This window comes from Pezoporus wallicus, unplaced genomic scaffold, assembly GCF_028554395.1.
Source record: "Pezoporus wallicus isolate ANWC-B61680 ecotype Strahan unplaced genomic scaffold, APGP_CSIRO_Pwel_v1 contig_818, whole genome shotgun sequence".
Classification (NCBI taxonomy): Eukaryota; Metazoa; Chordata; class Aves; order Psittaciformes; family Psittacidae; genus Pezoporus; species Pezoporus wallicus.
The window spans coordinates 599,875-888,232 of record NW_026636248.1 but is presented as its reverse complement, the minus strand read 5'-3'; the positions used below and the strand labels follow the sequence as shown (position 1 = coordinate 888,232).

General features: G+C 39.2%; 1 protein-coding gene and 3 long non-coding RNA genes across 6 annotated transcripts; 1 reads left to right on the top strand and 3 right to left on the bottom strand.

The window, feature by feature from the left end:
* Window positions 1-71,310: 71,310 nt before the first annotated feature.
* LOC130593821 (uncharacterized) lies at window positions 71,311-115,042 on the bottom strand. Its single transcript, XR_008970883.1, has 4 exons — window positions 114,905-115,042; window positions 107,653-107,729; window positions 103,120-103,259; window positions 71,311-71,523 (listed from the first exon to the last, which is right to left on the bottom strand). It is a non-coding gene; the product is annotated as an uncharacterized LOC130593821 (long non-coding RNA).
* Window positions 115,043-119,553: 4,511 nt separating this feature from the next.
* Window positions 119,554-199,992, bottom strand: LOC130593815 (uncharacterized). The gene is made up of 14 exons (XM_057399237.1): window positions 199,839-199,992; window positions 182,513-182,568; window positions 176,286-176,352; window positions 175,789-175,965; window positions 163,665-163,751; window positions 160,322-160,405; window positions 154,222-154,407; window positions 141,449-141,790; window positions 140,811-140,879; window positions 138,249-138,270; window positions 136,818-136,965; window positions 134,456-134,695; window positions 121,114-121,377; window positions 119,554-119,748 (listed from the first exon to the last, which is right to left on the bottom strand). The coding sequence occupies exons 2-14, from the start codon at window positions 182,522-182,524 to the stop codon at window positions 119,554-119,556; spliced, it is 1,893 nt and encodes a 630-aa protein (XP_057255220.1). The 5' UTR covers window positions 182,525-182,568; window positions 199,839-199,992.
* A 19,788-nt stretch (window positions 199,993-219,780) lies between these two features.
* On the bottom strand, window positions 219,781-287,880 carry LOC130593819 (uncharacterized). 3 transcript variants are annotated; one of them, XR_008970880.1, is made up of 5 exons: window positions 287,712-287,880; window positions 287,386-287,482; window positions 285,855-286,036; window positions 285,308-285,385; window positions 219,781-220,137 (listed from the first exon to the last, which is right to left on the bottom strand). It is a non-coding gene; the product is annotated as an uncharacterized LOC130593819 (long non-coding RNA). The 3 variants fall into 3 exon arrangements; XR_008970878.1 differs by having other exon boundaries at window positions 287,386-287,479; XR_008970879.1 differs by lacking the exon at window positions 219,781-220,137 and adding an exon at window positions 284,382-284,738 and having other exon boundaries at window positions 287,386-287,479.
* LOC130593820 (uncharacterized) lies at window positions 257,261-264,801 on the top strand. The gene is made up of 3 exons (XR_008970882.1): window positions 257,261-257,710; window positions 258,431-258,563; window positions 264,729-264,801. It is a non-coding gene; the product is annotated as an uncharacterized LOC130593820 (long non-coding RNA).
* Window positions 287,881-288,358: the final 478 nt, after the last annotated feature.

Below are 288,358 nucleotides of genomic sequence, written 5' to 3'. Positions count from 1 at the left end.
CAGCTGGCCAGCAGCTCTGCAGGAATTAAGTCCTGGGGTTCTGGCAAATACCCAAATTGAATGTAAGCCAGTGATGTGCCCGTGATGCAAAGGCAGCAAATAATATCCATGGCTGCCTTAGGAGGAATGTTGCCAGCAGGTTGAGGGGCATGATTGTTCTCTTCTGCTCAGGATTGCTGAGGCTACACCCAGAGTGCTGTGTCCAGTTCTGGGCTCCCCAGTACAAAACATACATGGACATACTGGGAGAGAGAGTCCAGCAAAGGGCCATGGGAATGATGAAGGGATTGGAGCATCTCTCCTATAAGGAAAGGCTGGGAAAGCTGAGACTGTTCAGCCTGGAGAAAAGACTGCTCAGGGAGTATCTTACAAGGTTCTGCACCTGGGTTGGAGCAATCCCAGGCACAGCTACAGGTTGGGAAAAGAAGAAATTCAGAGCAGCCCTGAGGAGAAGGACTTGGGGATGTTGGTTGATGAGAAACTTAAGACGAGCTGTCAGTGTGCTCTTGCAGCCCAGAAAGGCAACCGTATCCTGGGCTGCATCAAAAGGAGTGTGACCAGCAAGTCGAAGGAGGTGATCCTGCCCCTCTACTCTGCTCTTGTGAGATCTCACCTGGAGTATTGTGTACAGTTCTGGTGTCCTCAACATAAAAAGGACATGGAACTGTTGGAACAAGTCCAGAGAAGGGCCACGAGGATGATCAGAGGACTGGAGCACCTCCCGTATGAAGACAGGCTGAGGAAGTTGGGGCTGTTCAGCCTGGAGAAGAGAAGGCTGTGTGGAGACCTCATAGCAGCCTTCCAGTATCTGAAGGGGGCCTATGAGGATGCTGGGGAGGGTCTCTTCATTAGGGACTGTAGTGATAGGACAAGGGGTAATGGGTTCAGACTTAAACAGGGGAAGTTTAGATTGGATATAAAGAAGAAGTCCTTTACTGTGAGGGTGGTGAGGCACTGGAATGGGTTGCCCAAGGAAGCTGTGAATGCTCCACCCTTGGCAGTGTTCAAGACCAGGTTGGACGAGGCCTTGGGTGAGATGGTTTAGGGTGAGGTGTCCCTGCCCATGGCAAGGGGGATTGGAACTAGATGATCTTAAGGTCCTTTCCAGCCCTAACTATTCTATGATTCTATGATTCTATATTCATGAAAGGCCAGAAAGAACAATGAAATCATCAGCATTATAATGTAAATCCTTCAATAACTGTTTTAGATACACCCAGATGGGTATGTGGATTTACTTTGAAACTGGATACTCTGATTTTTTTTCATAAACCTATTTAAGTTCTTTTTTTATTGTTTTTAAAGAGTTGAACATTTTCATTTATCTCTTCACTATACTGACTTCCTCTGAGACCATGATTGAATAAATGAACGTTTACCTCTTATTCCTCCAGTTCCTGCTCAGTAAGCTCAAGAAGTTTAGATAATACAAACAAGATCTCATTCTTTATCCAGGAACTCAAAAATCCAGAGAATCATTATTCTCTGTCTCTCTTTTTTTGCATGGGAGCTATTAGCACAAGTTGCTTTTCTCAGAGCATTACAACAGCAGCCCTATCTTGTTTGTCTTAATTACATAAGAAATTTAACTCTGCCTTCACTGCCTGAGTAATTGCTGATTATTTGCATGAGTGAGGTGAAGGGAATCATGTCCTACAATATTGTCATACCTCTTTTGTTTGGTTGCTATGCAGTGCTTTGGGTGTAGCATTAGTGCCAGCTCCTTGGCATAGGTGGGCAACATTCCAGCTGACTTAGGAGGGAGCAGGGTTTCTCTGTAGATTAAAATAATTGTTTACATATTTCACACTCTGCAAACTTCAGCCAGGTCAAAGCCAACGTTCTGGCCTTAAGGCCTACTGCCCACCTGCTCGTGCTTCTCTAGGTCTCACCTTTCTTTGCCTTATTATTCTTCTAGTTACATTCCTGGCGCTGTAGTCTGGATTGCTGAGCATCTTTTCTATAAGATCCAGTGTCTGGGCAGAAAACTGATGTGGTACTTATGAAGGAAGGTTTGGACTCATCTTTCTGTGAAGCACTGGGGTACTCAGAGGCTTTTTTTGATGGAAAATGGAATTTTGCTCAATGGCATTCTGGGGTAGCAGATAAGACATAATTTGTTCCTCAGATACCCACAATATGAAAGACAAACGCAAAAAAAAATTGTATTTCATCAAAAATGTATAATTTCACAACAGAAATACTTTTTGCACTATGTCATGAACAGCCTCATTAGTTTTTCTTTGATAATTGGCTGTAACTGTGTGAAAATTATTAGCTGTTTTGAAACAAAGGGACTTTTGAAAAAGAACCAGCATGAATACTTATTATTAGTGAATTAAGGCAGAAAAGCCTTGATTAAGCAATATACACCTAATTTCACATAAAAATGCTGATTTTTTTTTTCCCCTGAAGATTAACTGTGAATTTCATTAATATGAAAAAAGTTCTGTCTGCATATCAATTACAGCTTTGAGGAAGTATGCTCATATGCTGTATTAAGGAGAGTTTGAGTCACATACACAGAGGACTTGAAAAGCATGGAGTTAATGACTTCAGCTTGCCCTTGTTTGTGTATGTGTGATGTGTAAAGGCTAAGAAGTGTCTGTGATCCTTGCTTAGGTCTGGTTTTTCCTCTGGCCTTGGCATGTTGCTTTGTGTTCAGCTGCTGAAGCACAGAAGGAGCAGCAACAGAGAATCTGTCATCCACACTAATAGCTGGCTTTTACTCCGGTCTTGCCCATTGTGGTTACAGAAGAAGGATACTCCCTTTGTGGGACAAGTACACATTTCTTGAATGCTTCAGTAAGCCATTGAGCATGGCAGCGTGAGAGCATGAGTTTTGGCTGATTCCAGAAGAAGCACGCTGCTGAGCGTCCAGGTTCCTGGACACCTCCCATATGCTGCCACCGCTGCTGGCTGTCCTTTGTTCTCCTAGCACTCCGACATTGATTTTCATATCTCTCTGGATGCCTTTTGTGAGACTTCCTCACAACTAGTATGTGCACGAGAAGTGCAACTAAGTGAGGATGCTCAGCTCAGGTTTAATTGCTCTGCTGCCTGTATTACACAGTAAGGGCTGGGGTTGTTGTCTCTGGGTTTCTTACCCAGGTAAAATAACCTGTAAACATCCCTTCTAATGCAATACATGGCTGCCTAATGAGTGAGGGTATTCAAAAGGCATACATAAGTTCATTTTTACTACTAAAAGAAAGATAAAAGTGGAAAGGATATGATACAAAAGCATGTAAGACAGATTTGCACTTGATTCTTCTTTTTCTTCCCTGGAATTCAAACATACCTCTTAGAACTAATAGGCTGAGGCTTGGGACAGCAATAAGTCTTTGATTTTAATATGAGTTTGAAAGAATCACACATCTCTGAAAGATTAGGGAAATATAACTTTTATTTTAATGCAAGTAGTATTTTACTGGACCCTGGCAGGGTATTAGAGAAATTATCATTTTCTCATTAGTCTAACTGCCAACAGCTCTTACTTTCCTTTTCTTCACAATGGAGGGTGTCTCAGACAAAACGCTACTTAATCAAATTAATTAAGACGGAGTAGATTTTAAAGCACAAGGTTCAGAAGGAATCACGCCAGAAACTTAGCATGTTCAAGATTTCAAATACTTTCTCAAATTCCACAGACTTCAGTGGTATTTTATTGCTTTCTTGAGACAGGTCCTAAGAGTATGGCTTTGTTATTAAAGCAGGGAAAATTTTTGTTAGACAAAAATGTGCCATCAAATGGATTTATAAAAATATGAAAGTGTTGCTGAACATCTTGTAAAAATAATTTCCTTCAAGAACATTCAGCTGTCAGTACCTTCATTTTTTAATTAAACATTTTGACAAATCAGGTTGAAACAACCATTTGTTTCAAAATTCCTTTTTGCTGTGCAGTTGTGAAGTCTGAAATCAAAAACACATCTGACTTGATCTTTTTCTAATCAGTTGTTTAGATTAACTGAGTTTTGTGCCAAACTGAAACAATTATTTTTTTAAACTGTTATAACTGCCGATGAATGCAAAAATGAAGCAACTGGAATAAAAGCAGTCCATGTACAGGACTCAAAATCTGTGGGCTTCCAAAACAAAATCGTTCACAGATATTTTATTCTAACTTAGTTTATTCAATTGTCATATGCAGTTATGCTAACTGCTGTGAGCACAGAGTACTTACACATTTTATTTTAGCATATATATTGAAAACAATACTTACATCTTCTCTTCAACTATGACATATTCATCTGCATTCTATTCTAGAAAGAAATATCTAGTTTTTAGTCACTTGTGATTAGTACTTCATTATTATATAATGCTCGCTGCAAAAAATGATGGAGGAACCCTTGTTGTGTCAGGTTCTGTACAAATCAGGATTGTGAAATATCATAGCCTAGTCCAGGTCCACTGGCTGCTGGACCTCAATTTGTTGTGATGGGACCTATTGCGGCATTCAGCGTGATACTAAGGACTGGGCTAGAAACTCGATCCAGGCCACTCAGGAGCCTTTTGCAGAAATAAACCCTATAAACCCTTCTTTCCCTCCTTTTCCTCAAGAAAAACCTCACTCAGTAGTAGGCTTCTGGTAATGATCTAATTAAAAGCTTTCAGCCCAAAGCTTTAGGAGGCACAAGAGCGTTTGTGTGTCATGACAGTGACTGAAAAAAACCTCTAGCACACCTGGAAGTGATGCCTTCTGGTAAGGCACCTCAGACATGAGCCTCTGCTCTGCGTCACGGTGTGTCTCCAAAGACATGTAACCACGCTGGTTTGGTGACAGCATACCATGGAAGAGATACCACAGTGCTGCTCAGTATTTATGCTGTTGCAGAAAAACTTCAGGCTGGACTCAGCTGCACAGGTCTCAGATTGCCTATATCAGATCTGATAGATCTGCCACAGCAGAATCCTGCCAGTCTGCATGTTTGTTTGAGCAACCATGCCCCTTTGCCCCCTGGATATATTTTTCAGGGATTACGTGATAGTAAAGCACAGAGACAAAGCTATAGCACACATCCTCCTATCTCCTAAAGGGTAGAACAGCTGTATAGACCTCTGGTAAACACCATGCTGCTCAGTGCAGTTCCCCTCAGACTGACGGTCACCTCCCACGTTGAAGTCCTTCATAGAGAGTCAGGTCCTCACCTCGCACACTCAAATCCTTTAAAGAGAGCTAGTTTCACTTGCACTTACTCAGTGGCCTGATGCTGGCAATGAAGACAATTTTCCCACACGATCGAGTACATCTGTTTGAATTTCTAACCCTTTTTTAGGAAAAAGGTTGGCTGGGGAAAAACAACCAATTTTGGGTGCAACATTAAGGCAGGGGATGAGGGATAAGGCATGAAGGGAGGAGGAATAACCACAGCTAATAACTTTCCTTAAGCGGATTTCTTGAAGAGGAAGCCATCAAAAATAATGAGAACAGAGCTGTGATTCAGAGGGTGTAATGTGAAAATGTGTGATTCTCTTCTGAAAGGATAGCTATAGTGTATGTGATATTCATAAAACCCACTGGAATCTGTGACTTGCAACAATCTCTGAAAGCTCATCTCTCTATCTCCATTTATGAATTTGCTGCCTTATTCTCCCCTGTAGCACGATCTTATTGCAAAGTCTCTAGGGGGAGTTGCCAAATAAGTTGAAATAACTTAAATATTTCCATAAAGCAAGACAAGCTACTGCATTCAGAAGTAATTTTTAAAGTCTTACAAGACATTGATTTATTTAATTTATTCTCTTTTGAGTAAAATTAAAGCAATAACAAGCAATAAGTGGAATTAACTGAGATGGAAAAACTGTCCAGCTAAGATGTCACATAAAGCAAGAATAAAAAATAAAATTGGACAGAAGTATTTCTGAAACTAGTTATACAGAAATGAAGTCATGTAACCAAGTAAAGAGCAGCATAATGCAGATTTTTGTGCTAATTGTTAAAAAATGTTTTCTCCTACTCTCAGAGCTTCTAGTCCAAGTTTGAGCCCGAAGCAAATTTTTACAGTAGAGTTATAAACCCATGAAAACAGAGGTTTATAATGGAAACACTGGCACAATCCTAGCTAGTGGTGTTGTGCCATGGGGTGTCTCTGTAATAAAAAAAAAGTCTCTGAGCCTGTATGCTAGCCAGAATAGCTAGCAACACCCAAAAAACTAGACAGAAGTAATGAAACATCAGCAGCACTAACTTTCTGAGATAAAACAAGAACATGAACTCCCACACTGTAAAGGATTACAAGCAAATAATTTGTCACAGCTTCGAATAAATACAGAATAGGAGCCGTGCTTTGAGAAAATGAGGGGTTATTAAGGTATGGAATTTAATATCATTGTCAATCTATAAAACTTTTACAACCTAGACTTATTTGCACAGAGATTACATCCCCAAAGCTCACTGCCAAAGACACATGTTAATAAGCTCACAACTTTTAATTAAGCAATATGTATAAGTAGATTCCCATTAAGCTGTGATTTGTGGGCTAGTTCATTACAGTGGGTTCCAGCCACCAGACACATATTCAATACAAATCAAGCAGCCTGCATATTATCCAGCTTAATGCGAGCCTACTTGGGATATTTTATCACCAGATCAGATTGGCGGTTCAGAGAACTATATTTTTTTTCTAAGACTGGGGGCAGAGACCAGAACCTTATAATGACCCCATGTTGTTTTGTTAATGAAACTATCAATCTGAATTGTTTAGTTGCAAGTGGTAATTATTCATACTGTTAATCATAGTTCTATAATATATATATGACATTCAGCCAGAACACATTTGCTCTTATTTGAATTAAATGTGTAAAATAAGACATAAGAGAAGGAAATATGGATATTAAAGACACGGAATGATAAAAATAATTTACACTCTTTCCTCCAAATAGATTGATGGCAACATTTTCCAGATCTTGAAATAACTTTCCTTTGAGTTCCTGAATTAGGCTAAAATTCCTGTCCCCAGTTTGTGATACAGGGTGTCAAGTAGAATTTTTTCAAGCAATCACCTTTAGTCATGACACAAGTGTGGTATGCCAATTCACATCTTTCTTTTTTAGACGGATTTCCCATTGATTGCATCAGCAGTGAGGATTGTAGGGCAATTTGACACACCAGTCTTAAAAATAAGGTGGATATTCTGCAATATTTATCACTTTCCTTTTGCAGGAGTTAGAAGTTCATGGATCATTGGATCATAATCTAAAAGAAATTACTACAGTCAGATCTTTGGAAAATAGTACTTCATCATAGCATTTTCTTCTGGTGTTCCTTCCATAATAATGTTAATGAATTAACTTTGCTACATATTTACAGTTATCAAAAGTGACAACTGTTGTTTTTAACAGCCCTTTCAGTAAGGATTCTATTATACTTAACTGTAAGGAAATATGCATTTTATTTACTGAATGAATTTTTAGCTGACCTTAGCCCAATAAAACTACAAAAAATACTTAGGTCAATTTTTTTTATTATTTATATTTTCTATTTCAGTATTGAAATACTCTCTAAACAGCCAATCCTATCTAGCATAATGATTCCATCAAGAGCTACCCAGTATATTTGAAAAGCCGAACTTGCCATCCAGCCCCACGTCTATTCTATTTGGTATCTTGCTAACAGCAGAAGCTTAAACATGAGGTTTTATGAAACCGGGGTGGGAATAAATTCTAGTAGAGAAGACTCTGGGCTGAAAGAGAAAGGAGGGAGCTCCTGAGAAGATGTGAACTACAAATCAAGACAAGGAGGGGAAGAAAGATCATAATTAGCTATAGCTCTAAATGGAACAAGAATTTTTCAATCAATATGGTAAGCTGCTTGTAGCCAATTAAAAGACTGTAAAGTAAGGACAATGCCATATGTAGATTAGGCTAGTCTCATAAAAAGAGCCTTAAAGCAGTGTTGCATAGTTCATGAATTGATTTTGCTTGAAGGCCGAAGAAAAAGGAGCTGCAATAAGGCAGTACAATAGTTACAAAAGTGGTACCTCGGAGAACTCCACCAGCAGCAAATAGTACAGTCAGAGGAGTTTTACACAGCTTTTTCATCCAAGTTTTGTCCCACCCCACTGACTTTCATAGGATCACACTGGCACAAAGCTATAACGAAGATTTTTTTTAAGATTACACTGTTTCTGAACTAACTAGAGCAGGGCAGGTGTGGCAAAAACTGCACCTCTACCTTCAGCTTGAATTCACCGCTGAATCTCAGCACTTTGCTTTTGACAGCTCCATGGGATACAGCAGCATTTGGAGGAGTGAAGAAACTACCGCAGATGCTAGAAGCTAAAGAGTTAAAAACGGTCTACTGCAGCCTGCAGAGAAAGCGTGAAGTCAAGGAAAACACCCAGACACATAGCTGTTGAGACAGGAGCAACATTACAGCCATTAAAATCAAATGTCATAGAAGGAACAATGCCTATTAGCTTTTACAAACTAAAAATGAACAGTTCAATTTTATCAAACAAATGGGTTCCACTGTCCAATTACTAACTTCTGATAAGCACTATGTCAATTCTGAAATTGTACTGCTGACTCTGTGGAGAAGAAAATATAAATCTGAGTTATCCATATAACAAGGATAAAAGGAAGCCAAACTATTACAGTCCTGACCTAATTACCCAAGCAAACCACTCCCCCTTTCAGGAACATTGTAAAGCCAGTAAAAACACTGTAGCCTTTGCTGACAAAGCTCTGACCTTGTGTGAGGCCCTTTTCCTCTGTCATTCAGGTCCCATCTGATCAGAAGCTTTGAGAAGTCCTCCAATTGGGTCCTTCACTTGAAACAGCATCTTTTTGTTTTGTCTTACTGGGGAATACAACAGCTAGGACTGCTTATGCCCCATCTGAGAAGGCAGCAGAGGGCTGCATCTTGCAGAGTGAATGGGACTCTGCATCCACAGCACATCATCAGGCACAGCCACATAGAGCAGCTGGCAAGGGTACTAGAGAAAGCCAAGGGTGTAACCGATAGCCTATTTGCTTTTCTAGAGTAATATCCATTGTGTTCAAGGGGGATGCAAATGATTCCATTCTTTCTTCAGTGTTGCTAAATTTGAAGTTAATTGGCAACTCTCATTTTAGTGCTATTTTCTATCCCAAAGTACATGAGCTGCAGATTAAGCATGGATTGAATTTCTCCCTCAGAGCAGACAAAAGGAATTATGAAAATGGCAGCAGCAGAGTATATCATTGAAAGAACAACAATAAGAAAAAATCATAAAATAGAACTGTTTATTTTACTCTTGAAAATATATTTATGCAGTTAAAAATAAAACCTATTTTTCACACATTCTTACCTAACAGATGGTTGTCACATACCTGGATGGACAAAACTTTGAACTAAATAGAGCTAATGCTCCATTTGTCTTTCACATATATCACTGAAAGAGTGCATATGTTACCAGTGATATGGCAATATTAGAGAGAAATCTGATACCTTAGTAGGATTATTTATTAATTTTAAAATATATAACTATTTAATGACTTTGCTGACAACCCTAGTAGTGCTGGGAGCATGAGCCACTACAGAGCTGAGAAGGTAACCTTAGTGGACAGCCATCACCTTTGATCCATTAGACTGACATCTTGTGCCTTGCCTGCTCCCAAAGCAGGTGGCATGGGTAACTTTGGATGTTTCCACATTAGTGTCTTAGATGATCTTTCAGGGCAAATCTTCCCAATGCCCCCACTTACTGTGCTTCACACTGTGGCAGGATTGGGAGACATTTGCTGTGTTCCTTAGTTGAAACTAGGCTGGAATGTTATTCCAATTTATTCCTGACAGTTTCTTCAACCTATTTTACAGAAATCAGCCTATTTTACTCCATCGCCTAATGGACATTAAGTCCACAGGACCAGATTACAACTAGTCTGAAGCAGAACCCCACAACCATAGATGCCAGACCTTCAGCACCAGCTGTGTTCCCATACAGATGCATTCCTACTGTCCTGTACTACTGCTGATGTATATATAGTCTCCTAGTATTGTATTCTCACAGCATATGCTTCTTGCGGGTATTTTTTTCATCTCAGTCTAAAATGAGCATTAAAATCCATATTTCATCCCCAGACACTTAGCTGTCTTTAAGGACTCTCACCCCAAAGATGTGCCTTACCACTTGTGACATTTGTAGTCAAATAAGAAATACAGGACTTCCAATTAAACTTTTAAACCAGACAGACACACACAGAGCAGAAATTCACTTCAGTTGCAGCTGTGCTGGAAGAAGGAATAACAGCATCAGCCTCACCTGTCCTCACCAGCCTTCTCTCAAAGAGGTGCTAGCAGAGTTGTTCATGCAAATGCTCTGTCACCTGTTTTGGGTAAAATGCCTGAAACAGAAGGTTATTTGCTGCTCATCCCAAAATGGGTGAGGGAGAGCTCCCATGGGAGCTCCTCTTGCATGAAAAATCAGCTGCAGACAATGTTTTCAGGTGCACAGCTGTGCTCAAAGGAGAGCTTGTGTCCACAGCAATAGCAAGGGTACAAGAGGAAAGCTAAAAATTAGAAACCTGAATGACACAGCTCTCAATCTAGTCTCTCTCTTTTCTTTCTGGACCAAGTTGTGCCTGCACCAGCTCTTTCAACATCTCTTGTAAAATCTTTGGCTGTCAGAGGAGCACAGACAAGACCTTTGCTTACAAGTACAGCCCCAGCCTTGAGTGAAACATGCTCCTGATAAGCTGGATTCATGTGCATATGGCTATTGCTTCACAGAGAAAAGCCAGCACTTAAAGAGTTGTTAGTAGGTCAATGTAATGTGGTCAGCTTTCCAGTGCCAATGCAATTTTTTAAGCCAAAATGCAAGCAATTCTAAATGGGAATTCTTGGTGGGGGGAGGAGAACAGCAAAGAGGAGGCTGTAACCAATTCCTATCCACCACTCGCTAAAGAAAAAAATCATGGGATGAGACCATTAAAAATTTTAGTCTTTTCTATTTCTAACTTGAGAGATTCTATGAAAAGGTAACATACATTCTCCAATAGCTTTGAGCTTCTCTAATATATTCACAGATAATATTTCTGGGAAAAACAAAACAAAACAAAAGCCTTCAAACACCAATTTTTAATTAAAAAACAGGTAATAAAGACTTAAGCAAAATGGACATCAGATAAGCTTCTGAAGAGGTTTGCCTTGCCACTGAAATCTATCCTGCTATCATTCTATACACTTGAGCACACACATACATACAAATTCATGCACTGGTTTTAGATGGAATAATAGTTCTCTGTTGCTCCAAATTATGTTTTCCATTGCATGGTGAAGTTCTAAAATTTTCCTGAAACACATTCTGTGGAGTTCTTTCTCTTTTATTTTTATTATTTTATTATGTAAGGACTCTGCACTTTTGGAGTAGAGGCTGTTGTAAATATGTGTTGTAGTGTAGATGAGGAACTTCTCCAATTTCATTAACAAGTAGCAAAATCTGTGCATATACCTCACATAGAGAATGCTTTAGAAATATGCCCTATTATGTCTAGTTAAGTCAACCTTGTGTCATTATTTCATATTAGTGTCTATGACAGGATTGGCATACCCAGAAAAGATGCATCAGAACCATTACGTGTCAGCTAAGAAAATGAAAAAAATGAATTCTATATTTTGAAAACTAGGTTAAATATGTCTTCAATATTTTAAGGAGAAAAGGTTATACTGGTACCAAAAAGAATGTGTGTTGTTTCAAGGTTTAAGGAAGTACTTCGAATAAAGGTCTTGTAAAACAAGATTTTAAAAAAAAAAAGATCTTCTGAGTGCATATCTAAGTAGCAGATGATAGGGAAATGAGAATGAAAATCTGCTGTACCAAAAGAAAGAAGTATTGCTTAAACGCTTTGTTTTAGGACACACATTATAAAAGATTGACAATTTTTTTCACAAGGAAATATTTTGAAATCAGTCAGGATTTCACAAAGTATTTACTTCAGGTCCAACATTATCATCCTACACTGTTACTGGAAAGACTTCTCCTGTATAGGGCTACACTGATTTCACTGAAGTATTAAGCACAAGTTAAAAATGAATGAAACATAAGTGAAGAACATATGGAAGCTACTTGTTTTGGGCAGATCTCATAATTTTCACAGAAAATAGGGCCAGGAGAAAACCCAAAACATCTCCAGCCAACCTTTGTACTAAAAATCTAATAACTATATATAGCTTATCCCTTGGGTATGTTTGTTTGCCCTGTCTCCAAAAAACCAGAAATACTATTTGCAAGAAATTTAAGTTGACTGCCTTTATTCTTCCTCTCCTGCCCACAGAAAACAACCGATTGTCATTTTTACAATGAATCCCAGAAGAGGTGGTATTTTATTCCACGTATGAGCTTCTGCAATTATGTACTGACAGGAGATTCTTGGTTTTCATCTTTTTAGTTTGTCCCTCGCTTCCTACCCTTTTATCTTTATCTGGTGGGTTGACTCTGACTGGACACCAGGTGCCCACCAATCTGCTCTCACTCCCCTCCTCAGCAGGACAGGGGAGAGAAAATAAGATGGAAAAAAACCTCATGGGTCAAGAGAAAGACAATTTAATAAAGTGAAAGTAAAAGTCACATGTGGAAAGAAATGAAAAAGTAATATTTTATTCTGTACTTTCTATCAGCACGTGATGTCCAGCCACTTCCTGGGAAACAGGGCTACACATGGCAGTTGCTCTGGAAGACAAATGTTGTAAATAATGAATGCCCCCTCTTCCTTCTACTTTCCCTTAGCTTTTGTTGCTGGGCAGATACCATATGGTACAGAATATCCCTTTGGTCAGTTTGGGTCAGCTGATCTGGCTATGTTCCTTCCCAGGATCTTGCCCATCCCCAGTCTACTGGTATGCTATCAACACTTTTCAAGCTACCAGTACAAAGCATAGAACTATGAGGGCTGCTATGGGGAAAATTAATTCCACCTCAGGCAGACTCAATACAGTTTATAAAGAAAACAGCTTCAAACCTAGTCACAAAAGAAAACTCAAAATAGAATTCTCCAAGGTATGACACTAGGGGAAAAATGAACGACTCAAGATAGCTTTGTGCAGTGTCCTTAATTTTGATACCTGAGCCGTAATTTTTTATCTTTCTAATGTTTTATCTTGCTGGTGAAGATGCAACTTTGGCTCATACTTTGGGCCATTTCCTCTATGTGTCATTCCCAGTACTTTTGCTGTGTGGCTCCTGCTAGGTGACTCCCGTTTAAGAGGAGGAGAAGGCTTAGAAATGGTCCAAGACTCAGAAAGGTTTATGACTTCTCAGTTTCTGTGTGCTCAAACAGCAGATCTGAGTGTCTCCCAGTGCCTTCTGCTGTGGAGGAAATAATTTGCAACATGATATAAAGGTAGCTCTCAATGTTAAAACCTCTTCTGGTGTGAATTCTCACATCTCCATCATCTTTCACTGAGCACCTAAAAAGTATCTGTGCTGAGAATCAGGCTCCCCATTTCTAGATTACTGCATAATAATATCCTATCAAGGAGATATAAGAGGGAATCAGAAAAGCTCATCAAAATTCTCAATGACATGGCAGCAGATTTATGAGGAAAAAAGATGTCATTATAAAAATGAAGAAGAAAAAAAATGGAAAGGTCATATTCATTAGTAAGAAAAGAAGACCAGAAGAAGGTACAGAAGATACAAATATTACAGATCTACCCCCACTTTGGAGTTTTGTTGTTAAGAGAGGGGGAGGTTTTCTTAGGGCATTTAATTAAAATGAGGTACTGCTTCTCTTTATTTTTACATTTTCAATCTTTTTATTATCATAGCAATAATTCTTCAACTGCTTCTTTAAGCATTAACAGCTGATTTATTTAATAAAATTGAGGACTGAGCATCACTAGAAATACTGCTTCCAATGGAATGCTCTCATGCTGTGATTGGTGAAGTGCTAAGTAATTTACTTTTAATGCTAGCACATACCACTTAGCACTATATTTAACTGAATGATGAAAATCACTCATTTTTCATCCCCTTGCTTAACTGGTGCTCAGTATAATCTATCTACTGTACTATGAGCCTAGCACCAGATATATTCTAATAGACCTTACTCTCCAATCTACAACATGCATTTTAATTTTTAATTCATACTTATGTCTTTATCTTTTAATAGACCAGAACTACAGATGGGGAGTATGTTTTAGATAATAAGAGCACAGTAGGTACCCAGGGAAACTACACCACTAAAAGGATTCTTTATTTACACTTTTCAGTAATGACTGCATATATATAGCTACACGGGAGAAAATTGCTGCAAAGGAACACTGCATAGACAGGCAATTACTATCCAACTCTAACTGAGCATTATGGATGATGTTGCTGAGAAGAGGAACTTCAGAAAACACTTTCAAAGCCAATGCCAGCCAGTGTATGTTGACCAACAGCCAGGGGAACTCATAGGATGTAAGTAAACAGAATTAATTTAGTCCACATTAATTATTATAAATTATATACTTTTAAAATAATTTTATGTAAGTTATTAAAATATTAATTATAGACAAAATTAATTGTCAGTATTTTATAATATATGTCCTAAATAGGTAGGATGCTACATTTTCAACAAAAATGTAAGGTAAATTTACTTAATATTTAAGCATGCTTTAAATTTAGCTTTTTCAAGAATATGTGATGTTGAAGAATTGAACATCCCAGGTCAGATGGTAGTCAGTGGAGACATGCCAATGTAATGGGGGGGAATAAAGTGGCCAGTCAAGCCCTTCATCCTGAACAAAGCCTCAGGACCAGATCCACCTTTATTAAAAAAATCAACATATTTCTATCAGAGCTGAAGGTGTGATGGTTCCACATGTAAAGTCAGTCTTACCATCAGACTAAATAATAGCAGATTACCAACACCAGAGTTGAAATCTCACAAAACCAGACTGGGATAACTCAGTGGTGGGAAAAACTTAGGATATAATATTGCCCAAAGGGATTTTTACCATTACATTCAGTCACGTTCAAAGACAAAACTAAGACCAAGAGGATGCTGCCCACAGCATGCTGTCCTCTTGGTACTGTCACCCAGAAACTGCAGCAGGTTACAGATCACCTTAACTCATAGCAGAGGATAGTCAGGTACACAAGCAGTCCTCCACAGTGGACTCCACTGCACTGTTTGTGCAATTCACTTTGTGTGGTGTAGTTGCCATTACCCCAGCATCTGGGGTGATTCATGAGAAGCACAACTCAGGTAGAAAAAAATCCCAAGAAAATTCTGGGACTGGACTGTTTCTCTTCAGTTGGTTTGTTTTTCAAAATTATGTACAACAGTTTAAAGTGTCAATAGGCAAGGCAGAACATCAAAAAGGCAAATTTATTCCTGTTACAACAGAGAGAAGTCATTCAAATAATATCTGAGGGAACAGAACCCACAAAAATCACATCACATCTTGCAGACATTCAGAAGATTTTTAACAGCATTTCTGTCTGGGATTAACTCATAAAACACACATATGTACATGCACACAAATCTATTACAAAAAAAGACCAAAAAGCCGAAACCAAATCGTTACCTTGCAAACCCAAAGAAAAACTGTTTTCAGGAGTAACATTTAAACCTCCAGGTTACACGTCATTTAGTGATTATTCAGATGGAGGAGAACCACAGATTTAAGTACCAAAATTAATCAACAGTGTTCAAGACATTGGGAAAGATCTTGCAAGGGTAAATGGATCTAAAACAGTTTTGCCATTCCAGTGTGAACAAAGGGACACCAGAAATCATCCATGTTAGAAAAATGTCACTGATTATTATGTTAATTGATTACAGTGTTCTACTTGAATGATTCAAAATAACAGGACAGTAAGACTCTTCCCTTTTCCATCTGCATTTTTAGGACAAAAAGTATCCTACTACAGGGAAGACCAAGAGTCAGGGCACTGGCAGTCTGCCCTTCATTCTTGCATTTGCTTCTGACTTTGGTGGCATTGGACAAATGACTTCACCTTTCTTGCCTTTGTTCCCCTTACCAATTTATCCTTCTGTTGTCTCTCATAGTCCTTGCCTTTGGGGCATGGGCATAATTTCTGATGTATTTGGATGAAGCCAAATAAAATAGGCACTAACTAGTTTGAACTAATGAGCAATAATTTAACACTACTAAGAAAGCATGAGGGTAAACTCCAGGATGCTTTAAGCTGCTATAGCTCCTAGGGAAGCAGATCTGATCAATGTTAAGACCCCAGCAAAATGATCTTCTCTGGGATCTTGTAAATTTTGCAGCCTGTTGGGGCTTGGCTACAGAACTGGTGGCATGAAGCCATCATTGTTCCTCTTCTGGGCATCTTTACAGCCTTGCAATTACAATAGTGTTGTGCTTTGAACAATTACTGAAAACAGTCAACATTTTAGTCATGAAAATTGAAAGACAAATCAGCAACATTTTCACTGCCACCACCACCATAAGTGGGTACAAGCAAATCTGAAAAAGCAGGAACAAGCAAACCTGTTTAGGAATGTCCCACTATTTGGAAGGGGAAGAAAAATCTTCAGAAAAAACATTTGCATGATCCAATCTATGATATGATCCAGTGATCTCACCATACTGAAAAGCTTGTTGAAGCCACAGAAGGGTTATGAATGGAGCATTTGTAGGACAACACTGTACACACAGAGGTGTGGACTTCAGAACCGTAAATCCTGTCAGACAGTAACCATACTATGGACATGGGTCAGGATGTAAACAACTCTGTGGACTGTGCATTACCACAGGAATTAGCTCTTGTTGGAGATAATGTGATTTCCTGAAGATCAGAAAAAACAATGTAGAGAAAGACATGATGTGAATAAATAAACAGGAAACAGTGTACCAATGAGCTCCCTCCCCTAAAAAGAGCAATACAGAAGCAAGAGCCCATACAGTAAATTTATCAATTTTCCTTTGAAAACCTGTCTTATGTGCTCATGTGAACTTTCCAAGGTTTCTCTGTCAGCAGACAAGATTTCTGTGGATTTAAAAGTAACACCAAAGTGCTTTTAAGTGAACTTTATTCCTCAGACAGCATCAGAAAACTGAAAACAATAGGACTCAGCTAAGTGCTGGGATCCAGTGGGGCCAGGTTTGGCACTGAGTCCCTGGGTAAGGAATGAGAGGAAACTGGTATCTTGCAATAACAGTGATGTCTAAGGAGAGTCAGTGTGTTCCATAATTCTCTGTCATCAAACACCCTGATACTACCTTTGATCAGCAGCAACTTCATTACCAACTTGAGGCACATGGGTATGCTCCATTCTGCATGCACTTCTCTAGGTACTGGGATGGGTCCAGTGCTCTCAGTACATAATGAAAAACAAAGTGCAAGTCTGACAGATTAGGACTTTCACACTCAGACCTATATGTGTGGACATACCTATTATATATAAAGTAGCGGATGTAAGCCTGCCCTCAGCATACTTTAAATGCTGGCCCTTGCTCAAGATAGATCACTCTGTATTGCATTATTGTACTGAGTATCTGAACAGAAAGTGTGACAGCATTTGGGTGAATGACAGCTCTTCAGCCCTCAGGACTCTCATAACAGACCTATGAAACTACCCGAGGATGGCAACCCACGGGAAAACACAAATGTAAAATTCCAGCCCTATCTAATCACACCTTAGTCTTTCCAAAATAAACTGTTTTCAAATTATCTCTTTTCTTCTACCCCTTCCACGTTTTTATGCTTAGGTATCAGCATTGTTTTTCAGCTACGTACAGAAACTGAAAATAATACCTTTCCACCTTGTGGTACTCTTCCTCTCCCTCAGCTTAATAGACGAAGATGTATGCAGCACACTGCCCATTTTGCACACATGCTCCTGGGCTGTGCTCATTTCATTACACAGAAGACTTTCTGCAGTAATATCACCAAATGCCTGAAAAACAGAACAGACAAACCCAACATACTATTATAGTAGCGTTCAGTGAAATATCAGAGGGAACACAGATGACTTTGACTACACTTCTCCACCCCTCTCTTCTTGCTTTCAAAATATTGCCACTTAGAAGCTTTTGTGTGTGTGAAATTTTATTCTGTCATACTAATAACCCAGCTTTACCGCAGCTTACAGTTTAGCTTTCATGGTTCAGTTCCACTTCTAGGCTTATAACAATTTTTCTAACAGTTCTGCCAAAATACTATAAAGTAAAAGTTACTGTAAATGTATTCACTAATACAGATATAGCAGTGAGATTAACAATTTAAACACATGTGAAATGTGAATTCTCCTAATTTTTCTCACTATAAATGCTTTAGTAAAGCAGTGGAATGGGGATTTTTACGCCCATTGCTTTTAATAATTTCTTCTTATGATGGTCTTGACACATGGAGAAGATTTGAGTGAATAAAGAAGAGACCTTCAAAAAAGAAAATCATGGCCATGAGGAGGTAATGATGTTATAGAACTGGAAACTGGTTACAAAGCCAAGACATTGCAGCAGATCCAACTCAGTTCATTAGTAGTTACCACATCTCAAGTCAAATCCTCAGCTTGTCCAATGTGGGTGGCATTTTGCACAAGAGTGTCCTGGCTCTAACTGTTTTCACTTTCTGGAGTGCCCAATATAAGGGAAATTTTGCTTAGATGACTGTAAGCAGAAATCAAACTTCAAATGCTGAGAAGTAACAGAGCCTCATCTCTGTCTAGAAGCTGTTATGCAAATTCTAGCATGAAACAAGCAGATTGCTCCAGTAATACCACAACATTTTAATGAATTTTGCTATTCTCAACCTGATTTAGCTCAGCTGTAATCAATTACACAAACACTTACTTATGTATGAGAATATTCTCAAATTTCTATTGTATTTTTGTGTACTTTTATAGTCTGTCTGGTGAAACATGTTAAAATCTTTGTTATACTTCTGGGTTTGATACCCTGTGAAGCTGGGAAGTGTTGTTACCTCTGGAAGAGGGGATACAGGCAATGATCGGGATATTCCCTACCTCATATAAACAACTATGACTGATCATTGGAGTAATCTTGTGCATCCTACATCCTTGTCAAGTTTCTTCATACCAGGCTACTTTTTCTTCTTAGCTAGGTACCACTTACACAGAACACCTATTACTTTTCAGTTTTATTCTTTTGCACTAAGAGATAGTCCAGCCTTAGATTGTCCCAAACTGTTTCTCTCACAGGATAAACGATCTTCAGGGCAGGTTAAACAGAGGTATAACATCATGGCAGGGCTTTATAGCAACACTTTTGCGATATACAAAATCAAGAAAACGGAAGACAGAAAGGGGGCCTATAGTGAGCTATCAGAAACAGCAACATTTTTCCTGTTGCAATAACCTGAGAAAAAATGTGGAAATATTGTCAGACTATACCTGGATATTTAATCATAAATCACCAGATGTTGGAACACCAATTTCATAGAATCATATAATCGTTTAGGTTGGAAAAGCCCTTGAAGATCATTAAGTACTACCATTAACCTAGCACTGCCAAATCCACCACTAAACCATGCCCTTAAATGCCACATCTACATATCTTTTAAATACTTCCAGGAATGGCCACTCCACCACTTCCCTGGACAGCCTGTTCCAACCCTTGACAACCCTTTTTGTGAAGAGATTTTTCCTAATATCCAATCTAAACGTTCCCAGACACAGCTTGAGGCCATTCCACTTGTTACCTGGGAGAAGAGACCAACACCCCCTTCACTACAGCTTGCTTTCAAGTACCTGTAGAAAGCTATAAGGTCTTCCCTGGGCCTCATTTTCTCCAGGATAAACAACCCCAGTTCCCTCAGCTGCTCCTTGTATGACTTGTTTCTATGCAAAAAAGAGGATACAGGTTGAAGATCTTTTCCAACCTGGCTGATTCTATGATTCTGTGATATGGAAAAACCTTTCCATCGGTGTTGGTTAGTATACACCAAAGGGTCTTTCAAATACAATAGTTCACACACTCAGAATGCCTGACCAACAGAAACCCTTTACTACACTTAAGATACTATTGTTTACTTGCATACTTTAAATTGAAGCTTGTATAGATATGTCAGATTTTTAGACTTGATCAGATGTTATGCAGAGTTCTGTTCTAAACTTAAAAGTCCAAGTTGTTGTTTCTGAGTGACTTACTAGCAGATTAACCTTATGGTTAATCAACCATGCAGTAAAGTTCATTGTTCAGTTACTGCAGTGTAATTATAAAGTGAGAAAAATATCATTGATGCATTTTGTCAATCTGTGTAGCTGCAAGGTACTTTTTCAAAGGTTATTTTTTTATTCAGATAAAATAATTTAATGCTGTTTTGGCAATTATCCTTTGACTTCAGAGATTTTACTGCTGATTCAGGTAAAACTATGTGATAGATGAATAAATATTATAAGTGTTTAAGAGTACAAAATACCTTCTGCAACAATCAGTGACTCTACCCTTACAGCATAAAGTCATTCAGAAATCACTGGAAATACAGCAAATCTGTGTGCTTAAAGTGGGCTTGAACTGAAAAGGAAGCGTTTCAATACAAAATAGCACTTTAACATACCCCTTAAATATCAGCACTGATGTTCATCATACAGCAAAACTATGTGACAACACTTTTCCCATGAGCATTGGCTCAGACTGAATGGATGAATTTCCAAAGGAAACTGCTCTAACTCTTCAGGCCCCCATGGAACAATAAACGTCCATAAAATATTTGTGTATCTGTTGGCTAGGTGTGTAATCCTTGCTCCTCACCCCATGCTCTCTGCCAGTAATAAAGAAGCCAGCATGATTTTAAATTTCATATCCATATACAGGATAGTGCTGCAGTGTAGGTGTTTCAGTCATTTTGTGGTTATCAGAAAGCCTGTGTGTCCTGCGGAAAGCCATTGGTGGATGTCTCATCACTTTCCTGATCCTTCTGTTGGGCAACAGCCTCTACCACAGACAAGCAGGACATGGTGTCTTGATGGAAATACATTTTCTTCCCCATGGCTCTGTGAGTTTCTAGAGAAACTCAGAGAAATCTCACAGATGGGATTTGGAGAAAACTAGAGGGGAGAAATGGCCACATGCTGCAAGGCTGCCTCCTACATTTCCATCCTGTTTCATGCAGCATCATAGCCTTGACTGTAGTTGACAGTCTTAATAGATTAATAATTAATAGACACAGTTTCCATTTAAGACTATACCTCAATTGACTGAAAAAAATTAAGGACTTAATCTTATATTTGAAAGGGTCAACAACCAAAACCAAAAGCTACATAGACATAACTTCTCCTTGTCTGAGACACAGCGTGAATGTCCTCTTCATCTGCAGCAAATTGGTTGGCTTAGCCATCAGAAGGGCAAGGAGGAATAGACTGTGTCCATTTCAGGACAGGATTCACATGTCACATGCAAGACGAGCTAGATCAATTTAGGAGAAAAGCACACAAATGCAAGATTTCTCCAGGAAAACTCTTCAGTGGGGTAAAAAGAGCCACGTGGACAACTATTTTATTTTTTAAACAGGTTATGTTTAATTGAATTATAGGACTAAAGGAGAAATATATGTTGGTAAAGATAACTTAAAACAGTCTGGTTTAATTCTTGTTTGCAGACCCTCACAAAAGTGCTTTAAGTTTGCAGGCTTTACTGATTTGTTTGTCTGTGTCCATGGGAATATCTCTTAGCTGACTTATCGTTTATGATTCCCAACTGAATCTCAGTGCATGTTGGGAGGGATCATGTTCCCACTGAAAGCAGTTGTAAAATATTACTTGTCTTCAGTGGGACCAGATTACATCTCAGAGTTAGGTGGGCAGCATGCAGTAAAGTCCATTCAGCCCAGTAGTATGTACACACATGCATTACTTGTGGGTGGAATCACTCTTGTGAGAGATAAACCTCTGCTGTTAATCCCTACTTTTGGATCTCCAGTAAACTGATTCATAAACTGGCCATGTTTGTGGATGACCTGCCATAATGCTGCTGAAGCCAGTTAATATGGGTTAATTTACACCAAATTACCTTTGCTTAGCCACTGCCCAGCCAAGAAGTCATCACCAATTCACCTCAAATGATCCAGCTTATGGTTTGGAAAGGCCAGAGCTTTTCTGCTCCTTCTGCACAGTCTGGTGAGATGACGAAGCCATATGATGATGAAGCCATTAGGTAGTGTACTAACCTCAGTTACTGAGCCAGAGCAATCTGACCTTTTTTCTTCTCTATAAATCTTTAGTGACCACTGCAGTGAGACTCTTTATGAAAACAGCATGTAGGGTTTTTGCAGTAAACTTGGCCAATTTATTCCCTTAATGAAGTTAAAGCCAGGAAAAGATGCACTCAGATACATGCATAAACTGCACTGGAGTCAACTGTTTACGCACATACAGGAAAAAAATAGGGCCCAATATTCATAGTAACATTGCTTATATAAAAAGAATTTATGGAATTAAGAATAAAACATGAGGCAATTTGTTGATTTGCCCAGGGAATATAAAGAAGCAACAAATGTGTAGATTATTCTAAGTTGTTTTTTAGTGTCATTATCAGATCCAAGAACTGCATGTAAAAGCACGCAGTCCTTCACATGCTGAAAGTATAGTTTGCTCAAACAATTGTAAAATATTCTGTATTCTTAAGATTAAATGTCTGAATATTGCTTCTGAAGGAACAGCTGTCAGCTTAAATCTAAAGCCTAGTTTGTTTACTAGCTGTATTTTATATCTGTTAGAAAATGACACCAAATGGCAGTAAAATTGTTGTAAGTATTCTACTGGGGAATATAAATGCCCTTTGGTTACAGTGTACATATCTTTATACATAATTCCAGTATATTTTCCCTAGAATTATGTTAAATATGTAAAAAGCCTTTTCTCATAAAGGTAAAAATGCTAGATGTTTCCAAGCTGTAATTTAGCATTAGTGTCAAGTTTGCTTCAGAAAATAAGCTATGGTTACTGTTTCATTCTTTTTAAGTGTCACTCAGCATACCATATCTGATCTTGTATTCAAAATAAACTTATATGATTTTATTCACTTTTCCAGAAGTGCAAGAGAGTTTAGACATAATTTATAGCATATGGATTGATGTAAATAGCTTAAACTAAGTAATTGGCTAGTCACCTACGCTGTCTTATCCTATTACTACTAGGTACTTTTCAAGTAATTAGAGAAAACAGATCTCTCTTATCCAGTAAGTTGAAATTGGATGAATTCTTGACATTTGTGTAGGTTTATTGGGTAGATAAAATCATACTATACAAAAACTTTCTCAACAACACTGAGGTTTACTAGGCCTATAATAAGAAACTGATTTTTTGCTGAGTTAAGGTGACTTATCTTTGCCCTTTTAATAAGAAATCAACTCCAGTCAGCAAAAGCCAAGATAAAAATCACTGAGTTAGTCTTATCACCATGTAGACAGCAAGCACGTACCACTACCATTAACTTTTCTGTGCATGGATTTCAAATATGTTTAAAATGCTAAAACTCAATAATTTCCTGTATATTACAATAACAAAAGATTAATGACTAAGGAAAAGCATGAAAAATGATTTATTTTGGGAAGGTCATTCCTTGGTTAGCCAACACTTAAACTGAATATTATAAAGGAGAAATATATTATAGGCAAAAAGGAAAATGGTTTTTATTGCATGTGAATTCTTTGAGTTTTACAATGCTTATGATAAAAGGACTGCACTTACAAGTTTAACCTCTGTAATTTTTATGCTGTACATTCAAAAAGAAATCTTTTTATTTAACATTTCTAGGGCAATTTATACGTCACCTTGTACTTAATGGTCCTTTTAAAACAGTTGCTTTTGCTTCATGCTTATGAAAACTATAAAACTACCTTTCATACCAGACATGAAATTTCTAGTTATACCAGCAAAGCTGGACCTTTAATAGGAATACCATACTTAAAGAAATAAGTATTTTAAAGAAATTGTTGCATAGAGAGACACTTATTCCTGGCTAGTGTGCTTCTGCAGACAGCATTTACAAAGTGGCCTTACATACTGTAAAAAAATAAAAAAAGAGAAAGTATTATTAAAGTAAGTGTTTCGGTTCTTTGGCTTAAAGGAAGTTCACACTGAAGTGTTTTGCTGAATTAGGGCTAGAAGAAAATCTTGCTTTCACTGAAGTAAAAAAGAGCAGGAAGAGGTTGTGAATATAATGTAAATTCCCTACGATCATCCAAGGACTTTAAATCAAGATTATGCAAAATTCCTTTTGCCTGTCAAAGAACGTCTGCATCTACAGAAACATATCTGAGGTTAAAGTCACTAGGAAGTGAACACATGAATTTGAGGAAGAATTTGGCCTGGTGATTTAAATACTGTTCTCATATCAGCGTGTTTGACAAGATACACTACCCAATAACCCAGAGCTTGCTAGTCCGCATACACACTTTAGTTGAATGCTAAGACCCTACTGCTCATGCTGGTGGTACTTTTTGAACAATGTCTGTATTTGAACAAGCAAAGTCATAATTGCTGTGAAATTTTCTGCCAAATAGCTCATTTCCTCCTATTATATATATTATTTCTGAAGAGCATCTGCCAATACCAGTAACTATCATGCTATGATGGCACAAAACATTCCACATCAATGGAGAGATCTTGGTCCCAAATGCCTGGATTAATGAGGTCCCACTGCAGCAATTAGGAACAGGTGTTACGGCTCTTTCAGGTAGGATTCCTGAAAGTCACAGAAATTAGAAAATCAAAGCCTTTTTATTTTGCGGTCTTCAGAGTTATATGCCTGCAGAACTTCTTAATAAAAGTGAGCAAAGAAACAAAAAGTTACACTGAAATAATTACATTTTCACCTTTGGTAGGTTACTGTAATAAAAAGTATGACTGTTTTGCAGGAAGGAGGGGCATGCAGCCCCCAGTTCCTAGATGCTGTTGAATTACTCCTTGTATTCCACAGTTGTACAATAGCATTAACTCACCCAGAAGAGAGGAAAAATAAGTTAAAATTGATTGTTTTCTTCCTCTGTGGACTCTGCAGACAAAGTAAATGTCTGTACAAAGGTAGGACTTGTCCCAGTTGCCACAGACCTCCCCAGGTCCTACAGGTCAAGTTACTACAGTCCAAAGGCAGCATTTCATACTGATATCTTATCTCTGGTGGGAAGAAAGAGAAAAAGCAGCTGAATATGTGACAATCCCTGCCATCCCTACTGTGGCTCCTTCACTACTGGCAGAGTGAGGAGGGGAGCTAAAACCAAAAGGGAAGCCCATTTTGATTCTTCTGGTGAAGTGTTGTACCCATTCTGGCAGAAAAATGAATGTTTATGAAATTAGATTATGTAGGTAAACTTCTGGAAGAGAGAAGTCTTATTTCCACCAAAGGATGTTCCAAATAAATACATTGAAACTGACAACGAATATATTGAGGCTGGAGAATAAGAGGAGCGTTCTGACCAAATGGACTGTAAGAATCCAGAAAGGTCTTTCCACCCAAACTAGACTAGGTTTAGGCAAATTAAACTACCTGAATGTTTAGGATTAGGCCTAAATATTCAGACTGAAAATGCTTATACACAGAGTTGTCTACAGAAATAGCAGACTGGACAGTTTATCCTGATAAGCCCTTGTAGTCTTCATTTCCTACACCCTTAAAAGCTATATTTCAGGTTGCGATGCAACCTTTTAGCTCTGGTAAGGTTTTCTAACCCCAGTTAAGTACCACCGCTTGTCTAGCCAGAACAGATGCAAAAAAAAATCTGTTCCTAAGGGGCAGTCACAACACCAAGTGGTGAAGCTCAGGTGCATTAGCTCCACGGCATCAAGATTCTCAATAGAAAATGTATAGTTTTAAATTCATTAACTTATACAATATTCATAATTTGGAACTGAAGTAGAAAGCTCTGACCTATAAAATACACAAATATATAATTACATCCATTATCAGCTAAATGTAAGTCCTGTATATAAGTTTTATTGCAGTTATTAGTTAAGCACATTTCTTATATGTAATTGTATTTCAATCTACAAGTGCAAAGTTTGTAAAGCATGCATTGATCCTCTAAATTAGAAGAGCAGCTGTAAAGACAATGACAAAAGCTTCAGCCATGTAAAGTTTAGGGATAGACCTTGTTCTGATCTGGTGCAGGAAACTGTACAGAAGTGGCTTGAGACACATTTTGCAGTGCTCACCTTGTAGATACAGAAGGTCAGAAGCTGGAAGCTTCTGGAAAGACAAAACTACACTGTATGGGAATGTGTTTCTCCTCTCTCAGAAATACAGAAGGGATTAATGAACTGAACCAACACACTGGGTTAAGAGTGCCTCAGGTGTTTGAAGCTCAGCCTTCCACAGCCTTGTGAAAGCTGAATGAAACCTCCTGACCAAAAAAAGCTGAGAACTGATTTGGGGAAAACCATTCTGCAAAGATTTACTGTTTGTAACAGACAAGAAAGTAGGAATGGGACTGCGCTGTTGACCTCAAACAGGAAAAAAAAGTGTTCTAGCAAAAAATCTAGCCAATTATTTGTATGAAGAGTTTCTTTAACAGACTTAGGCATGAACCTGGATTTGCCAGTTTCTTTGTTTCAATAATTAAGTTCTACTTCAAGTAGGCCACATGCCTTCTCCTGTTTTCTTTGGCCAGCTCCAAAACTCTGGTGTCTTCACATTGTTGAATCACAAGTTCCCAGGGCAGAAAATTATGTTTGGATTCCTTGAGGACAGTTTCCTTTAAATTAAATTTTCTTTAAAAAGCCAAGTAGGGCAAAGACATTAAGAATAATTTTTTTTTTAATGAAGAAAGCAGCCTTGAAACATTAACCAAAGGAGCAGAAGCAACATTTGCCCATGCTGGAAAGATGAACTTTAACCTTCAACTTAGAAGTGAGAAGCTGAAAACTTCATTTGTGATGTCAAACAGACCTCCATGATGATGCTCCCATTTCCTATCTGAGTAGGCAAAGTAATATTCTTTTACTCTACTTTCTCTTAGATGCTTTTTTTTTTTAAAGGTCTCTCAGTACAAGACCAAAGGTAACAAGGAAATGCACTTCTAAGCACTTAGAACAAAAATGACAACGCAATAAACAAAATTGAGCTTATGAAACAAGTAATGGGTGATACTTCTTTTTAATACCATCCTGTATTTTAGTGCACAAGCTTCTAAAAGTCTGACAACATTCAGGATTCAATCTAAAACTTGCAAGATGCCAGTAAGTAATCTAACTGTGCCTTAGCTCTGTGTATCTGAGGGAAAACTAAATGAATAACCATACCTGTAATACTAGCTGCATAATAAATGTGCACAATACTTACATTGTATATTTATATATAATTCCTTATGTGGTTCTCAGCAATATATATTTATAAAATATTTCTATGCGTGTAGTTTCAATGTATATCTTGCACAATTGCCTTTAAATAGCTCTACAGACAATTCTAAATTGCTACTTTGCACTGCAAATGCATTAACTCATTGATTTTACACTACTGTTTAGGAGTGAGGCCTTCCTACGGAAGATTTCAGTGTATATACTGTGCAGGGTCAAGCAGGCTTATTTGGACACTGACATACTTCTGAAGCGCACCTCTTTGCCTTCAAAATCTGCATATGAGGAACCTGCTTACACCTACCTCAATGATAGCCCCATCAGGTAGCCTGAGGAAGTGTCTGTAGAGCACCTGGAAGCCGCTGAGGTGAACAGTGTAGATAGAGATGTGAACAGTGGTGCTACCTCTTGAGGTAGTTGCAGAGTCAGGGATTTCATCCTGGTGCTGAGGGTCACAGCTGGAGACACCAGGCTTGCTGGCATGGACCTTCCAGATGTAATCAGACACTGCCACCTAGTGAGACAGAAGCCCCCCCCCATACACACACACACACACACACGGACACACACACAGAGAATCCCCCCACCCCCCACCAAAGGAACATATTTAATTAACTTCTGGCAAGAGCTTAACCGATTTTAAATGATTTTACAATAAATCTGCAAAGCCTGTACCATATGCAGTGCTTGCACACAGTTCTCTACTACATATTTTTTTATGACATAGATCTAAATAGAGGAGATAGACAAATCCCTAGTGTATATTCTATAAAGTTAATTCTGCACAGATGAAGCTGTAATTGACTCCCGTATTAACCAAAAGTAGGGAGATCAAGCGGGGTAGGTTAAACAATAAAATGGCAATACTGATTAAAAAAAGAAAGCTTCCTGAGAATTTTGTGAACCAGTATTTGCATTTCTGTCTCTTTGAGAAGCTTTTGCACCTGTACCCACAAGCACTATTTCATCTCTGATCTCTGTATAGTATTAAAATAACCTTGCACTGCTGACTGAATTGTAGATGAGGCAGAGTAAATAAGGTGTATTTTAGTGTGTTGTATAAAGCTAGTTTGTTGACAGAGTTACCTAGTTTCCCAGTTACTCTAAAAACATTTGTTTGGGCAGGTTTTGTATCTCTCAGTGTCAGCCAGAATTTCCATTTAACCTTTTTATGTTTTAATTCTTTACGCAGGCTGAGCAGAATTCAAGACTTCAGATGGATCACAGCACACAGTTTAAGCACCCTTTATTCTTAACTTGAACTGATGATGAGATGCACTGTTTTTATACTCCCACTGAAGTGCAGGCTTTTTAACCTTTCACTCTTGCAAGACCTTTGTGTCACTCATTTTCTCCCATGAAACTATGAACTGTTAACAGTAGGAAGGGACTGGTGACTCTGATAAATCCTTACAATACATCTGCATGCTCTTCCCAAACACTTCCACTTAACGCAGAGGAAATAACTCTTTTGCTGGTCTAGCACATGCCTTTTCTTTCAATAAAAGTTACTGTACTGGTTGAAATGATTGGAACTCACCCATGAAGCTACCAAAGAAAAGCTCTAAGATAGGTGCATCAAAATCTCCTTTTTCATAGTTTTGCTTTTTCTTTTTACTGAAACAAAGAGCTCAGATTCTTACAAAAGACACCAAAATTGTCTGAAACAAATTTTTGCCCACACTTGAGAAAAGTTAGATTTAGCTCAGTTTGCTCGTGTTCCAGTTCAAGTTTCCTTAGCTGTTCTTATGCATTATGAGGAATCCGTAACTAGCACAGTGTGCCAGTGCCACAATCCTGACATGCATGCTGCTATTCTGACCAACTGCCTTAGGAGAGAATGGTTTTAGGTAAGTTAAGAAAGAAAGAAGAAAGAACACACACTAAAAATTATCTCCAACTCTTTTCCAGGAACACCAGAACAATAGGAAACTTCCATTTTAGTGCCAGCTTTCATTTGCATTGGTCCTAAACAATTATATGCATTTCAAAATAAGGAAAGGTTGTCTGAAATTTAAGGCAAAATATGCACAATCTGATTTTCCCCCAGCAAAATCTCTGGGGTTAAAAGGTTTTCATTCAGAAAAACTTATCTGGAACACACAGCAGCCACAAGGACAGGACAAGCCTTGCATTTTCTTTTGCCTACAAATCAAATGTGTCTTACATGACTGCCATACACAGTTGATGCCTAAGAACTGAGGTGGCCAATGCTCTCATGAAAGCAGAAAGGCAGCTTGTGTTGGAACAGTGCTGGCTAGAGCAGGGACAAGCAGCTGCAAGAGCTGCCCCACCATAACTTGTGAAACGAGGAACAAAGACCATGCTACGGTTACCCTCCCCTCTCATCCCAGTGTCTCAAAACCGAGAGTTCTGACCTGTCCAATCAAGATTGCCAAGCCCTTCTTGGCCTTGTGCCTTCTCCCTGATCTCTGACTTCAGGGAACAGAAATGGGTGGGAGAACCAGCTCAGAAATTCAGTTTGTAGGGGACCCACAGCACAAACAGGATGATCTCTGTCACGATCCTAATATGCTACATGTATTTTCCCCACTACTGCTTGCTTCTTTTCTTCAGAGTGTTTTCCTCCCTCCTGAATCAATCCTGCACATTCTCCTGCTGCTTCTCTGACCTGCATCATAGCTCACTTTCACTAATTCTGCTTGTCCTTCTTTTGTTTTTGTCTCTACCAACAAGTAGAGGGGTTTATTTACCATGTGTTTTGCAAGCCATGGATCATTCACTGTGAAGGTCACACTCTTCTCTGAAGCTCTCTTTTGCCCATTCAGGCTGTGAGCTCTGGGACAAAGATATGCATGCTGTGCTGGTCCAGCACAGAGGACAGCATGGACCCTAGATTACCTTCACACAAGTAAACTACCACACATATTTTCAGTCAGTTCCAGAGCTTAGTGTCAATTTACTATGTTAGAAGCCAATGCCATGTCATTTAAACCTTTTTTGCTTGAGCAAACGTTTGCCTTGCCAGGGCAAAGACTTCCTTCAGGAGTTCCTGGCTCTGAGTGCCATCCCTGTGGCACCATATCCACACAGGACCAGGTGTTGCCTTGCCACCCAGCCTGAGAGCACAGATCTGCAGGGTGGTAGAAGTAAACAAGGCCACCTGACCTGTTTTCACATTTCAAGATCTAATGAACTCCCTCTGAGGACATTTATATGACTAGCCAAGAGAACATGACAGTATTGATTGGCACGTCCTCTCCTTCCTAAAAGCACAATCTGATCATCAGACAACTGAGAACGGAAAGGCACCATCTTGCAAAAAGGGTAGGCAAAAAGTATAAAGGAGGGAAACGGGACATTTGGCTGGAGCATCACTCATTGATCTTTCCTCAGTCATCTGGTAGCACGAATTTGCCCAAAGGCAGAATCTGCTGTATGCAGTGGGATAAAATAGCTGGAAACCAACCCCGGGAAAGGAAAGAGCAGTGCTGGGGATGGCAGTGAATTTAGACACCCCAGTTCTGAAGGACTGTTCAATTCACTCCTTACTAGCACCATCTTAAAGTATTTGGCAGACAGATGTCCACTGCCTTGAAACTTTCAAAACACATTTCAGTGAAGTGATAGGTCACTAGAGAGCTGCTGTGGCCTACATAACCTGAAATAAGCTCCAAAAGTAAACTCTGCTGTCATCTGAAATTTCTATCATTAAGTTAATCAAAAATGTCCATTCATTTCTACAGGAATACAATATGAGTTAATAAATCCACTGAGACAGGCTAGTCAAGAGACTGTGCATATAGGACATGTCAGAGGAACTGAAGTTGACTATGATCTAGATTCACAAGGGCTGACAAGAAACCACAAAATGCCAGAGTAGTGTACAGTAATCCTTAAATGAAATTCATCTTTCAGCAGAAAAACACATTAAGCATGGTAATTCAATGATAAAAGAGGCAGGCCAGAACAGGTTCAAATGCTGAATATTTCACAACATAACTTAATTAAAGCAGGAGTGTGAGACTGTTAATCGCTTTATAATAGTTCAGCCTGAAATGAGGTCTGATGTGAATGCCCGTATAGTTTATTTGTTTATATTAGTATAATCACAACATGTTACAATGTAAATATGCAGTTTTCACTCGTCTTTATTGTGGTAGTTCTTTTCCCCTTTCGATCCTCCTGTCTTTGTGCAAGTATGCAAAGGAAAGAACTGGGAGGAAGGGTCATAAATTTAGGTCAGATCAGATGATTCAGTAAGTCTCATGTGGGTTTAAGTCTTATTAATAATTTTAATACATTCTTCCTTGACAACAATGATTTTAATCACTGCTCCTTTAACGTATAATGTGACGTAAAAATACACAGACTTTTAAAGGAATGGAACATGCTTCTTGTACAAAGAAGGTAAATTATGTCGCCCTTTGGAAATTACAGTTCATAACCTAGAACAAAATACAAAAATACATTTCAAAGTACATATACAAATGTACTTTGTCGCATAACTGTATCATGCTATACTAAGTGTATAGAAATACGTTATTGAAGTAGAACTCAATCACATTTTTTAATACAAATATATTAATAAATATGCACTTATAAATATGTATATTTGTATGTAATATATGATACAATTGCTATTAATATTTCGAAGGTCAGGGTACAGAAGATGTGATGCTAGTGCATAAAGATACTGATGTTTTCTATTGTTTGACAGCTTTTATAAAGAAGAAAAAAGATTGCTCGAATTTTCTGAACAACAGTGGCAATGAAGACTGACTTTTAGTGTCTTAAAAACAAAGACATCAGCATTAAAAAATTATTTTAAAGAACCAGAGAAATATACATGTCCATGCTTATTATGAGTAGTACTGGTTTTTAACTGCTTGAAGTCTTATTATTAGCAATGTCATGTGAACTAATTCCAGCTTCATGCATTGCAAAATATCTAAACATGTTTGAAAGCAGTATTCAAAGAAAATTCATAAAATGAGCAATAAGGACCAGACACACCAGCTGAGAATGGGCGGAACTGTGAGCTGGTCATGACAAATAATTAGCAAAAGTTACAAGTTGTTAACTTTAGACGAAAGGGCAAAAGTGTTGAAATTATAGAAAAAAAAACATCAAAAGTTGAGAGTGCTGTATTTACTTCAAATAACTTTCATAAACATGGTAAGCGCATTTTCTGTGGTAAGAGTTGTAAATATGGGAATTACTGTCCCGGAGGCATCTTTGTTAAACCAGTGTAGCTCTGCAATTAAAAAAAAACCAAAAGCTGCCTAGTATTAACCTCTGAGGGAAGCTCAGCACCCCTCAAGTACTGCAAACCCCATCTCAGACATGCTGTTGTTGATAACCTTGCCAGCAACTCTGGGAAAAGAAATATTTACATGGACATGCCTAAAACCACCCTTGCTGGCTGTGTCAAAGGCATGTTTGTGACATCCATGTCCAGGTAAGGCTGGCACTGAGCCTCACACAGAACTACCTGTGACAGCAGGGAAGATTTTCAAGGCAGCATAGGAAGGATATGGTAGTTTACAAGAAGTGAAAACGAACTCAGTTTGAATAAATCGTTACATTAGAGAAATTAAAAGCAGAAGCATGAACAAGAGAAGCTATTAAGACTGACAAAAGTCATAATGTCATGTGAATGCCACGGCTAGTTACACCAATGCCTCTCATATTTAATACTTAAATGTATAAATATAAGTATGTACACATGCTTATACGTACACATTGTAATGTGTTGGGGTGATAGCATGTGCTCTCATGCCTGGGGCAATAGTGAAGCGTGTAAATGCCTCAGGTTAACAAAGTCCTTTGTTCTGCTGTTGGCAGAGGACCTCTGCCAGGCACATGTAACATAACTGTTGTACTCTGACCTACAAAGCTGGATCAGCAGCAAACTCCTTCAAACCACTGCAATATCCCCACCTATGACTGCAGATAGATAACTTGTTTCTAAATTGTCCTATTTATGAACATAATGGACCAACATAATGGGCCAGTAGTATCTGGGAATTGTTCATTTCAGTCAAATTATGAATGCCTAAAGCATTGTTGTTACAGTCTTCCCTGATTTATTTAATAAACTGACATGGCCAGACTAAATGATGAAAATAACCATATACCTCTTTGTAAACGACTAAGGAGGAATCCCAGAATAGATCTATGGCAAGCTGCTCAGCACTAGGAAACAGTCTTTTTCTTTTTGTTTTTAGATATTACAAAGTGCAGTCACATATTTCTTAGCCACCATGCTCCCGTTGCTACTGTAGTCTGCTGATTATCATCCCATCATTTCAGATTTAACATGGTTTTAAGCCTTAAAATTTGAGTTGTCCATAACTAACACACAAATGAAATAGACTTTTCCAAACAGTAACAAATTGGGAAAAAAAAAAGGAATCTCAAGTATTAAGTCAAGGAAAACTGATATTCAATTCAGCAAAAATCTTACTGAGAGAAAATTAAAGGCCACAGCTTTCTTGCATTTCCTTGTGCATAGCAATGCCTTTGTCCATTGATTTGCCCTAAGGAAACGAGATAAAATACATTCCCTTCCTATTCCAGAGAATCCTGCTGTATTTCAAGCCCAGAATGGGTTTGGTTCATATGGGTAAGAGAAGTCACACTCTATGCCTCATTTCCCAAATTTTATAAGGGATGCTGGAATCAGTTACTTAGGAAAGAATCTTCAGTAACTTCATACAGACAGGATTTTATATACAAAAAGTGTTTAGGAAAAGCTATTTTCCCCATGGAAGTCGGGATTTTAATGCATACAAGGGCATATCTGTTTAAATAAGAATGTCTGCTATTCATTATCTGCTCATCAACATTTGTTATTCATTACTCATCTGTTTATAAATGTAATGCATTCAGAAAGCAGAAATACTACTATACGACTTTGGTAACCACACATACACCAGAAAAAACAAATAGTAAATAGATTAACGGACCAGTACATCTTATGGGTTAAAATTTGCCCACAGAAGACATTTTGCAAGAAATTTGTGAAAATAGCCCCAACAGATCTGTAGAAACACAATGCAGTCATAAAAATCTGTAAACAGAAAACAAAGGAGCTATGTTTGTCAATTAACCTATTTGCGTTGACCATTTTATCTTAGACATTTATTGTTTGGAACAGACTAAATGCAAAGAAAAGTTAGTTAAAAGAAGCAAATCTGTGTTCACAGATTTCATTCACTGTGTTCAGGACCACGTGCATACAAGCAAACACATTTACCACAGAGGCATCTAGAAACTCTCATGCACACTGCAGACGCATTGCTGCAGCTGCTGTACACACAGGCAAAAACGGGCTGCCCACATTAAAAAGAGATAGCAACCCACAGTGAGATAAAATAATAGCTGCAGTAGCACATATATGTGACTATTAGCTTTAACTGTCCCTAAATTATAATATACTTTATTCCAAATAATCACCAGTAATTAGCTGCTTTCTTGCAGATATCACTGTAGACGTAAGCCATAGACAGAAAAATGAAGAAAAAAGTGTTTCAGAGCAATTTTCCTGGCAGGATCATCACAGAATGTTTTGGGTTGGAAGGGGCCTTAAACATCATCCAGTTCCAACACCCATGCCACAGGCAGAGACACTATCCACTAGACCAGGTTGCTCAAAGCCCTGTCCAGCCTGGTCTTGAACACTTCCAGAGATGGAGCAGCCACAGCTTCTCTGAGAAACCTATTCCAGTGTCCCACCACCCTCATAGTGAATAATTTCTTTATAATGTCTAATCTAAATCTACCCTCTTTCACTTTAAAGGCATTCCGCCTTGTCTTCTCCCTACCTGCCCTGGCAAAACAATCCCTCTTCAGATTTCTCATAGGTCCCTTTAGGTACTGGAAGGTTGTGATAAGGTCTCCAAGCAACCTTCTTTTCTCCAGGCTGAACCACCCCAGCTCTCTAAGCCTGTCTTCGAAGGAAAGGTAAGTCCAGCCCTCTGATTACCTTCATGGCACTCCTCAAAGGATATACAGTAGTGGAAGAGCCTGGCATATTTGTGTAAGGATTTGATGTTCCATGACAGTAAAACAAATGCTGGTTTCATTGTAGAAAAGAATGAAAGAACAAAAATGAAGACAATAAAAGGTTCAGGTCTTCCTTTGTGGTCAAGATTAGTGTTCCCCATTCCCATCCCACCCTGTCTGCTATCTTCAGCCCAAGGATTTTCTGCCTCCACAGGGCTAGCAACTCAATTGCAAGCAACAGAACCTAATCCAAAAGTGCCTCAATTCCCAAGGTATTTCCTTGTCATTTTACTCCTTCCTTTTTTCTACACCAAGATTGTTGGGTTGGTTGGTTTTTGTTTTTTTTTTCTTTTGTAAATGTTTTAACCATGACTGGCACTGATGTTACTCTAGAAATCTAGAGGTGGAGATCTACTGTAGCAAGTAGACAAAAGCCCAAATGATCAGGGCAGTTTGTATAAATTTTCAACAGTGTATAAAACCAGTTGGATCTGCAAAACTTGTCAAAAAAACTTTGAAGATCAGGCTGCCTCCTGGGGTTCTCTGAGTAGCACCAAAGGCCCCTAAGCAATGCCTTCTTCCGTGCTTAAGATAGCAAAAATTCTTCTGACAGTAATATTTCCCACTTGTAGCACAGTATTGCAAAAACAGCCCCCTTTGTGGTATTTCAGCAGTTTTGCCCTCAGCTCAATCAGGAACCATTAAATGCATCAAAAAATTTACAAAGTAACACTGACTGCTAAGAACCCCCACAAATGGTTTATATTTCAGCTTTAAGTTTTGACCAAAAGTGTAGTGTGAATTTATGCATTGAAGAAAGATTGTGCTGCTATTTGATTTCACCTTAACTAGTTTGCCCTTCTTGAATTAAAATTTACTGTCTAAGATATCCAGAAACAATTGCATTTTACTATTGAATTTGATGTGCTTCATTTGTAGAAAAATAGTTTAGTGTACTGTAACCAATTGTCTATTATAATGAAGATTATTATTAATGAAGTGTACTTTTATATCCTTATTCTTTCCTTCTCGGAAGATAGCAGAATTCAGCATCCAATAAACATGTAAATTGCATTTTCTTTTTCACACAGGACAGATTTCAACTTCTGAACTAGCAGTCAACAAAGATTCCCCCAGCTGCTGGGAAAAAAGAAGTAAGTATTTATGAAGAAAGGCATAATAAGATCAGAGGGAAGCCTGTCATAAAAATGCACATTGCATAATACATGATGGATCAGTTCTATTATTTAACTTTTGCATAGATATAACAATACAGAGATATGCTAACCATCATAGTCAGCATTAATTTACAGTGGGAAAAATAATTAGAATCTCACTTTTTCTGAAGAATGGAGTGAAAATGTAAACAATGCTTCCCTCCAGGCAAGTGCTTTATCAAGTTGACAGGTGCATTTGAATTTCCATGGGTGGGGGACATAATAGGTTATTTATGTGTCATTTTAATAGAAAGGCCCAACCATCAAGATGGACAGGAGACTTTATCAGTACTGCTGTTTGCAACTAATCCACCAATTTAATACCCCATGAAAATACCTGCAACAAAACCTGGGCATTTTTCTTTTCCACTCCATTATAGGCAAATCAATATGGGTGCTATTCATCTCAAATCTTTGGCTCAGCAGGTGCCCACTACACAGAGCTCCTCTCAACACTTGTGCATTGCCACAGCTGTATAAGCATAGAGACTTTGACTTGTGGTGCAATCAGCGCACCTCCAAGACAGATCACAGAAGTGCTCTTGGATCAGTAGTTCACTCTGTTTTCCTGAGAGGAAGGCGATGACAACACATGAAGTTGTGACATGGGCCCTTGAAGAGTATCTCTGCCAGTCAAGACTTCTACCATGTCTGCTTTACTTTCCTCTCAGAGCGTGCACCTTCCCACAGTAGCAGCTGCTGCACGGGCCAAAGCAGCAAGCCTCCTGCACTGTTTCCATGTCATGTCATTATATCCTGTGGGATGAAATCTGCCTTTTATGAGGTGCCATGAGAACTCACATAAGAGCAAAAAGACAGCTCTGCCCCACAATTCAGGTACAAACAAGACCCGATCCTGCCAGACACTTCAATATCCCATCAATTTAGTGACAGATTTACTTTGGAAACTTTGATTAAGGTTACCAACTAACTCATCTCTTTAGAATTTACTTTTTATTGTGTGAAGGTAGTACTCACATCTACACAAACATGCACATACCTTACTGCTAATATAAAAATATCTTGCTTAATTATTAATAAATATACCTATACAGAAAGCAGAAGGATTTATTTTTAACACTGAAAAAATCCAGTGCAATTTTTAAGAATTTTTGATTACTGTAATTACATTTAAAGTAGATACTCCCTAATTTTCACAAATGAGTGGCAATATCCTCAGCTGTGGAATAGCCATAAGCGAGAAAAACATGCATCTCCTAGATGTAGCAGGTTTATTTACATAGATTTGCCATGAAAAAGAAAAATGCTAAGATGTGGACTCCAATCACACCCTATTGACATTAGTTCTGCTAAATGCTGCCCTTTCTTGTCCTTTGTTGGACTGTGAGGCTAGTTGACACATAGCTCTGGGCTGACCCCAACTAAATTTCATAGCCAGGCTCCAATTTCTTCTTCTTCTCTCTTTGATATTTTCATCTGTACTAGCACACAGCTTTGCCTTGTACTTGTCTACACAGCTATTCCAGCCTCATTCCTAACACGGAGCATATGCTGAGAGCTCCCCAGTACTTCACTGGTGAGTGTGTGTATCTACACAGTCAAGGTCTGGCCTGATCCACACAAAAGAAAAGTATTTTCCATTTGGGAATGTTAAAAAATTTAAAAAAAATGCCAAAACAGCTTTTTCGAAAGCTGAATGTTTTCATTATCACAAATCCATCACCATCTGCATGTAAAAGTTCAGTTTCCAGTTTCATGACCTAGCCAGGGTGTACATGGACTGGAAAGACAGTCCTTGGTGAGCTTGAAAAGCCCTAGAACAGATCTAAGGAAGATAGAGGTAGTGAGATCATCCACCATTCCAATGTCTACTCAAAAGCATGTTCTAATACTGTGAAAAAAAATATTTCTTAAGAGAAACAGGTACAGCCCCAGAGATGTTACAAGGATATAATGGGGTGTACCTTCATGCCCCCCAGGTAATTCCTAAGACTAGCTACCCCTGCAACTTTTTGCAAAAGCAAGCAATTCACAACAACATAAATTTGATTAAAAACAGACCTGGGACATTTCCTATGCTCCGTCTTTCAGTCTGCAAAGCTCATGCATCCCTGTAGTTAATTAGGAAATAATATTACTCATAGTAAGATCCTGTTATAATAAAATGTATGTTCTCTGAACATAGCATCTTAATCATCTTCAGAAACCATCACTGCCCCATTTTCTTCCAATTACTTCTAACTTGGTGTCCATGTTTTCTGAAAGGAGGACAATGCCACTTCTCCCACCTGCAGAGAAAGACTATATACTATCTTTCCTCCCAGGGCACACAGTTGAACCTCTGACCCAACAGAAAAGAGGAGGTCCAACTCCAGGAAGCAGAGGGTTTGCTGCACACATATTCCCTCCTAGCTTGAGAACAAGCAACACAAGGTCTGCGATATGATGCATTGCGCAGGTATTCCCCACAGCACCAGCTTGCAGGAATAACTTTGAGCAGCTCAGAACTACAGTTGGAAAGAGGGCAGCTGAGACAAGGCTTCTGCCTAGACAATTTAACCTTGACAGCCTTCTCTCATGGGAGTCATTCAGGAGCCTGCAGAAGTCAGGTTGTGGGCCAGATGAAATTCCCTGGGAGCACCGATGAGCAGTCACAAGCGGGCCAAGGGAAGAGAGCCGGGGAAAGCCATAGACTGGAAAAACACAACTTGAGCTCTCAGTCCCCGATAGGGGGAGGTAGTATCTCTTCCCTATGTGAAAGTACCTTATATTTCACTTCTATATTATAAGGTATGTGTAAGAAGTATGGATGACAAGAGCTATGAATGGAAAAGTGTGGGAAACAAACTCAAAATAAATTTGCTTCATTTTAATTACTATTAAAAGGCAGCTCAGTCTGCATAGAAGACTACAATAGCAAAGACAGACAAATGCAGGATGTTGGGCTGGCAAAACAAACAAATCTGGAAGTCTAAATTTTAACAAAGTTTTATACCAGTGTCTATTTCTTGCTCTGCTTGAATAGCAACTGCTTCCATAAGTCATGTAAGGAATGTAAGCAGCCTGTCAGGCCACCATCTTCATTATATCAGACAGCAGATACTGGAAAGGAAGATGACTGTTTACTCCCTAATGATTTTGTTTCAGTTTTGATAGCTTAATAGATGACAGATCTCTTCTCCACTCACAGAACTAATGAGAGATGCTGCTATTCCATACTAGATGTCTGTTACATATAGAAAAAGTGAACACTGAAAATTATTTTGGCCTAAGTAAAAGCAAGTTGATTCAGCTTATGCTACATGGGAGAATACAAAAAAAGCACCTGTAACCGAGATGTTTCCTTTCAAAAAGGCAACCTTTGAGAAAATTATTAATAAAATCAACAACAGAGCTTTAAAAAAATATTTTCACTATTTGTTCTAAGTAAATCTTATGCCTCTTAGTTATTAAAATTATATATACAGTATATAAACATATATACAATATATAAAATTATATAAATCTTTAATTTCAGTTAAAATGTACACCCTATGGTAGTTTAAATAATGCGCAAAAGTATTTCATATCTCATTAAAAACTATTATGGTTTTCTGCTTTACATGTATGCTTGATTCACTGCAACTTTGTAAATTTTATGTTGGTGTAGCTTCTCTGATCAAGCAGCACAGGAATGAATCATGTCTATACATTTACATTATTTGACTGTAACCAGAACATTTTCCCCACTTAGTAGGAAAACGTATCATGCAAAAGAATGCTAAGCATAGAAAAATATGAAGCAAAGTGCTTAGTATTTAAGAACAAGCACAGCTATACCCAAGAACAGTGTAATGCTTTCTTAAGTCAGCAGTTACCAAACACTGAGCTGATACTTTTCAAGGATTGAAAGCAGTGAGAAAAGAGTTGTTTTCTTTGTACTGATTGCCTAAAACTGATGCAACTGGCTGTCCCAGGTTTTTGTTTCATGTAGAAGTGTGAGTTTCCAACCAGAACACTCTGTACCATTTCTTGGCTCTTTGCTGGTTCCTTTTCTCGTTATGCATCTTATGGGATGGGTAAATCCCATTCAAAGATCAGAAAATAATCAGCACATCTCCAATTTCAAGCATGTTTTTATGGAAATATTATCAAAAGACTTTAAAAGTCTTAACACAGAGAAAATGGGGATGCTCCAGTTTTTTCTTGTTAAAACATATTTTGGGAAAAAATATTGAGGAAAAATTACTTTGGGGAAAAATTTATTTGCTGGGTGTTGAGATGGGGAAATTATATTTATGAATGATTCTGCTCAGACCTTTTGCTGCCTTGAAGCAGGACCAGGTGTAGGCATAAGCAAAGCAGGCAGGTGCCCTGGAGATGAATTCTGCTTCTCTGTCTACTACACCTGCAGCAGTGCCCTAGCAAGCCAAACTGATGTCTGCTACTGCAGCCAGGAAGGATCCCTGCATTGGGACTGGCATGCTGTGGACATGGACTGATGACAACAAGTTTGTCATTCTAGATGTAGTTTAAAGCAGTCCAGTGCTATAGTCTCCTGTTGTCAGAAGTCTTCTCAACAGAACACTAATTTGACTCCCAGAGTTAGATTGCATTTCATCCCTTGGAACTGGAGGTATCATCTTAAAACCTAAAGTGTGATGTTTAACAACAATTTTCATTGTCCCATTTCCTGGGATAACACTAGTATTTGTGAAATAAATGGCCTCTCCAACTTCCAGCACAAATGGATTTATATGTACAAGAGTTCATTGAAACAGAATGCCTGGAAGTACTACTTTAATCTTCTGTGCTTTGAGATGTTGCAGTTCTCTTTTCTAAAAACAAACAACTTTTCTATACTTGCGCTTGCCTCACAGCTTGTTTCTAACTCACAAATATATTCGACATGTAATACATGACTGTTTTGTGATCCATTTATCTACCCATAACTTTCAGAGATAATTCTATTTAAATTTAAAGCTTTCATCTGCACATCAAGATCTTCTGCTTCTAGTTCTCAGACAGGTGACATAAGAAAATTGTCCTGAACAGACAGCACTCTAGAGAGAAAGAACCCCATTAGGTTCTTTCACTGCACTGCTTCAAGTCCTCACGTTCCTGTTGGTGATTTGGGAATTTAGAGAGTGGCTGCTTCTAGAGTCAGTCACAATGTAGGGGAAAAAAAAGGAATATTAAAAAGGAACTGAGCATCCTTAGAGTGCAGCACAGTCAGTCAACCTCAGGCAGGAGGAAAAACTTACAATGGCTTGAAACCTCAAAGATATCATACCAGGGACTCCCATCATCATGGCTTGACTTCGCGAACAAAGATTTGGGAAGGGCTTTACCCACGCTTACTACAAGTGAGCTGATGACTAAAAAGGCCAATGTGGGATAGGCAAATCCAGTTGCAAAAAACACAGTGAAAGGTCTCCTAGGGTGGTATAGGCAGGGCGTGATTCTTTCTACGTTGTCTTTTCTCCTCGAGACTAATTCTGCATGAGTTCTCAAAGGAGACAACGGCGTTATAGAGCGACAAGTGTCCTGAACCGCCTGCATGCAGGGTTGGGTCTGCGACTTCCAGTGCAGATTATCACCTGCCGTTTTGTCCCTCGCATGTCACTACAGGTTTTGCAAGTGTGGGTAAACCCTTTGGGCCTGCACAGTGGACTTTTTAGTGGAGGCACAGAGTGTGCGAAACCAGCCCTACCCTTTACACCTGAGGTTTATCTGCCAGGGCCTAGCGAGCTTGGAGGGTGACAGCAAAGTCCTCAGGTCATAGGTTTGGTTAGAGTATCCTTCTCTTAGATGGATGGCCTTACAAGGCTAAACAAGCTCCATCTGCCCAGAGTTGTCCTTCTCCTTGGATGGTTGCCCAAAGGCTAGTGAGCCCATCCTGCCCATGGACACACTTTGTCTGCCCCTTCACTTGAGACTTGTCTGGCATGGGAGACCCTACTGGAGGCATATGCCACCACCAGCATAGCTCCCAACCTCATAAGGGCACTCAAAGCTCTTTCCCCACAACAAGGGGGTGTCCGTGAAAGAGACCAGGGACTACACCTAAACTAAGAGCTACATTAGGTAGGAGGATGGTATCAGCTGAACTACAAAACTACAACTGTACAGCAGAAAAAAAAATGCATTAACTCAAATGTTTTGAGATTATTATCTTGGATGTTTCAAGTTTATTATTGCCAATACCTGTTGGAAAAAAAGATTATGCTTCTTTCATGGCTAACCTGCAAGCTGTTTTAAGTTCCACTTCTATACTGGTTTCATATGAAAAAGAAAAAGAGCATTTTTTTTATTTACTATAGATTTTATGGAGAGTTTAGGCAGCATTAGATGCTCAGCTACCTAACAAATTTTTTGATCTTTGTTTCTTGTTCAGATAAAGGATTTAGATGTGGCAAAGAATAAGGTAAAAGCAACAGAATGGTATGAACATACTATGCTGATTTAGAAACCAAGCCAAATAAAAAACCATTACAATAGAGTTTCCAAAAAGTTATGTTTGTAATTTAAAATACCCATAGGGCAGATCTGACTTACATGACCAACACTTAATGTATAGTACGTGATAAGATGACACATGCAGTTTTGAAACTTGGCAGTAATTCAGAAAAAGAATATTTTGCTGGCCATTAACAATTTCTGGCAATGTATTCATATTTATTATGTATGCCTGTAGTTGAGTTCCTGAGTGATTATAGTTATAACAGTGTCTTTTCATGTAATCTTAGGACACCAAAAGCTGCATTGCAAAATGAAACTAAGGATTAATAAATGAGCTATCTTTTTTGCTCATGCTAACTGTACACCAAATTCACATCTTGAGCTTGCTCTCTGTTACCAAATGCAAATGAAGAGGAACTGCCACAGGTCTACAGGGGTGCAAATGATACAGGAATTGCACTTGCACTTTTGTAAAGGCCCTTGAGATTTCTGGGGGTGGGGTGGAGAGGTGGGAACGGGGGGAGAAGCAGCATGAGCATTGTACTGAAATATCCTAGCATGCTTTAATGCACCTAAGTAATCTCATACAGGGAACTCAAACAAAAATAGCAGGCAATAATGAGCAATTATACTTTTAGTTTTAAGCTGGCAAGGTTTAAATAATATGTTAAGATTTGGGGTTGTTGGGGTTTATGTTTTTGTTTGAGGAGGGTTTTTTTAGAAATGTGTGCATATTCTCCAGTGGAGCTGGTACTGTCTTGCAGCTGTTTGATATTAGATGCAAGACCTACCAACCCTCAAACCTCACATTAGAAACAGACCTTTGGCCAAGTTGTGTCTTCATTTAGACCTTGGCAACCCTGCTTACATCAGTGGGGGTAATTTGACCTCTCATTTGAATAACGCAGTGCAGTGATATGGTTCTGGTTTGTATTTTCTGTGATTGTTTCAGTCAAAAAGCAACAAATCCTTGGATTGTGTGCGAGATGAAAATGCCTTCCAGAGGTAACAGCGCAGATACAGGAATCGTGCCTGATCTGACAAACCATGTGGCAGGGAAACGTTACAGCGCTGTGCCAGTCCAGCCACAAAAATATCTGCCTAAGGCCTCTCCTGATACCCTTGTACTGAAAGGATCAGAAAAGGTACTTTGGGTGATGGCAAGGCAGCAGGAACTCTTGGAGCTTCCTGACACTAGCAACTTAAGTGTGTGTACATTAACTTTAGAAACAAGAACTGTCCCTTCTCTCTCTTTCCCAGATACAGTGAAGTTTTAAAGTTTTAAACCTAGACTAGAGAAGAAAACTTCCAGTTGAAAGAACTGAATTAGAAATGGATTAATATGATGGTAAACATGCTTTAGCAGTCCATTTAGAACATACCCTAGTTGACTGAATCATTATTACTCTGAATTTAGGGGGTTTATGAAAACAGTTGTTTGTACACTGTCTAAAACAACTTTTACTCCCTCACGAAAAGAAAAAAAAAAAACAAAAAAAAACACAATGCAATATTGGAGTCCTTTAGGAAACAAGCAAAAGCTTATGACCTATGGTAACTTTCAACTGCACATGCTTAATATAGATATGAAAAACAAAATGTCATGGGGTTGAAAACATGAAAAAATACTGTGAGCTCTCTGTTTATTTTTGTTGGTTTGTTTGTTCCATAAAGTGTCTCCTTGCCCAATTGCAGTGATAATGATTCTCAAAAAAGCCTCGGCTGGGAGCCTGAATCCCAAGCTTTTAAGTCAGAATCTTTTCCTGGCTACACATCAATCAGAAAAAGAAACAACAAACTTTAGTCATGATGATGCCACATCACCACTAAAACAGAATGAGTGTATTTGAACTACAACATCTTTGCCTCATTCAAGAATTTCCATTAGGTTTTGTTTAAACTGTACAACCTTCTTTGTGCAAGCAGAGAAGAGGTTTGTTACATGAAAATAAAGAAAAACAAAACAAAAAAAAACTTTTTAAAGCCAAAATATTTAGCTTAATCCATCTCTAAATCCTATTACACATTCAACAAATTACAATAGTAACCCTTAGTGGCCAGAGATGAAACAATACATGGCAGAAGAAGTAGAGTTCCTCCATGCTTAGCTTAAAAGCCACTGTCAGGTTTGAAAATCATAAATTCCTTTCCCTTTGTACACTCAAGCCTTTTCACACAGCTTGGCACATCATTATACTCATGTACAGCTTTTTCAATATGTCAGAGAAGCATAAATGAGAGTCAGAGCCCAAACATTTAAAGCAGACACAATTACTTGCACCATCACCAGTGCAAAAGCAAAAGGATTTTTTTTTTTTTTGTTTTCTGGTAAATTTGACTTACTTATTTTCATGGTGTTTTCCATTCAGCTTGGACAATGAAGTAAAAAGTAACAAGCATTTATTGTAAATAACTATGAAGGAAGTTTTGTCTCACTGCTGATTGCTTACCATCTCCAGTGCCCAGCATTTGGACTGGAAAGACTGCAGAAGAATGTTATATATACACATAGATGCCGTTATTGTCATTTGGTTTTGAGGCTTGTTGTTTGCCACTGTTGCTGATTTTTCCCCTCCCTCTTCATTCCGTTTGCCTTTAGTTTTCATCACAAAATATGCATTTGGAAGCTACCCAAAGGGTTGATTTCAAGTATTTAACATCACATACAAATAAATTAGCACCAATGAGACACTGCAAGCAATGTAAAAACTGCTCCTGTAATATTTGAATGCTGATTATAACTCCTCAGGCTGGATGTATACATGAGTGACAAGAATCCTGGTCCACGTGCATGCATTTCAGAGTGTAAATGCAACAAGAGGAAATTGAGGGTAAAGACTCCAAAACAGTCATAATCGGCTGTCACATCATTCTTGCTCACACACATGTGTTTATACTTTCACTTGTAAAAACCGAACAAGAAAATATTTTGAATGTTTTGCTATTGCTGGGCCTCCTTTTTTTTAGTCACTTTGTGCGATATCCAACTGTGTGCCTCAAGCTCCTTTGCAAGGTCCTACATGATATAGGGCTCCCTGGTCACAGATCATATACCACATGGGGATCCACAGCACCTTGGCCTCTGACACAGCACTTTTAACGACCTCTGTGATGAGAAGTGGCCATTTCAACCTGCTAGGAAGCTTTGCAATAGATTTCTGCTCTCCCCATTAAGGCTAAAGCACTCTCTCAGTTACTGGCAGGACAACTGATTAGTTTAAAGCCATCACAAATGCTCGCAGTGCTTTTCTGTGGTTCACCTGTGCCACAGAGGGTGCTCATCCTCCTTCAGATATTTAATTGCACATCTATTTTCTTTGAAGAACACTTCTAAAATCCTAAAATCACCCTTCTACACACACACACTGAGGCAGCACTACCATGGATATAAGACACGCTTGTTCAGGTACTGAACAAAAAGGTTACCCTGGTCCCTAGCTACTTGTCTCATAGCCAGGGGGCAAGAGATGGCAGAAATAGTCAAAGAAGGCATGGTATTGAGAAAGGAGACTGAAACTCAGAGAATACACAAATTCTTCAGGAACATGCATCGAATTTGATTTGGAAGAAAGCAAGAATAGAAGAGGCTATGGCAGAAAGAGCAATGTTTTTAAGAAGACGCTTTAAAAATCAGGTGTCCCGGACCTTTTTCGATCCCAAAGATCTTTTTCTGTGACACTGGAAATATAAATTGGGTGTTGTAGACACCCCAAATTCAGATATTCTAAAACAGAGGACACTCCCGATAACAAGCAGCATGAGATCACCCCATAGAGGAAGGCACCAAGGCTCTATGTGAATATGCTGCTCCAATGATGGCACTGCTCTTTGAAAGGAAGAGAGATACACAAAGTCTGCTGCATGTTTTGGGCTGCAGCTAGAGGAGCTGAGGGAGGTTCTGGCTCTCTCATCCTATAGAAGGACCTGATGAATCACATATGGCTCTCCATAAGTTAAATCAGCGTCACACCTACGTACACAACTAAAGACACTCATTGCGTATCTGTAGCCCTGAAGGTCAGCATACATACAGTGGACGTAGATCAGACTGGAGTGTAATGTGGAATAACATTAGTTGACAAAAGTTTTCCCATCTGTCTCAAATGCTAACAATTACCTGACCATTCCAAAAAGCTGCTTGAAAAGACACTAGCTCTCAAACAGCAAATTGACTAACATCCTCCAAGTTGTTATTCAAGCTGCATTACATACTGCTTCAAATAATGCCATTTATAAACCGATAATGAAAGGAACTAGTCTATAAACCTTTCCTTAGCAGCAGGAGGGCTTAGGCTCCCAGGTTCACAAGCCTTCAGTTTATTTGAAGCCCATCAGACTTCAGCAAAGAGGAACTAATCAAGGGAAAGGGTAGAGTAATCCTAAAAATGCTTTACCAGACACTATTGAGTGCTTTTTTCTCCACCTATATTGACTTTGAAAGAGACAGAAAACAGTTTTCTACCTTACTACATTATTTCCTACTTGTTAAATAGAAACACAGAGTCCAAATGAGTTCAATAAGGCTAAAATAAGCATCATTCTTTGTGAACTAGTGAAGTAAGGATCCAGTTGGCAGGCTTGTTCTCTCAGGCAAGACCCAGTAATACAAAAGAGGGTTTATCTGAGAAAAGTCTAAACTAGGAGTCCTAAATAGGTAATCTCAGCTGCAAAAGAAAACAAGGCTGGGGAGGTTTTTAAGCTGTGACTAAGCTTACGCTTCAAGCCTGCGAGCTAGGGCTACTCAGAATGTTTCTGATGGGATAATTTTCTATGCAAAAAGACTGATTTATCAAAGAAGTAATCATGTCATGGCCAAAATGCTGATTTTGATGGCTGCTCATATGACGGGCACAACAAATAGTTCTGTTTTAAATGACCAGGTACAATTTTCCTATTTTTAAATGACCAGGCGCAATTTTCCTATTTTTAAATAACCTTTATGTTTATTCTGGCCAGACAAATGCCCTGCAAAACCAGACAGACTGCTTCTAATGCTGCACCCTGGGGAGGGCTTGGGGGGAGCCCAGGTCCCCAGGGCACTGCCTGCCTTCGCCCTTTCCCTCTCTTGTTTTGAGAACACTGAAATTCAGTCCTAGTACCTGATGGTAGCAGTAAAAGTCTTACATCAACATGCTGATGCTAGCGTCAAGGGATAAACGATGGACATTTAGGACCATAATCTGTGAGCCTGAGATGTAAGTCCCTGCACTCAGTCAATGGAAGGAGATGAACACCTCAGAAGATCTGTCAAGGTCATCATAAAGCATTAGGTTAGGCACAATGAGTGGTGCTCAAAGCCAGCAGTAGAGGACCTGCAGGAGAGAAGTGCCAGCAGGAGAGTTTCCTAGGATTCATGTGGAAGGCAGACTGTCTGAACAGTGCCCTCTAACACCATGGTGTTGTGAGGCTCAAAGTTTGGCTCTGTTGTCATCAGAGCATGCCAAAATCAGCAGCTTCCCACTTTTTATGTTGATCATTTCTTTATACCCTCTCCAAAATTGAATGGTTTTATTTCAGAAATGCTGATTTTCAAAAGTCCATTCTGTTTCAGACAAAATCAAGTAAGTTTTGAAACAATAAATCCATATAACCTGTATTTACATGTCAACTGAATGGCATGATTACCTCTCTCTGACCACCTGTCAGATTTTCCGTTAATACTAATACATAAATCCTTGCAAATGTAACTCCCATTTAACTGTTAAGGGTGATATTTTACAGGATGAAAAGAACAGTTTTCAAAATAGAGGAAAAATCTGGAGGACGTTCACATTTCACAGGTCAGTAGCTGGGATAGCAGGAGGTGCTGAGGGAGAGTTGAAGGAACATACCCGCTCAGAGGCATTTTAGCACTCTTGCGATACGATACACATACTCATCAGCGTGCAACAATCCCATCTCCAGACAAAAAACACTACAGATCATGCTCCTAATAAAACAATCAATTTGCCTCCTTCTCTTTTGCCTTGTTGGCAGGAATTCCTTACAACTTCACCTCTCTGGGGCAGGGCTTCTCCCTCTTTGTCGATCTGCAGAAAACAAGGCTCTGCGCAACAGTTTCACAGGCTGACCTCAGAGACACTATGACAGGTTTCAGACAGACCCAGGAAACTACTGTTGGTTTAGATGCCCTGGATATCACCAAGATAAAAAATTTATATGAATTGGAAGCATAGGGAGAGCGCATATCTGTCCTGGCATGTCAGGGTGAAAATCGTGACCCCTTCAGAAAATTCCAGCTGGACAGAGCAGACAGGCTTCAGCAGAGGAAGTCTAACATGGCCCCCGTGCAGCTTCAAAGGGCAACTACTTCAAATCTTGTGCCAGAGCTGGGGTTTGTACACCACTCTGAGACTACAGTCTTTGGAATTTCTACACCAGGAAAGATGTGTGTCTTTGCTGAGTCCAATGAACTACATGCATTCTGCCCACACTTGGCTTTAGCTTAGCCAAAGTTCACCTGTAGGCTTACACACAAAGTTTACTTCTTATTTTGAGCTCAGGTTAAGACAGAAGAGGACGGACCTGTTTGGTCTTGAGAAGAATGTGTAAATCTTTGCTAATCTCGCCACACAGACAGATGCAGAGCAGCAAGACCTCAACCTCCCCATTGAGCCTTCTAGAGCTCTTTTTACATACAACCAGACCTTGTTCAAGGCTTGTTATGTCCCTTCAGCCCTATTCATCAGTGGACAAGGAGATTTTGCTTTTCTATGTGCAAGTGTCTTCAGTATTCTCTGCTATTAGTATGGGGAATTTTACATGTAAGAAAAAAATATATAGATTAATCCTAGAATATTTAAAGGTCATTATTAGAAAGTAAACTATTTGAGGCTTCAGTTTTGTAACATGTCTCAAGTATTATCTAACACACTTGTATCTAAAACAATTCACTCTTTCTTAGCAGCCTTTTGTGCAACAATCACACAATGGTAGTAAAGCCTTTTCCTCTAAAGGAAGAAAAATAAAGCCTGATCTGCAAAAACATGCTTGCAATTTCACACACAACTGGCACATGAACCTCATGTAATTGCATATGCAAGCTCATAACCACATGATGATTTGGATGTTACATGGGTAGAAGAATTTGAATCATACCCTTACCTGAGTAGATCAACAGGCATTGACAGTACCCTGACCAAGCTCAGAGGACAACTGATGTCAAAAGATGTAATAAGATGAGATGAGCCAATAATTAGAGAAGGCTGAGATTTTTTAAAAATCATATAATTGGAAAAAAAGAAATATGTACAACACCAAGGATGATAAATCACAAAGAATTAAGCAAATATTAGCTTTTAAATAGCTACACCCACCCATAATGGACAACACCACAGTAACTTTTCCATAATGTCAGTTTCTTCTTCAACCCCATCTGTTAGTAATTACATTATGTCTTTAAATCACCAGGGCTGATAGTTCATGTAACATTTTTACTCACTATTGTAACTTTGAATATTCTTATTATTCAGTTAAATTCCTAATTATTTTCAGAATCCTGGTCAGTTATTGGACGTAGAGATGTTGTATGCGCCAATGAGTTACCTGCATTATACACTGCAGGAGAAAGAAAATGCAGGAAGTCAGAGGTGATAATGTAGCCTTGTTTACAGCACTACTTGACAACCGTATGAGAGACCTATCGGTTAATTCTGTTTTTGTGCAAAAATGAAGAGTCAGCTGATTTTTGTTGCAAAGAATAGGAATCACTGTTGTTAAATAAGTGACTGTCCTGGGGGTTTTCAGAACCGCTCACATCATACTTCAACCTACCAGGGGGAGGAGGGAAGCATTGTATGAATTAATCCTGCAATATTTCATGAGCTAGTAAATTTTCTATGGAAATTATCCAGCTTCATGAAAATGTCTGTATTTCAAACCTCACAAGAGTCTGATTTAGAAGAGAAATAGTGCTCGTTTACTGCAGCTTCACTGAAGACAAAGATGGAGAGAACCTGAAGTGATGAAATGTTAACATTCCAAGAAAACTAATTATCATATTTCCACTTGCAAACTTCAAACCTGCTGCTAATTAATCTCTGTGGAAAGGCTGTGTATGAATCAAATTATAATGTAAATCAGATTATATGGGATGAGATGTATAACATGCCCTGCCACTGAGGAGAAATGAAATGGATTGCTTGCACAGAAATGACAAAAAACCCGAAGAGCTTGCTCTTCATTAGTGCAGCGATCAGTACCAGCCGGCTGTTGACAGATTCACCCCAACGGAGTGTTGCAAACCACCTTGGATTTTCAAAAGTTTGCCTGTGGTCACAAATTATCTAGATGCTAGGAGAAAAAACTATTTGACTGAGCAAACCTTGATGTGGTACTTGCAGAGTTCTGTTGTGAAAACATCTTGAGGGCAATGAAGTGCCATTAGCACATGTCAATGAATCTTCCCATGAATTACTACAAAAATTACAGTTAAGTGTACTCCTCCTCCATCACTGTCCAAGCTCTCTGACAAAACAGTTTGGATGTCTGTTGAAGTATTACAGAAATTAGCACCTTTCTGCCAGTATAGTAATCAGAAGGATGTCAGCAGACAATTAATTTGGTCCATCTGCACTAACACCTTTATATAATTCATGTATTGATTATAGGATTAAAATGATTTGTTACCATTCACTCTGGAAATACCATATTGTACATTTAATGGGGACAGCAAAGGAGACTTGAATAAATTAGTTCTCACTGAAAAGGGAAATAAAATACATGTTTTCAAAAAACAAGATTGTGTTTACAATCTCTTTAAGTAAATTCCATGAAGTATATCATGTTGTTTTCAATTTGCAGCCTTATCATATGAGATATCACATGGCAACCCATGAAGAAATGCTGTAACTCATAATACTTGACTCTGCATAGTTTGCCTTTCTTTTTACCTTTTTTTATTAATTTATTGTCATGTGGCTTTCAGATTCAGATAAGCTTGCATAGCTGTTTGGGGGTTATATCCATTTTTCATCTCTTTTTTTTTTTTTTTTTCTTCTGTAAGATGATATACAACATGGAATGAAGAAAATTCAGTGCAGTGTTACACTACTGGCTCAATTTCTACTGCTGTTTTCATAGTTTACTTGTTAATTATACCCATTCTATCACTGTTACAATTTATTACAAGCCATCTTTTTTGTGCACATCTGTTTAAGCAGTTCCACTTGTTAGACCTATCCACACAGGAGAAAGAACTCTTTTCCTTTACCTAGGCTGCATTACCTTGTTTTCCACAGCCTGCACATACACACTTGACAAGTTACTAATCAACTGTTGTGAGGTTTAATGGCATGCCTGGTTATGGTCAGCATATGCCTGCCTATTCCAGATGCTTCTGACCATCCGCATTTTCCCCCTTTCTTCTTTTTACCCACCAATCCCTGTGCACTAAATACTCTAAAACAATAGCAAGCAAAGTGCTTCAGAACCATCTGGCCAATTTAATACTACACAGCTCAAGGCCTCATTTCATACAGAAATGATTATATTTTGAATCTGTGAGGCAACAGAGTGCTACACTCTTTTCTGACCTTACATTTGCTCTGTTTTCTCCAACATCCCATTACTGGGCTGAGCCTTCCATCTGCTCATCTCATGACTTTCAATCTCTATTTAATCTTAAAAAAAAAAAAAAATACAGACTCTGCCTTCAATAATTTATCCCAGATGAGAATTTGACCTTATATACACAGATCACGTAGTTCAGTGAGACATGGCCCTATTTCCTCCCTTCTCCTTTACTTACACAGACAGATCTGGCCCTAATGAAGTCAGTGCAAGTTTTGCTGTAGACTGCAAATGGGTCAAGGTTTCCCTCCTACAATTTCTGTAGCAGATAGGTGATTACTTCTTATTGCCCAGTCTTGTCATCTCAACATGCTGAGTTGAATTGTCCTAGATAGCAGGGTGGTTTACTTGTACTGGTTAAAACGACTTACCCCACATCAACAGTGATTTATTCATACTAGCACTTAAAGAATTAAATTCCATATAACTGCCATTTTTTCTGGATATACTCAAAGTCAGTTTTGCTACTGCTTTCTAATCTCCCATGCTACTCTTATAGAAAATTTCATTTTCATTCTTGGTAGGATCTAAATTGCTGGAGACACGGTACTGAGAGCTCCAGTAAGCAGCTTAAAATTTTTTTACAATATGGGTTAAGGTTAGGAAAAAGAAACCTGATAGTGAACTCACAAAATGTTAAGCTTCTAAAACATCACTGAAGCAAGTTTAAGGAAAAGAAACCACAAATCAAAATTATAAGACCGTATCTTCTACTGCTGCTTGAGTGATCTCGGCCATTTGTTATTTTTTAAAGATATAATAGCTGAAGTAAAACTTACATATACAAGGGATAACTCAGAGTCAGAAACAGTTTGCAAACAGAAGTGGACAAATAAAAAGAAACTTATACTTTCAAATTTTTTGCTTTCTCAACACATTTTCATTTCTTCATTTGCAGACCAGTCATATCTAAATTAGCAATTTGAGAAGGCAAGTATTCTTTTAGGGGGATCAAAAGTAACATGATTGTATACCTATTTTTTTCCATAAACTTCTCTTACCTGGCATTTCATTCAATTTCTTTCTATTTTTCTTGGCATGGTTTTGTCTTCTGCACAAATTCCTGAGCCACTTTCTACTCTTTTCTGCTAACTTTTCCTTCAGGACCCCACAGTTTTGTACCATGGTATTACCTCTTCCAGATAATTTCCTTTATTTTATTTTATTTTATTTTATTTTATTTTATTTTATTTTATTTTATTTTATTTTATTTTTCTTTATACCAAAATATGCTTGCAACTTTTTCCAATCTTTTGGAAATGGGCTTCCTCAAAGGCAATGACAAAATTTCTATTTGTATTCATGCAAAAAATTCACCCTGCAACTTCAGAGGGAGATCAGATTTAAGATGATCAGATCTATTAGATCCAGATACAGGCTGAAATTTGTGTTCAAAACTTGACCTGGTCTTGCTATCCATTTCTAGATGTCATCTTTCTCCAAAAAGAGAAAAGAAATCACACTTAGAGTACTGCTAAGCCTTCAAACAGAAAATACACGTTATGTCACATTTTCTTTAGCCCTTTTCAATCTACACTGTGGTCTATTTATACAAGGGGAACAAAAGATCTTGCATCTGGGTTTTGGACTGAGGAAGAGCAGGAGGGGATAGGAGATCTTCCTTTTTCCTGTTCCAATATCCAACTGCAAGAAAGCAATGTGCCTGTTCCCGTTTCTCACTACACCCTATGTGCCATGATTTCCTAGATGTAGCGCTGGCACTCAGAGGACTTCAGTCTTTACCCTTCGTTTCTCCCTATCTATCATCAACCTGTCTTTCCAAACAGGGTCCAAACTCCAGCATGGGAGCAATCCCAGGACAGTAAGAAGAGACAAATTACAGTGATCTCAGGTGTAGTACTGCTTGCCTTCAGCAGCCTGTGGCCGAGCAGCTTTGCAGATTACCTGGAGGCTCATGAAGCTTCACCTATGATGAGAAGAAAAGTTAACCTCCTCATGTTAAACGGGTTGAATGACTTGCTCTCTGCCAGTTTTCAGAATGCCAACACGTCCTGTGTCAATTTCCTCTCTCATCACTGCTGATTCCACTAGCAAGGGCAGAATTTTGCCCTCAACTATTCACAAGTAATTAATGCAATATTGAACAGGAATAAATAGATAGCAATTAAATAACAAGTATTAATGACTTATTTATTAACATATTAATAGTTGGCCTGAGAGTAATAAATGCAAATTAGTGTAAAGTGGTACCAAAAATTGTGTCGATAATAGGCCCTGAAGTAATCTTGTGTTCGAGATAATTACAAATATATTTTCCTTTCAAAAAACTACTGCTGGGTAATTTTTTATGGTTTGCTATAATATAATTTTAGAATTAGAAAATTAACCCTAGTCTCATTAAAATAATTTTGCAGTGCATCAGGCTTTATTTCAGCTGTAAGTTTCACATTATCTTCTTGCCTATAGAGCTTGCATTTTTTTCTGAAACCCTCTCTACGTGCAAATCTTTTGGGCCTCTTCTTGGTATAGTAATGGTGGTGCTTCAGCTAACTGCTTGTACAACTTTACTCATCATTAGCAGCATTATGTAAAAAAGTCCAACTGCAAGCAGTGGTAGTACCTTGAGGGCTAAATCCAGTAAAAATCACTGAGGGACAGATTTTTTTCCTTTTACCCCTGTTGATAGCAACTCACCTAATAAATAGTTCAGAGGCTTTGAACATGAGCAAAGTGATGCACTGGGCTCTGCACACCTAACAACCAATCCAGCCATAACAGAAAATCTTCCCTGGTCAGAACCTGCTTAACTAGAAATACTTCCCTTCTTTTTCAAAAAACAAAACAAAACAAAAACCCTCTGATTTGGGAGGAGAAAACCCCACTTCATACCTTGGTTCTGAACTGTTACTTAACTTTGGGAAACTGATACCTTGGTCAGGACAGCAGGACATTGTCACTTTAGTTACATTTACCAAAACCAAAAAAGGCTAAAATCCAGAGTCCTGACCTTATCACTGATCTGCTGTTATTAGTGGCAGGTTAAGGTATTCGTGTCTGCCAATGGTCCTGATATTCCTGATGCTAGAACTTGGCATACATTTAACGTACACTCACCTTCAACAAAAGAGCAGTAAATATTCATCTCTGCCTCCATATTTATAACAGCTTGAGGAATGGGGGTCCAGGTTTCCTCTTAGCAGAGGGTGCCCAGAACAATGTTTCTGCAAATGTTTGTTTCTACAGATGTTTCTGTCTGCCTCTGTAGGTGGCATTTTTACTTCTTTGCAGCTTTTCTCATTAAAGATATTATAATTACTTCTTCTGAAATAATCAATCAAGTGTGTCTCTGTATGGTACAGGGCTTTGGTGGCTGTCTCCCCACAGTGCCTTCCAAACTGCTACATAAATGTGATTGTGGCCATGTAATCTGTGTACCTGGAAAAATAATTCGTTTTGTTGCTAATGAAGGTCCTACGGCACAAATTTATTAAAGGTATACTTTTCCATGGGATAATAATTGGGTCGATAATATTAAACTCATAGGCTCATTATTTAATTGCAAGGGCAGATTATGAATACAGCTTCTAAAATGTATTTTAATGAAAAACACTACATCCTGCCCTAATCATATCAACCTCATGCTATCTAATTAAGGATGCAAAAAATCATTAGAGTTGCAAAATATTAGTTCCAGCTCCATCAGGCTTCTAGCTGCCCCTTCATGAATATATATATTTTTTTACTCTATGATAAATAGTTAATGAGGTAAAAATGACAAAATTTGCATGTAGGCAAATTAGTTTAATAGAGTGATGTCTTCCTGGTCTACCGAAAGTGACCTTTTTCCTATCAAAAGAACAACTAAAAATACTTTGAAAAGGTGGCATAGATGTCATTCCACAAATGACAAATCGCTTCTCTGAACAATATAAAAATTATAAAATGCAATAACCTTAAATTCTCATCATACTGTAAATGTGTCCTCTGCTGCAGCATTTATCAATTTAATAAAAGGAAATTAAGCATATTATAAAATACCCATTTATGGGGCAATTTTTAATCCAGGGAATAAAAATGAGAAGCACATGGTTAATAGCAAGAAAATATTGCAAAAATGTAGACCTATTTTTTGCAGAAGGTTTGACTGACTATTTACTTGAATGACCTCCATTTAAAATATATTTTTTATACGGAGTGATGTATGATATGGCAGTCTTATGCTTCCCTTTATAAAAATTGCTCAGAGTTAATTTGGTATCTTATTTAAAAATTAACACATTAATAATGCACGCAATAAGGCCTAGTGATGTGTCTTCCATACTGATTACATTGTACAATTAGACATACAAAAAGAGAGGGACAAGATAAATACATTATGCAAATTCATGGCAGGAAAAAAGGTCTTTCAAGTATCTGCAATGCCTAGGAGCATAAAAGACCTGAAAATATAGTTCTCAGTCTTTAAGGGAGATGATCCATATGGGGAACATATTTCTGGAACGGAGCAAATTTTTCTTACAAAGCTAGATTTGCCAAATTGCAATTGAAACTTGGTTTGATGGTTAACTTTTCCATCAAGACAAGATAAACAAAAAATTGGAGCAGAAGGGGAAGATTTCAAATTTCTGAAGAACATTGGTTCTTTTTACACAGTATCTATGCTTGCTACAGATAGCTCAGGAGTTTTGGACAGTAGCCTCCACTCAAGTTTCCCTCACTGTGTCCCATAGAGACCAGGAATGTTTAAAGCTGTCACAGCATTTGGTCAGGGCTGATATAAAGGCAAAGGCATGAAATTTAGTGTGGATGTAAACAGAACACGAATTGGAAACTTCGGGACTTAAAGACAAAAGTGTGCATCACTGATATGTCGAATGAGATGCACGCTGCTCCTTATGCAGCACAGGGAGTCTTCCCTCTATGATGACTGCACCCTCTGTGCTGCTGGATCTGGCTGAGGGTGGGTTCATTTTAAAGGATCTTGGACTAAGGTCAGGTACGCACATTTCAATGTAGCATTTCATACATGCCAATCTGCATACTGAGAGCAAAACTAGACACGTGTAGATAGCTATGGGTCATTTTTTTTAGCGTTCTGTCCTCTGAAGTATGTTGTCTTATACTGTTATATAATTACATTTTATTATATCTGAGCAATCCCAATTTCATCCATTCAGGGACAGACTGTGTACACAGAAGTAATTTTTATTTCCATTCTTTTCCATCTGACTATACCTCCATCCTCTCCTCCTCCCATTCAGCCCTTTCTGTACTGCTGCAAGAAATTATATGCTGGTAATATCATTAGAAATGTATTCAGCACTTGAAACAGAAAAGTAGTTGTTTGCAGTTGCCTTATCCACCACTTTTTCCATATGGTATTGGTAGTCTTGTCATGTAAAATGAGGTCCACTATATATTATGTTCTTTGTTTGACCTTACTTGTAACAAAGGTAATAGAAACCAGTCATCAGTGGTTATGTTTTGACTTACTGTAGAAACTTCTTAAGTAAAAAAAAAAAAAAGGAAAAAATGTTATTTGCTTACTGGGGTAAAGCAAATAATTGCTATCTATATAAAAAGTAGGAATGTCTGAGGCAGGTGGCTTTGGTAACACATTCACTCCTTCAGACCTTTTCCCTCTGCTCTTTTGGAATGCAATGTGGTGCTCTGCACTTTCCTACAAAAGCTAAGCTTACTGAGTATCTGCTTTTTCATTCAATTGGCACATTCACCTTTTTATTTTTCCTTTCAGGGCCCAAACTGTCATCACGAAAAAGGTGGAAAATAATTACAGCTGTGGCAGATGTTTATAACAGTGACAACTGAGGCTATATATTTATATAAACTGCTGATCTTTCAAAGGTAGCTATAGAGACTGGAAAACCTTCAGACCCTAATCTAAAATCACTTCTTCCAATGGGTTAGAAAAGAAAAGAAAACAAACAACTCATACATACTTAAGAGGACTAATTTGCTTCCTACTGGAATCTGTTCATTTTTACACTGAAGCAGGAGAGTTACCAAAGCATTGCACACAGAGGCACTCATAGATGTATAAATCCAATTGATGAGCACTATTGTCCAAGAGCTGTTTTATAAGATAGTCCTATAGGAATCAATAATGCTCATGCAAAGCTGGAAAGCAAGGAAGAAAATGTCCCTCACAGACTTCTGACCATGTGTCCTGGGTTCAGCTGTAATAGTTGTTTTTCTCCTTCCTAGTAGTTGGTGCAGTGCTTTGCTTTGACTTCAGTCCGAGAACAATGCTGATAACACACTGATGTTTTTAGTTGTTGCTAAGTAATGTTTACTCTGATCAGGGACTTTTTAAGTCTCATGCTCTGCCAGTGAGGAGGAGCACAGGAAGCCAGGAGGAAGCAGAGACAAGATACCTGACCCAAACTAGCCAAAGGGGAATTCCATACCACAGCACATCATGTCCAGTATATAAACTGGGAGGAGTGACCCAGAAGGCCCAGATCACATTCTTACTTGTCCATATCCCCAGTTTGCTGAGCTGGCTGAGACGTTATCTGGGATGGAACTGACGTTTAAACAAGTAGTAAGTCTCTATGACCAAGCCAGGAATCATCAGATGGCATAGATAATTTTTTACATCAGTGATGCCGCTAACACTTTGGATACTAAGCAGATTGTAACCCCTAAAGATGTTCAGACAATGCACATAGAACCTCGCAAAATTCTCCTGAACATGCTTCTTAGCTTCTTCATTCAAAGAAGGACCCCAAGAATAACTGCCTTGTATATCTATGTCATTTTAAGTAATACCCAGAATTACATAGCATCAATTTGGACCAGTATGTAACAGACTCCTTTTGGAGACCATTCACCACTCACCATCCGTCTTTCACCGTTGCTTCCTCTCCACTGCTCAGCCCTTTTCATAATGTAGCTCAGCTCCTGTCTGGAAATCTCTAAGTCCAGTGGAACAAAGAATGCGCCTTCTTCACCATGAAGACGTTGAAATACATCCAAAAGCCAACCTTCACTGTGTAGCCTAAGAATAGAAATACACATTTAGTTCATTTTTGAAAGGACTCTTCATGCAAAAAAATGAAAAAGGTGTCTTACACTTGTAGACTTCTAAGTCTTGGGTTTCCTTTCACAACTATGTTCTCTACCTGCAAGTAAGAATCTTCTTTTTTCTCTCCCACAGGAGAAGCTTCCCCAACCCTGTTGAGACTTTACAATACCCTAATCAAATCATGTAAACATAAGCAGCAATTTAAGTATTTCAAGATACTGACTTTTCCAAAAGATTCTGATATTTTTTTCCTTCAGACATGTCCAATGCCTAGTAGCACTGGGCTGTCTTTAACACTGGGCTAGGTAACTAGTTCCAGTGCTTACATGAGTATCTCAGTTAGGCATAGATGGAAGTCCTGCTATGCCAGGGTTCAATAATGGGTAAACCACATCATATAGAAAGGAACCACTCACAATTTTTTTTAACCCAAAGCCTGAAGTCTATACAATCTAAACTTTTCTTGATGACAGAAAAGTTAATTTTGTTTGCTGGCTTTGTTTTTCTATGACATTTCTGTGCTGTGGTAGGGAATTGAGTAAGTGCTATGCAGTAAAATTCTCTACCACAAGAAAGGCTTGTTGTGTGGTATTTCTTAATGTAGGTGAAACCAATATTGCGAGGCTTTTGAAAAAGCCAAGTGTCACATTTTTAGCCTTAGATGAACTCTAGAACTTCAAAACATTGTTGTTTAGTCCAATTGAACCTCTTCAAGTTCATCTCTTTCTCACTTTACTTTTATTCCAAAACCAAGGGTTCAGAAAATAAAGATCAGAAAATCTGGAATCTCAATCTTGGATACTGAACTGAGGTCTTTCCTTTTGTAGCCTCTTCCAAGCTAATACTTTATTACAATTCAGCCATTGCTTGGTGCCAATCTCAGTTTTTCTGTCCTTCCCAGAGTCTGACTGGGTAGTCACAAGAAGCTCAGGGATTGCTGTGTGGCACTTCAATCAACAAAAAGCCCTGGTTTCTGTGGGGCTGTACAGGTCATTGATTTCTTGGCAGGCCTGAGAGAGAGCACAGGCAGAACTTCTTTGACCCTCTGAGCTCTCATCCTTCTTATGTATGGCAGCACTAGATGCAGATCTTGTGGCTGATCTTTATTATTTAGTCTTGCAGAGGCCTGTATATGATAACCAATAAGTGTGCGGGTGAGGCAAATCAGAATGAAGTTCACATTTACACTAACTGTACATCTCACCTTACAGTACACACAGTAATTGCAGAGAAGCACACTCAATAAAATGCTTAGTACTATTTTGCCCACAGCTGAGATTTAGCGTGGAACAGAAATAAGATGCACCAACGGAAAGTATTTCAACTTGCTCTCAGGAGGAGCTTTAGCATTAGGTTCAAAGGGGAATATGTAGCTTAGGGTCAAGTTCTGTATCCAAGAGTTTCTGTGATGGAGTAGCTATTCTGATACTGAAGTCTGGCAGCCTTCTTCAACATCAGATTAGGGACATATATCTCCTGCTTTGCTGTAAAGGAGCTCTCTGTACCTTTTTTCGCCACCCTCCTTTTTTGAAACATTCTTTTTGAAGCTGCAGTCCTAAACTTGCTGTAGTTCCCAAGATGTCATTTGGGGATTTTCTTATCAAAAGAGGAGAGCAGCTGGAAGATAACTGAGATGTAGGAAATATAAACAAACTGGCTACCAAGGAATAATGGAGAAATCCTTAAAGTGTGAAATGCAAATCATTGCTAAGGCAGAGTAAGACAGTATCTTAAAATACACCAGAGAAAATTTTTTATAAATAACTAATACCCTTTATAGAGTAATTTCCCAAAATCCACAGTATCTTCAAAGAAAAGTTTGCTTCTTAAGCCCTGGGTCTACATCAGATGTTCTTTTGACACAATCGATACATTTTTGCAAATATTCTCGTAAGTCAGAATTATCTTGTGCTTAGTTAAAAAACTATCAATCCAGCTGGTGGGCTTTCTGGCCTTCTGCTCATCTTGAAACAACAATATTCTATGGTGCTCGCCTTTAAAATTCCAGGTCAGCAATTTAAATGACTTGCCACTTATCTTGCTAAACAAGAAAAAGACCTTGCCATTTATTTAAGCTCACTTAATGCAACATTCTTATTTCAAATGAAGTAAAATTTAATGCAGTTAAATTACTGTCTATTTGCTGCCATAAACATTTTCTATATGAAGATTTTAAGCGCATGGTTCTAAACAATATAATTAACTTTGAATTAATTAAAAATCATGAAGCCTGTCTTCCAGCTTTGTTCCTTTTGCCCAAAAGTACTCAGCGTGCTCCTTTACCTAGTTTAATTTCTTTTCATTGGCACAAAACGTAATAAAACACTTCTTCTTGTTCCTTAACATGGCTTCTTAGAAATATGACAGTAATAATTTCTATTGCTAATGCAATAAAGAGCAAAACAAAACTCAGGTGCTATTTTCTAGACGTATGAGACCCAGTATAATACCTTACAAGTTCATTTATTTATCAGGAAGAAAACATTGAAGTGATTTGCTATCCAGAGTCAGATTGAAAAACTGACTTCTCAAAAATTTACACAAACCAAAAACTGAAGGGTAGTTTCAGTGGTTTAAAACAGTTTATTACATCTTCACTTGAGCCTTTCTCACCCTTTTTTGGAAAACAACTGTAAAAAAATAATAGTTTTGCTCTTAACATTGAAAAATGTAGATTTCTTGAAGAGGTTTTTTAAAAAAAAAAAGAAAATTCAATACCAGGAAATTTAGACTCCAGCAGTCACTTTTACTTGAGATGGGTCTGCATTTTCTCACAGTGCAGAAAACATTTCACCAGCAAGTTCCAGACTGTTTCTAACTTCTCGTAGAAATAAAATGAAGGAATTGCAACCACTGCCACTTCATTTTCCCAAAAAGTAATTAGAATATCTCTCCATGCTAAATGTACTACAGCCTCCCAAGACACCCAAGGGGAGCCAGATTTGTTGAAGTATGTTGGTTTATAAAGACACAGATAGATGCCTATAGCTTCTTATCCCCTGCCTATGATTTCATTAGCTTCCTGGTTGTTCATCAGTGCTTCTGTGAAGCTTTCTAGCTGTGGCAGAAGCAGATATTTCCCCTACTTGCTTTGGTGGTCTGGTGGGTTCACTGCTCTTATCTCTTTTTTTATACACTGCTGAAGACTTCAGTTAAATGGGAAATTGCTGAGTAATTCTAAGCAATGCTACTAACTCCACTATTGAATAGCCAAAGTGTTCCCTGTGGACTGGTGTGTTAGGGCACAGAAGACATCCCTCAATATATATATTCATTTACCTGGTGGTAAATGCCCATGTCAAAAAGAAAACAAAACAAACCAAAACAAAACATGTTTTCTGCATCAAGCAACATTACATTTGAATATATTTGAGATAGAATACCTGAGAAATGTTCACACAAAGAGATAATACTGCTTTGGTTATAATAAAGTTTTATCTTAGAATCATAGAATCATAGAACAGTTAGGGCTGGAAAGGACCTTAAGATCATCTAGTTCCAACCCGCCTGCCATGGGCAGGGACACCTCACACTAAACCATATCACCCAAGGCTTCGCCCAACCTGGCCTTGAACACTGCCAGGGATGGAGCATTCACAACCTCCCTGGGCAACCCATTCCAGTGTCTCACCACTATAGTTACACCAATATTCAGGAAACAATGTAATGAATTGCAGAGGTGCTTTCTTTAAAAACATTTTAAAAGGGTTTAATGTTATCAGTAGTGGCCTGACAGTGTGCTGCTCAAGAGCCCTAGCTAGGTCTAAGATTCCCAGTGTGCTGTGTTGTGAACATACAAGAAAGACAAAGTGGATCCAAATTCAGAAGCTCATAGTATAAATTTACTCTGTACAGACTTTGGTATTCAAAATCCTTTTTGCTATCAAGCAAAGAACTTCAAAGACCTTATGCACTGTAACAGATTTTGTTATCTTCCCTTTGTTTTTGCATTTTGCTATGAATCATTTTCAAAATGTGTCTTACTAAGACAACTTTTTTCCCCTAGTAACATTCTCCCCCCACCCCTTTATTGGAAAACATTATAGGAAAATTGATCCAGAAGGAAAGGAACCTTTGATGATCTTGCACCTGTTCCCCAGACAATGAAAATGTTGGTAATATTCTCATAAAAACCTGCCTTACAAATGTTTTAATTTAAATTAATTTTCCTGAGTAATAAACGACAGCAGCTAAAACTTATGAAGCTATTCAAAACTATTAAGTCAATGATTAAGAAGGCATTAACATCTCAAAAACTAATTAACTAGACTACCAGTACATTGGAGTTGTGTACAGCTTCCAGGAATGCAGGAGCTTTGAAATACTTTGCAGAAATTTAAATTGCCATTTATCTTTTTCTGCCTGCTGAAATGGAGTTTGTGGAAAGGAGACCCGGGGATGATTCTGTCAGATGGAGGGTGTATGCTGAGCTTTTGTATTCTTACACCTGCCTGCATCTTGCATTTCCGTATGGAAGTGCATTACAGGTGCTTGCCACCACTCAGTGTTCATCACTGAGTGAATTGAGGGCCAGTACAAAACTCATACTGCATTATAGATGAGTCACTCAGACAAAAGAAAATACACTTTTTCATTCAATATATTAGGCAACCTATCTTGGTCATTTTCAGTGTCCCACACCTGTCCCTAAACACTAACGCAGCTAATGGTGACTACTAGAAAGGTGGAGAGAAAGGGAGTTGATAAAATTTCATGATGAACTGAATATTGATAATGGGCTAAAGTAATGGTAATATTATTTAGGTTAAGACATGTCATGCAGTGGGTTAAAGCCTCAGTCACGTCAAATCAAAAATCCTGATTCATCAAAAGTCTGTAAGACTCTGTGGGCCACTGCAGACTCAGAGATTTTGCACATCTCATCATATGTTGCTTTCTGAATTTCTCCTATTATTTCTCACAAAACTCTGCTTGGAAGACCAAAAATGTCTTCCAAAGTACCTAAATAAAAGATATACGCACTTCAGAGTTTAAACCTTTGACAGGCCTGTTGTCTGAAGCTAAAGAAACAGAAGCTCCTAGAATCTGTGAAAAATCATCATATCAGTTGTGTTCTTGTTGAAGAAATAAACGGCTCCTTCTCTGATTCGCTGTGCCCACCAAACACCAGTGCATTAAAATTTAAGAAGGAGTGAACGCCTTCTTGATTGTCTACAACTCTTGACTCTGGATATGTGACACTGATACGTCTTTTCTCAGGTCACCTTATTTTATCTTACAGAAGAAGGGACTTGAGTCTAAGCTCCTGAGGGAATAATGAGATAAAGAGACATACCTTAAAAAGTACAGATACAACACTGTTGATGAGATGATGAATATGATTGTATATAGCATCACAGTGATTAAGGCTCCAGGAATCCACGACTCCTCTGCTCTTAGAAAGACCCAGGAGAGCTTGGCAGCATCAGCAATAGGTTTCTCTACACTGTTCCCAAGTCGCTGTCATGGGGGAAAAATATCAACATGAGACAATGTCAAACCTGCTTAGACTATTTACCTATAGGCACCATGAAAAAAAAACCATGATTTTCTTTATGAGAAGGTTTCAACTGTAATATGTGGTGGGCACAGCTTGAAATTTAGGATTCTACTGCACAAATTTGAAATCAACCATCAGATGTTTTATTTTTTTCTGGTTTACTAAAACATAGTGTATATAGGTGGTTTATTGTCACAGTGAAAATACTCAATGTGAGATTTATTAACATATTTCAGGAGAAGTGGAATAAGAAAAAGGCTTAAATTTGCTGTATTTCAATGACCAGGGAGGCATAATATTGAATGATTTATACTTCTGCTTTTAGGGGCGCTGAGTGAGCAGAAAACACTTGTGGCAGTGCATAATTCCAAACTGACCAGTCTCAAAATGACTTGCCCTTGTCACAAGAAAATTGTTGATTCCTTTCAGACTCAGCAAGAACCCAAACATTTTGAGCATGTGCACTTTGGAGGATGTATACACACCAGTTCCCAACTTCAGGAAAACAAAAGTAACCACCATGTTATCTGAAATGCCTAATGGAAGTTACAGGGCATCTGTGCTTGTTGCTAGCTGACACCTAGCATAGCTTTTCCACTAGTTTTGCAAATAACAGCATCAGGCAAAGAAGGTAGTGGGTTCACAAAGCTTGACTGATACCCAATGAGGTGAGAAAAATGGAGAAAGCAACTACAAGTAGATCAACAGGGGGCACCAGCAGGGTTTTGTTAAGTTTTCCCCAAAGGGTTTGACCTTTCATCAGTGAAAGAGAGACAAGTTTTTCCTTATGAAACAGTATTTTAATTTATGTACATGCATTATCAAGACTGTTTGCAATGTTTTAAGTCAGAAAATCAGATATTCCTTTCATCCTCCATTCCTAGTGTCCAGTCAGTCCAGTTTGGGAAGCCACAAAGAATAGCCTGTAACTTGGAAGAACCAATAAACATCAGCCATCTTATTTCATTTATTTCTTGCCTGAGAAGAGATAGAGACTCAAAGAGAACAATACCTCTGAAGAGATCTGACTGTATCATACTCCCACTGCTGTGGTAGAATTAAAGATACCTCTTTCCTGCACAAAATAGCAGTCACAAGTTGTACCATTAATAGCTTCTCCAAAGGTACATGACTGTCAGACACCCTACTTAGATATGCTATTAATACTTTATGTTCAACTGCTCTATAATAAAAAAACATGTATAACTATTTTCATTCTACTGAAGCTCAAATAAATCTTTAGCATACTAAATAATGATAAGGAATTAATATTCATAGAATTAAAATATTAATTTAATTGGGAATAGGGTGGTTTGTTCATTTTTGCAAAGATTCAAAAAGAATCCTGAGGGTTCTGTAGCACTCTATGTTTCATTATACTTCCAGTAAAATGCAGAAAAAGGTTTTCCAAAAAATTTATTATTGTCTTTTTTCTTTATCCCCCATATCTAGCTATTAAGAACTGGCTTGTGTATTGACATATTATTGCCCTCTGCTGGATCGACTTAGAAGAATTCAGCTACGTATCATAGGTCTACTGCTCAGAGATGAGATAAATTTCTCTCTTCCCTTTTTGCTTTTTAAAGTGACACAGTGACAGCTATTAAATCACATTGATACATTTTTCAAGGAAACTTCAACACAAAAAAATCCACTCATTATTCAGAGAGGGAGTCTGTGACCTTTAGGCTTCAAGGAACCTGCACCTTCCTGACCAACTTGCCTCGAATAAACTTTAGGAATAGTCAGATCTTTCTCCCTGGTTTTGGCTACCTTTGCGGTGACGTGCATAGTAGTAGAAAGACATTTAGAAATCCAATGATGAGCTATTCAAGGACTGAGACCCTTGAATATATTTCTGCTCTCTTTCCACCCTGTGGAACACTGTCAGGTTTCTGCAACGGAAATTACAGGTCCCCAGGAGACACCTAATAGCATATAAAGACTAGTCACTAATTCTGATCTCTCCATATTCATCAAGAAATATTAGAATACTCTGGTTCTGTTCTTTCTGTTCTATCTTCTCTGCTTGCAATAAAAGCTGGCCCACTTCACTGCTTTCTTATCAAAGAAATTGTCTACCACGGAAAATCCTCTGTACAGCAGTCACATTCTGACATCCCTTCAGAGAGGCAAAAGTCTGAATAGCAAATAAGAATAAATTTCTCTCTTATCTGAGCAGTTCTTTCTAGTGAGGCAAAAATGGTGTGGGGGAAGTGTACTTTTCTATCAGTTTTTTCTAACAAAGAGATTGTGCCAATCTTTTTGTGGTCCTCGAAGACATGATCTAAGAAAGGTATCTTCATTTTAAATTGTTTAATTAACGTTTGTCAACATCTATCTCAGGTACTTATCGCACCACAGCGTCTTGCAGTTTGTAATGTTTTTGATGATGACACATATACATGTGGTTAAAGAGGTGTTACTCTCTACAGTTAGAATGTACAGAAAGTAAATTGAGTCATCCTGGGAAAGTTCTGGCAGAACTGGAACTTGAAATGCATTCTCCAAAATCACAGGAAAGTTTTTTACCCCTAGAACATCCCTCGACGAGCTGACAGTAAAGCAAACCTGAAATCACACATACGACATAATACCTTGAACTATGACTTTGAAACCCCTTCAAATTTGCAACTGTTCTCTAGTCTTCTCTTAACAATAAAAAAAAATTAGTTAGTAAACAGAGAAACCTCTGTCTCCAGGGCTATCTGTCATCTTTCATAAGTATTAAGGCGATTTAGGATAGCCAAATACATTCTAGCACTAAAATAACGCATATTACCATAACACAACATTTTAAAAATGCTTGATCTAAAATAGATTGGCAAGTAAATCTGAAATAGCTGCTGAAAGAATGCCAGGAAAAAAAAAATACAAATGCAATAACAAAAGCACATGTAAGAGATATAGTTTCATTTTGGGAAAGATACACACGGTATATTGTGTAATATTTGAACAAATGAGTTTCTATCAAAGATAATCTTGGTGGGTAAAACTGCCAAATTTTCAGTATGAAGCACAGAGGGAAGTGTGCTTTTTTAATGCTGTAATGAAAATCTTAGTTACTTTATTCCTATCTCATGTTTCCCTTTGACCAAGCCCTATTTGAAATTGTTAGCAAATCCAGTCTGATGATAACTGAGCACAATTCCACTGAAGTCAATGGCAATGATTTTTCTCCACACAAGTGTGGGAAAGACAGGCCTTTCCTCTGGGTTTTATGAATAAACCAGTATTAGAACGGAGCAAAAAGCCTTATATTTAAATATATCTAGCCTGAATATTGGGTAAATACCCTTTCTTCTCTTAATAGCAATTAGAATTCAATTCTGTGCATGTTTTACACCGCAAAATTAAAAAACAAAAAAGCAGGCTGTCCAAGTGAAAACTTCAGTGTGTTGCCACATGCTTAAAATATTGCAATTACCACCCAAGTGAGCTGCAATTAAATTTGTTGAAGAGCTGAATTTTAATTTTCAAAACCACTGAAATGGGAAACAGCATGTAAACAGTGGGAAATCACATTTTAACAGGACTTCTTAAAAGCAGAGCACAGGTTAGATGAGGAACCAAGAGACCTGAGAAAACCTGATACACAACAAGGACTGTGGATTACTGCTGAAGCGAGCAACAGAAACAAAGATGTCTTTGAAAGACAGCCAAGGAGAGAAGAGCAACAATACCACACCCCCAGAAAAGCTCTCAGTGCTCTGCACCCATTGAAAGGACCCTCTATCACCTACATAGTGAGGGCCAAAGCTGAAACACATGCTCTGAGAGACTGGGCATTACCTCAAATATGATAGAAGTTCCCAGCCACCAAAGTACAGATGGGATACACAGTGCATACATAGGTAGAATTGGGAGCTTTGCTGTGACAATTTTACGTATGATGAAGTTCTTCCGTAAAGATTCCAGTCTTTCAATCTCAAGTCTTTTTAGGTGTGCCAGCAAATTATATTAACTACCCTGCATGTCAGAGAAGTGCACAATAACCTCTATTTTTTAATCTTGTCTGTTTCAGTGCTTAGAAAAATCTGAAGCGCTAATAACCAGGACTGCTCATTAACCCATCTCCATTAACATCCAAAATTGCAGTAATCCTTTTCAAAGCAGATGCAATCACTCCACACTGGTGGATTTACTTTCTTATCACCATATATGGCTTGTAGAGTGCTCTTAATTTTATGCAGAAACAGAGTGACTCCATTAGATGGGAATTTTGTTAATAAAAAGGTAATGTATAACATTATTATTTAATTTCTTTTTAACTTTCATGTTCCATTGCCAGGGGTGGAATTTCATATCTTTCAGTGATTCACTGAATAAAACAAACTTCTACGTCAAGGTCTCATGTCCAAGTTATTTTAAGTGACTTACCCCCAGGAATGAATCCACTGTGAACACTGCCAAGGGGTCTAGCACTGTCCAGAGTCCCATAGCTATGATAAACTTTGACAAGAAGGAAGGGAATGAGTCAAACAGCTGTTGACAGCCCCATCTGATCAGGACCATAAGAAGCAGCCCTGAATTCAAGGTTAGGGGTCCCACCACAACCATGATCAACTCTTCACTAGTCCTCAGCAAGGAGTTCTGGTAGCATAGTTCAACAGTGTGAGGGAAAATCTGGAATCTGTAAATAAGCAAAAGGAGAGAGTTTGCCTGTGCTCCTGGGTAAACCATTAAAATTAATAGAATCATGCATACAGCATGCTGTGTTGCAAAGTTGCTTCCCTATCTTGGTCACAACCCTCTGACCAAAAACTCTGGGAAGCTACTCAAAAAAATAAATATTTTTCTCTTCCTGCCTCCATGTCCTTTGATCCCCTCTGACTTTCAGTTCAGTGGATGCATATCCAGGCCCTTGGGACTGTGTAGGCAAGGGCTGCACAAAGACATCAGCTCCCAGAAGCACCAATGTAAGCACAGGCCCCAGGAGCTCACTCCTTTCTGCATAAAGTGAAAAATGTGATATGGAAGACATAGCTTTTAACATCCCTAAAGCCACTAGAAATTTCCCTCTTGCCACCATGGAATGCTGAGACTCGCAAAACTCACACAATGAGCACATGTGCTGGCACTGTAGGAAGCAGGAACTACATGGTATTGTAAGCTACATATAGATGCTAAAACTTAAGGCAAAAATTTCAAGCCAATCAGAGTGGCTTAAATTCTTCTTCTAACTAAAGGTGGGGTAGTTTGATTCTCACTTTGGTTCTGACTCTTGAACAGTCCCGCTGCATTTGCTGGGACTAGAAAGCCCTCAACTCCGTCTCATGTTTTGCAGGCACACAGCTACAGATTGGGATGCTGATCCAGGGCATCTTGGCTTGAGAACATCATTCTTTATCTAGCTGACTGCCAAGGACAGCTGTGATTAGTGGCTCTGAACATGACCACCTCTCTCTCACATGTTGCTTCCTTCTGTTGTGTTTCCTTTGCTCTCTCAGACTCTTGATGCTTGGCCTCCCAGAAGTTTTAATGCCAGCTGGCCAAGCCTGCCTGGACTGTGCAAGACCAGAAGTGAAAGATGGCTGCTTTAATATTAATAATTAGAAGACCACCTTAACAATCCCCAGTGCTGGCCAATCTGCTCAGATACCCTGTTCAAATTTTAGCCAGTAATCCCAGTATCACAGCAGACACAGTTGTATGTTACTGTCTCCCACCGACTGATTGAGGTTTGCATCTCACTTGAAAGTGGGACAAAAAGAAGTTTCTATTGGAGAAATCTCACTTCCCTAAGCATGACTGATCTGTTTTGCTCTGTATACCTCTTCTCTACCCCACAGCAACATATGGAGATATAGAGAATCAGGTATATATCACCTTGAGGACCTGTTCTCCATCTGTATTTTTTTTCCATGGCAAGTAATGATTTTCCTGGAACTCTCTAAGTTCTGGTTCCCAAGCTAAAGCTAATGTATCATACATTTAAAATATGTCAACCCATTGTAGCCCTCACAATAGATATATCAAAATTGAATTCTTTAAAGTATTTTACACATAGATCACTTTGGTAACATCAAATATGTTTTAAATGCCTTAGTTTTGTGCACTTTCTAGTTATTTTTAAATACTTGATCCAAAATGACAAATGATTCCTTTGGAAGATACATAACCTGCTGAGTATCTCAGAAGGGACAAAGGTAGGTATGACACAAGATATACAAATAGACACATCCTGTTCTGGGTTGAAAACTCACATTTTTAACAACTTCACATTTCTGTTAGGGTCACATTTAAATATAAGATCTTCTGGAGTCTGGATGTGGTCCGTGTTCTCCTAGTCTCTGCAGCACCCTATCAAGGCTTGCATGCAGAGCCCTCAGCCTAAAAGCATGAGTCTTAGTCATCATGTCTCTAAACAGTGCAAAGGAACTGCCGTGAATGAAGCTATTTGTAGAAACATTCTGACAGATAAAGCAGTCAGGGTGACTTACTTTGTGACAGGAACTGAGATGGACTGAAGGAAGAGCCATTGGCTCAAATAATGCAGGTAAAGTCTCACAAACCAAAGCAAAACCACAAGCAGTACAAGCAGCCAGAAGTCCCCAGAGCGCCAGTGTCCCGGTCCCAGCTCTGAGAAGGCTGCGTACACCACGAAATGGAAACGCTCAGCAACCTGTCTGGATAGTTTCACTTCAGCAGCAGAACGGCAGCTGGAGATATATGGAAATAAAAGTAAGAGTCATTCAGAAAAGTATATAAGAAATAGCAATTGCTAAAACACTGTAGAGTTCTGTTATACAGATAAACATGGCACAGTTTCTGATTGACCAATTTATCTAACAGTAGAAAACACATTTTTTCTGTTGCAGTCTGGGCAATACGTGGCTTCCTCCCAGAAATTATGCCTCTGCTTTTATAAAGAAAACATTTAAAACCAAATTTTTAAAAGTCTTTTGCTTTCATTTTCCATTTAATTTTTTCACAGATTGCTCTCCAATGAACACTTTATTACTTTTTTTCTTTCTGAGAAAATGGTAAAAGAACTTGTCATATATGTACTGGAAAAGTATTCATTTTATTGAAAAATGTGAACAGCTTGTTGGCATTTGGGTAAGAGAACTTCAATCAAATATTTCAGCACACAATGCAGGCTAAAACTCCTCTTTAAACTAGTTTCAAGTGAAAGAGAAAATAGAAAGCAACTTGCACTGTACAGTATTCTGCTACTGAGTGTGGCGTGATTTGCCCTTTAAGCTAATTACTATAATGCTTCAAAGGCACGGGGGGGGGGGGGGGGGGGAAGGAAGACGAAATGAGACGCAGAGATGCAGACTTGGCATTATGTTTCCAAGAAACTGCAGTCTCTCAGCTGATTTGAAGCTGAAAAGACAGTAGCTTCTTTGACCTTTTGAAACTTCTGTTATGATTATTTCCACTGATTTAAATGACTAAGCAGTTGAGATGTGCTCTAGAACCAAATATGATGTCATCATGCTCAAGCTGTTATTTATATTGATTAAGGCTTCTGAAAGTTCAGAAATATAAAGATCTTTTTGTGGAAGAAAACATGCTGACTTTTTAAAGTGTAGTGTATGACTTGAGAAGAAGCAACAGCAATACTTGTGCTGTACTTTACACCCTTAAATCTTCTATGCTATTTTAAAATATTTTCCTGCCTACACATATGAATTTTTTAAGTTGTTGCATACATTTCTTTCCCCAGCAGTCACAAAAAGAACTGTGAACAGCAGTGGAGAAAATAAAAGTATTCTGCATTTGGTGTAGGTTTACATGAAAAAGCAAAAAAAAATTAAACCCAAACTTGCCAGCCGTTAAGTTTGGATTTTGAGACCAGCCTTGGCATTATGCTACTCCTGATCCTCAGTATTGTGCAGGATGCATGTGTAGTAAGAAAAGGCATGCTGTCAGCCAACCCCTTTTCTCATGAGAAGGCTCAAGCTTTAGTTACTGGTTTGTCTGAAGAACAGGAGGAATCGTCAGGGACACACCACAAAAAAAAAAAACATATTTTATGTCACTAAGAAGGCCTCAAGTACAAATCACCAAAATTTTTCACAGAAGCAACTGTTGGGCTGAGATTTAATCCTTGCAATGGCTGAAGGTTGATCTGTCAGGGGTTTTGAAGGGCTTTTTGAGACACTGCAGTCCACTTTGCTTTTATCTTAATTAGTCGTAATGTCCTACTTTACAGACTTAAGGCCACATTATGAGTTACCTTCCTCATATTGTAGTTATTTACCCAGAGCAGTCTACAGGAACATCACAACACATTTCATTAATGTTATGAAATCACAGTCTAGGCTTGTGTGAGAAAGAGACAAAGAAAAATGTTAAATGAGAAATATCATTGACTGTGGTACTATACTACAATAGCCACGGCATCCTGAATGTTCTGAACTCTGAAGTTAGATTGCACTACATTTGCTTTAATATAAAGAAATTGTTATCTTTAATAACTTCCATCAAAATCTAATTTCAAGGTACTCAATCCTTGAGGAGAGTTAATAGGGCAGGATTAGACAACAGTTACTTTAGTTAGATCAAATAGTATATTGTTTGTGAAAAAAAAAACAAAAAAAAACAAAAAGAAAAAAACATATACGCTATCTTAGCTCATAATACGCTTCTGATCCTTCATCAAACAAGCATAATTACACAGATGTGCCACCCAGCCTCACCCATGTCAGAAATTCATATCCCAGAAGGATCACTGCCAATCTCCATCTCTGTGCCAAGAGCACAAGTAACCACGTATTTTCCACAAAAGTCTGGATTTAGATCACCACCTCATTTCATGTAAGAGTCATTTGCTACCAGATTATTTAGGATCAATTTACTAAATGAAGCTACTTCTGAACAAGAAACACCAGAGTGAAATGCTCAATATACTACCTGTAAATGTTTCAAGACATAAATCCTTCCTCCAACCCAACACACACATTGAGAAGGAGGACATGCAGCTCAGAATGCTGAAAACACTGAGTCTTATTTCATACACAACAGTGCTGGAGTGCCAGAAACACTGAGAAACACTAGGTTGTGAAGGTAAGATAAATTCTTCCTCACAGAGGCAGGACCTGACAATGAAATCAGTACTTTCACAGCAGTTTCATGAATACATTTACTCCAGCTCTGTTACTCATTATGTGGAAGCTGCTTGTGTAAGAACCATGAGCACACCATAAAAAGTGCGGCTATAAAACTTACCTAAGACTGAGGCAGCAGTGAAAATACTCAACCTGTGCCTTCATCACTTTATTTCTCCCCAGCCTACTTCCACTTTCAAGAAGTCAGAAGAGACCTAGTGTCTCCATCTCTAACCTGTGTCATCCTTGCTGAGATGCTGGCTCTCTCAGCAAGGGAATCCACCCACTCAACAAACTTTCAAAGAAAAGTAGAGAAATTCAGAACACATTTGCTGTTATCAAACCCTAGAAAGTTCCTACTGGCAATGACCCTGCTTAAACAAGCAGGGAATATCTATGATGTCTTCATTTCAGTGCAGCTTTCTTCTGAAAAAAGTAATAGCAGCCCAGAAACTCCACAGAAAGCCCAGCTTGCTGGAAGTCAAAGACATAAAAAAAAAATAAATCCATTAAGTAGAACCAAACAATATTATTTTTTACTTTTTTTAAACAGCAATTATTTTTCATGATTTTCTTCATACACCTTGATCATCATTCCAGTTTTTAAATCAAAATTAAAGTCCTCCTTACAGTTTAACTTGCCAGAAGTCCATATTCTTAGTGTCAGTTCTGCGCTGGCTTGTACTTCCCTGTGACTGTGTAACACCTTGACAAGAGCACCATCAGCAAAGAGCAGAAATTGATAGAAAATACAGCATACCCGTTGACTCAGTGAAGGCCCCAACCCATAACTGGAATCTCCTTACTTACTTTAAAACAAATTCAGTGGGCCCCAACTTACTTGTAAGTTACAGTAAACTATTCCCAAGTACTCATTAATCATGCTATAAGGCTGTTTACTGCTTGTCACTTCAAAACACTGGGATAAATTATATCCTTTATTGACTGTTTTGAAGAACAAAAAGGAAGAGGCTGAAACATGAAATGAAATGCACTAAACAAGTGGAAACAGCCCCTTTAAATATTTTTAGCTGGTGCTACTAGTGAAAGCTTGTGGGTGGAGTGACAGTGCTGGCAGATACAGTTTTCAGAATAGATTTATATAAAGTTGCTGTAGGGCAGAGAGCATGAGTATTACCTTTCAAAAACAAAACAACCCCCCTCACCCCACAAAACCAACAAATTTCAACCCTTGGGTGAAAACTATACAAATCTCCAAATGAGAAGCCACTTGAGCAATGGATTTATCCATGATTCCTTGGATTACTGGTAAGTAATTTGGCTCAATGTTTCTGTTCTAGGGCATTAGTTTTGCATTTTTTCTTTGCAAAATGCTGCAGTAACAAATAGCAGAGACCAGATTACCATAAAAGCAGGTCAATTATTTCAATGAAAATTGTTCAGAAGGAAAGAAACAATGCACAGATTCTCTTAAGCTACACTTGATGATGATGACAGAAAAGTAATGGCTGATAGAAGGCAGTGTGTACTGTTGGGTGACAGCTTTGCTGCTGACAAACTACGATGAACATTTGTATAATGCACTGCAAGAGTGGCACTTACAGCTGATGGTGTGGTAGGATCTCAGCTGATGCTTGTTCCAGAGCTACAATGGTATATACCAGCTAAGGTGTTCAGAATCTAGTCCTGGACATATCTGTTATTTACATTGCATAAAATAAGGCAAAATAAATGTTTTATGTTTCTCATAGAGCCAGAGATTTTAAGAGCAAATGCAGACATGAATTACTTTATGCAAATTACTTTCAGGGAATCACAGTCCTGAGAGCCCAAGAATCTGTGCCACATATTTACTCAGTTCACAAATAAAAAAAGACCCCTCTCCATCATCACCATAAATGGTAGGTATTTAAATTTGGCTGTGAAGTCCTTTGCAGCTCATCAAAGTAATGAAGATGCAGGGAGTGTTGCCCATTGTTACTGCAATAAACTGCTATACACTTTCAGTGGAAAAGAACACCTGAATCTGAAGGTACATCTTAAAATAATACACTAGTACATGTAGTCCTTAAAATGGAAGCCAGTTAAAAGCACCACTGATGAAGAATGAGGCAGAATAGAATCTGATTCATTTTTCACAACATAAACATATATATAATTATTTTTATTATTGTTATTATTATTTTATACCTTCTGCATAGTATTTTTTTCCATTATGGGCCTCATATTGCATTACAAAGAAATTGTCTTTATCCCAGGCTGTATCCTGATGGTACAAATAACTTTGCCCAATAAGCAAACAGCAGAGCTGTGAACTGCGCTCTGCTGAGTTACAGTCCATTATTCTATCCACTGGATTCCTAATGAAATATTTGTATGCAAAGTGAATATTACCAGGGAGAACATTTGCCTAGGATGAATGTACTGTTTTTTCTCATCTTTTCCCAAGATACACTTATGCATCATGGTCTTCAGTTTGCAAGTGCCAAGAAAGCAGGTACCACAAATAGTTACAAAGGCTGTCTAGGAGCTATCTGCAGTAAGACAGGTGACAAAAGACTTGAGGGGACATTAGGTAATTCCTTCACATACAAATGCTCATAAGAGATTTTTTTCTACAGCTTGCTGAAAAATCAAAAATCATGGTACAGAAGAAATGCTGGAAATCATGACAGGTTTATTTTTCAGGTGCACCTGCGGTGGAAAAAAGAAACTGCCAGAAGCATGCAAAATCCAAAAACGCTGAAGGAAGGCTTTAGGAATTAAGCATCCTTTCAAAGCAGGAAAAATAGCCAATAGCTGCAATAATTGTTTTGGTTTGCTGCAAAGAACATGACACAGGTATGCAAATGCATCTGGCAACACCCACGCTGCCCCACCAAGCTGGGGAGGAGGAGGGTGGTGGTAGCTGAGTTCCTTCCAAGGTCCAGGCTGTGCCAGCTCACAAGGAGATGGCCAGCAGGCAGCAAGCTCTGGATCAGCAACAGCACAGGTGTTTCTGCATCACGTGTATAGCCAGGAGCCAGAACAAACACATCAGCTGAGCTTTTCCCACAACCTACTCATGCCAACAAGCTCATGGGTTTACACACTGGCACAGCTGTTGCCTGGGAAGGACCACCGTGTTCTTCCATACTGGGTGATAGACACTGTGGGTCAATGGGCCAAGACGTATTCATTAAGGAGAAAGGGAAGAAAGTGCTGACATCTTCGTATTCCCCTGGATACATCTAAGCTAGACTCAAAATGGTGGACACTCAGCTTTCATAATAAAAGAGTTTATGACAACAGAAAACTGGCAAACAACATCAGCTTTGTGTCCTCAGCAGTCCCTTTATCCAATGTATAAGGCTGGCAGAGAACCACATCTCCTGCCTTTAACTAAGAATTTCCTGAGGGAACTAACTGAGACATTCACAAGAAGAGTTTTCTTACCAAGCTGGGGAAGGAAGCATAGGAGGAAGGGAGAATCACAAAATGTAAGCAGAGTGGCAATAGTGCTGGAGGACAGTGTGGTTCCTTGTAGAGAGCTGGCAGAGCTTTGCATATTTCAACTTTGAGCAGCATCTGACGATGACAAAGCAAAAACGACAAAAAACAAATTATTACTGTCACGCCTGCAGTTTAGGTAGGCAACTAAAACTTTGCCTATTTCATGCTTAACTGCATTTTCATGAGCCTTTGGCTTGGCAAAGCAGTCTGGAAATCTTACAAGAACAGACTTTGTTAAAATATTCCAGCCTGTCTGCTTCCAGCTCTGGATGGGAACAAACATGAAATGAGGAAACTCGAGTGCAGCTTTCAGAACTTTTAAGAAGCTCTGGTTTATATTTCATTCTGGAAAGGAACAAAGGCAGCGGACAGCCTCTGTTATTCATCCTCATGACATGACTAGGCCAGTCAAGAAACAAAAGAAAGCATGTAACTCCTCCCCTACTTCTTGCCCTCTGACTGCTTTAAGTAAATAAGAAGACAATTAATGAATGAGAAAAAGACATGACCCACATAGGGGAGGATATGAGATGTCAGCAGAGGTGTAGATCTCACACAGTGCTATCTTTAAAGCTATCTTACCAGTAAGCAAGCACAAATGCTCAACCTTGTGCCTGAGCAGTAAAACAGTTTAGGACCTAGAGAAAGACTTTACGGTGACATCAGAGTAATAAATACACCTCAAGGTAATCTCAGTTAAGAAGAAAAAAAAACTAAAGGAAGAGAAATGTTAGGCTTAAAACATCCACAGAAATTCAGGAGAGTCAAGATAAAATAAAAAATAAAACCCTGCTATTTATGTTAATAGTAGCAGTGTACCCTACCCAGGAGAAAAAGAAATATATATATATATATAGGTAGTACTCCTGCTTAAGCTGAAAGAGTCCCCTGTACCTGATGTGCAGAACAGTTTCTACCTTGACACAGAAAACCTCCCCAAGGACATTTACTCTGTCTGGAGGAAAAATGCGATCTTCCTCCTGACCAAATACATATCGACTTCTGAGAGCCACTAAACACTCAAACACCATCTGTGAGCTGTGCGTTCATCTGTAACACACCAATTTAGCTGGCAGGCCATTGGGAAACAAGAGTCTGAAGTTGCCAAGTTAAAATGGCAACCCAGCACCAGTCGAAACTCCACCAAACAAACAGGTGAGTTCCAGTGAGTGTTGGAGCAGAGAACGATGATGCTTCAGAATAAGAAACAACCTTGTGGTGTGTGGGGGGGGTGCAAATAAAAAAAAAAAGAAAGAAAAAAAAAGATAAAAAGGGGAGGGGGGAGGCACAGCTTTGATCTTTTCCATCCTGCTCTTAATTAACAGCAACATCTCACTAGGAGCGTGGGTCTGTACAGCCACCTTCCTTCAGTGAGAACCAACAGACTCATGCCTGCCTTGGACAGAGCAGACAGGAGACACATTGCACATCACAGTCCTACATTTCAGAAGGACTTTTTTTCTGTCTGGCTGCACAACGTATACAAACACAGGCAAGCCACAAGTCAAACCCTCTTCACTTTGTCAGTTGTACCTGGTTTTCACAGCAGCAGGCTGAAACAGAAATTTCATAGAATCATAGAATGGTTAGGGTTGGAAAGGACCTTAAGATCATCTAGTTCCAACCCCCCTGCCATGGGCAGGGACACCTTACACTAAATCATATCACCCAAGGCCTTGTCCAACCTGGTCTTGAACACTGCCAGGGATGGAGCATTCACAACCTCCCTGGGCAACCCATTCCAGTGCCTCAGCACCCTAACAGGAAAGAATTTCCTCCTTATATCCAACCTAAACTTCCCCTGTTTAAGTTTTAACCCATTACCCCTTGTCCTATCACTACAGTCTCTAATGAAGAGTCCCTCTCCAGCATCCCTATAGGCCCCCTTCAGATACTGGAAGGCTGCTATAAGGTCTCCACACAGCCTTCTCTTCTCCAGGCTTCATGCTTGTTGTTAATTCCTTCATGCTTGTTGTTTCCCTTGCCACAATTACATTGCATATTTGTGAAGGTGCTGGAGTTGGGATGCCAATTGTGAAACTGAATGCGCCATTTGCTTCATGTGCAAATTCATAATACTTTTGCACCATAAGAATAGGTGAGTGTAAAAATGAGAGGAGGTGAATCTATGGCTGCAAGCTTGTACATTAGTGTTATACCAGTCAAATCTCTAGAAGCTTCTGTACTGACCTGACAAAAAAAATTACCTTTCCTTTCCCATGGTAAATTTTACAAGTAAGAACTAAGCATGAAAAACAGATAGAGTCTGGGGGAATGATGGTTCATTTATCTAGAGCAATTTTGACATTGGGAAATAATTTTTTACTTTATATCAGTTGCCTTGTTTTAGTTTATATTATTCTGTACACCAACGTGTCCATGCACAGAAAAGCTTGACACAGGAACAGCAATCCTTGAAGAGAATGAAATATACTATGACCTGGTAACACCAATTAGAATACGGTTAAAAATAAATTCCTGTGGATTTAAACATTGTCAGATATGACAATTTACGAAACTACATTGAAAATATAATTAAAATGTAATTTAAAAGAAACCTCAAAATCAGAAATTTGTCTGAAATATTTTGAGTATTTACAAGGCATACTTTGTCCAAATGTTGCTATAAATAACAAACCATTTTGGAAGAACTCTTCTTCAAGGTTTCTGGTGAAAGAGAGCTATCTCAGTTTTGAGCAGATGACTGATATTATAACACTGCGTTTGAAAAAAAAATTGTGCCTTAATACAACCTGTTTTCTGAAAGCAAATCTATGTCAGGCCAGCTTAATTAAATCTTTAAGAGCCTTAGAAAAGAAGGTAAGGGAGTTATGTGCATATGCAGAATACTCAAGGATACTACTATATTTAAAACATCATTAAGAAGTTATCAAGATGAAAAAACTTAGATACTGCACAGATAAATTCAATTACATTATGAAAAAAACACAGCTATAAGAAATGTTAAACTGAAATCTTTTTAAAAGATCTTTTAAAACACCACTGAAATTATGGTGGAAATTATCCATACAATTTAGTCAAACAAAATGCATCATGTAACAACAGTATTAACTTTTTCTTTTCAGTTTAATGCTGTGTTATTATATTTAGCTGCCTATTTTAGAAAGTAATTTGTGTTGATGGCTCTGGAGAAAAACCAAACATTAAAGAACTAATTTAATTTCTTCTGAGCTATGTTCAATTCAAAAATATTTCTTTCAGAATGTCCCAGTACTGCAGAATCCAACTAGAAATCCACCTTGAACTGTGCACTTTGACTAACTCTCTCCCCAAGGCAAAATGATCCTGCATTCAGCAGGGTTTTATCCCGGTCTTCTAAAGGACTTACACAGAATGTACCTGATATAACTGGACCAGAATGTCAACCATGATAGAAATTATGATCAAGACATGGAGGATACATAATGAGAACCTTATCTATTTTACAGTGGACTGTTATTGGTAGGGGAGTACCTTTAGGGGGTTGTTTACAGAAATCAGGTCTCTCGCCTTTAAAAAAGACAAAGAGAGAAAGAAAAATAAAGAAAGAAAGAGAACTGTGTAATTTCTTGTGCAGTGCTTTCCTTCCTGTTCGTTATACTATATGACACAATGGTTACTAGTTGTGTTCAAGGTGTTCAAGTAGTGTTATAATAGGCTGCCTGCTGCCTTTGGAAAGAAATTTCACGAATTTTCTTTCAACGTGAAGACTTGGGTTTATTCCTCTGGTTCCACAGTATAAAACAGAAATTAAAAAATAGCCACATCTTGTTTCTCAAAAATCAATGTGTGATTGCTAGCTGCACTGAAGTTTGAGGGATATCCCTTTATCAGAGACAATCTCTAGATAACATACTTTCCTCTGTTGCCCATAGCTGCGTGTAAGACATGGCAAGACAAATGAAGGCTTCCTTTTCTGTTGGTGTCATCTATTGATCCAGTGAAATTCTCTTCATCTGAAATTTCCTTCCCAAAGGGGACATTTTCTATCAGAAGCAAACCTTTCTGCTTGATGCTAAGAAATCCTGAAACTTCCTGCTAATTACTGCACATCTGGAATGGTACTACGTAGCCCTAACAGTGTAAAAAAAATAAGGTCAAATGGGACAGGGTGCCATCCTTTTCCTCTTAGAAATGTTGTTTTGCAATACTGAAAGTATAATATAATAAACTCACTATGTGTTTTGTGTGCTTTAGCTAAAAATGTGCTGTGGGTGTTTTCCTTTGGGGGCATTTCCTCTCAGACAGATTCAAAATTTCTAACCCAGGTGTGACCAAATGACTCCAGTATGAGCCAAAACCTAAAAAAGCATCGCCATGAGAAACACCAAGTATCGGCAAATAATGAGAAGCAGAGGGGTAAGTAAAAAATGTTGGGGTACCAAAAGGAGATTACACCTACAAACAAGTCCCTGCAAAAAATACATTCATATGTGCAGCTACACAGATAGGAGAGAGAGAAAGCATATTGTGCTGGCCTAAGACATTAGCATCCTCAGAGAAAGCTTTATCTACTGAGAGAACAGAAAGAAAGGATGTAGAAAAAGATATATTAGTTTAAAAATAAAGCTTGACTGGTAAAATACATAGCTAATAGACATACATATTAATTTTTGCAGTTTCAAAGAGCTTTTAGTATGGCTCCTTGGTAATTGCGATTTCATCAGACTGAGCAACATTTCACTGAACAGTATTTCACTGACAGTAGAATATTTTGGACATGGCACCCATAACCAAAAGAAAGTTTTGCTCAAGAGTAAAGAAGAAGCATGCACTTTTTAAAGATGGCAATAAATGTGTTTCTTCAGTTCAAATATAAAGAAGTATTACACTATTTATCCAGCAAATTCACAGTTTCAAAAAAGTGACTGTCTAAAAGGGACTCAATTGTGAGACTTCACCCATACAGTAAGGATTTCCAGGAACAGAGGAACTGACTTTCTAGTAGGTCACACCTTAGTGTTTCACTCTGAAAGGGCAATAACTGAGGTACTTCATGTCTACTTTAGCCCTGCTACTAAAACTGGCCAACAGGTTCAGAATTTACTAGCAGTAGAGCGGCAGGCAGCCTTACTGCATAACCTTGCTTTCCTAAAACACCTGGCTAAGAAATAAACCCCGATATTCAGAAGACGTGAGACCAAAGCTTCCAAAGCAGAAGAATAATGAATTTGGGCAACAAAAGCCTTGTTATTTTGCTGCCTCTGATAAACAATAGTTGGCAGGTATTGAACTTACCATGGAAATAACTCCTCTGTTGGGGTTTTTTTTGGTGTATATTTGTCTGCAAATGTATTTGTAAATAATGCAGTTCATTGAAAAAAAAATTAAATGCACAGAAAATAGTTTTAATTGTCTTGTTATAAAAATATGATACTGCTTTTTCTTGGACCTTTTAGATTTTTCAAACAACTCCAAATATCAGAAAGACACAACTGCAGTTTTTCAAGGAGCTAGACAATAAAAGTAAGAAACACTTAAATAACCTTCAAGAGGCACCACAGAGGTGAATCTGAATTTAAGCTTTAGGATTCCTTTATTCTGCTGAAAGGCTGGATTATTGGGGGAATGTGTCAGTCAGTTTGCCAATCAGCCTTAACACTTACTAATTTGCTGCCTTTCTATCTGCAGTAAAGGCATCCACACAATCATACAGGACAAAATCCCATTATCTTAGACACATAAGGTTTTCCGCTGCTGGTCTGAATTCAGACAAGATTTCACAGACTTGCAGTAGACCATGCTCCTTTGAATTGATGCTATTGATAAGTCATTCAAATAAAAGCACCTACAAATAGTTATATCTTCGTCACCAGAGCAAACCATCCCTTGTAAAAATGCACTGTGATGGCCTAACAACACTATCAGGTCTGATACACCTTCCCTTTCCTACAGCTGCTGGTCTAGCAGAATCCTTATTGATCCTTCCTTCTTATCTAGAGCTTTTTGTTTAATTGCAAAGACTAATAATCAAATACATTTATACAGCATCAGTTTTGTTAACTAAGTATCCTACTCACCCTCCGATGAGTTTCCACAGGTTTGGTAGCAGCATATAGAAGCAAAAACCTCAAGATGTCAGGCAGGGCAGTCAGGATGAGGTTTCCAAAGGTACCGAACGAATTCAGCTGCTACTAGAAAGAGTGCTGTGGCAACAGGATACAGACTACTTTGAAAACCTCTGCCTCAGTTCAGACAGTAATGCTCTCTCAGGCTCCTAGTATTTTATAGGCTCTTTTTCTTGCTTAATAGGTAACTTTAATAATCTTTATTTCCTTAAGGATCTAAAAGGACCTAAAAGGACCTAAAACTTACTTGATCCACAATGCAACAGAACTTACACTTACGCTAATACTTCAGTTTTCACATATCCTAGTTTCTTGTTGATATTTTAGTTGTGTAATCTTAAAATTGTGTTAAAACACTGTTATTTTTTGTTTTGCTTCTGTTTTAACCTGAAGGCAAATTAGTTCACAGATCGTATTTGATTCTTTCAGCTTAAACACTTCAAATCACTACAAAAATAAAGAATGAAGATTTTGTTGGTTTAGGAGTTTGTTTTTTGTTTGGGGGGGGGGAGGGTTTGTCTGCATCTTAAATAGGTTTTGTTTGCTGGTCTCAAGGTTCAAAGGTAAAATTTACAAAGACAATGACTTTTGTTAGTGAACCTTCTGATACATTTTTAGAGGCATTCAGCAAATTCCAGCAGCAGGTTTCTATACACAAAGGACAAATACAAGTACTCCATGATCTAGATTGGCCTTCTGTTTGTGGGTCATGGGTCTCACATGCTGAGCATGTCAGAAGTTGGCTGTGGCATTTAATGGAGGTCATCAGCAACTTCATAGTTCCCATAGCAAAAGAAAGAGTGCACTCTGGCTTTGGCTCTGGGGTGTGGGTTGTTTTGTTGTTTGGGTTTTTTTTCCTTTCTAGGGCTTTGATTAGAATCTGAGACTGGAGTTAGTGGATAAACTCAGTTACTGCAAGAGAATCAAATTAAAAGTATGGAACAAGCTGGCGCTTTGAAAAGCACTTAATTGCAAAGGTTTATTTTTTACAGAGACATCATTTAACATTCAAAATAAGTATTAAATTTCCCTTCAGTTTGAACATTAAGAGTCATTCATGAAATTAGGAACAAGAATCAAACTATATTATATCGTGTCTCATGTATGTCTCAGGAGGACTGTAACTTGTTGCATCAAGAAACCCGGAAAAATGATTCCCTGCTGCTTCAAACAGAAGATTCATAGCTAAGATGCTCATTAGTGAGGCAAAAGAACATTAATTGACATGTCTAGTAGTTCTTTTAATATAGCCTCTAAGCCTTGATGTGTCAGTTGTCAAATTACCCCAGCATTCTTTCTTTCCGTGATCTTGTGTTGCATTGCTAGGACATAGAAGTAACATTGCTTTCCTTGGCCTCTCTCCATGTAGTTTCTAGGCAAGGGTGTTAGACCTCCAGAAAAATGAGATACGTTAGTCCAGTTGCCTTAGCTTTTCTCCAGACGAGGTCTAACCTCCCGGGATGCAGTACTCCAGCTTTGTGACTGCTCTGTGTTAATGATGCATCTTTCCTGAGGCACATGATGGTAAAAAAAAAAAAAAAAAAAAGAAAAGCAGCAGCTTTACAAAGCCTAAATGTATCAGACTTTCTGCATGTCCTTACCACTCCTGAGCATTCCTTTGACAGAGGTCAGAGTTTCTTTCAGCAAGTCAGGATCTTCTCTATCCCTCCTTCTCCAGCAATGGTCTCCCCTCTAAAAGAGACTGCCTGTTCAATCCTTTGAGAGTCTTCCATGCTTTCTCCAACATAACCAGTGAAAATGCATTCCTCAGAGGTTCCATTCTTTCCACATTATTATCACCCAATATGGGCTGGAAAAAAGCTGTTTCCAATCATTTGCCTGTTAGTCAGCTCTTTGCCTGACAGCAAATGCTTTGATCAAGATGGTTATACTGTGTGTATAGGCTCATCTAAGTTTACTTAGTAGAAGTTTATAATTGCCCCTACTATTTCATCATTTGGTTTTTCTGTCCTAGATAAAATTAGGAAGAAAAGAAAACCCAGAGAAGCCGATGGGTCATATATTGCATCTGCAGTTTGCAATGTGGCACGAAACTCCCTGAGATTCCCAACATTAAACAGCATTTGAGAACTTCACATTGCCAGATTATTTAAGTCGTAATTCCAGAAGCTGAAGTTTACAATGTGATTTGTTTGGGACTGGTTTTTCATATGTAGATTAAGTATTGTGATTTGGAAGTTGGCCCCCTAACAGATCATAGTAAAAAATATCCTAATACAGAGCTATACTAGAAAATACATCTCTTTGTGCAGAATGAAAATCACTACATAACAGTATGTCAGATCTCTATGATTTTGTTTTGAAAAAGAAACCATTAAGATATTTTTCATTTTACATTCAAGTAACCGCAGCCACACTCCTGGAGCATTCGTATCTATGGGCTTTCCCATAAGAAACAGATTTGCATGTGCTGCATAAGCACACTCAACCCAATAGTCAAGAAAGTACGATGGAAGTACTGTCTAGAGATCTGCATGTGTGCAGTGAGTCCAAGGCATCTAGAGAGCCCCAGATTTCTTGTACATTTGAAAGCTATTAGTCCACATACAGTAGATCTAACAAGTCTCAGGCCCAGAGGAGTCCATTCTCGTGTGCTGTAGAGCAAGTCTGTATAGCCAAATGGATGCATCTGGAATTGCCACATGGCCTGTTAAAAGTTCAGACATCTTGAACAGATGTTGAAAGTCTTCAGCTTCAAGCCAGGCCCAAAGGTGAGAATCTGGGAAAAGCTGTGTTCTATGAAGTTGTGTGAGAAACTGAACACAAAATTTGGTACAGTTCTCTGAATGTCTTTCTATAATAACTGTTGAATACCCCAACCGCTCAGTATGAAAAATTCAGGGAATACCATAGCTCTCATTGGCCTGAACTCTATTGATTTTGACAGAAACTGAAACAAGAGAGCATGGAAAATGTAAGAGAGTAGGTAGAAATGGCAGAGAGGGATTTTGCAAGCAAGAATGAGGGTGTGTAAAACCCATCTACGTGAAGCAGAATGAACATGAAAGTCTGTATATATAACATTTTTCCATGACACACATCATAATTAGAATACAATAATGATGCTGAAACAGAGACAGCAAGAATAATCTCCTAGGTAAAGCAAGCCGGTAGAAGGTTGGGGAGCTGTCCTTAGATTCCATTTGGTCTTACTTCATGCTGAATCTAATTCTTTGTTGCTGAGATATAGGAGTTACACAAGGTGATTACCAACACAGGCCAAGAGAACTTCCATTACTTATTTCATGCTGCATGGGACCTCACTTTAACTAATACATGAAGGTCTCTTAGAAGTTTTTAATTGCAGAATAAAGATGGATGAGAAGTAGTTTTCCCTTCATGTGAAGACAATTCTCATCCTGAGTTGGCATGAAAATGTTAAACCCAAAAATGTTCTTGTACTGATATTTTGGCAAATGAAAGGACCTGTTTTAACAATTTCAAGTGCTTTGAGATTATTTTGACCTTTTCAATAGAAAATGAACCCATCTGCATGCATTAAAACATGTGAAACAGAAGTAATTTCAAAACAAATGTTCTTACTCAATATATCACCTCCCGTATGAAGATAGGCTGAGAAAGTTGGGGCTGTTCAGCCTGGAGAAGAGAAGGCTGCGTGGAGACCTTATAGCAGCCTTCCAGTGTCTGAAGGGGGCCTATAGGGATGCTGGGGAGGGACTCTTCATTAGGGACTGTAGTGACAGGACAAGGGGTAATGGGTTAAACTTAAACAGGGGAAGTTTAGATTGATATAAGGAGGAAATTCTTTCCTGTTAGGGTGGTGAGGCACTGGAATGGGTTGCCCAGGGAGGTTGGGAATGCTCCATCCCTGGCAGTGTTCAAGACCAGGTTGGACAAAGCCTTGGGTGATATGGTTTAGTGTGAGATGTCCCTGCCCATGGCAGGGGAGTTGGAACTAGATAATCTTAAGGTCCTTTCCAACCTTAACTGTTCCTTGATTCTATGATTCTATCAAGATGGAAAATTTCAAGAGTCTCCAAACTTTGTTAAAATTATCTTTTCATGAACTGGAAGAAAAGTTAACACCAGCTCTTTCCCACAGTTTCATTTTTTGAAAGTCTTTGTTTTCTAGTGAAAAGTGCTTTGTCCAAAAAAACCTCAATCACAGCAGTAATGCCACACATCCTTGATTCTGATGGGGTCATATGGTTCCTTCATTTCAGCGGGTAGCTTGAGACAGTTTGCAAAATACTGATGTGTCACCCACTCTGACACTGCTCTGGCAAGTGTTGTGGCAGACCATGCAGGGCATGGAGTTGCACTAGAGGAGGACGAGTGCAAATTGAATATATATCTTCCATTGTGTAATCCAAGCAATCTGTGGATTGTCCTTATTCTGAGAGGCTGTGCTCTGACTTGGCCAGAGGTTATGTGGGAGGACGGGGGAATGCTTCGCAAGTCTCTGGGAAAGACAGAGAAAGGGAGAGCTCCGCAGTGAGCAAAGCACAGCCAGGTATGCCCACTGAAAGGAAAAACTAAGTTTTCACCAAGCAAATCAACCACCTAAAAGGTGGTTGTGGATCCGTTTAATCAGTTGATGTTAAAGTACTGAAAATTTTGGACAGTTGTCTGCACTGGACTTTAAAAATGTTTTCCCACAGATCTTTTCCTCCTCAGTAACAAATAATCTGGAACACAATTGTAGAAAAGGGCTTGCTGCAGAGGCTTGAACAATAAATTGATCAGATTTATTATGATAAGAGTTGAATGACACAATGCTGGAAATATATGCAGCCAGCCTGCAATCAGGTTTGGTTACAAAAGCATCCACCACTAGTCTATTTAAATTCAGAATGCCAAAGATAAGGAATGTTTGCTGTGAGCTACAGCTACTTGGGCTCTCTCGCTGTAAATATGAACAAATCAGCACACAGTCACACATACACTGCTTTTCACACTTCCTTTCTGTAAAGAGCACATACTTCCTCTTGTAGAAAGTGCAACTAAACAGTTTTTCAGCTAACTTAACAGCCCTGCTGAATCCAACAGACTTGCAACCTAATTCACACTTTTGAAGTATCTGATCTGTTTTCATTTTTCTTATTTTCTTGATATGCACTCGGTATTTTCTGTTCTACCACTGTATGTGAAAATTTTTAAATTAATAGTAAACTATCTTTCAAGTGCTGTGTAAGTACTAAAGCAACGCATTGGTGTTATTTATCAGAATTCTCAGAGTTCAATTCTGATAAATTAGTAGTAGGGCAGCCAACAAAAGGGCTCTGCCAAGTACAAACCTATTCATTTTCCACTTGTGTACTTATGCCTCAATAAAAGTCATCTCTACTCTGTGAAAACACACTCTCTGTAGTCTTTGCTTGGAGATTTCTAATGGACACAAGGGGTGCAGGCATGCTTTTAGTCCAATGCTTTTACGCTATCCAGACCAGCAGACTCAGACCCAGCAGGAAAGAAGGCAACACTCAGTAAACCTGGTTCATGTGGAGGCTGCAACTTTATTAAATGTAAACCACATTATGGGCTTATTTAAATTAATGGGCACAGTGGGCGCTCAACACCTCTGAAAGAGTCTGCACTAGGGCTAGCCATAAAATTTTCCATTGAGACTGTTTTGTGAAGGTGAACTGAGAGTTCTGACTAGCAGCACTTGCCAGAAAACTGCCTTTCTGTGGGAATTTTTTCTTGATAAAATGTTCAGATTTTGGTGCTGAAAAAATAAAATTGCTTTGTTGCAGCAGTCACTCCCACCAGAATTGGTAACCAGCTCTTCATTTGCACAGCCCACATGCTGTGAGAGAAGCTTTTGCCAAATCACCGCACTTGGATATACCAAACATCCCAATGTGCAACACAAAAGCTAAGAGACTACGCTGCATGGGGTTCATGCATGCAGCCTTCCTGGGAAGCCTTGGCTTTGGGGGAAAATGGGGAGATGAGACCTGAGTGCCACTCCTTTGTCTTCACTGCATGTACCCAGGTTTTTATCAAAGAAATCCAGGAAAACAGGCAGGTTAAGAGACCACCCGATGACCTACCTTTGTCAAGAGGACCAGAGAACAGAAGGGTACCATGGTGCCTGTCTATGCCATGGTGGACATGCGACCAAATGGCAGCTTTTCTGAACTGAGCCACTTAATTCTTCTAGACTGGATATTTAAACTTTCTTAAAAAGTTGATGTTTTCTGGAGGCGAGCAGGGGGGTAGAATCCTTTCCCTAAATTTCATTAACAAACTAGGGATATTAAGAAAGGCTGAGGGAAAGTAGCGAGTGCTGCTGGAACAGCAACTCACCATGCTTATGAACAGTTAAAATCTGTACAAAAGACTTAGCTGAAAACTGAAGGAGATGCTTTTTAAAAGTTAAGAGCGCTGTATTGTAATTGGTTCTTGCAAGAAATAGAAATAACTGCGTGAATGACAATTAGTTGCACTATTGTCATACTTAAAATGTCAGTGTCCAATGATTGCTTTTGGCTCATAATAATAAATTCTAGACTTTTAAACATCAAAACCCATAAAACTACATGGAGAGAATGTAACTGAAATAAAAAATATCCCAAATAGAGACCCAAAGCATAATTTTTTCAAAATAACAGAAATACTGCTGAAGATATTTTAATAGAAAATAACTAAAACTGGGAAGATCACACAACTGTGGCAATTAAGAAATTAAAATTAAGAATTACAGAAATTGGAACACTGAACTGTACCAAATACAAATATATTTATACACAAATACTTGTAAATAGGTAGTTTCACGTATATATAACCCCCAATTTTGTGGATGTAAAAGAAAAAAAACATGTTGAGGATGGCCTGCATTAATGTTAAAACATAATCTTTTGAGTCAATATATTTTATATTCCCATTTCCAGTCATTTATAGTGACAAGATAATGATTCACAGAATCACTGATAAACAGCAACTGTGATCCTTTTATTTGCTTCCTAACACTCCTGGAAAGCTTTATAGTAAACAGTTTAGAAGATAATGAAAGGTAAAACTTCCATCTGAAAAGGTTTGATTCAACAAAATTATTGGGACAATCACTTAGGTTAAGTGTTTAGCCCACAGGGCAGTATAAAATTTCATCAAAATTCAAACCATGCATAAATGATCTCAAACTGCAGTGTCTATTTATACCACACAACATGTTAGTCACATTTTTCACTGCAGATTGAAAGTAATGATGAAGTAACAGATAAGGATGAAAGACTGAATATGTGCTACGCCACCCATGTATAATTCAGTTAGTGGCAAACATGGATTAGAAAGTATTCTGCAATGGCACGTGTTCTTCTGAGAAAACCTGAGAACTACTAAAAAGGAAAAGGGGACAGCAATGAAACCAGAAATATTTCACATACACGAATTAACCAGATAAAGAAGAGAGAGTTACTGTATCAGTGGGTCAAGAATTCACAGACAAAGAGAAATTCAAATGTGGATCAGTTTTAGGTTTGGTATTTATATATATTTCATTGGTATTTTTAAAAACAAAGAACAAAGCAATGTCAGCTCAAAAGGTGTCATTTTTCTAAAGATAAATCTCCAAATTGTGGCAAATACCATATACAGAAAACTTCAATACAAACTCTCTCTTTAAAGTGTAAAATGCAGTTGTCAATCTCTAGGAAGAAATAAGCAGAATAGAAAAAAGTTTATGCTCCTTCTTTTTCTAACTGAAAGTTTTGTTTTAGTTATTTTGGAGATAAGCTTTGAACTATGAATTAAGAAAGAAAATCTGTGATTTTGCATTTTAATCCTAAACAAAGAAGAAAGCTTCAGCTGATGACTGCTGCTGAAACAATAACTACAGTACATAGTGTTCTTATCAGCTGAGTATGGATTACTGTTGAGTGTATCAGCTATTCTTACATGCCTACTACTTTTTTTGCCTAAACTATTAGAATCCGCTTTGTGCAGTGACACTGATCTGTATCTTATTCCAGAAGCATCCAAGGTGCTGGATGGACTAATAACATTGTTAATTCATGCTTGAGAGAGACCATAATGCAGTACTGAAACTGCACAGTGAAGAACTAAACACAAATGTAAGATGAAAGCTATGTATGGGGATGTGTTTTCATTCGAAGTCTCATTAGTCTCAGCTGATCATCACTCTAAGCAGAGCTAGATGTTAATGATTTATAGCTGCCTTTTTAGAGAGGATAGGATTAGAGGAAAGGCTTCACAGATGTCATGAGGGGTTATCTCTTGGTAAAAGGCATGGGTTAAAGCTGCACACGGAAGTATTGGCAAGGGGAGCTGATATGTTCAGGTGTACAGTAACATCACCAGAAGAGATGCTACTGCAAAGTAAAGGGAGGCTAAGTGTTAGAGGACTTTACAAATGGCTGGGAAAGATTATAGGATGACAGATGCCTCCAATGATAGCTAATTTAAATGCCATTAGGTGCATTATATTTCACATGTAGACAGTCTACAGTGTGATGGAAAGTGTTACAGTAGGTTAGCATGAAAGTTTACACTTCAGTCAGAGGAAATGGTGATCACTTCACTGGAAATGGCACTTTAACAACCTACCTCAGCTGAGGATCTGCCCCTTTGTATTACTGCAGCATTCACTGTCTTTAAGGAAATACTAAGAGCAGATGCTAAATCTGGTGGAACTTAAGCAAGTTTCTGCTGACTCATTGCTCCAAAAGATAAATTAGAACAATGCTAATGAATGTTCGAGCATTATACAGCATTTTTGGTTTATTTTGATATTCTGAGCTTCTCTTTTTTTTTTGTTTTTCAAAAAAAGACAATATTAAATCAAATATTTTTCCCGATTAGCATTTTTACATTCAGCTTAATGCTTCAATCCTTCCAATAAAGTCTACGATAATGGCAGAATGAAGCCTGGAGTATATTATCTTGAGCTGATTTCCCTGTAACATTAGTAAACAGTTTGATGCACAATGTCACTAGTAGCACCATTCTCTCTTGTCTTCTCCCGTTTAATGAAAATCTGTGAAATAAATGCTACAAGGCAGTACTGCTGGCATGACAAATTCCAAGCCAATACATCTTGCAGTTGCCAAGATGTAAGCTCTGAAACTTGGCATTTGGCATTCAGAGCTAGATAACCTTACTATAGTAACTGCATTCACTGTATCTACAAGAGGGATGAATAAATCAACAATAATTGAACTACTAAAAGTGTCTAATTTCCAGCATAGTGCTTCAAGCAACAACTGAAATTAAAACACTGTTAAAACACAGCTACATACCCATACAATCTTGTCATGAATGCACTGAAGCAAAGGTTAACAAAAAAGAATGAATATGCATTCTTTGCTCAAAGTAGCATTCCTTGATCTACAGTAGTGATGAACTGTATAAATGTCAGGTCACATCTAAGTCCCACAGAGCCTGGCGTTCCAGTAGCAAGAATTTTTTATTGTTCCTGTAACACCACTCAAAGTAAGGAAAAGGCTACTCCTGGTATAATGGGAATGCCGTTCTTATTCTGAAGCCTGGCAGTGTTTCCAAAATTAGCAGTGATCATAAAACCTTGAAATATGGCTGGTATCTCCAGGTATCCTGATCCAAAGCCCAGGGAAGGCAAATGGGAATATTTTGCATTTTTGTGCAGGCCAGGCTTACAATATTACTCCTCTTTTCACTTGATTACATAACTGAGAATTTCTTACCTTGTCCAAGTCAGATTTCACTGAATTTCACATCCACCCATTTTTCTCCCACTGTTAATTTTTATTAGAAAAGCACAGGTCCGAAAATCCATAGGAAAATAACTAGCACAGTAAGTTAAATGGGCACAGTGCTTCAGAGAAACAGGATAGTCTAACAAACAGAGCTTTTAATGTAATACATTTCCACACTAATACACTAGAGAGAACCTACCATTGGGACACCAGCCTGCCATACGCCGCTTTGAAAACTCTCTCCCAGAACTAATTCAGACTGATTATTAGCATAGCATGGACGCGTTCACCTGGGGAACTAACTAAAAATAATGGCCAATTTACCCATGAACTAGAGTAAGCTTTTTAATCTCCCATGACTCCACAGATCAGTGGCAGTAGACTACAGTCACATCTGTGTGACTGCAACACAGCTGGCACTAAGCTTTTGGATATATATAATCTAAAAGAATTGCTGGAAGCCATTGAGATGCCGGACGGAGCCATTCTTTGGGCCATGTTTGGACAATGCTGCTATAATCTTTATATCTCATTTATTAGGGACTGAATAAAAATGTTAAGGAAGTGTATTTCCAACTAAAGCCACCCAAAAATCACTGGTTTCCAAGACCAGCTAGTAACTTTCTTTTGGGACCTCAAATGTGGAAATTTAGTATTTATTCAGTGTTGGTCTTGATGGAAAAATATAGGTATTATGGACTTTTAAACCTTTTATTTATCATATTTTTTCCTGAAAGCTGAGGAATAAGAGAGATGCTACTGTGGTAGATATTCTTGTTCTTATAGCTATCTCCAGGAAATCTGGGGGTTATCTTCATGTACTTACGTATATAACAAATGTACAGACAGGGAAGTATTTCTCCAGATGCACTGTGCAGGACTGTGAAATGTGTGATGAACTGGACTGAATATGCACCTTTCACCTGCTGATATTTTGTAGGTCAAGCTCTATATCTGATATATATATGTTAAAGCCAGAGAGGGAAAGGCAGATACACAGAGATGAAAGAATCTTTTATGTTCTCAAAATTCCTGCCATGTCTAAGGCTAAATTGAATACTTGTGGCATGAACATGCATCCTGATGTCTTTTAGAAGATGAGGATCATTATACAATGTTTTTAAAAGGAAATTATTCCAACTTTGAAATACTATAACTTACCAAGCAACCAAAGACATTAGGAGACCCCTGTACTACATTTAACTGAAACGCAAGGCAAATACAAACAGTTACCCTGCATAAGATGATACATATGATGGTTAAGAGTGGCATTGTTTCCTCTATGTAAAGCAAGCTTCAAAGGGAACAGTAATTTTTGGATTAATGGGCAAACAATGCAGAACAAATTACATCAGTAGTTAGTTAAAAGCTCTGTAAAGTAGCTTGTCCTCTATTTCTGAGTAATGGAACTAATGAAGGAATGGGATTTTTTTTTTTTCTCCATCCCCAGCTCTCTTCCCCTGCAATTGTTTAGACTGGAGGATTAACTGTCAGAGAGGGCATCTCTGCACTTTGTGAGAAAGACACAGTATTCAGTACAGCTGCAAGAAAGAACAGCTGAACCAGGAGTTTCATCACTGTGAATCCCATAAAACAAACTGCCTGGCATGTTTTCAGTCATTATCACTCAGCAGAGAGCCAAAACAAAAACTGGGATAGATCCAGGTACCAGCACAAAAAGCTTATGAGGACAAAACATCAGAGAGCTACCTAGTCTATTTAAAACTAAGCTCAAGACAGTGATTCACACCTTCATAACAATTAAGCATGACAACAGCAAATTCCCCATTTGCTGGATTTCCTCTTGAATCAAAAGGTAAACAGACCGAATTTCATTCAGAATATTGTAAACAGACTCCCAAACCTGGCAGGTTGGGTTGGATTTTTGGATACAAGGCCAGGCAAGTGGCAGATCCTCTCTGTTCTTTCATATTCACCTTTCTTATGTCTTCCCTGCCCCAGCTTGATATTACCACAGAGGGAGATACTGTATTCTACCTAAAGCAGAGACAAAATACATAGGATGAAATACTAGTCCCACAAGGTGATTGAGAAGGATGATTTTCAGAGTCACCCACACTTTTATCATCACCTCTGAGATAATAAAAAAGAGTCACCAATTACAATTAGGCCCATATTTGCCTAAACTTTCCTGGCTCCTCCTCTTTTCAGCTTAACCACCACATCTTCTTGTTCCCACCCTTTGAGAAGAGTTTCATTTTGTACTGGAAACTTGTAAGGGCAGAGACTCTCCTAACTTATCTGGCTGTTTTGTCACACATCGTTGTATATTTAAAAATAATTATGCTTCTGCAGAGGTATTTTATTCTGATAGATTCACAACTATCCCACCAGGATCTTCAGCTACTTATTCATTTTGCTACAGGCTACGACAGAAAGAGTTAGAAAATTTACCGAAATAACAAAGTCATTTTACATACATATGGTCTATGCTTCTGTGCCACAGCAGTGACAGATAAAAAGCAGCAATCTATCATATTTTTCTCTCCACACTGTACTCAATAGGATCCAAAGTGTGGTACCCATTTTGCTACTAATGCACATATATAACTCCCACTTATTTACTGTAGTGCCCTGAAGATGTGACAGTTAGCTATGTAATGCACGTATTATTTTTATTCATTCTATTCATTAGAGATGACCGTGTATGGAGCACTTATAGCTTTGCTTTTCTCCACTAGACATCAGTAATGTCATCGTTTCTAGCTCATGAAAACTAAATGCATATTAAATGACAAACACAACCACATCTTTCTCTACCCCGATGCTTCACAGCCAACTTGCCAAGTCTTCTACCTTCCTATGTGTCTGAATAAACCAAAAAAAGCAATTCAGCTGTGCCAAAAAGTGCTTTTGTGCTGAACAGGAATCAGGATGAATGGTATGAAATGCCTGTGAGGGAGAAATGCCAGCAACATTCTCTTGGAGGCACTTTGCCCCCATGGCAGAGCCTCCAACTACTATGGGAGCCCAGGCTGCTCAGTAACTGCACAGTCCACATTCCCAGGATTTAAAGAAGAAGAGAAACTACTGATTTCTGTCAAAAAGCTGCATGATAGCCATATTCTGTCAACATACCCAGTTTTCCCCTGACTACTGCCAAATTTGAACCATCTTCTTACACTTCTATCAAATAGGAATTTTCTAACAGGGAGGAGGAGAGTGGAAAATGCGTTTTGGCAGGGAGTTGTAAACATATTCTCCTGGAGAGGGCTAGGTCAAACTGTGATTTTTTTCCAGCATCAGAGAGTATTTGCCTGCTCTTTCAGCTCCATTATGTATAATTAGATGTCAACCACACAAGTGTCTTGTCAGGATCTCTAGGAAAACTTGGGTTTTGTACTGAAGGTTTCTCAATAGCTGGGCTCACTGCTCCTTTCTGCTCAAGAATATTAAATCCGGGGGGGTGGGGGGGTGGAGGAGGAGAAAAGATAAAACAGACAAATATCTGTCACTGATGACTCTCAACTCACACTCTCTACAATGACTTGTATCACCAATTTCCCTTCTGTGTTGTTCAAGGTCAGCTCCCAGCTGGTGGAGTTCTGCAGGTCTGGAACCTGCAGGAGGAAGAGCAGCAGCTTCCAACCCTTTTCATCCTATATCGTGAACATATAAATAAAACTATCATCAAGCATAATTGCACTGAAGTCCATAAGTACCATACACAATAGTAGATGTTCCCTGTCTTCATAACATCAAATTCTGATAAGATCAAGTGTGTGCATAGAAATTGAAAGGCTTTGCAAAAAGATTCCTGTAAAAAAAAGTTCTGAATAAAGACTCATGTTTACTTAGCATGTATTTTCAATACTTAAAATTGTTTCCTATTTTTCCAGCAGTTTATATAAATTTTGACATAATCTTTTTCATTGATTTCAAATTTGTTTTCAAACAGTTTGGTCCTGTCAGTCTTCACCTCTACATGTGAATCATCACCAGGAGATACACCTTATTTATCATTCACCTTTCACTTCCACCATTTTACCACAATGCACAGGTACAGGAATATAACTCTTCAATTGCACACAGGGCAGCAAAGTAATGCAGTCTCTAAAAACATATGCAGTGCCTTGGAATTTGCCCGTTTCTGAGTTATACTATATAATAAAAGAAGCAACAGGCAGCTTCAGCTTTCAGAATAGGAAAGATGCTATTACATATAGTTAATGATTTGTCCATAGGATGATTTTCCAAAACACAAACTTCTACTGCAACAGAAAAATCCCTGACAAAACTAAGACTAAAACAAATACTTCACAGAGATATGTGCCACTCTACTATAAAAATTTGAACTTAAAAGACGTGAGGACACGCACCAACCTAACCACCAATCTGGCATCTGAATACATGAGAAATAAAATCCATGACCTGTGTTCTGCTGTGACTTGCCTACAAAACAAAACTCCCACATAATCAGGACTAATCCTGGTGACTCTGTGCTCACGCAATCAAAACTTAAGCATTTTTAGGAATGACGTGAAAGATTTGAAGGCATTCAAAGAAAACGGTGGACTTCTGATTTCTTCAAATAGGTAAAGTTTGCCATGCCAATAAATCACTATCTTGAAAAATACTAACTACGTTGCACTTCAAAATTAAATTAGAAAAAATGGAAGAGTTTAGGTGGACTACCGGAAGTTACTGACAAACTGTTTCTTGAACCTTTCCGTGATTAGCACTTTTTAAAGCAAGCAATAAAGAACTAGTTTCCTTTTCACACAGAAAGTTGAATGCCCACTCTTATTGGCAATATTTTACATATAGTGCATGAAACAGAACCTACTAGAACAGCTATAAAAAACTGTTAAATTTTGACCTTTGATTTTAGGTAAATGTTACATATTTGAATAAAAGGTTGCATTTATAGGCAGCCACAGAATTCTTTTTTTATTTTAATGAAATCTTTAGTAGAGCTCAAGGGAGAATCCAGGGAAAAATTTCAAACAGGCAGCACAAATTTTGAACGAATTTTAAACACTCAGACAACAATTTTCCTCCATTGCCCTTCTTACTCAGTGTAAATTCAATCTGTTCTCTTTGTATGACATAAACAACAAATAGTTTCACAGGAGTGAGGCAAACCATATGTGAAGGTGTTTTAGAAAGCACAACAGGGAATACACCAAGCAAAGAAGCATCTGCATTTATTTCAATGTCAAATCACATGTGTATTATAAAAGGAAAGTTTATTGCTTTTATTAAAAAACAAGTTTACTAAATTGTGCTGTTTACAGTTAACTCTTCCTGCTCTCAGTTTCCTAATCAATTTGGGGTGGGGGTAGGGGTGGAAATCAGCAGGTAAAACTATAAAGTTTACAGGTTCAGAGGCAGGGCTGCAAATGGGTCTTCAACCCCATCCGCCCTACCCAGGTTGGCATATGCTGCCAAGAGCATTTTTATTCTCCACTCTCCCTTTGCCACCTGTCTTGGACAGGGGGTTCATCTGCTCCTGACTTCTGCAAGTGAGAAGTAAGGCCTGGTCCTTCCCCCCAACCCCAGATTCCAGAGGTGTAAACATATAAATAGAGATAGGATTTGTTTCTTACTGGGGCCCGAGTGAAGAGGGACACTGGTTCATCTTCTATCTTAAGATGATGCACAGACAAGCCCGAAGCCATGCTACCATGGGCCACGTGCAGCATTGCTGTGTGGGGCACTGGGTATTTCACTACAAAAGGCAGCACCCTACAATAAATTATTTTTACAGAAGCTGCCAGAGTCAGCTTAACACTTTTGGAGTGCAGGAGAAAATATTTCAAAGCAGCATTTAGCCTGGGTATGAGCTACAGGCACGTTGTTAAAAAGCTAATTGCATGGAGACAAAGGATGATCGTTACTTTTATATTAGTGTGTAATATTAACCCTTAAGAGCTGTGTTTGATGATAAGTTGCTGGTGATTGAAACTGCTAGTTCCTTATTTATATTTAAACTCAAGCCTGAATATTTCTAGAGACACAGAAAGTGTTTATGCCTTCTTTTGTTTTTTTCGTTTTTTTTCTTTTTTTTTTCTTTTTTGTAGGAAGACAGATTTTGAAATCTGGGATTTCCTCTCTCTCCTAAAACTAGGCATAAAAAGCAGTGTTAAAGTGCTGAAGTGCTGAAATTATGCCCCAGATCTGTATTCATTATGCACTTTCAGAAAATATGGTACTATAGTGACAAAAAAAAATATGAAAAATATTTCTTCCTCAAATTTTCTTGTTTCAGAAAACACAAGAACAGAGCTAGAAAGTTTCTGACAGCAGGTTTTGCACTGAAATAGTCAAAATTCCCCCAAACATTTTCTCTGTACAGAGTATAGAGTTTACCTGTCTTATTTAGACAATAACCACTAAAAATATTCATGTCCTGATGCAAGCTACGTGGGCTTTTATCTTTGGAAACACAACTTTCTTAGAGAAAGAGATACCGTGGTGTGAGGCAAGGTCTTGGGGCCAGCTCTCCAGGAAGGTCTGGAAAGCAGTTAGCGACCACTTAGCAGCTACAGGGCCACGAACATGGCCAACTACTTCAATGGCATGCACCTCCCTGTAATATGTGACCAGGTTTGTCTGCTGTCTTAACCTCTTCTCTTAGTCTTATGTTTTGGACTCATCCCCCTCACCACCAGTTCACCAGACCTAAGCAAAAGCTGCTGCTTTCAGCAACGCTGTATGCAAGCACAGTGGAAAAGTCACTCTGTGCAAGCTGCAAGATCGAAGCTGAAGGCTACGGGCTTCTGCAGCCAGAATGATCTTTGTATTACATGTGGGTGTAATGCCCACTGTAAGGAGGTTTGACTATGGCCTACGGACGTGAGACACCACTGTCAAATTAATACGAATGGTAAAGGACAAGCATGCTAACGCAATGGAAACAAAAAGAAAAATATACAATTATCAGAAAAATATTTGTGATCACAAAAGGTTATTTTTCTCATACTAGCTGATCTCCCCTTTGGCAAGCCCTATAAGAAAAGAGAAGATGAGAGAGAGGAAAGAAGAGAGGAAAAAAATATACAGGGAGAGATTGGGGGGGGGGGGGGGGGGGGGGGGGGGGGGTGAAGAGACAGACTGAGACAGAGTGGATACTTTTAACTTATTACAGTACAACACTAGCTTTTAATTAATACAGGGCATGTACAGCTTTGAAGACTGTTGGTTGTGCAGTATTTTATGATAAATACATTTTATGGGATTTTGTTTTTAAAGAGGATTTTGTAAAATAACCTAGCCCAATAAATGATTTACCAGTTGCAATAAAAGATCAAGGAAATTGCTCAGACTGCATCTTGGAGCATCTAAAACTCTGAAGTTTATAGATATCTAAGCTGCCCCCAGATCTACAGTCCTATTAAAAATTTTTGTAGTAGCTAATTATCTTGCATTGCATTTTTTAAAAGCTAACAATCCTAGTAGAGAGGAAGGTCTGGAAACAGACAAAGAGGAGTTGATGCCCTTTGATGGAGAAAGTAGGGGAGAAGGAAAGGAGAAGAGACAGACAGAAGTGAGTAACTGAAACATCATGCTGGCATAGTAACAGACGGAACTAACAGCTCGTAAGATATCGAATACTCCTGCAATCACACAGGCAAACTGAATTAACTCTAAGTTTAAAAAAAATATGTATTATTAAGGACACGAACTTTACATGGCATGCTAACTGTAATACCTGCATTACTTGACCAAGAGTGGAATAATTTGTTTTCCTATTTTTTTCTTTCTGATAAATATGTCAATATACAAGAAGCAGAGCAGAAAGCAAAGAAATCTTGTTATGTTTTCACCTCATGGGATTTTCGCATAATAAGTAAGTAAATAAAGCAAACGCTGGTCCTTCTTTCAGACAGGATGACAGAGACAGTAAATAGAGCAGCATTTTAAAATAATAAAATACTAGCCCCGGCTGCCTTCACAGAAGGACAGGCAGCACAGTCACCATGAAGTGTGTCTTGTAGCCTTTGTTTCATACCAGGAATACATGGCTCATGCCCTGTAACTTACTGTGCTCAAACATACCTCTATCTCCCCAGGAAACCCCAGCAAAGCTAGTTTCCCAACAGGCATGGGGCTCCAAAGTCAACTGGGCTTCCTAAGAATAGACAAAGAACAGTAAAGGAAAAGCAGACAGAAGAAAGAACCATCTGTTTTTCTTGGTCACCAAACCAGACAGTGAGGTGCATGCCACCTTAGAAAAAAGCCAGTTCCTTCTGCTCCTTTGGACACCAAAGGCCACCAGCTTCAAAGTCTGGAGCCAGGCTGCTGCAGGTACAACAACCAGAAACCAGTATTCACTCCCAAAGTGCTTTAGCGCTGAGGAAGGATGGGCTTGGTCACCTTTCCCAACACTTTAAATATGAACAACTTTGAAAATAATAAAGGATTGGTGCTGCTGACTTTAAACATTTATTCTATCACTGTAACTCTGCAAGACAGGGAAGAGACAGTGAAGTTCACCAACACAGAAAGCAAGCTCCTTGAGATAGAAAAAGCTAATGAAAATTTGGTTAATTTAATTTGAAAATTGAAGTAGGTTAAAAAAAAAACAAAACAGTGAGAGTAAGCAAGGATATTGGAATGCATGCTGCTACTCGAAAAACTGTTCTTTAGTTATGGCCAGGATGGGGGAGTCCATAATTGTCAAAAATAACCATGATGAATTTGGCAGAATTATGGCAGTCTAATTATATGATTGTGTGTTATTTCTCCACTCAGTTGCTGCCTCTTGCAACACTCAGGGCTGACCACCCCCAGGGTCAAGTTCAGATTTCTATAGTGAAAACACACTTTGCGTTTGTACAATCTTTACATAACTTTCTGCCAAACTTTAAAGGCAAGTGAGAGAGCAGGGAATGACAGGACTAGTGATGCTGAAGGCTGCTTGGCTTGCCTGATTAGATAATCCCCCTTTCAAATGTTTTGACAAGGAAGTAATTTAAAACTACATTTTCCCAGACATCCACCCTATTCTAATGCTCATTTTCTGGATGCTTTATTTGAAACTCTAGGTGCTGATTTGCAGAAGCCCATAGGTGCCAGAGATGTACATTGCAGCTGGGGTTTAAACATACGAAACAAAATACAGAGCTGTGTAAAAGACTCAGATCATTTTATTAGATGAAGGATTGGGTCTTCATTGTTTTCTACTAATTACAAGTAACTGCTCAACTTTTGTAATTACCTAAACGTTGAAATCCCAGAAAAATAATTATTTACATGTACACTAAAAGATTTGATTCTGATACAGACTTTGAATTCCACTTTACCAAGTCATTCCTTGTATGTGTATTTTAAAACAGGGAAAAGTTGTATTTAAAGCGACATCTAAGAAAGGTACTGTATTGCTCTTAAAATGCTGAAAAGATTTTACTAGAAATCCTCTTTCATTTCACCCCCTGGTACAACTTCTCAAAGCAATACAGGCATGTCAAAATTGCATTGTCAGGCAAACAACGTTTCCAAATTTTTTTCAAATCAACTTCAATCATAAATAACACTAAGGAGTCAAAGAAACCCCACATTTTTGGTTACTTACAAGTGCTAGAAATATCTTACCTCATGTCCCTATCTGTGAAGGTAAAACAACACCCTTTTCTTACTTCACAGTGATCTTACAAAGAAAAAGTAACTCTTATTGACAAAGTTCTAATGTGAAGGAAAATACAAGAATATCAGTAATTCTGAACTCCGGGCAGGGTCTGCATGTTGTAAATAAGGCTAGGGGCCACAGTGATCAAAAAGCAGAAAACAAAATCCTTCATATTTACTCAAATAAATAGCACACACCCAGAGAAATGAGCTCTGTGAAGAAATAGCAGATGATGTCATAACCATAACATGCACACACAAAGGGGACACACTGACATTGCAGTGGTAATTGTATCTGTGTTGGATTTTGCAGCCTAACAACATTCACCTGAATGTAGATACCTCTATAACACAGGAATAACAAGGCATACTTTTTGGTTGTGAAACTATTTGATGCTGAGATTACTTACCACACAGAAAAAGTGTATTTCTCTAACTCCTCCAAGTAAAAACTGGTCTCTGCAGATGCTTTCCCTTCTTCTGTGCTTCCCCTGTTCCCAGGATCTGACTTTTCTCGATAACATTGGTCAGGTGAGTTATTCCAGTTGATCTTTAAATGAAAAGAAAAAAAAAAACAAACAAGCTAGAATAGTAAGGTAATCAGCTGGGCACAGATAGCAAATTAAGAGCTGCCAGTTCACCCTAGCTTTAACTTCTAGCTCTGTTTTGCTCCTCACTCTGTAACAAACCTGGAAAACATCAGTGACAAAGCTGGTTCAAAATGCTTAAAAACAGAATAAACTATTTCAGGTAGAGGAGACCCACAAAGATCATCTAGTTGAACTGCCTGATCAATTCAGGGATGACCAAAAGTTAAAGCATGTTGTTTAGGGCATTGCCCAAATGACTCTTAAACACTGACAGGCTTGGGGCATCAATCAACTGTCCAGGAAGCTTGTTCCAGTGTTTGGCCACCCTCTCCATAAAAAACACTTCCTAATGTCAAGTCTAAATCTCCCCTGGCACAGCTTCCATTCCCATTGCAGAACCATTCTCATGTATCCTGTCACTGGATCCAAGGGAGAAGAGCTCAGCATTTCCCTTTCCTTTTCCCCTTCTCAAGAAGCTGGAGAGAGCAGCGAGGTCACCCCTAAGCCTTTCTCTTCAAACTAGACAAGCCCAAGATCCTCAGCTGCTCCTCACGGGACATCCCTTACAGCCCTGTCACCAGCTTTGTTGCTCTCCTCTGGATGCACTCAAGGACCTTCACATCCTTTTTAAATTGTGGGACCCGGAATCCCACACAGTATAATTCAGTGAATTATGCTCTAAAAGGTTTGACAAACCCTGTCAAGGAGGTGTAACCTTGTGCTGACTCCAAAAATCATCCAATCTCCCTCCACCTGCTTGCTTTTTCCCATGTTGTGCACCACACTCCATCAGTACAAAAATTTGGACGCCCACATTGTAAAACATACGGAGAGAACTGATCTGCGGAAGGAATTAATGCTGCTTGGCCTCTTTCTTTTCATTTCTTTTATTAATTGGGTTAGCTCTCAGCTGGACCCATTCTGATCCAGGCCACCCTGCACTGGTGCCAGCACAAGGAAGGAGAGGGACAGTACTGAACCTGCGCTGGTGCCAGTTTCCACTGATTTAAAATACTGCTTGAGCTACAAAGTACAGAATCCTAATCTGTGCTCATCTCTGGAACGACATGTTTGCATGCACAGGGTCTAATTCAGCATTGGCATTGCCTCTCTTTGGAATGACTGTTGGGTTCCTCGAATGCTTGATGTTGACACCCCTGGATAGAGAACCAAACATCACTTCCACCAAGAGACACAATGAGGTCATAACTCACCAAACAGACATCTGAAGGTGACTCCATGAATCTATCTATTAATACATTCCTAGTCACAAAACCAAACTCTGTAAGGGTTTGTTAACATTTAGTGAAAAAGCCCTGTGAGAACAAAGGGATGGAAGTTAAAACCTGTTATGTCCAAACTAGAAACAGCACTTCCTTTTTTGTTCTTTTTTTTACACAGAGATGGAAAATGGAGATGGAAAATATATTGTTTAGAGATAACCACAAAGGGAAATTTTGTTTCTCCATCCCTTGATGCCGATTTCATGGATCAAGTGGTTGAAATTTTCTAGCCTATACTAGAAGATAGCTTAAATGATTTCAGGTCAGTTTTGACTTTTGCATTTATGAAATCTGCAACATACAAAACATCTAGGTTTATTCTATTATTCTCAAAAAATCTTAGGGCTTCCAGGGAATGCAGTGTTGTCATTAGATGTAGCCACATTACTGCATATTTTGCTAATTATGAAAACTACAAAGTTTTTTTTTTTAAACTCAGTAAACTACTTTGCTCTAAAAATCAAATTTGTATTATGAAGTTTGGATTACATAGACCTCATCTACAATTTGAATTTTAACTTAAGGCTCATGGACATAACAGATGAAAGTTCCTATCCATATCTACATAATGCTAAATATGGTTATCAATAAACATGATACAATCATCTTCTTTTCAATGGTCATTGGAAAACCTGCTACAAGCAGTGGAATATATTGCCAAAAAAAAATTTTATGCAAACATGAATAGTTACACAGAGCAAAATTGTGCTGCATGCTCAAAGCAGTTTTTGAATACAAAGACTAGGCAGTTACAGATAAGACTGCAGCCACATGACTGCCCAACTTAATTGCCTAGGAAAAGTCAAGGTTTCAGTGTAGGTAGTGTGTCCAAAGTACCTTGCTGGCACTGACATTGCCTCCATGAAACTATCCCTGTGCAAAGTAGATATAAAAACATTATTTAAGACATAAATCCCAAAGGTGTTAGAGAGTATTATGAGAGAATTTCTCTGAGACGGTGTTTGATCTTGTCTGTAGTACAAAAGCAGAAGCTCAGTCATCTGCATGAGGGTGGAATTGTGGCCAGAGAATATATTTTACGTGTCTCAGAAGTCAGTGACCGGGAGCACTTTGTCCTTTACAGCCACCATTCAATACCTTTAATGCATGCAGTGGTGTGCACACCGACCCCAACAAAAAATGAGTTGTCACTAATGCATATCACTCAGAAGATACTCACTGGGAAACTACTGGCAACTCCCTAGCATATATGAATTTGGGGAGGGGGGGTAAGAGCAAGCAATAACACCTTTAGTTTTGCTGATATGTTCTATATATCCTCAAAAGGTAAGTTCATCCACAAAAGCCTTTCTGTTGCCTTTGTAAGAAAATTATAAACTTAAATATATATATATTTACAAAGAAAAAAAAATAAAAAGGACAGCTAAGGAGAATAATCCACTATGTGAACTTCTGCCTTAAGTCTGTTTTTTACATTAGTCTTTAATTGTTTCCAATATATGATTACTTCGTAACATTATTTTAGAAGATGGTTTCAGTTCCAGCGATACAATTAAGTCTAAATGACATAATTCATACCAAATGCCTAAATCTTGAACATGCTAAAACAAGGATCTCTCTGAAGATGAGGGTTCTCTCATCCTATTAAAAAAGAGGGGCTCTTACAACCTTTGAAAGGAGATTTAACATGCTCACTTTTCTTTTGTGCAGAAGTATTCTCATAAGAGGCTCAGTTCAGAAATCTATTTAAACATGTCAATAACTGTAAGCTTCTGAGTCATTTCACTGAGTCCAAAGGGACTAGACAGCGCTGAATAACCCATGGGCTTACGCACCTTACTGAAACCAGGTCACTTTAATGTGGCTTTGAAAGCCACCCACAACTGAGGTTCCTATAAGAGCGTGGCATTTTGATCAAAGGCAAAGTGCTATTATGGGATTGTAGGAAATGAATTTCACTCTGCCACTCCCATGGGTTGGGTTGCTTTGCCCATTACACCCACTCCATCAGTCCTTAAATTGGTTTTCCTATAGATATAAAGTTACACACATGCAAACATCAGTGTGATGTTATGTTTCTTCAAGTTATCATTTCCTCCCTAAAGAAATAAATCATTTGCAATACTGCAACCCCAGTAATTTAAAATTGAGGAAATTTCCAGATGGCCTATCTAATTTTGCTTATGGATATTTATATGTAGATCATCACACTAATGAAGTCAAAGTTGTGATTACAATTTGTAGCTATTGAGTATTTGTGCCATAGTACAGGTATGAGCACATAGTACACAAGTTTGTAGTACTCTGAATACCATGATGACTTTTTTCCATGGGCAACTAAAAGTATGTTAAAATGTTTTAGAATACATCTAGGACAGGGTGAGACAAATTGCCAGAATGATTAATCTGAATATTCTTGTTTGCAGCCAAGCATATCTAAGGAGGGAAGTAGAGCAACACATAGAGAGAAAAATTGCATCCTTCACTGGAAAATATCTAATTTAGAACAGATAATGCAGGTAGAGGCAATTCTCAGGCATACAGTGTGTGTGTCTTAGTTCTCAGGATTTATATTATATTGAAAAGCGTCAGTAGTATTTCACCCAGACAGTGTTGATGTGATACAGATGTGATTTCATGGTAACTTGTACTGATGACACCATATTTGTTCACAAACTAATTATGTCCTTGACTACAGATGTCCTTGATGCTACAGATAAGGATAGTGAAGATATCTAAATGTAGGGGTCTTCTGCACAAGGACATGAAAGCTTGGTTATAGATGCATAGGAAATCTATCTTGTGTTTGACCATTACTGAAATAATATCATCCTGCAGCACAGCCTTGATCTAGCTGCTGTTGTCTGATTACTGGATGGTCTTTCCTATTACTCCTTTGAAATTCCTTTGCTGCAGAGATTAGCTTTCTATAGATCTATGCAGGAGACAGCAATACTCCTTGGCCATTTGCTGCCTTATGATAGCCATAACAAAATACACAGTGATAAAGAAACACAACAACAAGAAGCAAGCCCCCAAATAATTCCTGAATAGCCCTGGTAGAAGCTCCAAACATTTTAAAAAGTGAGGTTCAGATCAAGTACAGTACCTTGTGATGTCCTGCTTGGCCTTCCCTCACGCAAAACTTGTCTGCACAGCCATGCCAATCTTGGTAAAAATAATTCTCTGTAAGAAAATACAAAAAAAAACATTTTTATATTGGTACATAAGATAAAGTTCTGGAAAGGAAGGAGCTAGATTTTGTTCCCTCTTCCACCAAGATCCTGCATGACTCCAGGAAGATATTTTTTTCCCCTCCATTGTAGTTCTAAATAGATGGTTAGTTCTCTCCTACCTTCCAGAAATGTTAGGATTATAAATGCAGAGAAAACTTCATATACCGTGGTGTTGGAAATTACAATTGCATAGACATGAAGTGTATGTGCTGGAAGTAGAAAAAAAGAAATAAGAGAAATAAGAAGAATGTCAGTGAAGATTATTTTCACCACCTCAGGATCTGTTCTCTGGAAAAGAAGAGAAAGTTTGTTTTCTTGTAGGGCCATGGCTGTGGGTTGAGAATGAGGCACAAGTTTCCAAAATACTCAGTTCTCTAAGCAATGTTTACTCAAGTAGGGCATCCCTCAAAGGTCTACAAAGCAGTGACCTGCCGAGTGAACAAAAATGTAGTCCCACATCAGAAGAAGCAGCGGTGTGATAAAAATAAAGGTCTGTATTACACTTCTTAATGCACTACATGTGGAGGATAAGTCAGAAATATACTTAATGATTATGTCACTTTATTTTTTTCCAGTTACTTCCGCTTCCCCTCAGTAGAAGACAGTGAAGTGTACTTAAAATCACATTACAGGAAGGAGCTGCTCTTAGATGTTGTACTTGTAGACATACAACACAAACAAACACAATGTCATATGCATGAATATCTATGTCTTACCTTCTATATATACACACACATATGGGTGTATATATGCTGAGCATTCACAGTGGATGAGGTATTTACAAGTATTTACATCTGGGGTGAAAGAAGAGGTCTACTGAGATCAGTGAAACTCCTAAAACACAGATGCTGGGTATGTCACATGTGTGCACAAGTAATATAAACACATAAAATTGTCTCCACATATTCCATATATGTGATACATGCATGAACCCATAAATACATTATTAAAATATAAATATACCTTTGTAAAGATGGTTACTGTGGTTTTCTTTGTTTTTTTTTTCTTTTTTTTTTATTTTGGCTCACTGAAATGGGTTGCCAAATAGCTTTGCTGAAGTAATGAAGACTGACAATGTTTTTGGACACAAATGAATAAGGCAGTAACTAATTTGGCCAAAAAAACCAGCACAATAAAAAGAATAAAGAAAACAATGATATTCTACATTTAAGAAATGGGTGGGAGAAGAAGCTCAAGTCTGTTATTTAATCATACATGCTCCTTTTATATTTTATTTGTAAGGCTCTGAATGCTCTTTCCTTTCTATACCAGTGAGCTCATTACTTTAATTCCTCATAGATTTCTCTGAACAATTTTTCCTAAGTGAAAACAATGTAATTCTTCAATGGCTGTAACAGTAAGAAGCTGCTCAAATTAAAGATCAATAAAAAGTACAGAAAAAAACGGTATGAAAATAAATAAATAAAGGAGAAGATGGGAAATGCTTGCAATTAGATAGGATGAAAAATCTAAGAAGAAATTAAATTTAGTTGTAATACATTTCCCATTCTTTTCTTCATGAAAATTACTACTGAAGTGGTTTTTTTTTTCTGTAATTTAAATGTTAAGCTGCCAGATGTGTGTCTCATGCTTGAAGAGCTGAAGCTTTGCATTATTTAGCATATTAAGATTCACAGAATTTAAAAAAGGGCTCCTTTATTGCCTGGAGGTTCTAATTAAGTAAACCTTAGCCTGGTACATTTAAAACTTGCAATACAAGAGATTTTGCTTTCGTTTTTTTTTTCTCTACAGCCAAGTCTCATCAATATAATAAATATGGAAAATACTTAGATGATATAATTTTTCTTTGGCTTGAGGAATTAAACCTATCTATTATTTTAAGAACTTTTTAATAGAGGCCAGCAATCAGAAAGACATTTAAAGACTCCAGTCTACTTTTTAATCATGGGAGTTGCTCTTAGTGGGGGAAAACGTGTCTTATAAAACTGAGCTATGTAGAAATTGTTTCTTCCACATGCACAAAACAAAGCAGTTCTGAGAAAGAAACAAGACTCACACAGTTCTTTATTATTAAATTCCATTTTACGTTTTTATAACTTGTTATAATTGACCACAGAAAACTAATAAAGCATTAATTAGCTGCACTATCAGGAATTTGTTGGAGTTGGGATGGCTGCATCAGAAACTGTAATAACACAGAAATTCCTTTGACATGCAGTGCCCATAAATCATACCTTAAATACAGTTAGTTTTGCCATTTTAGAAAATGTCAAAGGTGTCAACTTTGTCCAGATATAGCACTTAGCAGTGACTATTTTAGTAAATTGACTGAAAATACATTTTGTCCCTGACAGGGGAACATAATACCATTCATGATAAAAATGAACGACTTGAGGAGGAGAAAATAATACCAAGAACGAGTGATCAAAACCAGGTATCATAGCTATGATAAAGGTACAATGGCAGGTGTAAACTCTCTGTTAATAGGTTTATTTGAAGTCAACAAACACATGCATAAGAGCAGGAAAATGCGGCTATACCAGGGCCTGGAAAAGACAATACTATTCTTATTCCAATGTTATAAATCTGTGATGAGGCATTAATAAGAAGTCCAGCAGAACAGTTTTAATGTTGTACATTTGTATAAGAAAAACAATGGGTGGCCTTTTTTCCCACCATTGTGGAATGGGCATAAAAAACAGTACAATGCCTGGATTTGGGTAAGTATGGTGAGACAAAGTTTGTTTCCAGACCCTGATAATACTGAGAACTGTCTCATTTCTTTGTGATATTAAGTCCCAACAAAACACTTTAGATGCTGCACACAGCTTACATTTAATATGGAATACAAAGTGTCACCCGTACCAAGACCGTGAGCTCAGGTGGGACCTATGTTTTTAAAACAAGGTGGAAAGAGGCTGGAAACTAAAATGTTAATGCTACTCCATTACTTTTCTCAGCTTCAGCCTTCTTGGGACAATAGCTGAGAGTAGCATGACCTTTAAAAATGAAGAGTGCCTTATTGCTTCTTAAACCTTATAGACTATAATGCAGCCTTTTTTTTTTCTTCTAAGTTCAGTCTGGAAATTATCCCTTTTGGTTGTGTCTTCTGTAACAAATACTGTGGTACAACAAGACTGCATCTGTAGAATTAAACCAGTGATTCAGAGGACACCATGAAACGGTGAGGACCCCACTGTGCGTTGAAGAGTTTATGTCAGACTAGCTCTGGGAGTTGATGGTCCATTAATACCTAACACACACCTAAAGCACATCCGCTTTCTCAGCTTCATCCTAAAGTCCAGTGCTTGCTCTCTGAGATCACTCTTCAATGAGAGTCAGAGATCAGCAACTGGGGTAGGGTTTTCACTTCCAAAGTGCCCTAGAAGCCTAAATGCTAATGTAGATACACCCTTTTTGAACTGGAATTAGAGGGGATAGGAAAGAGATTCTCCATGATGTGAAACTTCTGGAGGCTGCATATAGAACTAACGTTGTGAAATTGTGAGATTTTGACATGGAAAATCAAACAGCATGGTAAGAGTCCCAAAGAGAAGAGTTTGGATTACACGAATGTAAGCAGGAGCTGAGTTTAATCCTATTTGCAAGACTCAGCCCAGTCTTTTACACAGTCCTGCACAGAGGAAGAAAAGACCAGCGAAGAAAGAAGAGGTTCAGCCATCTGAGGTTCTGCCTTTGAGGCTCTAACCTGTAGTTAGTGAAGGGCAAGCAGTCTTCATCTTAAAACATCACTTTGTTCCCTTTAAAGTGGCACCCATGAGGAACTACCAGTGAGAATAGCTTTGGGTTGTTTTGTTTTATTTTTTTGTTTAGGTAGTTATTTTTGCATCTGCATACAACTGTTATGTAGAAGCAAACAACATGTCAGAAGGAGAACCACCTCATTGTAGTATAATGAGAATACTGAAAGGAAGGCTTACCAGTTTTCATGAAATTGCTTCAGAAGTGGCTGTGAGCATATATGTAATCCTCTCAACAAAACTTTCTCACTTAGACAAGCATGTTTCAAGAAATGAAATAATGTCTCTCCAAAGGTAATGATAAAATTAGAATGCTGTCTCTTGTGTCTGGTATTTTGATATGGATGGGACATCTTAATATGTTCTGAATAAACTTCTGAGTGTTATCTAATAGTGTACTAACTCCTCAGCCTGATGCCATCTTTGCTTAGGTGTTATTTTGAAGCTTTTTTTTCAGACAGAAATAGGATTTTTTTGCTATGAAAGGACACAATTCACTTCCCAACATTTTTCCACAGATGTGGAGAGGTTTTTAATTAGAGCTCTTAAATATGATATTTAATATCTAAATTTAAATATGCAGTTTATTTTAGAAGACAGACATTGAACAAAAGTATCCTTCTGAGCTGTAAAATTTGAAAATCAGGGACTAAAAATTTTTCCTGAGTGTGCCATAGAAAGATGACAGAGAAGAGGGTTGAAAGAACAGCAGTAGTGCCGTCAAACACCAAAAATGAGCAGAATGCAAGCTGCTTCTAACAGGCTGACTAGCAAAATTTATGAGAAATATTTTACATGTTTCCAGGGTTTTTACTATGGAACATGCATAACTGGGGGCTTTGAAGAAAGAAACCAGGCTTCATATGAGAGGAAGGCTGGGGGGCAGCTGCCTGCTGGGATGAGCATTGGTGGGGATGAAAATGCATGCACTGTTGAAGCTCCAAATTAAACATCAAATACAGTATAAATTGTAGTTTATACATGGTTTTGCAGAAATTATCAGGGGATTTTAAGATGAAGCTTTTTTTCCCCCCTTAGTTCTGAGTGCATATATTGAGTTAGAGTTTAGTGGTTACATTACTGACAGTGCTCCATCACAGAAAATCTGTGCTTTAGTGACATGCCTTTTGAAACCACAGTTTTGCATTAAATTATCATGTAATAGATTTAGCAAGTACCAGAAATTGAGTTCATAAAAAAAAAGTCTGTTGTCTCAAGAATTAAGATAAGCAAAACCATTTTTCACTTAATTGAAATCCATCAATGCTTTTGGAACTCTGCTTGTAGCCCAGGTAGACTCCCTATTATACTAGATCCGTTTTTAAAATCCTCACTAGATTATATAATATTATCTCTTAGAATATATTGAGTCAGATCCTCTGATGATGTAATACAATGCCTTTTGAATCTCACTTTGCTTTGATACGGCAGTAATTCGGTAACTTTCAAAATCAGGCCACTTGTATAACTGCATTGCTTCAGGGTATTTGTAAGAGACCCTCTTGAATTGAAAATATGGGCTCTAAATGCTTTGCTTGGCATTGGATCTCTGCCAAACTCCACCTAACTGATTTGAATAAAAATTCAACACAGTAGTTAGACCTAGATAAGCAACAGTAACAGGGGTAAAGGGAGAAAGGGGAGAAGAAGTAGATGTCTACCTGCACAACTAATAATTAGGTTTTGAGTCATACATTCTGAAGGAGGAAGCATGGAAATGTTGGCAAGGAAAAGAAATCGGCAAAAAAAATTAAAAGCAGCCAAAAGCAAATGGCAAATACAGTTAAATGTTACTTAAAAAAACTTTGTTCATACAGGTCACTCATGTTTTAAATACCTTGAGTATTCTAAGATGCTTTGCACAACTAATCTTGGGCAAATGAACTAAATGGACTTCAAAGTAGATTCCACTACAGTCAAAGTTGAAAAAAAGCATTTCTAAGCTAGGCTGTGATTACATTCTTGGGAGGACCAATATTTAGAAAAGACGTGTTAATGAAGTGTTGATCTTATTTGGAGGTATATTGAGAACCCTTGAAAGAAGGAAAAAATTTATTACTTTTTTCTGTAACAGGCTTAAACTTTTGCCACCAACACCATTTAACAAAAATTGATGCCAGCTCTGTATTCTACTTCTTACACATCTATGATATTCAGCAACAATATTTAGTGTTTACGGATCCTGAGTAAGTAATGATATAATAGCTCCTACCTATATTTGTGCCTGCTCAACATGAGAAAGTCAACAAATTTACCTATAAGAGCAGATGCATAGTCCTAGCCTTCTTGGCAGTCAACAGATGAGGACAGCTTCAAAAGGACAGTTACATTTCATGGGTTGCCATAAAAGGAAAGCTAGCATATCAATTGAATTCTCATCAACATCCACAGGTTTTACCGCAGGATTTTGGGAAGTCTGCAGACTCAAAACCAACTAAAAACTACTGTTTACACAGATAAGAGGTGGGAACTGTCCTCTCCCTAAAACGAAAGCTACCCCTCACCTTGTTTGTGGTGGGTGGCAATGTCACAAGCAATGGGCACAACTGTAGATTTCAGATCTGCTCCCAGTGCCCTCTCTCTACTGCCTCAGCACAAAGGGGAGCACAGGCAGCAGCAATTACTGTGCCTGCATAGCCATTTTTCTATCCTGAGACAGAAAGCATGATTCACTACCCAGGTTACTAGGTGGTGGTGGCTGTCTATAACCTTGGTCCCTTCAGATCACTGTCCCATAGTAAATCTGCCTCTGACCATCAGTGGTGGTATCTGAGTTTAGGGCAGGTTGTAAAAGTTGTGTTACCCAGTTCTCAGACCCATACATTTTACTCAGTACTTCAAAAAACAAAAAACAAAACAAAAAAAAAAAATCAAGACAGTGCAACTTGTAAGGCTTTGCCTTCAAAAGAAACCCCACATCTCAAAAGTAAATGTTAACTGATGCTAATACAGACAGGCATTCTTACACGATTTAGCTCAGCACAATTAACAAAGGATATTGCTATTAACATGTTCCAGTAAGAAAAATATACTTCCCAAGAACCTAACAGCAACATGTTGTGATCTATGGATATAAATGACCAAATAAAATGAAAGGATGTAAAAATGTCACGGAAACACCAGCCATAATCTAATGTTGTCAGTGAACTCCACACACACCTTGTAATTACTAACACATTTGGCCTACAAATACTTTTTAGACAGGAGAGCCTACCACTTCTGTACCTTTTTGCCTAAGCTGCTTTTGATCCCTCACAATTGATTTAAACTATTCCATCGCTTCCTTTGCTTAGAGAAATAATGATGAGATGATACCACAGGGTGAGGGGGAAAGGAGAGGGGGGTGTTTACACGCATGCCAAGCAGATCTATTTGCAAACTTTGAGTAAATAGAAGTCCTAACCTGCTGGAAGCTTTTTAAGCTCTTCTCTTTTCCTCCCTGCTTCTTCTAGCACACACGTTTCTCCTCCTTTCACAGCATTAAACTGCTTTTCCACTTCCTTTACAACAGTGGGAATACTTCCCTTATGGGTGTCAGGATCTTTCGAGGAGGTCAGAGGTTGCCCTGCAGAGGAAATGACAAGCTGTGAAATGTAAAAGAACAATTCCTTCCACATGTTTCCTTGCTCCAGGAGCAGTAAGGGGTTGTCGGCTAGCATCACGATGGGATGGGCCAGGTCTTTGCCTAGCAGTCCTGTCAAAACTAATTTACATTAAAGACCTGCACAACTGTTTAAAGCTTTACAACTTCAGCAAGTTTCAAGGACTGCCAAAGACACGTGGTATAAACCAACCTTATTTTAACAGCCAAGCAGGCAGATAGAAAGAAAACAGACTAAAAAAAGGCTCGTAATTGTACCTTAACCAGATAAACTGTATACCTGAAAATTATTCTTCTGTATAATATTTGTTTCTGTTACAAACTCATCATTTGGGAATTGAAAACATTTCAGCTCTTCTAACTTTTTGTCTGGTTGATGCATGCAGCACATAAGTCACGTGCTGCTGTTAGACAGCAAATCTTGTAGGGGAGGGAAAAAAATGAGTTTAAGAAAAAAAATAAGCTATTTGTTCATTGTAAGAAAGTAAGTGTCCTTAAATCCATTCTCAAACAGCTGAGTTGCCTTTTTCTTTACTCTTCCAAAAGTACAGCAGAACAGGGAGAATTAGGGGACAAGCAGACTTTCTGGAAAGAAAATGTTACAGCACAGAAAATCTGTATGCAGGTGTTTAGTCCAAAGACAGTTGAGGCTGTGGGAGTTTTTCCATGTGACAAATCTCCCCAGCAAAGCAGTAATAACAAACATCTCTGCTATCCTAGACACTGAAAGCAATGTAGTCATAATAATAGAATACTGTACACAGGAAAATACAGCCTGTGTTATACCTCTACTATACAAAGATCACCCTGCTGCTGAGGCCAAACTAGCCTGGCTACCTTTGAACATTTTGTTTCAAAACCTTGGCTGATAACACCTCTCCTCCAACAGAGCCAGGCTGAGAAAAACTCCCATCTTTATTTCACTCTGTCATGCTTGGGATAACTTGTGGTTAAAAAGATGTACAATTGGTCATGACTATTTAAATATAGGTATTGATTTCTGCTGTAATTTGACCAAAACCTGCACACAGTTTGGCACAAAATAATTTTTTCAGTATCTTGATCACCCTCAGCAACTCTTCTACCTTCTCCCTTGTAAGGGAGGAGAACTTTTTAGGTCTTGACTGCATGTCATTATACGCTAGTAAAGTGATCACCATAACTTCAGGACTTCAAACTGGCCAACATAAAGAGGTGTAAGTTACTAGAATGGGAAAGGTTTTCCTCTGGTTCTACAAGTTACCAAGCGTCAAAGTACAATACATATATAAGTATATATAATACGGTTTTGTACTTGCCTATTTTATTTGATCACCATTTCTGATGGGCACAAATAGGTATTTGTCAGAGTAACAGCCCAGACAGAAAAGCGAGTGTTTAGAAGAATGTTCCCAACAAGTGCATAGTAAAGCTTCCCAAATGAGACTTTGACCTAAAAGTGTTTGAACTGGATAACAAATATAGGAGTGATGTTCAGCTACTTTTCTGAGGATGAAAGAGCAGTTACAGAGTTACACTGACATTTTGCACACGTGAATTCCCTCTTCTATGGACACTGAAGTCGAAGGGAATCTTGCTTTGGATGTCACAGTGAGAAAAAGAGTTCTATTCAAGACTTTGTATATTTATGGACAGACACACTTTTCTGAAGTTTTCATGCATTTAGAAGACTGGGTTGGTTTAAATCCAAGCCTATCGAGGCAACGTTTCTGTTTTTTTTAATCAAATCTTCCTACCTATACTTATTCTGTTAAAGTTGTTACCTTCCACACAATGGCTAATGAATTCCACAGAAAAAAAAAATGTCATTTATTCATTGACAGGGACTGTTGATCCCTTTATGGGGCAACAGAACAGCCACAGAGGCTTTTCTCAAAAAAAGTAAAGGATGGTGGTCATGAAAGCAGAAGCTGTCTTTTTCCATGAATCTCTCATGGAATACCACTTCAAAAGAACAGAGTGAAGATACTATTTGGACTAAGAGATATGCTAGATCTGATACTGTGCACCGTGATCTACAAAGCAGGTAGAACGGGAGGTATTGGGTTGTATTCCACTGCACTGTACTCTGGAAGAAAGATTCTGTGCAACAGGGAAGAGCCATACCTAGCCCAACACAGGGTTGTGGTTTAAAAGAATAATGCAGCCTGGAGTTAATGGAAATAATATGAAGGTTCTGTCTTAAACTTCTAAAACAAAGACAAATTTGAAGTGAAGATTAAAATACTATCTCCTAACCTGCTCTATTTTCTTATATGTTGCAGTACCATATACATCATCGATATGTAAGATCATTCACTATTTAGACTACTGCAGTAGAGTGAGTTACAGAACACTAGTCTTCGTTTAGAGTGTTCTTGCTTTCTCTGGTTTGTGTCTCAACTTTAATGTAATTTTAACAGAGCTTTTCCCCACACACTTTTGGTGGTTTAACAGATATAATATAGTATTTATAGAGCATATCAATGTGTGACAGCTTGCCACAGATCATAAACACATTTTTCTGTTGGAAATGTTGGAAGTTGTGATTTTCACCATGTGATCTCCAGTTCTCTAAGGTTTGCTCCTTTAATTGTAAATAGCCAGAAAGTCATCAAGCTAGCATTTAATAAACTTTTAATTTGAAATGGATTACCACATGTTGTGTTTGTTTACCCATTATTAAATCTCTTAGCAACATATCACCAGCAGAAACAGCATACTGTAGGACTGCATAGAAACATTAAAAAACAAACCCATGGGGGATATTAGCAGCTAATAATACCTTTAAAGAAGGTTCCAAGAAAAATAAATAAATATAAACAATATCAAAAATTACTCCTTAAAATTTTGTTAGTGCAAATCTGTTTGGCATGGAAATTGCAGATATTCCATGATCAGCTTATTAGCTTATTTCAGAGGTCTGCACACAAAATACAATATATACTAATGTTCTTACTCAGTTCTCAGAAATACATCTTCTGGACTTCTCAAACTGCGTATCACGAGTTTTTCCCATGTGTTTCCAGAATTGTGACCTATTAAATTGCATCCTCTCTGTATACATGTGCTTCTGCATGCATGTGAAGACTGATCATAGGACCAAACAATGGTAAGGACAAGTTTGATTTATTAAGAACTTGTCCATAACTCTTCTGTTATGAAGAAGAAGAAGAAAAATTTTGTTGAATGTTGAGAAAAATTGTCTGCAGCTCCACTTTTTGGATCAGCTCTTCATGGCTTTGTGCTGCATCTCAGTGCACCATAGCAGACATGTAGAAGATATATGGCAACAAAAATGACCTTGCTCCTCAGTACAATGTATGTTTACACTTCCATGCTGCTGGTATCAGGGTGGTAATATAAAAGCCTTTAGATCACAGCGCAGTTACTACTAAGCCTAAAAGCATCATAAGGCAAATCTCATTTTCTCTATATCCTAAATCAATACTTACTGTCTGAAAAATACTTTTACTGGCCTCTTTTCATGTTATGCTTCCAACCTGAGCTGCCCATTCTCTATGCTAAATGATTATTGTTTATCCGCTCTCTTTCTTTTTTTCCAGTATCCTAGTCTTTCTCCTCCCATGCCTTCTACAATGCATCACTGCTGCTGTTCTCAAATGCCTGAAGAGCTAAACCTCCATTTCAGATCTGCAAATAAGTTTCACACAGACACTACAACCTGTGTGTTGGCTGCATCCTTCAGTTCATTAAACAAGAGGGAATATAGAAATGTCTGTATATGACAAAGAATTATTTTTATCCATGGAAGTCAGATCCCACATTATAAAAAAGAAAAACAAATAGCAATGTCCTGCCATTCTCATTCTTGGATTTCTAACAGAAGAGGAGCAATTTATGAGTCCATTGCAATATAGTCAATTATGTCTTCAGCGTAGCTACAGCATGAGACTCACAGAGGCCAGGGAGGATGCTCAGTCTACAAGTAACATTCCATGATGTTTTTAAGAAAGCTTCTGTGAGGTCTGTTGCAGATAAGCAAAATAATAATTTGTGTTTCCTATGGGTTACCACTTGATTGAATCTTAATGGGATTTCATAGGAGTAACAGTAAGGCATACTGCTGATGCCAGAACTACCTTCCTGACAAATTTGAAGTCCCAGCTGTAGCCCAGGGAATGCTAGAGTTCTTCAAGAAATAATTAGACAAAAAAGTATCTCTTTTTTTTTTTTTTTCTTCATGTAAGTTTGGTGTCATAAGCAGCTGAATTGTTATTGCTAAAACTTTCCAAGCATTATTTAGTCTCAAACAGTGGCCAGAACAGAAAGTTTCATCCTCAGCAATGAGGCTGGTTTAAATTGCTCACAACTGAAAATGAAGTTAAGCAATCTTAATTAAAAAAAAAAAAAATCACAATATTCCTGCTATAATACATATTGGACCAACATGTGAATGAGGAAAATCTAGTTTAACAAGACAATAACGACAAGCCAACACTGGAATGAAACTATGGGTTGCCCCAATGAAAGCCTGGATAAAAACATGAAAGTTTGAATCCATCACCTTGCAGTCCAGGCTGTTCAACATTCTCTGAGACACCATTCTTTTCAGCAGGGCTTGAATACATAACATGTTCAGGCGGGAGATTAAGATGCATACCACACTTACTTTGCTCATCTGAATCCTGTGGTAGTTTAATTATCTATTACAAAAAGAAAAAAAAAATGAGAATAAGCAGTTGTGTATTCCACAACACCAGAACACGCTCATTTGTACAATATTTGTGAACCCTAGAAGCCTGAGATGCTTCTATGAGGATTTGAGGAAGTTTTTGTTTCTCTTTACTCTGTTTACTAACTTACTACTAACTTACTCAAGTTCTGTCTCTTATCTGTTTCCCAAGTACGTCTTCTCCATGCTTACAGACTAAAGGCAGACATCCCAGTAAATGGGTTTGACTCACAATCCAAATTCAGAATCATCTGGGAAAATATATATAGCCTGGATCATTAAATCATCCCAGCCTATATGTTTTGTTTGAAGACTAATTTTGCAGCTTTGGGATCTACCCCGATTACCCTACATTTTGACTCTTGTCATTTTTATGCCATAGCTTTACTAATGTCATTTCGGAAATTCTCTTTCCTAACATATCTTAGGTATATTTTGATATATGTATATAAATTCTTATTTCTCTTCATGATTCTGAAACTATTTTCACATCCTTTTATTCTCGGTAGACCCAAAAATTAAGATTGCCTGAAAATCGCCACTACAAGAAAAATAATAACTACACATTCTATTCAGTAAACCCACATGTTATAATTCAGATGCTTTCAAAGTTCATCTACTTTGGTGTGTTTTTTCCTGAGCCAGACATGACTATAAAAAAGATATAAGTTTGAGGTCTCATTAAGATTCTGAATGAGGAAATGTACTTCACTTACAATAAAGCCCTTAATTTCCCAGTCCAGAAACAGAGAATGCTTCTGTTGAAAAGAAGTTCTTATTTCAGAACCATTTTCACCAGACATCCAAAAAATGTCACATCGTGAATAGGTTTTGGACATAATTCTAAGTAAGTTTCCTACCACAACAGAGCCTTGCTTATTAGCTGGGGATCCCAGACAAACAGTATCAAATGCAAAAATATCATAAAAAACATTATTTTTATTTTGTAGCCAAGCAAAAGTACCTCTGAGATTTACTAAATCTGTGGAGAAAATTAACATGTGCTGGTGGCAGGCTCAAACTGCATTTTGTTTTTTTTTTCCAACTTTTGATCTAATTTTTTGATCCAATTACTCAGCACCCCAAATAATATTTTGATATTTGAAATAATACTAAAATCTGGCTGAAAAAAAAAACACTAATTTCATGTAAAAGTTGGAGATGCATTTCATTTTCTTTATATACCTATTGGGTAGGTTGATAAACTGCTTCTTGGAAAGACAGTATTGATTTTAAGGCTGACAGAAGGAAAGTAGAATCTGTTCTGGAAGGAAAGTGGAATCTGTTCTGAGGAACAGTTACTAAAAAAACAGGCCTAATTTTTCTAAATACAAACCTGGAAATAGAGATTGCATAACCAGTGATCCAAGTCTTGAGAAATTAAATTTTCAATTTTCTTGAATCGGTCAATTTTGGAGTCGTAATGGCCCCTAAGGAAGGGACACTTAAATTTTCCCTCCAAAGTATTAAAATTGTTGTCACACACAGGGAAAGCTCCCCATCCCACTTCCCGATCAATCCAAGTATGTGTCCCACGAAGAAGGAAGAGTTCAAAAAGGAGGACCATGCCTGGCTTCACAGCTTTTGTAGGTGGTAGAACCTACCAAAGGAGAAAAAGAGAGATGTATTAGTCATAAAAACATCACAACCAGCTTTCTTGTATCATATAAAGCTCTACAAACTTCATACCTTTGAATCAATTTTGCACACTAAAACAATTAACAGCTCTTTCCACAAAATAATGTATTTGAACAATTTTTCACTCTGATAAAAAATGCTGTGGGTTTTTTTTCATGTTAATTTTATGATTTCATTTTTGCCCTTGGCTTTATGAAAGCGTTCACTTTCTGTCTTTATTTGCCACTGGTGGAAAAACATTGCCACTAGAAAACTTTAAGACAGAGAAACAATACAATTTGGAAAACTGAGGTGTCCCTGTGAGGGCTTACTGAAATTCACTGGGTTCTTCTTGCATCAGCCACGGAGAGCTCATCCAAATACCCAATGAGAACACTTGCAGTCTTGCTCCTCACTGAGTCATAAACTCTTCTCCACCCAGTTCTGGGAATAATACTGGTACACAATAACCCTCCTCCTTCAGATTAAAGCAGGAAAACTCTTCTTGCAAGGTATGTGAAACTCAAGGTAGCGTAAAAATGAATTTTGAGGTAATAAACTCAATAAATACTGTTTACACTTTTCATAAGATAGCTAAAGATATTCTTCTAAGCAGCTTGGAGTTGCGGAAGAGGGCTACCAATGCTTTAGGGGCCTAGAGCAATTGTGTTCCCATGGCAAAGACTATTCAAAAGGTCAAATTAAACAAAATCATACAAAAACTAGAACAGGGAAGGTGATTACTATCATACTCTAGCTAACAGCTCTGAAGGGTAGCCACCTGGGGACAGGGGGGAAAAGCATGTCAGCTACATCTCACAAAAACTAGAACAGGGAAGGTGATTACTATCATACTCTGGCTAACAGCTCTGAAGCATAGCCACTTGGGGACAGGGGAAAAAAGTACGTCAGCTACATCTCTCAAGCACCAAAATTTCTCCTTTGTTATTGCTCCTACACATTCTCCTGGATTATAGGGAGCTAGGACTGCTTCATCTCTTAAAAAAAATTATCTTGGATGCTTCCCTAATAGAGATATTGTTCTGTTATTTGAATTTTTTCTACATTTTTTTATTTGCATTTCAGTCCTCAAAGTTCATAGCAGCAAATGCCTTAGTATGCTTGCCTTGCAAACTCCTGCTCAGCCTTTCCTTGCCTTTCAAGGCAAGGGAAGGTTGTGCTTAAGAGAGAAAGAGGAACATCTTTGTCTTCTCTCCTACCTGTGAATTGGCATATACCTGCAGAAGACCATTACATTCACAGGTATCGTCTAAGTGTCCTGTAGGATATACCCTCAGTATTTTTTGAAATTCAGAATAAGACCCCCAAATAGAAGACATCCATCCAAACTGATCACCCACTATTAAAAATGTAAAATGCCGAAGTTCTCTTATATTAGCAGAGATTTCCTAAATCAGACAACATTCTGCAGCTGACAACCAGCCACAAACCTTTACTACTTCAAATATTTCTGCACATAAATACATATCTCAATGTAGCTCTTTCTTGACTGATATTTTTAAATACAAGTATTATTTTTATACTCCTGATAGAATAGTAGGCAAGACAATAAGCACAACTCGAGTACAGCCAAACTTTTTCTTCTCTTTCAGAAGCAACTAAGGAATTTACCCATAATAATAACTGCTATGTTAGGAAATGCTACATGTTCACAGTTGTGCTGCATTCTATATTTTTTTAAGAGATAAATATAAATTAATATTTCTAATAATATGCCTTCCTGTTTCAAGTTATATATTCGTTTTAGATAACAGCAATAGAGAGGAAGTAATTTAAGGAAATCTTTTAAAACTATAAATATTGTCATTATTATGTAGGTGTACTTTATATTAATTATGTAAATATATTCTAAGACTTAGTGTAGGCTTAAAATGAAACAGAAGCATCTGTTGAAAAATGCCATAACCCTGTGGCAGCTGCTATTAAACCATTAACAGTATCAGGTTTCATTTAAACCAGATTTACCATTTTCTGTAACAGCCCGTGGGAAAGCTAAAAACATTAGGCACAAATTACTGACAAAAGAGATCCTTAATCAAGCCATACATTTCATTTGGCTAGCTGGGTGCTAGACAGTAACCTCTGTGCTACAAAAAAAAGATAGTGGTTACAATTCTACGATCAAAGGCAGTTATCTGCATTATTGAACAATCCCAAAGCACACACAGCTAAAAGCACTGCCACCTCACAACATCCTTTTTGTTTTCTCCCTTGTTTCCCAGACTTACTCTTTTCTTAATAATAACACAACAGTATATGCTCTTTTGCAATTCTGCCTATAAACAGAGAGTGGTCAAGAAGTTGGTGTAAGGGTAATCATTGTGACTATTAAAAGTTTATTCCTTTGCTTCCTTCTCACAGTTATGCTTCATTTGCTATAAACTCTCATACTGGACATAGACTGCAAACTCACTCTTTCAGACAGGAGACATCCCTTTGCTTACAGTTACAGTAGCTGGGTATTTAAGTCGTGCCATGATCCAAACTCATAGCAACAAAACAAAACCAAGGAGTTTTGTCACATGCCTGTGTACTACAAAGACTGAGGTTGTAAGGATTATCATTCTAGGAGTCCTTATGCATGAACACTGGGTGTCTGGCCCAGGTAGAACAGTATCACACATCTGTTTGCGCAGTCAAATAAAACTTACCTACAAGTAATAAAATTCTTTCTGTTGAATTTACACAAAAATCCCAGCTAAGTCTCTACCTGTTACTCCGTGCCAATGTGCCAAGCACTCACACAGGCTCCTACGGGATTTCATTTCCATCCTGACGACCACCAGAAGTGTGATTTATATGAAGGAAGTGCTATTTAGGAAGGGACAGCCAGGCTGAAGCAGAAAATTTCAAAAAGAAAACAGGTCTGCTCAACAGCCTCATGATAAACTTATTTCCATCACCACGGAGAACACGCATCTCCATCACAGCTCGCTGTTTCTCAGCCACAGAGTCAGGCAGGCCTGGGAAGAAGTGCAGTGTTGTTCCGCCAGCCCTTCGTTAGCCTCCTCCCCGGTAACAAGCCTGGGAGGAGGGATTTGTGGTACTGCCAACACAAACCCATCAGCATAGGTGCACAAAGACATTTAGGCACATTGCTCCAATTGAAATCCATGGTCCTTGAGTGCCTGCATGCCTCTGTGGGTTTGGGCTGTCATGCTCAGGTACAGGGCAGGGAACAGCTCAGGGGTCAGAGGAGGAGGAAGGGAATCAGTAATTGCTCTCTCTCAAGAGACTCAGGGCAGTGCTCGGGACAGGCAAGGCACAGGCAGCTCTAACTGGCCAGTTTGTTTTCATGAACTGTTTTGCTTCTGAAAGGAGGGAGGAAAAAAAAAAACAAAACCAAAAGCAAATAATAATTACAAAAAAAAAAGTAAAAAATCAGCAGTAGTATTTTCCATGCTGGTGGCAACTTCTTATGAGGCACTATTTGGTAAGTCAGTCCACAAGTCTGCACCAACACTGTTGGTGTTCAAAGATAGCATACTGTGTAAACACAGCATCCTGGGTTTTAATAGGTCTACTCTTTAACACCATATCTCGCCGTTTCTCTTTGCTCAGGTAAAATTTGTATTGAGGTCTGTGAGGTATATAGCCTTTTACAGTGCTATGAAAGCATCCACCGCCCATTTTCTACAACTGTAATTTCTTCTGCAAAGAGAGATGCAGCAGAGAATAAATAATGTTATGTATGCCTGCACAGGCACAAGTAATTCTTCTTAGTCTGCAGTTAACAGTGTTGCATTTAATTGAATTAAATCATAGTGAACTAAAATTATCTCTTGCCACTATTTCTGAATTCAACTGTTTTATATCGGTTTTATTGTAATACATCTTACTTCCCCATATGCCACCATAATTTCAGCAAAGAAATCGTTTACTCTAGAGAGAGAATGAATTCTATTTGAATATTTCAATAAACAGACCCAGTGTGAGGATTTGGGTTTTTTTGTCTGACTTACTTTTAGGCTTTAACCTTGTCAGAGAAGAAATAAACCTTTGCTTCTCTCCTCTACACCTTCAAATACTTTCAACTTTGAAGAAAAAGGACATTGCTTAATTCACGTAACACAAAAAATTTGACCACTAAACATATACAACCCAAATGGATTAAAGTGAATTTGAATATCAAAAGGTAATTCAGTGTTTACTTGTTACACAGAAGAGCCTCACAAAACACCATGAACAGCTCATCATTTCCAGTTATGAAAACTGCAGCAAACAAATCTCAGTGGTGTACAACACAGGTAGAAAACCTTTTAAATAAGAAGCAATTCCAATCAAGCTATTTCGTTAACAAATAAAAAATTATTTCACTATGTAAAATGAGTAGTGCTGGAGGCAAGGCTGTTATTGCCAAAATAAGGTGGGGTTTTCACGACCAGATTTCAAGACCTCCCTGTTGATGTGAAAGGCCAGCATATAGGCAGAGGGAAGGGCATTCTTGGGAAGTGTTTGTGTAACTTTGAAATTTATAAAAAGCCAGAGGAGAGGGAATAAAAACACAGACTGAGGTAAAAAATAAAATATCATGTTATTAGGGTTTCCAAAAGTCCTATCTATCATCAGAACGTCCTGGAGTAACTGGAAACTTGCTTCCCCAGCCCTCCATCACTGCCTGTCTTTGAACAGGTATCTGAATACAAAATAACACACAAATCAAAGGAAGACCATGCAGCTCCACACTATCACTCATTTCCCCATTTTCATTTTTTTAATTTAATTTCTGAAAAAATGAGCACAACTTTCAAGCCTGGCATAGGTCAAATGACCTTGACTCTTTCCTCTCCCTGCAGCTTGCACATCTCCTTAAGCCTTTATGCAGTACCACCATCTTTCCTGTATCCCAACTTCCCTGATTGTGGGGAATTACAGACCAGAAGTGGTTGTGGCAGAGCACACGAGCTCAGGATCACAGATGAGCTGCATGGAGTACAGGGCAGCAGTATCTGTAAGCAGGCAATTTATCCACTGCTTTCAGTCCTGGAGCAGTGGCATCAAGCAGGATTTCTCCTGACACACTGTGCCAAAGCAGCCTGGCTCCTTCCCAGAGCCACACCAAGTGCCCTGATGGAAACACCTCCTGCTTTTTCCCATGTTATCAGAGCAACAACAATTCCCCACTGCCTTTTCCTCTAGGAGAGATAACTCAAGGCATAGTTAACTCTAGCAGCATCACATGCAGCACGACTACCTTACACCAGAGGACCAGAATCTGGCCTTTTATCTTCCCAAATACAGGGGAATAATGTTTGCATTCTGTGAGCTTTAGCCCCCGCATCTGTTGCTAATTGTCCTGGCACATCTGCTGCTAATTCTTTTCTGTTCTTTGACCGGCAGGGAGTAGTAACGTACGGTACAGCCAGCTCCAGCCTCCCCGAGTGTTTCTGGTGATATACCGTTGGCCTGGGCAGATTCTGGCCTCATCTTGAGAGGGGAGAAATTGTCTTTGTTAGAGGAAAGCAGGAACCCCAGCTTCTCCTGCCACTCCCACCTCAGGTATTCCCAAGATTGATTCCAGCATGGTCAGAGCATGAGTTTTCTTGGGATAACTTAGGCCACTGACACACAACAGCAGAGTTTATTTCTTTTGTGTCAAGAGGACACATACATTGCTCAGTAAACCACTCAGAGCCAAGGAGCCTCATGGAGATGCGGCTAGGTCAGCACACAGGACTGAGTCAAACAGCAGTGTCACTTTGCCTGCTCAGGGCTCCGGCGCAGCAACAGGCAGCTTTCCCCTCCTTTTTGCTCCACCCACTGCTCCATCTCAGGTCTCTTGCCTGCCGTTGTTCTAGATTCCACATCACAGGTCACATAGCATAGCATACCCTTCCTCCATAAGCTTCAGTCCAGCCCAGGACACAGCAATGTTCCCTTCACCAGGGAAGCTGTGACAATAAGAAGCTCACACTCCTTTAGTCTTCTCTGGACTGTCAAGACCTGGTCATGCTCTGCTGTCTTTCCAGAGGCTCAGCTACCATCCCTTCAGCAAAAAAACAAGAAGATTAACTCCTGATAACAAACCCTCTTTTCCTTGTGTGCTCTGCTTAAAAACTGCATGTTTAATCGGGATCACTTTTTGTTCTTTTTTGGCATAAACTATTCCTCCCATTTATGTAGTATAGCTTTGCAACTAACCTGCTCATCCTGAGTCCATAAATAACTATTTGAAATGTAAAATGCTCCAAAACCAGATCTTTTATGTATAAAAAAAAAACTGTCTTCCGAGGGCATTTTGCTGGCTTCTACAACTTGCAGATATGGACAAAATACAGCTTGAGCCCCTTTTCACAGTTCCAGGTGAGGCATGGAATTGCTCCATTTTTCCACTCATAGCATTTTTTTGTTGTGGCAGGTATTTATTTTGCTCTTGGTGTCCTCTGCTGTTTGGAGTTTACTTGGAGCTAAAGGATACAGGCAGAAGCTGCTGCATTCTACATTCCTGGTGATCTGCCCCAGATAATATGTGGCTTTTGTACAACTATTGTATCCCATGGTTTACACCAAGCTTAGAGATATAATTTTGCTTTAGGTAGAGAATAGGCCATGGAATGGTCCAAAATAAAACCGTGTCCCTAGACACTCATGATTTTTAATATATGTCTACTAGATTTTTCCAACACAGACCACATACCTTAATCTCATTAGATATGATGCATTATAATATAGGCCATATTTCTGAGGTCTTTGGACAGTATGTGTTGGTCTAAGCTAAAAAAGCACGCACAGTACAGTCCAGTGGGTGTCTCCAAGAGCTCCACCACCAGAACACAGTAACTAAACAGCATGTGAAAAGTAACTTCAGTTAGTTACCAAAACCTGGAATAAGTAGTAACCTTTTGCATATGTAAATCAATTGCACATTGCTAAATAAGGTAGATGCAATAGATTCTAATATGCAATGGCTTTGCAATGTCAGTACGCTAGACTTAATGAATCATAGAATGGTTAAGTTAGAATGGAACTTAATGATCACCTACTTCCAACCCCCTTCTAGCGGAAGGGACACCTTCCACTATACCAGGTTGCTCAAAGCCCCATCCAACCTGGCTTTGAACAATTCCAGGGATGGGGCAACCACAACTTCTTCAGGCAACCTGCTCCAGTGCCTCACCATTCTCATTGTGAAGAACTTCTTCCTAATAGCTAATCTAAATCTAGCATCTTTCAGTTTAAAGCCATTACCCCTTGTCCTGTCATTACATGCTCTTGTAAAAAGCTCCTCTCCAGATTTCTTATAGGCCCCCTTTAAGCACGAAAAGGGAGCTATAAGGTCTCCCCAGAGCTTTCTCTTCCCCAGGCTGAAAAAAACCAACTCTCTCAGCCAGTTTTCAAAGGAGAGGTGCTCCAGCCCACTGACCATATTCATGGCCTTCTTCTGGACTCACTTGAGCAGGTCCATGTCCCTCTTGTTTTGAGAGCCCCAGGGCTGAATGCAGTGTTTCAGTAATCCCTGCAAGTCTTCACACAGTGCTGGAAATTGAGTTTTCCATGTTGGGAAAGTCCATCTAGGGCTAGTAAAGGTCTCTAGAGAAACCACCTGGCTGAAGCTTATAGGATGGAACAGAATCTGTATACAACAGACCCCTAGATCAAAGGAGGTCCCTTTGGCACTTTCTGATGGGAGCAGAGCAAGGAGAATGACTCACAGCCACCTGGGGAGAAGACCACTTTTGAAGGGCTAGCAGCCAACCTGAGCAGCATGGGGCTCTTAGCCATGTGGTATAAGCAGCACCTAGTCTGAGGGCAGCTCACTGCATGTTGCAGAGGTCTGTCTCCCAGGATGCCACAGCAGAACAGAACTGCTTTGAAAACGTGCATTTTGAGGTGCTCTTGCAGAAAGACATTAAGCAAATAAGAGTTGAGGACCAAACCTCCCCCAAAAGAAAACAACCCAGATAAACAAAATAGAAGCAGTAACAAGTAAGTGTTCCTGCTGCACAAAAAAAAAAGAGAAGAAAACCCCAAACAAAACCAAACTAAACCTGCAGTCTTCAAATAAATACAGCATCTGTCTAAGATTAGTTCTTGCATTTACCAAAAGGTTCACGTAGCACCTTATCATCCCAACTACAAATAATTGCATCGAGGCAAAATTTAAGTGGCTCTCATTTTGAAACTCCTCTGGCACTACCAGGCAATATTACTTCCTATCTTTTTTCATAGTGTATCAAACTCTTATGTTATGTCCTATAAAGTGTCCTAGAGCTAAATGTTCATCTGTGCCAGCATTTCACTCAAGAATAAAATAAGAGGAGCGAGAGAAAAAAAAGTTTGTGCTCTACTTTTCCTAATGATACCTTGTTTTGTAATTATTAAAAGCATCACGGTCCTTAGACAGCTGCTGACACACAGGAAATAAGGTCCTCGAAACTGTTTGTTTCATCATATTTTAAGAATGAATACCGTAGGTCATGTTAATCAGTTTCTGATATATGTAGTTTTCAAAATGCACTTCAGGGAAGAAAATGCTGGAAATGACTAATAGCAGCAAAGATATGAACTTTATTCGTTATATATCTAACTCTGAATGTGAACATTACCAAAGTACTTTGCCATCTTAAGTATTTAGGAAGCCTTAAATAAAAAATAAATCCACCTCATTCAGTGAAATAGAACATCCTCTTTTTCAAGCAAAAGAATTCAAATTTATTAATTTTGTAGCTATATTTTAAAATGAGTGTCAGCCCCTGCTAGATGACTGCATGATAAGTGTCCTGAAACTTCAGGAAAAGGCACTAAATTTTTCACAGCATTTGTGTTTCATTTTCAGTGTAATAAAAATATGGTGCCCTTTTAATAATGAATAATAGATCTCCTGGTATGATTTACATGCGTGGATTAAATGTCATGTTTGAAAAGTTGCTGTTTTATTCATATTGAATTTCCCTCAAGTAAAACAAAATGGTACCCAGCTACTGTTATAATATTGCAAGTACCTTGCCACACTGGTACATAAATATTAACCAGTTGATATACTCTTTAAAAATCTACAGATCTATGAACTGTTCTGTCAGCAACAGTGGTTTTATATGCATATGAACTGATTTAGTGCTATGCCGAGTTCCAGGTACATTGTGGAATAAGAGTAGCAGCAGCGCTCACATATTTCTGGACCTCAGGTTTTTTTTGCTGAAGTGCCAGTTCTGGAGGGCTGGCAGAGAATTAAGGACTGATGCTGAACAGGTGCAGCAGGATCCAGGATTAAAAAGTAGCTTGGGAAGCCCCACACTGACACGATTGTCCCTGCTTCTGCTCATCAGGGCTGTACTGACATCCCAGGTGACTTGACAGCTCAACGAAAGTTTTTAAATGTCACTTTCAAGCAATCTCATTGGCTTATAGTGCTTTTCACAATAGCTAAAGATTTCCTATCTGAACTTTCCTTTCTGAACAAAAACTTGCTTCCTAACAGGCAATATTTTTTCTGGAAAAGTGTTCCAGAAATGTTTATAATTTATTGAAGATACTTGAAATAGGAACATTCTCCTTAAAAAGAAGTCGTTCTCTTACTAAGTGAAAATAGTGATGTACAGCAAAATAGTTTGGTCCTGATAACTGAAATCTTTTAAAAGAGAAATACTTTTGCCACACTCCAATTTTCACGCCATTGAAGCCTATGAATATTTTTATTTTGAAAAGTTAAGATTTGTTCTTACTTTTGTAATTGCTTCATACAACTATTTTAATGTTTGCCAAACTAACTTAAGAAAAGCTGACAAAAAAAAAATCCCACCACTTTTCCTTTAATTTAACAAAATTAAATTTCCACATACCACAACTCATTTGGGCTCTTCAAGTCATCATTAAGCTGAAAAACATGACATGCACCTGCTAACACTGGGACATGATCCTATGAAGTAATAAGACACTGCTTTAAATACACCACAAACGAAAATGTTTACTGACTACTTGGGTCTTATCTATAGTAGAATCTTAGCTACCATGAGCAGCAATAAGGAAATTATACTAGTAAAATCCTTGGTCTAGTGTAAAGATGATGCTGACTTATCTGTGCAGGTGCTGCCAAGGACAATGTAATTGTGTAACTGCATTACTAGATGCACAGTAAACATACCTCTTTTCCTATCCTCTACTCAACTTGCATTTCAGACCTGAGAAAAATGAGTACACAGAAAGTTTAAGAACAAAGCTTCTTTACCGCCTGGGTCAACCTACTGCATTTTTTGAATCTCAGCTTGAGTTCACATTCAGTTTGTGTTATAATGTAGGTGAAGTTTCAAAATAGCTCTTACTTCATCTAAACTAGACAGCATTAACCCATCCAAATCTAAAGTTCCCTTGCATAAACTAAACATATGACGAAGTCCTTGAAATGCAGTCTAAACCAAGTCCCTTTTAGCTCATGTTTCTGAACATTGCTATTCCTAAAAAAAAACCTGCATCAGTCGAAACAGTAATTGCATTTTATTGCAATCGTAAGCATTCATAGGTGTTTTGTCCAGGATAATTCAAGTAAAAGTATGACTCGTATGACTGTTTGGTCCTACTGAAAGCCAAATAAAATTCAAGTTGAGCTACTAGGAGCCTCTGCCTAATAAGCAGTCAGAGGTTATTGTGGGAGGTAGGTTGACAAACTAAAGAGGAAGACAGTGAAGGAGGGGAAAGAATGGAAGCTGGCAAACTGAAGTAAAGAACATTGATTAATGAACAAAAAACATTTTTGAAAGGTCGGGTGTGCAAGTCAGACTAGCCCTGAGGCAGATCTAACTTACATGACCAGCACTTTCTGTACGCAGCAGGTAACCCATGCTGACACCAACTTTGCCGACATGACAGGGTTATTATTTTTGGAAGGATGTAGTGTTCTGGAACAATTCTTCTAATATATTAGTTAAAACTAAGCTTTCCTTCAATATCAAGTGTGCATGTCTCCATTTTCAGCATGTTTACACTGAACTTCTACCATTATTCTGGCCAATGAAAACAAAAGCTGTTTGTGAGTACTTCATTTGTGAGTACTTGTGTTTTTCCCCCTGTAATACATCCCAAGGCAGCACTGCTGCATCTAAGATTGTGTTCAAACCCAGATGTTCATCTGGAGCTCAGCACTAAGATCTCACGAAGTTTTGTAGATGCTTCCCATCTGAAGCTAAAATTTTCCTCATCTCAGTATAGATGGTTTCTTTTGAAATGCTAAGGTTATGGGCCAATACCAAGGTGGAAGAACAGAAAGGTTGAATCATCAAGGGTATAACACCTATGTCTCCAAAATGAGCTGGTGGAGGAGGTTCTCTAAAATGATGACATTAAGATTTTGCTGTCTTTATACCATAGTGAAGACAGAGAATCATCAGAAGATCATTTAATCCAGCTTCTCCACATGGTACCAAAGTTTTAGTGGACTTGCCCGAGACCAGTACCCTGGTTCTCTACACTAAAAATGAAGTTTTTAATTTAAATATCCTCTGTGAGACTCATTAAGGACTTTAAAGCAAACTCTGGAAAAGTGATAAAAGTACAAAGCATTTCTCTCAGACCTTTGGATGAAGGTTTATAGCCACCTTTAAGCAGTTACTGAGGTGTCTACACAACCCAGTAGAGACCAACAGAAAGACAAGCATGTGGACTTTGTACTTACTCCACAAATCAAGGGCTTACTCCATAAACCCAGGACAGGAGTTCTTTTGCATCTAAGAGCAGCTAGATAAAAGATGGGTCAATCTGAACTAGCTCTTGCTTAGTACTGAGAAGAGAGATAACACAGTTTTCAACATGGAATGTTCTTGAGGCAGGAGGAAAAGTAGCAGGAGCAAAAGTAGCAGGCAAGACCCAGAAGAAGCAAGATCCTGAAAGCAAGAAGCAGGGCATGCCAGTCATTCAGTTGTAGTGCCTGTAGTCTTCTCCTTTCAGTGGAGCCTAAGATGACAGTTGTTTGTCTTCAAGGCAGTAAGCAGGATGCATGTGTCCTGCTTCTGAAGGAGTCACAGCTCAGTGATTTCTCCAACAGATACATATATTTGTTTTAACATCATGTGACAGTCACATTCAAAGTTTCCCTCCCTCTATAAGTGATTCTTTTCATACCAACAGATGTATTTACATACACAGTTCATTATCGATTTCACATGATAAACAGTTAAAAAGCAGAAAACGTGACTTAGCAGCACTTTATAATCACAAACCAAATAGCTGAAATGACCTATCTCCAAATAACTGAAAACATCAATACCATACATTAAAGTTGCTTTATCTGAAAGCTCTTTGGGATAGGGACTGCATGTGCGTTCCGTATCTACACAACACTTCCCACAATAGAAGGGGGGAGGAAGAAATCTGTCATTCAGGTCATACTACAAAATAAATAATTGAAAATTGAAAAGATTCTCCTCCTCATTCTACCAATGTCTCATAACACACACACACACACAAAAATAAAAACCCACACAGAGAAATGGGGGTTGTTTTTCAAACTGCAAAGAAGCTTTCATGTGCCAGAGAGTTTATTTGAGACCAGTGTTTCAACCAGCACTAGGCATTAGCTACAACAGTGAACAACTGACACACAACAATCCTGCCACGCACAGCATGCTTAGGCAGGGAAATATGTGTGCTTCAGTCACAAAAGACAGAATAGAGCCTCAAGTGTTTGGGCTCCTTCCAAAATAATCCAAATGCTGCTTTTTTGGCAAATGGAGGTCAATGGAGCTAAAAACTCACAGAAGGATTTGGGCATTCATGTGTTTATATACACCCACTCGTTCATTTATTATTCTAAAGCTACTTTACAGAAATCAAATTACATAGCTGACAAGCTGCATAGATAAGAGAGAATAAAAGTAAAATTTAAAATTAGCTGACAACAGTATATGATGTAGTGTATATTTGGCACTTTTAGAGTGAGTGATGAGGGTTAACCTAGGGGAAAAAAATTGCACCTTCCTAAATTGCACCTTAAATTATTAAATAAATTATTAACATGATGGAATGCATTAAATATATAAGCCTGAAGGAGAAAGAGCAGATGTGTTTTAACTTTCAAAGCAAAGACAGCATATTTAAGAAGTGTTGCTTACTGTCTGGATACTTTGCTCGAAGTAGATTTCAGTGTTGTAGAAGTTTCCATCGTGACTAACAGGCAGCGTTGTCCTGGCCTGAGGCTGCTCCTTCATTTTGGGCCACTCCAGCAAGCCACCACCTAAGCGGCTGAGAACAGAAACTTTGAGGGTGTAGTGGCCTTTAGGGACCTTATCTTTGACTCCCCTCAGGCATTTGACGTGAATTTCTATCAGCTGTGGTGTCTTGGAGCAGTCAACCTAGAGAGAGGGCTCTGAGTTACTGATCTGGGTAGAGCTAACTTAACTATACAATTAGCATGGACAAATTTCTTCAAGAAAATAACTACTGAAAAGCAGACAACATACTTCTTGTTCAACCTGCAATTACCTATTGTTAACCGAGGATCTGCAATTAGGGAGGTCAAAAGTCACAGACACAACAGATAAAAAAAATTACAAATACTAATAATAAAATGCTCGGCATCTTTGGAGGGAAGGCGGAGCTGTTGAAGTATGACACCGAAAGCCATTAGTCTGCAACAATAAGGCAGAATTAACTGGAAAACAATACCTTCAAGAGTATGGCATGCTTTGTAAGACAGGCACAATGCATGATGTGGTGAGCAGGCTGCAGGCCCAGAAAGACAGGGCAGGCCATGTTTTTATACTAATTATTAGTCTTGCCAAAGCTATTAGTCCTGTGTAATATGCATACTATACTTTCACCTTCCGATTATCATATAATCAGATTCTCTTAAAAATAGTAATCAAAGTGCAACACGTGTAGAGTTTAATAACAACTCCCTACAGGCACCTTTATTCCAAGTCCAGACAAAAGGAAACATCTGCTGCTTGCTGTTGACAAGATGTTGTCTGAGTTACAGAATGTTTATTATGGAATAAATGCTGTGCTGTGTATCAGAATTGCCTTTCTGGTGCTTTCCTTTGAATGCACAGCTTATAGCACAGTGGTTGGCAGAGGGGAACGGACACAGCAGTATGATCCTTACAAGTCCTGGCTGAGTAAAGGTGTAGGGACTGTCCCACTACACCAGCAGATACTTCAGTGCTGCCCAAATGCAATCTGCAGGGTCAGGCACTGAACAGGGAGTCCCAGATTGGCCCCAGTATTGAATTCAATGGATAAAATTCCTTTACAATAACTAATTATTTAGTTATCAACATTTTTTTTCCTAAGGAATCTATTTCTTCCATTATTTTGAGAAAACAGTCTAGGTGGTCTTTTAATGCAATGTGATACAAAAACCCATGCCATACTTCAGAATCAAATGGCTACCTTGACTACTAGGTTTAGTAGTCTCACAGTTTAAGCCTACAGTAGCTAATAATCTCTTCTCTAATCCTGTCTTGGATTTATTTTGGAAGAGATAGCATATTTCCATATAGATGGAAAGCTTCTGGAATTAAATTAAGCAGTTACATAAACAGTTGAATTTGTTAAACTTCTTTTGTTTCTCAATACAAACCATACTTAACAACTAATCTGAATGACAATTATTTTCAGCTTAATTAGAAAATCTTAATTAACAATGAAGATTTAACCTTAATATTTTTGGTTTCTGAATCATATATAAAAAAATTAACATTATGTGAATAAATAAGACAATCTTTTTAAACCTCAAGGCAGGATTACTGATGCAGGCAGACTTCGTTATTAAACACATTCTAAATTAAACGCCTCTATGAATTTTATACTGAAATATATTGTGATAGTTTTGCATGCCAAATGTGACATTTTGTATTTTAGATTCATCTTCTGTAGTAATTTTGGAAATGTCATACAAACAAAGATTTTGTCATTTACCAATGGAATTACTATGCATGGCCGGTTAGCCATCTCTTTTCTGGCTCTTCTGGTTGTTTCAAGTCAGCAAGCCATAAAAAATCTTTATCTCTCTGAAACACAGCAATTTGGAAGATAATCGAATAGTGACTGGGGGGCAGAAACGCCAGTCTGAGGAATTATACCACAATCTCTCTTGCATTTACAACCTTCCTCAAAGCGAGCGCCAGTTGAGTAGGAAAAGGAGATAGAAGATTCATCATATTTCAAGCCTGTCTCATTTGCATGGTGGCATAGCTGTCTCATCTCCTGCTGAAAGACTTTGCTTGGCCAGCACTGACAAACTGTTTTGAAGAACTCTAGCCATGCCCAAATGATTCATCATTAATAGCTTTAGACATTCTCCTTAAGCATATGGTTACTTCTGCTGGGAAGCATATTTGGAAACCTCCTAAATTCTATCCTCTTAGACTATAAAAAGAAAATTAAAAAAACAACACAATGCAATTGATCTAGTCATTTAGGAATCTGCATCAGGAAAAAGAGCACTCTATGATTCCATGGAGAACACCTCACCTTCTTACAAGGTCCTGTTGCTACATTTAATCCAGCATTCAGAACTGCATGGTTACCAAAGCTGGCTGCCATTTCTTCTTCACTTTCATTCCCCTCTGCTTTCAACAGCTGACTTCCCACTCTGCAGCAGTTAGGGAAGAGGGAAGAACTATTCAAAAGAAAGAAACTACAACTGCAGACCCAGAAAGCACTTGCTGTTGCTAATATATCACAGTTTGATGTTTTCTTTGAACATTATCATAAGCCTTGCAGGGCACCCAGGAGAACCAACGGTGTACTAAAGCAGAGAAATGGCTAGGCTTCAAAAAGTGGTGCACGAAAAATGCAGTCACAGCCCCAGCAATAAAACGGTATTTGTCAGTCTATGCCACAGGTCAATACGAGGTACCTAAAGTTTCTCAGCTCTGTCTGGCACTGGGGCTCAGGTTCTAGGTGAAGAATACTAAAGTAGGAAGCCATTGCTTCTGTTGACCCTTTGAGGACTAATTGACATCTTCAATTAATTAGAAGAGGTTTTTAGAAACCATTGGTTCCTTGAGAACTGGGTTGCTTTAAACTACTGAAAAAAAAACTTATATATATACACACATAAAAAAATCTTCCCTTTTATGAAGGGGAAAGTCTTCTGAATTTATGTATAAATCTTTTATCATTTATAAATCTTCCAAAAATCTTAAAAAAAACTATGTAAGTTATATAAGTTGATATATAGGTATACTTACACATTTTCTGCTGTATGTGAACTATTAAACTGTTATATGTTAACTTCTTGTTTAGTTAAAATAATTTTAGGGGGTAATTAGATCAACTCAAAGATTATTTTTTATTTTTTTTTAAGACAGGTCCCTGTGGCAACACAGAACACCAGCAAATAGTATAAGAACAGCCCAGGACAATTGGATAACCCAAAGCTGCCCTATATAGCACACAGGATACAGAGAAGGCAAAGTATGGAGAAAAACTTGTCCTAGATCACAGCAGGAGCAAATGCAAAACTAAGTCACTTACAATAAGCAGTATAAAGCTACAGGCTTTGGCAACCCCATCCCATCTTCAACAGACATAGAACTATGAGCAATTTCTCTGTCTCAGCTCAGCACCAGTATCTAAATAGAAACTGCCCTAGGTAAAAACATCTGCAGATGCTCTGCTGACCTCAAAACACTTCAGCCTCCACAACCTGCTTTAAAAGGCTAGTGAGGGTATGTTTGCCACACCGACACTGGCAATGCTCCAGCCACTCTCACAGGTGGAGACAAAGGGCAGGTAGCAGAGCACAGACACAGCAGCTCTTAAGAGCTGGAGGCTGAGCAAGCCATTCGCAGCCACAGAATAGCCGTGGGCCACCCTGGACATTCAGGGAGCTGCCTGCAGCATACTGATAGGAACTATAGGAACCCAAAGGGAAATCACTGCATCAGGTACACTTACCATTCAAGATTAACTTGGGCATCTACAGAGACAATTAGAGGACAGGCTCTCTTAGGTTGCCAAGCCACATATTCAGTTAAGATTTTAGCCACAAAAGAAAATGTTAAAATCTGGTATTCAAAAAAAAACCAAAAACAAAAACAGACAAAAAAAAAAAAAAAAAAAAAAAAAAAAAAACAACCAACATCATTTTCCTGGACTGCACTTCTGAGGCATTCCTTCAGTATTTTATTTTTTCCTTTAGTATTTGCTTTTGGAAAATTCTGCTCCAGTGTCTCCATTCCTGTTTCCTCCTTTGCATGCTAGGTGATGAGAAGCCTCCACAAAATTAGCATGGTTCTTTATCAAGAAAATTACAGAAAGTGCAATCATGCTAAACATCCCAGGCTCACGCATGTGTGCTAGCTAGGTAACACATAGTTCAAATTCCCATCTTCTGAAACAGATGCTCCAGTCTCCAAGTTCCTGACACATTGCTACAAATCAGTTTCTACTCAGACCTTGCTTATGATTTTTTTTTAGTTGTTTTTGTTTGTTTTGATTTTTAGAAACATATATATGCACAGTGAAACCACCATTGGTGCATAACTAAACTGTTTTCCTGATTCCTCGGCCATTAAAATTGTATCATGTAAATGCCAGGCAATAGGTGAACCAGTCAGAAGGTCAGTATAAATGTTAGAGTCAATGACATACATGGAAGTTTTGCACAAGGCAGGACCTATGAGAACTGAGGACAAGATTCCAGTGCTTAGGACTGAATACAAGAAGCACAGGGTCAGCCACCTTTGAAGTTATACCCTTGAGCTACAGTCAAGCAATTAGGTTCCAGCTGTCCTAAATGGAAGTAATGGAAGATAGTTGTTGAATGGCACTATCTAATTCATAGACCTGAAATATCTGAGAAGTTAACTTCTTTCCTTAAGAAGAATGGTCTGTTTGGAAAGTTTGTACTTATTTAGTTTCTCATGATGGAAATTATTTCACTTAATTTGTTTAGAGCTGCACTGACATAGGGGTTCATTAGGACACCCATTTGCTTGCAATTCAATTTAAAATTAAATACACTTTGTTGTTGATTTTATTACTTTTAAACTACTGTATCTATTCCCTTTATTAGCTGCTAATACACAATTATGAAGGTAAACAGTTTTCATTACTGAACATCAAACATTTAAATAACCACATTCGATCTCTTTTCAGGTTGCACCATTTTTCTCCTTTCCCTCCTTTTGCTGGGTATTAGATTGAAAAGGATAATTTATTCAGTGAAGTTAAGCCTCTTCTGTGCTCACCAACATCTTCATCGGCTGTCATAGCAGACCATAGCTTCCTTTGCTGTATCCACAATGGTTATTTCCTCCATTCATTTCTTTACAGGTAATTTGACGCCTGTACTTATCTGAAGGTCACATATAGCTTAATCACAAAAACACTGCTCCAATTCATATTTCCTTCACTCTCTAAGGGTAATTCAGAAGCAGGGATGAATGGTCCTGGGAGAAGCCATTTCATTACCTTTTGAAGTGTGCTATCTGTAGCACTTAAAAATTACAGTCCAAGCCAGAAAAATGGAGGTATCCGAAACAGAGGTTTCTTTCAGAAGCACAGGCTTAATTTTTCTAGGCCTGAGGTTCTTTGTTTGGGAGGAGTTCCATTCATTAATATCTGTAAAGCACTAAAAGATCTTTGGAAGGAAAACACATTAGATAGAAGTACAAAGTAGCCCTTATCTGACATACCTTTGACAGAGTTCATGAATCCTGGCTCTCAACTTTTGTTTCTCCTGGTGAGAGACCTCCTTGTGGTGCTTTGAGACCAATATACCAAAAAGAAAAAAAAAAAAAAGTAAAAAAGAAAAAACATTAGTTTGTTTCCAAAGGTACAGAAAGAAAGAACATGGAAATAAAAGCCAGAAATGTGCAGTTTTCCAAAGCTCTTAGTCTTAGGTCTTCCACTTGAAGGTTTTTCAGAAGCAATTAGGAATTTTCAGCCACAGTTATTTATTCCATTATTTTCTCATGTTTACTCCATTATTTCCACTGGAAATCTTATTCTAAAAGCTTGGTCAGTAAAAACTGTATTTGTGCATGGTATTGCCCTACAGTCCTTATTTTTACCATACCTAATACAGTCATATACATGCAAACCTATGTATATGCACCAGCGTGTTTGTACACACACCCCCAAACGTAACACACAAAACACTTAAGGATGGATCACCAGAGAGCCCACAACTGTCTGCACTTTAAATCTTCTCCAAATCCTGATGCCTAATCCCACCACAACTGTTTTTAGATGATTGGTAAAAGGAACTGGCATTTTTGGAGGTTGCAAGGTGTGGGAAGCTAGCTCACATGAGCAGCCCTCTCCCCCTGCAGTTCTGCAGCTCTCAAGCATGAAGCTGAAGGGCCTGAAAGTTGTTTTACTCTTGCATAGCAAGCTGAAAAAGTCACTCCATTGAGAAGCCAGATCTTTTAGACTGCATTCTCTGTGCAAAACCTGGAAACGATAATTATTCTGAAGGCTGTAGACTCAGGAAAGCAAATTCTTTTCTCTGACCTGCACCATTAAGAGACCCCACTGAATAGTCAAGGGCATTTCTTGTACCAGTATCTTCTACTGGTGTCCCTGAAATGGACATAAAACGTGCATACAACACTACCCAGACACAAGAAGCTGCCCTACTGTATATGCTATACTGTCATATGAGTAGTGTAAATTTTTGTTCCACTTGCACTCTCATCAAGCCTCAAAGCCAAAAAAAAAAAAAAAAAAAAATGTGGTAAGGAAACAATGCAATAGTCAATGGAGAAAATTTCCCCATTGGAGGTTCCATATCTAGTTGTTGAAGTCTGTCCTTTCTTCTAAATCCTACTTTTTTTGGACAAATGTCTGGCTGTTTACAAGCAAGCTTAGGAATCACTGCTGAAGACTAAGGCAAAGCATCCTGCTTATTTCCAAAATGAAAATTGTCAGAGTACAAAAAAAGACTACAGAAACAAATTGCAAAACCCTCTGCAAACAACTTTTAGCATAACTTTCTTAAACCTGTAAAATTAAAGCAGATACAACATGGTCTCCTCAAAACACACTGATTTGTTAGTAGTCCCAGCAGAGAGCCTCAGATGGATGCAGTAAATCCTTCAAGCCCTAGTCAAGCATCACATATACACAACTATGAAGTTGACATGACCAACCTTCCAGCTGTCCACATGGCAGTTTTGTCATGGGCAACTCTGCCTTCACCACCTCTCCTCTATTAGTGGGAACCAAGTCCTCCTGCTCCTGAACAGCTTTTGGCTTACGTTCACCGGGAGTCCCTGGGGCAGGACCAGGACCCATTTCTCTCCCACCTCCACAAACGCTGTCACTAATTTTTCTTTCCCCAACCCAGTGAATCACCACAGACGATTTGCCAGGAAGGGCTGAGAGCTGGCTCCGGTCCTGGCTCTGCTCCAGCAGAGCTGGTAGACGTCTGGTTAGGGGAATCAGATCCACCCTTCCTGCCACTTTCCACAGCCCAGTGAGGACTGCTGCCACTGGGAAATATGCCAAGAGCAAGGGCAGGTTGTTCTCCAGCTGCCCCGCAGGGGTGCTCTCTGAGGCATAAGGGACCCCTTCCCAGTGGCAGCAAGGACTGCATTCACTCCTGCAAAGCACAGGCACGAGGCTGTCATGGCTGGGGCATTTGAAAGGGTGCCCAGCAGCAGAGCTCAAAGTCTCTGAGAAGGTTTAATGACAAAACTACTGATCAAAAAGACATCAGGTGTTTCCAGAGCTTGATGGCAGATGGGACAAGGTTTAAAAAGTTTTGGAATAGGCAGCTAAGGCTAAAGTTTAGAAAGTAGGAAGAGGGCTCCTGGATCCTGGTAATGCCTGGGATAGTGATTTTTGAGGGAGGCACTAGATTAAGAAACAAGATGAAATAGAAAACTCACTTAATGTAAAATATCAAGTAGCCATAACGTTACAACAGTCAGATGTTACCAGTGCAGGCTTACAGCTTACACTGAGCCAGAAGTAGAGAACTGGGATTATTTTTTTTTTAAATGATTATATTACCAGACTCCCATAGCTGCCCAATCCCCTTGTTTATCTTCCTAATCTTAATTAAATAATGAATATTCAACAGAAAATATGAATCAGGGTTCTCTGTATGAACTGCACTGTTTTCAATCTCTCTGCCTCTGAAGTGGCAATGGGAATATGATTTAAAACTATTTCTTCTGGATCCTCGTAAAATATTTGTCACAGTGTGTCATGAAAATTTTCAAAAAGCTCTATCATCTACCTAATAAATTTGTTAAGTTTATTCAAATCTTATTGAACAGGAAAAGTGCAATGAGTCATGGTTAATATTTCTTTACCTACACCAAGAAATAAAATATATCAAAAATTCAATGCTTAGGGTCCTATTCAGAAAACCTCTATGAGTCTGTAATACATCTTCTACATGATTAAAAAAAAAAAAAAAACACACCAGGAAACTTGCTTTAAAATGAATTATTCACCACCTTGAATAAATTTCCATCTTTCCTATTTGCAAAACCCCAAAGTCAGTTATGTAAATTTTAACCTACACTAATTACCTCGGGGGTGTGCAAGAAAAAGGAGAGCAGATGCAATAGAAAAAAATCCCAGACATTTCCATCACCAGGAAGCAATTTAACAGAGGAAAAATGTGTAAGTTTTCAAAAACAGAACAGCCCATATAATTATTTCTTTTAATGTGGAATAATCATTGCTGCAATATCCCTCGAATCAGAGGTTTACTAGAATAAACCCAAATGCTTCTTCTCAATGACATACCATCACACACATAGCTAAGCCCTTGTTTCTCATCATGACACCAACATTGTCTAGACTGTAAAAACAACCCATTGTTGACAACGGGCGTTCCCAACAAGAAAGCATGAAGCGTGGTTTAGCTTCAAATCGATATAGGGCATTCGTTCCCTTTCACGAAATAAAAAAAAATAAAATAAAAAAAAAAAAAAAAAAAAGAAAAAAAAGAGTTACTAAAGTCTGTGAACCACAAGATATCCTTCAAAGCCTGGGATGTACTGGAGAAAACAGGGTATTGTTTGAAGGCAGAAAGGCTCAATCACAGCACCACTTGGTCCTGCTACCAGGCCCTTCTTTAGCTGTGAGCCATCTCTTTCACACATTTTTCTCAGTTTCTTCATCGGCTGGCTCTATTTGAGGTCTAATTGCACAAATGGCCCATCTACTGATTTCAGAGAGCGTGATCAAGACCAGTATTTGAAAAAGGTCTTTCAGTCTGGGCCCAGCCTAAAGACACACAATGGTAAGTATTGTTTCTACTTCAGACGAAAACAAAAACCTGACTCAGTACTATTAATCAGTGCTGACTGGCTATTTTCACTGTGAAACTACTTCACAAATGGTAGGACTTGATTTCTATAGTAATTTTCAATTCAGGAAAGAAAATTAAACAAAACCCAGCCTAAACACTCCTTCCCGTTAGGAGAAAGCTCACAAAATCCAGCAAAGCTTTGAAGCAAAACCATTGCCATTTTGCAGAAAATGGAGCATTTAGGGACAATATTCCCCCTCACCTTTCTGGTGAGTCCTAGCACTGGTATTACAACCTTCTCGTGAGGTACTCAAGCCCATTGCTATTTGAAACAGTCAGTTGAGCCCCAGCCCTATGAAATCCTACTCCCATACAGTGAGGAGTGCTGCAGGGGTCCACTTCCACAAGCCCTCCTCACCAGGGTGGAGAGTAGCAGACCACCGGTGTGGTCTCCAGCAGCCTCCCACCACCCATAAGGATCCCACATGAAGAGGATCCCAGTGCTCCCCCATGCAGAGGATCCCAGTTCCCCCTATCATTCCACTCCGCATTGGTACATCACAGCACAGCTAGTGCTGTCTTTCCAGATGTAAAGGAATACCAGGATAAAAGCTTTTACCCAGTATTTCTATTTCTGCATCCCCAAACATTTTGCAGCAATGGAAATCCTGTCCACTCCAATTTTAGAGGTGGAAGAAGTGGAATGCCAGTGAGAGTGACTTGCCTGAGCCTCCCAAGCAAAGCGTCAGCAGGACTAGAAACAAAACCTATGTCTCTAGTCCCATTTGTGCCAACTAGTCCTCCTCCTTCATAGTTTGGCTGCTGTGTGGAGATCCACTCCCAGATTTTCAACATCTAGTGCACTGTGTATCATAAAACAAGTGAAAAACAAAGAACCATTTGAGATGGAAAAAAAAAAAAAATACAAAAAGTGTTAACATTCCTCTCAGGCAAAGTGAGATTTTGAGAGGCTTATCCTTTCCATGTTAACTACAGAGAGAACACAAGTAAGTGAGGTACTGAGAGGTAAGCGGCATAAGTACCCTTTGTTGAAAGCAAAGACTCTGCTAGCTAGATAAGGCCTGTTCTGGGAATTGCATTGCCTGTTGGAATTTGGGTGACCTTGTCTCAGAGATTGCCACAAACCAGGAGGTAAAGTTGTGTCAAAATCCTGGACATAGGTCAGTATAGTTCACAGCGCACTCTGCCAAAAATGTGCCACAAACTCTCAGACACGTTTCTAAAAGGGAAAAAGAAAAAACAACAAAGCAACCTTTCCTTCCAAATAGAAAATTAAACCAATTTACTGTTCATGAGCATAAAATTTAAAGCTTAGACAAGTGAGCCACTTGTAACAGCTAGGAAGAAAAAAAGAAAAAAAAAAAACACCTCATACTGTGTTACATCTCATACTCTGATACTGCAGAACACAAAGTGAGATTTACTTTAGTCATGATACAGCCTTATTACACTAGTACAGACACATTTAGTGACAATTATAGGCTGATCATATAGTAGTGAGTTGGACTGTGAACTGGCTGAAGGAGAGAAGCCAGAGAGTTGTAGTCTATGGGGCTGAGTCTAGTTGGAGGCCTGTAACTAGTGGAGTGCCTCAAGGGTCAGTACTGGGAACAGTATTATTTAATATATTCATCAATGATTTAGATGAGGGGATTGAGTGTACTATCAGCAAGTTTGCTGATGACACTAAGCTGGGAGGAGTGGCTGACACGCCAGAAGGCTGTGCTGCCATCCAGTGAGACCTGGACAGGCTGGAGAGTTGGGCAGGGAATAACTTGATGAAATATAACAAGGGAAAGTGTAGAGTCCTGCATCTGGGCAGGAACAACCCCAGGTTCCAGTATAGGTTGGGAAACGACCTGTTAGAGAGCAGTGTAGGGGAGAGGGACCTGGGGGTCCTAGTGGACGACAGGATGACCATGAGCCAACACTGTGCCCTTGTGGCTAAGAAGGCCAATGGCATCCTGGGGTGTATTAGAAGGGGGTGGTTAGTAGGTCGAGAGAGGTCCTCCTTCCCCTCTACTCTGCCCTGGTGAGACCCCATCTGGAATATTGTGTCCAGTTCTGGGCCCCTCAGTTCAAGAAGGACGGGGACTTGCTGGAAAGAGTCCAGCGCAGGGCAACGAAGATGATTAAGGGAGTGGAGCATCTCCCTGATGAGGAAAGACTGAGGGAGCTGGGTCTTTATAGTTTGGAGAAGAGGAGACTGAGGGGTGACCTTATTAGTGTATATAAATATATAAAGGGGGAGTGTCACGAGGATGGAGCCAGGCTCTACTCAGTGGCAAACAATGATAGGACAAGGGGTAATGGGTACAAACTGGAACACAAGAGGTTCCACTTAAACTTGAGAAGAAACTTCTTCTCAGTGAGGGTGACGGAACACTGGAACAGGCTGCCCAGGGAGGTTGTGGAGTCTCCTTCCCTGGAGACATTCAAAACCTGCCTGGACACATTCCTGTGTAACATTATCTAGGTGTTCCTGCTCCGGCAGGGGGATTGGACTAGATGATCTTTCAAGGTCCCTTCCAATCTCTAGCATACTGTGATACTGTGATACTGTGATCATTTTGATACATGTGGAAAGCACCACACAATCTCTAACAATGAAGACTGAGCTACCAGTCAACACAAGAAGACAGTATCTTGCTGCTGAGGTGGACACTTCTATAAGGCATATTTATTAAAGACACTAATTTTGAACAGTTATGGAAACTAGAGCTGGCTATAAAGTAGGTGTGATACTCCAAAAATCAGGGTGGCTTTGTTCAGGATCTTGTTCCAAGATGGTAGTACTAACAAATTAAAAGAACTTGAATCACTTTGCTTAAGATGGACTGAGGAAACTCTGGAGGGGTGTCTTTTGCAGAGATGCCCAGCTTCTGAAAAATAAAGATTTTGGCTTTCCAACCTCAAAACTGGACTTGCTTTCTCATTTCCTCTTGCTGTTCACAGAGGGATCACTTGTAGTTTCTTCAGAACCACCAGGTACTACTACTTCAGGTGCTTTGGATTTCATAGTTGAGAAGATGTAGCTTCAAGGTCATAAAGCCTTGATGTCCTCATCAAAATCTACAGAGTGTAGTAAGCATATGCAAGGCCATTTATCAGAGTGCCTGACAACCATATCCGAGCAGTGAAGATATACAACACTGAAATGGCATTTGCCATCGATAAACGGGCTAGTCTGTCAAAACTCTGCAAATTCAGATGTCTCCAGATTAGCCTGGATATCACCAGCTACTAAGAAGCTCTAAATAATTTTAGGCTAAATAATAAGATACAATGGAAAATGTTAACAAGATACAGTGGAAGATACTAACCACATTTTATTAGGGAACACATTCCCTCCAGTATAAACTCATGTAGCAGCAGCAATGCTAGTGGAAAATAAGTGAACTATGCCAACTTATGGATCTATAATTAATAGTTCACATTAAAAACAAAAAAGAAAAAGTGTTCATAAGCAAGGTGATGAACTTAAGGGCTTTATAATCTTTTCTACTTTCTGGATAACAACAGCAAATCATGGCATGAACAACTGAAGAAAAACTGAAAGAAAATACCAATCGGAAATACTGAGACTCTTTTTGTGGCTTTTCCCCATTTTTCCTCAATTTAAAAATGTTTATTATTTTCAGCACAGAATGTTTTTATTATTTCTATAGCCTCTTCAAAGTCCCTCATGAAACTTTACTCCTTTAATCCTCTTACTCTTCCCTAAAGCAGGTATCTAATTTTAGGTCTGTTATGCAGATAAGGAAAATTGAACCATAATCACTAATTTGCTTGTTAAAGCCCTGAAAACCTGATGTTTAAGTCAGAGGTTACAGTGTAGAGTATATATACACCCCATCTTTCTGAGTCCCCATTCTTTTTTCTGTCAATAAAGCACTAACTCACAAATTTGTCTCCATAATTGTAATATAAAAGCATAGGCTTTAACCTTATCCAATAACTTCCATTTGTGCCGGCTTTCACATTATCCTGTTTCAAGTGTGCAGACATGCACTTCAGCACTTTATAATTAAGAGACATTCACTTACAATTAGTATATGAAAATTACAGAGTGGGAAGCATGCTTTAAGTACAGTTTACTACATGATTGTCTTAAATACAATAGTGGAAATGACAAGTTGCCATGCCTAATGATTTTTCACTGTAGAGAACAGATCTCCTCTCGCAAGCCCATATCCTGCTCCATCTCTTTGCTGAAAGTTATAGGTGAAATTGTTTGTTGAAATTTAAGCCTTCCTTCTCTGATTTGAATGCTGACATGAACAATTATAACATATACTATGCTGACGCATCTTCAAGTGAATATATGCACTTCAATATATGTTCTCATTGTAACCACCCAGTCCTGAAAGCTGCATCTTGGATAAGGGTCTAACTAGGAGTGAAGTGAGAGAAACCAACTGTGCTGACAGATTGCCAGCCTGTTGAGCAACAGTGATAATTTTCCACCTTTGTACTAAGTAAATGCACATGTAATGCAGCTGGACTGTCTCTCCCAGTAGCTATACACCTCTCAACTTACAGATGACCTGGTTATGTTTCACACTAACAAACTGGCGTGAACAATTCCAAAGCCCTTGAAAACCTGCATTGCACATGGAAAGCCTAATATACCTCAGTTAGCCCTGCTCTGAGCAGGAAGTTGGACTAGACAGTTTCCAGAGGTCCAGTCCTTCCCACCTGACTTAATCTGTTCTGTGAAGGAGAGCTCAGAATTATCATCCAGCATAGGTTCTGCTCAACAAACTCATCTCTACTGAAAGTCTACAGAAGCAAAAACAGTTACAACATTTACAGCAATTCATTTATCTGTAGCTCATAAAACCTGTGCAGTCTATTAGTGATGCTAAGGAGTGTCCTGTTATAAAAGCTAAGCAACAGTATACTTTGCTACACCTGTGACTACAGTTTGGCTCCAAATATATCAAAAGTGTAAATAAAATTTAAAAAAAACCCACAAAAAACCACAAAAGATAAGTTATTCCGGAGAATACCTGAGCAACTAAAAATCGATCTCTTTTCATTGTATTTATTTATGCAGGTTCATGCCTCTACGCTTTAGTAATGCATACTTATAGCTTACAGTCCTCATCTGAGTTCTGCTTCTTTTAACAGGTGGTCAGTATTTGATGGAGTCACTTAAACTTCAACAGGACTTGGCAATCACTGATTCTCTTTGAAGAATCTTTCCAATTGCCTCTGTTTATTGAACCATAGAAATAGATTTCCTTACGAGAATTTATATTGGGATAATGAGCCAAAGAGCTGACCAGTCAGATTACCTTAAGCAGCAGCAAATGCAGTATCATCAGTTACAGTAGCTGTAGGATTCATAGTTCCAGCTCAACAGAATATCAAGAATTAGTTTAGTTGTTTAATTACCCATCTGGTCTTAAAGAGTAAAAGAACACAGTAAAAGCTAAGTTAACTCCTTCAAAGATTTTCATTACTTGCATCTAAATATTTACTTAACTAAAACTCCACACAACTCCTGAACAAAGCAAAACAGACCTACAATTTGAAAAAGCAGCTATAGCAATATTATGAGTATTGTGACAGCACAGTGACAGGCCCTTTACAAACACATAGAATATCTTTTCTACGGTTCTCCTCATGTTGACATACATTTACATGCTTCCCAGTCCAACCCTCTACTTCTTAAACAAACAAGAAAAAAAAATAAAATAATACAAATAAAATCCAAAGTGTATGTCTGAGTGTTCAGAGCAACAAGGGAGGAACCTTAGAAATTTGGAGGGTTCCCAGGCTTTTCACTGAGAAAGCAGGAGCAAATCTGACAGAATAAAGATATTTAGAAATCTGAAGTTGCCAGCCTATGGGGTAGACAAGTCCTCTAGCTATATATACTGACATCTTGGTCAGGCTTTGGGTCTGCTGGGTGGGTGCTGACACATCTGAGGGTCATGGACACTCACTAGGCAGGACATCAGAAGACTAAGGGCCAGAAGCCTGAAGCTTTGTCAAGTTTACCTTGTGTTATTTTCCCTCAAATACAGTTTCCAGTGAAGTGCTTTTTGCCAGTCCAAGAGCAGTCTACCTGGCAGGACTTTAATGAATTTGAGGAGCTTGGCCTAATCATAGATTTCAAAAAAAAAAATAATAATTAGGTGTTAAGCATTTCTGATGGTGTGAATTTCAGTCTTTCTCTGTAAAATGGAGATACCTGTAATTCCTACTTTATTCACATAAATTAAATGGAAACCATTATACTAAAAAACTGTAAAGATGCTTTGACACTCAGATAATGAGTGTAGTGTGTAAGTAGCTTACTTAAAATGAAGTCGCCCACTTTTAAGACATGGTGTAAATGAAACATGACCAGCTTTGTATTCTTGACCTGCAATTCTCAGTAAAACAAAAAAATGACTCATTTGCACATGACAGTCTTTTTGAAATCTTGGCTAATGTCAAAAAGTAGCAGCCAGGTTTTGGATGAGGAAAAAATTACCTTGAATTCTGCATAGCTCTTAGGTGTGCATATTTACACAAGAATTATAATTCATGAAGAATGATCACAAAGGATTGTACGATGCTTAGTAGGCCACAACTTTCATGAGGGGTTGTCTGCAGGTACCGTCAGGGTATAAATAACAGTATTATCCAACAGATTAGAACATGTAGGCAAATGTGCATTGTTTTATGAGACTGAGATCTAATTCCACTGATTAAATTCCTGATTGGAGGGTAGATTTGTCATTGTCTTACATAGTACCAAATTTTATCTACGTGTCACCAAAAGAAAACTGATCACTCCAAAATCATATATATTGATCTCACTGTGACTTGGCAAAGAGTCAGTGTGCTGATATTCACCCTGTAAGAATATTAGGTATACTGCCGAGAGGCATTAACCTTTGTTTAACCAAAAGGTAAATCTCTTGATAAAAGGCAACATTTTATTACGAGCCACCTGCAACAAATAGCTCATTTCTTACTACTATAACTCAACTGCTGGTACTGAAGAGCAAAACTTGCACTTTACTTCCAGAGGCTCTTGAGTAATTCTCATTGAGGTCATGGATCAAAACTGATTATATAGTTGTAATGATCATGTCCTGCAAGGTGTTACGTCCAGCACAGAGGACTAAACGTAACAGCTGAATCCTGTAAAGGAGACTGTGAACAAATTACCTTCAGTTAAGAATACCAGCCAAGTTGCAGAAAGAGGATGGCTAAGCAGGAAAGATGCTCCTGAAAGCATTGATTCATCCATCCAAAATTAAAGTCCCATTAATAATTTTTTTTTCTGAGAGAACCTACATAAAGCTGAAAGTCACTTTTATCACCTCAGTTCAGAAACAGCTGGAAACCACAGACCTAGTATTTTTCAATGGCGTTTGAATTAATGATGGAGAGATTATGTTGTCAAAGGTCCATCAAGTGCAATCTCATCCCCAGTCACCAGTGTTTGCTTCATCCTCAGCAGCCTCTCATGTTTTGAGAGCATTTTGCCTCTAATCAAACACTTTAAGCTAGCATTGCTTCAGGTCTTTCATTGCATATTTCTCTGCTCTGTAAGATCAAGTTCTGCCCATAAGTATGTCTCTGTGTCATGACAGATGGTTTTCTGTGGCGTTCTCCATACCCAGCCTTGTATTTACCTGCCCAGCTTCTACCACAACACTTATGATTTTCTCTCAATAGAGTTTATTTTAATTTATTAAAAGCAAATGTCATTGAGGCTTTTGAAATCTGTAGGCCTAGGCCACAGGAAACAGTACTGCTTTCCAAATTTAATATCCTTTAATGTGTGTGTTGACAGAACATTGACATCTGTTTAATGCTCTCTGTACAAGAATCTATCAGGTCTCCCCTTCTGTATCTTGCCAATCTCAACTATTATCAGCTTTTGCATTTACAAAACAAATCATGAAGTAAGTAACAATGCAGCTTAAAGTTCCAGAGCCAGAATCTTGCATAAATTTTTTTTTTTTTAAAATAATTATTTTGGAAAGTGCATCTGCTCTTTCAAAAACTTTTAATCGCACTGATCTCATGCACCGAGCTGCTATTTAAACAAACGCCACCCATTTACTGTAAAGCTGCAAAGTAGAGAAGAAAAGCAATGAACTAAAGGGATAGATAATTAATACATAGATGGCCTCTTTGTGCCAACACTGTCAGCAAAGCTGTAGTGCAAATCAGATGTCTCATTGGAGAAAATTTTGGCAGCCTGAAAAGAAACAGCAGCAACACAAGGGTGTAAGGGTGTTTCTGAACCTCGCTTATAAAACCAGCCTCATGTACTGTAAACTGTCACTTATTTTTAATCCTTGGGATCCCATGTTTTATTTTCAATTTATCAAAGCAAAGGAATGTGAGAGAGGTATCTATTAGACTTCTTCACTCAGCCCCAGGGTTAATTATTCAGTTTGGTAGACATTTAAAAATATTATGTTACCTCTAACAGCAAAATTGATAGAAGCTTGTTTCAGGCTCACTTTATGTCATTATGGCAGACTAAATTAACTAATCATAAATTACACTTGGCTAAAGTACATGTGCTACTTTCTAAACCTGCAGAAGGAAGAGAGAGGTTTTTTTAGTTTTTTTTCTGGTAAGAAGTAAATGCCACCTGGCAAATTTAAGACTATTTCAAACCAATAGACATACATTCAAGTTACAAAAGCTGGAGGCATCCCAAAGATAGCAGTGACAGATTCTGAAGACCATGGCAGCAGTCTTAGCACTGAACCTGTAGCTGCTGTGGAAAGGCATTGACACTGCAATGCTGCAAGGGTATGTCTGCAGATCAAAGAGTAAATACGGCACATTAAAGAATAAAGAAAGTCAAAGAAGAATAAGCATGCTTACATTATTGTTAGATAGTTTTGAATACCAATATGACACAAGAGGTTCATGTTAGCAGCCTCTACTTCCAATGTCACCTTTGATTTTCTGTTCAAAGGAGCTGAATACACCATTTCTGTGTGCTTCCAAGGAAAGGACAGACACATACATCACTGATCCAGAAGACAATATAGTTTTTACAGTGACCCTCTCGTTACCCTCCTCACTGCAGGATGCAGATACCATGCCATCATTCAATCATGCTGATACCATGTCAGCATGATTGAATTCCTAAACAGGGCATCGACAACTGAAGTTAGAGATGTGAGGGAGGAATGGACAGAAAGCACAGGCAATTAAGGCCTCTTCTGTGCAGTATAAAGTATTGAGTCCATAACTATAAGCCATTCGTAGACCAGCTCAATCACATTAACTGAGGACTTTTTTTCTCAGAAAGAAAATAAGGAAGTAGCATTATATTGTATCGCATGTGGATTCACACCTACAGTTGTCAGATAAAAAGCTGAACATTGTTTTGTGATGACCAGATAGTTTGCTTCTGTATAGGAAACAAACTTTGCTGAGCACCTCCAAAAAGAGTCCAAGTAAGATGAACAGCCTCCCAGAGGCCATGTTTAGAGGAAGGGTAAACAAAGGATTGACAAGTCTACTGTGTTTCTTCAGGTGTCATAGCCTCATGAAGATTTGGGGCTGTCTGAATAGCCCAAACTTAAAAGTGCATATTATAAACTCTTCTGGAAAGGTGCAGCTCTTCCTCTTCACCTGTTCCCAGTTTCCTACTCCACTAGTCCCCTGAGGCAGATGACACTCTTTGTACTATTCAAGCCCTTTTCCCTCATGTTTCCTTCCCATTTCATGTTCTCTAAGAAATACCCCCCAAACCAACTTCTGCGCATGTTGCATACAGCTGCAAAAAAGTCAGAAAGAATGACATACAAGCACACAAGGATTTAGAGGAAAGCAGCAAGGAAGCGAACTGTGTCCCTCACCAATATGCAGATGGCAACGATGAGGTTTAGTCCTACAGTGAAAAAATTCTAAAAACTCCCTTTGAAAATAAAAGAAAGCTTAGATCACCATCCAGTCACTGGATAACCTATTTTAAGCCCATCAGAGTCAGTTCGCTGTTCTCATGTTGCTAATTAAAAATGATAGATTCATCAATTAATCTCTCTTTCTGTCCCCTACTCATGGTATGAGATTTTTCAAAGGGACAAATGGTAGTTAGGTGCCCACAAGTATCATTTCAGCCCTGAAAACTTGTGCGTTTGTCAATATAAACCTCGCCTTGTCCCTTTACACTATGAAATGACAAAAGGAAAACCCAAAGAAACTTTGTAACCACAAAAAACACAACAGATTTATAATTTGGTAATAATCTTATCCTCTGTACAATGAATATGCTACATAAATCCTTGCTGGGCTCCAATCTGAACTTTCTCACTGATAGATGAATAAGCTTCTGTTAAATTTGTCACAGAGAGATGTCCTAAGTTTAGGCACTTGATTGAAACTCAATTGCAATACTTACTATGGAGCAGTCAGAGATACTCCACTATTTAAGCAATGAAGGCAATCTATTTTTATGCACATTGAAATGGAGACAAAGATAAAGGCCCTGTTGTTCACTTAGCAAAGTGCCAGTCACATATCGCAAGCCAGGGACATGGTTTATCTTTTCCCCTTTCAGCATGTGTATTGCCAGGCAGCGAAATAGAATTGGAGTGTACAAGGTTAACAAGCCAGCATCATGTTATGAAGCAAGCGATAAAATTGTCTTACAGTTCTTAACTCTGACCTGTTCCAGCGAAAAGCTGCCAAGCAGAATTATGTCATCCTGAACATCTCTCTCAAACTGTTCGATATATGAAGGAATCTCTTCATCTTCAAGCTCCCTGTGAAGGTCATGTGCTTTACTGGAGCTGACAGGCATCACGGAGTCTGGAAAATCCTCACTGGCAACACTTTCTGTTTGAAACAAAAGTGGCAGATTATCTCTTAGCAAACAGGAGTTCATTCACTGGCTAGTACCTTCTCAGTTAACATGTTTGGCCCATCAACATTTTAAAACAACCATTCATGCCATACAATGAACAGTAATAAATAACAGTAGTAGAACAACTGGCGGGTTTCAAGTGCCATTACCAGAAAAACTGTCATCAAGGGGAACACCTACATGCAGGTATAAATTTAGCAAATGCAGCTTGTTCTCTAAATAGTTTTTAAAAGGGTGCTCTGCATTTCCATGGTCACATTGCTCCCCTGTAAGTCTTAGAGGAATTGGGATTTAGAACAACTTTTGACTTTCGGTCCTGAGGAAGAGGAGGAATAACTGCAATTGAAAGAGAGTTTTAGGTGGAGCTACAGTGAACATTTCATTTTCCTTCAACTCGCCCTAGAGGCTCAGATTCCTCCTCTAGGTGTGTGCACTCAGTTCCTGCCTAATTAGGTCCAGTTCTGCTCTCACCCACATCATTCCCCTGATTTCATTGCAGTGACTTATGCAGAACCAAAGGGTACGTCCTTTCATAAACAAAAAGAAATCCCATTCATAAAGTTAATCTTAAAGAGAAGCTGTATCCTTTTTTCAGTTTAAATCATCATGCTACATTAAAGAAAAAAAATATTGATTTTCTCATTGATATCTGTTACAAAACTACTACTAGTTTGGGTCATAGATAATGGACATCTACTTTTTGCTCATTTCTCCACATCAGGGTCACTAAGAAATGACAGATATCAGGTTGTCCACATCTGACTTTTGTCGTGGAATGGGGACTGGTTGTCCACATTCCTTGCCTTATATTTCTGTGCTAGTTTTTATAGTTCTCTGTGCCTTTTTCTGAAAGAAACTGCCATATCAAGTTATTTGCTTTTCTCTTTGTCCATCCTAAAACATGAAAGCAGTTAAAAGATTTTTTTTTCCTCACTCCCCTTTGAAGTCTCTCGTTCTCTAATGAAGACCAGAAAAGGAAAGATAAAACTAAGGCTATTAACATTTTCAGTTTTGCTCACTACTCATTGTTTAATGACTTTAATTGCTGAGCCTCCTGAGTACTTAAATCACCTCAGTGCCACCAACACACAGGAAGTAGGGTGTTTCTTTTATTTAATTACAACAGGATACAATTTGAAATCATGTTGGGGGAAGTGTACAGTAGATATAAACAACCCAAACCATTACCTGAGGGTACACAATCTCTTCATGTAGCATTTTACAAGCCTAATGAAAAGTGATTTGACCTACAACTATTAACTGCAAAAACAAAACAATATTTACATTTAAATTTACTGTAAGATTAAGGGTTTGGCTAGCAGAGAGAAAATCCAGGAAGTGCTGGAAAATGAAACATTGCCAATAGCAGAAGATGCAGCACCACTTGATCTCACTCAGTGCTGTGTTGCACACAACAGGCCATATGCTCAGCTGGTATGAATCAGCTGCTTACTGATTTCACAGGAGCAGTGCAAGTTCACATCTTAGGAAGACTGCACATTCCTATCTTGGGTGTAGAGAGATAGTCATTATATATCAAAAAAAGTTAAAACATGTGGTTCACAAAGGTGACCATGCAGTGATTCAACAGAATACCCTTTTTGTGTTTATTATTTCTGTGAGGAATCAGATCAAGTGAACTCAGTTTTGGTGGAAGACACTGGGATGATTAGCACATGCTTTGTGGAAAAAGAGCAAAAGAAGAGAAAGAACATTTTCAAAGAAAAACTTTTCAAGGGAAATAACTGCTAAAAACACAGAGAAATTATGATTCAAATTTTATAAATATTTGACAAAAAGATACATACGTTCATTTAAGCACAATTGGAAAATTGTTCATTTTTGAATGAGCTAAAGACAGGGAGGGTAGAATCATAGAATCATAGAACAGTTAGGGTTGGAAAGGACCTTAAGATCATCTAGTTACAACCCCTCTGCCATGGTTAGGGACACCTCACATTAAACCATGTCACCCAAGGCTCTGTCCAACCTGTCCTTGAGCACTGCCAGGGATGGAGCATTCACAACTTCCCTGGGGAACCCATTCCAGTGCCTCACCACCCTTACAGTAAAGAACTTCTTCCTTATATCCAATCTAAACTTCCCCTGTTTAAGTTTTAACCCATTACCCCTTGTCCTATCACTACAGTCTCTAATGAAGAGTCCCTCCCCAGCATCCTTATAGCCCCTCTTGAGATACTGGAAGGCTAGAGGAATGGTAAAGGGCTGTTCAGCTGGGTTATTCCTTCTACGCTGGCTTTGCAAAGAAACCTCTGAAACTCCGTCACAGCCAGGGTGCTCCTTGTCTGAACTGACGCACAGGTTAGAGGCTTGAGCTGCCACCCTGGAGCAGTACTTGACCAAAACACAGCCTCCACCTCCTTGCTGTACAAAAGTAGCCATTGTGTTAAAAATATTACTACTCTGTACACATGGGACAAATGGCTGAAAATTTAAGAGGAAATTCATTGGTAGATTGATAACCTAATAAAAAAATGGCAGCATTAAGTTGTTAGCATCTGCGTCAAACTTTTCATTGTCTCGGCTGTACTTAATACTGCGAGTCATACTTTCTGCGTAGTTTAAATCACTTCTTAGCACAAGCTGTATTTGAGGATGCTGTGCTGTAATGAAAAGAATCTCTTCAGTATTAATTTGGCTGCTTGTATCTTCATTTACTCCTGCATTTGTCCATCAGACAGTAATGGTTTAATATGCTGAAATGAGAATTTAAAGGGTAGGTTCACCAGCAGACTAGACCTCAGCATGGGTTTGAATGTATAAAGCAGCTATAAACTCCACATGGAAAATGCACTTTGGCTGCTTTGTTCTAGAAGACTCTGTATAAATTGTAGTCAAAAAAACTACATCACCAAAGGCTCAGTTTCAGACAACTAAAATGTTGCAAACCATAGCACTTCAATTTTTCAGTTGTTACCAGGAAGTAATATAATAGAAAGTATTTTTAATGGTGTTCACCTAGCATCACTTTAGATGCACATGGATCACAATCTTATATGGTTTGAGAGATGTTTGGTCTACATCTTCTCTAAAGAAACACTGTTGCCTTTTAAGTTGCTGTATAATATGAACTAACACATAACACAAGAGTGACCAACAGGTTACTCAGCAGCAAAATGCTTTAAATATGCAATTATATAAATTCTGAGCCATGTTCTTTTCTTTCCTTTGGGGATGATCTATTAATTAGAACTGTATGACTACGTGATTTTTCAGCTCAGTGGTCAAATGAAGAAAAGAAGCAGTTCCATAAGAGTGGAACCAAATGAATCCTAGTTTTCTATGGATTTTCTGATGTCTAATAAGGGTCAAACTCCCATATTAGCTTTCCCTCAGTGGAGACATTAATAATGCCTGTCTGCTCTGTTCAGCTGCCCACTTTCATAGAACTGGTAGGGATGTCAGACCTGTGAGACTTGTTCTCTGTTAAAAAAAAAAAAAAAACAACAACAAGGGCATTGGAAGTGAACAACAGGTTAAAAAATTGGGAGGGAGAAACACAGGTAGAAATAAATACAGCGTGATATACACACACAGAGGCAGAGACTGCACAAGCCTCATTTTCTCAGGAAAAAAAAAATTGCTTTTTCCTGGGTTTTATTCACCCAAGCCAAGCCAAGTGAAAAATTCAGGTAGGACAGGGCGTAATATTAACCCATAGGACCAGCTCTGATACCCATTGTGGTATTTTTAAGAAATAAAAGCACTGAGGCCCAAGACACAAGACAGCAGCAGTCTGTGGTGTCTCCATCACTCGCTGCCTTCATACCTACATGGGGGGCTCTGACATGCACCTGGAATGCAAGACATACATGTTAATGCATTTGCTTGCCCTTGAATTGAATCAGTGAGCTGGCAGCTCAGCAACCTTGGCAGCCTCAATGCAAGATCACCATCCACAGAGTGATGTATGTTCCATGGCTTTGGATGCCTCTCACCCACATAGCTTAACAGTAATAAAAGCATTCTGCCTTTCATGGGGGTTTGATAAAACCAGTTGGAGAAAAAGACATTTTTAGTTCAAACATACCTGGTGTGCTCATATTATAAACATTTGCGGAGATCCGTGAAACCAGATTTCTCTCTAAATATGTTATTTTCTATTATCCTCTGTAAAGCATCTGTTTGTTCATCTTAACAATGTTCATTAATGTTATTTGCAATGTAAGATGAGGTTTTAGGGCACCTAACTGAAGGAAAGTAAGTACTGATATATGGGGAAGGCTTTCCCTTTATTCCCTGGTTCCCTTGCTTACAAGTAGACAAGTACTCATGGTACAACTTGGCTCACTTGCTTTTAGCTTGTCCAAGTCTAAGTGAGCTATCCAAGAGCCTTCTATATGCAAAGGAAAGAGAAGAACTGCTTCCAGGGCACAATTTGTCTAATCAGCTAAGAGGTGTCTGCATGAGGTGGACTGAACCACTACCCAGAGGTGCTTCTCTCTCCCACCACTTTGGGAGAGCCACAGAAGCTGTCTTTCAGAAAGCTAATGGAAAAGGTATTGGACCCCACCCTGGGGCAGCCTGTAAAATGACATCACGACATTTTCCTTCATCATACAGGGTTATTAAGGAATATGAAATGCTAAAAATATTGGTAAACAGGGACTACATAAGTAGCTCAAATAGACACCCCATGTCAATCTTTCCTATAAAAGTAAGGTTGGCTTCACAGCCGAACAAGGTTTTATTTTAACTATGTTGTTGCAGGATAAAAGCAGCATTGCTATAATCTCTCTCAGCAACATAGAGCTTTAACGTAACATACAAAAATAGAGAGCTTGCTAATAATTATTTAAAGAATTTTGCTTAAGGTATCTGCATGAATTTAGCAGGGAATTTGGTGATAGTTGTACTTTTTTTATTCCTCGCATCTAAAAGGAGGCAAAACAGGTTTCAAAGACAGTACTACTGTGTCCAGTGCCAGTTCAAGGGATTTTGCAATCCTATGCAAATGAAAATGTTTGCCTCTTCTAGAATAAAGTTGCTCACAAACTATATAGTTATAAAACATGTTGCAGCTTCTGGAGCTCCAGTGCTGTAGGCAACTGTCCACTCTGTTTCTCTGACAGTATTTTTATATATTTCTCTGAATATAACTGAAATATAACAGGAAACCTCATACAGGTTAAAAAAAAAAAAAAGCAACCCAGAGAATATATTTGCACCAAAGACCTACTGAAAAAGGAGGGGTGGGGGTGCAAACATATAAGGGCATCACTGAACCAGGGCTTGTTCATATGTTACTTCTCCTAGGATGAACCAGATGAGAGCAGCAGACATGCAGCTTTTCTAAAGGCTGTGGTGGAGACAGTCTCGTGAATCAGCTGGGTGCTAAATAATGCCTGTAAAAATAAGTGAATCCAAAGTAAGGCTGTCGGCTTGAGGTAAAGAAATCTCTTCTCTCAGACTTTGTTGTTTTTAATGCAGATGCAACATCAGTTAGTATTTTATAACAAAGCCACAGAAAACATTTTCTTACCTATTAATGTAAATCCTCAAGTAGATAAACAGTACGTGATGTGACCCGTGTATCTGACAAATGATCCAATCATTTATGAACTTAAATAATAATTTAGATTTCTAGCTTTGAGCATATTAGCAATGATATTTCCAGTCTTCTTTCATAAGAGTGGAATTCAACATGTAATTAAGTAACCTAGAGAAAGCACTCACTTCAGTGATACTTAAAACCACATAAACATGACTCAAAACAAAAACATTTGGGCAAAAAAGATCTTACAGGCTCGCATTAAAATCAATGTCCTTTTTGGTTCTGAGTTCAATGGGATAGATTACCCACTCTCCTCCCCACATGCAGACTCAAGAGTTTTAGTTTTCTTTATGCAAATATTTGTTATTTACCTTGTAAGTCCAGCATTATGTTTTCTTCATCTAGAAGCTTCATCAATTTACCATAGAGGATTTGCTCATCAAATTTCACAGGATCTTAAAATAAAAACCAAAAGAACAGAAAATTATCTATTGTTTCTTCCAGTAGTATTTCAAGAAACGCTGTTTTAACTTTTATTTTTTATTATAAAAGCACAAAACCTAGTAAACCATTTGACGCTTTAAAATAGTTTTCACAGTGATAGCTTCATCAGAGGTGACTGTCATTTTCTTCTGAGTCCTGAAAGACAGTTTAAAATATAAAAAAAGAAACTTATATATTTTTAAATTGTGAGGAATAACTTGATCTGAACTGAAATTGGTTTACTAACCTGCTAATAGACTAGTTGAAATTATCATTTATATTCAAATTACCAGATGAATTCCATTTGACTCTTAATAAAAGTCAAAGTACCTAATTTCTTCTATAATGTGATTCTGGATCTGCATTAGAAATTTTACCTTGCTGTCCATAATACTAACACACTCTCTAGTATGAGTAGTCATTACAGCATGCTACGAATTTTAAATTCCTGGCTGGTCAGTCATTCAAATTCCCAGCAACATTTACAGATTTTAAAAAGGAACAAGGGACACATAGACACATACCTTCTTCCATGGCACCTAGAAAATCACTTCAAGTGTATATATTCAAGGGAGAAATGATCAGTTGAGACTGTCCAGATCTCCCAGACCCTGGCTTCTCTAAGTTGTCAGTGGAGACAGGCAAGTAGGACAGAGAAACGCATACATGGTAGGTGAATTGAAATACAGCTACAAGCAACCCTGTGTGGCTCATTTTAAGTGCCTGATACAGTATCAAAGAATAAGTTTTCTTTACCCTGAAATTTCAAAGCTGAGTGCTCCAGTTATACTTAACATTCAGAGAGGGAGGTTTTTGCAAATCTCTTCTGCAAGTACAGAATCTTTTACGTTTCTTTGAGCGTGTAGCATGGAAATGTTCCCTTGATGAGGGGGAAGCAAATTCATAGTGAGGTGGTGTTTGTTCTCAGGGCATTATCAACTCAAGTTTCCAGAATAAATTTAATTTATCAAATACAGAAAAGATAATTGCCAATATCTTCATTCCCACAGAATAACCCATTATAGAATCCCATATGATGAACACATTAAAAGTATATTTAACTTTGTATAATGGAGTTAGTGGCTGAAGATTTGCTTTTCACCACCTATTCTATTTGGGCATTGAGCCTGACTTGCCTAAGTCATAAGAAGAGGGTAACTTCAAAGTGTGCCCTGATTTCTCCATCTTGTTCTGATTTTGTCGTGTTAATGACAAGCTGCTAGCTGGAAAGAAGAAGTAAACAAATACAGTTTCCAATCAGGAGATAAACATGTAGGACCAGACTTCAGTCCTGACTACGCTTTTAACTCTGCCCACTACATACAAATGTAGTTCCATTTATTTAACACTTCTGCAAAGAAATGGAAACCAAATTATGAGCCTGGTTTGTGAGTATCACTAAATCAGACTGGCTGGGGTGGGAAGGGACCTCTGGAAGTCATATGGTCCAACCCCCACAGTCAAAAAGAGCTAGCTACAGCCAAGTTGCCCAGGACCATGTCCAGACAGCTTTTGCATATCTCCAAGGTCAAAGCCTTGCTTTTGGCAGACAAATTTAGATCGTTTTGGAAAATATAACATTACAACTGCTCTGCAGATTTAAACACAACCAAACTGAGGCCAGCACCATTGCTAATAAACCTTTAATAAACAAGTGTTACCCCAACCTTTGGGTGACAACTTTGCTGGGGAGAAAAAGGAGAAACACCAAAGGACAGCTTTTCACATCTGGATCTCATGTCTAGTCTTTAGGCAAGTGCTTAAAAACACCTCTTCAACCCCACTCCCAGAAATGGATAGAGTTACAGACTTTCTCAGAGCCTTCAGGTGTTCTAAATAAAAAAAAATTAAAATAATAAAAAAATAAGGTTAACTATGTATCGCACCCCTTCAACACAGACAAAAGAACATCTTCTCCCACAGAAAATTGTACTTCCCTATATCCCTTATGTCACCACTCTACCTGTACATGTTTTTAAGCACACGTGTAGTTACAGAAATCTAATCTGGTTTTCATTCGCTGCTTATGAAGCAGATCATGACTCAATGAAGTCTATTCATAAGATGAAGCAAGGCAGTACCAACAGAAAAAAAAAAAGTCTTTCATTTAAACACTGAGCCAGAAGTTGGCTTCATTGCTGTCCTGTGTAGAAAATGGGGAAATATAGGGGTCAGGAGTTAGTTGTAATTCACTCTTGATAAACCCTGATTTTTTTCTCCAGAACACAAAAATTAAAGTTAGTGACATGCATCAGACCCTATTTTTCTCAGTCACACGTTTCTACCTCAAAAATTTAAACCTCCGTACCTACTCAAAGTTTCTCATGATTTCCAGAGACTCTTTCACTAGACAAGTTTCTTTAGATTTGACTTAACAACTGTGTGTCTCAAGAATTGCTGCAGTATACATAGCACAAGGTTTAAAAATGTGAAGCGCTATGAAAGCAACAGAGGAAATCTGGGTCTTGCGTGCTATCACCTTGTTAGTGCTTAACAAAAGAAGCTGGGCCAAAGCACTCAGTGCATAGCTAAGCACTTCATTACAGCGATGATGTTCTTACTTAAGTCCATGCAAATTCAGGCAGGCCCGTTCCCACCCGCTTTTTTATCTGAAAGCCATGACAGCGAAAGAATTTCCTCCGCTAGACAATACCTCTTGGTTAATCTTTCTCATACCTATGGATAACTTCTTCCAGCTCAGCAAAGTCACACCCTCCACTCCTCACTATCGCTCACAGACAGCAAAGCTAAACATCTCTGCTAAACCGGCAAAAAGAAATCCAAAAAAGCCTCCTCATGTGCTGGGAACTGTTACAGACTCTGGGGTTTCCTTCTGTTAGGCAAACGCACTTTCAGCCGAGTACAAAAATTGTTCTTTAAGGAGGACTTTGGGAGCTGGGTTGCAAAAAAGCTACAGCTTAGTACTCAGCTCTGGCCTAAGTTCGTTAATTAAAGAGAACATGGCGCAGACAATGTTCTCTGAGCGAGCTTCATTTTGCTATGGTAATGAAGTGAACACAGCACAGCCCCACTTTTACCCGTCCATTAACTCACTGTCCTTGATCAAAGACTATGTATACTGCCTATCCTGTTCAGAGCGGTTAAGGCTTATAATTTAAATTGTAAACCTCAATATTTAAATAGAACTGCATATGTGATCTGTGTCACCTCATTTTCATGAATGGAAAAGAATATTCTGACACCAAAATTACATACTTAATTCTGCCTCACCTTCTTCACTGACCTCCATCCCACACTGCCTTGGGTTTATTTCCTCATCCATCAACAGGTCAAAGTAATTTCTGCTGTATTCATTTCCTGTGGAAAGCACATGAAGTAAGGGTCAGCGATTATTAGAAGCACATGAACCAAAATGTTAATTTCGAAATCGACACCAGCAAGTAAAGGGGCATTTTTTGCTACTTTATAAGCTTAATTTTTTTAAACAAGTCCTCTAAGCCTACTAGTACTGCAATTATCATCTTGTGAAAGGTCAGAAAAGGTAATTCTGGAAACAAGTGCACTTTATGTTACTTTTGCTCAGGAACTAATGAGAAAAATTGTCAAATTTAGATGATAGAATGATAAGAAAATTTAAAGAAATGCAGCATCCCCAACGTAAGACAAATTTTTCTTGAAACACATTGTACAAGTGAATTACCATGCTGCAGAGGAATTTGTGTTTCACAGCTGACCCCTCCAATTTCAACAGTTTTAAATTTCACCACTGAGGTTTCAACGTCTGGTGCATCTTTAATACTGTATTCAACCATAGAAGTGTTTAATTACAGAGGAGATACTACAATACTGCCTCATTAATCTGAACGGCAATTATGTTCAGTTGGGCTAGGTAACTACAAGATGATTTTGATGGGATAAAACCACTCATTTTAGCACTTCCATTTCAACAGCTAGTTTTATCTGCTTTTTAGAAGCTAATCAAGTTTACAAACCAAAGTCATTTGTTAGACTTATAAAGGAATAATGCAGCATTCTAGCTGCCTAGAGGAACTCTCTGTAAAAGCCAAAATACTTTTCTTTACACAAGGAAGGAGGGAGGGCTTCTTCCTCAAAGGGTATCATTCCTTCAGCAAAAGTGCTACACTTTATTAAAGACATCCTCATGTTCATTTGGTTTGTAAACAGAGTAAATTATCACTGAAGAGATTAAAAGTGAAATAATTAAGTCCATAACAAATTTTAAAATTGCTTAGATAGACATAGATCTATACCCTGGAAAATACATAAGAACTAAAAGTACAAGGGGGTTAATTCATCCAAGATACACTATAGTAGTCTGCAGTGTATTTGTTTTAGGATCAAAAACAATCCAAGCAGCAGCTCCTTTTCAGAGACTAAATGAAACTTTGATATGAAACTAGGTTTAATTTATATTTCTGGACTGGCACATTTTGACTGTCAGTCTCTGTTCCTTCAATGTAGTAAGTACAAGAACTGAAAATTTGCTTTACCTTGAGGTCTCAATAAAGAAAAAATAAATGAGTTTCATTTTTGTTACTTTATCTGTCAACAACTACTAGGCTGGTATGAATCTTGGCAGTATGTAATCAAAGTCTTATGTACTGCAATAACAGAGCCATTCTACCTTATTCACTGTAATTGTTTTTCTCTAGCACAAAGCACTGTGATGTTATATGAACACCCCTTCACATGTTGGCAAAATAATTCGCCTATGTGCTAAAAAAGAAAATAATGATGCATTTCTTTATTCAATTACTTCATAGTTGTAAATGTAAATTGCTGGAAAGTATGTTGCAACCATACAGGCAATATTCAGCTAGTGCATATGCTTTTTGTATAGTCTTAATAGCACAACAGCTTTTATTGAATTTTAATGCCCCATATTCTTTATTCTGGGGATCTGGTGTGAAACTCTGAGGATTAGACTCTTGGACAGCACTTCTGGACAGAATAATTGGCATTTAGGAGGAAGTGTCATGTTATATTTGAGTCTGTGAGGCATGGAAACCATTATTCAAGGAAGACATACATTGACAAATGCCATTAAACAGCTTGCTCTTTGGACTTTAACTGAAAAAAAAAAAAGAAAGAGATAAAAAGGAAAGAACAACCTCAACCTGTCTTTCAGGACTGTGAGATATTTTGTCCAGGACTTTGGGTCTGTCAGAACTGCACACAGCTAAAGACAGAAAATTATGCAGAAGTAAAAAGAAGAACCGTGTTTGATTTCTCCAGAGCAACATGCATACTTTCAAACCTACATAGGTAGAATGAATGGTAAATGCCAGAATCACCTCCTTATGATTTTATAGATAAGTCAGTTTAAACTGCAGGACTCCACAGAAGACTTCCAGTGAGGCTTTCTGAAGATTCAGAATTGCTGCAAACCTTAGATCATGGCTCTTGGTGGGAGAGGTGGTATTGGCCTTTTCCCCCCTCAGTGCAACATACACCTTGAGAACTGCTGTGACCAGGAAGCCTGGGCTCTGGGCAGGTCCTAAGATTTGTTTGGGGCAGAAGAATTTGCTTTAGTTTTAAAATACAAAATTATCAATTTTAGTCAACATAACATACTGCCCAAGGCATTTTTCTAATAACATTTTGTGAGCACATGAACGGATTACTAATCATTTCACATTTGCTTTTGGAAATATTTGAAAGCGTATAACGTGTAAATTAACAGTCCACTAAGGAATTCACATCCCTCTGCTTTGTGGCATAAACACAGCAAATGTTAATACAGAGCTTGCTTGCAGGTATTTTCAACAGCATGTGTTTAGCTTGGTGCTTTCGGACAGCAAGTTGCTTTGAATACCTGGCTCCTACAAAGAACTGGCCAACTTCAGAAACACAGGTCTTTGCTTTGATCCAGAAGTTCACTCAAATCCATTAACTCAATCTGAAACCCTATTCACCCCTAAAAATTGTGTTATTTCATGTGGAAAACACAATGGATAATTCAGGAAATCAGAATCGAACTCCAAAACCATAGATTATCTATACATTAAAATAAAAATTAAGGAAAGGTGTTGGCACAACAGTGACCAGGTGGGAATTTATACAGTTTAATTAAAGCAAGAGGAGTTGCTAATAAAATTAGCATGATCCTTAGATGCAGCCCATGGGACTACACACATATTACTAGGACTGGATGAAACTCTAACACTTTTAAGCTGTCTGTAGTCAATTATATAGTCTATGTCCTGAGAGTACCACAGAAATTACATGACTAAACTGCATTTCTACGTCTGCTACTCCACAAAGTGATCAGGTAGCCCATGTCAATATCACATGAAGAGTACAGCACGGAATTTGGATAACAAGCAATTATTCAATTCACATTGTACTACTGATCTAGGTTTTTAGTTTAATGAAACAATAGACAAAGCTCTGCTAGACTTAAGTGCCTCCTGACCAATGAAAAAAATGAAGAAATTATTAACAACCAGGTGACTGATTACTAAAAGCTTGAATAGGCATTTACTGGTGCTTGTTTTCAGAGTGATGCTGATATGTTAGGGATATAAGCAAAAATGCGTGAGCCAGGTTTCATTAGAAAACAGAATGCTGAGAAACTTGCCTTATTAAATAACAGCTCTCCTTTTTCAGGCAGCAGTGTGGTCAACACATCTACCAATAACTTAGTAGAACATTACTGGGCATTAATAAGGCAACTCATAAAAACCTTTTGTTTAAGGTAAGAGTAAGACAGAGGCATTTTGAAAAGATGACATTCTGGTCTGAGGCAGAATTTTGTTACATACTAATTCAGTCAGAAACAGACAAGAGTTGTCCTCCTTTGCACACAACTCTCTTAAAGGACTGATTTCAGCAGCAATTCCTGTTAGTGAACATGATGGTAGATACTCACTGTATCCATTTAACAGAATTGAACTAATTTGCTAGAGATACTTTTCATTTTACTTTGCATATAAGGCCCTTTGGACAGCCCAAACATAAGGCTCTGTGCTAACATATTTCCTGGTTTCTTTATAAGTGTATGCGACCACATGAGGCAAAGAGGCATTCTGGAGTCAGACCTGAATCCCCTCTAGAAGAGGTGCCCACCTCACTTGGCCATTAAGGACTAAGTCTTGGAACAAGGAGGAAAGGGAGAAATGGGTACCACCTCCTGCGTTTCCAGCTGCTTCACTTACTCACCTTTACTCAAAACATGGTGGGTCTGTGACTAGGACTCCTGCTCACTTATTTGCATGATTCAGTACCTACATTGACAAATTTGATATCTGTAAGTTGTGTCTTTGTAGATACAGGCATTTGCTTCTAATCTGCATTTTGGGAAAAAAAAAATCTATAAAGGTCTACAAAACAATTAAAGCATAAGAATGGAGAAAGAAGCCTGCCCCGTTAAAACCAACAAAATCTCACAAAATGCAGAAGAGAAAAAAAAACAAAAATCATCAACCCAAACTTCATAAACAGTGAGGAGAGTTCCTGCACAGTGAAAAACTGGCTGTATTTCCAGAGAATTTATATGCTTTTAGTTGATTAAACAACAATTTAAAACTGGAAAATAATTTAAGAAAGTTTGCAACTTTCAGAAGATCAAAGTTCTGGGGCTTACTCCATTATATATAATTGAATGAAGATGTTAAAAAAAAAAATTTTAGTTTTGAAAAACATAGTGAACTGATATATAATGCACAAAACATCCAAGAAAATGTTAATTGTCCATTCTTACTTTTTCAATAAAAAGAAATGAAGAATTATGAAGAGTTAACCAGAAGTTACATTTTTTGTATGTATTTTTAATTACCATTGCTGAACCATGATATTTGTTACATTTACCTCAGCTTGTGGCTATTAGAAATGCCTTTAATTAAGTTTGTATAGTCTGATCTAGGTTACACATAGAAGCTGAATACCTTAAGATATATCGTTACTGAGTTATATTTACATCTTACATTATCATCTACAAGTATAGATATTATATATATTATTTTAGCTGCAGATCTAAATTAAGATTGCTGGGAAGCACAGTGTCATTCCAGATAGTAACCAAATACATGTTGGGGTGGGGGTAGAGTGTTTTACGCAGAGCTCCAAATTTTCATGAGTACCAAGCAGAATTCAATGAAAAATTGCACATTAATGGCATCCTCAAACTAAAGAACATTAGGCAACTGACTGGACAGTAAATTATACCTTGAAAACAACAGCTTGTTAAAAACTACCATCACCAGGCAACATCTCAATTTTAAAAAAGTTTTAAGGGTATCGTATGTCATTTTCCTTAACCTCAATGGAGACCGTAGGTAATGAGTAAACCACATAACTGTGTCTTATGTTTATATTGCAAGCCTTGAATAAACTCACTTGTCAGCTTTGACAGGACCCTGGCAAGCGGCCGTTCATGAGCCTTAGCAGCGCAGACTGTGCTGCACCCTTCCCTGACACTTGAAAAACTCTGCGTCACACTTACAGCACCCACTTCCCCACCATCACCACCACCCGCGAATGCCGCCCCTGAATGACTTACTACATTTGCTGCTGTTTAAGCAAAGGTACAGCATGGGAATTAGGGCTTTTTTCCTTACTTTTTTTTTCCCTGCAGGCAACAGAGGGCACTGTGTCAAGGGACACCAGTGTGAGACCTGCTGCTTTTCCTGGGGAAACACTTCTGGTCAGAGGCCTGAGAAAAAGATTTGCTGATGATGATGGAGTTCATTTAGGAGCGCTATTAGATAATGTAACACATGTCAATGGGGGAAATGGATACTGAGCGCTCCCAGGCTGGCAGGCTTGGCTGGTCTCACAGTATTCCACAGAGGGAACTCGCCGAATTTCAAGGGCCCAACAGCACTATCATGAAGCAAACAACCTCCAAGTGTAATAAATTAGCCTTAAAAACATATATTCAGTCACCTTCTGAAAGAGTATTTCCCCGATTATAAAATGCATCCATTCTTCACAATTCTTCTCCCCCTACCTTTCATGAATTCAATTTTAGCACATTACTTAGATGAGTGGTACAGTATCCCTGTTGAAATTGCATGCAATGGATCACATTTTGCACACTACATTACACCTTGTGCCGTTCTGCTGATTTCAATTGGATTACACATTGTGTAATTCAACGCAAAATTACTTCCAATGACAACCCTTTTATTCCTATGCATACATGGTGATCCATCATGCCCTGCATACCGGGTTTGGCATTTCCATTTCAAGTCCCTGTTGGAATCAGAAAGCATGGAACCACCACAACAGAACTTGAATTATTAGATATAAACTTTGCCACTGTTTAAGAAAAAAAGGGCATGGTTTTGATTTGTATTTCTGGTCCCATGCCTTATGCAAATTTTTTTCAACCCAAATAGCCAGTGCTACAAGCTCCCATTTCCTTCACATGCAGCACAAAAGCAAGTTTCCAGCAGATACCTGGTTTTTCATCTGCGTTCACTGTCTCTCCAGTGAGTACTTATCATTTATTTGAAATTAAACTAAATTAAAAAAAACATCTATTCAAAAAGCTTCAGCCTCCATTTCGTTGCCAGAGGGGTGCTGGATGCATCATCCCTGGAGACATTCAAGGACAGGCTGGATGTGGTTCTGGGCACCCTCATCTAGTTTAATATGTCCCTGCTCATTGCAAGAGGGTCTGGAGTCAAGGACCTTGGAAGGTCCCTTCCAACACAAACTATTCTATTCTCTGTAAACTGATTGAACTCGATGCACTTGCTGACACTTTTTATCAAGTTGATATTCCATACAGTTCCTTCACAAAGATGTTTTTTTGTCCACGTATTTCCAGGTCTAAGTCCTCACTCAGTTACACTCTAGAACAAGAAAAGGCTGAGATTTCCATGCCACAGTCAAACTACCTTTTGCACTAGCCATTCCTTAGCAAACGCTTCTCACTATTTCGGCTTTTGATAAGGAGCAGAACCGCTCTATTTTACAGTGGGATTTTCCCCATAGGATGCACACGGCACCATGTTAGATACTTCCAACCTAGCTCTGCAGCTAGGAGAAGATGCAGCAGAGCACCACATAGAAATATTAATTGGTTTCCAGAAGCAGTAGAGCCATGTTAATGCCATGCTTTACCTGGGCTAATTAGAAGAATAGTTTCTGGTCTTCAGTCGAAAGAGCTTACTTCCCCTCTCTCCCCCCAAAGGTTGTTAATCTCTGTGGGCAAATTTATTGGAGCATGATACGAGATGTTAACAGTGCCTGTTGCAGATAAAATGGTATAATTAATTAGAGCTTTTGATTTTAGGAGATAATCTGGTTTTGAAAAAAAAAAATGTGTATCGGGGGATGATAGGGAAAAGAATGAGCACTTGTCATCTGGAGACAATTTTAACTTGAATCATAAACATTCAGGGTCAAACTGCCTCTAGCCTTTTCACAAGTGCACAGACTACAGGAGAACACAATCAGTCTTTCTTTCATCTTCCATGCAAAAGCCAGAGAGCATCAAAGTCTCCAAAGGTGTATATGCAACTGCCAGGTGCAAGGCAGACCGCGTAGTGGGAGAATGTTCAAAAAGCCCCATGTCTGGATTCTGTAGCTTGTATGTGTGGTCAGTACCAAAAAAAGATCAGTCTAGTTTGTTCTGACGTATATTCCTTCTGTATGGTTGGGCTGGAAATATTGCCTACCTTGTAGAAATGTGAACAGTGCCATTCCACAGGGCTCTTCTCAGGACTGGCCCAAACCCATATAGCTCTGTAGCTGTAGTGAACACTAAATAGTACAAATTGATATAAGCCACTTGCATATTTTCTGATCACAGCAGCTGAAGACAAAATTTATTGGATGCTAAAATAGATTAACATTTGCTTTATAGGTATACGATAAAATTGTAAGTACAGTAGCCCTAAGTTAAGGAGTTGCTTATGTGACATACATAATCCATCTGAGGTTTAGCAACTACCTTTATATTCTACTATCAGCAAAGATAGCATACTCCTGAAGATCTGGTCCTTCCTTCATGACAGTTTGCTGGAAGCCCTTTGCTAGGCTTTATAAAGCCAGCCTGCACGCTAGGGCACTCTCTAAAAAGTGTGATGCATTTAAACTCTTCTGGAGAAAAGAGGAAAAACTGATACTGGCTTACTTGAGAGCAGACATCTGGCAATAGAAAAACAGGTGGAAACAGCTTCCTATCACTCCAGGTTTGGGTGTTCTAACCTAAAATATTTTTCTCAGGGAAACTGTTCTCTTAGACTTCTCACTGGAACAGCCAACATAAAAATTTCTGGCAAATTCAATATTTACAGAGGGGAAGAAGGGCAGAAAAGTTGATCAGATTTATTCACAAGGAAACTCCAAGTACTCTCAGAGACAAGTAAATTGTACAGTTTGGCAAAGACAAAGCTGCTGCTAGATGACCTTAATTTCACAAGCAGTATGTGAAACAAATGAAGGTGATAGGAGCAATCAACAAAGAGTCAACATAGAATCAAGAAGAGAAAATAGGGTAGAAGCCACTGCAACCAATTAGCTGGCTGAAAATCAGGAGATTAATCTGAGTAAATAGTCAGCCAGTTCCCCTGGGTCACTATAACATTTAACAGCAGTACTGGGTCTTCAACAGCATAAAAGCAATGATGGAAAGCATACAGCAGAAAAAGTTACTCAATGACCTGTTCTTGAACAACAACTGATGCTGATGGTAAAATCTGGAATTTTGTCCATCATGGGGAATAACACAGTGTGAGATACAGAACGGCCTAACAGAGCAATGGACTAGAGATCAGAAGTTTTATTCCTATTTCCATCACGGAACTGCAGGGTGACTGCAGATAAGGCCTCATGTTCTGCCTCAGTTTCCCCACAAGCAAAGGATGCAGAAGCCTTGCACTTTGAATCACAAGAAGAGTCTGCACCAATCTGGTTTGAAAAGTTGAAAAGCCTCCAAAACTAAAACAAAAATACTGGAAAGATTTAATCAGTTTCTTGAAAATAATAGTCAGTTCACAAACTCCTTTTCAGGACATTGCCTTTTATTGGAGGAATGAGAATGGAAAAGTCAATACAGAACAAGCATATCTGTGAATTAAGCTGTTTGGGGGCAGATGTAATATCATGCACCTCTGTACTGGCTATTTAATCTCCAAGTGATGCATGTTCTGCAGAGCCAAATTTCAGGAACAGGTTTTAAAGGTGTCTGGAATACACAGCTGACTATTCATACTCCTTCCTGGCATCCTTAGCATGAAGGTGTGCGAGAAGGCATCTCAAAAGTAGGTGGAGGTTTTTTTAGAGAACACTTCCCTCCAGCAATTGCTGATGGAGGAACAGGCTGTGACACTGTTGCAAGGTGGAGGAAATGATAGCAACCCCTGTAGCTATTTATTCACTACCATTAATGACACGGGTGATGGGTGGAGAGATAATGGAAAGGCAATGCCATCTTCATGTCCTGCCTTCAAGTGCATAGCCTGAAAATCCAGCCTGATGTTTATATAGCGTTTTCAACCTGTAATCTGCTAAACACTGTGATTAAATAATTATGCTTAAGGTTATAACTGATTCTGATTGTACAGTTTAACACTGAGCATTAGAATTGACAAATGCCATTCCCCACTGAGTAAGTAACTGAACCTAAGCCTGGGGGCTGAGAGCTGGAAAAGCACCCAATGGTTGTGGAGGGGAGGATATATCAAAAGGAATAGTATTCCATTAGCATCTGGGGAGGAAAAGGGGGAAAAGAGGAAGGGAGTCATGGAGGGCCCTAAAATACGTTTGTTTTACACAGGCTGTGCTGTTGTGCTTGTCAGGCATTTCCCTTAAGGTAAGGAAGCCTGGCATGAAGTGGTAAAAGGACTGTCATTTGATTGGCATAGCAAAGTTTAGGGCAATAAGCCATGCCTGTGGCATGTGGGCACCCCTTCCTAGAGAAACAGCTTTCAGTGTGGTATGCAAGTCTTGACTCTTAGGGGAAAACAAGAGAAGGAGACATCTGTACTAAAATCTTTCCTGTGAACTGCGCAGTGGCTCTTGAGAGCTGAGAGGCAGGAGAGTTTCCCCTGTGGTAAAGAATGGTGGAAGTTTTCAGCATCGTGTGTGGTTTTGCTGTGTGCTGAAATGACAGCAACTGCACAAAATAGCTACAAACATGAAGCAAAGGAAAGGAAGGAAGGTTCGAGGAACTGAGCCCTTGAGCTCTGGCAGTCCAAGACAACAACAGATTGCCACTTGAATGGTTAAGATGCCTGTAGACCTACTTTCACTGAGGACTGCAAAATACAACCATTTATATATTACTACATTCATGTAATATTGCATTTACCTATGCAGTCGGCTTTTCCTTTTCCCTCTTTAATGAAGTGTCGTTACACTTGGGAATAGGGAAAAATTAGCTCACGAGGTACAAGAAGGCTTAGTTCATTTTTTTCTCCTCAGATTTCAGGACAGGCTTGAAGCTGTTGTTCTGTTAGCAGCCCTTGATAAATTTGAACTGGCCCCTGTGACTGTCAAACAAGTCCTGAAATAAGTTAGACTAAGAATAATTTAATGCAAGGTTGAACCAGCTAATCTCTAGAGGTCTCTTCCAATCTAGACTTTTTTTATGACGGCATAAATGAATGATCGTCTCTTTTATTTATTTATTTTTTTTTTTTTTAATAGCTGCATGACTTAGAGGCAGAGCTATGCGAATAACTGATCTTTTGGTGAACTGGATAAACAGAAGGTCAAGGAGGGAGACATGGTGTTGGGAAACAAAATTTTCCAACTCTTGGCAAGCTTCCCTTTCCTATTACAGAAACACTTAGCAGTGTATCAAGGCATTGCATTCCAGGCAAAATATACCAGTTTCTACTCATTTCACAAAGATTATATTCAGTTAAGGTTTTTTGAGCAAAATGCTACTTAGGATGAAAAATCAAAATGTTTAAAAACACATTTCAGGCTTTAAAAAAATGTGTTGTTTTCTTGCGGGAACTATTCATGAATTTCTGAAGAGGCGACTGAAAGCATGGATAGTCTCCAGTGAGCCCGACTTCATTTTTTGCCAGATAGACTATTTCATTAAAAAACAATCAATCCCTTTGTCTGCTTAATCACTGTTCTGACAGGCTGCAAAGGAAAGACGAAGAATTCCTGCTCCATGCAGGGCTGCACAGAGTCACATGAAGGCCAAATGGAAAACCAAACCTAATTTTGCAAGGGCCGTTAGGAGCCGTGGGCTCTCTAGTCCCTCAAGGATAAAATCTTAACACAACAAGGTTCAGAGTTTTAAAAGCGAATGCTTGAAGTTCTGCTCACCAGCCGGCACTTGCCCATTTTAATAGTTGGGCTGGCAAGGAAGGTTACTCAGTGAGCAGTATTGCTGCTTGCAAGTTTAATGGGAAGTGTTGGGTAACCAGCAATTTTCAAAGCCATACTAGTTACTTTGGTACCTTGGGAGATCTCAGGCCTTGGATGCACATTTGGATATTCGTGGTGCACACTGTCCACTTGAAGTTCATGAGACACAGTCCAATAAGGTGGGGTTTGGGGGGTTTTTTTGGGTACTTAGGGGAGATTTTAAGTCTGACTTCAGACATTTTCGCTTTTAGGTTAAATCTTGGCCTAAGATTTTACTCCTATAGCTCGCAAGATGTCTTTAAATTCTTTTCGTCACGGAATTACTAAGCAAAAATAACCATTCACAGTAAACATTCAGCAGTAACAGTAATTCAAAATGGAATAATTAAATAATAGGTTAAAAGATAGAAAAATATTTCTTTTCCTCTGGAAAGGAAAACTGACATCAGTGAAGATCCTTATAGTTTGTTTGAATAAACCTAAATAATAAATAGAAATTGTTTCCTGAGGCAGTGACTCTTTTTGGTGCTGCATCAAAGCTGAGCTTAAAAGCCAGGATTACTCCCCTGGACAAGCAGAGCAAACAGAACTCTGCTCCAAACATCTGAGCAACACTGGCTGAAAAAAATAACGAAGCCAAAGCAGTGGCAAGATGCTGATTGACTGAGGGCATATGGGAGAACTAAGGACAACAATCAAGCATAAATCTGTAAGCTGTTTAAAACTACTCAGTGAGAGGGAGCAGCATCTCTGTGCTCAGACTGGCTGTGGTGCCTCCAAAAAGCAACCCAACCCAACCTGAATTATGGGTAAGTGCTTCTTATGCTCCCTCCGACTGGTAGGGAGCCCTGTGCAACCTGTACCGCATTACAGGGTGTCACCTGAGCATGGAGACAGAGCCTGGGTCTCTAAATATTTAGACAGCCAATGTTTTCAGCAGTATTTTGGGTTTCCCATGGAGGGTTTGCAGGGGCTCCTGTCTGGACACATCAGGTTGGGAACACCCAGTACAGGCCGTGAAGCATGCAGGTTGAATGGAGAACACAATGACTGCCTCTGAGTTTGAGGCTAATCAGGTTTGATGTCTCACCTCTTGGTTCAGCATGGGCTTGTAGCCTGAGTTTTTGTTGGTGAGCAGCAAGGGTGCTATCTGGCTTGTCATGTGTAGTAACTTTCTCTTTTGAAGGCTGATATGCTGAAAGATCTGTGCTGCTGATGTTAAAAGCTGGATTTTCAATGCCTTCTATTGCTGCTTTCTCTTCTTTTACTATAAGAAAACAAGGAGGTCAGAAGAACACATTATAGCAAAGTGTATTTCAATGACAAGCAGAAAATTCCTTCTAGTAATTCCTCTGCTGAAAGACTCAAGTGTATCGTCCTCAAATGTCGCCAAAACAGAATTAGGTTAAAATTAACTCTTAAAAAAAAAAAAAAAAAAGGAAAAAAAAGGAAAGAATAAATGATTAAAATAATTACAAATTGCACCCTGACAAGCAAGAGCAAAATTTCGCCCACAGCCATTTGTCTGTAATTAGTTAATTAATCCTTACACAAATTATGAGCAATAACTCATCAAGCAAGGCTCACCCATCAGAAATTCAGCCGACTTGGATTTCTTCTGCTTAGTTTGCTTCAGAGCCTTCTGCTGGAACTTCTGGAGGGAAATTGTTAAATGAATAAATTAGCTAAAGAACGAAGATCATCCTTTATGATCCACAACTAACACAGTATTTTAAATATGGGATGGCATTGAAATGTCATTTAATTTAAATCTCTGCTAAAGGGGTCAAACACTAATTGAACAACAGAAGTGGAAGAATTAAATAAAATAGAAGAAAAGTTAAAACAAATGCCAAATGAAGGTCACATTAAAATACTTTGTTTTTTCCCAATTTTAATTAATGCAAAGAAACCTCAACAAATGAAGAACATTATATGACTAGTCTTTCAGTATGTATTCAGCAGCAACTGCTTCATTTCACTTGCAGAACTGCAGCATTTCATTTAGAAAAGTTTGGTTATGCAGCGTATTTGTAGACAGATTTCCCTGAGATCCCCTGTTGTCTTATATTCTAGGTCCACTTACATAACCAGTGTAGTTGTTCATCACAGAGCAGCTAAAAATGAATGAGCTCTACCCTTTCATAAAATACAATGAAATAAAAAACCCAAAACAATTTAGAATAAGATGTCACAAAAGAGAGGTCCAGGGTAGAGGGGAAGCAGGACTCATTACTAGAGTGAAAAGTTCACCTAATATTAGAGAGATGCCAGCAACTTACAGAGAAAACAAATAGCAAGGGATCTTGGAGGACTTAAACTCTGACAAGTTCTGCATTAATTCCTGTGGGTATGCAAGGCTCAAAAAATATGCGGTCACGTTACTATCATTAAGAAGGGCCAAGTGTTAAACACCATCTTTGTATAATACCTCAAGCAGCACTAGCAAGAATCACAGATGGGCTTGAACATCGCTACAGACCCCTATATAGCAGATGCTAACAGTCAAAGCAGGCAAAGATTACCTAAAACAAAGCATGTCTGGGAGTATTAACCAAAACCGAAGTAAGAAAACAGTTCAGACCCATTTATTTTCAAACATCACATAGCAGTTTCCGAAAACAGCAGTATTTTTTTCAAGCCAGTTGCTTAATTGTCCAGTGATAAAGACCACTCCTGCCAACATAGCTCCTGGAAACTGTCAATACAAAAGGCTTAATTACAAGAATAATTGAAAAATTGCAATTTTTACAGCTTCCATCTTTCCCATTTTATCGTGGGTGTCAATTTCTAGTAAAAAAAAAAAAAAAGAAAAAAAAAAGTGCTTCCAGCAGACAAAATCAATAAATCTGTCAAAAATAACTGAATCATACCACTGACAGATTAATATAGATATTAATATCCACATGTATATATGCACACACACATATATGTTATTCTGATAACAGTAGAATTCCTCTAAATTAAGACTATTACCCTACCAAAAGGCAAGTATGTGTGAAAATGACCAGACACTTTCTGAAAGCTACAAAAAATAAATACTGTAACAGAAATAATTCCTCCAAGTCACATGCAGAACAACTGAAGTTAATGATAATTTTGACAGGCGTTCAGATGTTTACCCTACTGCTTCCAATTTTTTTCCCAACTGAAAAATCTTTCAAAAATAGATATTTGCTCAGCTAGTATCTTTAGAATTGCACCTCTTTTCCAATATTAAAGCTTTGCTGCACTCCTGTATGCCATAAAATTTTGACTAAGTTTTAAAGATTCCAGCAGTATTCGTAATACTGCTGTGTGATAATTCTTCTTATTATGCTGCATGTAATCACCACACAAAACCTTGAACTCTATGCTAACAGCCAAAGAAAACATCATCTACAAAAATTCTGGGCCATATTTTTAACCGGTGCAAATCAGCATACATCCATAACTTCAACAGAATTCAGATGATCTGCATTACATTTTACATATTCCTTTTGCATGTCAGATTTCCCTAGCAAAACCAATTGCAGGCTATATTATGTATGCATTATATGTATATATATAGTTGACTTTCAATTTTATAGTCTGTAAAATGCATAAACTCCTTTCACAGCAAGAAGAAAAAAGTATTCCTTCTCCCTCTCTCTCTAATAAAGATGTATAGTGGGTTTTGACTTTTTGGAGTGGGGTTTTGTGTGTCTTGTTTGTTTGTTTACTAAGGTTTAAACATTCAGTATAGTTATCTACAAATTTTGTTTTACTCAGGGACACAGTAGGCTACATCCTTTGGCACTTCATTGACTCAAACACAGATTAGGATTTTTACATAGCTGTGACTTAACAGGCTTGTGACTCCTACTTACAAAGAAATGATGTTCTTGTCCCTTAACATGATCAGGTTTCCAAAGGTACTTTTCATGAGTTCGTATTTTTAGAATGAGAGCAATACCTGATTTTTAACAGCAGAGAGGAATTCTTTCAGGGTTACTTCTCAGTATAACTGAGTAACAGATTATTTTGGTGGTGCCCTTTGTGTAATCAACACATGTTCTTGTCACTTTGTGCTTCAGAGGAAGTTAGAAGATATTTTCTTTTACTACCTCTCCCCATCCAGTTTCCTCATCCTTCTCTCTTTTACACGAGTACTTTTAAGTAGTGTAAATTGCAATCTTTCCAACCCTTCTTCATTTTAGGTTTTCCTTCTCATTCTCCCTCCCCTTATGATATTTTGCCTTCTCATCAGAGAATAGGCAGGAAATTATCCAGTGGCATTTTATATTCATGTTATCATTAGTCATTACTAGTTAATTTATGTATTTGTGCAAATTTATGTCTAAAGCAATTGTGCTTTAATCAGTTCATATGTACCTGCAAAAGTTAAGTTTCCAACAGCAAACTAAACAAAACTCATTCAGTGACCACTTACCATATTTACAGGCAAAGTCCAGTTGTGTGAGCGTACCTGGGTAAATGTACATGAATGCACATTTGTACAGAAAGCCACCATTCTAGTCATTTAAAAATTATCAGAAAAATGAACATTAAAAAAGTTTTTTATTAAAAAAAAAAAAAAAGCAGGATTCTACAACTTGAGGCCAGAACCTCAAGTGATACAAAGGCTGTGCTGGTTTACACCTGCAGTGGAGGTGGTCCAACTTGGAACCACAAACAATACACGTCAGATTTGCCCATCCGCAACCAGCACGTACAAGGGGGATGTCCTTTGCTTGCAAAGTCAAGCTTAAAGGGTGATGTTGCTGCTGATCCTATCTCAAAGCTCCACTACAGTTGTTGAAAACCAAAAAGTCTTGCCTTTACACTTCTTTATTTTTTAATGCTTTTTTACCTTGAGTGTGCTTCATTACAGCAAAGACAAGGGGAGTTAGAAGTGTTTGAGCACAGAACAAACTGATCACCATGTCATTCAAAAAGTGACCTAAACCTTTAAATGCCTTTTTGCATGCCATCATCATGAAAATGCACTACCTGTTTTGCGATACTATTTGAAACAAAGGAAAACCAGGAGTACCAGAACACAGCGCATTTGGGTCAGCAGGAGAGCAGTGAGTGCTGCAGCAGCAGCAGAAGCAGCAAGGGAAAAAAACCTCATTTATAACCAGTGACAACTAAAACCTATGAAGTTTTTAAAAGAATGTGATTGTTGTCAAAAGGAATTGGGTACAACAATGCTGCGTTCAGCTCTGGTTCCACTCAAAGCCGTGGCTGAGGGGCTCTGGGAAAGCTGCTGGAAGGCTGGTGGGCACAGACCAGCAAGAAAGTGAATTTTGCATACTGTACGGATCATCGCTCAGTTCAGGGCAGTCATATTGAATCTGTGATCAACCAATTGTGCTTCATGAAACCGTCAACCCTCATTTATGTCTAGCTGTTTTCTTCTGTCCTGCTGTAAACAAGCTCTGCTCTGAGCTGTCTCCCTACCCTTATCTACTTACGAAGATCACACAGACAGACCTCATCAGCAGCCTTAGAGTTAAAGTTAAAGTTACTGCTTCCAGACAGCAGTCCCCACGCAAGCTGGAAGTCAAAAAGAAGAGCAACTTTGGAATGACAGAGTTTTAGTTCCTTTTAGGAAATGCATACCTTAGATTCATACACATACTGGCATGTTATGTCTCTTTCATGAAATTAAATTAGGTGTTCCTAATATGAACAACTGTTTCTAACATCAGAAAACTAGCTCAGCAGATTCATCCATGGTTTTGTTTGTGGTTTGGTTGTTTTGGTGGTAGGTTGTTTTGTTGTTTTTTTTTTCCTTTGGTCTTTTTTTCTTTTTCCTTTGGGGCCTTGTTTGTATACAGCCAAAAGAGAAGTAGCTGGAATTATTGTCAATCTGGTACAGCTCCAAGAACCTAATAATGTCTGAAATGCTCTGAGGAGTGTAATGATGGTAAACAGGAACAGGTATGTTGGCTTCTGCTCTCATTTACTTCAGCAAGAGCATTAGTCTTTCAACATAAAGCAAAGCACAGTTTTCAAAGAATGATCCTGTAGCATAGAAAGGAATGGAGCCTTACTAAAAGCACATTCCTCTGTAAGCATACACACACAAATGCTCTAGTTGGTATTTACAGCATTTAATGTTTGCAACCAGCTGCTAAGTTCCTGTTAAGGCTTTCCTTTATGCAGTTGGAGCTGGAACCTTTTCCCTTCTCCTAGCCTATTAATTTTTCTATTTAAGGGATGGCAGCTAAAGAGAAACAGCTTGTAATTTGCACCTGTCTGCTTTAAGCACTCCATGTTAGATTTTGCATTGAGCAAACTCTTCACTGATAATGAGAACGACATTTAGTAGGGTCAAACATATTTTTTTGCTGACTCTGCAGCAATAAATAAATAAATGCCCTCTTCATTTAAGCCAGTTGTATCTAGAAAATGAGGCTAAAGCAAAATCCTTGTCAAAAAGAGCTCAGTGCGTAGGTGGAAGATGTAAACACCGGTGTCTAATTTAATATAATACTGGGCACAGCTAGGTGCCATTGAACCCATACACTGCCCACGCAGGAACATGCTGGAGAGCTTTTGCTTCTTCCTCTATAAAATTTAGAATTGTTTCAGAAAATGACCATGTGCAGAGAATCCTTCCAAATTTCTACCTACTGGGTTGCCACTCGAGGACTCCCTGGACACTTTGCTACCTGCAGGGTCAGGCCTATGAGAAAACTGTTCTCCAAGGATTCAAAAGAAATGCATGCTTCCCTCCTGATCCAGAGGTATGTGAGCATGGCTGTGCAGAGTTGCGCTAGCTAGAGTGTAAAGCAGTGAAGGAGTACATCAAGCAAATAACCCACATGTGATCTTTCAGCCTTACATAAACTACCTTAACATGTTTCCTTCTTGCTAGAAAACAAGCATGGCACCTTCAGTCAACTGTGGTATCATTTGCAATTGCATTGAAAGGGAAAAGGCATTTAACTAGCATATTAGTTTAGTTACTAAGAAGTAGTCTTTTTCTTGTTTGCTCTTAAAATAGAAAAGTCCCCCAAAAAACCCTCAAGCTACAGAGTTAATGACAAGAACAGAAATACTGGGGGTTAAAAAAAAAAAAAAGGAACTAAACCAAAGTAAAACACATACTTTATTAGAGAAAACATTGGTGATGCATCTAGATTTCATAAATTGTCCCCATTTGTACTTCCTGTTTAAACAATAACTAACATGATGATGGGTTAAATGAAGTTGAGATTGTCACAAACATGGCCTCACTAGTAATTAATGTAGTTTAATATGGTTGTTGGCACACATCTCACATGACAGATAATGTTCCAACATGTCACTGATAGGACCTTTCAGCACAGCTTTAGGAGATCTAGCAGGCATTGCCGAGGTTGGTTAGGTCAAAGGGTTGAACCATGTGTAATTCAGAACAGAGGAGGTCCCACGGTCAGTCCACAAAAACAATTACACTACTTATTTCACTCCATCCCTTGCCCGAAATTCACAAGCCTCACAGTTTCAGTGCAGTCAATCTCAGTCTGCCCTGGGGCTATGAGCCACATGAAAATATGTGGTGCTGTGTTTATAAATCTAATCAAAAATAGAAACAGTAGACAAGCACAATGAGGTTCTACTATGGATCATGGGAATTCTCTAAATTCTGAAGGCACTTTTGTTTAACTTCTGTGGGCCTTCTCCTTCCATTACATTGTCTGGTACTCTCGTTAATCATCCCCTTGACTTGTCAATGATAAAAAGGAGCCTACGCGTCTGCTGACTTCCCTCCCATCACACTACAAATAATATTATGAAATAGCAATGCTAGGAATAACCGCTTTAATTTTTCTTTTAAAGCATGGTTTTTCTTCACTTACCTCTTTCTCCATGCCAGCGTGCCCTTTCTCAGACCTGCAGCAGAAAATGCTTTCTCCTGCAACAAAGGAGAGGAAACACATCTGAATTTTCAGTCTGCACACAGTTAAGGTTTAACACACAGACTTGAACAGCATCAGCCTAGAAACCTGCTGGGATGGGGTGTCTTTTCCTGCTGCAGTACCTGCTCCTGCCTTGCCAAACAGCAAATGGAGGAGATACAGTGCTGCTCCTTCACCTTTTATGTTTTGAAAACAATTTTGCATCAGATCACATTAAAAGAACAGTTAACAAAAATAAACAAGAAAAACACAGCTTAAGCTCAGATGAAGTAACACCAAAGATGTGGGGTTTTGTGGCAGTAGCCCATAACTAGATGATTCCTACCCTCATGCAGTAACTGCTATACCAACACAGAGACTGCTGTGGAATACACCTAACCTGAAGATTGTAATACCAAACCTGCCAGACTTGGGAATACTTCTGTCATCCAGCATTTAAGTGGGTCCCACTTGTGCCTCATTCCCTGTACTGGGATTTCCATTAGAAGGATGGAAATTATCCTCTACTTTAAGTTTATAACCATTAAGCAAACATACAAGAACTTCAAAATTATTTATCACATCAGCAAAAATGTCTCTAATTTGTAGTAGGTACTATTACCTCCATGTGGGAAAAAAATTTATTAATTCTAAACAGCTAGACAAGTTGCCCCTGCACTCACTGAAATCAATAGCAAAACTCAATCTGACTCCATAGTTGCAAGACCTGAAACACAACAAATAGCAAGCTTCCTCCTTTGCCAACTTCTCCCTTATGCATTTATACAAACACACATTCAAATTATTTTGCAGAGCCTGAAAACCTAAACAAGGCTTTGAACAATTAAAAATATCCCTTCAGAGTCCCTCAGAAGCTTTAATTGACCTTTTGGGTCAGAAGATGCCCTGTACAAAGTACATGTTTGGCCCCAGTTGAGGAAACTCTCTCTCCTGAAGACACCAGGCAAAGAAGTGCTTAATTCTGAGTACGCATTTAAGTTTCATTGAAATCAACACAATGGACAGTGGACAGGGCCACAGATCCTCCACAGAAAAAGGCTGCATTGTCACTCTGGTTGTTCTGCAATGAATGAAGGGCTGAGCTTTTGCCCAGGCTTTTCTGATTCTGAGAGTCTGCTGACCTTTGCCATCACTCCTCAATTTCTTTGCCCTCCCTGGGGTGCCAAGGCAACTGCAGCAATGCCGGGGGCTGTAATTCTGGCAACTTCCAGTCCTCCTATGTCCAGCCTTGCCCAAACAGCTCTCGTACTGTAGCCTGCAGCTGTTGCAGAAACAGTGTCTAAACTCCTCTGCTTCATAGCACTTCATGATAATGAAACTAAAGCCCCACCAAGATCACACAGGTAGGCTCAGGTAATGTATGTAGTCACAGTATATCTCAGAAAACAACACCAGAGTATCAATTACAGAATCTGAGATTTATTTCCAGGCCAAGGTAGTATCTCCATCACTTTTCCAGCTGCTACTCTGATCTGATTGCACCTCCACTGAATGCAACAGGTAACTAGTTTTGATCCTGATGGCATGGCACATTCCTTGTTATGACTCAAATGGGAGCAGCAAAAAAGAACCTCTATGAACTAAAGCCAACAAAAGCTTGAAATGGCTCCTTTCCCTTTCAAAGTAGAACCACAAAAAGGTGTCAGCAGAAAGAACTTGTGAAGATGGAAATGGTGAATTTACAGCATACATCCATGGTCAACATCTGCTCATTGAAGAGAAGCCAAAGATGCAGTAATAAGGACTTTCAAAGCCACAGTAGTCCCAGGAATCCAAACATTAACAGGCAGACTTGGAGTGTCATCTTAAAGAATGTGATTGACCAAATTAGGGAAGCAAAGGCAAAGATATATAAATAATGAATTCAGAGGAGACATTAAAAACATTAGTGTCTTAACAGAGATTTTCTTAGAGTTCAAGAACTTCATTTTATTTGGGTTTTCTGCATAAATTTTTTGTTTGTTTGGGTGTGGGACACTTTGGTAGGTTTTATTAAATGAAGGTGCCTGACATTGCTTTTCCTCTTTCCTTTGTAATACTAACCAGGCAACACATTCAACACTGTGTTAACTGACGTTGACTATGGCCTTACTTAACCTCATCAGTCTATTTTATTTAGCTGGATAACAGCTGAATCATTAGCATTAAACTGGCTTGCAGTCTTGAAAGAGTACAGCAGAAAGTTCATGATTTTTCCATCAATCAAAACACAACATAAAAATCTATTTCAGAACCCACCAAATATTTTATTTTATACCCATCTCATGTAAAGTTTTGCATGATTTAGGGATGGACTTTAGTTTCTTCCAAGTACATTTGCAGTATAATGACAAAGCAAAGCAACCATGTAGAAGTTCTTAAACTGGATACTTTCTTTTTTTTCCATTTTATTCCTCTTGTGGGGAAAAAACCTAAGGAAGCTACATTAAATACACAAGATATTTGAATAGCTTTCTGTAATGAAAATAATCCAATTTTAATCAAAAAATTAATGAAATATAGAGATGCAACAAAAATAACTCTTATAACACCACAACTGTACGGACAGGCTCCTGTCACCAGTCGTGTCTGGAAGAGATCAAACCAGCACACTTTACCACTGGAGCAGGCCGAGGCACCTCTTTCTCATGCTACTTGATATTTTATGCTATATCAGGTACTGGAAATCACTTGGGCTGCATGCAGAGCTGGTATACAATAAGGGTCTTGCAAATGTAGCCATAAAATGTACTGCTCTTGCCACAGTGGCATGCAGAAGGAAAAAAATTGTTCCGTTTGAGCCATGTACTCAGCATTTCCTTAAAGGACTCCCAAATGTGCAGGCATCTTATCACAGGCCAAGGAGAGCAATGCTGGGCACACTTAAGGTGCTGGTGATTGCTGGCAGAGAAATAGCAGGTTCATGGCAGTAGTAGCAAAGCAACAGCCTGTCATCATAGTGGCTTCCCTCACTCCTTTCTCACCTTCACCTGGTACACAATTTATCACATGCTAAGAAGAAGTGCTGTGGGATCTCTGTGATACAATATTGGCAGAAACCACTGAGTAAATGATAGCCTAACAACCTACTTGTAATTCCCTTTGGACTTTCCCATAAATACCAGCTGGCTAGCATTGGTCTTGAAGAAGTATTTCTTCAGGGGAAAATTGCACCTCTGGTGAAAGGAATCCATCAGTCACATAAATTCAGCAGGACTGACCTTTGAAGCCACAAGTGCTGTGCTTATCCTTCTTTAATCACCAATTTTGGGACCAGGTCCTTCAAAGTAATCTCACATAATTTCTAGACTTTTATTATTTTTAATTTAGAAGTAAGGAGTTTACTGTAAATATGCTTTCATAAAGATCATTAATGCACAAAATTAACCTCACATTGACTTACTTTTCTTGATATGTTGTAGTGCTCCTAATAATTTTCTGTGTACTTGAAAAAGTAGATAGATCAACAACTTTTCTGTTGATAAACCTCAGTAGGCAGCCAAGCATCACTCAGCTGTTTACTCACCAACCTCCCCTCCAGTGAAATGGGGGAAAGAAATAACAGGGTAACTGGGCAAAAAATCATGAATTGAGATAAAGACAGTTTAATTATATTTTTTTTAAAAAGGAGGAAAAGAAGCAATAAAGCTGAACACAGGTTACAAGTGATGCAAAGTCAAACAATTGCTCACCACCAGCTGGTGCCCTGGCTGTCTCCAATGGCAGCCCTGGCCAACTGCCACCCATGCCTCTCAACCCCAGTTTCACTGCTGAGCACAATATTGTATGGTGAGATGTCCCTTCAATCAGTGGTCGTCAGCTGTCTTAACTTTGTCCCCTCACAACTTCTTGTGTACCCCCAGCCTACTCACTGGTGGGTGGGGTGAGAAACAGGAAAGGCTTCAATTCCGTGTGAGCACTTCTCAGAAGTAATGAAAACATCCCTGTGTTAACAATACGTCTATCACAAATTCAAAACATAGCCCTGTACAAGTTACTATGAGGAAATTTAACTCTATCTCGGCCAAAACCAGTACACTAGATAATGCCAGCAATCCCTGTAGAAGCAGCAAATGCCAAATTTTAATTTTGGTGGCCCTGTTCTAATATTCCCATTTCCCACCAAACGGAAAGCACCATACACAAACCCTCATCACATTGCTTTCAGAGCCTGGTTTATGAATGATCATCTCCTAATGAATTTCCAGGACTCATGTTTGAAAGTACTAGTATTTTTAGAGGTAAAGTCAGTACTGGAGGAAGAGCAAAGCCAGCCCCAGCCTGGAGAAAAGGCCTTCCAGAATAGGATGACAAGCTCCCGGTTTTGCCGGCCATCTTTTTCTTTGGCATGGCTGCCCACTAGAAGTTTTAGGAACAGCTCAGGTCAAGATGGTAACATAATCAAGGGACTGAGCACGATAAGGAAATAGCATTCCTTATGGTCACAGTAATGCCTAAATCTCTTTTTTCTCCAGTTTTCCACTTGTAAAACAGGCATAATAATATTCTGCATTTACCTGCATTACCAGCCATGGTGGATTTCTGCTGACCCCTCTGGATACAACGTCATCACCGCCATTGATGGTGGTGAGGAACCTCATCACCACCATTGTTCTTACTTCTCCCTTCCCATCTACATCCCAGTCCTTATCCAATACAAAAGGTTCTTCTCATTACAAAAAACTTTTGTGACTTACAATTCTTAAACAACACAGCCTCCACATTACAGTAGCTTGTCAATTAGAAGTACTGACCTGTACATGAAATCATAAAGAACATATCTCCTTTAAAGACAAAACTAGTGAATGATTTTTCTTGTGCAAAAACAATACTGTAAAATGTAAGGGGATACCATATGCAAAAGTAAATAAAAATCTGGACAGGTAGAAAATACCATCAGTAAACATGTCAGCAAAGATAATACATTTTGCCTGTGCACAATTTTGGCAACAACAGCTCCAACTTCCTTTAAAAGTGTGTCCAAGTTTTCTCCCCAGTTTATTTTCAGGGAGTAAGTAGTCCATTTTGTGACCATCCACTAGCCACAGATTTTAGCACTTTCTCATGAACTTCTACTATTCATTCTTTGGTTTCTACTACCACTACAAAGAAAAGACAACCAGTCAGAAATTATTTTTACTCTGCAGTTTAAGGAATGGGCCTATGATTATTGAAGCATAATTCTCCATGAAAGTTTCCCTGTAAATCTGTTGCAGATCAAGATTTCAAATGCATGCTTAAAATGTAATGTTAAAAGGTCTTGCCTCTGAATTAAGCAAGGATACACTGGAAAATACACATAAATGCATCTTGTAAAAGTAACACTTTCTGCATATATACCACTTCAGATATCAATCCTCTTGCTAATAAATCAGTAGAGTTTTCTTTCAGTCAGAGACAGAAATCATACCATATGACCAATCCCAGAAGAAATACTTCTAGTGGTTCAAAACATATTTCACTTGCCTCTGGCATGAGTTTCTGGATTAGTGTCATATACGTGTCAACATGAAACAACATAGGCTATTTGTTCATACATTCACATTACTCCTCCTTATGTTGTTCTGTCTGCCAGCTGACATTGACTATACGTATATATCAATATATTCAACCCAATGAGTGCATTCCTCTGTCAGGCCTTTGTTAACAAAGCATAACCAATGAGTACAGATGAAGGGAAACTGAAGTTGTGATACAAAATAGGGACTTAACAAAGCTGTTTGTATACTACTAATTAGAAATGGCATTGTGTAAAGGCATATTTTGACTAATCAAACAGAGCTGCAGTTTGGTTTTTAAGATCTGATTAGCTGATAAGACCCAGAGACACACAGCCTGAAGTCTGTGGTGGTTTCCATTAATTTTCAATCAATAACAGCTGGAAAATCATTCCTGCCATGGTTTAAACTATGTGTCCTTGGCCAGTGTAGCTAGCTGCAACAGTGCTCTTTTTTTCCAGCCAGAAAGTCAGCAGCGGGTATTCTGAGTCTTGGATTCAAATTCATAGAATGGGTTGGGTTGGAAGGACCTTATAAAAATCACCTAGTTACTATCCCCTGCCATGAGCAGGGACACCTTCCGCCAGACCACGTTGCTCAAAGCCCCGTCCAACTTGACCTTGAACATGCCCAGGGAGGGGGCATCCACAACTTCTTAGAGTAACCTGTCCCAGTCTCCCACAACCAGATCTCCCTTTGAAAGAAATATTAACAACATCTCATTTATTATATGTGCAAAACACCACCTCAAGACCTTCAGCAGGCAAAAGATAGTCAACCATGGCTTTAGCCAAATTCCTGAATTTTGGGATAGTCTAATAGGCCCAAAGCTGGTTGCTGTAAAAATGAGATGCCCTCTGCATGACTTCCGTATCATCCAATGAAATAGAAGTGTCAGCAGCAATCCCATGACATGCTTGCCTTGGTGACAAAGCAGCTTAATAATTTCCTACTCTCTGCCCACTTCTCTCCAGCCATTCATACCTGTCCCTGGGCTGAAGCTCACTTCAGTCTCATTGGGCTGATATTACTGTAGATTTAAACTGGGTTTAAAATACCTGACCCCAAAACACTTTCCTTTTTTATTATTTATCTTGAATCACTTCACTGGTTCTGCACATGGCTGTACCAACACATCTAGAGCACAAGGAACTCCAGCAAGGAAGAAAATCCCTAAGAGAGCTTTCCCATCAGAGAAAGCATCTCCTGAAACTCAACCCCATAATGAAGTTAGAGTTTACTGCCAGCCCCATAAACTAAGAATCTGAAAATATTTATGTTTCTTTATCATCAGAATGAAGCCGAAAACTGCACTGATTGATGTCAGGAGAGCTGAAACAGATTCTACTAGAACTTCTCTGTTACAATAGATACTGTTAATAAAAAAAAAGAGGAGGGGGGGAAATACTTCACCAAGGTGGCATGCAGCAATGACTTGGATTTAGAGTCACATTTAGAGGATTTAGAACCACAGAGTAGACATGCTACTGCAGTCCAGCCCTCCTGGATAGCACACAGCACATCTTCTCACTTGCCTGCTGCCAGGGGAAGAGCAGGGAAGCCCTGCGCTCTTCTCACCAACTCAGGTGCCACTAGCTGCACAAAACTGGTTGTTCTGACCGGGATTGGTGTAGTCTGGAATTAAGGTGACAGGAAATTTGCCTTTCTGTAAAGGGCAAGCAAAAGGCTTATGGATCAGAGGATTTTGAGGTTTTAATGGTGTACTGACATTTTGATAGCCTCTGTCAAAAGAGACAACTTCACTTGAGAAGCAGGTAAGCTGAGTCAGAAAATGCTTTTTCCCCAGTATCTCTTGCTTTGTTGAGTTTTGACTTTTGTGACTCTTCCTAGCTTGTGTCACACCCATAGTTCAATCTAAAAATGGCTTTTAATACTGTATTTTTCACTACTACAGAAAAAGGAGTTTGAAGAGCAACTCTATAAAGCATGTAGCAGTCATTTAAGATACAAGGTGACTGTCTATTTAGGATTTGGTTTGGACAATTACTACAATTGAAAAACATATTGCATAATAAATGGAAAAATAACTGAAAAGGAAGTCTAATTCATAGGTCTTAATTCTGATAAACACACACACACTTCTCCGTTGCATGAATTTCTTCATTGAATATAGCAGACTAATGTAGAAACCCACTCTCAACTGAGAACATTTGTAGTCACAGAACATGTAAAAATTTCTACAGAACTAAAAAGGTATGATTGCACTTCTTTTTTTTTCCTGATCCTTCATCCTTCCTTCATCTCTCCCACCCAAATACCAAATTAAGGACATAAGGAACTCATTCTAACATCGTTTTCAGCAGTTTCAGATTGGTATAATTTCACTGGCTTGAGAGAATTATTTCTCATTTAGTGAAGGTGAAAGCAGTTTCTGATACTTTCTGCACATTCTAAAAACTGAAAGCATTAAGTGGATAATACTGAGCGCTTTTCCATCAGAAATTTTAACATGATTCTTTCCTACCCTAGAAAGCAGGGGATTTCCTTCTGCAAACTAACAGCAGAATCAACACAGAGTTAAATAGGGTGTTGCTATAACACAAGATCATATGTGCTTTCTTGTTACCATCATTCATTCATGTTCATTTACTGACAAGGGGCTTAGCTATTTAGTTGAATAAAAAAAGTATAATGTACATAAAAAATTCTTATTAGTGGCTATTTGCTCCTCTTCTTGCTTATTAAGTGAAACCTATGCTGACCTGGTTTACCTACAATAGGAGTGGCAGATGGGTCCCTGACAACTCAGCAGACTAGTAATAACTTCCAGCTATTGATGAGCCATAAGTTTTTAAATCAGACTGATTTTGCACTTTTAACACTTCACACTTTCTTGAAGGTTATCTTCAAGGTGAAAAAGAAATGGGTCTGCCCTGTTATTTCTCAAGATCCATAAAAAACCCTAAAAATAACTGAGGTTTTGAAGAAGCTTCCAGAGCACTGGAGAGCTAGATTAGGAGACATTTTCATCGAGTGAGTGAAGCTGACTGATCTGTCACATGTATTTTTTCAGTTGGTTCTTGGGCATTTCAATTAATTAAGACCAAACAAAGCAAAACAAAACAGGATTCATCACAAGATGTTTATGCTGCAGTGAGCTGTGTGTGGGCAAGACACTCCTCAAGCAAAATCCAGCAGGACTCCATAAGATCCCAAAGGTGCTCCAAAATGGCATGACTGCAGGACTACGGGCTGAGACTAACATGCAAACCATCCTCTGGCTACCTGGTCAAACACAGTTGCTTCAGCTACTTGCAACAGATGAACATATTTCGGATGTTCTGCTTATATATATAAGAACAAAGAATGGGCATTATAAAGCTTGCCTCTAACTTTGAGAGCTTCTATTTTCCCTTGTACTAGACCCAGCATATCAGAGTCAGCAACAAATATCATGTGATTACTGGTCCTTGGTAGCACACTATAAACTTCCTAGCACTTTATTGCTGTCTTAAATACGTTGTTTAATGCCAGTAAACCAGACATATCCATGGTATTTGGTTGGAGATTCAGAAGTGCACACTTTTGGATGGAAGGAAAGTATGCCGAGTCTTAAAGGTGGTGGTTTTATGATGCTAACAGTGACGCTTCACTGTACTGACTCATTTTTTCCATCAGTCATTTACAACAGCAGTACAGGAAAACAATAGGACAGATCAGAACCAACAGTCCTCTTGATCTGCAAAAACAACAGGCATAATATATTTCAAGGGTTATTTTGTCCTCTAACAAGAATTATAATAGGTCTGTAGTCTTTAATGTTGAGTTCAAAGATGGGTTCACCTTAACAAAAAGATGTATCCAGATTCACTACACCACAAATTCCACAACAAAGCATAAGGAGACATTCAGTACGTTAAAAGCACTAACTTTTTTTTCTTTTTAACTCCCCTAACTCTCTCTCCCTCCCCACCCCAAGGAGAAAAGTCACAGAAAGGAAGTAAGTTTCAAGAATCAAAATATTCAACATGGACACAAAAAAACTTAGATTCAGCTGTTGGCTTTGCTTTGGGTTTATTGTGTAACATTGGACAAGTCTCCAAGCTGAACCACAAAGACTGGTGGACAGCATGGGCATACAAGCTAGGAAAGGCTGGATCAAGCTTGCCAGACCAAGGAACCTTTTCCAAGCCCTTAGAGTTCACCCTGTCTGAACTGGATTTTGGAAGCCACCAGGAAAGCATCCTTTCACGAAAGCCATTCCCTGCAGGCGGAACAGCTTTGGCAGTGCACGAAAGGATGCAACACTGTCCCAGGCGATGAGCTGCCTCATGCACTGTACCTGAGTGCACCTACTGTGCTCATAGGTTCTCTGTGCTAGGAAAAAAAGGGCATTTTTGGAAATTAAATTTGGGGTGAGGACAGAAATATTAATCATAAAATCATAGAATAGTTAGGGCTGGAAAGGACCTTAAGATCATCTAGTTCCAACCCCCCTGCCATGGGCAGGGACACCTCACACTAAACCATGTCACTCAAGGCTCTGTCCAACCTGGCCTTGAACACCGCCAGGGATGGAGCATTCACAACTTCCCTGGGCAACTCATTCCAATGCCTCACCACCCTTACAGTAAGGAACTTCCTCCTTATATCCAAACTAAACTTCCCCTGCTAAAGTTTTAACCCATTACCCCTTGTCCTGTCACTGCAGTCCCTAATGAGTTTCTGCAAGATACAGCCCTTGTTTCAGTTTCAACCAAGAGCAAGTCTGTATGTCGTTTTTCAAAAAGAAATCTCAACCTATATGCCGACATCTGGTTCAAGCTGACCAGGAACACTAAATCCCCTTCTCCTGAAAATATTCAAGGTAATTGCAGGAGTCTCAATGTGAAGTTTACACTTCATACCTCATTCATCAAGTAAGAAAGAGCTTCCTTTGGCACACAGACAACAGGAACAGGCTGCTTTCATATCAGGGTGTCAAATAATTTGCTTCAGCTTAGACCATGAAAGTTCAGCCTTGACACTGACAGGATGCCTTGAGAGCAGCTTTCTTCACACCGTCTGCAAATGGTGCTACTGAATACTTTCCAGCACTAAGCCCAGAGGCATAGTTTGTATCTTGACGTGCCCAAGTGAGAAAAATCAACTGCAGTGTCCAAAACCAACAGCACTACAGGTGCAGAAAGTTACTAAACACCTGCTTCATATAGCACAAAGATACTTGAAAGGGGCAGCAGCGGAAATTGAGAAATCACATGTGGGTGTGAAACAGGTTGCCATGATCATGGCTATAGAAGAATGAGGCCACGTGAAACCCAATCAGATAGGGCTATGTATCAGCAGTAAGTTTGCCTGTTCTTACATAAAGGAGTTGTAAGCAATAGGAAAACAGACAATATTAGCAGGGATCTTGTGCCAGGTCTTCAGCCTTCATAAGCTGTTATCCACACTTTTTAGTAGAGCTACATCAGCCTTCAAACTCCAAACATTGCAGGCTGTTGCTAGTGATAGTCCCAGGATGTTTGGAGTTATGGTATTTGTCTTCACAACTCACCATCACACATTAAAAAGCCCTGGTTTCCTGGAGATGCTTAACCCCTGCTTGTCGATCAGGAATGATGATTTGCTCTTGTTTTGCTTTGCTTGTGTACATGGGGTTTGCTTCCTATTGTCTTTACCTCAACTTATGATTTCTCTCGCTTTAACCCTTCCAATTCTCTTCCCCATCCCACTAGGAGAAAGTGAGTGGCTGTGTGGTGCTTAGTTGCTGGCTGGGGTTAAACCATAACAGGGCCCCAGAGCTGAAAACAATACTCCAGTTGTGGTCTCAGGAGAGCAAGGCAGAAGGGGAAAATCACCTTCCTCAATCTGCTGGTCACACTCCTGTTGATACAGCCCAGCATATGGTTGGTTTCTAGGCTGCAAGCACACACTGCTGGGTCATGATCATTTGTCATCAATCGACTTCCCCAGGTCTTTCCCCTCAGGGCTGCACTCAATCCATTCTTCCAACCAGCCTGTATTTGTGCTTGGGATTACCCCAACCCGTGTGCGGGACCTTGCACTTGTCTTTGTTGAACTTCATGAAGTTTGCACTGGCCCACCTCTCAAGCCTGCCAAGGCCCATCTGGATGTCATCCTTTCCCTCCAGTGTGTCTGCCTCTCCATACAGCTTGGCAACATTGGTAAGTTGGCTAAAGATGCACTCAATCCCATTGTGCATGTCATCAACTAAGACGTTAAACACCAGTCCCAACACCATCCCCTGAGGAACGCTACTCATTACTTGTAGATGTCGTGTCGCGTCTCTCCTTCTTTTTCCTGTTTCCATGTAACAGCATCTTAACTCTGATACTAAGAGCACTGTGATGTGTGCTTACAGTTATATTTAAGTAGTTTTAGATATAAAAGTTAAATAAAACCAAAGTAAAGATGACTGATAAAGATCTTCCTCTTTTCATCTGTATTGCTGCCATTAATACAGTAAGTTGCTTCTTAAATACTAGCCAAACAATTCAGACTCATTTGGGAGCTAGTCAAACTTGTGCTCCTGGCTTTCCAGTAAAAATTGTCACAAGCTACAAGACTCAAATCTTCTCAGCTCCTCCCACCACCTCTTGTCCATCATTATCCCAGATTAATGCCTGTGCCTCCTTTGTTCTGCACCAGCCTTTGCTGACAGTTCTGCAGAAAAGTATTTTGCTGTACCACATGTTGAGAAATGCATGCCAGCAACCATTCTTCTCATTTAAATTACCATAGAGGAGTCACATCATGCTGTTTTCGCCGGATCATTTGTGCAATGTCAGGTAAGGCAGGATGTGACTCAGCCATGACTCTGTTCATAAGTAGGACTCTTTGAAATCTTCAGGTTTCAGTTCACATCAGGAATTATTGGGACCAGCGGTCAAAGGAAAGTGAACCAAGACAAATTTCATGACAACTGCTGTAAATCTTGGTTTTCTACCATGCCTCCACATGTATGCCTTCTTCAAAAGACATTAATCCCCCAGTCCTCTGAGAGGGAAAGGAGGATAGGAAAAATTATGTTTCCTCTATTTTCTTCCTTAGTCATTTTCACAGGAGAAATCTCTTTCCTCCAGCTACAGGCTGCTTAACATTAGGAAGGAATTGGTCTGTAGGCAGTACCTAGAGCAACTCAGCCAGATCATGTTTCCTCTTTCCCTTTTGGTGGAGATAGCTTAGAAACCACTTTCTCAAGGACCATGCCTTAGCTTCCACCTTTGCTTTGAGAGAAATTCTGGTCCTTTGCCTAAGGAAACTCAGGATCTCCTGTGTTCTGAAAGATGGCTTGAGGCGTTAGACTTTCAAAACCACTGCAGACCTATGAAACCACAGAGAACTTTGCTTAAAGTTCCTAATCTCAGTGATACACACACACTCAAGTCCTGACCAAGTACATGGAAGGTTACATCTCTAATACATCTGAAAATTTAGTGTGAAGCCTTAAGATACATGTGTTCACATACCTTTAGATTAGAAAGTAACTTTTTCCTGGTAGCTGAATGAATTCACAGCCTCTCTTAGTGTGGTGAACGTGAATTAATTTCATAGCGCTAAGTTTCATAGAATTAAACTGATTCTAGCATTGCTTGCATATGGCATGCCAGACATTGCCGCATTTTAATCCTCTGCTGTTCATGGAAATAAAGAGCATACGCCTTTATCAATTCCACTAACCCAAGCTAATCTTTGAATGGAATAGTTGTCATTAAGAGACAATATCTATATCCAAAATAAGCAAGTGGATCCATTTCTACTCCATATATTGTTTTAGCTTAGCGGCTCCCTCCCACTAGTTTTCTTTAGATCAACGTGACTCAGAAATGCCTCCGCAAGTACAGTTCTCCCATGCAGACCTACATGCACAAGCAGATACCCTAGAAGATATAAGCGATCCAAAGAGGGGATAGAATGATCAGAGAGGGGAGAAATATTTGAAAAGTCAGAAGAAGATAACAACCTTTTAGGACAGTTCCCACAATTTTGGCAGGTAAACGTGTCTGATATGAGCTCTTCAGTCACGCACAGATAGATGACACATTTGTGTGTGGGCAGAGGATGAAATTGGGTGTGGACTGCGTGCCTGTGCAATGGGTACAGTGATAGGTCTAACTCAGCACTAGCAGCACTGAGTCATCTGTTCAGAGTTCCTCACCATTCCCTTTATGACATGGAAAAATCCTGGCTGGATTGCCTGAAATTTTATCCTCACTGACTGGGGCCCATTCTGAGAGAAATGTCAGTGTCACAGCAGGGTTTCCACATACTCAGAAACCCTCCCCAGAATCCATTGGTTAACACAAAAAGGGATTATATATTCTTACTACAACACTGAGCACTCAGAACAGTTATTTTGTCTCATTCATCCTCTTACAGAATGAGTATAGGTGAAAATATAAAGGCTTTGTAAGTATCTGAAGGATTACTTGAAAGATTGAGCTCAGAAGCAATTGGAAAACCAAAGCATCTAAAAGTATGGAAGTGTGCAGAAAGAAAGCAATATCTAACTTTGTGCAATGATTGCTACAATCAGTGAAGATACTTTGCTTACAGTGATCAAACAGCTCTATATTCTGAAATCATGCTCAGCATCAGTTTCACATTATCTTTTGTGCATCTTTTCTACACAACTTGGTAAATTATCTACATGCCGGTGAACATGAAAGCATGATTTCAGACAGGTACTCCCTTATCCTCAAAACAGAAACAAAACTGTGGCCAATTTTAACAGCCTGAGCCAAAGAAAACCTCAGGAAATCTTATGAAGTGACAATGTCACAGAATAACACTATAAGGAAGACAGCTGATGTTGCTTTACTTCTCATACCATCAGGCAGACTATGGTATATACCTGGTCCAAATAAATATTCCTGATGTAGCAAGGAAGGAACAAAAATGTTGTTACTGCATAATTTCCAGATGTAGGTCTTGACCACTTGACACAGGAAGTCAAGTGTGAAGCAGTATAGAAGAATAATGAACTGCAGCAGAATTATATTACCCACACCACTAACAACGGGGTTGGGGGGGGGGGGGAAGGTGTTGCTTGTTAGAATAGGTGTTGCTTTCTACTCTCCCCCCAGCAGATTAAGCATGTATGTTCCACAGCAAGACAGATTGGAGGGGGTGAGCAACAGGAGCAGTGGCTAAAAGGAGAGTAGGGACTAGTCCCCTCTAGCCAAGGAGCAACTGACTAAATGTGCCAAGAGCAGGGCTCTAGGCTGGCCATCAAACAGCTTTCTGTCCACTCCTCCTGCTGTCCCTCAGAAGCAGCTTCTGCATCAGTAAAATATTTCATATCTGATTCCCTATACAATACTGGTGTCCAGCTCCTCTTGACATCTGGCTTTGTAGTAATCTCAATCGGTAATCAAGAGAACGGTTTGTCTGTTGAAGAAAGTGCGCAAAACGCTGGGTAACCCAGGGCTACACACCAACAAGATCTGCATTTGCTTGTCTTGTACTTCAAGAGCAGATGGCATTCAATATACTGAAGGGGGTAAGTCAAATGTTAAGACAAAATACTTTCTAGGAGAAGGCAAAGTTGAAAACCACTTGTCAAAGTATGCCACAAAACCAAACAATTTAACATATCAAAAAAGAATAGGATAACTGTATGGCTAGGAATGTTCTCATGTGTTACATTAAAATATTTCTAAAAATAATTACAGAAATGGTGAAACAAATTTTCTGTTAGAGCTTAGTGAGAATGACAGAATATCTCCTTCCTGCTTAATACAAGTTTTCTTTTTCTTTTCTCTGAAACAACTGGAGACCACCACCATCAGGAGACAGGGAATTGGACTGGAGGAACTCTCTGAATCTAACATAATCACAGTTTCTATTCTCCCTAAAAAGCATGATCAAATGATTAATAAAGAGAGTGTGCCATAACTGAGACATAGGCTGATCCCAGAAAGTGAGTCAAACCTGAAAGTTCACCAGCACAGATTGTCATATCAATATCAAAGATCAATTTGGTCAGAAGGTTCCCGAAACAGAAGTCAGGGTGAATGACTAAAATCTGGGTAGACAAGATCCTGCAGCAGCCATCAGATAAAATCAGTTAAAAATGCAGTTTGTCATGGAAGTCAGCCAACTAGCTGCATGTCCCAACAATGGCACCCCCAAAAATGCAAACAGCAGCTGCATGTAAATAGAGAATTCAGTTCTTCCCATACACCCTGGTTGCTTCTTATTAGTATCAAGCAAACACATATTACCATTGTTTGTAGAGATCTGACAACAGCAGCCCAAGCAATGTCTCAGGGTTTCCTTGTGCCCCCCAGGCTCTCTGTGTCCTCCACTGTCTTTACACAGCAGCTGGACCATAAACTTACTGCAAAGAGAGCTGCCTGTTGTTCTGTTTGCAAAAAATGTGAGTGACAACAGCAATAGGAAAAATAAATACAAATGGTATTACATACACATGCAAACATCCCCATGTTTGGGGGTATTCAGCCATAAGGTAAATACCAAAATTTTTCTTGACACCTAGATATTTATAAAATCAAAGAGACCTACAAATAGAATAAAAAAAAACAACAAACAAACAAAACCCACAAACCCAACACTTATCCTTGCCAAGACCTTCTCCCAGAGTGGACAGCCCCAGGGGCCAAGATCTCAGCTCTGCTCCAAGCTGCAGCGGTACCTTCACAATGGGGAATTCCCAAAACAGAAAAGATACCCCAGAGCCACAAAACCAACAGATTTGGCTCCCGTGCAAGACTTCCTCTAGCTGTCAAGGCAAGAAGTGTGTCATGGTTGAAAAACCCTCTGTGTTCTGGCTACTCCCCACTGGAGATATAGTGGGCTGAGACAAGAGGATCTTGAGGGCTCTGCTGAGCATCCCTGGCCTGAGATCAGAAACATGCATCCAGCCCCATCTCATCCACTCCAGTGGCATCCAGAACTGCATGATATTGCAGACAAGGTCTTTTATCAGTCTCTATAAGCCTTCTACCACCTTTTAGGCAGTAATGCTTTTATGGCATTACTCATTAATAGTTCACCTGTTGCTTTGCTGGATGAACTCCTCCTTGCCACCATTCCCCTCCCATCAGAGCCATACCTGTGGAAGATATCATTTGTTTTCAAGGTGCAAGAAAAATCCTTTTAGGGCCGGCACCTTGCTGGAGGTCATAAATATGCAAATTGAAGCATTAAACAAGTCACTGTATCACTAATGTTGTATTTGCAAATGATGGGTTAAGCCCTCAGGAGGGGAGGTTTTACCTGTTGATGTAAGAGTGAGTAGAGATGTTATTTGCAAACTATTCTTGACCAGTATAAGCCTAGGTTTTAAAAAGTCCCGTGTGGTTAAACAATGACTCATGGCTGATCCCTATCTTGCCTGTCAACATTCACCGTTGCTTTATATCTGTATCATTGCTACAGCACAGCAGAAGACCATGAAAAGGGGCGGAAATAAAAAGCATTCATTTACAACGCATCACCAGTCACTCAGTTTCTGTGCAAAACAGAAAATACTGAGGTAGTGAATATTTAATGGCTTCTTGGAATAAAATTTAAAAAGAATTCAAGTCTTGAGTTTTTACCACCTGCAAAAGAAGAACTAATTAGAGGAGCACAAGCAGAACATTAAAAAGGTCTTTCAGAAACCTCCATTGGGTTCATTTTCATCCAAGTCTATTCAAAACAGTTCATGTATACTTAAATGCACATGCCTACACATGTGTATAAAAATACAGTGCAGCATCCCTCTATGGTGGCCTCCTTTGAAATATAGCATAATTATGAAATCATTCAAGACAGTTGAGAAACAGACCCAGCCTTACCTTCCTAATTGCCAGCTTCTCTTCACCCTTTGAAACTGAATCCTCATTTCTGTCTCTATGGTGACAATGACGTCCAGGTCCCCTTGATGAGAAGGCTGCTGGCACACGTCAGGTGCCAGAGCACATCAGCACCACAAGCCTCTCCAGCTCCTCTGTGGGACACTATGCTTTTCTCCAAAACTGCATCTAAGAAATGATAAGATAAAGAAAACGGTGTTAGACCACCATTCCATGCCTAAAGAGAAGGAAACTGGGTCTAAATACAGGGTCTAAAAGCTTTTTTTATTTTTCTCTTCCATAATAATTGCTGCTACTCCAGAAATCAATGTGATGGCACTGCTATCAAAGAGCGTATCTGGATAACTTACACGGAATGAAATAATTACAGGTAATTTCTCCCAGAGGGTTTGACAATGAGAAGATGTTTGCATCATAAAGTAGAAGTAGCTGATAAGCAGCATGATTAAAACCTCCTACAATGTCCATCCACCTGCACATGGAACCAGCAGTGACAGAAAGATATTTCTTGGCTCCTGGTTAGTGGAGAGAGGAGCAGGAGGGAAGATTTTTATCAAGTGCTCAGTAAGGAACAGCAGGTGGGACCTGTAAAGGTGCACCTTTCCCTCCTTCGGAAAGACACATTGAGTCACTGGGGTTACAAAACACCAGCTATTATATATAGTCCTAGTTATTTTTTTATGATGTATATATCTAGCTGTTGTATAATGCCAAAACGCACCTCCATTGTAACATGCATTCTTGTAGCAGCTTATAGGCACAGCAGAAGATGTGCAGCCCTCACTAGTGCTTTCCCTCTGGTTTCCTGAATCAGGGGAGATGTGCTAGGGTAACAGATTTGACTTTCTGCCACAGTCCACTGCCAGCACAAGTTGATACTGCACACCCTGTAGATGCTCTAGATTGTCTGTTTTTTACTGACCTTTCATGAGTTTGCAGGTGAAGGTGTCTGGTACAGTTTTGCATCACTGCAAGGAGAAGAAATGAAGTCCCTTAGTGCTTGTAGCAGCAGGTCTTGCCCGAAGAATTTAACTGTGTGTGATACACCACTGCAATCAGTTCCCTTGTGATTCCTCTCCTATAAAGTCACATGCTCAGTGAAATAAAGACAGAGATTTGTTCTGCATTTCCCTTAAGTTTCCACATCCTTTTTCACTAGTCAGCCAAAATATATATAACCCATCATTTTAAGATGAAGGTTTTAATATCCAAGCAGACATTAAGTACAATTCAGAAAAGGCATAATAACAACAGTATATTACCAAAACTTGCATTGCTTTAAATACATGTTAAAAATCTAGCCACAGACTGGGTTACTGATGCGCCATACCTACTGCATGGAGATTTTTTTTCCTGTGTTCTTTTCTTGATCCTTATTCATCTCTTTTCTAACACTTGGGCTGTAAATGCTTGGTGCTCTATGTCCTGCCCTTCTCATGCTGGGTTCCTGGCCTTCACCTGAAGCCTTAGATGTTACAAAAAAAAAGCAGTTTGAGAGGAAACACAAAAATATCTAAAACGAGACAGTAGTACAGGACTTAGTCATGTGTATAACCCCTGAGAAGTGAGGACTGCACCCAAATGATGCAATGCCTCAGTCTACATAGTTGGTAACACAGAGATCATCTTTTCATCCAGAGATAGTTTTCTCTGTTTTTTTTTCTCCTCACAGGAGCACCAGCTATAGGTGCACAGCAGAAGCCAATAGATTTGCCTTTAAAAAACCACAACAGAAGCACAGATGAAGAACTGAGTCTCCTAGTTCATACATAATTAATTTTTATTTCATGGCAAAGTGATACAGAAAATATCCCTCAGACAAACCACAGGATGCAGAAGTCACCAGATTAAGAAGGTGTCATGGTTTAAACCATGGATGGAGTTGATTTTCTTCATAGTAGCCGGCAAAATACTGTGTTTTGGCTTTAGTCTAAAAATAATGCTGATAACACACCAATGTTGTATGTCCTAATCTCAGCAGAGTTGCACAGGTGTGCAAGTTCCTTTCCATCAAGAACTTACAGCCAGCCCCAACAAGGCAACCAGGAGAAACAGACCAGCAAAGGTGATGCTGACAAGCCCATAAGTCAACAAGCATTGGAAACACACAGGAATCAGAGATGTAATTTAAAGCAATCCTTCTCCAGTCTTCATAGATGTCTAACAGCGAAAGTTGGCCACAGCGTGCAGCAGCATCAAGGTGACAGTCCCCAGATTAACTCCGTGGTAAAACCAGGTTACAGTCAAGGTCAGAGTATCACAGAGATCAGTCTCCAAGGTTTAGCCTGTAGCTCACATGAAATTTTAACAAGAAAAGCACAATCAGAAGAGGAACAGGCTTTAAAATAACTAACATAAAAGATAAATAAAAGCTTCTCTCAGAACATAGGACCATTGAATGGTTTGGTTGGAAGGAACCTTAAACATCATCTAGTTCCAACTCCCCCCCGCTCCAAGTAGCTCAAACTCCCATCCAACCTGGCCTTGAACACTTCTAGGATTGGTCACCACCATTTCTCTGGGCAACCCTGTTCCAGCGCCTCACCACCCTCACAGTAGAGGAATTCTTCATTACATCTGATCTAAATCCACCCTCTTCCAGTTTAAAGTCATTATCCCTTGTCCTATCCCTACCTGTGCTTCTAAAAAGCCCCTTTCAGATTTCTCAAACAATAGCTTTGATTACAATAATTTTGGATCTGGTAACAACCACCGACATGTGTGCATGAACACCATAAAAGCAAAACGAAATTTAAAGGGGTCTTCTATCTAAGCTTATTGAGGCTACAAAGTGATCTTTCAAAGAGATTGTTTTCTTCCTACCCCACACCATGCAGGATCCCATCAACCTTGTAAGTACAGCACATATACCCTTCTCACTCTATATCCATCTATTATATTTCACAATCATTTAACATTATGTTAGTTACATTTCATCTATCCAAGGAATATACATCTCAGAACAATAATACATGTGGTAGGCATTTCACATCTCATGCTACAACCAATTACAGCTTCAAGAGTTAATTTTTCTTTCTGTGGCCATACCTGTTGGGACAAAGAGTGTGACTTTTAGGATTTTCTCATCTAGGGGAAAAAAAAAAGAGTCACCAACCTCCCTTTCCCTCAAAACCCCCTTCCCTCCCCACCCCTCAATAAAGGAGGTAGGAAAAAGAGAAGGGAATCCCTGTTGCTACTGAGCCAGATCAGGGTGAGGTTTTTACAGAACAAGTTCTCTGGCATTTTGCTGTTTTCATGTTTTTAAACTTCTAATGGCAACTGTTTAACACATTTTTAATTGGAAATGCACAATAATAACTAAAATAGGAGGTTTTCATATAAAAAAAAGCTATAATTATGTCTTTTGCTTTGTTTGACAAAGCTATGATTTTTACCAAAACACATGACCAGCCCTCGGGTGGTCTATTCATAGCAAACAATGTATTGTCCTGGGCACACAAGAAGAAAGAAAAGATGTTTTTTAATTGAGCCTCAGACTTCATTTACTTAACTTTTATGGAAACTACCAGTAATAACTCGTAGAGGGCACACCATTATTTCTTCTTTCATCAACTCTACATGATCAAATGCTACTACTATCAGCAGCTTTTTTCTCATGTACTCAGTTATGTTCACCACTGGGACACTACAATCCTCTTTGTATAAGGGTTAAAAAGCCAGAGGGATGAGATGGTTTCTTCACTACATCTGACAAAGAAATACCCAAAATCCATTGCCAGGTTTACCAAGAGATTTCTTTCTTGAAGTTTACTTTTAATTCTTAAGCCACAGATGGCATGGTTGCTTTACTCCTTACCCCACGAACCCAAATAAAGCACAAAAAAAGATGGCAAACTACTTTCCTGAGACTAGGTAAAAAAAGCCATCTCTACAATCAGAAAACAGTACTTTTTTTCCTTGATAGCTTTGAGATTAGACATAATATCATGAAACTAGTGAGTGATTTTTGACCATTCTCAGAGTCAAAAATCTTTGGAAGTGCCCATCCAAAGTTGCTGAGACCAGCCTGGCACAAAGTCACTTCAAAGCTGTTAACTGAAAATGGAATTTCCATAACAGGAGTGTCTGAAGACATCTGCTGTTGAGGTTACCAGTTTGAGGAAATTCTGTTCATTTATGCTGGATTGGCCATATCTGTTGAGCAGAAAACTGGTCAAGAGAGACAAACAGGGGGTCTCTGGGCATGGGACTTTTTAGTGAATAGTCCGTTTCTATGGAATGTAAGAACAAAGTGAGATGGAGCAAGTGGGCATGCCAAGCGGAGCAGCTTTCCAAGCAGGCCACCACCTGTTTGCTCTGCTTCTCTGGAGACTCCACCAGCTCCTAGGATCACTTTAAAACCATTCCCATGTTCTCCAGCTGCCCCCATCTTTACACTCACAAACCATATTGTGCAACTGTTGCATCACCCACCTGAACAGAACAATTGCCGGTCATGTCTCCCTTGAGCAGAAAGCAAGTTGGTTCTGTCCATCTCATCCAAAAGCCATGCTCTCCTCAGTTTGAGTCTGCAGAACCAGGACACCCAAGACAGCCTGTTTATCCTACCTGCAGCAGCATATATCCACTGTGAAGCACCCACTCCAGCAATGCTTGTGTATTTCTGCCTTGAAAATAAGTTTGCTCACTCTGTACACCTGCCAGCACACCATGTAACCAGCATGCAACCAATATAGACATTCAGAGACTCTGGGACTCAAGCCTTAACTCAAATTCGTAGTCAATCTGACAGAATTGATAGCCCACAGCTTCCAGCATCATGATCACTGTAGTTGTTCACCAACGGTTTCATACCTGCCAAGTGTGCCTACATTTCACAGAATAAACTGAGAACAAGCACATGTAGCCACACAATTGTGCCTGCCCCTTAAGGATTCTCAGATGTAACACATTTTCCCATTTACATTTTCCCATTCCATTAACGTTATTGAAGAAACATTTCATTTTCAGTTGTATTTTCAGAAGGCTAACAAGGGGCTCATGAATACATCAAAGCAAAGTCATATTATTCATTTACACAAATGTTTCTGATTATTTTTTTCTCCGACCACTCAGACAACACTTTATTAAAAAGCTAGAAGAAAAATCTAGTGTTTTTCAGAACCACCTCTCATAACCCTAGGTCCTGGTTTATTTCCACATTTGCAGAACATCCACAGGATGTGAAATGAAGGCACAGGTACTAGCTCTCCACAAACCTGGAGTGTCCCAGAAAACCACCTTCCAGCTGAGAGGGAACTGTCTCCAGCAAATACAATAAGCTATGAAAACAGTGGGAAGTGTACTATTCTACACGCATTGAAAATATGCTCCCTTAAGAGTCTTGCACAAACTACACCTTTGGTTGACTTCTGAATAGAGTCTCCAGGTGGTTAAAGGGCTGATATTGCATTATTTATGGTGACTGAAACGCCATAGTAGTGCTTAACAATAGAATTTACACAAAGTCACTTGATGGAAAGAAATACAGGGTGGGGAGAGGAGGTTGTTTACAAAACAAGTTACAGTAATAAAGCTGCTAGGCTGAGCCAAGAGACCTCTTAGTAAATCATTTATTCCACAGTTTGACAATATTTACAAAGGTTTTTACATGAATTATTTACTCAAGCTTTTATAACTTGTAACGTACTGTACACAAAACAGCAAAAACACATTAGAGCTACAAACCTGGGAACATACAGTTATGCAGTGACAGATGGTGGAAAGGCTTCTGACAAAGGGAAGTTTACAGCTAACACAAGCAACAGCCTTTTCTATCTGTCATCAATAAAGGGATGAGGACTAGCAGGAAAATGTGATTCAAGGAAACAAGACAATTTTTCAAAAGCTACATTCTTTGTGATTGCTGGATTTGGTTATTTAAAAATAAGTCTTTTGTTTTGAGTGTCTAATTCTAAGAATTGCCATTTCAGTGAGTTACCACCCACCCGTGAAAGGCTGTATGGCACAAAAGCCAGAGCTTACATGAAAGAAACCCCAAAATTCTGCTGCTTACTCTGTTAGGTCAGCTTAAGTATTACTGTATATGTATCTAACAAGCCTGCCCAGAGATGCCAAGAGTGTTAGTGACTATGCCAGGAAGTGAACTAAAATGGGATGGAGGGAAGAAGGGAGGGATGCAGAACAGAGACAAGCAGAATACCTGGGGTGCAACAAAGGCCCTTCAGCACCAGTTCGTGGAGCTCTATCGAACTGGCTCTTACATTCCCATCTTTTACTGTCCAGCACTAGTGAACAGAACAATGGCTGTCAACATCAGTCACTTCACACTGTGAAAAGGGATCCCAGATAATTTCAACCTGCCTTCCTTCTGCCAAAAAAATTAAAGCACAAGAATCCCCCCTACTGAGTGAAGTAGAAAATTTGCTAAATTTACACTTCAATCTTTCTTCCATAACCTTCAAACTCATGCAACACACCACCACCTTCACACTACTCCCTGATGGAAAACAAAAGGTATCCCCACACTTGGTCTTATAGCACAGGCGAATGTAGAGCTATAATGAAGAACTATCCCTAGAGGAGATTGAAGCCTGTACTGACAAAGCATCATCATGCATCCTCTTCTCATCTGTCATTCAGGTTGAGATGTGACATACAAGGGATCTTTTCCTTCTTGTGGACTTGAGAGCTAGCAGGTGTTTAAGATAACAGGCAGACTGTAAGGATGAACTCTGTGCTGCTGGGATTGCTAAAACCCTGGCATGAAACCTAAAAGCTGGGACTTGAACAAGACCCAAAGGAAACCTTCACCCATGCAGACAGTACAGCTGAAGCTACAACTATCAACAGCAATAAACCAGGGAGATATCTGTGCCCAGAATTCTGGAAATGCCTAGAAGTGACATTCAGAAGGAGGGAGGAGGAGTACCACACTGATGTCCCATACAGAACTCACAGCAAGGTACTTTTGCCTCCTTCTTTGCAGGGCAAAGGCTAGGCACATCGCCCATCAGTTGCCACATATCAGTTGTAAGCCCTCTTACAGAAACTCCAAGGCATCTACTCTTAAAAAAGACACGAAGAAAGAATAGAGTCATCTAGATTCAACTGGTGAGGAGACCTCTCCATTTTTTTCTTGAAGCTACTTGATTTTTCATTTCAGAACAACTTTAAGATCTTTTTTGCTCCCTGTGGAGAAAAACAAGGACAAAAAAATGGCTGATGTTAGCTCACTTTCCCCAAAAGAATAGCATATTAGGACTTTTTTTTTTTCACCAGATTACCACCCTCAAGATTTTGATCTGAACAAATGATCTAAGGTTTCAAAGAATAAAGCAGAATTCACCAGGACCATCCAACCTCAAGCAAAACCAACAGATTCAGGTGGAAATTTTAATTATAGAAGACATCAAACCAAAGTAACAACTGTAGTAGAAATGCAAAGGACTCTGTCTAGCTGAATTATGAAATTAGGATGGACATAGCGTGAGTCACTAAGCCATAGTAACTTGAGTCACTAAGCCATAGTAACTCCAGTCACTAGCTAAAATTCACAAGCTTTACTTAAGTTTTCCTTCAGGTCCTATAGGCCTAATAACACTGGATTTATATTTTTTTTTTCCTCCTTTTTTGATACTTCCAATTCGATTTTCCTCCTCGTGGTTTGAGGATCATTCCCTGAAGGCAGACATATACCCTTTCCCTTGTTAATCACTTTTGAAATACTGCTGCTATTGTCAGGAGCTATTGTATTGATTGAATCTGTCTAGAGTCCATTCATGATATCTGGTGGACATGTGCCCCTTAGAGAAGTTACTATTCCTGGGTGCTGCTCATCTCTGTAATGGAGAGAGATATTACTCTGATTTGTATCTAGTCAAAACATCCACATCACAAGACAGCAGAAGGACCTGAAACTTTAATTATTTCAATGGAAGCTGCAGGTGGTCTCCACTGACTTCTAAGTGAGGTAGGGCAGGTAGTGACATGTACTCACACATCACATGACAATGAGTTATACAACAAGACAGAGCTCTCCAAATGCTCCTTTGGTGTCAAGACAAGCCTCAGATCATTGCTTTTGTGTTCATAAGTGCCTCCAAAGATTGAGGATATCTGTGGAAAGAGGGTATTGTTAAGTTCTAAAACAGTGGGTGTACAAGAAACATGATACAAATTTAGTTAATATCATACTAACTAGTGTAAAAAATCTGGCTGTCTGAAACTGAATTTGCACCAAAAGAAATTCTTTCCCAGTGACTGTACCATAGGCTGAAAACACAGCTAGAGACCCAATGAGAAATTAATTTGTTTATTTCCTATAAATTAACATCTATTCACATGTGCATTCCAGATAATGCCCCTAGTGCTCCTGGTAGTATAACACACTCACAAGATTGGTTACAAGGACATCCTTCATGACAGGGGCTATCTTTTACTATTATAAAAGTGCAGAAGCCAGCATCCCTGTTTCAGCATGAGTACCCAGGTACTTCTATATTCAAGTAATTAGTTGTTACAACAGGCCCTAAACCAACATAGACTCAAATAGTAATAGTTCACAGTACCCAACTGTTCTAAAGTGACCTAGGGTAGGAGTTGGCAAACTGTATTTTTGATTGTTGGCATGTTAGAGACAGTTTGTTTAAAGAGAAACCAGATTTAAGTGTTACACTTCACATAAAGGCCTTTATTCTCCCAAATTGCACTGCAAGTGTGTGTTAATCTCAGTGCGGTTGGAAAAAAAGGCATTCTCAAAGAGATTTTAATCCTGTAAATAATGGTTTCATTAAGAACCATACACAACTCCACAGGGAACTCTAAATATTAAGCCTGGTAATAAAATCATTAGTTGTTCCAAATTATTCAGCATATCATGGAGCCCTAAAAAGTTAATGACAGTTAGTTAAGAGCCAGCTACAGATGGACCAAACACTAGCCGGTTCGTTTAAAATTGGGTTGGAAATTGTACTTCACACTGTGTGGGAACAATCCTCAACAACAGGGCAATGAACTCAGATACTTAAAAGAGCCTTTTTGATCACTAATTTCTAGTCACAGTCATAAATTTTTTTGTGAGGTCAAGAGTTAAGGTTTTTTTGAATGCATAACAATGACTAATAAAAACCTTACAAGAGCACTGCAATCATTAAAAATAAAACAAGTGGTTTGGGCTCCAGATTTCAAACCTTCCAAATTTCCTAGAACATGGTCCAGGTAACTTGGAAGTTCAAAGCAATCACTTTTTTCTCCTGGTCTGAAACAAAATTTTGCCTATGTATGTATGTGTTGTGTATACATATATGTAGGTAAATCAAAATTGTCTGGACACAAGAGCTTCCAGATACCTTGACTCCTGTCCGAAGTGCTATTTTGGCATATGTTCAGGTGCAATGTAGGCATCCGAATCGCCCACTAAACTCATCCTGAACAGCAGAACAATCTTGGTTCTGAGGCTCAGCCATAGAGGTCCATGCATACCACAGCTCTGCCATCAGGGTACCAGGCAGGGGAGGGATCCTTTTCCCAGCTTGACCCCGCTCCAGGGGTATCAGGCATGCTGTGCCAGTCCCAGCAGCAGCCGCTCCCCATGGAGCCTTGCATCTCACAGGGGTAGGTAGGCAGCAAGCCAGCACAGCTGCTGCCCTGCATCCTGCTGCTCCTGTGCACTGCCAGTCCCCCTCACACCTGCCACCCACCACTGCCAGCGAGGGAACCGGGAGGTTGCCCCGAGTTGTAGCAGCCCCGTGGGGTATGGTGTGTGACAGTGAGGAGAGCTGGTGGGATCCTGCACACAGCAGAGCAACTACAGCTCTCTGGAACACAGCTGTTATGTTGTAGAAATGCAGGTTTATACCAAAGGAGCAAGAGATGTTGTGGCTGCGGGATGAGAGATGGGAAGAAAGTCACCTGGCAGGCTTTCCTCACCCAAACCACTGAAGACCAGGAAGCTGAATTGCAGCTCATGGACAACAGCATTCCCTTCCACAGAACTGTAAGGAGGGCTTTTTCCCATTGTTATGCAGAAAAAAAATACAAACATGTCATGTAATCGTGGAATGGTTTGGGTTGGAAGGGACCTTCAAAGTTCTTCAGTCCAACCCCCCTGTAATGAGCAGGGACATCTTAAACTAGAACAGATTGCCCAGAACCATGTCCAGCCTGGCCTTGAACATCTCCAGGGATGGTGCATCCATCACCTCTCTGGGCAACCTGTGCCAGTATTTTACCACCTTCATTGCTGCAAGAAAATTGTCCAGACCCTGATGGTTGTAGTAGCTCCTCTGCCACTCTACCAAATCTGTCAAAGTATTTGCACCGCCAGTAGAAGCTGCTACTGTAGTTGCTATGTTACAGTATTCTTTCAAATACCATAAGAAACCAATAAGGTAGTATTGGTCCCATAGCAAAAACACCCTATCAGTGATTTACGCCGCTGGAGTTTTCTGTACTGAAGTTTTGAATACTTTTGACAGTTTAATAAGACAAGAAAACAGTACATTTTGTCTGCACACATTTTTCACATTTTTATGAAGAACTTTCTTCATAGGAGCAGACTGTGTGTTCCAAAGCACAGAAGGGAAAACAGGACTTCTTTTAATTCTGCACCTGCTTTCTCCATCAACTTCTCTGAATTTTCCTCACCAAAAATCACATTTTTTTAATCTTGTCTTTACAAAGTAAAATACTGATGTCATTTGTACTTAAATAAATTGAAAAAAATCCTAGTGACAAAATTTATATTTTGGACACTAAAACTTCATCATATTAAACAAAAACTGCCCATTAAAACTTCAGTTCCAACATTTATACGTCAGGTTCACATCACTTCTGCTGAAATTAATTTATCCAAGAATCCTGTTCTAAATAAACAGATAATGTTTCTACTTTTATATGCATCCATGTATTAATGTATCCATTCTAATAATTAGACTATAAAAAAATATTCTACACTGTTGTGTTAACAAGCTTCATAAGTGCAGTGACAGTGCTGCTAAATTAAGTATATTTTGGGCTAATTTTATGTTTTGATCACAATACTGGAGAATTATTAGGAAGCTGTTATTTTGTCAGCTTTCTCATTTAACAAAGCAGCTTCAATTTATTAACAGTGTGGAGTGTGAATGAATCAATATGTTTCATTGGGCAATGTGTCATTTGTTAATCGGATATTGATGAGATTATTGACGTGCAGCTAATTAATCTCAAACTCTGTGCTAGCCTTCATATGTTTCCTTAATTATGTTCTTCATCTTAGTCTACCAACTTTGGCATGCAGACGCCGGCTTGTAGACAGTGAGTGAAGTAAGCTGTCAGAGGGTTTTTTCCACACATTTACAATCCCTTGGCAGCAAAATTATTTTCCGACTTGTAAATAGGTATCAAACAAATATTTAATAATATTTGCCAGAAGATTTATATTGATTTGGCAGGGAGTCACTCCAAATTAGCTTACCAAGAGATCTTGCATCATAAGAAGCGTACTTAAATAGATATATCTAATGAGTATTAAATAATTATGGAACTGTAAACTTGTAATCACTGGGAAGTACTAAAATCGCTTCTCTGCAGCTGTTATCACTGGACTCCTGGCTAAACAGACCTACTGTAACAGGGCTTATTTTCCCTTCCTGCTGCAAAAAGACAAATCTTTTTTTGCTGTTATTTTCTTTTACCAGCCAGCCAAGTTTAGCAGAGGGAAAACTGTTTTTTTAATGACATATAAAAGACGGGAATATTTTCACAGGGTGTGACAGGGGTCACACCCCCTAATTTCATAGGGTGCCAGCTGAGGTCTGGATGAGGAGGGGGCAGGGTGGGTTAGCTCACTTTTGAGCATCCCCTTCTGGCTGTGGGATGTGAAGACTTGCCAAGAGCTGTTTTGCCCATTTCAGCTGGAGTCAGCTGAGGACACCGGCATCCCAGGCGCCATGGACAAAGGGAGCTGCAACAACGCAGCTCAGTGGGGTGGCACCCTGCTGGAAACCCTTTGTGCTACCTACTCAGGCACAATAGCTTCAATAGATATATAATTTGCATTGGGTTTATTATTCTCATATTTTTTAACCCACAGAAATACATCCAATGGCAACTGAGAAGTGAATCCTGGTAAGGCCTCTGCCAAGTAAAACACAACAAATCTTCTCTACCCCGGCAAGGGTCCTCTGTGAAGGGCAGGGAAGGTGGATGCCAAATACATTTTGATTTATGAAAAATATAATTTAAAGCATCTACTTCACCTCTGAAATAACTACCATAAGCTGTATAACAATTAATTTTTCTTTTTTCCTTAATAATGAATCTGGAGCACTCTAGAGTAAGAGGATCAGTTGTCAGCTGCAAACAAATGAGAGCACAGGCAGTGTTTGTTCCCCCTCCCCTCTTTCATGCCTAGCTTGATTTCTATGGAGGAAGAAGATACTTCACAGCTGGAGACAGGGTGGACTGGTGCTCCCAATGCCATTAAAAATCTCCAGGATGACTGCCTAGTATGCTGTGTTCACATAGGACTAACCTTATCACAAAGTTTAAGGTCAGGTAAGAAATTCTCTCAGGTCCATTTGATGACTGCTGGGGTACTTTTTGTCCCTACCTATAACCACCAGAGTAACCTGCTTTAGAAAATCCCCGGCTATTGCAGGGACCTAAGATGCTGATGAGAAGCCCTCTGTAATAGTGCATCTTATTCAGTCTTCATAACCTTCAAAACAGATATGGCACAGCATCTCAGGACTCCCTACTTAAAGGCACTTAAAAAAAGACTCTCCCCCCATCCCCCCCCGATGAGTCCTGTGTTTCTGTGATTACCAAAGTTTCATTTTATAACTCAGACGGTCCTTTCCAGGCAACCCCAAGCTTTAAGCTTCCTACTGGCTATTTGCATGACAGCAACAAAGAGGTTCAAAAAAAGCAGCACATACATGAAATAGGATTTGGGATAGAAAGGGAGGGTCAGGTCAACCAACAGACCATGGAGAGAGGGTGGGTTGTTTCCAAAGCCAGTTCAGAAATGGACCTTCCAGATAGGAAAGGTAGCTGGAAATAAATTGCAAGGTGAAAACAGTCTATTAAGAATCATGGAGGCATTTTGTTCCATCTCCAAAAATCCAGGCAATGGAACTATAAATGGCCATTAGCTTTCAAAACCAAATCATTCCAGTAGCAAGTCATGCCACTGGGGGAATCCACGTTACTGTGCATGCATCATGCGCGAGCAAGACTACCGTGTTTCAGCCAGCAACATTTCAACTTATTTTAGGATAGCAGTCTTTAAAATGTTATCAGAGAGCTCCTAGTTTTTACGTATTGAAAGAAAGCCTAGCAACTTCATACAAACAACTATGTATGTAATAATATACATAAAACTGTGCAACTCACTACAACTTGCAAGCTAAATTACAGCTAAACAAACACCTGAATATATCTTTTGAAGTACAAGGGCTCCCCTAAAAAAGGAAATCAATGCCAATTTTATTCCATATTTATAAGGATCCTTCTAAAAGGGAATCAATGGACTTCTAAATCTTAAATAACCAGCACTTTGTCTGTAACCTTCAGCATCATACCAGTATTCACAGCTGTTCAGTTCATTTTTTAAAAACGTTGACCAACAGGTTTATGTTGCAATTTGTTCCAGAGAAAACAAGAATGATACAAACTTCATTTGATATGACACTATAGCAATAATCGTCCTAATTGGCCTTTGTTTCTGTTTGTCATCTATAATTATTCTCTGCACAAATTATCATGTTTGACTGCAGCATTTATGATCGGTGAGTTTCTTAATATGCCATTATCAAAATCTTTACAGCAATGAATTCACTGAGGAAGTTGAAAATCCAGCCTGGAAGTAACACAAAAGTGTATTTTCTTACAAGCCTCTAGAACTGATGAAAAGAATAAAAAGCTATGTTATTCCCAAACATCATATCTTGGCCAATTATGATCTCTACAAAAAATTCACTAGAGAATTCACAGCATCTCAAAACAAAGCAATTAACCATTCCCTGCCAAATTAACCAGCCCATGTCAAATCTGGCCAGCCCCTACCCCCTTACCTCAAAATGAAGAAAGAAGTATCAGCATCACAACATGAAAATTTTGCCAATACAGATTTTAAATAGTTGGGGGTTTTTTGTTTGTTTGTTGGGGTTTTTCTGTTTGTTTTTTCAAAGCACAAGTTCTATTATAGATACTTCTCAACCAAACCAAAACCATAGTATTATTTGCATCATTACATAGGAAAAACACTTTTCTCTAAATAGAGGTGAGATTATTGATGGTGGTGGTGGCATTTCCTGTGGAAAGCCCTGGGAGAGAGACATCCCACCCAACTGCTCTTCCCAACTAATTGAGCTGCGTCAAAAACAACATGACTTTTTCAGTGTATTGTCTACTCTGCTCCATCAGAAGTCTGACACAGAGTTTTATTCTACTTATAAAGCCTTATAATATTTCTGCCTGCTCTGAACGTTGTTACACTTCTGAAAAGCTGCTTGTATTTACACAAATCTCTCGTACTCTTGCTACTTCAGGGGTCTAGTCTCAGTTTTCCACACATTTCCCCCCAGATACTTGTGCTTGCCTGAATCTGCCTGTGTATTTGTAGAGTGCCTTAAGAGAACTGAGAGCAATCTCTTACTTTATTCCTAAAGCACTATATATACACACCAATTCTGCATCATGAGTCATCATTCCCTTCCTAATTCCCCTTAATGGCAAACTTATTTCAGGTTCACATCAGAGAGAAAATAGAGCCTCTAAATTTGGATGATGTGATTTAACACTCAAATAGGAAGCCAAGCATACACTTTGCTTTCTAAATAAATATAATTTTACATTTGATCAGAGGATTTAAAAATCAGAACTAAAGTCCAGGCTGTGTTCTCAGTTTTTACACCCGCATCTGTACATTGTTTATTTTGCAACAGAGCTGCTCCAAAGCCAGGGGTGAGAGACAGAAGAATCATGCCCCACCAGCACAGTTTTTCTACAAACAAAGCTCTTTAATACCCATTCTCTGAGTTTCCCGCCATGCTGCAGATTCTACCCAATAAACCCTACATTTTCAAAGTCTATTCTACATTTTCTTAATTCTAATTAAACAAATCTTAATCTTGACTTTAATGGCTGCAATTATGATACTTCATTATGTTAAATGTTAGTTGCAACATAAGAATAAATTGTATAAACAGTTTAGCTGCAATTGCATGGAGTCTAACTGTACATTACTCATTAACAAGATGTGGGTAGCAGCAATTATAACATTTCCTCCTAATGTCCCTATTTATTGAGTCTCAGCAGCAAGCCCCCTTTTCACAACACACACTGATTGACGATAGCAGCTTTTGTACTTGTGAAGAACAGGCACAGTAACCTGCTGTGTGCCTGTAACTCAGATCGATGGAAGTACACATTAGCTCTTAGCCTCACAGGCCGGAGTTCCTGAAGGTCAAAATAGCCATCAGCATCACTGTAGGGTACAGAAATCATTTCACAAATTGTGAACAAAAACAACACAACTTGCTTTGCAGTTTGATTATTGTTTATAGATACAGCAAGCCAAAAATTAAAGCATAGCCTTGAGGCAGCGTAATTATTTACAGCTGAAGACTCATATCATTATTAGCGTGCTCCTAATTGCTTGAAGTTATATCAATGTTAGCTGATTTAACACATCTTTGATAAGAGGCATGGAAATTGTTTTCTCTGCATATGGAATGTTGGATTGTTTATTTTTTTAGGGTCTTCCCTCCTATCCTTTCTTTCAAACTGTCCCTTGTTTGCCATTGGAAAAAGCCCCACACCCATAAATTCTCCTTTATTCTGGATGTCAGTAACTATCACTGCGGAGCTTTGTTGTGTTTCTGTGGAACCATATATTTGAATTTAGCTGGACTAAAACCATGCCAGGTTTTGGCTTTCACTAACAGACTTGATAATTTCACATCGATATCAACTAACCAGAGAATAAATCACACTTTGGGTGGCATATCCTAATATTTCACTTTTTCCCTACAGCACTTGAGCCAAAAGGCAGCTGAAGAAAAGCAGTGCTAGTCTCCTCATGAAAGCCAGTTGGGAAAATCTCATGGACTGAAGTGGCATTTGCATTGCGCTTCACATACGCCTTTTTGAATACTAGAGTTATCTACTGTAACGTCACTGCATCCAGTTGCCCTGACCTACAGAAAAGACAAATTAGGTTTGTTATTAATAAACCAGAGCAACAAATCATCTAGGAACTTTTCATTTCACCCAACCTATAATCTGTCACTCAATTTGTTCCTCTCATTCAAGCCAGGAGAGCTGCGAAACAATGACACAGGCAAAGCCTTGAGCTTCTGCTGGCCAAACAGCAGCAGAGGTGAGTTAATATTGGTAAGAAGAGGAAGCAGGGACTCTCTGGAAGGCAGGCTGGGGATACTGCTGATAAAAATCACAGGGAGAGGTAAAGCTCTCCTCACCAGCACTGAGTAAAGGGTGCATGGGTAACTCTAAGTTCACCTGATTTCATAAATGTAAAATCTGGCTTTGCAATCTTAAAAACCTTACTTCAGCAGCATACGTAATGCAATACAGATTTCTCAAAGCAAATCAAATACAAATAAGATCTAACTTCTGTAACTTCCATCATATTCTATAATTGGAGCACTTGAGCTTTAATCTCCACATCAGGTATTTCTACTCAAGTCACGCTGGTTGGCAGCAGAAAGAGGCCATTATTTTATGATGAGATCCAGGCAAAAGCAGTGAGTGTTGCCCATGGACCTGCAGTGGTCTTCATATCACTTTGCACAGCAGCATGGAGACCTTGCCTGAAAGACCACGCTCCCAGAAGGGTGAGCTCAACCCAAAATGGAGAAGCAGCAGCAGACAGCAAGAGGACTTTTAGTTCTGCTTTTCTTAGCAAAGTGAAGACTGATAGGGACAGGACTGGCATCAGGGGTGAGCAGAAATGTAGGAAATAGGGTCATTTTATTTCTACCCATGTTATGTCCAGAGTTCAGTCAGCTCACAATAGTAATCCTGTTATAGGACTATCAGGGATTCTGAGGAACCCAAGCACGTTTCTACTTCTCACCTAAGCACGGACTTAATTTTATGTACAGAATTCAAAGTAATTAATCACACCCTTTGCTGAATTTTGGCTCAGTCACCTAAAGATTCATTTAATTGGGCTAATTCTCTTACAGAAGTGTAACAAAGAAGAGGTCAAATAATTACAGACCGGACTATTTCAAAATAATGGTCCAACTGATGGAAGTTACAGCATCTGGCTACTGAGAGGGGTGATGCTAGCTGAATTATATATTACTGTTTCCAGCAAAGAAAATATTCCATTTTTGTCTGTGAATGGGGAAATAAAAGACTGCAATAGCATGTGAAACTGTCATAACAGCTTTTCACAGCTGAGACACATTAAATTACCAGCAATCAATATCTTGAGAAAAACTTAAAAGAAATAGATTTGCTAGGAAGGAATAAAGAAGCGCACTCAGTTTTAACTTGGAGTTTTAGTTTGCCCAGTACTAAAGAAGTCATAACAGCTGCATAGACTGATACTAAGAGAAACAGAAAAAAAAGCCCAAACCTACTGACTTCACAGGGGACTTTGCCTGGGAACAAAAGAACGCAGCTTTTAGGAATTAACTTTAGTACACACAGCATGGCATTCAGAGAAGAAATAAAAGACGATCAAGAAGCTTATGCAGGCCAAGTAAGAGCATGTCTTGAGGCTGCAAAAGACCAATCCTTTGCTATTCCTCTCCCCTATGATTAAAAACTAAATGACTGCCTGTTCTTCCTTGCTAGGTGCCTGGTACTCTTAGCATGTTATAAATGGATCTTCTGCAACCTGGCCTGATTTCCTGAGCTGACAAATCATGGATCCTGTGATGACACATGGATTTTCTGCTGCATGACTCACGTGCCTAGCACTTCTTAACAGTTTTTGTTTTCTGAATCTAGCTGGAATCTCATAGAACTAACAGTCAAAGAGAGCTAATACAGTAAATGGAAACTGCTGTCAGTATGAACCAGATTAGTCAATCCCTATAGCACAAGTGAATTTCAGATAGCAGCTCAAGCATGACCACTATGATCACAGCCTAGTGTTTATGTATACACAGAAACAATGAAGTGGCCTGGCAATTACTGAAAATACATTCCTCAAGCTTTCAGGCTATGCCAAGCTTAAAATTGTGGTCAGCTCATGTGTGAGAAACTAGATCGACTTGGATTGCATTGCAGCAGTTGTAATTGAAGTGTATATTTTGCCTTTCTAGAAAACTTTCAGTGCTAAGTGCACAGCAGCTTAAATGACCGTGACATACAGCACTTTCTGTGCCTTCAAATCTCACAGGTATACAGCCGTGCCACCTCTTCCCATCTCACACATGCCCCACTGGCACAACCAAACACCATGCACAACCTGTCCTCTTCAAAGGCATGAGGGAGCCAGACCCAAGCTCACAGCCCTCAGTGATTGGAGCCCCTGGGATTTGCTGTGACTGGTGATGGAAAACACACAGGTTCGGAGCAGTCTGGCCCTGCCCCAGTCAACAGGAGCTCTGCCATTTCCTTCAGCTGGGCTAGGGTCATAGCCTGCAAGTTCACACAAGCAGCTCAGAGTTTACTGCTTATAATGACATCTACCTACCACAGTGAAGTTTTCAAAATAAGGAAAAAAATGCCTCTTCTTCTCTTTTTCTTCTTCCCCAACCCCTCTTCCCCACACTCACACACACACCCTGCTAAGTAGCCTGACTACTCTTTTTTTTTATTGGAAGCTCTGGCTATTATAGCTCCTTTTTTATTTTAGTATTTCAAAGAGTTCAGCCAAATTTTAAATCTGTATCTATGTATTTTTATATATTATTTATATACATATATAGAAATTTCCTCCTCTCATGTATTGCTCTTTTCCATGGTCACTCTGACTGCTGGCAAAGCTTGGCCACCCTCATCCTTTCCTCAGTGCCTGGCTGGGGCCCCAAAACACTGCATTCTGCTCCCTGTGCCTCTCACCCTAGCCCTCCTCAAGATGCTGTACTATAGGCTGGCAGACAGTGATCTCATTCCCACCTTTGTAATATTTTACAGTTATTGACTTCTGCTGAAAATACTGACTTTTCCTCAAATTTCCTCCTTATCTGATATGTCAGAAGACTTCTGCAGAAAGTAATTTACCTAAGGTTCAATTCAAAAGCAAAGTTTCTATATAAAGAAGTATTGAACAGAATTTTTAACCCAGTGCTAATTTAGTTGGTTAACACACATTCCTGCAGCTTCCCTGACAGCTATACCAAAGAAAATTAAAACCAGAACCAAACACTTCCTCACCTCTCCCTGACAGAGCCAAGGCAAAATGCATGCACCAATGATCTCAGAGTTCTTTCAATATAGGAATGAGCAGATTATATGGGCTTTTTTTAAACAGAATTATACAACTCTGGACTTAAATTTGGGTGACAGATGAAAAGAAATCCTACCTCTTCCATTCCTGCTTCCCAAAATTTCTAAGCTGTAGTATTTGTTATGTTTACCAGTTTACCCAGTTTTGCCTACCAAAGCAGTCTGCCTTGTTTTTCTATTTTATAATTCAGTTTTGCTTTGCAGTATTCAAGCAGCAGTATCAGACAGCAATGGCTGGGCTGGAAAAACTGAAGGGGAAGCCACAATTGAAGAAACTTCATCAATTTAAATCTTCTACCGTATAAAACTAGTGTTCCAGTTTCCAAACTAGTATGAAACTAGTGTATCAGTGGTGTTCTACTGAAATTTGTGTTGGAGAGGAGAGAAACAATAGGCAAATTTTACTTGCTCAAGAAAACAAGGCAATATTTTACCCATTCAAGGAGATTCCAGTATGCGTCACCTGGAGTAAAGTTTTCAGTTAAATAGTTCTCTTCTCTAAAAAAGACATCAACATTTTTAATTACAAAGTTATTCAGGGAAGAAATTTTATTTTACACACCAAAGTTAAGGTGACTTTTAGTGGGTGAAATGATATGTCAGAAGTTGACTTTTCTTGTTACTGTATCATTTGGCCTCCAGATCAGAATAAAACATTTTTGCTGAAACTACTTCCTCCGGCCAGTTTTTCTTGCAGAAATTTGTTCTGAGGCGTTTCCTGTCAGTGTTTCCCATCGTTCTCCAAAGTTTGCATTCTTTTAATATATATAAGTTTTACTGTCCATGCCAATAAGCATCATTTCTGTCATCCGCAGCTATCAATATGTCGCAGAGACTGCTCTTCCATCTCATAGTTGTGATGAGCTTTCAAATTTGTCTCCCAGCATTCATCCCTTCTTGGCTCAAGAGCAAAGTAAATATGGAATAGCCGTTAATTATTGCTTTAACCACATCTAAGGCTCCGAATACCCTACTGTAGCCTCTGAGCTTCACTCAAAGAACTGCAAATGCAGAAACCAATGATAACCACCCTCCCAAAAAAATAAAATAAAAAAAAAATCTATTTCCCAAAAGGCACAGATGTAATTGTCAAAATCCTTTCCATAGCTCTGACCATCAATCCCACAGTTGTAAGAATGATGCTGAAGTTATAGAAAACAACCCAAAGATGGAACTATATATAATACTATGGTGAGTGTCCAATGGGACCCACAAGCATTTCTCAGCTCCCTGTTGTAGGGAGATTCCCATCTGCAATGGAACCCGCAGCAGGATGGGACTTGGGACAACCAAAAGACAGGCATACACTCACGGTAGAAAACCACATGGACAGAGCAGGAGTGCAGGCAGAGCATGGCACATATCTTGATCTGGGCATTGAGGTGGAGGAGTACACGAGTTCTTTGAAACTCTTCCCTCTAAATAGTAACAAAAAGATTGCTATGCAGACATTAATATAGTTACTTGTGTAGGAGAAACATTGGGTTTATATGATTAAGCAAGCCAGAGGAAAAATACCCCACAGTTTAAACTCTCTCCCCTTGCACGTATTCAGTAAGGTTCTATGTATCTATATAATATGGAACTCTCACATTATTTAGCCAATAGTCTGTAATTAAAGATCAAGAAGCATTCCCACAGCTCAAGATACACACAGGCACTACATTCTATGTGTTACTATGACCAAAAAGATCAGTTTCTCAATCATACTGCAGCAGAAAAATAGTGCACATTTGCTAGAAATATACTATAACCAGCCCAAATTTTCTAGCTAGAAAACTATTCTTTACACTGTCTAAAGCTAAATTAACTTTTATACCTTTGATTCCCCTTAACTCTAGCTTCATCCCCAGTTCTGGTAAAGAAGCCAGCTAGTCAAAAGTATGTGCCCTTCTGGTGACAACTGTGGTTTAGGACAGCTGGTTTGAAATAGAACCAAAAATCTCCTTTCTTCTTCCTGACCAAATTCTTAACTTCCCCTGTATTTTCCTTCGCTTCACTCTGAAAAAGCATACAGTGATGTAATTTTTTATCACAGGACACAGCTTTCTTATTTTCAAAATATGATTTATAGGAGGACACCTAGGCAGAGACAAGCCTGCCTGCTTGCACTGCCCAGCTTGCCACAGCAGCAGCTCTGCTTAACAGCTGAAAACTACATTTTCAGCCACTAGTCCTTGCAACTTTTCAGAGCTCTTGCGTCAGCTACTACAGTCCTTGGAAACTGTTTCCTGGGAAATCTGTGCAACAGCTGAGAAATGGAAAGGGAAAAGTCTAAGTGACCATGTAAAACACACATCTGGGGACACAGCTTGTCATTATGGACATGGATGCATCTCAAAATAGGCTCAGCATCTGTCTCCATCAGCTCGAGGGCTGTAGGTAACATCTCCCCCACAGAGCTTATTCCAATCAGATGCTTGAATAGAAAGTAGGTAGAAACGAATGTCAGTGTCGCTTAAGCAGTGCCCAAACATGTGTTTATTCACACTGCAGACATCTCAACACTGTAGTGCTGTGCCTGTCCCCGACACTTCAAAGACGCCCTCAGAAGCCAGCGCTTTGTGTGGTGTGGCGAAGCAACATTGTTCTTATTACCACTCACAGAACTCGTATCCAACCATTAAATTACATAGCTTTCATCTGTTTCTTAAGGAGACAAGGCTAATGTGATCATGCTGAGTGCATGCATGCGTGTGTCCATCCATATATCTCCCAGCAACTTTTGAGCATCTGCCTAACTTTGATCACAGCTGGCAGAAGGTCAGAGACCTTGACAACACCAAGTTTCTGCAAGTTGTCAGGAAAACGGCACCTGGTCTGAGGGGAGGGAGACCTAATTACCGTTCCCAAGCAGAAAAAACTTCCCAGTTCACCCTTGGACTCCAAAGGATCCAGCATGAGTCACATCACCAAAAGAAACCAGGCCCTGCCAGCCCTGCAGCTCATTGAAGCAGCACAGCACAGCACAGCAGCGAGAGCCACCATGAGCTGTGGCCTCCCACAAAGTAACCTGCTCTCCTGGGAACCACAGCTCTGCCTTCAGGAAAGAGCTTAAACAGCCCTTGGTCAATGCAGTTGCCTTGCATAGAGAGCAATTATTCTGCAGAGCAACACCACAATGTTTCCCACCTGTGTCACTTCTGCAAGGTAGGAGTTCTCTGCCAAACTCAATATGCAATCTGAAGCATTGAGGGGTTCACACCATTGCTCTTAGGGACCACAAGGAACCCTGACCTTAGAGAAGTCAACAAGATCTTCTGATTCAGAAAAACACAGAAGTGTAAAAGGCACAGGAAGGAACTAATATAAAAAATGAGGTGGAGGGAGAGAAATTGTAACAGGACAGGATACTTTCTTGCAGACATCACTTCAAAAAGAAAGGAAGAGGAGTAACTTTCTTTGAAATTAGCTACAAAGATAATAATAAAAAAACAACCAACCAATGAACCAAAAAATTTCTTCCCCCCCCCCCCCCCAGCTGCTCAGGGTTAAAACTTCACACTGTAAATAGATTTTAAATTAGGTCTCTTACCCTCTTCCCTGACTAGGATGTATGGTGAGCTGGGAGGTCACCCCATACATACACCATGATCTCACAAATACTGTAAAATCTCTCCAAGTCCTCTTTCTGGCCTAAGAATTACATCCTTCTTCTGTATGAATCAAGAACATTACAACCAGCAAAAGACTGACAGGTGTGGAACTTGGGTTGCATCAGAATTAACCTTACTGAATAAACAATCACTCTGGAAATGCTTTGGTTATAAACATAAACGTTATGTACATCTATATATACATGTGTACATGCAAACACCACACAGTGTCCCAACACAATAAAAATGGTCAGTTGTTACACCTTTGTATGTCATGAATAGTGACATTCTCACGGCTGTCAGAAGAGTACCCTTTTGATCTACAAATTACAGAAGTAAACTTCAGCTATTTTTGATAAAATACAATGAATACCACTTCTGGCAAGTGCACTACAAAAGCTAATATTTAAACAACAGTAGCAATAAAGGGTATTAGTTCTATCCTGTGGAAGAGATTTACATTAAGATAAAGACAAATCTCTTTTTTTTTTCCTTCAGGAAAATCTGTGATTTAAGACAGCCACTCACAGTAGTAGTGGCTATGTTTTGTTTGGTGGTCTGCATAGCTGCTGCTTGGGCACACAAGTCCTAGCACAAACCAGAAGATTTTAATCTGCCAAGGCTGTCCTAGCTCTTGCTCCCTTTTGTCATTGTTGTTGTTGTGGTGTTGTCCCATTTTTGTTTATTTGACTATTTGTCTGGTGTTTCTTAATCATCTAATTAAAGCACCATGAAAACACATGAAGTATCATGGCACCCTGACTCTCCATCACTTCAGCTGTAGGTTTTGTTTTATTCCAGCATTAAATTAAAAATTTTCTTGACTGATATAAAAGCTAATTAAAAAAAAAATTAAAATTCTTATGTACGAAGTATTTTCATTTTTTAAAAAAAATACAAGAAGTTAAAAAAATATTTTTCCTTACTAAGTCCTCACAAAACTGTTTCAAAGAAAATTGCACAGAAGAATGTTTAAGCACCAGCAAAACCCACCCATATCTTAGGTTCTTCACAAGCCAGGGCACCCCAGAAAATAGTTCCCACCTAGTCCCCAGTAGGGAATGCTAGCCATGCTCACTGCCATTTTACTGTTGGAGTGCTGGCATTTCCATGTACAACTGGTGCATCTTTCTATATAGTTTTAGCACCTCAAGGCCTAATCCAAGATATTTCAAAACAATGATGTTCATTTTATCAGTTTCAAAAAGAGTTGGTCAAATATTTAGTGCAAGTCAAGGCATACCTCAAATATCACACATACACTAAAGAACATCACTTTTGAAACTAGCTCCATAGTATACCTCAGATATATCAGCAAGGCTAAGTCCTTTAGCATAAACATTTTTTGTGAATTACATCTTAAAATGCATTGCAAAGAGCCAGACTTGGCTTTCAATTTAAATTATTCAATATTATTTTTTATAATTACCCATTCTTTAAAGTACTTATCAGTAATCTCTTTAGTTGCCTCTACACAACTTACGCAGGAAATTATTAATGCTCCTGAAATACAATGCAGCAACTGACAACTGAAAGGTCTTTTCCAAGCACAGGTATAACAACAGGGCGGCTGCAAGAGTGAAATGAATCAAGATCCATTCCTTGCACCACACCCAATGACAGCATATGCAGGACGCAGGTCTCATAGCCCACCTGGCACAATGCTTCCCTCAACATGCATTATGTGCAGCTGTGCACGATTTGGCATGGGCTTATTCATTGTCCAGCCCCTGCCCTGTTTTTGTTTGTTTAGTTTACCCTATGTGATCATCAGGTTACCTTTATAGAGGTATTAAGTATGTGTTACCATTAAAACCAAGAGAATAGTCATTAAAAAATGTTTGCTACTTTGGAACAGATCACAAGAGAGAGTAAATGGAGGGAAAAAATACATTTGGCTTAAAATTGAGACAGAAAAAAAATAAGAGCATCAGACAAGTTTCAACAAGTATTTTAAGTCGGAAATCTACTCGATATTATACCAGCAAAAGCAATGCTTTTGTGAATTTTTCTCTCCCCTGCTTTTATTTGCAAATTGCTGTTAGTAGAAAGTACCTAGATGCATAGTTCACCGGTGTGATGTGCCATAAAATAAGGAAAACAAAATCTTCCCCTCTGCTTCAGTGAAACCACAGTATATGTTGTAGCCAATGTACCTGACCTCCCAGGTAAAATTACATTGACCAAAGACAGACTGAAATTCCCTTGTCACACTGTTATCTCTCTCTAAGTTCATATGAAGTCCTGTATTTAAAAACAGCTTTGAAATTCCAAGGAAAACAAAAGGTTTTAGATTGTCTGATAAAGTGAAACAGCAAACAAACAAACAAATAAAAAGAAAGTAATTCTTGGAAGATGCAAGGATTAAAGTGCTCTTAAAAAAAAGAAAAGTGGCAGGTTTTGCCAAGGCAAACCAGACTGGCTGCTGCTAAGATCAGAAGGCTTCCAGTGGCATGGGCTACAAAGCAAGCAAGGAAGATGAAAACAACTTGACAACTTGAAGAGATACCAGAATACTTCCACTTTGGGGAACAGTCACTTTTAACTGAGATACCTTTTAACTTAGCTGCCTTTTGTGGGAAAGCATGTAGAGAGGAAAGCTGCCCAAGCTATTGTATTTGAGTGAGTGATGGACATGCTTATCCTACTTACACCAGAACTGGACCCATGCAACTTGGGACAGCAAGGTGTCTTCACTTTGCTTGTAGCTGAGAATACAAGCCCTTCACATCACAAAATCACCCTCCGTCTCAGAAGCTTAATTCACACCAAGCACTGGTGAACAGCAAGGGCGAATTCGTCTTCTGGATTCTATTTAATTGTCTTATTCCTCTGTGTGCAAGCAGAGCCAAAAGAGCTACACCAATGCATTACATTTATTATGTTCAGGGGGTTGTTGCCACAACTACATTAGCTGTGGGGTAAGATAAAACAGCATATTCCACTTCTGGTGCATATTTCCAGCTTAATTTTAATGGAAGCTCGTCAAAAATAAGAGATGCATCCTTGCAACTGCAGGGACTATTGGATTTTCTCATCCACGTTTACTTGGTGGTTTTGAATTAAATTGAATCAGAGAGCTAAGAATGAGTGGTCTCCCAAAATAGCGCAGTTTAGTCCTATTGCAGGGAAATCGTGGGTATCCAATTTCTGCTGCGGACATGGCCTCTAACTCGGGGGTGCCAGGCTGAAGTCTCCCAGCGCAATTTTGTCAAAACCTCTTCAAGTCAAGACAAAAGTAAAGCCATGAATACTCCTTATTGCATGTGTCTCTGTTGAATAGCCTGGTATTGCCATATTCCCTATGACAATGGAGTTAAGGGAATGTAACGTTGTTTGGAAACAGTAAAAAGCTGTCAGCAGTAACCACTGTCAATACTCATGCTGGGCTAAGCTTGGTACTCCTGCTTGTCATTTATTTATTTACTTATAAAAAAACCATGCTTGATATAAAGCATTTCTGTATGCAAGCAACAATGCCAAACTAATAAGCCAGTGATTAATTTTGTTCTTGTTCTAGGTTTGGTTTCTTCTTAATAGTCTACATAAATACATTAGAGAGAACATTCATTTGCTTAGACTTTATGTGGTATGAAGCAAACCCAGAAGCATTTTGCAAAGGCAGCTAGTTGTCACAGAAGAACTGGGCGGGTGAGCAAAAAAGAAAGACATGAAAACATATTTACAGAGCTGCATGCAGACTGTAGAGAGGCACAAGAGACATTACATTAAAGGAAAAAAAAAAAAAAACACAAAAAAACAACACACACAAAGAAGTTGCTCAGCACTTTTAAAGATGCTGCCAACCTAAGAAATTGTCTTACAGGCTTCAGTCACAATTACCCAAGATGGCAAGAAATAGACAGGGAAGAGTAAAAAAAAACCCAAGAATAATTTTTGAGAGAATAAATAAAAAGCTTTTAATGGAAGTCTTCACTGGTCACTTTGTGTAGACAGTGGTATTTAAGTTTCGAAATACATTATTAACTGTATGATTTTTCTTCAACAGCCAAAAAAATACCTAACTTTTATAAAGAAATATGATACTTGATACAGAGACTTTGTTTTTATTTCTGTGCCTGAGATGTAGCAGAACAGTGCTGATACCAAGTTTTCTCAGGTTGTTTTTGGTGCCACCAACTGCCTTGTTCTGAAGGAGTAAAGGGCACACTCCTTCCCAAGAGTACAGATGAAAGCCATTACTAGAGTACAAGAAAGCTGTTAATGCTGTACAACTAGTCAGATCACTCAGATCTCAGAATATTCTGAGTATTTCTCATGGCAATTGTTTTACAGACAAAGGAGAGGAGAACTCACTTTACCAAATTAAATCCCCCCTCATAAAAATTCTTCAAACTACAGCAGAGCTTGAGAAAAAGAGAACAACATCACGTTCCTTCTCCCTTTGGGGCAGTAGCAGCAGAGGACCCATTTCTGCTTTCTTTGCATGCCCTCAGTTATTGCCAGCTCCAGTTTGGGTCATGCAAAGGATGCAGAAATAGAAAGAGAAAATGGCTATGTTCCCCATGCTGAATGGTGGGAGATAAACAGTCCTCTCGCAAGAGTTGGGAGCAATAGCATGGCTTGCAGAAGGTGCAACCCCAATGTTTTAGAAGGCCATTTAAATATTAAAAAAAAAGCCTAAAAAACATTTATATTCTATTATACTTGTGTGTATTCTATTGTACAATACAAAAAATATTGCGTATTTCATTTCTTGCCACATAGTATTGGAAAACTATTTTAAAAATGCTTTGAAGAACACTCCAAAATGTTGCTAGTATTGTTTTCATAATTCCAACTTAGCAGCCTACAGAGAAGAAAATGTTAATGAATAAATTAGAGAAGTTCCTAATAAAAATGCCATACAACTAATTTTTCTGAAAATCTAATAAACAATGTCAGCCTGTCCACCCAGATATTTTTGTATGGCCACCGAAACCACTCTATTGGAAAACCTTCCCATTTAAGAAAATAGAACCATGAAAGCAAGGAGTCTTAAGTCTCTTAAACCTTTAAGAAAAATACCAAGGTTTGTGACAAACAAATGTATTTATTGTATTTTATGCTGTGCACATGAATTAGCATATGAGGTGCTGGCAAGAAATAGAGAAACTCAAAGCTAAGATCTTTGCATTTGGTTCTAGATAAGGCATAAGGATATCCTATCTTTCAAGAAAGAAGGTTTAAAACCCAACACAATCTCCTGCCCTGGGAGTCTCTCTTACTGCTTCGGAGTTTCAAATTCCAGTGAAGCATAACCAGCACTGGTAGGAAGCTGTTGCCAAGGTCATCTCTGGTAACTAAATCCAGCCTTTACATGGTTTTAACAGACAATTTGAGATGGAGACAGAATTTCTTCAAGGAACAGACAAATACCTGACTTTCAGGGTGATGTAAGCCTGGAAGGTCATTGCAAAACAGATGTCTAACTGCCACAGTCTCTGTTGTTGGGGTTGGGGTTTTTTCCTCTCTCTATAATATGGGAAATAGGAATTGAAGTCTTCAAGCACACTGAAACCAAAGCCAAGCCTGATATCTCCAGGTATACTCACACCCAAAGCAAACAACAGGGGAGACCTAAGAATCTTCCCTTCCAAATAAAATGACATTTCCAGTTCTCACTCATTACTGACACAGGGATGAGTCCTTCAATCACAGTCTTGATTCATCACCTTAAAGACCATGTAACTTGTACAAGGGAATTCCAGATATGGAAGAAAGGACTTGTTATCTCTTGTTTGCAGTTTAAGATCCTTTTTTAAAAGCCCCAGAAACTGATTAATAAGCAGAATTCAAGTGAGTTAGCCCAATGTAGATTATAAATGCAAATTATTACTGGGATAAGTACACTATGTGCTTGCCTATCCCTTGGGATGACTAATATTTTTTACCTTCTCCACTTTGAGCAAACATATTGTTGGGAGCTAAAGGGCTAAAGCTTCCCAGAAAACACTCAAAGCAGCAGAGCTCCTCATGAAATTTAAATATAAGAGGGATCCCCTGGCAGTCACACTCACTCTCTTTAACCTGAGTGAGGGGTCCTCTAGCTGCTTAGAAACTGCAGCCTGCAAAAACACAGGGTCAGTTTGCCTAGCAGCTGCAGCTTCCAGTGGAAAGTGTAGCAGAAAAATCATGAGAAGGGTCTCTACTTGGGCCACCAGTGACCATCCTGGTTTCCCAGAACAGGTCCGTTGCATGAATAACCCACCCTGGCAGTCAGCGTGCCAAGGCAACCAGAGGAAGCCCTTGAGTCTGGGTTGCATGGGGACCATCAGCACTCACATTTGCTCTCATCCCACTTCCCAGCATGGGACAGCAGTCAGAAAGAGGATGATGGGAAGTCACCCAGAAAGGGCACCAGTCCAAGTGCTTTGAGATGCTGCAACTCATCCACAATTAGCATGAAATGCATTGTAGAAATAAAGATGGAGTTTTTGTCCCAGAGTAATAAACCAGAATCTAAAGTCCACTCTTTCCATGGGTTTGTATTGAGACCAGTTCTGCCATAATTTTGGTAAACAAACAAATGCAATATACAATTTAGCAATTAAAGGAGTTCTATGAATTAACGTTATTTGAATTTTTACAAGTTCTGCTGAAACCTTCAAGAATCTATAAAAAAAATTTAAGCCTTTCCTTGGCTTTCTTTTTTTCCTATTTTTAACTTATGATCTTTACAGTCTGTACTAAATAATCAATATTAGTTAAAATCTTCAATTCTCTCTAGACAACAGTGCCCTCCAGGTTTTATAATAAAATATCATGATGTTCAAACAGTCTTGTATATCATATATACTGTAAAATAAACATCTCAGGGCAGCCATGATTGAATCTCAACTCCATAGAGCCAAGAATTTTCCTTTGCCTTTTAGAGAGCAGATGATATTTATTCCTTCCTAAAGTTTGTGCCGTGTGAATAACATTTCTTTCACACTTCCTTCCCAGGATTACACTCCATTCTTTTCTAGGCATCCGTGCTTCCTTATCTTAGTTTGCATGAAATGCAATAATTTAAAATAGCAAACTTAACTTAATTGCCATAGACAAGTGTTAATTGATTTTAATAATGCTTTATTGGAATTTATGCAAATTGGACTGCACTGAAAATCTGAATAAAATCCCAGCTTTAGCAGCCATTTCCCCCCCTATGTTGTCTCTAAACACAGAGTGGGAAGAAGCAGCTTTAATTAGTAATTTCTGATGGAATCTGTTGATGAAAATGTGCTTCTTATGAATAATAAAGGTGTCAAAGATTATCTTTAAAACTGAGTTTCATGATTCATTAATTAGCACTGAGGGCTTTTCCCAGGGGGCGATTTAATACTAATACCAGCCAACAGAATTTTTTGCATTTGGATTTTTAATCTCGACAAATGTGCAGATGATGTCACAGAACAGTATTACGCTGATTTCACTTTAGAGTATTCAACTGACCCACATAAACAGCTAAAATCACACAATTAGAGAGAAAGAAGAAAGTAGCATACAAATGGAGATTTTTTAACAACTAATACATTAATAATCCAAAATAATATATTCCAGCACAAAAATCAGAGTTAAAATTATAATATAAGAACTATTCAAAACTGATAACTGTTGCTTAGTCCTTTGCTTCCTTTTATCATTGCTTTTCTTTCAGGATAAAAATATTGCAATCTATGGAAGGTTTCTGTCTGCAGGATAACTTGGTGATGTCAGTGGGAGAGGCACAAAAAAATCAAACACCACAAATGACCTACATATATTATTTTTTTTAAACTCATGAAAGAATATGTACTATACTACATAATAAAAAGGAGAACAATGATGGAACTATTTTTAGTTTTGTATTATTAATACCAGTGGGTAAAATATTTCAAAGCAATTCTTCTTTTTATGCCCACTCATCTTTGTATTTGTACACCAAGCAGTGTATAAATGCACCATAGTTAGGGAATCCTGACAGGGTAGAGTCCCTTTGGAAACATTGCTTCTTCATGTTACTGACAAAGCTGTCCTGTTTATTTCCTCCTGAATCTATCAAAAAAAAAAAAAAAAAAAAAAAAAAAAAAGGAAACCCTAATACCATAAGGAGCCAAAGTGATATAGTATTACTTCTGGTCTTCAAAACTGCCAACCAAAATATTTTCTGTTGACAAGCTCCACTGAACAGTGCAGGAGCCAAGTATTGCACCGCATACACCAGATAACACTTCCTCTTGCGCTGTACTAGGTTAGGAAGATCTGCCAGGAGAGTATTAATAGTTACCCCATTTAAAAACAAGGATATCACATTTCAAAAATCTTACAGTGATTTACTCAAAAGGAGTGAGAGCCTGGTTATATTTAAATTCGTAGAAAAACTTCAATTGAAATAGAATTCTATCTACTTATTTACTAAAGCAGTTCAAATCCCTCCTCTTCCAGTTCTTATTGCTCGCCATAAAGCAATTACTAGGCATAAAAACAGTCTTTCCCAACAAAAACAGTACAAATCAACAGAAATTTAAAATTTACATACAAAATAAACAGAGACCATTTGTAGCAGATATACAGTGTTGTGACATGCAGCAGCTGTAAGTCAAAATATAAGAGTTTTTAAAATAAAAAACAAACAGAAACCCATCCTACCACAAGCAAAACTAAAGAGCAAACCAAGAGCTTGATTTTAAATTGAAATGGAGTGAGCCTGTTCTTGAGAAAACACTGATTTTAGTAATTTTGAAGAAGGTATGAAAGAGCACAAAAGGAGTATGAGTTTTACCACTGAAACTATGCAGATACCTAGCATTTCTCTCTGCTTTTGAAAGTCTCCACCCACATACCTAAGATTTACAGGCGCTTTCTGAGCCATCTGAAGCAGTCCTGCCATTGCAGCCAGACCATCTGTAGGGTGTGAGCGAGGTGCACACCTTGGAAGAAGAGCTGACCTCTTTTATTATAGTGCAAACAGGCTGTCACTGAAGTAAAATCCTACAGAGCCAAGGACACTGGGGGTCTGGGCTAAGGGGAGGCTGCAGTCTTGAAGCCAGTAAAGTTGTACCAGTGACACATGTGATTCAGCTGCTTTGAGAGTTCTTTAATTGCATGTAAGCTGACAACACATAAAGATAAAAATTAAAAATATAGGTTTTTCACATGGAAATGATGACTAACCCTTAATGATAATTAATACCAGACATTCTCAAAGACCTTTTTTCACCTACAAATGAAACTAATTACTAGGATTTCTAGCTCATACTTTGCTGTGTTGCAGAACAGCAGCAGCTGGGCTGTCTTTTTTTATTTACTCTTGAAGGGCTTTCAATAAATCTGTTTCAAATTTTGTTAACCCTACTCAACCTCCACACCCTCCTCTGTCTACTTCCCCCTCCACCCCCAAAATTCATTCATGAGTTACAGCTGAGTAGAGTGATTTATATGAGTGCAATGAAGTGCAAAACATGCTCTGGCAAAGGAGTAAATTCCTCCGCCTTTCCCCAGATACCATCAGGTGTAACTGCAAATTTTGCCATACCCTTAGTGCTGAGAGAGGAGATAAGCAAGACAGTGACTTTTCCTCCACAAACTTGCCTGCTGGAGTAGGATGTGATTGAATTACACCCTCCTCCCCCAGTACTAGCCCCATCATGCCCAACCGTAACGCACAAAGGGAGGAGGTCAGCTAATCCTTGGGCTTCTTTGAAAGTCTCTTGGATACAGGCAAAGGGATAAGGAGAAAACCTTTTACCCTAAGTTCAAGTTGCATTTTGCAACTAAGAAATGCCATGTAGGAAGTGGTCCAAATCTAAGTTTGCATACAAAATAGGAGCAGTGAGCTATGGTAGCCTCAAACTACCTAACATAGATGCCTCTGGTTTATTGTCTAAAGCTTTTGTTTCCCCTTTCTTCAATATTACCATGTAATAACTATCTGGACTGAAATAAAGTCACCACACAGAATTACAAACACAGGTCTGCAGGCTGTGTGATTTTATTGCACATCTGATATTTCATTTTATTTTGTCTTGACTCCTGAAGCTAGGTCAAATTCCCAGCTTTCCTCAAATGGAAATAAACTTTGAGTTCAACTAGTTTTGAAGAACATTTTGTAAGTGGGAACCACGAATATAAAAAGACAACAAATTGTAGTTAACCTCTGTCGCAGCAATACTGAAATATACAGCTGTTCCCAGTGGACAGCACAGTTTGACTATTTTAGCCACACAAACTCCTCAAGGAAATATTAGCTTGTAAAGGAAATCAGTCAACCCTTCTAGTTGGGAATAAGTAAGTCAGAGATGATGTTGGTATAGTCAGTGTTATGTAACACAAGAGTGGGCTGTGTTAAGGTGCATGGGTTTACTACTGGAAATAATTTGTTTTTCTTTTTGCTTGCCTTTTTCACAGGGCTACAAGTCTCATTTTCTGTTAGGTTTCTGGGACAGTGAGGGGCAGTTTTGAAGATACATTTTGAAGAGCAGTTTGAAGGCAAGCATCAGCAATGATTTGGAAATTCTCCTGAAAAAGGATCCAGAGCACAGGCAGTTTGTACCTGAAGATATCAACCCTAGCTTTTATCAACAACAACAAAAATAAATAAATATGCAGAGTTTGCCTACTGTTGGCAATAAGGGAGGAGGCAGAAAGTGCTTCCATCAGCACGTATGAACAGAAATTGTCATGTTGACTTGAAATGAAGCTGAACACATTTTTCTTTTAACTGGGTGGTCAGTCATTTGTGTATTTTATTTTATTTATCATTAACTTGTTAAATAAAAGGGAATTGAGAAAACCTTGCCTTGGTTCTTCATGAGGCATTTCATCAACTCTTGGCAAAATAGAGGAGAGTTTTCCAGAAATATTCAGTAAAAGCTCAGTGTATTCAGTTGACTGGAAAATGGGGAAAATCTAAGTGACAAAAAAAAAAAAAAAAAAGAAAAAGAAAGAAGGGTGGGAGACATGGACTTTTTTAATCTTGCAGACCTTTTTTGATGACCTCTTTAGAGATAACTTATTAAAAAAAAATCTCTTTTCAGTCATCAGAGTCTTCTTTATGCTAACTTCAATCAAAGCCATGAAAAACAAAGTACAATCAGGGCAGGGCTGCCCAAACCATTATCATGAGTTTTCATTTCTATTTTTGTAGTACCTGCTGTCATGGCATATTTGCAGTAGAGCTCAGCCATGGCCCTTTGAGGTTGACAGAGCCTCACTGAAAACTCCGGCGTTATTGCATGCACCCATTCTTGCAGAGCAAGCTTTAACTCTTGCATATTTAACGTTGTCTTACAGCTTGATCAGTTCAGTAAAACACACCATGAGAAAATGTTATTGTAAAGAAGACAAGTTCCTCACTATTAGGATGGGATTTTTACAGCATGCTTGTCTGCCACAATAATGCTAGAACCCCTTCATAAACTCAAGCCCTGAACTAACAGATGGCTCCAAAGGACCTATGCTCTGCTTAGGGACAGAAGCACTTGGAGCTCCACACATGCCTAAGAGTCTGTGCCCACATGCAGCAGTCTCGGAATCAGAGACTTTTACCTAGAGTGGTATGAAGAGTTCACCTCTGCATCACTCAAACACACAGCAACACAGTTCAGTAGCATCTCAGTAAAACCCAGGTAAGCACATTTGCATTGAGATTAAAAGTAGCTTTTTTCTCTAGGAAATAACTCAAAATAAAATTTAAATAAAAGTTACTCGTAGGTCTGGGTTGTGGCTTGGTCATTACAGCTTTTCCTTCCCGTCTGCATAGCCATCACAAAGAAGAGGGCATGAATTGGAGTGCAATCCAGTTGTGCACTGCTATCACAAGGTCTTCCTGACTCAGCCCCTTGCCCCATGCAATCATCCTTAAAGACAGGGCAATAGCAGCACTACCAGGAAAAAGCAAGGCCTTATGAAAAGCAAAGCCATGAAAGGTGGTGTGAAACTTGCCTGACACTTAAGTACAGTAGTGTTTCCACAGTAGGAAACAGCAGCTTGGCCCCTCTGCCCACTCACAATAGGTGCAAAGCAGTTGTTCTATTAACATGAGTGATGGTCCTCATGATTTTCACTGGCTTAGGTGAGAGGCACTTAGATCAAAGAACTCTTCATGAAAAAAAAAACCAATCATAGAATCATAGAATCATAGAATACTTAGTGTTGGAAAGGACCTTAACATCATCTAGTTCCAACCCCTTGCCATGGGCAGGGACACCTCACACCAAACCATGCTCGGTAACCAGGAGTGTTTATCATGTTCACCTTAAGGCTTACAAAAGTCTAGGTGAAAAATGACTAGAAGGTATCAGTCGCTCAGCGTGAATGGCCAGTAGTAGTAGAAATAAACTTTTCTGGTTTTATTCCTTTCCATCTGAGCAAAGCGCTAAAGTACTGACACAGGACCAACATGTATACTCCTTTAAGACAAACTAAATGCTCTGTGATCACTAACAAGTACTGAGGATCTTTGCCCCTTCTCCCTCCCTGCAACATTTACCCACACAAACTAAAACAATAGGACCCCCTGGAGATAAAGCAAGTTTCACAGCTTTGTAAATGAGAAAAAGAAGTTTGCTGCCACATTCAAAGACCCAGTTCCAACCACCAGCCTGAACTGTTACCCCATGTGTTTAGCAAGTGATGTTTTACTCAGGTGAGATGCAGAATTACTTCTGGAAAATAATTTAAATACTATACCCTGAAGTGCAGTTTGAGTGTTTTAACTTGTCTTTATCCATGAGCAAAGGAGAAACTGCAAGGAAACACTTACTTCCTTTCCAACCACCACATCTACCTTGTCGCCAAACAGCCCCCAAACTGACAACCTCAGGACCAAATATGTTTCCTGTACCAACACTTTGATCTCCAATTGCAACTAACCTAGAAGGGTAATAGTTACATTCGAGGTCACTAGGAGGTCTCGACCTCAGTTGTATCACCATTCTCCAAAGAAACTTCCACTTTAATCATCAACTTCCGGGTAATCTATTAGTAACTGACATAAATCATACATTAAAGTGGGCTGAAGCATTGTCACAAGAGCTAGAAAATGATCCATTAAGCTCTTCCTTCCCTTCCAAACAAACACTAAATTAACTTTTAAAAATAAAAGGCACATCCTTAAGCCTTTTGATTGTTTACATATTTAACTCCTGTTATGTATTTATTCTTCTTGAAAATAGGCAGAGACATGAAGGATGGAAAAAGTAACCAAAGATGACACTGTCCTATGATGTTGCAAATGCTGTTCAGTGTGATAAGTCAAAAAGCACATTTGCACCCTCTTTCACCCATGCTTTCTCCTGCCCACCATTCAAAGATGCACAAAACTGAAAACTGAAATGGTTCAGAAAGAAGAAAACAAAAATGGTGAGACTTGGCACATGTAAATTTTGCTGCCTGACTTCACCATTGTTGATTACAGCTGACGGAGAGTTAATAAAAGAGCAAAGCTGGCTGTCAGAGCAGATTAGTGTGTGCAAAGGACAAGACAAAAGAATAATGCCATCATTATTATTTATGGTCATTAACTGGGTTGAGTTCACTTCTACAGTACCCTACCTGAGCAGTAAAAATTATCATCTAAACATGAAATACTACATTTAGAATTAAAACACTATAATTTTGACTGCATGTTAGCTTGATCTCTTTTACAAGAGGTATTTGATCCTGGAATTAGCCAAAGTGGATAACAGATTTAGCTGATGTGAGAAACCCATCAGATTTTTGACCTTACAAAGAACAGTGTTTTTCTAATGAGAGCAGATAAAAGCTCACTGCCTCCTTGTTGAGAGCTATTGAAAGAGAGGCACTGTGGGAGGGACAGGGGAAGCAGTGGAGGAGTGCTGTGGAGGTAGAAAAATCTAACACAGTAGAGGAAAGGGCATCCAAGAGACAATGAAAATTGGAGCGTGTAGGGAGCAGGATATTCTTGATAGAGGAATCCAGGGGTAGGGACCTGAGCAAGGATGAAATGATAGAGAAACTCAAGCAACTGCTCTGAGCAACAGATGAACTTCAAGTGCAGAACAGAGACGGTGGAGGTTATCTAGCTGGAAGAGAGGACAGGAGGATGATCAGAGGAACAGAAGCATAAAGCCCAGGGGACAGCACAGTGGCACATCTCACAGAAAACACTGTTGAGACACATTATGAGAAAACATGCACTTCTGGAGCCGATATCCAGACGAAAGCAAGACAGTGTCAAAAGCAACTAGCTTAGCAGCTATTCTGGGTAATACATACTAAGTATGTAGCTTAGTAGCTACTCTGGATAGTAGCTATTCTGGGTAGCAGCTGTATGGTCAGAGTAATTGTGGGAAGTGCTAACCAGGTCAGAAGGCACAGCTTTCCTGACCTGATACTCAAGGAGGCACTCAAAAGTCCCCAGGAAGGCTGAAAACTGCATCAGCCCTTGTTGTCTTTCCTATTGGCTCTCCTTACCTCATTTGTTTTTTCTTTTTTCAAGTAAGGTCCCAGAAATTTTCTTCTACAAGACCTGAGCTGAACACCCTAATAAACCCTTTTCTGTCCTTGTCTGGCAGGGTGATCCATTTGGCCATGGCTTACTACCAGCAAGAATGGCCATGAGATGTGCAGACTATGGGCCATGGGACAGGACATGCACACCTTGAAATCCTTTCTAATCACAGGACAGACTGGCATCCACCATGTGACTACAGTCACTTACCTGATTTAGTTATGCAAGATATACTTCATGGGACAGGGATCAGTCAGGGTACAACTCATGCGCTGGTGACTCCCAAATTTTAGTCTATGTTCAAATTTAGTTATTAAAAAAAAACCAGAACGATGGTTCTGAGGGAGAAGAGTTCTTTAAGGCATCCTAATGTGCAGTCTATCATTATATATGCCACCATAGCCTAATTCAGAGATTGGCTACTTTGTTCTCATAGAATCATAGAACAGTTAGGGTTGGAAAGGACCTTAAGATCATCTAGTTCCACCCCCCGCCATGGGCAGGGACACCTCACACTAAACCATCTCACCCAAGGCTTCGCCCACCCTGGCCTTGAACAGCGCCAGGGATGGAGCATTCACAACTTCCTTGGGCAACCCATTCCAGCGCCTCACCACCCTCACAGTAAAGAACTTCTTCCTTATATCCAATCTAAACTTCCCCTGTTTAAGTTTTAACCCGTTACCCCTTGTCCTATCACTACAGTCCCTAATGAAGAGTCCCTCCCCAGCATCCCTATAGGCCCCCTTCAGATACTGGAAGGCTGCTATGAGGTCTCCACGCAGCCTTCTCTTCTCCAGGCTGAACAGCCCCAACTTTCTCAGCCTGTCTTCATACAGGAGGTGCTCCAGTCCCCTGACCATCCTCGTGGCCCTCCTCCGGACTTGTTCCAACAGTTCCATGTTCTTTTTCTGTTGAGGATATCAGCACTGTACGCAATACTCCAAGTGAGGTCTCACGAGAACAGAGTAGGGGGGCAGGATCAACTGAAGAAAATTATTTTTAAAAAAATTATATCCCTGAAGAAAATTATTTTTGTCTGGGTTTTAGATAGAGAAACCACGGAGTTTGACACTCATTGCAGTTTGTCATAACTGAGCTACAATTTTAAACAGAAACTGAAGTTGCTGATAAATGCAGTATCACCTCGAGTGCTCACTGAGGAGAGCTCAATGCCATACCCCTGTGTTGGTCCGTTCATTTATTAATTTCTAACAGAATGAAACTTCTTGTTTAGAGCTAGAAAAAATATGTGGCTCTGCCTGTGGGAAACTGTCTTTACCATGTGCAGCTATCGCTGCAGGACAGCAGTCCAATTCACACTACACTCTCCTCAATACCAGAGAAGATGCAATCTTATCTTCATCAGTAGGTTCTATATTTGGAGAATGCAGCCTTCTAAGTGGTTTCTGAATTGAAGAATGAGGAGAACTTATTTTTTCATGTAAGCAGAATTATTCACCACGCTTTTCTTATACACTTGGCCTTAGGGATAGAGAAATTATTTGCTTTAGCAGATACAGTTTGGATGATATTTCTGTGCTGTTGTCTACACAGGTTATAATCATAACATTTTATATTCTTAGCTATTTTATTTCTGCATACTTTTAAATAATAATGACACCGTGAGTTGACATCCCTCATACTACATTATGCAATTCCAGAAGCTTAGCCACTGCAAGAGAAAGCTCAGCAGTGGCATTCATTGCCATTCCAAGAGCAACACAGGGAGACACCAAGACATTGTAAAATAACAACACCTATGCATACTCATTCCAATGGACTGCCTCCTCACTGAATGAAAAATTGGAAGAGCAATCCATCATACTTAAAACTCAGGGGGTTTACACCAGAAGAGTAAACCTTAGTATACTGCTGATATCAGGTACCAATCCCAACTGTGGTCCAGTCCGGTACTCCCATACAGCATTGGCCTTACTTCCTATGCTGAGCCCCAGAGGTCTCCACTAGGTTTCCACAGGTCACCTAAGGATACTACCAGTGAAGGAAATATTCAGATACATCATCAGATACATTGAACAATCTACCTAAATAATTTGTTCCTGCCTCTGGAAGCCTTTTGCACCTACATGTATCTAAATAGCTTTGCAAATATGACAATATATGATGATGATGATGCACACAAACCTGTGAGTGGGAATTTCACAATTTCTTGACCTCCTACAATTGCATTTTAGCAAGCCAAGAAAAAAAAACCCAGAGAACACATTAAGAATTAGCTTTTCACAACCTTACTGAAACTTTTGCTGAGGTTTTTGGTGAAATTTGCCAGTTTCCTATGCATATGTACTGCCACGGAGAAAAAAAAAAAAAAAAAAAGAAAGGCCAGGAGACAATGCCTTTTATAGGTAAGAAAGAGTGACTGTACACCTTAAAAAAAAATAGGCAGCACACTATTCAAAGGCAAGTAAAAGGCCACTGAACACAATTTAGGCAGACCAGTGATGGAATTCTTAGAATCTGAAAGAAACTATATGCCAAGAGAACTTAAACATAGAAACCTACATATGGCAAAGACACACAAGACACCTCTGCAGAAACGGTATCCTACAAAGTGTGAATTCAGTGCTAGTACTGTATAGGCATAGTTCAACACACACAGGCATTTCCCTGCCCATGGCAGGGGGTTGGAACTAGATGATCGTAAGGTCCTTTCCAACCCTAACTATTCTATGATTCTATTAAACCTTCATAGATCCTATGAGTAAAAGCAAATCCAGCTTTCTTTTGTCCTGTGGAAATAACACATTGCTCTATCCTTGAAGTAAAAGTTTCATAACTCAACCAGGCCGAATGGATATCAGCTGAGTCACTGTGGCATTCCTCTCTCAGTCACTTGCATTCTTCAGCTATATTTTGCAAAACAGTTCAACTGCTTTCTTTTCAAAAAGCTATGTCAGAGGGAAATGTAATCAGCTCATCGTTTTACAAAGAGATCTCTGGGCTTTTCAGTAAAATTTGGCTTCTGTGCAAGCCTGCAAAACAATGACTAGATGGAGTTCTTCTTTTGAAGTTTTTTTTCAGGAAAATTCTCCCAGGCTAAGACCCAGTAAGTTACAGTTTAGCCTGGAGCAAATTTTTACAACCAAGTTATAAACCCCTGAAATAGGAGTTCATAATGGAAACAGCTGCTCAACCCTAACTATAGCGGGTGCAAGTATAATAAAAACTGCAGGAGTTCACATTAACAATGGCGTCCCCTTACACTCTTTCCTGTTACCCATCCATTAAAGGAGTAACACTACTTAATAGAAGCAAAAGCAACAGGGCTTTTCTCTTTCCCCTCAATAACAAGCTAAGCAATTTATAGGTGGTAAAAAGCACACTCCAACATCCACATCTCTTTCAGCAGGGCATGCTCAGGGTAGGCTCTCCAACACCAGGTTACATACACACCAATGAGACACCACTGCACTTCATTTGAGGCAAGTATTTCTTATCATATGACACACAAATGTTGCACATGACACGTCTGACAGCCTGACACTTGTGCTAGGGAATTCCCACTGAATCTCACCACCAGCACAGCTCTTCCCCCCACCCCCAGGGAATACTTGCAGCATTTTCACACACAGTTTTGCATGTTGTTTAGGGGAATTTAAAATGCCAAAGAAATGCAATGCAGACTATATCTATAGGTATGTAATGTGAGTCGTGTACTATCATCAGGTTGCTTCCTTTCCCTAAAAAGGCCCTTGATTTTCCACATGCTGCTTTCTCTACCCTTACAATCCCATCTCTTATTTTCAGGAGATTATGAGAGCATTTATTCTCAAAATCCTGCACTCTTAAAGGACACTGGTTACCAAGCTGCAGGTTCTGGGTGTGAAATATGGTAATAGCTGCGGGCCAGCCCCTGCCACCCCTACAACCTCTGAAGGTAGCCTGAGGCTACATGGCTACACAACCAGGTACCAAAAAAACCCCAAACCAAGCCATCAGGAGTTCACAATAACAGAAGTATCCCTTTAGACATCTTTTTTTCCCTTTTTTTTAACTAACGAGATGCTTTGACATAATAGTTATCAATAAGCAGTATATTAAACACATTAGGGCTCTCAATGACAGCCTGGGACTGTCCCCTGCCCATCCAAGCAGTTTACATCACAGTCAGAGCACCTGCTCAGCCAGGTATGGAAATCTGTGCAGAGGACATAAAAAGCAAAGCTTTCTGTAAAAGCTTACTTTTTAATGCAACTAGGCTCAGGAGAGAACTATCAATAATATTGATTTGCAACAGAAAGGTTGTTAAAAAGTGAACAACTTGAAAGAAAGGTAAGGCATTCCCTCCACAAGAAAATAAAAGGAAAGAATCAAAGATTGGGATGCAAGGCAGGACTTGGGAAAAACATGTTTACTATTATTTCCTTTATCTCTATAGGTTTACATTGGGACTGTTACAGAAAAAGATACAAATATCTCTGTAGTCACAGTCCATTTGCAAATTAGCACCTTATGCAGCCTAGTTATAGCCAAGAACTAAGTGGCTACAAATTTGTTAAAACATTTCTTCCATCAAAAAGAAACCTTATCTTCTGTGACTCTCAAGCAAGTAGCTGTAAAGACTCACATTGATTTTCTGCAGAAGGAGTTGCATGTAGTATCTGCTGGAACAATACTTTTTCTATAAATAAGATAACTAAGTCCTCAATCTTGACATTAGAAATAGTGTCTTGTTTACATAATATATCACCACAACTAAAGAATTGTCTTCTCTGCACATGAACAAGCAAGAAATAAAGTCTGGTTCTTAAAAATATTGGCTACTTAAGAAACAAGTCCATCTTCAGAGTCAAGTGAATGTAAGACAGACATTACGGAGAGTGGTTTTGGTACGTACCCTTGCAACAAGGACCTGTAACACTGCCTTAAACACAACCAGGGGAAGATTATTCAGGAATAAATTCTTAGATTTATAAAGCTAAATGATTCACCCCCAGAAACAATAGCATGTCACAGTGTTTATGATGATCTAAATTACAGTGGAGCCAGGAGTCTCCAGCAGTGACCAGAGCATCTCTTGCCCCGAAGAGTTAATAACCCCAGACAGCAACCCTCCTTCCCATTGCATAAAGCAAAAATTTTGTTTCTTGTACTAGACTTCATCAGTACTGTCAACATATTATACAATCTAATAATACATTAGATGCCAGCAGATAATACTGTTATTATATGCGAAGTACTAACACTGCTGGTTTTGGTAACAAGTGTTGTCAGTGCAGCTCACTGCAACACATCTGCTCATTTCCTCCTAATGGCCCCAAGCACCCATATCAGAGCACCACCTTCAAAACTGAGGTAAAAGAAAGACCATACTGTCCATAAGAGACAACCAGGCCTGCACTCTCCAGCAGAAACCTGGAGGCAGGACCTCTTCCGACTCCTCCCAGGGCAGGTGAGGGCAGGTCACAGTCCTGATGCTGTGCCCTGGGCTTGCAGGTCCCACCAGGCTTGGCGCAGGGAGGACTCACCTGCACTGCTGAGAGCACAGACCTTCCCTAGCTTTTTATGAACATCAAGGCTATTTATCCTATTTCTTAATTTTGATCAACATGGCTTTCTCCTCCATGTAAGTGGTGGTGCATACTAGTAGGAAAACACGAGACTTCTCACAGCTCAGGTCACTCTCACAATGCTGCCTCTTCCAAGCCAGAACAGAAAATAGTGGCTTTTTACAGATGGTTGATGTGCCTTTGCATAATTACTGTCTGACTATCCATCAGCAAAAAACATTAATCCAAAGTGATAAAATCATGAGTCAATATTTTTAAATGTAGTGTATTTCATACGTATATGTGATCATTTTCCCTAGATAGACATCTATGATGGAAGCGCTTGGATTTTTCTACAGCTAAAATGAGGCCTTTATAAAGCTTGATTAAAGTCCTATTTTTTGAGCCTGCATCTACTCAGAAAATCTCACAGGAACCTCTTTTTGATAGGGATGATGGTTTCTAGGGAAAATCCCATGGATCCCAGAAAGAAAATCTAAAATTCTCTCAAGCTGTGAGTTTACAGGATGCAGAAGCAAGCTGGTCACATCAGCTCCCTGCAAGATTGCGTGTAGAATTTCCTGACTTAAAAGACAATTTTCTTAACGGTGAACTATTTCCCTAGCAATTTAAGTAGTAGCAAACATAAAATATAAAAAGACATGCTCACCCTCTGAACTAAATACATCATTCATAAAAAAAAAAAAAGGCTCTTGCATTTCCAACCAATAAAAGAATCAAACACGTCCTCCTCCCCCCAAAAAAATAAATCTAAAGAATTGGATAAAATCTGCCAGCAGGGTGGCAAATTAAGTTCAAAATACCCCCAAATATTGCCAAAAAAGTGAATTCTGCAACTACTCAAAAAGAACATAAGGCTCCCGTCTACTTCCATCCCCCCAAACCCTGGTGGTCCTGTCAGCATCTCACTGCTTAATAACAGCTGCTTTCTGCCATTCAGGAGAAACACTGAAATTTGTCTTATCAAACCCCATGCAGCCACACAACTTAACTGTCAAAGACTGAGCACCTACAGTAAACCACTGGTAATTAACCCAGAGTAAAGGAGAAATTAAACCATTGTAAATTCCAACAATACAAATGTAGAAGAAAAATCATAACCTCACAGCAGATGCTGTCTTAGCCAGTAAAGACCCTGCATTTGCCCAAGTGTCTTATTCAATCAGCCTACTTCTTTAAGTAATAATGAGCTATTTTCTATTATAATGAATAAATCTCAAGAGGACTTGATCTAGAGTGGTACTGAGGACATGGTTCCCAGCTACTCTCAAAGGAAGCTGAATGAACACAGTATCTCTGGATCTGACCAGTGGCATGGACCTTCTCAGACATATATGAGACAAACAATTGATTTCTAAAGCAGGTAAAGTAAATTTTTTGGTAAACTGATAGCTAATAAGGCTCCAATTGGACTGAGTCTTTAAATGCTGCCGTAGGTATTTTAATGCACCATTCAGTGTACAACAGCACTTTATAACCATCTTGTTCATAGTGTTATTAAAAGCTCAAGCAAATATGGAAATACACTTACACTTTCTCTAGACAAATACTTACTGCAGAGTCTATTTACTGAAACAAATGCAAAGGCTCATTCCAAGAGTTCAATGTTTATCTAAGTTTTAATACTTCAGCTGAAATGTTTGCAGCCTAATGTTTAAAAAGAGAGTAAAATTCTTCTCAGAGTCTGAATGATACATCACAATATTACAAACATACAACTCCAGCCTTTCCTTTTATATAATATGGGAATTTCCTATACAGTCTCAGGTATAGAACTGACTTCCGGGGTTTGTTTGCTTAAGGAAAGCCTTCAGAGGAAAAATTTTATTTGTTTGACAGTGTGGCAAACCACAGCGATGCCTTTTGCAAGTTATTTTGAAAACCTGAATTAGTAGGTTGCATATTACCAAATCCAGATAATTAAAAACAACATCTAGTAGTTTAGATAATCCCCCTGCCAGTTTAAAATAAAATGGCTCACTTGATACGATTTGCTGTTTGATTTTTGTTCTCAAATGCAAGATGTTCCATAGAAAACTGAGAAGGCATAAAACCCTCTAGGAAGATTGACAGATGGCAATTCAAAGTCAAAATATCTACAGCTTTCCCAAGCCTGGGAAATCATAGCATTCCGCTGTAACACAGGAAATACAAACAATACACATACAAGCTTAAAGATACCGTCTTTCTAAAGCATTACTTCAAAAACCTGCTGACCACAAGTCATTGCTGGTGGTGTTTTGGCAGCTTGTGTTGGACTACCTAATAGCAGCATTTAAGTTCTGCACACACCTTACTTTGAAGTGCGTGTTTACATCTCAGTCATGTAAAAGCTTCCTTTTTTTTTCCTATTCCATATCCTTTCCTGCCATGTCCTATTTGTTTCTTAGGGTCTGTCTGATGTCAGGTACAGGTAAAGCAAGCAGGTGTGACCCTTAGCAGCTGTTTTGTTGGTGTGCAAGAACTCCGAGTAAGTGAAAATGAATGTGGTAGGTGTTCAACTTAAAGCATTCCTTGAATCTGTAATGCTATTTCCTTTTAGCAGCCACCTCTTTCAATCAAACCCTCCTGAATTTCTCCTTGCCAATCACATAATTATCATAAAGAGTTCATCTCCTAAAGACATCGCATGAAAGTAGTGGCTCACACTGAATTCACAGATTTTACACAATACTAATCCACTCATAAGTCTCAGCCTTCTGTTCAGAATATTAACTTTAAATGAAGCCTCAGGGAGAGGTGTAATCCCTGGACTCAAACCACTACTTCTCTCATTTCTTCCCTTTCCTCAGGACATCTCAGGTACACTTCCATGCTCTGTAATCTAACTCTTTAGCCCTTTCCAGGTACAGTTCAATGTAGGTAACAGCTAAAATGGCACATAAGCAACGCCTTATGATAAAAGTATTGTGAAGTCCTACAAGAGGAAGACAAACTCGTAGGACCACATGTTAAAGTGGAGACATCCATATCACAGGCTAAACCTATAGTATGAAACTATGTATTTGCATACCTAAATTTCTTCACTTACTAAATATCCTTCAGGGTCTAAAATGTGCTCGTAATGTGCTTGAAAAAAGGCTGCCAAAGCTGGGGGTGTTTCAGAAAACAGGTCAAAATGCTTTACATTCTGCTGCCTGAGCAGCACCAGCATCACTCACTACCCAGGTCACAAGGATTTATGCTGTCTGAGTGAGAACACTGCCTAGAACAACCTGCTCACTGTGAGATTTACACACTAATAAGCACAAAAACCTATAGAAAGAAATTCCAGACATTCCCCCCCCTTCTCCATGTGAGATCAAATGCTCTGTCAAATATTTTGCTGGGCAACTGCGCATCCTCAGATTTTCCTACCGGGTTCACTTCCACCCACCTCTCTGGCTCATCAGCTGCTGCAGGGCATCTAAGAAGCAGTACACACTGCACTACCATCAGCACACTGATGACACCCAGCTCTATCTCCTTTATTCCTGACTCAGACACAGCTGCTGGCAACCTAAAACAATGTCTGGCAGAAACTGGTTTCTGGAAGAAGGCCAGCTGGCTGCTGCTCAACCTGGACAAGAGAGAAATTATGCCAATCAGTAGGGGAAAATGCTTTGAGGACCTGGTGAAATTTATAATTGCTCCATCAGCTGAGGGTATGCCTGGCCAGCATTGCAAGAGGTGTGCAGTGTAAGCACCATGTCAGGATTCAACTTCCTCCCAGACTTGAAGTCCTCTCTCTCTCTCTTTTACCCTTTTATAGTTGTAAAAGCAAGCCTGCATGCTCTTTTGCACCTAATAACAGACCTGAATTCCACAGCGTCATGTGCTATTCCTGGCCTGGCCACCAACTTTGAAAGTATGATATATCTTTACACTGTACCTTGATTTTCTACCAATAAAATAGGAATCACAATAATAATTTTATTTCTTAAGAACTTACTAATGTGAAGTGCTGAGAAAACACAGTAGATAAGAACAGCTGTAGCAGGCTCTCCACACCTATCTAATATCAACAGGTCAAGCTTCATGGCCAGTTTGACACTTGAGCTCAGCTGATATCAAAACAGCCAGGAACATCAGCAGCATAAAGGGGGCACACCCGTATGCAGATGGTGTTCACAAACTGGTTGTGTTTGCGATGATACAAGCTAAACTTCAGGTTTACAGCATCAGGTTATGCAAATGAAGTATGCTGCATTCGAGCAGGAAGCAGATTTCTACAGATTGCAGAAATTCAAGACATTCAAAAATAGTTTAGTAATGTCCAAGATAACTGGTACTTTAGGTGAAATTTTGCCGTGCATCAGCTGAATTGTTTCATGAAAGGGAGCATTTGCATATCTTTTGTAAGCATTACCCAGTGGTCTGGAGTTAAACAAGATTTCCAGACCACAGTAAAGGCAGTAAAACTGCAACTGGCATATCTTTCCTAATGAGCAATATAAATGAGTGATAAAGCTGCTTAGGAAAATGTATTTTGGCCAATATGAGGGAAGACAGCATACTTTTATAAACATATTTTGTTTCCTTTCCGTTGATATTTTCTGTTAAACAGTCAGGCTAATCAGTCGTGTTTATCATCTTCAGATAGATATTTGACAGTGCAGTAGGCCAATGTTAAAAGAGGAATTTCTATTTGTAGCATTTGTTTAAAATAACTATTAGAAATTACATACACTGTTTCTACCAAATTATATTAAAAAAAAAAATAAAACCAAAAAAATTAAAGAACACCACCCAAAACCAACAGCAAAAAAAAACCCACCTCACCCCACCAAAATCCACAACTCCTGTGTCTCACAGGAACTTGGAGGCTAGGTTTTGGCCAAGTTTGATATGACAATATCCCTTTAACAAAAAGTAGAGGCAATGACATTGATAAAAGCAGGCATATTATGCAAGGCTGAGCAGGTATCTTCAGCACAGTGTGTACGGGACAGCAGTTTTCCAGGGTAACAGACAATAGCTTCATTTTTTAAAACAACATACAAAGGAGAAAAGCTGTGGAAACAAATTAATTTGGAATACGTAAAGAGGATTATAAAAGAAAGCACAAACTTTCCTCCTCTGCCAAAAGAAGCGATTTACTATGTGTACGTCTTTGCCTTGTTACAGTTTATTATGGAGTTGGGTAGCTAAAAGAGAAAGAATTCAAATAAGGAGAGGCTAAAAAAAAGGCTGGCTCCTACTGTGAGCACAGGGGTGAGGAGAACATGGAATAATACATGAGGGAAAAAAAAAAAAAGCAGCTCATTGCAACAAAGTGACTTGTTAAGCCTTCAAAGTCTGCCACCAGTGGTCCTCCAAGCACTGTAACTGATTGCATAGCACATGGTAGGGGTTCAATGGTGTGTATTTCTGACTTCCCTTTTCTAAAAAGAAACACTACACAGCCAAAATACAACAACCTTCCGCATGCACCTACACGCTGTGAACACCAAAAAGCAAATCAAGCTGCTGAGTGTGGTACATGGCAGTGTAACAAGGGGTCATGGGATGAAAGCAAGAAAAAATATTTTAGGCTGAACATCAGGGAGAAAAGAAAAAATACTTCTGTTCAACTGTGAAAACACTACATGCCCATGTTAAAAATTAGCTAGACAGAGCACTAGAAATTACTCTGTATACTACAACTCTGCACTGGCAGAGAGTTGGAGCAGAACTAATTGGCCTCTGCAAACCCTAACTTCTTATGATCCTTTGCAAAAAGTCTACAGCTGTTCCTAGATTTAACAAAGGCTTGCACTTAGAAGAGAAAATGAAACTGGGAAAGCAGAACATCTCCTGCAAGTCTATTTCCACTCAGAGCAGCACAGCGTGCGAGGTGCAGTCGGTCAAGCGCATTATGTTCCGACTTAAGTTGGGAGAATCATTTACAGTGAATAAACAGGAGTGATAACTTTTAGCATTTTTATCATCACTACTTTCTTAGCACACCAAGCTTTGGGGGGGGGGGGGGGGAATAATCCATCTGTTTTCTTTAAGAAAAAAATGGGTCACTTTATCTACTAAATCTTTTCTCATTCCCCCATCTATACATTAAGCCACTTACACCAAATCCAGAAGAGAAGCTGATGTCTCGGGAATCATTACATTCCTACACGTTTTGTAAGATGTAAGGGCTGGACAGGAGGGAAAGACTCAGATTAATGTTTCCACTGAGTCCAAATTCAGCCATAACCCTCTCTTTCTGACAACAGGCAAACCAGTAAGCTGGTGCGTCCTGGCCAGTAGGTCAGTGGTTAGGTAGTTCTGGGCTAGCTCCCAGACCTCTTTACCCAGTGGGACTGATCTGGGGTGATGCAAGGGGGAACTTCAGAGAGAAAGAGACCTGCTCACATCCACAACTCCCAGAACACATTCTTGAGTTCTGTTGATTGCAATTTGTCACAAATATGGCAAGTGAATATTATTGGTATGAAATTGAAGCTACACATTTAGATTAGGAAAAAGGGTCTGAATATCTCTAACAGAGGTCATAAATAAAATTAACTAGAACATGCAAGATGAAATACCTTTCCCTATTTTTGGTATAGGCATATGATTTCCATTAGTAAAAGGACCACAGTAAAATTTACTGCAAAAAGTAAATTTTAAAGAAAAGAAGCTGATTTTCCCTTGGTAGCCTTCTTCACGATAGATCTTCGCTATTGTTTGCATTTTGGTTTATGTTTTAAGGGGAAAAAAAAAAAGTATTTGAGTGGCTTCAACTGTGCAGAATTGGTTCCTTTAGCTCCTTATATGCAACAACTAGGAAGACGTGCTCCACCTTACAAAAACATTGAAGCACGCCAGCTTGAAATTCAGTTTCGCACAATTATCCAGGACAATGAAACTCAACCTGCCTCATACTCACACACACAGATATCAGCACCTGCAAGGAAGTTTTACTCTTAACGCAATCAGATATTCTGCCCATCTCTGTTCTTGTCAGTAGTACAAGCCATGTAATTACCCCACAAAATAAAGCTTCTAGCTGAAGCACTTTCCAAGTGTTTAAATCATACAAGAGATGAAAGCAGTATGGATTATGCCCTAATAACTGCTGTTTGTAAATGATAAAAAAACCAAACCCATCCAAGCATACTGCTGCCACCATTTCCATGAAATCTTAAACCCAATCCCAGGAAAGCGCTAGAGAAAAGTACCTATGTGCCCATGTTAAATTTAAGAATTGGTTTAAGTACCTTCCTTAGACCAAAGACCTGAGCAAGTGAAATATGATTTCCTACTTAAAATATTAAAAAGATACAGGCTGCCCAAGTGTTTTACATTTCTTTTTCCTTCTTGACTTCTAATTCATTTCTGACATACTGTTTCCTTTCAGTCTCTTGTCTGTATCATAAATCTATCTGTAATAATTTGGCACAAGTCACACACTTCACATGGAAATGGATCTTGAACCCTCCCAGTCACAGGCTGTGAAGGACAATGTCCATAATCAGTCGTGCACAAAGCACAGTTTCAGTAACCAAAATCTCTCATTCAGACATTTGTGACTTTATACCTCATTGTGTATCCCATAAACAGCTGGAATTAATTCTGCTACCATTTACTCCAGAGTAAATCAGCAACCTCCAAGAATTTAAGGAGTAAATGAGATCACAACCAGGCCATGTTACATGAACCTTGCCTTTTAGAAATATTCATTGTATTTACTGCCTTCGGGTCGCCATTAACAAAGCTGGGACACCACAAACTGTAGTCACATATATCATCCTACAAACAGGATGAAATTTCTTTCCAGAAAAAGTACCTTCCAATTTGCTTCTTACCCCCCTCCCCCCCCCCCCCCCGCCAAGCTTGCACAGAAGTATCTTGTCTCTGTTCAAACATGATCTGAAAAGAGCTGGGGAAAGCAGGAAGATGCTAGCTAGGCACTGGATTGGGCAATAACCCAGCAGTTGACTTGAAGTTTCACAGCGCTATCTTGGTTCTGCCTGATTGCACATTATGTCTCTCATTAGGCTCCCTGACACACAAGGGTAAACATCTCCATTAATCCATTAAATTGTCACAGATCAAGAAGATGGGACAAAAGAAGATGGGATAGACATCTTTCAAGACTCTTCAGGTGCATAAAGTGTTTATAGGGTTACATCTGGTAAATATAGGTTATATAGATTACACCTGAGATAGAGTTAGTCCCAAATATCTTTAGTGAAGATGAAAAGAAATAACTGGAACAGTAGCTCACCATACCTGTTCTCCAATTGTTGAACTTAAGACCGTTGGGATATATATATTGTGCTCACTACATGCTGCTCTATGGGGCCCTTCATAGTTTGTGAAGTAGGATAACAAGCTTTAACAATTCAGAAGGCACTGATAAGCAGATATCTTGACCTGTTAACAATCAGTTTTATATATCTGAGATCACAATCCTCTCTTCACATCATATGGGATTTCTGGTGAACATTTAAAACCTAGTTTTCTGACAGTACCTTTCCCTTTGTAACTGATTTATCATGCTTTTAATAACACCTTTCTTGTTCTTTTTGTTTTAGCTCTGCTTGTCAAATTTGCACAATGGTGAAAATATGAAAAAGGCCAGAGAAGCAAACCCTGACTAATCGATAGCGTGAGCATGTTTCACATAAACATCTGTTATACAGTGTTACTGCTGAAGCTACTGTACTGAAGCTACTGTACTGGCCACAGACCCTGCAGTTTAGTACCACTGACCTTAATAGCAGGCAGATGAATAGCAAAACTGACATGTCAAGCATAAAGCCAGAGTAATTTGCACTCTTACAACCAGATCCTGAGCTGTCATACAATGACCATAGCTTCCCCAAAATCAACAGGATGAGGTCAATTTTCTTTTTTTCTAGCTCAGACAACATTCTTTAATCTGAGCACTGCCAATAAATCCAAGAACATTCAGCATTTGTTAAACCACTGAATTAAAACTTCCAAGCCATAGTTTCTTTCAGCTTGATACCCATGTTCAAACATACATTGCATATCACTAGAGCTGTGGGGAATTCCAATTATTTCAGATCACTGTTATTTAGAGAAGATTTTCCCCTCCTTCCCCATAACTGACTTAGACTTTAACATCTCCTTGAACTTCCCTATGGAGTATGCATGCAGGGTTCAAAAACCTATATATTCAAAGCTTGTTTTACTCATTCAGGATAAGTCATCCTTTTCTGAGCAAAGAGATGGTGAAAAAAAATTCCTTTTCCTTGTGGACTTTCTGGAAAGGAAATCAGGATACCTCATATCCCATGGTACCACCCTTGCCTTCCCTATAGAAAAGAGGCTGTGCTATGGAAAGCATGATAAAGTCTAGTTGACACAGAAGCCAGTTAAAACAGTAGAAGCATATCAACAAGATGGGTGCATTTGCCCCACATTAAAAACACACATTGTGCTGTCTTCACCTTGAAATAGGTACCATGTCAGCAAATGCTCAATTAAGAACACACATCAGATAGAAGGACTTCTCCATTTACTTAAAAATTCTCTTTGTCATTTTGAGCTGCTCCACACTTCCCTGTCTTTTCACATTGTTTTCACATTTGTCTTTTGGCACCTCTTTGTAGTTGTGTGCCAGACCACTGGGATTTACATCCCACAGCATTTCTCCAACATGCTGCCCTGCTCATCTCCTCTTCTACAGTGCTACAGGTGATTTCATCCATTCAAAGGGATTCAATCATCACAGAGCCAATAACTCTCAGAGTCACCTCTCCATAAACAACTTGTCACTCAGCTTCCATTTATCAGCACTTGCTAACTATACTAATGATATATATATATGAAATAGATACAAACAAGAAGCAACAAAATAATATATGTAGGGCAGTGAAACCTCTCTTCTTCTGCATGGAATCATGTTAAAAGGCTGCAAATTGTTTGAATTAGATTTACAGAGACTACAAGAGTAAGGAATCTAGTAAGGACAGAGAGAGCCGAGATGTGGAGAGACTGAACCTATAAGCAGAAAAACTGCAAGATGAAATTCAACTTAGAAAAAATATAATTTTCTTTTTTTATGAAAATAAAAACCTCCAACCCACACAAAGCTAGAAAGCAGCAATCGGTAGGAGAGACTGAGGGTCAGTAGCAGATAGTAAATTAGACATGAGTCCACAATGCAGTCTGACAGCAAAAAAGGTCACCACAATTTTAGGCTGCATATGCAGAGACAGCTAGTAACAGGGAAGTAATGGTTTTTATCTATATTGATCGGGTGCAGTCTACTACGGAAAAAAAACATGCTCAGTTCTGGGTTTTGCGTAAACAAAAACTAATGGCAGTTTGGAGGGAGTTCACACAAAACAGCCACATAATAGCTTGGAGGGCTAGCAGAACTAACCAGGGAAGACGAAAAGCTGACAAAATGAAAAAAAAGCAGACATTCTTTTGCAAAGCAGATAGCGCAATTTAAGAAGCAGAGACAAAATAATTAATTGTTGAGGGTAGGCTAAGCAAACCTGCTCACTTTTGCCCTGAAAGTAGCAGGGACTGACTTTGAGAATTACCAAATCTGACTTGGTGCTAACATTGATGGGGCAATTATTTTCAGAACTGCTCTCACATGTGAATGTCCAGCTGCACCTGAGAATTGTTTCTGGCTAATATGATGGCTAAGAAAGCACAACAATGTGAAAGTCTCTGAAGAGCAGATGCACCAAAGGGAAAGAAAACTTATTTAGATGGCAAAAAGAGACTTTAGAAGAACTTGATTTTCCTTCAAGAGGTAGACCTGGACTAAACTCTTAGGCAACATTTCTCAAGGCTGAGATCAGTCAGGATGAGCTTGTATTACCCTACTGCCAAATGAAGCCTGACACAGCAGGGTTTAAAAGCTTAGAGCCTCGTAAGAAAGCATATTATTGAGTCAAGGTGGACACCTAAGACCCACATATTTTGGCAAAGTGCCTCAAGACCATCACTGTAAGGTCCTCCTCATAACATCTTTAGAGATAGGATAGTCCTAGCATTAAAACCCATAGAAAATACATGATCTCTAGTGGTATTATGGGGCTTACAGTGCTGTTTCTGCCTCCCGGGTTTTTGAAGACAGCTTGATCAGTTCATGCTCTCTGCTGACAAGTCATTAGAGCACCAAGGCCAAGCTAATGTTCTTACAGGAATCAAAGCCTGTGAGCTTGGGCTTTGCACCATACTGTCCTCATGGCTTCTGGCTGGGCTCAGGGTATAGGCTGAGCCTGCTTTTGTCCACAAAACCAGTTCCTGATGAAGCCATAAAGTCAGTGAGGGTCCATGCAACAAAGCATCTGTGTGAAGAGGGATGACAATACAAAAAAAGAAAAAAAACAACCCTCACAAGAAAGCACTGGCATCTCAATATGTCATTCACAAGCAAACCCATTGTGGTGCAGTGCAAGATATCTAATGGAAGCTAAAAGGACTGCTCTTTCTCAATACCCTATGCCATTTACAATTCATTTACTCACTCAGTGTATTTCAACACTGCTTTCAAATCCAAGCTGAAAGTGCTTAGTGTTAAACTGGCACGAGTTTAAAAAAAGTAAAAATGCAGCACAGTAACAGAAGAAACTCCAATCCATCTTTTCACTGAGGTGCATTGCCCTGCTAATTTTGCTGTAGAAAAAAAAAAAGCAGTTCTGGACAGCTGGTTAAAAGAGCTGTTAATTTAAAACAACCTGTTTGTTAATTGCTTTCAACCTTGGTCAGTCGGTTTCTGCACTCTGAACCCTAGAGGTAGCTTGAAATGAACGCATCTAGGGAGCAAGGAGTAATTAATGCAAGCGCGCAGTCATGGCTGGAAGACATAAGGTTACGGTGAAGGGAGGAAACATCTAAATTGGTGGTGCATGCGCTCCTAGGAATTAGCTCTGACACTCTCTTCCCCCCCTCCATTGCTTTTTCCTTCTGCTGCAGAGATGCAGCTGGAGTCCTCTGCCAAAGCACGGGTGTCCCACCACCCCTCCAGCAAAGAGTACAAACTTTGCAGGCAGTGGCTGCAGCAATGGCAGAAGCAGTGAGGCAAGCAAGCTCTCTGCATGTGGCAACACTGCCCTCCATCCCTACTCCTGCCCCTCTCCTCCCTCGGAGCAATTGTGGCCACCTCACCCAGCACCACAGCAGTGGCCCCTCCTTCCAGAAAACTTCCCTGACCAAAAGATGCACACGGGAATATCACCTTGCCCCCTAGAACCCAAAACATAACCCATACAAAAATACAGCCTCCACCAGGCCTGCACAGGCACAAACAATGGTTTGCTGTTTCCTCAGCCTGCTGATCCCCAGTCACCAGGGTAAGACTGCCCCGTGACCACCTTCAGGGAGAGCAGCAGGGGGAGGAGTGGAAAGAAAAAACCTAGAAATTAGTCACTCGTTTTACAAGCTGCCTCAGCCTGGTTTGCCGCACACTCAAAATAGAAAAACAACTGACCTGTGAGTTATTTACATGAGTGTAACATTCAGAGGCACAAGGCAGGGTGCACAGATTTGATCGAATTGATGCCTGCCTGACCCCAGTGAGTCCTCAGGTGACCCAGGCACACGTGGCCACTGTGGCCAGCAGTTCCTCTTCACTCTCCCCACCATCTCCTTGGGTGCCAAGCTAGGGTTTGGCACCAGTTCACACAATCTGAAAGGAAAAATCTCACCCATAAGAGCAAGCAAGGCTAACCAGAGCCAGGCTTGTTTCCTATGACAAACATGGCATCATCCTCAATAGATTTTTGTTCTGGCAGCACTCTGGCATATTTTCCTGCAACAGAGAAGCAGTTACACAATGTTTAGGGGCAGCTGGAAACCACATCTCTGAAACAACCCTTCCAGCAAGTTGTATATGCTGGGGCTGGCCATGCTTGCAACTTAACGAGGGACAGTAAAAAAAGCTGTGTTCAGGTAGGAGGCTGGCAGCACAGTTTCTCCCTTTCTCAACTCCATCATTTTACCAACTGATTCCAGCTGCTATGTTCTGACTTTCAATCCTCCTTAAAATAGGGGATATATAGTATCTCAACAAGCTATGAAAAATAAAAAATAAAAAATGTTCGGAAATACAGAAAAAAAGAAAAGCTTTTATAAAAGCTGATCTCAAACTTCTATCTTAACCTTGGTATAAAATCATCCCAATAGACAGAGATGTCTTAATGTGCTTAAGGAAATCTAAGTGCCCCTACTGCTCGCAAAAGATGATTTAAGTATGATGTAATCTGGGGTTTAAGTTGCCCAAATGACTGCGTACAACACTGAGCTTTACAGCACATACGTATCTCATTCTCTTGAACATTTCCATGAGTTGAGCAGCTACCTAGGTCCTCACTGGTACCTGGGACCACCAAGCCAGACACGATCTTGACAGCAGTTTCCATGATCTGCCCAACCAGTTCCTACTTACACATTTTATTAAAGACTTATTATATCAGAGCTATGGTTTTAAATATAGTAATGATTCCCAATCACATTCCTAAACAGAATAATGTGAAGGCTGAAGCCAAGCATTCAAAGTACAGGAGAGATCATGATGATCATGCAGCTCTATCCCAGTAGGCCACTACTCTGACCCATGATGTCTTCATGAGGTTATAGCTCATCAGCTGTAACAATACAGCAGACAACACCAACAGAGAGATACTGTAATGGACACATATGCATACATATATATTCTTCAGTCAGCATCATGGCCAGTTTGTCAGCAGCAGGAGTACAAGCTTTTTGCCTTTTATTTTTTTCCTAAACACAACATGGCTCCAGGTTATCATTCCTCCAGGGACAAGTACCTCCCTGTTCTCCCTGCACTGCTAAATCCAGTAGTGCCTTAAGAGGCTTTGTCTGAATAATTTTCATCACCATTATCGATAGTTGTATTGATACAAGAGGTGGCCTGGGCAGGTTGTAATGACTCTTTGAACTCATGAGTTATTTATGAGCAGCTGCTAATCTGCATCATGTGGATATTCTTGTTTAGGTGACATACACCATGTAACCTCCATGTAACTCATGAAGAGCACAGACTGCTCCCATTCAAAATAAGCCGAGTGCCTCACAGTGCCTACAGTGAAATCCCAACTGTACCACAACAACAGAGCCAGATCATAAGTCAGCACTTCATGTTTGTCCCTTCACTGCTAACACCCAAGAGAACCCTTTGCAAGGTGTTCTTCAGGCATTTTTTGGTCACAAAACTACCACATGGAAAGACCGGGCCAGGTGACAGGGAAGTGTATATTTCCAATGTTAAGAGTATTTTCCTAGAGAAAAATGTTTCTGAAAATCTTATGTATAAGCGCAAAAGGAGCTTCCCCTTTATCTTCAAAGTGATGCTGTGAGAGAGGGACCATCTCACCTAGCCCTTTTTGTCAGCTTCCAAGCTGAAGGGAGCAAATGTGGACTTCCATTTACAGAGGAGGTAAGCACCAGCAGTCGCCCCTGATTTCCATGACAACTGCAAACTCCCAACATCTTCAGATTTGGTTGCTGGCATTTGTCTCTTGAGCTAACGCCAAGCTAACTCTAGCAGCAAAATTATCATGCGAAGGCATGTGGTCCATTAAAAATACGAGTCACATAGAGTTGTAGGGTGATGTCACATCAGCTGCCCCCGATGATGGCTATCAAAAGTTAGCACAAGCCTCCAAATCACAAACGCCTTGGCTCTGATCCCATTTTAATGAATCTGCTTTTACGATTAAACATCACTGTAATTGGCACTGGAAGAGTGCTGGCAGTCTGCTGTAGTCTCCTTCCCTGCAAAGCGTGTTTGTGATGCTCATCTCGGAATGATGCATAGTGTCTGCCTGTCTCCTATTAAAATAAGTGGTATGAACAGTGGCTGGCAGGCAGACTGGTCAGCAGTGATTCACTCCCTGGCAGCCATGATGAGCAGCATGGGCTAAATTCAGCCTTGGTGGAGGTATGTATTTCTCCATTTCTTTTCAAGGCATCACATCAATGTTACATCAGGTACGAAGTTTGGCCTTGTATATTTAATTACATATAGTAACTGCCTTTTACTTACTGCCAGCTTTTTACAAACATTACACTCTAATCTGGGGAACAGCTTGTTAGTACAGCTGGGATTGCTCTGCACTCTGTAGGAAGATTGTAGGAAGCAGGCAGGAAAGGAGAAGAGATGGAGGGAGCAGTGAGTCTTGTGTACTTAGCAGCATAGACAGAGGAAAAAAGGCAAACAAAAACCATACCATACAGGCAGCAGCAAAAGCACAGCAATGCCTAGGAGCTGGGGAGAGGAATTTACACACTTTACATTTTCTAATTTCCCTCTGGATAAGAATTGTATCATTTATCTAGCCTTTTAGGCTGCAGAAAAGGGGGGATATGCATTTTTGAAGGCACTACCATGCATGTGCCTACATTGCAAAACCTGTCTTTCCTACCCCCCAAGCACAAACAGTAGATAAAATTAAAAATAAAATAAGCTAGCATTGAGTATTGTGGCACACAGGATTCTAAGCATTTGGGAATCTGGTGGATTTCTCAGATTACAAGTTGGCACCAGGCAAACAAAAATAACATCTCTTCTCCCCCTGCCACTAGATAGAAAGCAGAAGGGGGGGGCAATCCTAGAGTTTTCTCCTCCCCTTTTGTTGTGACTCTCCCCTTTTCCGATATTGATATTGCTCTGCTTTTTGATCTCTGCACTTCTTTGTTTTGGCTTCACAGGTATCAAGGGAAAATGGCTAGCAGTGAGTTCTGTAGCTTTTCCTGCTCTGCAGCCCCTCTGGCTTAGCCAGCTGGATCACACTGAATTAGTCAACTACTTCATTATCTCCCTTCTCTGCACATTTTGCTCCAGGTAATAAAATGCCCAAACAAGAGAGCCAATGCCTTCTGCTGCACTGTCTGTGAAGTTTCGTTGTTTTGGCCAATTCTGCATATCAGCATTGTGCTATGGGAGGGCATCACTTTTCATCCCTTGCCTGCAGTGCTTCCCAATCTCTATTTAGTCACAGCAGTTAGCTAACCATGTAGCTGTTGATAACATAGCACAGCTTTGGAGCCCCTCAGCCCTCAGGAGGTCTGGGATTTCTCTTCACAGTGTGGGCCTTCAGGAGGAGTGGCGGCTAGCTGGGAGAGCCAGACCAATTACATTGTGGGGATGGATGTAGTGCTACGTGAGAATTGCTCTTATTAGCAGCCAGTGGGATAGGAGTTTTGCAGTAGGGCATTTTCTGCAGTGTTGAGCTGCTAGCCAGATATCTAGGTCAGGTAGAGAAAGCTGTAGCCCGAAATCCAGGCAATTGCTTTACACACCTTTCTTTTGTGAGGCATTGTGCTGTGTGGAGGAAGGAAGAGAGTTTATTATTAGTGGTGGTGCTTTTATTTCTCTCCTCTGATCCATTCCAATATAATGTCAGCTTCTCTCTTTCATTTGTATTCTTCAGAACGAATGCTTAATAGCTACTTTTAAATGTATTTTTTTTTAAATGCATTTGTCTCCTCCCCCTGCTCCGTGGGATTTTTCCCCCCCTAAAATGACCTTTAGTTAAAGCCATAAACTAGCTTGAGGCAATCTCTGGCAGCTCTAGTCATGTGATGGGCAAAATGGGCCATATTTAAATCACATGGAAAAGAACAGGAAGAAAGAATCTAGCTCACCTCTTCAGTAGTTAACCTTATTCACAACAGCCAGTGCTGAAAATATTTAAAATGTTATCTATTTGGCGGTAGGCATGTGAAAAATACATGCTGAGAAAAAGTCAGCTTTGCATCGAAACCAAAGTTGCAAGAAAGAAGTTTTCCCTGTTTGAACAGAAACAAGAAGTATCTGAAAGATAAGACTAGGTAGATATTTCTTTTGGCAGCCACTTTTCCCTCATCCTTGTTCCATTGAGTTACCCAGATTTCTTGACTGGGACATGCAGCTCACAGGGATGTGCAGAGGGAGGAAGCTTCTGAACCAAATTCTATTCCATGTACTGCACACAGTGCTAAAGAAATTCAAATCCATAACATTGTGAAAGCAGGAAAAAAGCTATATATTCATATTATAAATTTGAATCACAGCCTGCTGAAGTAAACAGCTGATTCCTATTGATTTCAGTGATCTGTGGATCAGTCCTTAGTGACAAAAAAAAAGGATCTCATGATGACAAAGGCCCAGACTGCAGCATTTAGATAAAAATATTAACTGCAAAATACTGCTAAATTAATCCAACTTCTTTTGATTATTGATGTCCTACTGTTTTCTGCCTGAAACAACATACACGATGCATCAGTCATTTATAAATTATTCATTCACAGTTATTTTGGCAGCAGCTTCTTTCCATTTATCAACTGATAAATGTACAGGAGATAAGAAGGGTAATTTTATAGCCCCTTGACATTTACCTTTGACATGATTTCCATATTTAATAAAGTAAAATCCAAATGACATTTTGGGGACTCCAAAGTCCATATAATAAAGCTTCACAATAACTTCTGTATCCACATCACACAAGATGAGTGAGCCAAATATGCACAAACCTCACATGCACAGAAGTCCCCCCTAACTTCCCCAAGTGTGATTTCAGCAGCCCTGAAATGTGCCAGTTGTGCCACCAAATTGCAAAGGCTTTTCACAGCTGCAGTGGGAAAGATGATGGTTGACTTCAGAGGCTTGGATAACATCCAAAGAGCCACAGCTCTGGGGACTGCTGAAACCATGTGACACAGCCAGGTCAAGAATTTACTGCTGCCTGGCCTTGTTTCTAAAGAACTTATCCATATTGCCACCCACACAGCTCTTCAGCATTTCAGATCTTTGCCCAGTATGACCACAATGGTAATTCCATAAACTCAGTAAAATACATCTTATGCACCCTAAGGTTAAAGGTCAGGAAAATCAGGTACCAGAAATTCAGAGACCACATCTGTTCTTCTGTACAAAGTTTCTGTGCTCTTGTTAGGTCTGCAAAACACTGGGCTATGGTACCATAGCACATTATGTGTGGTTACCGCATGCCACCAGAAGTGTAAGCCACTCCAAGCAAACAAAAAACAAGTGGAATGACTTCCATGCTAACAAAGAATGACAAAGCCTTTGAACAGCATCTGTCATATTTTTTTTCCTCTAGCTTATGGGACAATGAAAGACAGACTTCACTTAAAAAAAAAAAAAAAAAAAGGGGGGGGGGAGGAGAAGACAAAAAACTACACACTTTTTAAAACAGCAGAGCAGGAACAAATTATAACAGTGCCATTAATCCCAAGATCTACACAGACTACCAAAATCCTCCGCACATGATAAAATACCAGGAGACCACTATGAAATTCGTATGCCACTTCTACAAGTCCTATAAGTATTGCACATTATGCATCTAGAAGTAATTACAGCACAGCCAATTAACTGTTGACTTGCTCTTGCCCTGTAATTCTAGACAGTATTCTTTGTGGAGTTGTACTTTCAGGAGTAATATTATACAAGAGACATTAGCCACTGGTTCATACCTGCACGTACTTCAGTAAATCCCTCCACTGTTCTTTTGCAAGACACGAAGCACTGCATAATATCTATGAGGATGCAAGTACTTTGTGCTGACAAGTCTACCACTACATTAAAGTGTGTTTTTCCTAACTCCTTCTGCTACCCCTCCTGGAAGAGGAAAAAGAAATCTCAGTTCCTTCTAGTTTTCTGATATGGGGTATCTTAAACTGAGAGATTAAATTGGCTAAAACAGATTTCAGGAATAAAAAGAAATTTGGGACTTCTGGGATCACAGTAAAGCCCACCCACTCTACCTATGCTGATTTTAAGCATTTTCAAGGAGACAAACGTAGTTTGATCAGCAACAGCATCTGAGAATGTCATCAAGGGGTAGTTATTATGTGGTCACATACATTTCAGCCCACTTTCTCCCCCACCAGGTGGTTTTCTGTCCTTGAAAAAACAAACTAAACAGTCTCATATTACTTGATGGATGTTAGAGCATGAAAGGTCAATGAGAAGCTGAGTTACGGTATAATTTTTTTTTAAGTGTCAACAGATTAATGTAGTCTGCACTTAGAAAAACAGTTCAACAAAATCACCCCACTCCCAGGGACACATATAGTTTTCACAGTCACGTATAGGGTGAAGGAAACAAGGGAGTAAAGGTGGAGAGGTGTATTTTCTGTCATCAAGCTATTACACGTATAATTAATTCAGGTGTTATTACTGTTATTTATTTTGAAGAAAAACTAACATAAAGCAAAACTCTAGAGATTTGGGTTAAGTGTTACGGCCTATCCAAATTCAAATTCTTACTCCAGATTCACATTTGGGGATATTTCTTATCACAATTTTTGTGCTGCTGAAAGCTGCTGTACTGACAGCTCTGGAGGCAAAGACCCCTTTTCCTTAGGGAAATGAGATGTACAGGAAAGAGTCGTACACATCTTCTGCTGCAGGGCAGTGAGAAACTTAGATCTATATATACAGATTCTTTTTCAGGGCTGGAAGCAGTAACCTAGGGTTGGAAGACACCATCTGAGTCATTGGGCCTAGATACGTAAGGGTTAGAAGGATCCCCTATAATAGCCACCATTTCCCATGCTCACCACACAACACCTGCAACACCTCTCCTCCCTGCTTCCCATAATAAACTTTGGAGATCAGCTACAAAAGACCAGGTGCCTCAATACGAAACTATGCTTTGCTGAAGTCCTTTTCAGGACTCCAACTTTTAGACAGGACTTTGCCTGGAGAGAGGTGATTTTCAATCCTAGTACACCATGGCTGCTCCTTCTGGATATGGTTCATGCTTCCATATTTGTTAGTTTCTTAAGTAAGACTTAAGTTTTATTCCAATTATATGGCAAGCCCCAGGGCTCAATTCAGATAAGCACGCTTCTGTTCCAGTGCCAAAAATAATCTTTTTTTTTTTTTCTTGCAGCCATCATAAACCAGTCACCCTAGAAAAACCAGCTCTTTGTTCTTGGGGAAACAACTATTGTCAGAATATTTTACATGTAAATGAAACATGGGAGCTCATCTTCCTCTTTTATTTGTCATTGCAAGCTTTCTCCATTTACCATTCTGCTCCGATTTTCCCATTTAGCAGTGTATGGAATTTGCAGTGTGCATATTGTAATATGCAAATTGTATATAGCATTTTGGTGTCAGACACACTGAAATTAAATCAAATGGAAGGAAAAAAAAGGAAAGAGAGTGTAATAAAGGTACCTTTATGGCCTCAAGCTGTAGATAAATTGTGGTCTGTGGTAGTTAAACAACAGCTGTTCAGATTTAAAACAAAATTATGATAAGGATCCCCAGAAGATAACACCTCTCGAGGTAACAGCATTTACCTAAATGCAGCTGTTAGCAGCAAACACTGTGACTTAAGACAGTTTATGTGATATTTTATTCCCATTTGTTTTCCTTCTCTTCCCCCCATTCACATTCGTTAGCGAGAACAAACCCTTCCATGGCAATCGGAGCCTTGGGGGTCCCCATACCACCTCTCCACCTGCATCAGAAGGATAGACAACCTCTCCCAGCCACCCACAGGTGGAAGCAGGCTGTAGGCCCTTGGTGCTGGTAAAGTGCAAGGATTATAGAACAGCAAGAAAGCAAATTGCTACAGTTAAAGAAAGAAAACAGCAGGACTAACACGTTTCGGTAGGGGTACATACACTGAGAGTCAGCAATCTTTATACTCTTTGTGAACAGCAGTCCTTTAAGAGCTTTACACCCAATAAAATTTAAACTTTTATATATTTCTTTCTTCGTTTATTGTAACAGGGATTTTTATTGCAGACATGTAGCAAGCCACCCATATGGAATTTCACAAAATGGCAATCATGCTTGGCCTGAGCGCCTCAGACCTGCCCAAATCAAGCCTCAGGTCAGCAGCTTCAAGAAGGGACTTTTTGCTGTGGTTCTTTTTGCTCATTCTACCCCTTTCCACTCTCTCATGGCTATATTGCATTGGCTATCATTAAAATATATATATATAAAAATAAATAAATGAATAAGAAAGGGGGATCCCAAAAAGGAAACAGCATTAGGATTTTAGCTTCAGTCCCATGTTGGGAAAATACCTGCAGGGGAAGATGGGGAGATACAAATACCCAGCTTTTCCCCTTCTCCTGCCTTTTTCTCCAAAGGATGTGGGCAGCAGCTCTCCATCCCAGCCACTGCCCATGGGAACACCTACACACCCCTCTGTCTCCTCAGCAAGCACGAGTTTAGCAACAGCAATTCATCACTGGGAGAAACATTAATATTTTACCTTAGTTACCAAGTGCACCCGTTCAAACTTTTATCTAAAACATTCTTTATCATCTTTTCATTAAGTTCTCAAGAGCTAATGGTTTCTGAGTTCCCGGGGTAAGGATGATGTTCTGAATAATGAAAGCTCATTATTTCTCCACAGAATGCTTGTTAATTCAAATGATGATATTAAAACTATAGTAGCCTTTAGCGCTGGGGTGATTTCTAGCATACTTTATCATGTATCAATATATACTCTGTTTGTCAAAACTGCCCAGGGCTGGGGCTGACATTCTCTCTAGAGGAGTCTAGTGCTTCAAGAGGCACTGAATACACCAAGGTGACAACTTGCAGAGTTTGCGCCTCTAGGAAATAGAAAGATGAAACTTGAAGTGCCATTGTCCCCCTTGATTTCCTTATTAGTATTCATAAAGAGAGAGTATCCTCCTCTTTTTCTAGTCCTCACAGGGCTTCCTTTTAAATGAAATAAAAGGCTCACGCACACACACACAAAAAATACAGGCACAAATTTTACATATAAAAACAGACCCCTTTGTTGTAATTTAAGTAATCCAAAGTGTGTTTCTGTAGTCACAGGCAGGCATGTCTACTACTTAGACACAATAAACACCTAAAAAAAAACCAAACCCCAAAACATAACACTACATTTAAAGACAAGGCAAAGATTTTTTTGCATCCTCTTGGTTTTTATGACTTCTTTTCTGCACATCCCCTTTTCCCGCTTACCCATCTTCATAGAGTCAGGCTATATTCCCTTTCTTTTAGCTTAGATCACCAAGGTACTGCAAATGTTGCCAAAGCCTCACTCTCCTCTGCTCTCCTACCATCCTGCCCTCCCAAGAAATCAAGAAAAATCTTCATTCACATGGAATCCCTTGGTGAATGCTAAAAATAAATCTGCAATGAAAAGTCCAATTAAAGTGACAAAAAACTGTGTTTCTTAAATAACCTTACATTTCCTGCACAAGGGCTCTTTCTCCCACCTCCCACAGCCTGCATAAATATGCACATTCTTATCTGACTGCAAATTATATCATCACCTCCCATCAGGAGTTTTGCAACAGCAAGCTCTGGCATGGAGAGGGAGAGAAGATGCTCAGAGACTCCAGACTGGTCTCTGATCTCTTACTGGCATCAGCTATTTCCTTCAGTGCTCAACAATGTGAAAATTGAGGGTTTGTAATTGAAGAAGCCCCTCCTGCCTCCACCCCAATCTCTCAGCCCTTCCTCCAGCCTCCCGGAAGGAAATGTAATTCTGAACATCACAGCAGCCCCACCGGCTGCTGGGAGCAGCCAGGTCAGCATTCATGTGTGCTACAACACATCTCCGTCCCATCCTCACATAATTATCTCTCTCATGAAAGATTTGCTGGACTTTTGCCTACAGGCAAAAATAATAAGAATATGGTAAACTTTTTCCATCTTCCCCTACCAGCCTATCCTTAGAGGAGCAATTAAATATTTATGTGCTTTAAAACACTTAACTGGCTAATATTTCTTCAGGTTTGCACAGATTTAAGACTGAATGGCAAGTTTCTGTAAGCTGCCTCCAATTCTTGAACAGAAAACAAGTTTTTTAAAATGCTTTTTCAATCTTGTTATGCAGGCTTAGGGGGAAGGAAGATCAACCATGTGGCTTCTGCATTCCTGTTCACCCAGGGGCATGCTAGCATCTTAGACATCCCAGCAGTGGGAGCCCTGAGGCTGGCACAGCCCTCAGCCTAGGGACACTGCTCCTGCTCTCCAGGAGCCCCACACCAAGCAAAGGGGCTAGCTGGTAATATGGGGTTTTCACCATGTTTAAGGCCCTGTTTATGCCAGAGTTCAAACCCTGTTAGTGAGAGCAGGAGGTAGAAGTGGCTTTTGCTACTGCTAATGCAGGTCCCTCAGCCACAACAGGGAAGTTTGCCTGTGATGCCAGGATATTGATCCCAGCAGAATCATGCTGTTGAAGCAACTGCAGCAGGGGCACAGGCAACAGCACATGAGCCACCAAGTAGGGATGGAACAGCAGAGGCATTCAACAGTGAGATGCTACACATCAGCGGTGCTGGCATTATCTCCTATGCAGGCCAACAGACCTACACCACCCCAGAGAAATGGGAAAATGCCTCTCAAACAAGAAACATTTGTGATCTAAAACATACAGCTAGGCTTACTGCAGTGCGAATTCTGAGGTATTATCAAACACGGTGCTCATACAACAACATTATCCTGTGCTGCAGCCTATGCATGCACTTGTGGCTAAAACCAGGAGCACACCCCAGCGGAGGCTCTGGGGGCAGACTGCTGTTGTGAAATGTACTTATCTGGAGAAAATTAATTGTGATTAAAAAAAGAAAATACATATTTCATGCATCCTGATAGTTTAAAACACCCATCAGTACAGGGCAAGAGTTGTCTCATCGTTTTAGCAAGGACACCGACAGATTTACAGTGCAGTGGTTGCATGGCAAAAAAAGCTTGGATCTTCCATTGATTTTACTCTATGCCATTCTTACCATGCAAAGTCCAATTGACTGGTAGAAATACATCTGATGAGAATGGAGGAGGCAAAAGGGAATAAATTCACAAATGCCTCTCAAGCTGTTCCTAAAGTACTTTCCAGTATTATATACAGATTATGTATGAACTATTAACTACTTAGTTCTGTGATAAAGCATGTAAACACGCAGACATGCATTTGTGTAACTGTATGAGCAGGAGCAGGGTACTCCACGCTTTTCACACGTACATAAACATTCATAGAACCCTGTTGTCAGTCATTTTTTTTTTTTTTTATATTTTTATATTTTTTTTAGCAAATGCCAATGAAACAGCTTTTTTTTTCTGCAGGGCTGGGAAATACACGGCTCTCTTTTAAACACAGATTCATTCTTTTTCACAAGAATTTTGGAATTAAACCTTCTGACATGCTCAAAATTTCCAGCCAAAAGAGTGAATTTAAGCGAACACAGCCATCCCAGGTTTTGTCCTCAAGCTGGACTGCTTCCAGCAGGTCAAAACACACCTACATTTCCTTTCTTAAAAAAGGAAGAAAATCCACACACTAAACTTTAAAGTTTTCATATTTTTGTAATTATTCCAAAAATCCTGTGTGTTTTGTTGTGGGTTTTTTTGGGGTTTGTTTTTGTGTTTTGGGTTTTGGTTTTTTTGGGGGGGAGGCAGGGAAGACAGGTTGGTTTTGGGTGTTTTGTTTTTTTTTTTATTTAACAGGACAAATGCTGTTGACTGAACACAACACTCTGCTTCTGAATCAAAGGTGGTTCCTGCCACCCCCTTCAGTTTCGGGGTTGCGCCTATATCCAGTAATTCCTCTTGGCAAACCCAGCATGTTAGTGATACCAGAAGGGAATGGAAAGAGGATGTGGATAGCAGCATAGTGAAGAAACTGTTTCCCATAAGTTGTATGGCCAGCAATCTTACTAAACCAAACCTGTGATCTAGACCAGCTTTATTTGACTGCACTGAAGTCCTGAGCTTTCAAAATGATTTCTTGAGGAAGATTAGCTAAGTAAAAACCATTTGCAAGCAAAGGCTTGACGAGATCAAGGCCCTAAGTAGTTCAGTGCTCAGTTCCAAGGGTGACTTTGCGTAGAAGATTAATTTGCAGGACAGAATCCTGCAAAAATTTGTGTGGGTTTCCTTTGTGCACTGCCATGCACAGAACTGTCACAAAGGAAACATCTGCAGAAACAGAGCCCAGAGAAGCAGTCATCATTGCCCACATAGCATCACGGTGAGGAGGGGATTACCCATCTTGACTAGTTTCTGATCTAACCATTTTAAAAGCATTGCTTGCAGTGGCTACTGCAGCACTTCCAATGCTAATTATTTAAAATAATTACAAGTCACTCGTTCAAGGAAAGCATTTAAGGAAAACTAGAATGGAAACTGAAACGTCTCTTATTTATAAATTTATTTTTGATCAGTAAATTAAAGCTTTTCTTAGTCACCAAAACTGGAACCATATTTTGTGCAGTCCAAGATTCCCAGTTAGAATGTCCTAAGACCCTGCACTTTCAGGGGAAAAAAAAAATATATATATATATATAAATTGCCATAGGATAAAATATATATATATATATCTCTATAAAAACCCCAGGAAAGTTGGCAATACCACCCCAAGTAATTTGTTGGAGAAGCAGAGGCATTAGAAGTCCTAAATATGACAATGTAAATGGTGAAAAACAATAGTAGTAAACTTAGAAGTCTTAGGAAGCCATGCTTGGCTAACAGCTCCTTAACCACCAGTCAAAATGGTGCTTAGTGAGTGGCCAATAACCCTGCAAGACTGTATGGCAACGTCTCTGAGAAAAATAGATGTTTCTGCAGGTGGCCAAGACAGTACATACAGCCTCTGAGCTTCCACATCCACACCCTTCCCACAAATCAAGAGCACCAACAGCAGATACATCACGGCCCCTTTCATGATAGACCTTGTTGGCTCCGCAGCACGCTGGACCAGTGAAACTGGTTCTACACGCCCTGGGAAAAAATGACAGCTTCTACTTGCAAGCTGCACCGATCATAAAAGGTGGAAGAGGCTTCCCTGCACGCCCAAACCTGCCTCTCAAAGTGCCTTTACACCCAGCAAGGCAGGGGAGAAGCTTCCAGGAGCACTCCAGGCTGCTCTCTAGGTCTTTGTGGAGCCCTTCAGCATGCAGCCCAACCAGGTCATTGCTGGTGACATTGCCCCTCCTGTGCCCAGTTTAGTGGCCTTCTTGCTGTGCAGCTGCCTGCCCTGCTTCTTCCTCCAGCCCCTTCTCACCCTCCACCTTTGGAAGCATGGACTAGCTGAGAAAACGGGAACAAAGTGTCCAAAGCGTGGCAAGGGGCCAGCCTTGCATTGCCTTGAGGTAAAAGGAGCCAACTGTTTTTCCTGGAACATGCTTCAGATTTCACACCCTTTTTTCCCCACAAATATGGGAAACAAGGAGCAACCTGTGTTCAAAGGGGCATTTTCACGCATGCAGATAAGGCATGCTAATGCATACTGCACTGCTTGGCATAGCCTCATAGCTTCCCCAAACCTGAGCGTTACTTGCCTTTGAGATCCCAATTACAAAAAAGTCTTAAATTGTTGAAAACCCCATTCCAGCATATTCTGCCCTACACAAAGGCTACCCAAGCTCTTCAAATTCCTTTTGAGCCTCCACAAACCACAAGCACCAGGCCAAGGGTGCTGGCAGCAAAGGCAGAGGTGGCAAGCAGGCTGCAACCTCTCCATCAGTATCACTAACAATAGGGAACACTGCAGTGAAGCCCCTTTACAGCCTAGCAGCCAGGTCAGCTGCCTCTGTTCTCACCTCACCCCCATGTCTGGACAAAACCAAAAAGCACCAGTGCTGCTGCACATTTGGAGGATCCAAAGATTTAAGTTCTGTGCTCAAGGTTTGCCAAATTTCACACCTGACCTCCTCTGTCTTCAGCATCACTCCAGTCTTCTGCAAGCACACACACCTAGAAGGGTGCTTTGGGCTGGACAGCACAGAAGAAAGGGAATATGAGTTCATACAAATTACAAGGATGACTAGACAAAGATACAACATCACTTCGCCAAAAGGGAAAAACACACAAAAAAACATGCTAGCAAGCCACCCCAAAATGAACAAACAAACCTCATGGCTGAGTTGCCCTTTCCAGAAGTACTGGTCTCAAGTCAGAACTTTACTTGAAAGACTTTCTAAAAAAGAAAATAAAGACAAACAAGCAGTGTAAGACAGGAAGAAGTAAACCTTGAAAGCCACAAGGTTTGGGGCCTTAGGCTATTCCTCAATATCCCTCAAAAGTTCCAGGCATTCTGCCAGCACAAGAGTCTACCTTCTGGTGCATCTTCATTTAACTTTGCTTACATTCAACCCCATACTTTTACGGTCCTCTGGCTGCTATAGTGATTCATTTAAACATCAGTGGGAGGCTCCTCCCTCACTTCTGATAGCCGTGTTTACTATGAGATTTCTCTGCAAGTAATTATCAATATTTATATAGAAAAACTCAAATATTTTTTACACTTTATAGATAATTTATTTCTTTTTTAAAAAGTCTTCCAAATATAGAAAGAGCAGGAGTAGAAGTAGCAGCCCCCTGCAAGGACAGTCAGGGTGTTTTGAGATTTTTAAATGAAAATGGAAAGCTATAACTACAACAGGAAAAAAAAGCCAAACAAAACAAACCACCAAATAAAACCAACGACATGGATTTCCCCATCCTTCCCTTGCAGTACACAGCTCATGACTCTGTATAATCCATTGATGTGAAACATCAGGAAGGCTGGACTGCTGAGGGATTCTCATAGGTGTGGCCAAGGTATAAAGGATAACAAGAATACCTAGAACTAATAAATAGAGCAGTAAAACAGCAGGGAGTGAGAAGGCACCCAAAGCAGTACTTCCCTCCTCACCCTGCTCCACATATGGGGTAAGACCCAGCAGGTTGTCTTTAGAGATCCGGTTATGGAACATAAGCAGAAACCCCTGTTATCTTTCCAATGAGGAGAGGAAGGAGAAAGCCAGTGTGCCTCCCTCTCCTACCCTCAGCCACATCACTGCCAGATGACCCCCTCCCTTCTCATGAACCCCCCCAGAGTCAAAGGCAACAGGGTCCCTGCAAACCACTGATGGTGATCACTGCTCTCTGCCATCTGCTCAGGCAAGAATCATCTTGTCAGGGCCAAGACAAGGCATTTGGAAAGGCTGGTTGCAATCACCTTCAGGAAGGAGCTGTAGGCACCCAGGGACACATAACTTGGGCTGGGTGCTAAACTTGTGCTTCAGTTTTGCGGAGAGATGAAGGGGAATCAGCAGGGACCAAAGGGACAATAAAAGCAGATTTTTTGTAATAGTTCCACAGAGATTTCCAATAATCACTTGAGGAAGGCTGTCTTTAAGTAGGAAGCAAAGATGTTTGGCCAAAAGTAAAGATCTCCAATTGAAAAAATCTGGCACAAAATTTCAGAAAGCTCTAGAATATACTGAATATACTTTTGAAGGAGGAGCAAGTGTGGAGTAACTTTCAAAGGAATAAAAAGCAGTCCACCAAGCAAAGTCCATCCCACTTCAGGAAAATTATGTTCATGGATCATATGAGTTGACATCAAGAGGAGGCAACTGGGAAGCCCAACATGATCAAATGGATCACTGAAAAAGACCTAGGAAAGGAAACTCTAGGAAGATGGCAATGGAAGTAGAAGAGTAAAGGTGAACAAGCAAGATGAGAAGACCAGAAGGAAGCTGGACCCAAAGACACAGTGAATGAGTGGCTCAGGAGTTACAAACTGTACAGAAGCAAAGAAAAGCAAAAGCTATTGCAAAATGGAGATTGCAGCCCAGGAGCAATCTTAAAGCTGGTGGGTCTGAGGCAATATTGTTCATTTACAGTAGTGCATTTTCTACTATTTATGGAAAAGATGGGAACTGCAGAAGATATCTAGGACTCTTACAGAAACTGTGTTTTGATTTAAAGAGAGCGATGGCACAATCTTTTATATGGACATGTGTATAACCAGCACAAGAAAAGTTAGTGTGTTTTATAAGCCTGGGGTATATTCAGAACAATGAGAATTGCCAGACTATTGAAGCACTTAGAAGCTAAAGATTAAAAGCAGAAGATCAGGATTTTCAAAGCTGCTTAGACATTCAGAAACGTTAGATGTCTCTTTCAAAGCACTTAAGCAGGTAAATTTATCTAATCCTCACTGAAGTCAATGGAGCAGGGTGCCTGACTCCAAGGCAGTTTTGCAATGCTCTCAGGCACGCTAGAAGAAACTAAATCACTTTGCAGATCTGGCCCTGAGCGCTGCAGTCAGGAATTAGAGAACACGATTTTGCACTTGCCTTCAGCCTAGGCAGCATTTGGGAAGAAAAAAAGCCCTGGAGGCCTGGTAAGAGGCTGCTACATAAACCACACCAAGTGACTTGGGCAGTTTAAAAATAAAATTAAATATAGGAAAAAAAAAAAAATTACAGCCACAATTCCAGGAGACTACAAGACAAACCTAGCCTTTTCCTCCCAGGAGCTCTACCAGTCTGGAAGAGACTACGAGTGCCTTTCTGCCACAGGCAGCTTCATCCCACAGAGGGAGACAGGCAGCAACCCTAGCAGAGGCACTGCCCTCATCCGCTGCCTGCATTTTACCACTGCTCACGTAATTGCAAGAGGTGCCAGCTTGCAGGTAGCAGCTCCTCCGAATTCAAGTGGCATACGTGCAGTCTGATGAGCCAAGTTTCTCTGGAGCTGTCAGGGCCTGATTTTTTGGGAAGGTTATGTAAGTACATCCTCAAGGAGCACCTACGCAGCCCACGAGGCAGCCAATCCCCCTCTGCCTGCTGCGAAGGATCAGGCCCGCTTTTGGCCGGTAGAGCACGTTTCCCCATCTTACACAAAACCTGGCTTGATTTCTACAATGCTTCAAGCCTTACATGGAATTGGGGAGGAAAAGTGTAAGAGAGCAAGTGAATTTGCACTGCTGCACAGTGACCAAAACATGTATAGCATTTTCAGCCCGTCTTATGCACAAATTCTCTTCTTTGAAGCATATTAATTCAGCTATATACTCTTTATATTAAGCGTGCACAACATATAAATATACCCTTTAACATCATTACTTTTCCTTTTTACATTGTTCCCTGTCTTCTATACATTAGCCTGCAGCCCAGCCTGTAACAGATGTGAATATCTGCAGAACCCTGGTTTTCCCCTCCATTCTCCACGTTTAGCATAGTCATTTGTGTGCTACCATGAATGTAACAATTCAGAAGTTTAACTGCTAAGGTCTAATCATGGTTCTTAAATAAGGTCTGAAGAAATTCCAGTGTCATACCTAACCAAAACTAGACAAAAGTCCCACACATTTTCACCTGTTATGATGCAGTTTGAATTACAGCCCAATTTATTGGTAGAGAGAAGCTAATCCAACTGACTGGAAAGATAGCAAGCATATGGTGTATATCAGGTGATTAATTTTCAAACATTAATTTCAACTACTTTGGAAGGAAGAAGAAAGCAACTGACAAGTTTAGTTAATTTTTGGTTTTAATAACTACATTTTTTTTCTTAAACTGCTTCTCCTGTAAACCACTTTGTAATCTCAATTAAAAAAGTGTATTCTCACCTAAAATTTGGTTAGAAACTACACAAGTTGTAAAGCCCCCGAGTGAAGGATTTAAATTGAAGTGGAACCAATACCTAAACAATTAAATTACAGCAATACAAAAGTTGCAGAGATAAAGTTGAAATTCCTAGTACTATATCTAAACAACAGTTGTAGTTTCTAAGCCCCAGACATAATTCCTCACAGCAAGAGGGAAAAAGGCAAAACGCAGCTTGTCAAATGAAAAAAAAACTTCCCCTAGCTGCTGTTTCTGTATGGTGGGAGCATAAAAACAATATATGAACAGGCAATGTGACAACCAAAGATCGCCTCAATGATCATTAGAGCTAAGAAAACACTTACTTCTGCTTTATGTTCAGAAGTGCTGCTGAGTTTACAATGTGTGTCGGTGCAACCTTAGCCAAAGCATAACAGTGTTTTCTTTAAGAATACAATTAATTTGTGTTACAAGCCAGTCCATTACACGAAGCAGACTCAATGATGCTTTACTCCAGCCAGTCCTCCGGAAGTGCAACAGTTACATTTAAAAAACAGTCTAATTTAAAAAAAAAAAAACTTAGGCATCACGTCAAATTAGAGTTTTCCAACTCCACTGTAAACCCAGTGGAATCCTAAAAATTCCAGCGTAATAGTTTTACTCAGGATCTACCTGCCAAAGAGGGAAAAATTGGACCTATTAAATGGGATGGCAGATTTCAGAGTATGATGCAGTGTCATGCAATCAGGTACCCCACACATGCCTTTCCCTCCCCACCCTTCTAAAAAATTCTGAAGTATTTCAGTTTAGTAATATTTTTCTTTACCTGCCTTATGCCACTCAATCCCTAATTGCCAATGCTCTTGGCTTCAGTGTTCCCACCCCAGTTTCATTTATCCTTTGCCATCCCTACTACATTTCTTCATTCACAGCCCTTTGTTATTCCTGACGGTGCTTTTAACGTAGAAATTGGAACATTGGGTTCAGCCTCAGATTTCCTCAGACTCCAGAGAAGAAGTTCAAAAAGAGAGCCAAGCACCCCAATCTCCAAACCTGGGTAATCAAGCAATATCATTCTCACTCAACCAATACCCTCTGCCACTTTCACCCTGTCCTGAGTCACACAACAACCCAAGACAAGGAATTGAAAACCCAGCCTGTGCCAGCAGCTCCTAGTGCAGCTCCCCACCATTGTCTCCCAACAAGAGAAACCTATCAGAAGGGACAAGCCTGGAAGTTACCTCAGTTGGAGAACAGCAAACCACAAGTGATAAGCAATCCTGAACTAATTTCATAGGAGGAAGACTTCTTCCAGAATCTGAGCCAGTTTTTATTCTTTTTTTTCCTCATGTTACACATCCAGGGTCATCTCCCCCTTCTCACTGTCATTGTTAAAGTTTCCTGCTCTTGTCCTGCACCCCAGTGCTGTTCGAGCCCACTGTTCCCTGCTCCAGACCAGCATTAGCTCATGCTGGTATTAGATTGCTCTAAACTATCTTTAGGTAAGTTAAGAAATGGTTTAGAATGGTTTAAAACTCCAGGGGAACTTCACTTCCAATGCCAAACAACAGCAAATGGACTAACCAGACCCAGATAAAGAAACAGTGCAACACCACCTTTTACACGTCTCAGGGGTCCATACCTATGCAGAGTTGCAATGCTCAGTTTTTAATTTACAAAGTCTTTCTGTCAGTCTTTTTACTGTCTACACTTAATCAAGAGTGAAATTAACCTAGATCTAAACAAGAATATCTTGAAGTCTTCTAACTGGATCCACTCACATGCTTGAAGCTGTGCAAGACTATAGTCAGTTTATTCAGTCTGGTTCAGAGTACAAGCCCGGGATAAGTGTGACTTAAAGTACCCTGAATTGATACAGGATGAAATCAAAAAGATGTCAAGTGCACTGATACGATACTGTGTAAAGAGTTGAGGAGATTCACTATAGAAAAGAAACTGCATGGCACAAAACAGAACTTTTCAAACTTGGGCAGCACCAGTCTGGTCACTCTTCCTACTTCACAGCAATATGGAGTTTCTTCACGTATTGCTTCTGATGCACTCACAGTACCCACATATTTCTTCTTCAAGACCCAGAAGTCTTCCTTGGCATTTCAGACAGCAAAGGTCCATTTTGGCTATGCTTTCGGCAGCTTGAAACTGATTTTCTGGCTTGATTAACCAATCACTACATGAAGCCTGAATACTTCTTGTTGCTATTATTGGAATCCAGAAAATAGCACATGAGCAAGGACTTCATGACCAAGCAGTGGACTTAATAACACTTTCATGGGCTAATAGTTAGTAAGTTAGCATTCATCTCTACCTGAAAGTTAGTCCCATAAAAAAAAACTTTAGAGATTGTATAATAATATTAAAAAATTCTTACCGTATCTTAGAGAACCAAAAGTTGATTAGCATAAGTCACCCTTAGAGACGAAGTATAAGATAATCGAACCTCAGAGCCTTCCAACTCAAAAGAACTAGAGAGAACACTTATTCACAGATTACCTACAAAACCTCTGATATTTTTCAGACAGCTTTGTCTGGAGATAAAAATCTAAAGGCAAACTCACAGCACCTCATCCTGACCTCACCTCTTAATTGGAAACCATGATGCTCCATGGTGCTATGCATTTTTACCTCACACCTGACAGACACTAGGTAGCAAGGTCAGCTACTTCAGCCCATGCAGCAGAAGGCTTACCTGGTCTGCTGCTAAACCTTTCTGTCCTGAACCTACACATACTGCAGCCTGACCTCTATCCTGAGCATACAGGCTCTGCAAAGGTCCAAGAAATTAGCTTTTGCCAGCTTCATTTAAAAGCTCATACTGAGGGCTTAGTCTTGCAAGTTGAAAAGGGGGCCTAAGGGCAAACCCAGCCCCTGGTCTTAGATGCCTGTTCAGATGCTGAAAGTTATTCAAATGCCTCAGGTTGCCAGAAACACACCCTAGCCTTCAAGAGAAGGGAGAAATCAATAATACAGCTTTACTTTACCAGTCAAGCCACACCAGAGTCCTGCTCTCAAGATATTATCAGTCATGACAAAAGGGCATCAGAAAATTAAAACCTTACTGGGAGGAGATAGGCAAACGAGCTAAATTCCAGTGGCCTTTTATCTACAAGATCTTCACCTCACTGATCTTAACAAATTGCATTGACTTTCTTGTTCACCACTATACTATTGTTGATCAACCTCCATTTCAATACTTTCAGGTGACTACTACATAGTTCATTAAATGATTACAGCTAATAATAACCACACTGGGACTTAAGCACGTATCTCAAGGAATCACAGTGTTCAAGAAATGAGATGAAAACCCTACATTGCTGATCGCATCCTGAGGTGCAACAGCAGTTCATTGAAGTGAAGAATGTCTTAACCAACAGACATTATCATAAAAATGCAAGTAGATTGCATACTGGAATCACAAGAGAAGCCCAAGCAGCATTACTACTATCCACAACTTCAGTTTTATGTCTCCTCCAAAGACAAAAACCTGCTCCAGGAAAGTGAACTATGTTGCATGCAGTACATTTACTGCCCTTTAAACACACATTTCCAAATTAATTGTGTGTTATTAAATGCCACTCAAGCTCTGCTGACATTCTTTATCCACTCAAGCCATGCTTTCTGAGGTTTATAAAAGTTAACCAAGTAATTTGATTGACTTCCTGCCTATTAATTCAGAGGGCTGAGCATTATTCAGACTACTTGAACAGATGAAAACATTTACTTTATTCTAAACTTCACTCCCATTGCACTGATGAGACAAGACACCTCCATATAACATTTTAATTTAGTTTTCTGTTGCCACTGAAAAATGTTTCCAAAGGTACTGTAGTATTTCTAATTCACAGAAATATGAGAACACCTAAAGCAGGATTAGGGGGCTTTTACTTTTTCAGTCTGAAGTTCAATAAATACTGAACATTGGTTTAGTTCAAGTATTTTTAAGCATTTCAAAACTTCTCCTTTGTGACTTGCTGTTCCTTCCTTGCAGAGCAATAAAAGCCCATTAACATTCCGCCATTGAATGTTTTGTGAGAGCTCTTTATATGAAACTATATAACACAACTGTACCTTGGCTTATAAAAAAAGAAAAAAAATATGTTGACACCTATATATTATTCATGTTTTGCTAAGACATAAGTAGCAGGCTTCAAGCCCTTCCCACTGGAAGGCAGCTCCCACTGCACAGCTGTCCCAGGCATGCAATCACCTATGAAGCATTCAAACACAAACTGCACTTAGTGGTGCCCATCAGGTTCTTTGGTATAGGGTTTGAAGGCCAGTGGGGCTGTCAGCTACTGGAATAGGGAAGGAAAATACAAAGAACAGACTTATCACTGGGCTCAGCCAAGCCCAGACCAAGACCCCCAGCACAAGTACCTCAAGGCTTGAAGGGCAATATTTTTCAGAGCTCCCAAGCTATCTCAAAAGCAATTCTCAGAAGGGACACAGACACAGTAAGTTTGATTTATTTAGGCATTAAACACCCTAAATATTATGTGTTTAAAGAGTCTTAACTACCTAGTCCTTTGGCATTTTAGATTTATTGTGAATTACTTAGGGCTAAAGCCATTCCAGTATCTGGAGAGCTCTGTGTTTATCAGCACATTTTCAGACACATTCAATCCCTTGGTCTCCATCACTGCAGCACCTGAGGAAATTCCGGTCCAGAGCAGATCTTTGTACCTGAAGTCTCTGGGCATCATGGTCAACAGGCTGCTACAAATTACAATTACCTTTGTTTCTCTGGGCCTGAGAATCAAAACCAACTTCACTTAACTATGTGTAATCTCAGCAATATGTAATTGAGTAAGTGATAACCATCAGGTCCTTTGCCTGGAGAAGTGAGTGGTTAGCTTGCGCACATCAAGAGACCGATTTAAAAATCAATTAGAACTCTGATATGGGGCGATTTTCTCTCTTAAGGGATTTCAAACCTGCAAAGCCAGTGACTGGGATCCCACAGAACGAAGAACACACCATAGGATAGTGGGGTCTGTGGGCAGGCACACATTAAATGATGTGCATGGCATTTCAAACAGCTCATGTATTAAATTTAATGTTGTTAGGCTTCAGTGGCTGAACTGGACACAAACAAGCCATCCTTAATACAGGCCTCCTTAACATGGATGGCTTTACATTAGGATAACGTGCAGTTTTCTAAAGCTTAGAAAATGTCATGTCCTTTTTAATTAAATAGATGTTTGAAAAAAATAAAATTGAACACCATGCTGATAATGAGTAAACAAACAATTGGCCATAAAAAACTAGGCAGTTGCAGATATCTGTGGTTCAAAAAGGAGCATCATGGATTTTCTGCAATTAATCTCCTTCACCAGTGACATCTAGGAAACAAAACATAATTTATGCATCAAAAAACAAAGTTATGCAGGACATCTAAGACAAAGACAAATAACAGGGGATGTTTGTACACTCTGCAATGTAAAACAAAAGAGAATTTGAAGAGAAACATGGAAAGGCAGAAGGCTGAGCAAGAACGAATCACTGCAAACAGTAAAACCATTCGTAAAACGTAGCCAGGGAGGAAGGAGACACTTTGCACCAAGAACATATAAATTCTTGTTACAGTCTTCTTTCTTCAACCTTAGTGTCCCAGCATTATACCGCATACTTAATCTGCTCAGACCTGAAGCTGACAGCATGGAAATGGTACTAGCTCAAATACCAGATTCCAGAAGTATCTCATACCTGCACATTGAGAGAATGATTTGCGTTCTCTAAACTACAAAATTGGGTAACCAAGCTTGCGCTAAAGAAGTTGTTGCTTTTCATGACCGAAATCATCTTACCTACCAGGTTTATCTAAAAAATTTAAGGTAATATTATATTGAAAATATGTTTAATTTCCAGTATCTAGTTGATATCAGAGTTTTGATCATGCTACTTAAAAAAAAAAAAAATTGGGGTGGAGGGGAGCTTAAAAATAAATGCTTATATTAACCCAGTAGCCATAAAGGCAGTCAGAAGTGATTAGGGTGGCCACATTGAATTTTTTTGCTCTTACAAGTTTTTGTATATAAGGATACCCTGGAGCATGCCTTCAGTGAGTGGTCAATGGCACAGAAGAGCCAAAATTATCAAGACCAAGATAACTTTTCCTTACATCTTTTGTCCCCTAAATAACACCTTCCAAAATATTCCCTTTTAACGCCTGTACTGGGCAAAACGCAGCCTGCAGCATGCGTTGTCTGGAACCATACAGGTGCAGCTCAGCCTAACACTGTGCACAGTATTTGGTGCAAAAACTGTTTGCAGCTCCTACAGGAAGAATAGCCCTGATCTCTTCCACCTGTCCTGGCAGGAAAGTATGATGTCCCTATCCAGTCTTCTGTCCTAAGAGCTATGGCACCAAATCCTTGCATGCATGTGTTATCACTGAATCCCTCTTGCCACAAGAGAGATGGAAAGAGACAAGGAAAAATAAAAAAATAAAAAAATAATTATTGAAGAGCTTAGAAATAAGGAATATTCCCAGCTGCCTGCATTTCTTTTTAGTCCCTGGTGCTACTTCTGCCTTTATGCAAGTGCTACTTCCATCTAGGTTAGATTATTTCCCTTCCCCCAGCCCTTCTTTGGTTTGGCCAGGAGACTAGAAATCCATTATTAACACAGCTTTACTCATTAATCAAGTAACCTCTTTTTGCTTTCCAAAGTTTTTCATGTTCTTATCTTTGCATAATTGAGCATTTACACTTCAGAAGAGCATCACCTGAGGGAGTGGGGGCAGATTTTGGAAGGTTTTTGGGGTTTTTGTTTCCCTTAAGTTTCAAGTTTTTAAAAAAAAAGAGGAGAGGGGGAAGGAACAAAAAAAAAAAGGGAAAAAAAAAAAAGAACAACAACACCCCCCCCCCCCCAACCCACACTTTGAAAGGGGATGAAGTTAAATTACTAAAGCCTTGGGGCAGAGTAACTTAAAGACTGATAATGTGTAAGAGTTTCTCTCATTCACCACAGAAAATAACATTTCACATGACAGGAAATCAACAAGCAATAGAATTATAACATTTTGGTTTTATATAGGAACATCTTATCAAAGATACCCAACAGCCTCCCAGGCTTTTCTTTTGCAGTTATCCCTCCAAGGCAGAGACAACAGTAGATTTTCCAAACACTCATGCCAGAAAACCACCTCACCAGATCCTGCCATTTCTATGAGAAGCGATGGGTATGAACAAACTCTGCAGAGTCACAGGCATGGTCCTAGCAGAACCCTCTTTTCTTGGGCAGGATGTTCCACGGGCAGGTATTCTGGGCTCCCAGAGCTTCAGGCAACCTTACCAACAAGGCCTTGCTTTAACCAGAGATTATTTTGCAACTCAAAGGCTCTAAAAGCCCCAGAGCAGTGCAGGCATGCCCTACATGCCCCTAAAGTCAGGAACAACCCTGAGCTTTTGGCAGTGCCCAAATCCTGACCAGAGCAAGCCAACAGAAGCAGCCCAGTGAGCCAAATGTCTTGTATGCTTTGCTTGCATGTCACAAGCATGTTGTTTCTGAAAATAAACTGATGCTTAAGGCTGTGATTATTTCTTGCTGTAGGTGAATTGTTCTTTATATAACACTAATTTATTCTACAACTGCCCTTTTATACTCCCTCTTTCCATAGACCATAAGAGGGGGCTTTTAACTATAGAAAGAAAAGGAGCTAGAGTGAGACAGTTATGAAAGCAGGGATAAAATACCCGCAACAGTTGTCTAACGGTCTCATTTTAATCACTACCCTGAAAAAGTCATAAAAGCAAAAACCCTGCTTCCAAACAACAGCCACATAAATCCACTCTCAATGATGCAGCTAATTTGTTATGGGATATTTGTTGTTTTAGACTTGATTTTTATGAAGTCAAGTAATGCATCTCCTGCTGTTGCTACTGGTGGTCGGAACATAATTCACTGCAAACATCAACAGAATCCAGAAAACAATTCACCTGTAAAAAGCTGACTGCTGTGACCAAGAAAATATCTGAGGCATTGAAGAGAATCAAAAGTAGTTTGTAAGACAAGGAACCCTCTCCCCTCCCTCTGAGTTACAGAATATTTGAAAAACAACAATTTCACTTCATCAGTTAATTTGAGGGCACCTAGAAGAAAAGTTGTGGGTGAAACCTTGTCCCCTGTACTATTGAGGAGATTTATCTTGAATTTGAAAGAGAAAAGATTTCCCTTTCTAAAAGCAAATGCAGAGACATACTACAGCCCAGATTTAGGCTCTCAGGTAGCAAGTCAAGGATTTTACAAATCAAACATCTACAATGGCTAAATCCTACTTTGGCATGACTGAAGGTACAACCCTTTGCCTTCTTAGCACCACACAAGCATTGCATGAGCTCCTGCAAAATAAGAGTTCACAGATGCAGAAGAAACAAACCCTTCCAATGGTTTTAAACCCATCTAATCTCTATTTTGCGTGAAGAGTTGTAACTGGAGCCTGCATTCTTTGCTAGAAACACATATGCTAACAGTAGTTCTCAGACTGTCTTTCCCAGATAGTTTCCCATTTGCCTGTCTGACATCAATGGATACCCAGCCTCACATCTAGACAGAACACATCGTTATTTGTGAGAGGCTTCTGTATGAAAAATATTTTAAGGCTGGTCAGTCCTCAAGTCATGATTAAGTTCTGCCCTCTTAAGAAATCCCAAACAACTCTCCAGACCGTACCCCACCACAGATTACTGAATCCCTAGATCAAACCCAACACCAACCATTCTTAAGGTACATAGACTCATAGAATCATAGAATAGTTGAGGTTGGAAAGGACCTTAAGATCATCTAGTTCCAACCCCCCTGCCATGGGCAGGGACACCTCACACTAAACCATGCCACCCAAGGCCTCGTCCAACCTGGTCTTGAACACTGCCAGGGATGGAGCACTCACAACCTCCCTGGGCAACCCATTCCACTGCCTCACCACCCTAACAGGAAAGAATTTCCTCCTTATATCCAACCTAAACTTCCCCTGTTTAAGTTTTAACCCGCTACCCCTTGTCCTGTCACTACAGTCCCTAATGAAGAGTCCCTCCCCAGCATCCCTATAGGCCCCCTTCAGATACTGGAAGGCTGCTATGAGGTCTCCACGCAGCCTTCTCTTCTCCAGGCTGAACAGCCTCAACTTTCTCAGCCTGTCTTCCTACGGGAGGTTCTCCAGTCCCCTGATCATCCTCATGGCTCTTCTCTGGACTTGTTCCAACAGTTCCATGTCCTTTTTATGTTGAGGACACCAGAACTGTACACAGTACTCCAGGTGAGGTCTCACAAGAACAGAGTAGTGGGGCAGGATCACCTCCTTTTACTTCTTTATGTCTCAGTCCCCAGGTAGGAGGGTTGGGATGCTGCTTCTATAAACTGGGGATAGCCCAGCTGAGCAACATTCCTGAAACCAGTCAAACATTCATGGGTCCAAATAATACAAACAAGCAGCAAGAAAATTCACAAACCTGAACTGTCTATGCATTGACTCCAATAGAAATAGCTCTAATTTTAAACCTGAAACTCTGGTGTTGCCTGTGCCAGCCCCTTAAAAGAAATCGTGAAGAGAGACCATTTTCTTTCAGTACCACACAAATTTATTCACTATACCCTTGCAGCATTTTGCAACTTCTGTAGGGCTACTTCTTAGCACACCTTGTTTCAGACAGTTTATGAAATGGAAAGACATTCAAAAACTACAAAAAGTCTGTGCTGGTTTCATTAGTTTTGAAGACAGTAAAAGAAAAAAATAAAAGAAAAAAGAGAAAAAAAGATCACACACACACAAAAGAACATCCAAGCACTGCTACTGCCACTATTTCCTCTAATGCACACAAGAACTGATTCAATTTGGTTTTTATTCTACGTCTTGCAACACTTGGGCTATGCTTTTATTCACAAATAAAATTTACTGAGCATTGGAAGATTAGGAAGAAGCAAAATGTGCTTAATACTTGAGCACTTGATGCACTTTATTGAAAATTTAGAACAAGCAAGTCTTAACTCCAAAACTAATAAATAGTTTAGTTGGTTTGTGTTATGGGTAGTGTTCAGTGGCTTCAAGAACTAATTATACAATCTTGAGTTTGCTTTGAAGGTTAAGCCATCCTAAATGGCTTTAAATTACATTCTATCAGGCTAAGCTTGGAATTAAAAACCTCATTTGTAATAAGGAATTTTACTGGGTATAAATGCTAGTAGAGGGACTATGTAGGAAAGTTTAGTAATCAGGATGGCTTCTGTCCTTCACAGAGCATGTACAGAAATCCTAGCTCACAGCTAAAGTCTCCATTAGTGTTAGGATGTGAAACTCCTTGGGGAAGGCACAGGAAAAGTGCTTCTGAAAGAGTTTTGTATAGGATGATGACCCAAGGAGGAGACTGAGGTGTAGGTCAGGTGGGGAAGGAAAGGCAGCTGCTCAGGGAGCATACTGGTGAGAACAGCTACACTCGCCACAAAATGAGAGCTACTCCAATAATTTATCTGCTCCATGGGGCCCATAGCCAGTACTGGGAAAGCTCTACTATAATCTACCACTGGCCAGCACTGCAAAAAGAAGAAACCAGCACATCCTACATCCACTTTGGTTTACAGAGTCATAAGCAAGCTATCTGAGATCACAGCTCTTCCTTCACATGCAATACTCTGGGGTTGATTACCTGAACAAAGTGCACCAACAGCAGTATTTTTCCCATCTGCAAACACACCAGAGTTATCCCCAGGCACTCAGGGAGCCACTGCCCAGGTTGCAGAGCCACTTGGAGCAAAGGTGGCATTTTTCCATGAAGGTTTTACACCGCTATCACTGACTATGCCTGCAACCTCTCTTTGTGGGAAAAGGAGAAATACCTGTGTGCAGTAAAAACACATCCCACAGTGCTCAGTCTAATCAGTGGCAGGAGCAGACATCAGCCCTTCATGTCAGGCTTCCTCCTATGCCACTTCTCCAAGATGAGACAGGTCACCCACACCTGCTGTCACTAGCATGCTAAAGACTGTTTCTGAGCACAACAGTTTTGATCCCCAAACCATCTAAAGTCAGCAGAGACATTCCAAAAATACACTTTCAGAGCAGGATAGGGTTTTCAGCCCCCCCCCCCCCCCAATAATTAACTTATCCCTTTCACTCATCTGGCAGGCCTGGAGTCAAGCCTGCCACAAAAGAGGTGTAACAGACCACTCATCCTTTTGGGTGTGCTTAGACAGCTTGAGTCTCTGCCCATTAAATGGTAGTTCCTCCTTCTCTTTCATTAAGCCCATTGCCCAAATCCCGCCTGACATCTTCCTGTAGTTAAGTGAATTTTTCTGTGGAGAGGAGGGGATGAGACGAATCTTTCTTTTTTATCCCATTATTACCCTCCTCACTGACCTAGTGGTTGAGAAATACCATATGTTTTCATTGTTTGCCTTTACTTTCAGTTCTTCCACAAACTAAAATGTGAAGTGATCCGTGCTTTCACTGGCACGGCTCTGCCTTGTTTTCTTTCCCTCTTAACGGACTCATTCATGTGTAGGAGGTTTTTGATCCCAGGGTTTAGATATTCATCCCTACTTTACATAACCATAAGCAATGGCAGGTACTTATGTAAACTACAATTGGGTCCTTGTGTCTTGTGCACAACAAACAGAAGTCTCAAGCCATCAGCAACTGCTCTTTGCTTCAAACCACCCTTTGCAAAATAAGCCCCTGGCAGAGGAAAAGACTGAAGCAAGATGTGTCAATGTACAGTGAGCAAAGGCAAGAAACTTTGTCTGGGATATCCTGCCCCCCCCAGCTTGCTCCTTGTTCTGATGGGCAGCCTGCTGACCAGGGACTGAAGTCACTGGTTACCTCCAGCACAAATACCAATCACCCCTGCTCCAATCCACCACCCTGCTGCTCCAAGCTGCTTGTCACTCTATTGACAAGGGGGGCATTGGGGGTCGGTTGTTTTAAAATGGCTATTGGGCCACAAAAGCACCTTTACAAGCAGTTCCAGAGTTCTCCACAATATAAAATTCAGTTTAGGGGGAATGGAGATTACCAGAAACAAAAACATTTGACAATGAACATGTTAAGCAGATGACTTTGATTACTGCAAGCATTAAATGCGTTTGTAGTTCTCAAAGAAATTCATCTTTCCCACATCTCTACTTCAGGAAAGGCAGGAGGTTCCCTGCGCACACATTTTATATTTCCCCCAGTTCTTCCCTACAGGATAAAACATACATTCCTCAGAGGCTACCTATGCAGAAACACCAATGCAAATTACTCACCACATGGCCTTGAAGCTCCAGCAAGCCCACCTCTGAAGAACATCTCAGTGATCCACCATAGCATCTTTTAATGCACAGCTGTGGGAGAGAACTGAGACTTTTGAGGGCTCTGAATTGTTTATGGACTCCTATGCTCTCCAGTAATTGCAAGAGTCTTTCCAGACAGGCAATAACATAATGCTTCCAGGAGTTATGCATTCAGGGTACAAGTGCACCCTAAAACCACCCAGAGCTCTGTTGAAGAGTTTAGCTTTGTTCTGCTGGAAGCCATCAAAGCAAAAGCAACCAAGGCAAGCAGGGACACCACAGAAAAGAGGGAAGCAGCAGTCCTACATCAAGGCACAAATCAACCAGCAAGCAGACCTGAACCAAGAGAAAGGGAGAAAAAAGGAAAAGAGGGGTTTTGGTGGGAATGGGATGCATAGGCACTAACTAGGCTTTTTCTTTCTGGCTAGAAAGGTTTTACCTTTCTGCCTTAACTACAGCATCTGATTGCACTAGATGGGAGGCAGCTGTGCCTGTCACTGGGAAGCCTCCCCGCACTCACCTGGAGAGGATCTTGGCTCAAAGCCACTGACTCCCCATCCATTCTTTACTTTCAAATTCACATTTAATCCTCTTGACACCAGGGCATAGAGCTAAAGCTTTTGTAGCCCCTGAAGAGCACTGCACCTTGGCCTATTTTCTGATGTATCTTCTTTAATATCTGTTGATGACATCTTTGAGCACCTGTAAAACCAAAGTGAGGTCTAAGAGAAATCTGTGTTACCTTCCACTACACAGCAAGAAAGAGAAAATAAATGCAGTTATCAGATATGGATTTACTTAAGGAAAATATTGCTAGAAACTGAACAAAATAGTACAGTTCTGTGCTGTGGATGGTGCAATAATGAAAAATATTATTGAATATAAAGGAAAGTTATGACACTATAATGTAACATAGACAAGTGAGAAGATGTATCAGTCATTATCTAGAATACAGTGGACTCCTGTGGTTTCATTTTTCATTACTAATTTAATGTACTTACAATGTTACATGATAAAAAATTGAAAAGAATGATAAGAATTGAGCATCATGAGAACAAAACAAGATCTGGAGAATTCAGAGATTTTTATAAGTTACTTGAGAAAACGTCCAAGATCCCTTGAGAGCTGCAGAACATCCATTAATATCCAATAAAAGATCTAATAACAGAAACATAAAGGAAATGTGGAAAGAAGATTTTAATAAACACAAATTATGAAATACATTTCTTTACATATCACAGTTCTGCTGTATGAAATTATTTCATAGAGAGAAAAATATCAGTTTTGCTAGGAAAGGATGCTTTGCAAACGTTAGCTCAGCAAACACACTGCTGTGATTCAGGAGTATGTAAGCAGTTTATTCCACCTTCTCTCACGAACTTTTAACCCTTAGGGTCTTGCGGTATACTTTCTTTTAGCCATGTAAAAGACAACTAATCCTATGCAAATAAACAGACTTACTCTACAGAAAAGCCAACATGAGAGGATAATCACACCTTGCACTGTTTCCTGGGATAATGCTTACAAACGTACATTGCATGTCTTCGGAGGCAGCTTCATAATGCAGCAAATACAAGCCAGTACTACCTAATCAGGGATAGACTGGGGAACCCTGACCAAAACCATGGGGATATACAGCCATAGGTGGCCTTGCAAATGTCTAGGACACTTGGTATTTTCTTTGCCCCGAGTGAGAGTCACTGGGTGTCATAAGTTATTGAAGAGTCTAAATTAAGATTTGTGAACTTCTGTTTTTGTACTGTTTTCCCCTGTATGCCATAGACTAATATATATATTAGCAAATGACTTCATAAAAACCTTTCAGTGATATTTGGGTACCAAACATCCTGCTATGATCCTCAAAATCATGGCAATAAACATGCATGTTTGAACATTAGCTCACAAAATTGAAAATGTAGAAAGCCACTGTAGAAAACAACTATGTGACTAGAAAGAAATGCTACCTCCTTGTGCATATGGAAACTGGCTGGGAGGAGATAGAAGATAACGTGTTAATACAAATGAAGGAAAAGATGCAAAATTATCCTTACCAGTAATATTTCCTTCAAAGCAGAAACTTCCCCACAGCTGTTTTGACCAGTTTGTGCTGAATTTCTGTGTCTGTAAAATGTAATTAAGGACTACCTGCTTCGGGGAAATAAAGGATATGATTAAAAGTTATAGAAAGGAATGGAGGGGGGGCAGGTTTGAGGGTGTGCTAAGGGGGGAACGAACCAGCAATATTGAAAATAAACAGCAAAAATACTTTCAGATGTGTAACATTGTATAATAGAACCAGCTTCTCATCATGCTCCTCGTCCTTGGCAAAGAGGTTTTCCTTTAAAAAGGGACATCTGGGAAGGTTTCAACAAATTACCTGTAGCAGAGGCAAAAGCCATTGTTTTCCTGGATACCTTTGGACATATTATTTGTGACCAATTTCTAATGTTGCTTTTTACAACATCTGGGGACACCTGAAGCTTGTAATATTCATGCCGGTAAATTCAAACCATCTGTCTCCTTTTCAAAGAGTCAAGCTCTCACTCCCAAACTCTCCCCCTCCTCTCTTTCTCACACACTGAGGTGAATTTTCAACACCTGAGTTTTGCTCCTTTTTCGGCTTTATGAGCTGTGTCATCTGTGACTGAATGCCATCAAGTATCACTTAAGCCTATTTCCACAGTAAGGAAATATTGGAAGTAAAAGCTGTTCAAGAAGCTGCCTCTTGTCCCCTTAGCAATGCAGAGTTTGATTTGCAGCAGTGGTGAACAGGAAAAATTCTGGCTGTAGGAGTTATGTTTGCTCAGCATCCCTGAAAAATCAAACTTTGGGTGTCTTGGGTTGAAATCCACAAATGCAGCATATGCTTTTGAAAATCTAGTCTTGTCTGCATTTCAGAGTGAAAATTTTCATACTGATCTCTCCATAAAAGAAAAGTTTCTCCAGAGGGTTTTGCAGTATCCTGTCAGATGTTTGGTACGTAGGGAAGTTAAAAAACCAAATCCACTGATTATAATAGAATAT

Bases quoted from the DNA above. Each gene is read 5' to 3' on its own strand.
- LOC130593815 (XM_057399237.1), bottom strand. The intron at 141,791-154,221 runs GTAAGACAATTT...CATATTTCCCAG, and splicing joins ACAGGTCAGAGTTAAGAACT to TGGCAGCAGTCCTCACTGGG. The intron at 121,378-134,455 runs GTAAGCAACACT...CTCCTTTGGTAG, and splicing joins TCGAGCAAAGTATCCAGACA to GTTCTACCACCTACAAAAGC.